The sequence below is a fragment of the Dromiciops gliroides genome, chromosome 1, assembly GCF_019393635.1.
Source record: "Dromiciops gliroides isolate mDroGli1 chromosome 1, mDroGli1.pri, whole genome shotgun sequence".
In the NCBI taxonomy this organism is placed as follows: Eukaryota; Metazoa; Chordata; class Mammalia; order Microbiotheria; family Microbiotheriidae; genus Dromiciops; species Dromiciops gliroides.
In genome coordinates, this window is record NC_057861.1 from 615,109,125 (window position 1) to 615,367,025 (window position 257,901).

Genomic DNA, 257,901 nt, shown 5'->3' on the forward strand with positions numbered 1-257,901 from the left:
TGCATTTTGACTTTGTAAACTCTGAGGTATCATATGAATGGGAATTATCATTTACATTCTACACAAAGTACAGGCTAAGTACATTTAGTGTGGTGAGGAGAAAGAGGATAGGTTTATGGGAATTCCATGTCTGAAAGCATCACTGCCAAACTACCAGTTAGATAAAGAATAATATTTAATATAAGATATAATAACATATATATTCTAAAATTCAAATCTTATTCTTTTCTGATAGAATTTGGATACATGGATGGGGAAATTCTTAGTGAAGAAATAAAACTATAGTATATAATATGTATATATAAAATTAAATATTTATATATCATATGTATTGTGTACAAATTATATACACATGTACATATATGTACATATCTTATGTTATTTACTTATAAATTATATCTATATCCGTGTCTATGTCTGTGTCTGTGCCTCTGCCTCTGCCTGTGCCTATGTCTATGGCTTTTTTTATATGTGTATATATGCAAAAATGGGGGGTATCTCTCTGGTAATTCACCATTTTAGTACAGAGGTAATCCCAGATTCTCAAAGACTATGCCATCAGAATGCAAACCCTAGAAGTATTTACTGATGACAAAGCTTTTATTCGAAGCCTGGTAACAGATATGACATCTAAAGAGAAGCCTAATTATGTGAAAAAGTCACATCACCATGTTTACCTGCCAGGGATGAATTTTGTTAACCACAGTCACTCTCTGATAAAGACCTCCAAGAATTCTTTGATTTTAGAAGGGTTGTAATCTGAAACAGTGATAGAAGTACCCATCCACACAGAAGAAATTACATATCCTTGAAGTATTTAAATATTGTGTATATATAAAAATGAGATAAAATAATTTAAAATATCTTACTGAGATGATAAATGAAAGGGTTATTTCTGATAAAAAAAAAAAAGGAGACAGTGAAATGAAAGAAAGGTAATGCAGTTAAGGGGGAAAAACAACTTCAAAAAAAAACTGGAAAAAGAAGCCATGAAGTTGAAAGTTATAGGTTTGGATAACAGATCTAGGAAAGGAAACCTCAGTATCCATGCAAATTCAGAAAAATATTGGAAAATAAAATTATTCAAAAAATTCCTCAGAAATGTTGAAAGCAATAATGTAAACAGAATCCATAGAATTCCATAAAGAAAGACTTAAAATTCTACTCTCCCAGATATATCATTAAGTAAAAAGATGGATAACTAAAAATAAAAATAACCTCAACAGACAAACTGAGAAAAAAATCTTACTTTTTGGAACTAAGCTGAAGAAATATTAAAAATAGTTAAAGCTTTGAACACGTGGTACCTTAAAAAGGTAGTTGATAAAAGTTGAAATCTTAATGTAAGAAACTCCCCAGGATGTTAAAACAATCATGGTAAAATAATGTCATTTTACCCTTTTAATGGGTAAGGGAGTAGTTGGAGTGGGGGGAAGAGGGGGAAAGGGGGAGAGAGGGAGAGTTAATAAATTAATGAATTAATGAATTTGAAACTGAAAATAAATTTAATTTTTGTTTGTTTTTTTGTATTGAGTGAGGAAAATGAGGGTTAAGTGACTTGCCCAAGGTCACACAGCTAGTAAATGTCAAATGTCTGAGGCCGGATTTGAACTCAGGTCCTCCTGAATCCAGGGCCGGTACTTTATCCACTGTGCCACCTAGCTGCCCCAATAAATTTAATCTTTTTTTTTTGGGGGGGCGAGGCAATTGGGGTTAAGTGACTTGCCTAGGGTCACACAGCTAGTAGCTGTTAAGTGTCTGAGGCTGGATTTGAACTCAGGTCCTCCCGACTCCAGGGCTGATGCTCTATCCACTGTGCCATCGAGCTGCCCCAATAAATTTAATTTTTAAAAAAGAAATATATCTAATGAAGGTATATGGAGATTTTCAATGAAAAGCATGACAAATTTAATATGTCACTGTTACCTCGAGACAATCTGGAGTTGAATTAATCATTGTTGACAAATCTGAATTCAAACCAGAAAAAAACAAGTGAGAAAAAAATTAAATTATATCAAACAAAAGAGTATAATAGGTAAGAGGTTTAAAAAACAAATAAAACTGAAGTTACCTAATTTAATAAAAAATGGGAAGATGAAATTCAATATTGCCAAATTTTTTTAAGTTAAAGGTAAAACCTCAGCAAATATAAATGAACTTAAGAAAATAATTACAAAAAATTATAATATAAATCTGTATACCAAAACACTGGTGAACTTGTAATAAATGGCTAGCATAAAAATAAACTATAAAAAGTTTTGAAATGGGAAATTGATAATCTAAATAGATAAATTACAGAAGGAAAAATCAGACAGGCTAACTATGAAAGAAATAAAATACTATTGTACACAAGAAATTAAGAATATGAGGAAGTTAGCAAAACCTATAAAGACATATAAAGTGATGTACACTGAAGAAAACAGAACCAAAAGAATAAAACACAAAATGATTATACAATCTAAATACAATTCTAAAAAATAGTCCACCTTTTGAATAGGATCTTGGGAATGAAAAATGAATTCTGAAGAACAAATAAACACCCCTTCCTCTTCTCATGAGAGAAGTGGGGACCATAAGGTGTGGAATGTGGTATACACTGTCAGTTACAGTTGCTAGGTCTCTTGATTTTGCTTAAATGTGCTTTTTTGGGAGGGGGATAGGGATTGATCAATTGTGAATGGGAGAGAGTAGATATTTTAAGGATTAAGAACAAAAGACAACAATAAAATTTTTTAAAAAGAGAAAAATATCAGGCAGGTATTAGTACCCTTCTCGGTAAAATGTGATGAGGATCAGACTAATTAGTAAGTGATTTTTTCATGTATTCAAATAATAAGTAATCCCTATATTACATAAATTGATTATAAATAGATTTTTAAAAGTAATGGCTACCAAAATCTTTGGATGAGACAAAAAAGGTTTCGATCCCCAAACTTGGGAAACGTTATAATAAAAACAAAAGTTATAGGGAAATCTCACTAGGAATAGAAACATAAAAATATTAAACAAAATATTAGCAAATAAAATAGAGTGATACAGAAAAAAAGTTTTCATTATGACTAAATGGGTTTTATACCAGGAATGAAAGAATGGTTCAATATTAGCAAAACAACCCAACTAATAAATCTCATTTTTTAAGAAGGCCTTTAATTAAATACAATATCCTTTTATAGTTTAAAATGTAGTGATAAAGTATAGTATTTTTCTTAATGATAAAAAGCATATATTTGAAACAACACACTCTCTCTACATACACACACAAACATCCACATATAATGAAGAAATATTCAAAACAATTCTACTAAACAAGTAAGGAGGTTGATCACTTTTACTGCTTCCATTTGATCAGCAATGGGCATGAAACAATGAAAAAAAGCAAGCACAGGTAATAAAGAAGCTAAGATATCTAGACCTGCAAATGATATGATTGTATAAACCAGTCATAGAGAGTTAACATAACAAAGTGGACAGTGGACTGGACTTGAGGTCAGGAAACCTTGGATTTAAATTCTACTTCTGATACTTACTGTGTGACCATGGGAAAGTCACATGGTTTCTCTGAGCCTTAGTTTCTTAATCTGTAAAATATCTATATTACCTATCATGCATTTTTTTTAGTAAGGCCCAAATGTAGTAATCCATTTAAAGCACTTTTCACGTTTTGAACCACTACATAATTGCCAGCACTTATCCTATCTAAAAATGTTCAGATTCTGAGGTAGCTCTCCAGCTTATATGGCTAACAATAATAATGATCAAAAGTATCAAATATTGGGGAAAGGGAAGTTTGACTATCAAGGTATACACTAGATGCAATACCAATGAAGCATTATTATCACAAAACTTATTTGGAAGAACAGAAAAGGTGAAGTACTAAACAAAATGGGGTGACAGAGGGTCAGACACCACTAAAACAACAAAATAACAACTAAACAAAAAAAAACAGATAAAGGTTGTTACTGGCAGATTTAAAATGAGAATTTTATAACTCTTTGGTTCTGTTTTTTTTTTTTAAATAGAAAAACAGATCAATGAAACAGAATGGCCAAGAACCTCGAAATCACATCATATGGGCATCAGTTGAAAGGAGATTCTGATCTTGGAGAGAAGAGAACTTAGAAAGGACACAATGATTGTCTTCAAATATCTGAAGACATTTCATGCAGAAGAGAGACGGGATTTATTTTGCTTGCCTACAGTAGGCAGAAGTTGCAAAGAGGTAGATAGAAGCTCACTACAAGGGAAAGCTTCCTAAAAATTAGAATTCTTCAAAGGTAAAATGAACTGGGCCAGGAGCTAATGAATTCTTCCACTAGAGGCTTTTAGGCAAGGCATATTATAGAGGGCATTCCTCTTCAGGTATAAGTTGAATTAGATGATTGCTGAGGGGTTTTCAAAGTGTGAGATTCTATGAGTCTGTGAACAGAAAATTCAGAAATAGAATCAAAATCAAGAAATTTGTGTTTGGTAACCAAATTACAAAACATTGGGGAAAGGAAAAAATTAAGAAAATTGGATGGCAAAACCCCCCCACAAAAACACTCTATACCTCATGCCACATGTGATAAGAAATTCCAAATGGTTCAAAACATTTTTTTAAAATTATTAAAATTCAAAGAAAAAATAATATATCAATCTCAATCTTCAGAAGGAGAAAAAATATCCAATAAGAAGAAACCCCCAAAGACAAAAATGTTCTATTGATTTACTTTTAAATGATTTTGCACAACAAATAACTTTATATGTGTCTATATATATGAAAAGGAAAATACCAGAAATTGTTATTATATTAAATATATCTAATAAACCCTCCTAAGTCCAAGATATATAAGGGCACCAACAAAAACATTAACCATAATCATTTGGAAAATTGTTCAAATTTCTGTGAGAAATCCAGCTTTCAGGAACCACCTCAGTCTGATAATATGCAAATACAGGAAGGATCTGTGATTGACTCAGAGTTGAGAACTCCCACAGTAGGTACTCCCTGCAACAAAATACATTGAAACCTATTTTTGATCTAATATATAAGTTGTCAGGCATTGACAAAGGCACATAGATGATAAGTAACTTGCCAAGGGTCACTAAACTAGTAAGTGTCAATAGTAGGATTTGAATCCAGGTCTTTCTAACTCTACACTCATATTATCCTCCATGCCATGATACCTCATTTGTACCTATAAGTTTAGCAAAAATAGTTTTAAGTGACAATATTGTTTGTTGGCTGGGCTAGAAGAGGGAAGGAGGAGGAACACTGTTACATTTTTGGTGGAATTACAAATTAATACAATCCTTTTGGAATGTGTCTGGCAATACACAATATGAGTTACAAAACTCTTAGAAATACTATTTGATGGAGGGGCAGCTAGGTGGCGCAGTGGATAAAGCACCGGCCCTGGATTCGGGAAGACCTGAGTTCAAATCCAGCCTCAGACACTTGACACTCACTAGCTGTGTGACCCTGGGCAAGTCATTTAACCCCCATTTCCCTGCAAAAAAACCAAAACAAACAAAAAAAAGAAATACTATTTGATATATGCCACTAATGGAACTACTATATTCTAGGGATTTTATTTTTAAAAGGAAAAGAAAGCCATTAAGGCAAATACTAGAAACATAAAAGAAATATGAAAAGTCATAGGAAATAATACAAATTGGAGAAGATAGACGAACATTATAAATTGACTGTGGAAAGGGATAGGGACTGAACTTGATATTTCCCTAGTATAGGGAACACCCCCAGAGAGGTAACTCTCTCTACCAATCTAAGTCAGCACCTTTTCTCAACCTTCGATTGTAGACATTAAGATTTAAATCTGAGACTCAGAGACTTGCCAAGAGCCTAGGTGACTTTCCTGGGTCATACAACCAGTATGTGTCAGAAGCAGAACTTGAACTCAGATCTTTCTGGCTTTGGAGCCAGCTTTCTTTCTCTCTTTCTTTCTTTCCCCTCCTTCCCTCCCTCCTTCCTTCCTTCCCTACTTCCTTCCTTCTTTCCCTCCCTCCTTCCTTCCCTCCTTCCCTCCCTCCTTCCTTCCTTCTTTTTGTAAACAGTATTTTATTTTTCTAATTAAATATTTTCAACATTCATTTTTATAAGATTTTGAGTTCCAAATTTTTTCTTTCCCTCCTTTCCCTATCCCTTCCAAGATGATAAACAATCTGATATGTTATACATGTTATACATGTGCAATCATACTAAATATATTTCCACATTAATCATGTTCTGAAAGAAAAAACAGAACTAAAGGGAAAAAACATGAAAAAAAAAAGTGAAAATAGTATGCTTCAATCTTGCATTCAATGAGGTTAAGTGACTTGCCCAGGGTCACACAGCTAGTAAGTGGCAAGTGTCTGAGGCCAGATTTTAATTCAGGTCCTCCTGAGTGCTTTATCCACTGCACCACCTAGCTGCCCCCTCCATAGTTCTTCCTCTGGATGTGGAGAGCATTTTCCATCATGAGTCTTTTGGAATTGTCTTGGATCATTGCGTTGCTCAGAAAACCCAAGTCTATCAGTTAATCACTGAACAATGTTGCTCTTCCTGTGTACAATGTTCTCCAAGTTCTACTCATTTCACTCAGCATCAGTTCAAACATAAGTCTTTCCAGGTTTTTCTGAAGTCTGCCTGCTCATCATTTCTTCTATCACAATAGCATTCTATCACATTCATATACTGCAGTTTGTTCAACCATTCCTTAACTGATGGGCATCCTCTCAATTTCCAATTCTTTGCCACCACAAAAAAAAAGAGCTGCTACAAATAATTTTGTACATGTAGGTCCTTTTTCCTTTTTTATAAGCTCTTTGGGATGCAGACCTAGTAGTAGTTATTGATGGATCAAAAGGTATGCACAGTTTGATTGCCCTTTGGACATAGTTCCAACTTGCCAGAATGGTTGGATCTGTTCACAACTCCACCAACAATGCATTGGTGTCCAAATTTTCCCACATCTTCTCCAACATTTATCATTTCCCTTTTCTGTCATATTAGCCAATTTGATAGGCATGAGGGTGTACTTCAGAGTTGTTTTAACTTGTATTTCTCTAATCAAAAGTGATTTAGAGCATTTTTCATATGAGTATATATGGTTTTAATTTCTTCACCTGAAAATTTTCTGTTCTTATCCTTTGACCACTTATCAATTGGGGAATGACTTGCATTTTTTTATAAATTTGATGCATTTCTCTACATATTTGATAAATGAGGGCTGTATTAGAAACATTTGCTGTAAATACTGTTTCACAGCTTTCTGCTTTCCTTCTCATCTTAGTTGCATTGGTTTTGTTTGTGCAAAACCTTTTTAATATAATTAAAATTATCCACACTGCATTTTATAATGCTCTCTCTCTCTTGTTTGGTCATAAATTCTTCCCATCTCCATATATCTGACAGGTAAACTACTCCTTACTTTTCTAATTTGCTTATGGCATCACTCTTTAATGTATATAAATCATATACCCATTTTGAACTTATCTTGGTATACAATCTGAGATATTACTCTATGCCTAGTTCTGTCTATTTTCCAGTTTTTCTAGCAGTTTTGGTCAAATAGTGAGTTCTTATCCTAGAAGCTAGAGTCTTTGGGTTTATCAAGCAGTAAATTATTATTGTTATTTACCACTGTCTAATGTACCTAATATATTCTGCTGATCCACCATTCTTATTTCTTAGCCAGTACCAAATAATTTTTTTTGTGCATAGCTTGCTTTTCTTTTTTTGTTTGGTTGGTTTTTATTTGTTATTGTTGCTATTGCTGTTGTTGTTGTTGTTTTTGCAGGGCAATGAGGGTTAAGTGACTTGGCCAGGGTCACATAGCTAGTAAGTGTCAAATGTCTGAGGCCAGATTTGAACTCAGGTCCTCCTAAATCCAGGGCCAGTGCTTTATCTACTGTGCTACCTAGAAGCTCCCTTGCTTTTCTTTTCCTTTAAAAAAATTATTTCCCCCTAATTATATGTTAAAACATTTGGTAAGAGTACATTTTCCCATATGACCAAGAGTCCCAGAAATGGTAGCCTCTCAATCGAAAAGCTAGCTTCAGCTGCTGCAGTGGTAGAATGCTGAGAGTTCCCAGAGAGGCACGTATCAGAGACAATTGAGTTCCTTGCCCCAGCCTTGCAGAGAGTCAGTGGTATAACTTGTTAACCAAATGACTTAAAAGTGTGAGCTGCTGAGAGTTGCACCTCTAGTATCCCTCAGTCTGGGAGACTGGGGATCAATTCTTCTATCAAGTAAAGAAATTTCCTGGACAATTTGCCTTTGGGTGAGAGAAGAAGACTGAGCATACAAGTAAGAGGAGCAACAAAAGACTAAAATTCTCCTCTAGAGAGGGGGCAAAGTACTTGAATTTAGTACTTCACCTTTTGTTGTTGAGTTCTTTTAGTCATGTCTGACTCTTCATGATCCCACTTAGGGCTTTCTTGGCAAAGCTACTAGAGTGGATTATTATTTCCTTCTCCAGCTCATTTTACAGATGAGAAAACTGAAGCAAACAGGGTTAAGTGACTTGCCCATGGTCATATAGTGGGTAAGTGTCTGAAGTTGGATTTGGACTCAGGTCTTCCTGACTCTAGGCCTGGCATTCTAGCCATTGTGCCACCTAGCTGCCCCTCTCCACTCTGAGTTATTTAGGATATGTGGTTCTGTTGGAAATGAAGGTAGCCTCTAAGACTACTTCCCTTCCAAAGGGAGTACAAACAACAAGATGATGCTATGATTCTGGAAGACTTTATAATTCTGTGGAAAGTGGGATTCACTGAAGAGGGAGTACTTAGACATGAACTAAATTAGAAAATTTCACCCACAGTAAATCGTGGGTATGGGAATCAAGTCAAAGATATGTGATTTGTAGAGGTCTTCTCCAAGATTGGGCCAGTTCTATGTAAGGCTAGAGTTTAGGGTGCTGAGCTATAGGATATGTGTGTGTGTATATGTGTGTGTATATATATATATATATATATATACACACACACACACACACACATACATACATACACACATACATACATATATATCGATATGTATGTACATATATACTAAAATTATATATGTACACACACACACACACACTTATCTATTCACATGTTGTATCCTTCCCCAGTAATCTACATAAGGACTATATTTTGTTTTGTCCTTGTATCACTAATGGTCAACACAGAGCTCTGCACATAGAAAGTGCTTCTTAATATCCACTGGCAATTATAACCAGAACAAGAACAGACTTGACCAGGCCTCCTAATCTTTTCAGTTTCAATCCAATTGTAGTCAATAAATTCAGTCTTTCTTCCTTCTCCCTTAATATTTTCCATCTCATTTACAGAATCACGAGATCACAGCCACATAGATTTAGAACTAAAAGGAAAATATTCAGAGACATCTGACCCAGTTCCTTCATTTTATGTATAAGGAAACTGAGGCCCAGAAAAGTAATTTGTCCAGCACCACACAGCTAGTAATTGTCTGAAACAAGATTTAACTCCAGGTCTTTCTTACGTTTGATTTTAAAATAATATCCTCAAACCCACCAGGGCACTCATGATGATTATGATCATGATTGTGATCATTATAATAAACAATAATAACAACCAATTAAAAGACTGGGAAGGTTATGATGGATGAGATAATCTGGTTGCAAGGTTATGTTTAATGTGTCATACATGAACTTTGTTGCTTTCTGTAACCAGCCAAAGAAGCAATTGGGCATCCTCTTTCTACAACCTCCTATGAAGGGTTAGGTTTCAAAAACAACGGGAGGGGGCAGCTAGGTGGCGCAGTGGATAGAGCACCGGCCCTGGAGTCAGAAGTACCTGAGTTCAAATCCGGCCTCAGACGCTTAACACTTACTAGCTGTGTGACCCTGGGCAAGTCACTTAACCCCAATTGCCTCACTTAAAATAAAATAAAAGATTAAAAAAAAACAACAACGGGAGATTGAAATTATCAAAGACGAAGCAAAGAAGTTTCATTGTCCCGTGTAACTAGAGGTAGCAGAGTATGATAGAAAGAGCACTAGATTTGAGTCAGAGGAGCTGGGCTGGAATCCTAGCTCTGTCACTTACTACCTGCGTGACTTGGGGAAAAAATAATTTAACTCTGAGCTTTGGTTTCCTTTCTTATAAAATGAAGACAATGAACTAGATGGCCTACAAGGTTACTTCTGACCCTAATAGAGGTATGGCTCAACGTAGTCTCAGGAACAAAGAGTACAACCTCCAAGGTCTATAAAGGATTTCTTAAACCCTCCTTTCCTATACAACAGAAGCTGATTACACACTACTTCCTCCTGCACTCTAGATTCCAGCACAAATTGGCCCATTTGCTGTTCCTTGTACACAACATCCATCTCCCAGCTCTATGTCTTGGTGCACACCTGGAATAGTATCCTCCTTCCTCTACATCTTAGAACCCCCAGCTCTCTTCAGGGTTTGGTTCAAGTACCACCCCTTAAGGGAGGCCTTTCTGATTCTCCAGCTGCTAGTGTTTCCTCCATTAAGTTACCTCCTATTGATGTTATATTAACTCCCCTGTGTACATGTTGTACCTCCCTCCTCCCCTCACCCACCCTAGTAAAATGTAAGCACTTTGAGTACCAGGACTTGTTTCATCCTTCTCTTTGTGCCGCCAACCAATAGCAAGTGCTTGGAACTCAGCCAGCACTCTACAAAATGCTTGTGGAATAAATGAAAGAATGTCGTCAATCCTTAAAATGCAGCCTAGTCTTTTGTTCCCTTTGATAAATTCCTGAGAAACTGTTTCTACCCAGTCAAGTGTAAAATTCAAAGAGAGGAAAGGGCTACTTCATTACTTCACCAGGAACCCAAGATGCAGGGCAGGGGAAACTATATGATATATCATCTGAAAGTGAGAGGATCTTCAAAGCATCTTGGGTCTTTTCAGAAGGTGTGTCTGTAAAAGATGATAGGAACTATCCCTAGTGACAGCCAAAGTGTTGTTCCATTAAAAGTGGGCTGTGTTGTTGCCTCAACTGACTAGAAAACTACCAACAGCTAACATTTATGAAAGACCTGAAGTGTGCAATGCACTTTACATACATTATTTCATCTGATGATCACAACAACCCTGAAAGGCAACAAATGGGGGTATTGTGATCCCCATTTTACAGATAAGGTAACTATGGATCAGAGAGTTTCTCAACTCATTCACAGTCACACAGTTATTATCTGGGGTAAGACTGAAACCCAAGTATTTGCTAGCAGCGGAGGTCAGTGCTCCTTCCGCCATACCATCTGGTCTGAGAACCACAGTAACATAACTGAGGTCATCAGAGTGGTAGGTGGACAACAGAGAACCCCAAAGATCTATACTCCAAAATACATTTTGGGAAACATCAGGAATGATACAGAGGTGCAACACCAAATGAAGTACCAGCAGAGAACCGAGAGCAGCCAGCAACAATAACCTATCTGATGTCAACTACAACAAGAGAGTCCTATATTTGGGACTGCAAATGCCTGAGAATTTAGATAGGTCTTTGGGAGAGCATTGCTTCCATTTTGTTTTCTACGGATTCTGTCTTGTATTCCTTTTTTTAAAATACATATATTGTAAGGCTTTTATTATTTATTTTTATTCTGGTTTTATGAGGGGCTATGGGGGGGTTAAGTAACTTGCCCAGGGTCACACAGCTAGTAAGTGTCAAGTGTCTGAGGCTGGATTTGAACTCAGGTCTTCCTGAATCCAGGGCCGGTGCTCTATCCTCTGTGCCACCTAGCTGCCCCCATTTCCTTATTTTTTTTTAATTCCTTTTCTAAGTCAGTGAGTCCTGTGTTTGCAGATAGGAATCAGTCTCAGGAGTGGTAAAATGCATAGATTTCCCAAACTTTCCAGAGTAAAGACATACATGAGCCAAGAGAAGTTACAAAAATCCCCCAAAGTACACTGGGCCTTTGGAGCCACAAGGGTTTCAGATCCCCCCCAAATCACACAAATGTCTCCCAATATACTATAATTTGTCCCAAGATATCTTTTCCCCCACTTTAAAGAGCATACCTACAAGGTATAACTGTAAAGCAATGAAACTGATTGTTTAACAAACAGACCAGAACTTGTACATCTGGATTAGCACAGTCCCCTTCAGAAGAGTCACCGTGGGAGGTAGCTGACTTTGCTCAATGCATGTTTAGAACTCTTTTGAAACTGCTTCAGATCTTGTGGCCCATTATTTTGATCTCTAAGCTCCCTTCTGCTCTATTAATTTATGAACCTACAATCCCATGTTTTAAAGATGGTGTATCTTCATCCTCTGAGAGTAGATTTGATTTTCAGAAACAGCCAAAAGTCACTTAGAACTGTCTGGTGAATAAGATGGGTGATCAAGTCGAGAAAAGCTAGTTTTGCTCAAAACCAAAGTGATAAGATAACATATGGGGAGCTAGAAGGGACTTTTGAGGATATCTAAACTAGTTTCCTCAGTTAAAGAAAATGGAGCCCACATTTGTTCAAGGTAACACAGAAAATGGGGGGGGGGGGGGCGGGAAGACTTCAAACCCAGGTTTTCTGACTCAAATCTAGCAGAATTGCCACTGTTTCCTACTACCTCCAATGACAGGTTTCATCTAAGCAGTACTAACATACATTTCTCATTAGGGAAACACTGGTATGAGGAAAAGAATATTCCTCAGGAAGAATGAGAGGAAGGGGTGAGAGAATCAATTATTCAGAAGTCTAGGCCAACTTTACCAGGAGTGACTACAGGGCACGCATGTCTAAGAAGTTAAGGCAAGCAGGGGAGTTTTTCATTGAGTTCCACGTCAACAGAATATTTGTAAGATACTGAGAGAACTGAAGGCAACACTTTGTCAGACTTCAAGCTTCCTCCTGGAAATTGAGTTGTTGCTTGTTTGTTTTTTTAATTTTATGCCCCACTCTAGTTGATGCTGATGGCTGTTCTATACACAGTGACCCTGCCTTCTGAAGATTTAGCCATGTCAACAGCATCTCAAACTCCAGCATAATATTATGATACAGGTTTTCTTTATATGGCCTGTAAATTGGCTGTAATATTTGCTGAGTGAATTCATGAAGCCTAGGCAAAGCATCCAGAGCTATAACTAAGAATTTTGGTACCTGAGGCAAGCAGTACAAAAGCCTTCTTTGTTTGGGGCAGGGCTGCAGGACATAGCCTGATTGGGGGTTGGAGGGGAGAGGAAGAGAGACACCCTGAAACATTATCAAGAGACTGCAGCTGGAGACAAGTTGAGAGGGAAAAGAGAGAGAAAGAGAAAGAAAGAGACAGAGAAAGACTAAAAGTACTGACTGTGCTCAAAAAAGGCTCCTCTGTCCCTCCTCCATCCTGGCTCTATGAGCATCTCAGGTTCCAATAAAGGTTGGTAGGTTCACATAATAGCATAGCTAGGGGGAGGGGTGGGGGGCTGTCATCATGGGACATGAGCTGTCTATACTCCGAGCTCACTTTAAATGTTCTTCATGATGGTTTAAATCCAATTGATTGAAATACTGTTATTCTAGTCTCTGGTATAGTCTCTAATGTAGGCACTGGGACTATAGCCACAGCACCTTCCCTCAGGCACAGATTTCCCAGTGTTAAATCGCTAACTCTCATTGTTGTTCAGGATAATAGTTGACCAGAAAGCCTGACATGTGAGGTTTTTGTGGGTTATGCAATGTCATGCTATGGTTATATCTTTTGGTGAAGATAGAGAACCAGTCATCAAAATAGTCCTAAGAATACACGTGTTCCCTTGATGAAGAAGTTACAGTGAAATCAAAAGGGAATCCACCATGGGGTTACTTCCAAAAAAAATAGTCACTGTACAGTTTCCTGGTTTTGACAAAGGAGCCGGCACATCTAGATGACAAAATTGAAGGTGACAATCAAGAAACTGGCTGGGTTCAAGAGCCATGTAGATATAGGGTCTTCTAAAGGACGATGGAGAGGATAGTTGCTCTTCTGAAGAAAAAAAAAAAAGGATTTCCCTTATGTGGGGCTGAAGATGATCATGAATGAAAGTAGACAAAGAATAAAGAAGTAGTAGGATTCAAGGTGCTTCATTATAAAATGAAAACTTCAGGTTCGAGCAGTCTGTGAGGATCTACAAAAGGTGATATGTCTCTTCTGAATGTGTAAAATTTCTGAAGGTTGCATTCATATTCAGGACACCTTTCTCCCAAATATATGAAGGCAGAGAATACAATAATCATTTGGTCAGAAAATGCTACAGAAATAGTAAAGTTATATGTATTTAAAAATCTCCATTAACATTTCCACATCAAAGTCAAAAAAGAAAATAAAACTGATATATTGAAGTTAAGAATAGATTAAAGACATGTAAAAGTTTGGAATAACAATATGCTATAAAAATTACTGATATAAAAATATGCCATCTAACAAATTTGATACTACACAGGCATAAAATTCTACATAGAGTTTGGAAGCAACCATGTGAACATAAGGATGTATCTGGGGAAATGCCAGCATGGTTAATTCAGAAAGAAGCCCACATTTATAACCTGTTTGGTTTAATTTCTGTTTTAAATATAATTACATGCCAGAATTCTAAGGCCCAACTTGCTTCCAGAAAATTTTAAACTGATATTTTTTTTCAGGGGGGAGGGGTTGAACTGGGTACAACACAAGAAAATCTCTTCCCAGACTCCTCATCCCCAAATCCCACACACATCTGTACATAAAGGCATGCTTAAGCAAGTGCACGCTGGCACTCACACACACACACACACACACACACACACACACACACACACACATATCCCTCTCTTGGGACAGGTTTTCAGGAATGGCTACCAGTGAACAATTCTTCCCAAGTCACAAACAGCTATTCATATTGTGGGGAGAAAAAAAAAACACATAGAAATTATTTTAAAACTGATGATATTGGTTAGTTGTTCAAATGTTTCGTGCCTTTAAAAGAACCAAGTTTGAAAAAGTTTGAAAAGAAGCCCAGATTGACTGACAGTTTGGTCTCCTAGATACAGGAATTGCTAAGCAAGTACTCACTGTGCAGTGATGGACCCAATCCAGAGGGCATGAACACATAGTGGAGCAAAATGATGCTTAAGCTGAGAAAATCGGTTCTCTTGGATGGCCTAGGAGTCAGGGCATCACAAGATTTTAAGTGGCTCGAGCACTCACTTTTACTCTGTAACCTTGGAAATGTTGCTTCACCTCCCTGTGTCTCAGTGCCTTCATGAAGGAGATAGATTGCACAATCTAAAAGTCTCTTTCAGCTCTGAAAGTATTCTGTGATTCTTTGTAAGGTTGGACAAGGGGTAAACTGAGAGACTGAACCTAGTGTGATCCCTGAGTGGCTCTAGGAAGGGGGTGGATAGTCAAGATTCCTAGGCCTAACAGTATTCAGGAAGGCAAAGGGACCTAAAAGGAACTGAGATTAGACTGCATTGTTTTGCCTGATATCAGATCTGCACAAAGGGATTAGCCAGAAATGGAATGAGCAAGTTGACAGAGGACATTGAGAAGAAAATGAGGCCTTTGAGTTCTAGTGCAGAATTGGTTTTTGACCCTATTTGGAGGGCTAAAGACAGCCTCTTGGGATGCTCAGGGATATTTGCCTTCCTAGCATATATTTCTTCCCTCTCTTCCTCCCCTCCCTCCCCCTTTACTTTTCCCTACATCTTTCCCCCTCTCCTCCATCATTCTTTCCCCCTCTTTATACTCCATCTTTTTCTCCCCTCTTTCTCTCCCTCATCTCTCTCCTCCATTCTCCCTTCTATCTTGAAACCTAACCTTCTACAAGAGGTTGTAGAAAGAGGATGCACAAAATAGACTGACACTCTCTCTCTCTCCCTCCCCCCCTCAGTCTCTCTCTCTCTCTCTCTCTCTCTCTCTCTCTCTCTCTCTCTCTCTCTCTCTCTCTCTCTCTCTCTCTCTCTCATTCTCCTACTTAGAGATGGTTGAAAGAACCTGGGTTCCAATTCTAAATCTGTCACTGAGTAGCTATGTATTCTTATGTTAAGTGCAAAACAACCTTCTGATGCTTGAGTTTCCTAATTGGTAAAACTGGGTCTATGATGCTTACCGGTGACTTAACACTATTTTATATTTAGGTTTGCAAGTTTAGCATTCAGGAGTCTAGGTATTTGCTCTCAAGAACTCTAGGGGCAATTGGGGTATACTATTATCAGGGGCTCTGCTTATAGTACACTGCCCAAACAGACTTCAGCCATCTGAGAAATTTTAGCATGTTATTAGCATCAAATTCATAGCCTTTGTTTTTAAACAATAAAATAAAACTCTCTATAAAAACAACTAAGTATAGCCACCTGCAGCAGTATCACCAAATTTAAATGATGATACCAGACTTTGAAAAACTAAAACAAAAAAGGACCCAGGGTGATGCCTTTCTCTACTATTATTCATAGTCCTATCCCTCTTTGTGTTTTATAACCTCAAGGAGGAAAAACCACTGGCTCTTCTCTCTCCTTGATTTGATTGAGAATCTAAAGTGCCTGCTAGCTTTATGCATAGCTCAGGTGTGTTGGTAAATCCCCAGAGGTTCCTTAATAGCTGGAGACTCTAGATAGCTGCTTCTCCCCTACTCACTTACCCAAGCTATACTGTCAGGGAAGTGAAGAGACAAATATAGCTTCTCTGACTATACTTTCTATTGAAACTGCTTTCTCCAAGCTTACCAATGGCCTCTAGTTGCTCTTTTCCTTGATCCTCAATGCTGTTGACATCTCCTTGGGGATCATTAGATACAGAACTAAAAGGGACTTCAGGGGTAATTTAGACCAACCCTCTTCTTTTACAGCTGAGGAAACTGAGTTTCAAGAGGTTAGGTACTTCAGGTAAGGTCACAATGGCAATAATAGTAAATAGCATAATGAGGATTTGAATCCAGGTGCTGCTCTTTTCTTGCCTTCTCTCAGTTCTCCTTACCTCTCTAATTACTCCTGTTTCCTTCATTGGTTCCTCCTTCACTTCCAACCTGGCCATTTTCTTTCCATCTGCCTTCTCTGCTGCTGCTGTAACCTCCTGACCACAAAACAACTCCCTCAGCTCTGGAACTCCCAGCTGTTTCCCCTCCGCAAAATTCCACTGATTAGTGAGTACATCACATGACTCAATACAAATGGTCGGCAACAGAAATGTTTCACATTCCTCTCTGGCTGCCTTATTCTTTCCCTCCCCTTTCCCCTGCTCTGAAATTGTAACCAAATCAATATAGTCATTGTTACTAGAAAGGGCATGCCACTATAGCCCACTATGTATTCACTGACCAGTTCTATAAACACCTCCTCCCTAAGGACTACTCCCCTATATCTAACACTTTTTGTTCAGCCATGTCCCAACTCTTCATTACCCTACATGGTTTTTGTTTTTGTTTTGTTTTGTTTTGCCATTTCCTTCTCTGGCTCGTTTTACACCAAACCATTATCAATTCCACATCCAGAATGGTTGGATCAATTCACAAATCTACCAAGAGTGGATTAGCATTTCAGTTTTCCCACATCTCCTCCAACATCCAACTTTTTCCTTTTTTTTATACTAGCTACTCTGATAGGTGTGAGGTGGTACCCCAGAATTGTTTTAATTTGCATTTTTCTGATCAATAGTGATTTAGAGCATTTTTTCATATGACTAGAAATAGCTTTGATTTCTTCATCTGAAAACTGCCTGTTCATATCCTTTGACCATTTATCAGTTGGTGAATGACTTGTATATATTTGACTCTGTACTCTATATATTTGAGGAATGAGGCCTTATCAGTGATACATGTTGCAAAGATTCTTTCCCAGTTTTCTGCTTTCCTTATAATTTTGGTTATATTAGTTTTGTTTCTGCAAAAGCTTTTTACAAATTATCTTTCATACTACTACTACCTTAATCTACTTTATGCACAGTCCTGATCATATCATTCCTCTGCTCAAAATTCCTCAATGGCTCCCTAGCACCATACAAATAAGATTTGAAATCTTGAGCCTGGTATTCAGGGTCCTCCACAATGTAGCACCAATTCCTTTCCAACCTTATCTTATACCACTTCCTTTTCACATAATATTACTCTAGCTAAAATGCAGTACTCTCTATCCCTTATGAATATCCCCAAGCTCCAAACCTTTACTCACACTGTTCTCTATACCTGAGACATTCTGTCCCTATTTCCACCTGCTTCTATCCTATGTCTTTTAAGATCCAGCTCAAAAACTACCTCATGGGGGCAGGTAGGTGGTGCAGGAGATAAAGCACTGGCCCAGGATTCAGAAGGACCTGAGTTCAAATCTGGCCTCAGACACTTGACACTTACTAGCTGTGTAACCCTGGGCAAGTCATTTAACCTTCATTGCCCCTCCTAAAAAAAATTTTTTTTAAACCTACCTTATTTCTGACTTATAATGATTCTTTTCCCCTTGGACTTTGCAAATTTATAGTATATATCATTTTGCATTTCAACTATTTATGTAATAACATCAAAAGTCCATCTTTAATGCTCCACAGTGGCATTAAAGTGACATGAAGGTGAGTACTCACTAAATTCTCCAAGGTGATATCAACACAGCACAAACCCAGTTAGCTGTCCAAGAAAAAGGATAGTTCAGTGAAGAAAATCTCAGGACCAGAAGGTTGGCCACCAACTGATTTATTTTTTTGGTCACAGCAGCTCATGAAATGGACATCATGCAAAATGACCCCCACTCCCATGAAGCTTTCTACTACTTCTTTGGTAACAATAATACAATGGGTTTTTTAAGTAATAAACATTATTATTTATAATTTTTAGTTCTAATTTTTATCCCTTCTTCCCCTCTCCTCTCCCTGAGGTGGTAAGGAATCAGATATAGGTTAGACATGTACAATTATGTAAAACATTACCATATTAGTCATTTTGTACAAGAAAACTTGAATAAAAGAAAAAATGAAAGAAAGTGAAAAATAACATGCTTCAGTCTGTGTTCCATCAATATCAGTTCTTTCTTTGGAGGTGGATAGTACGTTTCATCAACAGTCCTTTTGGATTATCTTGGATCATTGTATTGTTGAGAATAATTAAGTCATTCACAGTTCTTTATCAAACAATATTGCTGTCTCTGTGCATAGTGTTCTTTTGGTTCTACTCACTTCACTACATCAGTTCATACAAGTCTTTCCAGGCCTTTCTGAAATCATCCTGCTTGTCATTTCCATCACCATTATATACCATAGCTTGTTTAGCCATTCCCCAATTGATGGATATTCTTTTGATTTCCAGTTCTTAGTTACCACCAAAAAAAAAAGAGCTGCTATAAATATTTTTGTATAAATAGGTATTTTTCTCTTTTGAGGGATGTTTTTGTGATATAAACCAAGCTGTGATATTGCTGGATCAAAGGGTATGCACAGTTCTATAGCCCTTTGGGTATAGTTCCAAATTGCTCTCCAGAATGGTTGGATCTTTTCACAACTCCACCAACAGTGGATTAGCATCCCAACTTTCCCACATCCCCTCCAACATCCAATATTTTCTACTTTTGTTATATTGGCCACACACTGATACAATGTTTCAAAAGGGGGGGGAGGGGTGTAGGGAGGCAACAGAAAATGCCAAGAATCACAATCATTCATGGGATTGTAAAGATGTATCCTGCTGCACCGAAAGGTGTGCCAAAAATGTTAAGACTATCTACAAATAATTATTTAACCATGTATACTCAGTATGGTATTATCTTTGTCCAACAACCAACCTAGCTAACATATTACTGGGGAACTGAATCACATTTATACTTACATTTTTACAATGTGTTTAGAATTTAGAAGACAAAGAATTTGCACCATAATAAAGAGAAGGTTCACAAATTTTCAGTAAGAATTGGAAGAGTTGGTTTCACTATGTACCCAAAGTCTAGAAGAAACATCCGTTTTCATGAGATGCTTGATCATTTCACTTTGCAGTGCTCGTGATGACTATAAAGCAAAAGCACAGTCTAAACAATATTTGTAGTATATGCACCAACATCTATTTCAGACAAAAAAGAAAAGAAATTCTATGAAAAATTTGGTAAGGGGCAGCTAGGTGGCGCAGTGGATAAGGCACTGATCTTGGATTCAAGAGTACCTGAGTTCAAATCTGGCTTCAGACACTTGACATTTACTAGCTGTGTGACCCTGGGCAAGTCATTTAACCCCCATTGCCCCACCAAAAAAAAATTGGTAAGTTTCTAATTACACATGCCTCAGTAACTGGTGACTTCAATGTGAAGGGCAATGATGCTAAAACTAGTTTACAATGATTAGTTTTTCACTGACAATGTTCAATAATGATTTTATTGTTTGAACCAATGAAAGGCGGAAAGGAAGATGGTAAAGATTATGTTGGGAAATATGGCTCAGGCTCAAGAAATGAAAACACCAAAGACTTATAGAATATTCCAAAAACTCATTTATGTACATTATGAATTTTTTTTTCTTGGAGGGCACCAGAAGGCACAAGATGTGGTGAGCATTTAATAAAATTACAAAAAGTGAAATTGACTTCATCTTAAGAGATAGGAAATGACTACTTACAAATGCAGCAGTCATTGCAGAATTAACTGCCTCTGCAGTGAGATCACCTATTGGTTAGAGCAAAGGTTAAAGAACAAAATGAAAGAAATAATAAACATGAAAAGAGAAATGATAGAAACTCATTTAAACAACAATAATAGCTAACATTTATATAGCATTCACTATGTGCTAAGTACTTAACAATTACTCTCATTTCGTTCTCACAACAACCCTGGGAGGTAGGTCATATTATTATCCCCATTTTTACAGATGAGGAAACTAAAGAAAACAGAGGTTAACTAACTTGACCTGGGTCATTCAGATAATAAGTGTCTGAGGTGTAAGGGGCTAAGATTCTAGCTAAACTATCTAAAATCTAATGAGTGGTTGCCAATAAATTATAAGCTTTAGCAAGAGTATTTAAATGTTTAAGTATTTATTAAAGAGCATTAGGATCAGAGAGAAAGGTAAAAATCTAACTATTTCTAAGAGACCCTATCATCCAACCCACCATGGCGAGGTCAGGAACCAAAAAAGAGAGTGAACCCCTCCACCAGCATCTGCTTCCTACTTCACAGTCACCCTGACACAGATCCCGTCCCAGGAAGGCCCCACCAGAGAAAGAGATCCCCCCAACCCCCCACCCCCAAGAGCCTCTGAATCAGCTGAAGTGCCAGTGTCACCTGGAACTAAGCTCAAAGTATGGTGAGAGGGCTGAGCCCTGCACAGTGGGGAGATTACAGGGGTCTATACTGATGCTAAGGCAGAACTTGGGTTTTTCACCCCTGCTGGGAACCAGGAGGTAGGCTTGAGTAGCAGTGGCCCAGGTGGGGGAGGGGCACAGACTTCTCAGAACTGACAATCACAACACACAAAGCTGGTTGATAAGCAAATGAGTCTGGGGTCATCTATAGACCAGGGAACAGGCCAGGCAAGTGAAGAACCTGATCCTCCTTAAATCATACCACCTGGGACCTTCTGAAACTTGGGACAGTGCAGCCTGGAAATAGGGCCCCACTTTAAGGAGCTAAAAGTCAAGTAAAAGAAAGGCAAGATGAGCAGACAGAGAAAGGTTTCTTTAGTGATAAGGAAGATCAAGGTGTACCCTCAGAGGAAGATGTCAACATCAGGGCCCCTAAAGCTTCCAAGAAAAATATGAATTGGTCTCAGCCATAGAGGTGCTCAAAAAGGACTTTAAAGATAAAATTAGAGACGTAGAGGAAAAACTGGAAGGAGAAATGAGGGGAATGCAGGAAAGATATGAGAAAAAAGTCAACAGCTTGAAAAGCCAAATTGGCCAAATGGAAAAGGAGGTACAAAACCTCTCTGAAGAAAATAATTGCCAAAGAATGAGGACTGAACAAATGGAAGCTAGTGACTTTATGAGAAACCAAGACACAATAAAGCAAATTCAAATGAATAAAAAAATAGAGGGCAATGTGAAATATCTTCTTGGAAAAACTGCTGACCTGGAAAATAGGTCCAGGAGAGATAATTTGAAAATTATTGGTCTACCTGAAAACCATGATCAAGGAAAGAGTTTAGACATAATTTTCCAAGAAATTGTCAGAGAAAATTGCCCTGACATTCTAGAAGAAGAAGCTAAAATAGAAATTGAAAGAATCCACCAATCACCTCCTGAAAGAGATCCCAAAAGGAAACCTCCTAGGAACATTATAGCCAAATTCCAGAGCTCTCAGGTCAAGGAGAAAATATTGCAAGCTGCCAAAAAGAAAGAATTCAAGTACTATGGAGCCCCAGTCAGGATATCACAAGATCTAGCTGTTTCTATATTAAAGGACCAGAGGGCATGGAATATGATATTCCAGAGGGCATAGGAATTAGGATTACAACCAAGAATCACCTACCCAGCAAAACTGATCATAATCTTTCAGAGGAAAAAATGGGACTTCAATGAAAAAGAGGGATTTCAGGTATTCATGATGAAAAGACCTGAACTGAATGGCAAATTTGACTTTCAAATACAAGACCCTAGAGAACCATAAAAAATTGGAGTTGGGGGGACATACCTGGGGTTGTGCAGTGGGTGACTGTCTTGTGTCTGAGGCCAGGTTTTGGCTGGGATGCCCCTGGGTCCAGGGTGGATGTTTTGTCCACTGTGTCACCTAGCTGCTCCATGATGACATCTTTAGGGTAAAATTGAGGGGTGAGGGGAATGCACTGGGGGAGGGGGAAGGGCAGAGGTAGTATGGGGTGAAATCCCACAGGAAAGAAACAGGAAAGGGCTTATGGAGTGGGGGAAGAGATAGGGGAGGAGCAGGGCAGTAAATGAATTTTACACTCATCAGAATAGGCTCAAAGACCTTAATCTCATCAGAGTTGCCTCAAGGAGGGATTAACACACACACACAATTGGGTGGAGTAATCTATTTAATCTGAGCAGGAAATGAGCCTAACACTCATCAGAGTTGGCTCAAAGACCTCAATTTCATCAGAATTGGCTCATGGAGGGAATAACATACACACTCAATTGGGTAGAGTAATCTCTCTGACCCTGCAGGAAAATAGGAGGGGAAGGGAACAAAGAGACAGGGGCAAAAGAAGGGAGGGCAGATTGAGGGAGGGGACAGACAAAAGCAAATCTCTTTTGAAGAGGGATAGGGTGAAAGAAGATACATAATAGAGTAAATATCATAGGGAAGGGAATAGGATAGGGGGAAACAGTTAACAATAGTAATCATGAAAAAGAGAAAAGGGGGGGAAATTGTACAAAAAATATTTATAACAACTCTTTGTGGTGGCTAAGAATTGGGAATCAAGGGAATGTTCATCAATTAAGGAATGACTGAAGAAACTGTGGTATATAATTATAGTGGAATGGTATTGTGCTATAGGAAATGACAAACAGGATGATCCCAGAAAAACTTGGAAAGACTCATATGAACTGATGTATAGTAAAGTGAGCAGAACCAGGACATTGGGCACAGTGACAGCAGTATTGTTCTGTGAGCAATTGTGAATGACTTAACTACTCTCAGCAATACAATGATCCAAGACAATCCCAAGGGACTAATGAGGAAGCTTATTATCCACCCCCATAGAAAGAAATGATAAAAAAGAGCACTTGTAGATTGTACATATATAACCTGGTTGATGTCCTGTGGAGGGGGGCAGGAAAGGCAGGGAGGGAGAAAAATTTGAAACTCTAAATCTTATGAAAATGAATGTTGAAAACTGTCCTTACATGTAACTGGAAAAAATAAAATGTTTGTTGCAAAGAAGAAAAAAATATTCTAACAAAAGCCCCTCATTTTAGAGATGAAAATAATAAGGTTCAGAGATAAAATACTTGCTCAAGGATACACGGATATTAATAAGAATAGTCAGGATTTGAACCCAGGTCCTTGGACTCTAGATCAAATGTTCTTTCCACTGTCACCCTCTGGACTATTAAGCTTCTCTTCTTGGAAGATCAAACACACTTGTAGCACAGTTACTAGGCAATGTGAAAAGACATTGTATATCATTTTGAAATGGGTAAATATATTGTGGGACATGAATGTAATGAGATATTACTGTGCTCTATAAAACAATAAATATGATGACCACTGGGAAGAATGGAAAAACTTTCATGAGATGATGCTGAATTAAGTAAGAAAATCCAAGAAAACAATATGCAGAATGACTGCAACAATGCAAATGGAACAAACCAAAAATAATTTAAATTAAAAGTAAAATTAAAACCAGAAGCATGGCCATGAAGAAGAAATAGAAAAACATCACCCCTCTCCCCTATAAACGCTCCTTTGCATAAGTAGGTAGTCCATAAGTGTGGAACATTACATATAATTTAGATTTTTTTTTAAATGTATTTATGTTTTTTGTTGATTTTTTCTTCTTTTTAAAAAATTCTGTTATATGGATTAGCTCTTGGGGAAAGGGGTAGGGGAAAAAATACTAAGAAAATTTTAATTGATATAAAACCAAAAGAAAACAAATATGTTTACGATGATGTATAAATATATGAATATTTGTTTGTTTGTTTGTTTTAAAAAGATGGAGGAGGAAGAGAAGAAAAAGAAGAAGAAACATGTATATAATTTTTTTTTTTATTGAGGCAATTGGGGTTAAGTGACTTGCCCAGGGTCACACAGCTAGTAAGTGTCAAGCGTCTGAGGCTGGATTTGAACTCAGGTCCTCCTGACTCCAGGGCGGGTGCTCTATCCACTGAGCCACCTAGCTGCCCCCGTATATAACATTTTTTTTTTTTAGTGAGGCAATTGGGGTTAAGTGACTTGCTCAGGGTCACACAGCTAGTAAGTGTTAAGTGTCTGAGGCTGGATTTGAACTCAGGTACTCCTGACTCCAGGGCCAGTGCTCTATCCACTGTGCCATCTAGCTGCCCCACGTATATAACATTTCTAAGGTTTGTAAAGTGCTTTAAGTATACCATCTCATTTTAGCCTAACAACCCTGTGAGGTATATGCTATTATTGTTCCAATTTCACAGATGAGGATATTGAAACTAGAAAAAGGTTAAATGAATGGCCCTGAATAATACAGCTAATACATATTTCTGAAGCAGGATTCAAAACCAGTTCTTTCTGACTGCATGTCTAGCACTCAATCCACTCTACCACCTAGCTGTCTCTTTATCAATGTTCAGTGATCGGGGATCATCAAACAAGTGTTTGTTGTTATACCTTTAAAAGAATTTTATATAATTTTGTTCATGCATGGGAGACACCTTATCAGAAGAGAGCTTCTGCATTTTGTTACTATACCCAATCAAATGTATTTTTTTGTAGCCAACAAACAGTAAGCATAGCAGACTCTTGTCATTTTCAGTCAGCAGTGTGATGATAGAGACTTGGTTTACTGTGCAATACAATCCAAATATTAAATCATCCTTACGCCTTAAATGATCCTGGGAATCAAAGCTCTAATTGCTGATATAGCTTCCTTATCACCTAATACAAAAGTTCAGCACTTAAAGAATTAGGAGGTTTCTTAGATTGATACATGCTTCTGAATGGGCAAGCCTCTATTACAAATGAGCAAAGAGGGGCAGCTAGGTGGCGCAGTGGATAGAGCACTGGCCCTGGATTCAGGAGGACCTGAGTTCAAATCCGGCCTCAGACACTTAACACTTACTAGCTGTGTGACCCTGGGCAAGTCACTTAACCCCAATTGCCTTACCGAAAAAAAAAAAAATGAGCAAAGAAGAGAACTACACTCAGCAATATCAATGCTATATACTTTGATGAAGTTCCTTCCCAAGCTACTGTTAAATAGCAAGTTATCCATGAATGTCTCATTACATTCTAATCCTGAATCTGAACCACTGGACTGGCCTAAGTCAGCCAGAGCCCAAAACATCATACATCAGTCATTGATGTGAGGATTTTCTGAGGCTATAAGTATTGCACTTTTTCTTATTGATGGAAAAGAATATATACCTACAAACCTTTCACTAAAGCAGGTGAAATTTAGAGCAAGATTATATATTCTTTCCCTGTCATAATGGGGAATGGGGAGTCCAGTATTTTGTTAATCCAATCATTATGCTATAGAACCTTTCTTTGGGGGATGAGGAAGTACTCCCAGAAGCATCAGATGTTAAATGTTCACTGGTCATGGGTACGGCTGTTATCTAAACTCCAAGTGAACAGGAGCCCAGAAGCAAAACACCAAGCCCTTTAAACCAGAAGGCAATCAGAAGCTACATATGTAGAGATCTCCTGCTGAAAATCAGTTCAATGAGAGGAAGCAAGACAGGGAATTTTTGTTAAGACAATAAGTATTTAATAAGCACTTACTGTGCTCCAGGAAGCATGCTAAGCTCTGGGGATACTGAGAAAGGCAAAAACAGTCCCTGCTATCAAGGAGCTCACATTTTACTGGGGAGATGGCATATAAATAAGAGGATATAAGAAATATAGAAGAATAGGGGCAGCTAGATGGCACAGTGGATAGAGCACCGGCCCTGGAGTCAGGAGTACCTGAGTTCAAATCTGGCCTCAGACACTTAATACTTACTAGCTGTGTGACCCTGGGCAAGTCACTTAACCCCAATTGCCTCACTAAAAAAAAAAAAAAAGAAATATAGAAGAATAGATGAAAAGTAATATGAGAGGGCAAGGAACCTGATATGGGGATGGGGAGAGGGCACTGTGAAAGATCTTCTTCAGAAGGTGAGATTTGAGCTCAATCTTGAAGGAAGCCAGGGAAGGTAATACATGGAGCTCAGGGGGACCTAAGAGGTGAGGAGGCAGAGCATTCCAGGCATGGGAGATATCCAGTGCAAAGGTACAGAGAATGACAAGAGGACAAGCATTTATTAAGCACTGACTGTGTGCCAGGAACAGTGTTGGATAGTCAAGTTCAAAGCACTGCTAGAAGTTGGTGTACCTGGATTGTAGAGTGTGTGATCATGGGTAGTAAAGTAGAAGAGGGCTAGAAAGGTAGGGAGAGGTCAGTTTTGAAGAGTCTTAGATACCAAATGGAGGACTTTATATTTGACCCAAGATGGAATAGGGAGCCACTTAACCTCAATGAGCATAGGAATAACAAGCTCAAACCTACACTTTAGGAAAAAACCCTTAGTAGTTGAGTGGAGGATGAACTGGAGGGTAGAGATATGAGACAGGAAGCCTGGTTAGAAGGCTTCTGGGTAAGAAGTCAATGGGGCTGTGGCTGTACATGCAGGAGAGATATTATGAAGGTAGAAACCACACCATAGGGGGCAGCTAGGTGGCGCAGTGAATAGAGCACCGGCCCTGGATTCAGGAAGACCTGAGTTCAAATCTGGACTCAGACACTTAACACTTACTAGCTGTGTGACCCTGGGCAAGTCACTTAACCCCAATTGCCTCACCAAAAAAAAAAAAGAAACCACACCATATGGTAACAGATTGGCTGTGTGGGGTGAGTGAAGGTGAAGAGTTGAGAATGACACTGAGGTTACAGAGATGGAAAATTGGGATGACGCTGTCTTACACAGAAGGATGTCCAGAAAAGTGGGGAGGTAAGAATTTGGAGACCCACTCTTTGAGTTGGATGGGGACCCAGATACATACACAAAATTTCCCAGAGTATCTATCCCACTTCATAATTATAAAGAATTGTTCTTTCATGTAGCTTTTTAAGCTTTGCAAAGTGCTTTACATAAATATGAGTCTCGCAACAACCCCCGTGAGGTAAGTACTACAAGTATGTATGACTGCCCCCATGTCACAGATGAGAAAATGGAAGCTAAATGAGATTAAACAACTTGCCTATATGGGCAGCTAGGTGGCACAGTGGATAAAGCACCAGCCCTGGATTCAGGAGGACCTGAGTTCAAATTCGTCCTCATACACTTGACACTTACTAGCTGTGTGACCCTGGGCAAGTCACTTAACCCTCACTGCTCCCCCCCCCCAAAAATGACTTGCCTATGGTCACATAAGGAATAAGGGTTAGAGATAGATTCAAACCTTTAAGTCAAGAATGATTCCAAGTCTAGTAGTCTGTGCACTATGCCACGTTGACCCCCAGTGTGTGTGTGTGCGTGCGTGTGTGTGTGTGTATATATATGTGTGTGTGTATGTGTGTATGTGTATATATATATATACACACATATATGTATGTATATATGTGTGTGTACTTATATACATATATACATATGCATATATATACACACACACATACACACATATATCTAAGGCACTCAAAGAATCCAGTGGCCAAAGGGCTTCATATTTTATCTGCCCTTAAATTGTGTGGACTGTACAGAATTGCCCCGTGGAATTCTGTGACCTACAGGAGCGCCACCGAAATCTGTGGATTTCTGTACATTCTATGGGTTTCTGTGCCTTAAGAGTTCATAGGCTCATGCCTGGTATGTCCAGTCAGTAACCCGATCCTCCCCTCCCCCCAATTTGGGCTAGTGACTAGGAAGCTTGATGAGGAAGTCTGCAATCATAGCTTTTTCCACGGGTTTCTTAGGGACACTGCTCCTGCTTCATAGCTAAAATGCTGGTGCTGGAAATCTTAAGTAAAATGATCTCAAGTAGATGATAGAATCACAGGGCTTGAAGTTATGCTATTAAGACCATCTTCCCACCTGGAAGACCAGAATTCTCCCTTTGTCTGAACTCTCTTTTGCTAACACAGCCACTGCCAGACAGAACAAATCCAGAGGAGGCTTGTGACAGAGGTTAAACAGGGGCAAGCCCAAGAGTCAATGTACTCAATTGTTTCTGTTAGGTGACAGGCCTCCATTCAGTCTCCCTTCTTACTCCCTTGTGTTTTTATTTTGGAGCCCTATACGCTGAACCTATAACAATGCAGCCTTGTTTCTGTAAAATGTTATCATCTCCATTAGTTCTCAAATAATAGACAATTCTCTGCCTTTCTTTATAACCGGAAGGGCTTATTTTTGAGTTGAGGCTTTAAGAATTCAGATCTATCAGAAAATAACAGCTTGTGTAATGAACTTCCTGTTTTCATCATATTTGGACACTTATCCTTTCTGTTGCCTGTTATTATTACCCAGTTAGTATGAACTGCTTGGGGTTTATTTTTAGCTCCCGTGGACTCTATTGTAAGGCCTGTATAACTGCTTTCAAAATGGGAAAGTGTAATTACTGCATCTAACACCTCGTTGGGGATATTCTTAGGTCTTTTCATATGACAATGGCTTAAAAAATGAAAATAGATCATTTAAAATGGATGATGGAAAAATTGTTATTTTTTTTCCAAAATAGCCTGTGGATTTTCTTTCAAACTAAAACACTTAATTCACAGAATAGTTTCAGGTTTGTTTAAATCACTAAACCTATCCACTTCTATTCCCTCTTAAGTATGATAGTTTACATTAAAGTGAAGGGTGGGATGTCAACATTTACCCTTAGAAAGGATTAGTGGAGTGGGCCAAAGGTAACTTGCACCTGATACATGCTAATCATAGGGCAAGGCTATACAATTCTATTTGACAAATTAAGTTAGACCCAAGGTTATTAAGTACCTGCTTTTGGACACAAATACAAAACCAAAACAATCCTATACCTCCAAGAGTTTACATTTTCCTTTGGAGATACATTTACAAAGAAATTAAATGCATGGGAATTTGAGGAGAAAGAGGACATTGATATTATATACTGTTAGGGTAGGTTTTACAAAGAAGGAGGCACCTGAGCTGAGCCTTAAAAGAATGTGAGAGATAAAGTGTTTTACAAAAGGTAAAGCCCTTGTAAAAAGAAGTCTGCTAATATTAGCTGCTGTAGAAGCACTAAAGATAAAGATTCTAAGAGGCAGGAGTACTAGGAGGCAGTTTGGTAACTCAATGAATAGAGAAGACCTGAGTTCAAATTTGGCCTCAAATACCATTAGCTGTGTGACCCTGGGCAGGTCACTTAATCTCTGTCTTAATTCACCAGAGAAGTAAATGGCAATATCTTTGTCAAGAAAACCCCCATGGGGCCAGCTAGGTGATGCAGTGAATAGAGCACTGGCCCTGGAGTCAGGAGTACCTGAGTTCAAATCCAGCCTCAGACACTTAACACTTACTAGCTGTGTGACCCTGGGCAACCAATTGCCTCGACAAAAACAAAAACAAAAACAAAAACAAAAACAAAAACAAAAACAAAAACAAAAACAAAAGAAAACCCCCATGGACAGTATCGTCCATGGGGTCATAAAGCATCAGACATAACTGAAAAACAAAAACAACATTTCAGTGATAGTGAACAACTTGTACAAAGGGAAGAAAGAGTGTGGATCTGAGGGAAGAGCCAGTGGTTCATTCTGGCAAGAATATTTTTCTTAAGTAAAATAATAATGTGAGATAAGGCTGGATAAGTCGATCAGAACTGGACTGTGGCAAGTCTTAACTGACAAACTGAGGATCCCATCTTTTATCCCAGAGGTAACAGGGAACCCTAAAGGCTTTTATTCTTTTTGATCAGAGGAATGACCTGTACAGTATTGTCAATGAATTGTTTTTTCAGTTATATCTGACTTCTTCAGTGAGGAAACTGAGGCAAACAGGGTTAAGTGACTTGCCCAGGGGCACACAGCTAGTAAGTGTTTGAACTCAGGAAGATAAGTTTTCTTGACTCCAGGCCCTTCACTCTATTCACTGTATGGGCTATATAGCTTCCCTGACCTATGCAGTAAGCAGATAATTTTGGCAGCATTGTGGATGATGGGAAAGGGAGTGGAAAGGCTGAAAGAAAGGAGACTAGGAAACTAATTAAGAGTTGATAAGGGACTGAACTAAGGTGGTGGTCCGGTGAGTAGAAAGAAAAGAATGAACGTGAGGTATTTTGTAAAGATAGAAAAGGCTACAGAAATAAGGCTGACTCAAAGTTTACAAAACTAGATAACTGGGGCGGCTAGGTGGCAGTGGATAAAGCACCAGCCCCGGATTCAGGAGTACCTGAGTTCAAATCTGAGCTCAGACACTTGACACTTACTAGCTGTGTGACCCTGGGCAAGTCACTTAACCTCTATTTTCCTTAATCCACTGGAGCAGGACATGGCAAACTACTCCAGTATCTTTGCCAAAAAATAAAAACAAAATCCACACTAGGTCACAAAGAATCGGACATGACTGAACAACAATAAATGTGCTAGACACTGTGCTAAGCCCTTTACAAATATTATCTCATTTGATTTTTACAATGACCCTGTGAGGTAGGTGCTGTAATATATTATCCCTATTTTATAATTAAGGAAACTGAAGCAGATAGAGGCTAAATGCCTTCCCAGGCTCTGAGGCTGGATTTGAAACCAGGTCTTCCTGACTCCAGGCCCAGCGCTCTAGCCATTGAGCCACCTAACTACAAGTAGTAAGTGATCTGAGAATGAAATTCAGGAGAGAAACCGGGGCTAGATATATAGATTTGGACTATGAGGAGGATAAACTGAGATGGCCAGGGATGGCTAGGAGTAGCAGAAAGAGCACAACATTTGTTTCCTAATCTCCTTGACTCAAGGACTAGTGTAATAAATAGGTTAAATTCAACAAATATGCATCGATATCAATAAATATATACCTACCAAGATAAAATAAGGTACAGTCCCTGCCCCAAAGGAGCCTGCAGTGTAATTGGGAAGAGAGGGTAACACATTGACACAAGTATGATTCAAGGCAGAATGTGTAAAGGAGAAATCCAGACAAAGTGGTCTAGGAAATTTCAGGAAGGGTGAAATCCCTTTCAGACAAAATAGAAGGAGAATATACAAATATAGAGGAGGTAGCATCTGAACTGAAAAATGATGTAGGACAGTGGAAGAAACACTATATTTGGGAGCAAAGAGACTGGGTTCAAATGACACATATTACCTTGTAATCTTGGGCAAGACACTTAACCTCTTAAATTAGGAAACTGATCCCTTATGGAGACCCTCTGAGTCCCTTCTGGCTATAGAACTGTGAACCCTGGGCAGCTAGGTGGCACAATGGATAAAGCACTGGCCCTGGATTCAGGAGGACCTGAGTTCAAATCCGACCTCAGACACTTGACACTTACTAGCTGTGTGACCCTAGGCAAGTCACTTAACCCTCATTGCCCTGCAAAGAAGAAGAAGAAGAACTGTGAATTATTTTATTTATCTGTCCTATAGTCCACACAATGTTAAATGTAAAAGAATAAGAGCAAGATACTGAATGGTCCCAAGATTATTTCTCTATGAAATCCATCAAAAACAATGACTATTAATAGTAATAATAATCTCCTTATGATCCAAATTATCATCTATGCCATGGAGACTGGGAGGTGGGGTAGGAGTTCAAAAGGGTAGATAAGAGAGAATAACACTAGGAAGTTCCAGCAACAGTGATTATAGAGCGGGGACTTCACATTCCCTGAAATAACTATCATAGTTGTGATTTCTGGACAAGAACACTAAAATGCTAGTGAACTACACTCTGGTGATACCAGTAACTAGGTTAGCAAACTAGTCAGTGTGATATAAGGTGTTAATAGTCTTAGTGCAATTGTAAGCTCTTAAAACTATTAAAGTTTAATATTTCACTAAGACTGTTGGGACACTCATTTTAAAAGGGCCAAATAAGTTGATGAGGCACCATGGGGTTGCAAGATGTCCCTATTCGAAACCAACATGATGATCAACCTGACACAGAACACAGAGGAGCAAGTCATGCTCCTTTTTGTTTCAGCACCACAATGAGGCAAGATAAACTAGAACAAATCAAAAATAACAATAGGGTACCTGGTGCAAACAATTCGGTGCATATAATGTTGACCACCAAAGTAGAAAAAGCATGAGTACACATGAGATAGAATGAAGACAAGAATATTTTTATTATACATTGGAATGGTATCAAAATGAAATTAGATGTAGAATAGTTACAAGCAAGACCTTTATATAATGGTACCCTGTGGCAGGTGAAAGATGAATGAATGAGAAAAACAAAGGTTCAGTCTTCCAAACATATCAATTTATTAAACAATGCATGCCAATTGCCTAACAAAGCAGGACCAGACCTCCTCAGCTTAGGCCTGGAATACATTTTATACATTAAAAACAATTAATCAAATAAGGCAGATTAATTAAAAGGAAATAATACACCATTAGGCAATCTGATTTCTAATCGGAGGGAGAGAGAGAACAGATACAATTCCCTGAATTCAGAAAAGGAGGTATCTATTCCCCAAGTATCTATAAACAATCAAGGGAACATGGAAACAACTGATCAGTACAGGGCCAGTTTTCAGATAAGACATATGGACTACTTGAGATGTATAATTGTGAGGTCTTTACATCAATCTCTGGATCTGACTGGGTTCCTGGTCAGCATAACCTGAATCCTTGGTTAAGGATCTCTACACAGAAGAGAGAGGTGATCCAGCTTCCCAGCCACACAGGGCTAGGTTTAAACAATGCTATAAGGTTTTCTCCCAATTCCCACAATCAAATAAACTTTTCTAAAAAGACAGAATTTGGACTAGACCCATAATTGAATAGAAAGGGAACTGGGGGCAGCTAGGTGGCACAGTGGATAAAGCACTGGCCCTGGATTCAGGAGGACCTGAGTTCAAATCTGGGCTCGGACACTTGACACTTACTAGCTGTGTGACCCTGGGCAAGTCACTTAATCCCCATTGCCCTGCGCAAAAAGAAAGAAAGAAAGAAAGAAAGAAAGAAAGAAAGAAAGAAAGAAAGAAAGAAAGAAAGAAAGAAAGAAAGAAAGAAAGAAAGGGAACTAAGCTAGCTCCAGAATTGAGTCAGAAGATGAAGTCAGTATGGTTCATTCAATTCCCACAATTAACTATTTGCTGTCCTAATCCCCTCAATTTCTTCAACCCTTAGCTCTAAGTCATAGAACCAGAGGAAGACAAGCCTAAGAAAAGACTTCATCCCCTGGACTTAGGTTAGATGAAAGAGAGAAAACTGAAGCAATATGAAAAGCTGAAAAAGGAAATGTTGAAGAACTTGTAATGGAAAGCAAACTCCAAAAAATACTATCAAATAACGAAATAGATCCAAGCAATGCAAATGCCTCAAAGGATTTTCAAAAGGAGATGAATGCACCAACTGGAAGTTCAAAAACCCTTTTGATGTTTGATGCTATGAATCCAACTTGTAGACCAACTATTCCAAAACAAAGTAATTCAAAACTGCTGGAGTTTACGATAATCATCATCAACGAATGCATCCTACCAAAATATTGTTTTTAAATGTAGGAACATTTAAGTACTCACACAGAACAATATATGCAATAGCTATTGCTACAGTAAGCACCATAGGTGGAAAAGTGGAGCTATTAAGGAAGTAAGTACAAGTATCAAACACCATCATGGTGGAAGTGAGAGAACTACTAAAAATGTGTGCAGAGGCAATGGAAGATTAGATCGCTATCTAGCTGATACATGACGTTGAAAACTTGCATGCCATAGTGCCCAGCATATCAGAAATCTTAGATCCCTAAGTCAGAGATTCAGAGCCAAAGCCCAAAGGTTAAGGAATACAGAGAGTTAACACAGCCCAAAGAACCAAATAAACAATCCAACATCAATAAAAAAGTTTATTATTGGACCTTGAGAAGTAAAGAAATAAGAGGAGAGAACCAGCATAAAGGATATGAAAAATGTCAAATCATTTCTATAATAACAAGAAGTCACACAAAGAAAAAGCAAGTTGGCTCAACAAGAAGCAGAAAACTTATACACCATCAATACAATGAGGAATAGAACAATTATATCAAGAAGGATTGTTGATACTCTAGCTTCTCTGAAAAATTAGAGAACAGTGGGACTGAATAAGATTCATGATTATTGGCTCAAATGCTTTATAAAAGTGCATAAATTACCAGCAAAACATTTCACTAGCTTATTCTCAGACAGAATCCTGATCAAGTATTTCTCAATAGAAGGCATCATATATTTACTACCAAAAGATGAGATCAGTGATTTCCTCCAAATATAGGTCAATAATGCATTTATGTGCTTTGTATGAAGTTTTCACAAATTGTGTCTCACACACACACACACACACACACACAAACTATAAACACTTACAAAAATATAGTATCTGGGGAACAAAAAGGATGTGCCAAAAAAGTGTGAGGAGTGTAAAAAGCAATTTATTATCAATTTGTTAATTACTGAACAAGTCACCCATACACTGCCTATGCTCATTATCACAGAACCTTTGACTCAGTTCCACATTAATGGTTCATGTAGTGGAAATATACAAATTAGAACCAAATAGAAGGAGAATCCTACAGTATTTGATGTCAACATGAAAAACCTTCTCCTATTTAAAACATGATACCAATACAATAAAGTCAAGAACATTTAATATAGAATGTGAAATTTTTCAGGGAAGCAGTTTAAACTGATCACAGTTGTACATAACTTTAAATCCATTATAATCTCTCCCGAATAGAATTCACCATGGCTTCCAAATGTAAAGAGGCAGCCAAATCAAAGCATCATATTGATCACCTGATGTACATAGATGACATCAAGTTACATGACTCCATTGAATACCATATTTAACAGTCCCTAAACCTTGTGGTTGTTTCAAGATAGAAACTATAGGCTTCAAGCTTGAATACAGGGGTCAAATTGAATCAAAGGACAAAGGCATTTATAAAATGCCCTGGATTCCTCCATGGAAAATCTATCAAAGCACATAGCTATAACGGAGAAAGCTGTGGCTAGAGACATTGAGACTTATGAGCACACAAACATCAAAATTGAATGAGAACATATTTAAAACAATTAATAATATGCAATGGCTATCTTATTGTACACTTTCAGAATTATATGATGGACTGTGAGGGAAAAATCCGTCCTCTTCTCAATAATTTTCAGGAACTCAGCAGCGAAGTGACAAAGGCTTTATTTTCTTCTCATGAGAAGGAGGCACCCTAGTGTGCAGCTAGTGGGTGCCCAGAAAGGGGGCTCGCAGGCCCTGTTTTATACCCTAGTCCCTAACTCGAATGGACCTTCCCCTTTTTCATCACTGGTGGGGTTACAATCTACGCGCAAAAACTAGCTAATCGGAAGGCAGTATTCCCACCCCTCTTCCTTGTATGGGCATGACTCAGGAGTGGACCTTATACTTCCTTATATGGACACAACTCTGGAGTGGACCTTATTGAGACCAGGGCTCCTTGAACCATGTGACCTTGCTAACCTGAGGGGAAGGAGGGGATCTGAGACCTTTTTCCTACAAACAAGTCAGGAGGAGTATGACTGACTTGTTATATCCACATTGAGAGGAGACAACTACCCATTTCTCACATGGACCATGACAGATTTGGAAAGTATCCTAACAAAAACCTATATAATATTAATGAAACATGAGGTTCATCACCCTAAGACAGTTATAAACAATTTAATACCTATTTACCAAAAATGAGGAAGAGAACTGATAGACATTCTTTTTCTTTCTTTCTTTCTTTCTTTCTTTCTTTTTTTTTTGCAGGGCAACGAGGGTTAAGTGACTTACCCAGGGTCACACAGCTAGTTAAGTGTCAAGTGTCTGAGGCCAGATTTGAACTCAAGTACTCCTGAATCCAGGGCCAGTCCTTTATCCACTATTCCACCTAGCTGCCCCTGATAGACATTCTTAGAGCATATGATGAACAGGGTAAGAACCTACAGAAATGCTTTTGGAACAAGCAAACATCTGATAAAAGGTACACATCATGAGGTTTGTGAAAAGTAGCCAAAAATGTTTTACTTATAGATGGAGCCTGTAAAGAAGCTAAGATACAAGAATGCAATCAAAAGGCCTTTCATGGGTGACATAAGTCTTGGGGAGTGGCAGCTAGGTGGCACAGTAGATAGAGTACTGGCCAGGAAGTTGGAGGACCTGAGTTCAAATATGACCTCAGACACCTACTAGCTGTGTGAGCCTGGGCAAGTCACTTAACCTCAACTGCCTTAAAGATGTGGGGCCATCTCCAGTTGCCCTGATGTATATCTTGCCACTGGACCCAGTTGGCTCTGGAGGAGTGAGTTTGGTGACTTTGCACAGCCCTACCTTACTTAAATCCAATTCACTGCAAGTCATCACATCACCCTGATGTGATGTCCTCTTGGAGAATAAAGGACAAACAACCACAAGTCTAAGGGAAATGGCCATCACATAGATAGGTTTGTGGGAGCAGATGGATTTATTATAATAGTTCAGAATCAGGTCATTGCCACTAGAAAATTATAGATGCTATCCTTAAGGAGGCCAGAGTTGGTGGTCAATATAAAATTTTTCAGGAAATGGTAGAAAATATGCAATCTATCGCTCCAGGTCATAAAATATTACCACCTACTTAATGTCGAGAAAGATATGACCTAATAGATGAAATTATACATCAAGCCCTAGCTTTTCCTTGTGGACTAATATATGACTAATCCATATACTAAAAACACAGGACTCAAAATATCCTGGAAAACTCAAAACAATAAATTGTACTGGAACTAGACCATTATCACAGATGGAATTGTTGCCCACCATTACCCAGACATAACAATGATCCATAAAAGCTTAAGAACAATATTTTCAATAGATAACCCCACACCTAGTAATCTCTAAGCTACATGAAACAAAAAAAAATTCAAAATATAGAAATCTAGGAGGGAAGATAAAAATCACTGGGAACAACATCATCCTTGTCATTTTCACTAATATTGGAATTGTACCAAGGATGTTTTCAGTAAGTCCGTAGAGGACAAGCTTATATCTTTTTGTTTTTGTTTTTATTTTTGTTTTTGTTTTTGTTTTTGCGGGGCAATGGGGGTTAAGTGACTTGCCCAGGGTCACACAGCTAGTAAGTGTTAAGTGTCTGAGGCCAGATTTGAACTCAGGTCCTCCTGACTCCAGGGCTGGTGCTCTATCCACTGCGCCACCTAGCTGCCCCCAAGCTTATATCTTAATATTTTTTTTTCAAATGTAAAAAGCAGTCGCTTTATCCACCTGCGTAATAGTCTATAGACTATTAAAAATAAAGGAATAATAGCAGGATGGTGACAATTACTTTGTATTCATATTTATCCTGTATATTCTTGCATGAGTCCTGTTATCTCCTCCATTAGAAGGTAAGCTTCTTGATAGTAGAGACTATTTTATTCTTAGTATCTATATCCCCACTGCCTACCCCAGTGCTTGGCACGCATGCAGTAGATACAATAAATGCTTGTTGATTGACTGTTTGATTGATACTGGACCATTTCTAGCTGAACTCCACAGAAAAAGATGAAAATGTAATGAGAGCCGATGTTTTTATATTGTTTCACCACTTACGAAAAACACTTTAATTATATTATTCTGATTTGATCCTCAAATCAACCCTGTGAAGTACCATTATTCCCTTTTTTACATACAGGCTGTGAGTGGTTAAGTGGCTAGACCACATTGGAAGGATTAGGCTGAAGAGAGAAGGGGCTAAGAAGAGTCAGGACAGAGCTGATTAGGTGTGAGAATATAAAAAGAGGTAGCAGGGGAAATGGATTTTTGCCTGAACAGGTGGTGGTTCTGAATGATAAGAATTAAGATGAGCAGGAAACTGGGAGTTAAACTGGAGAGATTTTCTAGTCACAGGGCAGGAGGAGTACAGAGTAAGCAGAAGCTTATAGAATAAAGCAGTCCCAAGGTTCTAATTAGAATGTTGGAGTGAGGAAGCCTTCACAGATTTCATTCCCTGAGGTGATTCTAGATAAAAAGAATTAGGCCATTATTCCAGTAAGGAGAAGAGAATGTCTCACCCTGTCAGTGGAAGAAGAAAGATGTCATACAATTAAACTAGCACCTAAAATCAAAGCAGATTTTCAAATCCACAAAGGAAAGCAATTGGCTACCACAAATTTGATACCAAAAAGGAACAACAAAATAATGAAAATATCCACTCACAAAACATTAGAGTTGGAAGGGACCTTAAAGGTAAACTTTTCTGACCTGTATCCAAAGAGGGAATCCTTTCTACAGCATTGCCTAACAGGTGGTCATCTTGTCACTGCTTGAACTCTTCCTTTTTTAGTCCTCTGCCATTTTGTAAAGTTTTCTGTGATATCTATTGGTACTCCTGACATGAACTAATAAGAAGTATTCTTTCATGCCTGCTGAGAGTAAGTCAGACACTTTGGAATACTGAATTAACCCTTTGGGACCACTGATGCATTGTACTGCAATAATTTCTACTCCAACAAGAAAAACGTGAGATCCATTTCCTCCCAAAATAGGGTTGTCAGTAGGCAGAGTTGTGAAGTAGATACACCCCTCTCCTGCCCTGTCCTTCTAAAGAGCCTCCAACCTAATGAACCCAGTAGTCTTAGGGAAAAAAGTAATCTGATGAATTCACACTAAGGAAGACATTGGAGATTTTAAGATGCCTACCAGAACTATTTTTTTTTTAAAGATGAGAAGAGAAAGCAAGCTTACCAATCAATAATTTTTAACCAATTATTTTATACAAAGCCTGGGTAGGTGTTTTGGGGAAGCAAGATTCCTGGGGTGAGAATGAATTTGGGATTATGTCAGTAGGGAGCAGAGATGGAAGAAAAGGAAAAGGAAGAGCAGAAAACTGCATAGAGAGAATTTGAGCTGAGGAGTGTGAGAGCATTCAGTACAAGCAATGGAGGTCATCAATGCTCACGCTATACCAACTTCACCAACACTTTGGGGAAAATCAAAGGAAGCCTAGCACTGTATCCTGGCCATGGTGTAATGCCTCTAGAGCCCTAGTGAGAAATGGATAGTTAACCAGACCCAATGTAACTGTTAGTATTCTCATCACCACTCCACTGAGACTGGAGAAGAGGGAACAAGTGAAAGGGGAAATGGCTTAGGATCCTAAACTTAACTATTAGTGCTAGGACTCTGAACTGATTGCTTCTTTTTTCCTGTTTTGGTAGAGAAACAGAGAGATTAAAAGGAAATTTGAGTATCACTCTGCTGGAGATGTGGCAGAAGGGGTAGAGCCAAAATTAGAACTCTTGACCCAGGACACCAAATCCAACCTTCTTTCCACAGAAACACGCTGTCTCAAACTCTACAGTTATAATTTCAGATCACAGAAGTACACTGTCCAGGGCTTGTTTACAAGCCCATCTACAGAAATATCAAGAATGCAGTTGCAGGTAATTGAAAATGCATACAGGGGGCGGCTAGGTGGTGCAGTGGATAAAGCACCGGCCCTGGATTCAGGAGTACCTGAGTTCAAATCCGGCCTCAGACACTTTACACTTACTAGCTGTGTGACTCTGGGCAAGTCACTTAACCCCCATTGCCCTGCAAAAAAAAAAGAAAAAAAAAGAAAAAAAAAGTGCATACAGAAGAATTTAACCAGCCTAAATGGATTTCTTCCAATTTGTTAGTTTATCCTATTCCCTAAAGTTCCTGGGGCTGAAATTCATAGCTAGAATGATTTTCATCATGCTCTATACCCCTCACCACAGTATGTTGTTCTCATCTAGAATAGTAAAGAGATTCATGTCTTTCACACAAGAACTCCTACTCTTTGGGATTTGGGAATCACTCACCTGGGCACTCTGGACTGGCTCATTTTCAGCCAGTTAGAGAATTTCCTGATTACTGGGGAGCTTGCTACATGCCTACATCTTCCTATCATTAACTATGTAGCTCCCACTTCCCTTTCCAAGGGGAGGGAGGAAAAAAAGAAATATCATTTGCAACTCAAGTTTTTTCCATTACACATACACAAAAATCAATTTGTTCAACCTAACAATCAGTTCATTCTTAGAGTTTACAAATAACTATCATTTGCTTTTTCATTATATTTGTCCCTCTAGAATTATAAGTAGAATTATAAGCATCCCTCTCATCCTCAAAAATATCTCTTATTACAGTTATACTTTGCTTTATTTTTTTTAGGAATGAGTCTTCTAAAAAAAAAAGGAATGACTCTTCTATGTCAAAAACCAGAAACATAAAAAAATAGGAAAGCAAATGGGGAAGAAAAGTTCTTCCAGAGGAATGGTATTAGGTATCTTCTATGACTGTTACCAAGGTAATACTCAAGTATTGATCAACCAGGGGAAAAAATACCCCTCACCCTCTGCAACTTCTTTTCTACATCAGCTAACACATCAACAATATATGTATATATGTATCGGGGGACAGCTAGGTGGTGCAGGGGATAGAGAACCAGCCCTGGATTCAGGAGAACTTGAGTTCAAATCTGGCCTCAGACACTTGACACTTACTAGCTGTGTGACCCTGGGCAAGTCACTTAACCCTCATTGCCCTGCTCCTGCCCCCCAAAAAATATATATCATAATTAAAATAAATACTGTTTTCTCAAAATCAGAGGAAAAATATATTTACACAAAATATCTATAGGAAGCAATGTGGTGCAGTAGAAAGAGGATTGGATTTGGAATCAAAGGACTTGAATTCAAATCCCAAGTCTACTACTTCCTACCTATATGAGCTTTTTAAATAAACATTTTTATTTAAAGCTTTGAGTTCCAAATTCTATCACTTTCTCCCTCCTTCCCCTCACCCCTCTCAGAGGTGGCAAGGAATGAGATATAGGTTATATAGGTACAATTATGAAAAACACTTCCATATTAGTCACTTTGTATAAGAAGACTTGAATAAAAGAAAAAGGGATTGTCTTGGATCATTGTATTGCTGAGAATAGCTAAGTCATTCACATTTCTTCATAGAACAATATTACTGTTACTATGCACAATGTTCTCCTGGTTCTGATCACTTCACTATATATAAGTTCATCTAGGTCCAGGTTTTTCTGAAATCATCCTGTTTGTCATTTCTTATAGCACAATAATATTCCATTACAATCATATATCACAGCTTATTTAGCCATTCCTCAATTAATAATGGGCATTTCTTTCATTTCTAATTCTTAGCCACCACAAAAAGAGCTATGATAAATATTTGTACAAATAGGTCTTTTTCTCTTTTTGAGGATTTCTTTGGGATATAAACCTAGCAGTGGTATTGCTGGATCAAAGGGTATGCACAGTTATAGAGCCCTTTAGGCATAGTTCCAAAGTGCTTTCCAGAATGGCTGGATCCATTCACAACTCCACCAACAGTGGATTAGTGTCCCAGTTTTCCCACATCCCTTTCAACATCCAAAATTTTCCTTTTTTTGTTATATTTACCACTCTGATAGCTGTGAAATGGTACCTTAGACTTGTTTTAATTTGCATTTATCTGATCAATAGTGATCTAGAGCATTTTTTCATATGACTATAGATAGCTTGGACATCTTTGTCTAAAAACTGCCTGCTCATATCCTTTGACCATTTATCAATTGGGGAATTATTTGTATTTTTATAGATTTGACTCAGTTCTTTATATGTCTGAGAAGTGAGACCTTTATCAGAGATACTTGTTGCAAAGATTCTTTCCTAGTTTTGTTTTCCTTGTAATTTTGGTTGCATTGCTTTTGTTTGTGTAAAAGTTTTTAACTTTATATAATCAAAACTATCTATTTTATATCTCTACATCTTTTTTGGTCCTAAATTCTTCCCCTGCCCATAAATCTGACAGATAAATTATTCCATGCTTTCAATTTGCTTATTATGCTATTATCCTTTATGTGTAAATCATGTACCCATCTTGACCTTAGTTTAGTAAATGGTGTGAGCTACCTATATGATCTTGACCATGTCACTTCTACAGGACTTGGTTTCCTCATTTGCAAAATGAGGTGAATGGAATACAAGGCCTCTAAGATTCTTTTCTGCTATATATCTGTGATGCTATGATCATAAATTTTGAAAATCAATTCCTACTCTCACATCCCCTTCCTCAAAATAACTAGTTACATAGATTAGCATTTCTAAGGGATCATTCATTCAAACTTTTTCTTCAAGAAACTTTCACACCTTTTACTTTTTGTTGCAAAAGGGAAAAGATCCCAGATTTCCCTATTTTCCTCCACCCACCTCCAATGCAAGGAAAAGACAAATGAGTTTAATTATAGACCTTCCCTTAATTCAACTCTATGACTGTTCATTTCTATGTAAAATGAAACTTGCTGCAGACTTCAACTTTGAAGTCTCCTCTACCTCTCCTCCCCCTCCTGCAGGAAAAAGAAAAGAAAAGAAAAAAAGAAGAGGAAAGGAAAGGAAAGGAAAGGAAAGGAAAGGAAAGGAAAGGAAAGGAAAGGAAAGGAAAGGAAAGGAAAGGAAAGGAAAGGAAAGGAAAGGAAAGGAAAGGAAAGGAAAGGAAAGGAAAGGAAAGGAAAGGAAAGGAAAGGAAAGGAAAGGAAAGGAAAGGAAAGGAAAGGAAAGGAAAGGAAAGGAAAGGAAAGGAAAGGAAAGGAAAGGAATCAGCAGACAAGGACATGTTTAAACTTCATAACCACTCAGTCTACTCAGTTTCAAGAGATATAGGATTAGTATAAAACATCAACTTCTTTCTCTCTTGTCAGACTAAAATTGCTAGGATACATCTTCTGAAATTCTGTGTCTTTGTAGCTGGAGTCTTTATCCTCTATGCTCTTATACTATTTCTCTATCCTTTTCCCATTCCCTCTCCCTGTCCTCCTCATGCTCTCCTTCTGGCTTTGCCTCTCTCTCTCTCTCTCCCCTACATTGTGCTAGGTACTAGTGGTGAAAATTTGGAAAAAAAAAAAAAAAGACAGTTTCCCTCCCCCAGAGGTAAGCAGAGTATAACCTTAACTTAAAGTCCAAAGTCAAGAAATTAGCTGGAAAAAAATGAGCAAATAACAACAACAAAAAATAACCTGAACATGAAAAGCTTCTAAAGTGAAAGGGAAGCTCAAGACACAAACTCAAAAGATGACCCAAAAACATCTCCAAGCAAAGTTGCAAGGAAAATGTAGATTGGACACAAGACCAACAAGAAAACCTAGAAGAGCTAAAGAAAGATTTTTTTAAGGCAAAAAAAGTTACATTTTTTTAAAACCCCAATAAGAACTATAGAGGAAAAACTGGAGAAAGAAATGAGAGCTATACAAGAACATTATGAAAAGAGAATTAATAACTTATTTAAAAAGTCACAAACATACTGAAGAAAATAACTTCTTAAAAATTAGAATTGGAAATTTATAAAAAGTAAGAACCATTCCCTTAATCGATAAATGTCTAAGGATATTAATGGGCAGTTTTCAGAAGAAAGCCGTCAACATATGAAAAAATGCTCTAAATCACTAATAATTGGCTAATATGACAAAAAAGCTGGCAGCGATGTGGGAAAATGCACCAAACACTGTTGATAGAACTGCAAAATGGTCCAACATATCAAGAAAACAATTTGGAACTATGCCCAAAAGGGCCTATGAACACAACAACAAAATTCTCTTCATTAAAACCTTCATTTAAGAGGTTTTGCATAAATAAAACTAATGCAGCAAAAAGAAAACAGGAAACTGGAGGAAAAAACTTTGATAGCAAGTTTTCCAGATATAGGCATCATTTTTCAAATATATCAAGAACTCAGCCAAATTTATGAAAATAAAAGCCATTCTCCAATTAAAGAACACAAACAGGCATATTTTAGAAGAGAAAATCAAAGCCATCAATAACCATATAAAAATGCTCTGTCACTAATAATTAGAAAAATGTGAATTAAAATAATTTAAAAAATTTTTCTGAGGTACCACCTAATACCCATTAGAGTGGTTACCATGACAGAAAAAGAAGATAACAAATGCTGGTGAGGATATGAATAAACAGGTACATTATTGCACTTTTGGTGCAACTGTCAACTAGCCCAACCATTCTGGAGAACAATTTGCAATTATGCTCAAAGTGTTATTGATCCACTAATACCACTAATAGATCTATACCCCAAAGAGATCAAAGGAAAAGGAAAAGGACCCATATTTATAAAAATATTTATAGTGGGGCAGCTAGATGGCACAGTGGTTAAAGCACCGGCCCTGGAGTCAGGAGTACCTGAGTTCAAATCTGGCCTCAGACACTTAACACTTACTAGCTGTGTGACCCTGGGCGAGTCACTTAACCCCCATTGCCCCGCAAAACAAAACAAAACAATAAAAATATTTATAGCAGTTCTTTTTGTGGTAGCAAAGAAGTGGAAATTGAGGGGATGTCCATCAATTGGGGCATGGCCAAACAAGTTATGATATATGATTGTGGTAGAATACTATCATATTTTAAATGATGAAGAGGACAGTTTCAGGAAAATCTGGGAAGACATATCAACTTATGCAAAATGAAGTGAGTGGAACTAGGACAGAGTAACAACAATATTGTAAAAAATAATCAACTGTGAAAGACTTAGCTATTCTGATCAATACAATGATCCATGACAATTCCAAAGGATTCCTGATGAAAAATGCTAACCACCTCCAGGCAGTGAATTATTCATTCTGAGTGCTGTGTATTAAAATTCTAAATGTGGGTTCTAATCTGCCCCCCCCCAGTTTGGGGGGGAAACTGGCTAAAATAACTGATAAATGATTTTAGGCTTCTTAAGGGTTTATTAAAAGATATAAGATAGTAAAGAGAGAGAAAGATTGAGAACAGATTTCTTATAGCATGAAAATCCTAGCTTTCCTAAACCTCCCACTTCTGAAGTCCTCTGCCACCAAACTGATGTCTGGAACCAAAAGAGGAAGAACTCCTCCACCAGCATCATCTTCCTCCTTCATGTTCTCCTCCCAGAAATGGGAGGTTCTTCAAGCTGATTGGCTAGCGTCATTCAAATTTATTGGTTCACTGGACCCGAAAGTGGTCTCAATGTAAAGTTCAAAGTTTTTAGCTTCTGAGAACAATACCCTCTTAAGGGCCAGCCAGATGTGCTTACAATCTAGTTAACTGGAAGTAGGCTAATCAGCAATCACTCTCACTTAATTCAATCAGTTTAGATTAATCTCCAGGTAGGCCTTTGAGTATCTGCTAAATCCCCTTATCTACCACATTCCATTATCTTGACACAGCACAGATTGAAACATATTTGTTCTTAATTTTTTGCCTCTTTTTTCACAACATGGCTAATGTGGAAGTATGTTTTACATATCTTCGTGTGTCTGACATGTATCATATTTCTTGCCTTCCCAATTGGTGGAGAAGGGGTAAAGACAAAAAGAGAATTTGAAACTGATAATAAAAATAGCAGGGGGGCAGCTAGATGGCACAGTGGATAGAGCACCGGCCCTGGAGTCAGGAGTACCTGAGTTCAAATCCGGCCTCAGACACTTTACACTTACTAGCCGTGTGACCCTGGGCAAGTCACTTAACCCCAATTGCCTCACTAAAAAAAAGAAAAAAAATAGCAGGAGCAGGAGCAGCCTGAACAATAAATAAATAAGGAGAATTTGTGGCCCACTGTAGTCAACAAAGCTTCCCCTCTCATTCTCCCTCTCCCCCTAGCATCAGGAAAGAGATTACAGACTAGATGGTTCTTCCTTGATCAGCCTCTTTATGAGGGGAAGTGTAAGTGAGTCATCCATGGGCATCTTGATTTAAATCCAGGGAGCAGCTAGGTGGCACAGTGGATAAAGCCCGGCCCTGGATTCAGGAGGACCTGAGTTCAAATCCAGCCTCAGACACTTGACACTTACTAGCTGTGTGACCCTAGGCAAGTCACTTAACCCCCATTGCCCTGCAAAAAAAAAACAAAAACAAAACAAAAAAAAATTATTTAAATTCAGAAGATTCCTGTTCAGGTACAATTTAGAAGGTCAGCAGGAAAGGTCTGTTGTACCGGAGTGAGAGTGAAGCACAGCCCCATGGCTATGCATGCAAATCTAGCCCTAGGCTGGCCACGCCAGAGAAAGAGACCCCCCAGGGCCTCTGAATCAGCTGTGGTAGCAGCTTCTTCTGGAACTAAACTTACAGTCTGGTGAGAGGGCTGAGTTGTTGGCTGGGAGTAGGGGAGATTACAGGGGTCTTTGCTGGTGCTGAGGTGGAACTCCAATGTTTTGTCCATGCTGGGAACCATTTTGAGTGGCGGGCCCAGGTGGGGGAGGAACACAGGCTCCTCGGAGCTAGCAACAACCATTAAACAGAATTTTGTTTTGGGGTTAAAGAGCATGTAGGCCTGGGGCTACTTATAGACCAGAGCACAGGCCAGGCAAGTAGAAAACCTGCCTCTCCTTAAATCATACCACCTTGGACCCCCTGAAGTTTGGGACAGTGCAACTTGGAAGCAGTGCCCCACTTTAAGAAGGAGTTAAAAGCCAAGAAATAGGCTAGAAAAATGAGCAGACAGAAAAAATGCAGACCCTAGGAAGTTTCATTGGTGACAAAGAAGATTGAGGTGCACCCTCAGAAGAGGATAGCAAAGTCAGGGCTCCTACATCCAAAGCTTGCAAGAAAAAGCGAATTGGTCTCAGGCCATATCACTCAAAAAAGGACTTTGAAGATAGAGTAAGAGAGGTAGAGGAAAAATGGAAAGAGAAATGATAGTGAGGCAGGAAAGTCGTGAAAAAAAAAGTCAACAGCTTGAAAAGCCAAATTGGCCAAATGGAAAAAGAGGTACAAAAGCTTTCTGAAGAAAATAATTGCTTAAGAATTAGGATTGAACAAATGGAAGCTAATGACTTTATGAGAAATCAAGACACAATAAAGCAAATCCAAATGAATAAAAAAAAAAAATAGAGTGCAATGTGAAATATCTTCTTGAAAAAACTGCTGACATGGAAAATAGATCCAGGAGAGATAATTTGGACTACCTGAAAACCATGATCAAGGAAAGAGCTTAGCCATCATCTTCCAAGAAATTGTCAGGGAAAATTGTCCTGATATTCTATAAGCAGAAGGTAAAATAGAAATTGAAAGAATTTACTGATCACCTCCTGAAAGAGATCCCAAAAGGAAAACCTCCTGAAATATTATAGCCAAATTCCAGAGCTCTCAGGTCAAGGAGAAAATATTGTGAGCAGCCAGCAACAATTCAAGTACTGTGGAGCCACAATCAGGATAACGCAAGATCTAGCAGCTCCTACATTAAAGGATCAGAGGGCATGGAATATGATATTCTAGAGAGCAAAGGAATTGGAATTTGCTACCCAGAAAAACTAAGTATAATATTTGAAGGGGGAAAAATGGAACTTCAATGAAAAAGAGGACTTTCAGGTATTTGTGATGAAAAGACCTGAACTGAATAGAAAATACAAGACCCTAGAGAAGCATAAAAAGGTAAACAGGAAAAAGAAATCATGAGGAATGTTAAAAAGTTAAACTGTTTACATTCCTACATAGGAAGATAATACTTCTAACTCATAAGAACTTTCTCAGTATTAGAGCAGCGGAAAGGAATAAATTTAGACAAGGGGAACAGGTGGGAATTAATTATGAAGGGATGATATCTGTAAAGCATTTATTTTTTGTTTATCTTTTTGTGTGGGGGGTAATCAGGGTTGGGTGGCATGTCCAGGATCATGCAGCTGGTGAGCGTCTTGTGCCTGAGGCTATATTTGGGTTCAGGTCCTCCTGGGTCCAGGATGGGTGCTTTGTCCACTGTGTCACCTAACTGTCCCATGATGACATCTTTAAAATAAAATTAAGAGGTAAAAGGATTGCACTGACAAAAAGGGAAAGGGAGAGGTGAAATGGGGTAAAATATCTCACATAAAAGAAGCAAGAAAAAGCTTATGGAGAGGAGGGGAATAAGGGAGAGGAGTGGGGCAGTGAATGAGACTTACACTCATCAGAATTGACTCAAAGAGGGAATAACATACATAGTCAAGTGGCTATAGTAATATATCTTGGGGCAGCTAGATGGCGCAGTGGTTAAAGCACAGGCCCTGGATTCAGGAGAACCTGAGTTCAAATCCAGCCTCAGACACTTGATACTTACTAGCTGTGTGACCCTGGGCAAGTCACTTAATCCCCATTGCCTGCAAAAAAATAAATAAATAAATAAAATAATAATATATCTTGGCAGGGCAGCTAGGTGGCACAGTGGATAAGTTGCTAGCCCCGAATTCAGGAGGACCTGAGTTCAGGTCCAGCCTCAGATACTTGACACTTACTAGCTGTGTGGCTCTGAGCAAGTCACTTAACCCTCATTGCCCCACAAAAACAAAAAACAAAAACAACCCCCCACCCCAGCCAAAAAGGGCTATCTTCTCAATTAAGAACAAATAGTATCAAAAAAAAAAAAAAAAAAACAAAGAACAAATAGTAATGGGGGCAGCTAGGTGGCGCAGTATATAGAGCACCAGCCCTGGATTCAGAAGAACCTGAGTTCAAATCTGGCCTCAGACACTTAACACTTACTAGTTGTGTAACCCTGGGCAAGTCACTTAACCCCAATTAAAAAAAAAGAACAAATAGTAATATATCTTGCCCTGCGGGAAAGGGGAAGGAGAAGGGGGTAAGGGGGGAGAGGTGAAGGAAGGGAGGGCATATTGGGGGAGGGGCAGTCTGAAGCAAAACACTTTTGAGGAGGGATAGAGTAAAAGAAGATAGAAAATAGAGTAAATATCATGGGGAGAGAATAGGATGAAGGGAAACACAGCAATAGTAACTGGGGAAAAAAAGTATGAAGTAGAAGCAAGAGCAATGTAAGATGATGATGATGATGATGGTACTTACATTGCTGGGCTACTGTGAAGAAAATTCTTTGTCAGGTATAAGGTACTATATAAATGTTAGCTATTATTGTTGTTGCAATAATCAACCTCATGGGTGTTTTGTAAAGAAACTTTCCTTTAAAGTACTATATAAATGTAGTTTACTAAAAAAAAAAAAAAGATGAGCAGGATGCTATCAGAAAAACCTGGAAAGACTTCCATGAGCTGATGCAAAAAGAAGTGTATTGTATACAAAATAACAGCAATATTATAAAATGATCTGCTGTGGATGACTTACTTATTTTCAGCAATGCAAAGATCCAAGACAACTCTGAAAGACTTATGAAAAATGCAATCCATCTACAGAGAAAGAACTGATGACATCTGAATACAGATGGAAGCATATTTGTTGTTGCGATTAGTTCCTTTTTCTAAAGTCTTTTTTTTTTGTCTGATATGTTTTGCACAACTGCACATGTATAGCATTGAATTGCTTGAATTCTTAAGGGGGGATAAAGAGGGAGGAAGAGAATCTGGAACACGAAGTTTTAAAAATCGATGTTATAATTTGTTTTTACATGTAAGGTGGGAAAAATTCTAAATAAATTAATTAATTTTAAGGAATTGCCACGCCACCCCAACCTTTAGCAACCACCACCTTGATCAGTCAGCAATCATCAACATCAGGCGAAAGACCCTCCACCAGCAAGACTTCAACTCACTGAAAGCTCAGATGATGATTAGCATTTTTTATCAATAAAGCATTTTAAATTAAAGTGTATACAAACTTAGATATAATATTATTGCACACTTAATAGACCACAGTATAAACATAACTTTTATATGCACTGAGAAAACAAATAATTCACGCCTCAATTTATTGTGATACTTGCTTTATTGTGGTAGTCTGGAACCAAACACAATATCTCTATACCTCTAGCTGAAAAATTTTTAGCTTGACCTATTGGTAATTTCAGTCTTTAAAAGGTGGAGGAAGTGACTAGGAGGACAAACTGCTTTTTGAAGTGGTAGTGATACAAATCCAAGGGTAAGCGCAAGCATGCCATTACATAGTTTATCACAAAGGAAAAGAAAATGGGACATATAAGTAAGGACTGTTTCATTCTTTGTACTTGTATCCCTGGCACAGTGCCTGGCACATAATTGGCACTTATTAAATACTTATTGATTAACTTCCTGATTGATATTCTAATATATACTCTAGATTTATGAAACTCCAAATTTCAAACATTTCAGGAAAAGAATAGGTAAGAGCTGACAGACCAATATTTTGCAGAGAAAATCAGCCCAAGAAGAATGAAAAGCTCTCAAAAATAAAATTTCTAAAGGTAAAAGCAGAAGTTATTACAATGAAGATAAAAGAGCAACTTTCTAAATTAAAACCAACTCAATGTAGATACATAAAGAACTTAACAGATTTTTTTAATGTACAGAAAATAGAAGCAAGTACAAGTAACTAAGGATGTGTATAAAAGAGTAGTAAGGTACTATAAGAATGGTGTCAGAAGGGCTATAGCCCAGAATGAAATGACAATGAAAAGGAATGCTTAAAATGTTTAGGGGCAAAAGAAGGCTCAGAAAAGTGACAGGATTTTTACTTTGTGAGAGTGAGAGGCTGATAATGAGCAGTAGTGGAAAGGCTAAAACTTTTATTTGGCTTTTGCATTCTCTTCCAAAGAAAATTATATTTGGAGTGGGAAAGATAGAACCATCAAGAAGTGGAAACATAGTATAAAATAAGTCAACAGTCACACAATAGAGCTGCCTTCACTCAATAAGCATTTTTAAGCAACTACTAATACAAAGACAAAAATGAAAGTGTCTTCCCTGGAGGAATTTACATTCTATCAGAAGAGAGGAGAATATATAAAGAAATACAAAGCAATATTTGGGAAGGTACTAGCAGCAGGAAGGTGGGGAAGGATCAGGAAAAGGATCATTTAGGAGGTGATGCTTAAGCTGAACTTTAGAAGGAACTAGGAATTCTTGAGAGGTAGAAGTAAAGAAGGAGTGAATTCCAGCCATGGACATAAGGAGATACTGTTGTGTGTGATTCAAGTCATCAATAAGCGTTTATTAAGTACTTACTATATATACCAGGCACTGTGCTAAACCTTAAGGGTACCAGTAAAAGCAGAAAGAAAAACAATCCCTGCCCTCAAGGAACTTGCAATCTAATAAGGTAATAAATCAACAAATAAAAGGGAGTTTAAAATGGAATGGGAATTATTGATTAACTTCCTGGTTGATATTCTAATATCTACTCTAGATTTATGAAACTCCAAATTTCAAACATTTCAGGAAAAGAATAGGTAAGAGCTTACAGACCAATGTTTTGCAGAGAAAATCAGCCCAAGAAGAATGAAAAGCTCTCAAAAATAAAATTTCTAAAGGTTCTGGGAGTAATTTACCAGTAAAAGATAGGGCAAAGGGAATGGAGAGATGTTGGGAGTTGAAAAGACCACAGGGCTAAGAACAATGTTAAGAAGGGTAGTTTAGTTTCATCATAGAGTATGTAAAGGAGAGTAATGTATAAGGCTAGAAAAGTAAGTTGGAGCCAGTTGTGAATGGTTTTAAATATCATCTAAACTAGTTTGGTTTTGATCTAGAAGAGTAATAAGGAAATAAGAAGATATTGAACAGGGCAGTGACATGGTGGGACCTGAGTTTTAGAAATGAATGTTACTTTAACAGCTGTGTAGAAGATAGATTTGAAGAGGTGAGATATTTGAGGAAGAGAAATTGATTAAGAGGTTACTACAGGGGCGGCTAGGTGGTGCAGTGGATAGAGCAACAGCCCTGGAGTCAGGAGTACCTGAGTTCAAATCCGGCCTCAGACACTTAACACTTACTAGCTGTGTGACCCTAGGCAAGTCACTTAACCCCAATTGCCTCACTAAACAAAAAAAAAAAAAAAAAAAAGAGGTTACTACAATAGTCTAACCAGGGCTTCTTTAATTTTTCCACTTGCAACCCTTTTTCACCTGAGAAATTTTTACACAACCCCAAGTATATAGGTATATAAAATAGGTATACCTAACCTTTTACTGTTGCCAAATTTTCCATGACCCCCACATTCAGTTATGCGACCCCATATGGGGTCAGGACCTACAGTTTAAGAAACTATGGAGTAGATAACAGGTGATAGAGATCTGAATTAGAGTAGTTGAGGCAGTGGCGAAAAGAGGATGGATGTGAGAGATAATGGTACAGTGTTCTCCTTCCTGATGTTCTTATGTTAAACTTCTACTCTGGTTTTATCGACCAGCCCCTTGTTCTGTACCCCAATTTAAGTAACCTGTTATTCTTATTCTGTGCTTAAGTATCTATTTTAATATCAGTAATTCAATAACTCTGGGATGGAGTTGTCTTATTCTACAGTATTCCCAAATAATGGAGCTCTTTACCCAAATACAGCCTCTACAGAAACTCTCAGACTTCCCTAATAATAGTTTCCTGCCTAACTGGGTGGCCCTTTACCTCCCACCTACCATTAGAGTATTTTGATGATATGATCTGCCTCTCAGGATCCCATTTACTTCCCATTCATAAAGCCCTAAAGGCAGCTAGATGGAACAATGGATAGAGTTTGAGGCATGGAGTCAGGAAGACCTAAATTCTAATCCAATATCAGGTACTTACTAGTTATGTGACTTTGTGCAAGTCATTTAACCCAGTTTCATCAACTGGGAATTGGAGAAAATATTAATACCTACTTTACACATTGTTGGGAGGATCAAATAAGATATTTTTAAAAGTACTGTCTAGGTGGTCAGTACATTAACAGTACTTAGCACAGTACCTGGTATATAGTAGGTACTTAATAAATGTTTGTTCCCTGACTTTCCCTTACACATCAGACTCCCTGATGCTAACAGCTTAGCCTAGACTTTCACTGATTGCCTATAGTCATACTTTCCTGGTATTCTACCCACTTAACTGAGTTTCCTCCTAGAACTCACTCCTGGATTATTCAATTTGCTACACTCATTTGTCTATTCTCCAAATCAAAGTGAATTCCACTAACATTGTTCCATTGCTCCCATGATCCCCAGTACTGACATTCTGGACTATGCCTATTATCTACTATCAGATCCCCTAATACCCCATTCTGTTTGCCTGTCAGGAAAATAACCTGTGTCCCACTGCTAGATTTCCCTGACACTGATTGCTTGCCTAGGCTTCCTTTTGTGGACTACTTTTTGGACTCCCCCACCCCAAACAACCTTCCTATCCCTATAATCTGTCAGGTCTCTGAGCCCCAGGCACCCCAAGTACAAACCTGATGACATTTACAAGATTTACCAGTCTAATAATTTAGTTAGAAAGGAAAATGAAGTTAGTGTCGCATGGTGTTCTTGATGAACCCATAATAGCTCTCCTAACAACTAATTTCTTTTCTCCGTCCTCAAAAATCAACTACTTAATAATCTATTTTAGAATTCTGATAAGAATCAATACCAAATTCAGTAATCTGTAGTTTCCAAAATCCACCTTCAAAAAAATCAGGGCACTGGCCAATTTTCAATCTCCCAATATTCACAATATCCAGTTCCCAAATCCTAGGAAACAGTCGCTTTAAGCCACAAGAGGCAGGATGGCCAGCATACCACAGGTCACCAGTAAAAGGAAGCTGTGCAGAGACTTGGCCCATTGCACAGTAACCTGTCTTCTTTTCTAATATTTACCACCTTTATTGCATATCTCATTGTCCAATTTCTGATTATCGACTAGTAACTTAGTCTCCCACTTTACCTATCTGCATTTCTGGCTAGTTATTCATTCCCTCAAACCCACCACTGTGTCTCTGTATTGATTTCTATATATTCCTACTGCTTTGGCATCCCAGATCTTTCCTTTCATCTTTGGATTCCCTGGCTATGACAAAATACTAGCTATACTCCCTTGGCTTACATATCCAAGTTCCTATTCCCCACCCCACCTCCATCCCCCCACTCCCTACTTCTAGACTTCTTGGTTAAAAAAGGAAAAATAGGGGGCAGCTAGATGGCACAGTGGTAAAGCACCGGCCCTGGATTCAGGAGTACCTGAGTTCGGGTCCGGCCTCAGACACTTGACACTTACTAGCTGTGTGACCCTGGGCAAGTCACTTAACCCTCATTGCCCCACCAAAAAAAAAAAAAGGAAAAATAGATAAATAGACACTGGGAATACAAATACAGGCAAAAAGAAACACATTACTTGTCCTCAGGGAGCTTACATTCTAATGGGCAAGTAACGCGTAAAGAATAGGGGATAAAGTGCCTAAGTAGGAGCAAGTGGAGAAGTGCACAGAATCTGAAGTAGATCTGGGACAAGAGTGAAGGAATGAGCATGGTTGGTTTGGTCACTTCCTCAAAACTGAGGTTCCAAAGAACTCACCATTTGGAAGAGAGAGCCACAGAGGCAGAGCAATACCCCAGAATGTATGGGCTGCTACAATATGGTGGGAAAACCTGGAGAGTCAGGAGCAGAGCTGGGAGAGGACTTTTGCAGTGTATATTCAAAATCTAACCCATCCCAGTCCTCAGGCCACAAACCACCATGGTTGACCGTTAATTATTACCTCCTACTACCCACGAGTAAAGAGTAACATTTTTTGCCATGCAATTCCTACGGAGGTACCAAAGATCCTCCAGCTGCTTTCCAAGCATTCAACCCCAGAAAAAAAGCTCCACACCAACAGAACAGTTGCCCATAGAGAGATTTGAGATAGACAACCAAGGAAAATGTGGGTCTTTGGGCCTGGTAGCATATTTGATGTTAGAGACACATCTATGGCTAAGCAAAACAAACTGCCCCACCCTTTCCTAGCCCAACCACATAATGCCCCAGCAGTCACCCAGAAAAGTTTGCTATGTGGACCAAAAATGTTCCGAAGCTTATCCAAATAGCTCTGCCTGTTTATGAATCAATGCCCTTAGAAATTCATGACTAGCTGGAAGGTGTTTTGCTCCCCCCCACCACCCCATACTAGTTCTCAGGACAGAGTTCAAAATAAGTATCACTATGGGGCTATCTTCTCATAGGCCCCTTCCCTGCTAGGGTGACCCAGATTTGTGCCTGCCCCTCCCAGATGTAGTCCAATGAAAAACTAGAATCTGAAAGAAAGGTTCATCTGTGGTCAAAGCTGCACCTGAAGCATGGAGGATCCATCTCAGAGGAGTACAGTACCCCATCATCACCCAAGCCAAGAACGCCTTCAGAGCATCTAGAAGCTCCACCTATGCCAAATTCTTGGGCAATTGTTTTTCAGTAGCTATAACTTCAAACCTATGTTCTTAGATATCACATTCTTCAGGCAAATACACTGCTTTGTAAATCTGAATTTGTCAATCTGCCAAATGTCTTCTAGACTATAAACTGCACCCACAAAACTTCAACCAGCTCTACTAGAGGTAAGTTGCCAGCAGCAGGTTTGGGAGGCCTATACTCAGAATCAAATATCTACCTTAGGAGCAGGAATTATTCTTACTTCTAAATCTCAAATAAATTCTAGGATTCGACTCATGCTTATTTAGCCATCCGGGGATGCTCAATAAGTAGTGCATCTCTCCCACAATGGCCTTGGGATGGGTTCAAGATTTTATACAAGGTCACACATGAATTTTGGTGACTGTGATTATGCCAGAACATTGACCAATATATCTACCACCACTACTTATACATTGATAGTAAGTGTACGTTTTTTATGGAGGTGACAGGGATGCCTCCAATATCTACTGGACTGGCATGAGGTTGAGTCTGAGGAGAAGATATGGAGGTCAATGGATAATGTATACACTAAAGAACTGAAAGATGCCTTCCAACAATGTCTCTCCAATCAAGCCATAGCCTCAATGCCTGAGAAGATATTCTAGGAAAAAGAGAGCCCTAAGCCCATGACCGTAATGGTACAACTAGGTCAAGAAAAGACATAGCAGGCCCAGCCTAGGAACCATAGTGGCATGTCAAGAAAGAGTAGGGGTGAGGAATACAAGCAGCTACCATTAAAGACTGAAGAGTGGGGGAGATAAGTTGATTATCCGCAAGGAAGCATGGTATAAACATGGGCTTAAATAGTGCCTCTGACACTAGCTACATGACCCTAGACAAACCATTTAACATTTCAAAGCCTCAGTTTCCTCATCTACAAAATAAGGGAAATTATACCTACTTCACAAAGTTGTTGTGAGGCTCAAAAGAGAATGTATACTCATAAGGGAATATAAATAGAACAATTTTATTAATACTTTATTAAATTTAACATATACTACATATATACATATATATAATGTATATCAGATTGCCTGCTGTCTAGGACAGGGGGGAGGGAGGGAGAAAAATTTGAAATTGGAACTCATATAAACAAATGCTAAAAACTATCTCTAAATGTAACTGGAAAATAATAAAATACTTTTTTTTAATTTAACATATACTTTTAAATAATAATATAACAAGTTCAAAGTTTTTATACAATCCTCTTTCTTGTTCTTTGTACATTAAAATGTTTATGTTTGTTGACAATTATTATTAAGAAATAATTATTCATAGTTCAGGCTACCCTGAACTCTCAACACTAGCAGGAGTGTATCAATATCCTGTCATCTAGAAGGATTACATTGTATTAAAAAGAAGTTAAAAACCTATAGTGTAAACAACACCAGACATGAAGTCAGAAGACCTGGGTTTGAATTCTTGTTTTGCAGCTGTGACCGACCTTCGGGAAGTCACTTAATCATTCTGAGTCGGTTTTCTACACCTGTAAAATGGGAGAGTTAGGTTAGATTGTTTATAAGGTCTCTTTTAAGTCTACCTCCCATCTCCCTATGAGGGAACCTTCACACTCCTATATTGGCATAGGGTTTCCATTTCTACTATCCCACCAAACCAAAGCTTTAAAAACCTCAGTGATGAATCATTTACTCCCAAAAAGCCAATTGCCCTATTTCCACCATGGCTTTGTACTCACCTGGGATTCTCTAGTTCCTGACTATTAACATCTGTCCTGTTCCCCTGCTTCATCTCATATGCGTGTTTGGCTGCTCACTTATCTAGTCTTAACCCAGCCTGTGTCTCTGGATCTCCTTCGGTCTGCTCTACATGCTATAATATTCTAGCTCTTACCCCTGTTCTAGGCTTCCTTGCTATATAGAAGGGTGATGCTGAAACTACCCTACCCCATTTTAGCCCTTATATCATAACTAGGTGAGAGTGTGTCTCAATCAATCATGGACCTTAAGATCAAGTGTGAAAAGTCTGTGGAAACCATTTGATGAAATGAAAGGATGACAGACAAGACATCTGAGAGATGTCATTTGACTGAGGGATTTCTTTATACCCCCTAAGTGTGTATAAAAGAACTGAATTAGCTAGAAAAGGATGAAAGCACAGAATTCTAGCTGAATGCCCTAAGAAAGACATTGGAGGAGGGAGGGAAAGGTAGGAAAAAGAGAGCCCTCAGCTTTCACCTCACCCAAAGATGATCTTTCCCATCTTCCAATTAGTGTCCTAAATAGCCTCACCAGACCATCTATCAATAGTGATCCCAATACGCACCAGTATGAGCTAAGGAAATACTATACTAAGGGCCCTATAAGAAGTCTAGCAAAAGGCTACATCATGCCAAAGGGGAACTTCTCTAGCATCAACAAATGAGGAGCTGTGACTTGTCACATGTGCTCTCTAAGCCTAAGCCCACTTTCCTGTGGAATCTATATATACTTGTAGGAAAGCGTGTCACGGACTTTTTAAGAGGATGTTTTATACCAATTGTTTTTAATATACTACCTTAGTGAATACCTCTTCCTATAAGATACTTAATGATGGCTAACCAAATTGATTCTCAACTAATAATCTGGGGTGAGGCGAGAAGCACACCAGTGGGGCTTTCAAGCCATAAGCGTTAGAGAATCATCCCTGACCCGTCAAGGGTACTCTTAAAAACCTGAAGGAGAGATGACAGACAAGTTCTGGGAACCTAAGAATTATCTGTAAGAATAGAAGTTAAGAGAAAGGATGCCTAAGAATATTATATGAGCTACAAATAGGCACTGTGCTCCCTCAACTTTAGCATCCTCCCCTTGCCCTTGTCTTCTGATCCAATGGCTACTGACATAAACATGTTCTGAACTCAGCCTATAATAGTTCCCAAGCTTCAGCCTTTGATCCCTAATCCACTTACCTCCCATTTCCTTACTTGCTGAACAAGTAACATGATTCCTCAATAGTTACCAACAGTAGTGAATCATATTTGTAACTTCCTTCAGTATACTGTGATGTAATTCATATGGAGATTTGAACACTTAAAATAAGTAATTCCCCCCCACTCTCCCCCCCTCTTTGCACCTGTATTAGGATTCAATTAACTATTAATCTTGTTTGTTATAGTTTTCAAGTTTGCACATCACTCTCTTGCAGAGCTGATTAATATTTTGCCACTGGACCCAGATGGCTCTAGAGAAGAGAATGAGGTTAGTCACCTTGCACAGCCTTCCCTCACTTAAATACAATTCACTGCAATTCATGACATCACCTCTCAATGTCATGGTCTTCTTCAAGAATGAAGGACAAACAACATCTATTGATATCATTTGCTCCAAACCACAGCCTTTCCTTGTTCTTTTTCTTGCCCTAAATATTGCTAACAAAGTGTTTTTGTCATACTTTCCATTTTATCCCAAACCTCAGTTCATGATGGGTTGATTAAGTAGTTTTCTGAAGGTTTAATTTCTGAAGAAATTTAAACCCAGGTCTTCTGACTTCAAGAAGTGTTCTTTCCACTATAGATGGCCATCTTCCTAACACAATCATTAAAAGGTTTTGAAACTCTTCGATATTTGTCCTTGGTTACTTAAGCCTCTTTTCATCTTTTGTACATGTCCTTTAATTTCTTGGCTTGTCAGAAAGATTCATATATAGTTATAGCAGTTCCTTCAGCTTATCTCCCTTTTCCCTCTCCTTTTTTCTTCCTAATAAAGATCATTTATGATTATACTTTCAGAATTTTGTTCATAAGAATATCATGTCCCTTGAACCATATTTCCTTAGAATTGATCTTGTTCTTATATATCCCTAAATATCATAAAATTTGCTGCAAGGATTTTTCCCAATTAACTGTTTCCTTTCTCATTATAAACTGCATGATTTTGTCTGTGCAAAAGCTTATTAAGTCTATGTGGTCATTTTTCTCCCAAGGTTCCTGTCATTACTAATTCCCTGAGCAATCTTCCCCAAATCTAAAGTAGTAATTCCTTTTGGTTTTTTTTAATCTTTTAGGTGATGACATTTTTAGTGAATCATTCTGTCAAATGGCCTTTTAGCATAAGGAGACTTTCAGAAAATATATAGCTAACTGAAGTCTCTCACCACCTGTCTTTTTTCTCTGTGCCTTTTCTTTTGCCTGTATTCAGAAAATATCATCCATACTTTTCTTTTTGGCCAGGGTGACCTATAAATAATAATTCTATTGCTTCTATTTTTCTCTCCTTTTATCCTTACTCAAATTCTCTCCACTGTACTGCCAGCCTCAAGTTTGTATATTTCTATACAGGTATATGTCTTATTGACTTAAAAAGTAATTTCTTTCCCTTGTTAGATGTTTTTCATGATCAAGGCATAGCATTCATTGTCATGTTGCAGATATTCAATTATATTCAATACAAAAATGTATTGAGACCCTGCTGTGTGCTACAAATTATGCTGTGCATTGTAGGAGAAACAGAGTTTAGAAAAGATGATGGTCTCTCCTTATGGAATTTGGAATAATAGGGTGATAAGATACAAAGACATATAACTCTAAAACATATTAGATGAAAAGTACACTCACCACTTTTCGTGATTTCCCTGCATTCTCAGAGGTCCCTTCTGATGAAAAAGAGAAAGAATATATTAGTCAACTCTGTTTTGAAAACTACATCCCATATAGTGATACTTCCTGAGTCTAAACTCACAAAATTTACCACCACTCAATGGTGCCTGTTTTGACACAATCCATCAAACCAAAAAACCTCACAGTTTTCTTCTATACAAAGGACATCCCTATACATACTTCCTGGATTCCACAAATGCATCAAATCCCTAGTGTGAATAAAACCAGAAAATCAATTCCCAATTAATATTATGCACCCAATATATTCCCAAGTCTTTAAAAATAGCAAAATAAAAACAATTAAATAATCAACAGCCTTCCTGAATTAGAAATTAGGCTACAGTATCCACAATAGCTAGTTGAAACTCTCCTTTAACAGTGATTTACTAGGGACAGACAAGTTAAAGTACTAAAACTACTTCATGAAAGTGTTTCCAAGTCTTAGCTATCATAAAAAGTGCTGCTATAAATATTTTGTCATAAGTGGGGGTAAAAGACCTATAATTGAGTCTCAAGTTCAAAGGGTATGGAAGTTTTAGTCACTCTTATTCGCATAATTCTTGACTCTAACTCCAGCATTCTATCCACTATGCTACCTCAGCTTCATTTTAATAATTTTAATAAAAATATAATTTAAAGTGTGAACAAAAGACCAGATAAAATTTGTGTAAGGTTTGTGTGTGTATGTGTCCTCTCACCCAACTGCACATTCAAGCAGTGAAAGGGGAACTTTATTACTAAGGACTTTCATCCTCCTGTTAAAAGCCCTATGAAGTGGGTGGGAAGAGGTAGAAAGTGGCTTATCTTCAATATCTTAAAAAAATAAAAGCAACCATAGATGAAAAAGGAGATAAGATCCTGATAATATATATCAACACCAGAAGGCAAGGGTAAGTCTCAAGATGAAAAGGGAATGAAAATAACTTAGGGTATCTAAAACAGGGAATTCTCACACTCAAGAAAGCAAAGACAAGGAAGAAGTCTCTTCTGGTATTTTATAGTTAATTTTAATTAGTTCAAAGCAAGGAAAAAGCAAAGGAGTATAACATAAAGACAAGTGCCAGGAAAAGTAGCAATGGTCAAGCTATCTGATTACTACAGAGAAAAGAATCTGGTTCTCACAAGACAAAGATAAGGATTTTACCAAAGGGAAAAGGAGCCTAGATAAGATGAAAAATAATAATAATAATAATGTTGGACCCTGATGCTTTTCCAGACAATTGTAGTGACTGATCTGAGTTTATTGTAAAATTAATATAAGGAGAAAGAGTTTATTCAGAGTCACAATGTTAAGAAAATTTAATATAAGTTTATGAAAAGGGAAAATTAGAAGTATGGTAATTATTTGAGAATTAGAAACCAATATTAACATCTGAGAAAAGAGTTTGAGTAAACAATGAAAAATAAATTTGCTGTTTATTGCTTCCACATCAAATGAAGCATAGTTGCTAGTCACTGGTCGATTTTAATAAAAGTCTTGCTTTCCTTTCTACAAACTTACTAGTTACCTTTCTGTTGGTCTGCTTATCTCTCTCTTTTTTTTTTTAAACAAGCTTTGGCCAGTTTATTAAAGAATATTTTTGTACAGTTTACTTTTCACTGGTCTGTTCTGGCATGCTTCTAATGATATCAGAATCACCTGAATCAATGATAGCCAGTGTACAAACTCTGTAGTACTTCCCACATGCTGTACCCAATTCAGTGTTGTTGCCACTGTAGTGATGTATGCCAGTTTTGGCCAACATAGCATAATATTCAATCTCTGATTTCCTCAAGGCTGGGCAGTTGTTGGCCAAGATGACCAATTTGGCTTTTTCTTGTCTGATCATTTTCAGGGTCTATTTGTAGCCTAGCACACATTTGCCGCTTTTCATCACCAGCTGGAGCCTTGAGTTGATGGACTCCAGCCACTTTTTCGTCTTCTTTGTGGCCACCATCTTCCTGCCTGTGGTGCGGGAGGACCCTCAACCAGAGACCTGTTGCCAAGATGGCCAGGAAGCGAGAAAGGCTGCTTATCTCTTACTATTTTTTAATCTTACCATGAACACCCATTCTTTGTGACAAACAAATCTCTTAAGTTGTGCCATTCTGTTCATTTTTGCCTAATTAGCTCCCATAATTCCAACCTCCATTTTACTATTTTGCATATTTCTTCATGACAAAAGGCTCACTTTGCATTGAATGGGATCTAGAACAAAAATTATAATACTTAGGATAAACCGGTTTAACAGATCATAGCAATATAGCATGATACTGTCTGAATAGTTCCCTTTGCCAAGTAAGTACCAAAACCTCACAAGCTCATCATAACCCACAACTCAAGGCACAGGGAAGACACCATTACTTTTCCCTCCTGTGAGTAAAAAGACTAGGCTCACTTAAACCCTTTCAAAAGATTTTCTCTACCACAACTCTTCTCTCAGGACTAGTTTTCCAATTGGGTCTCCCAGTCTAAAATATCTCCCCAGATCTCTTTTTCCCTTGCAAATGATGAATAGTAGCTCCTGAAAAGAAGCAAATACTACCCATTTTCCAAATAGCTACCAGAAATATCCATGGAATGATCATTGAAATCTTGAAGAATGAATGTTAATTTCATCAACTTTCACAATAGGGCTTATGAAGAAAAAATAGAATGCATATTTGTTGGTAGATTGTTCCCGGAGTCAATTTACATATTCAGAATTGAAGCTATCAAAAGAATCTGGTTATTCATTCATTTTTTTAAAAAATACTCTAACCCTTACTGCATACCTCAAAACCTAAAAATTCTTCAATTTTAAGAAAGCTACATTCCCCCTGGTTTTATTTTCCCTAAGTTAAATAGTCTCAATCATAGAAGCAGATTTTTAATGCCTTAAATACCTTCAAATTGTGCCTCAAAATGGCACAATCCTTTTTATATATGATGAAGTTAATGTCTCTATACATACAATAAAGAGCATAGATTCTGAAACTGGAAAAGACTTTAGGGACCATCTACTCCAAACTGCCTTGATTTACAGATGAGGAAACAAGGACCAAGGGAAGTAAATCAACTTATTAAAGATCATACAGTAACCTGTATCAAATTGCTTGACTTCTCAATGGGTGGTGGGTGGGAGGAGGAAGAAAATTTGGAACTCAAAATTTTTTAAACAAATGTTAAAAATTGTTTTTATATGTAATTGGGGGGAGATACTAAATAAAAAATTTTACTTTTTTTTTTAAAAAAGATCATGTAGAAAGTGACAAGACCAGGATTTGAACCCAATTCTCTGAATAGCAAAGTTAGTGTCAGTTCCACTATATCATAACATAGCATTGGCCAGAAACTAGATGGATAGTAGAAAGAAGAAAACTTTCTTCCTCCTTTGCTCTTTTTTTTTTAATTTTTTTTTTTTATGTTTTTGGTGAGGCAATTGGGGTTAAGTGACTTGCCCAGAGTCACACAGCTAGTAAGTATCAAGTGTCTGAGGCCGGACCTGAACTCAGGTACTCCTGAATCCAGGGCCAGTGCTTTATCCACTGCGCCATCTAGCTGCCCTGCCTCCTTTGCTCTTAACCACCTAAACTGCTGTGGCCCAGATCTTGATGTGGTCAGGACAGGCCTAAGGCAGCAGGAGAAATTCCAGGGATGGATGACTAATAGGACTTAGGGGATAGTGGTGGGAAGGGCCACATGAAGACAGACAAGATGAAGCCCCTTCAATCTAGAGAGGGAGTAGGATATGAATCTCAGGGAGTCAGAGTACATGTCACAGGCTTGTTCCCCTTTAAAGAAAGCTGCTTTTCCCTCAAACCCAGAATTCAACAAATTCTTAAATGAAATTAAAAACCTCTCAATGTGTCTAAGCCATTCTAACCCACAAGACAGAAAAAACAGATTAATAATGTTCAGATAAGTAAGAAAAAAACAATCTTATGACTTCACATGTAATGCAAAACAAGTATACCTATTTCTAGCATGAGGCAATCATTTTTCATAACACTAACACTCCAGGAATATTCACAGATGAAAATGTAAGGAATATGCAAATTAAGTAAGATATTGTTAAGGCAATTGACATTTGGCCAAAATTTTGGAAAGGACACCTCTCTGGAGTCTCTACTTTACAAATGGCAAAGGCCTTGGGTTTACTTTGGGCTCCAAATATAAGCACTTATATTAAAAGTAGAAAAACTGTGTTCTTTCACAAGAATGTATTATAATATTTAGTTTTCTTTTATCAAGTATCCTTATTAAAACTCATAAAATTTGGCTTTGGTCCTCTAGTATTTTTTATAAATACTACAGTAATTCAAGAACCCAAAATTTCACCTGTGTGAGCACTCCTTCCATGGATTCAGAGTACAGTCCTCTCTATGCTTTGGTAGAGCAACTGCTGTCAATATTAAAATTCATCATCTTATGGCCAACTCTCTGGTGATGAGTCTATTCTGGTCCTAGGATTATAGACATACAATTCACCACCAAGCCTGGACTTGAAGATTTTTTAGATTGATAGTGCATGCTATGTGTTCTTTTGACAAAAATTTCAAAACCTAGTATCACCTTCATGCCACGATGGCTACATCAGAGGATGATTTTAGAAATAAAGGGGCAAAAAACAAAAAACAAAAACAAACAAACAAAAAAAGAAGTAAAGGGGCAGGGGCAGCTAGGTGGCCCAGTGGATAAAGCACTGGCTCTGGAATCAGGAGAACCTGAGTTCAAATCCAGCCCCAGACACTTGACACTTACTAGCTGTGTGACCCTGGGCAAGTCACTTAACCCTCATTGTCCTGGGGGAAAGAAGAAGAAGAAGAAGAAGAAGAAGAAGAAGAAGAAGAAGAAGAAGAAGAAGAAGAAGAAGAAGAAGAAGAAGAAGAAGTAAAGGGGAAAAATCTGTGTCATAGAAGATAGCAGTATCCAAAATAAACAATAGAGAACAGAAAATAATTTCCTATAATAAATAGTACAGTTTTAGTAGTATTTTGTAATCATTTTAAAATAGGAATCAAATTAGGGAAGCAGTAGATCTTAGATATATTTTGGGTATATGTGGACAAAACTACAGGTTCAAAGTAAAAGAAAAATATACCTTTTAGATAAGCCCTTAAACATCATCTTTAGTAAAAGATGAAAAAAAGGCTAAGTAGTAATAAATATCCCAATGACAATGAGATTATATAGCCCTTAGCAAATAATAGGAACCTAATAAAGGCTATCAAATGGATAGTAACTACTCTGATAAATACAACTGACCTTCATAATTACCAGAAGGTTTTTTTTTCTGTTTTATATCTTGTGAATGTGTTACAGAGGATACAACCTTAGAAAACACAAAAAGTATGAGATTTTCTTCCTGGAATTGTTCATTTTAGAGTCAACAAATAAAAAAAGTATTTCTGGAATTATCAGGCCAATTACAGACTGATGCTATTTCAACAATTTTGCACGAAGACACTGGTAATGCCTCCTACAGGTGTCCTATTAGATATGTAGGGTGGTTTTTTTAATTTCTTTTTTTTTTATTGGGAGACAGTGGTACAGTGTTGAGACTTCAAGTCTAGAGAACCTGGGTTTGAATCCTGCCACACAGCTGAGTGGTCTTAGCAGTCAGTGAAATTTTCTGAACCTCTGTTTCTTTATCTATAAAATGGGAATAATATTAATTGCAGTACCTACTTTGTAGAGTTGGTAAGAGGCTCAAATGAGATAATGTGGGCAAAGCACTTAGCAAACTTTAAAGCACAATAAAAATGTCAGTTATTATTATAATTATGATTTCCTTTTCATAACTATAATGTAATCATTTATAAGAAGTATAATACTGATGAATATTCAATATCAATTGAATAAAATTACAGTGTGATTAAGACTTACAGTTGAATCTGAATATAATGTCTCCTTCTAGGAAAGGTGTTCTTTGCAATATATAAGCACTATCTTGGATGCTGAGAGAATATCAGCTCTCACTAGTAAGATATTGGAGGATTCATTCTAAAGAAACAAAAATTGTTAAATTAGATACTTTTTTAAATCATTGAAAGATCAATAGTCTGTTCCTAAATATCTATTGAGTGGCCTATTGCTCCTATTTTTTTCCACTTGCCTTCAATAACTATAACTTTTTAAATAAAAACTGGAATTTCATTCTTGAATGGACAGTATAGCAGATGAATCTCTCAGATGGTGAGTTAATTGGCAATTATGTATTCCATACATCAGGCATTTAAATATTTATCCACAAAACTATAACTGCATAAAACATTCATATAAAATTTCTTACATAAAACACACATTTATAGTTTAGAAAACTGAATCATTTCCTGTGATTCACTGACCTGGTGTTTTATTTGCTTGATACAAAGAGGCTACTATTTTTGAATTGTTTATATACGTTTTAAGACCTAGTCATATTTCATTATGAAACACATAAATGTTCAAAACCTACCCCCTGAATGCAGTTTCCTCATCAGTAAAATGGGGATAATATTACTTTTAAAACATCCCTCACGGGGCGGCTAGGCGGTGCAGTGGATAGAGCACCGGCCCTGGAGTCAGGAGGACCTGAGTTCAAATCCAGACTCAGACACTTGAAACTTACTAGCTGTGTGACCCTGGGCAAGTCACTTAACCCCAATTGCCTCAATTAAAAAAAAAAAAAACATCCCGCACAGGATTGTTGCAAGACTCAAATGAAATAAAATATGTAAAGTGCTCTGCAAATTCTAAAATCCTACATAAATATTACTTGTGGTATATAAAAATATTCAAATATGATAACTTTTTAAACTAAATGACAAGATCTATCTATATTTTTTGTAACTATTCAGGTCATTTCTCTGTGCTTTAGTTTTTTCATCTGTAAAATGAGAACATACTATCTCACAAATGTTGTTGTGAGGAAAGCATTAAATAAACCTGAAAGATTTATCATCATTATTGTTATTGAGCAAAAATAATTAAGTACGATAAATATCACTCATCAATATCGGAGAAAAATCAGAGCAACTCCTTTTGTCACAAGAGTAAGGGTGGTATAATGGGTTGGGTTCATATCTACCTGTAACTTGTTTGATCTTGGGCAAATTATTTTCTTAGGGCCTCAGTTTCCTCATCTATAAAATAAAGAAGTTGGATTAAATAACCTGGGAGGTCCCTTCCAGTGCTAAATAATGATCTCAGCACTTTCCATTCTCCTTGCCTTTCCTCACAAAATGGATTCTACCTTCTCTATGAAACCTCTCATGATCCCCCTCCCTCTAAATAGATATCTAACTCCTTTTTACTTCTTTCATAAACCTTCCCATCATACTCCCACTACAGGAGTATTAGGGTCACTGGCTTGGAGTAAAAGTATACTAGGAAGATCCTCACTAGAGGTGAGGGGAATTTGAAGGACAAGAGGGAACTTTAATCATCCCTGTAATTCATTTACATATCTGGGAAGCTATGTACAAGAATACCTCACTTTACAGAATAAATCAGTTCTTGAAAAAATGTTTTGTGGGAAAAAATGTTTTAAGTGCAATACAAGAACTTGCTTCTTAAGAATTCTGTTTTTCATATAAAAGGAAGAACTTTTTTGCCACTCTTCCTCTAATTTATCTTTTATCTAAACTCAAATTTTCGTTTTAGAGGACTGAGAGGAGGAAATAGAGAAGACTCACACAGGAAGAAAAGGCATGTTGAGGTGACAATCTGCAGTGCTACAAAGAGTGCCCATAATGATGAGGTCACAGATCCATTGAAGTATTGCAATGTCTGCTTAAAGTAAGGATTGATCTCTAAGTCTTTCAAACGTATATTCTCGATTTTTCTTATGTGTTTGCCCTTATTTCTCCTAGACTAGGAATTCTGTGAATTGTAGACCTCATTAAAGTAAAATCACATGTCCCTAACTTCTTCCTACACACCAAAATTTAACTGAAGACCATTTTTTAAAAATTACTGATGGAAAAATTCTATCTCTGACCATTTTGTTTCATGACAATAGATAAAGCTACCAATCAAACTTAATACATATCTTGACATACTTCAGTAGTATATATCATCAACAGAACTATAACTGGGAATTCTGGCACCTAGAAAAAATTCAGTTGGAGGTGGGTCAACAGACATACTAAGACACTCCAAAATTGACACATGCTGCCATTGCCACTGATTCTGGGCACAACCATTGCCAAGAGGAAACAATCTGGAAGGAGGAAGAAAAACCTCAATTGCCCAATAGATGCAAGTTTGTTCATCAGTAAAAGTCAGCCAGCTGCTTTGAAAGTTATCATGAAGCAGACATGGAATTCTAAGAGGTAGCATATGCCTTTGTGTTTAGTCAATTAGATGCTCCTAAAGAGGAACATCTTTTTATTTGGGGGGGGGGGAACAGAAAGGGAAAAGTGAAGTAACTCTTCATGGTACCTAATACAGTACAATACTGGGGTACTTGACACATTTTGGCCAAGAGCTATGGAAGAATCTGCTTGATGATGGGTTTCAAGCTGATACAGAGAGAAAATGTATAACAGAAATAAGACATCCAAGCAAGTGTTGTCCATTTCAAAGCAGTCTCCTTGGAAGGCTATTCACTCATTCTAATGATGCTACCATTGCTCAAAATATTTAAGACTCACAGATCTCAAGATAGAAAGTACCTCAAAAGCCACATAATTAAACCTCTTTACTTTACAGATAAGGAAACTGAGGTGAAGTGGCTTGCCCAAGGTCACACAGATCAAACCTCAGAGTTGGGACCCTAACCTGGATACTCTGACTCTAAAATCAGAACTCTTTCCATTCATAGCACTCCTTCTCATTATTTCTGGACCTGTTCTTTTGAAGTTGTTTTCAGTACTTCTATCACCTTCTTAGAAAAATCCTCAATGGTGACAAGTCTTTGTTTCTTTTTTTAGCATGCAACTGATTTTCTAAAACAATGAAAACTGCTTCAAACAACAACAACATCGTTGAAATTAGCGTATATAACTTCCCAAAGTGTTTACTTTGAAAAGGCCATCAGTTAGCTAGATGTCCCAGAGGGAAGAATTCTTATCGATATATGGAACATACAGAAAGACAGATGTACACCTGATGAAAAGAAACTTCTTAATAGTAATCCTGATATAACCATTTAAAAATCAATCATACTACTTTAAAGTTATTTATGGTATGTAGCACAAGTCTATTAGGGAAAGGACTGTCATCTGTATATGTCAGGGATTGTGACTGCATTTGGGGCTGAATTATTCTGGTGTCTGAGGTGATGAGAAAAACTGTCTTTACCCTGTAATATTACCATTATTTGGAGGAAAATGAAATGTGGACAGATTATATAGGAACATAGGTGGAATGCCCTCAGGTATACTGAGCAATAAGGACTTCTTCTGGTGGATTAAAAATGAACCTTGAATGGATGAACAAGTAACTGTACTCAAAATCTCTGATCCTGTGATCCTAGAATTCTTGGATCAGTTCCAAAAAGGAGCTAGGATCTCTGGGAGAGGATGGAAAAAAGAGCAAGAGAATAAACATTTATATAGTGCCTATTATATGCCAGGCCCTATGCTAAGATTTTGGGGGCAACTAAGTGGCACAGTGTAGAGAGTGCTGGGCTTGGAGTCAGGAAGACTCATCTTCCTGGGTTCAAATCTGGCCTCAGACACCTACCTACTGGCTGTGACCCTAGGGAAGTCACTTAACTGTTTGCCTTCGTTTTCTCATCTGTAAAATGAGCTAGAGAAGGAAATGGCAAACTGCTCGATCTTTGTCAAGAAATCCTCAAATGGAGTCACAAAGAATTGGACATGACTGAACAACAATATGCTAAGAGCTTTACAATTAGTATCTCATTTGATCCTCACAACAATCCTCTAAGGTAGGTACAGCTATTATCCTCATTTTATAGATAAGTAAACTGAGACATACAAGGGTTAAGTGACTTGACCAAGGTCATATAGCTAATAAGTACCTGAGCTCAGATTTAAACCCTCCTCTTTCTGACTCCAGGCTCACCACTCTATCCAGTGTGCCACCTAGCTGAAGATAACATGTTCTTTGAGACCTATGGGAAAGGGTCAGATCATTTATTTTACAAAACCTTCCTAACCTTTTATACCTAATTTACCAGTCAATGGCTAGCACAGGCTCCACCAGGTATAGGGATAGCCTTTTCAGAAACCAATTAATTTTCCCAGAGCCAGCATTCACTTCTTACCATATGCCAGATAGTCAGTAGCTGATAAAAGAGCTACTAGGCTAGTGGAGAAAGGGGATGATCTTTGTAAACTACAGGAGTTATAATGCAGCATCTCAAATAATGTAATGAACAAAGAAAACAAAGACTCTATTACCTCCAGCCTTCTCTTTCTGTTCTCTTTTCTCCCCACTGGCATCCCTAGACATAAAAGTATACCTATAATACAGGCCAATATAACACATTCATGAAAAAGTAGCTGAAGAATTCAGCACCAAATACTGGACATCAGATGGAAGGACTGAAGGGAGAGAAAAGAAACATTCTAGAGAAGGTTGTAACATTGGAAATGAAAATTAACTCTGATGGCTGAGGTTGGTCTATTTGTCTTGGCATAATCTGGAGAAGAACAGGAGATGATATCTCTTTTTCTTAAATCTGCTTCATACAAGTGGGTGTTTCCCTGGAGCCAAACTAGGTAATAGCAACTAACATTTATATAGAGGGATGTTGTTGTTGTTGTTGTTCAGTCATGTCCTACTCTTTATGGGGGACCATAGCATGCCAGGTCCTTTTATCTTCCACTGTCTCTCTCTCTCTTTTTTTTTTTTTGTGAGGCAATTGGGGTTAAGTGACTTGCCCAGGGTCACACAGCTAGTAAGTGTTAAGTGTCTGAGGCCGGATTTGAACTCAGGTCCTTCTGAATCCAGGGCCGGTGCTCTATCCACTGTGCCACCTAGCTGCCCCCTCCACTGTCTCTTGAAGTCTGTCCAGGTTCATGTTCATTGTTTCCATGACACAATCTAACCATCTCATCCTCTGTCTTCCCCTTTTCCTTTTTCTTTCAATCCTTTCCAGCATCAGGATCTTTTTTCAATGAGTCCCATCTTCTCATTATGTGGCCAAAATATTTAAGCTTCAGCTTCAGTATTTGACCTTCCAGTGAACAGCCTGAATGAATTTCTTTAAGTATTGACTGATTTGATCTCCTTGCTGCCCAAGAAACTCTCAAGTGTCTTCTCTTGTACCACAATTCAAAAGAGTCAGTTCTGTGGCACTCAGCTTTCCTTATAGTCCAACTCTCATAGCCATACTTCACCAGTGGAGAAACCATATCTTTAACTATACAGATCTTTGTCAGCAAGGTGATGTTTCTGCTTTTTAGTACACTGTCCAGATTTGCCATAGCTTTCCTTCCAAGGAGGAAGTGTCTTTTATTTTCTTTATGGCTACAGTTGCCATCTGCAGTGATCTTTGAGTCCAAGAATATAAAATCTGATATTGCTTCCATTTTTCTATTTTCAAGGAAGTGATAGGACCAGTTGGCAAGATCTTGGTTTGGGTTTTTTTTTTTATGTTAAGCTTCAAGCCAGCTTTTAGGCTCCCCTCTTTCACCCTCACTAAGAGGCTTCTTAATTCTTCTTCACTTTATGCTATACAGGCTTAGTTCCAGATCACTGCAATAAAGCAAATATCACCAAAAAAGAGAGACAAAAAAATTTTTGATTTCTCAGTGCATATAAAAGTTATATTTGCACTATACTATAGTCTATTAAATGTACAATAATATTATTCTTAAAATGTATATACTTCAATTAAAAAAACATTTTATTGCTAAAAAATGCTATCATTTGAGCCTTCAGCAAGCCATAATCTTTTATGCAGGTGGAGGGTCTTGCCTCAGTGTTGTTGGCTGCTGACCGATCAGGGTGGTGGTCGCTAAAGGTTGGAGTAGCTGTGGCAATTTCTTTTTTTCTTTCTTTCTTTTTTTTAGTGAGGCAATGGGGGTTAAGTGACTTGCCCAGGGTCACACAGCTAGTAAGTGTTAAGTGTCTGAGGCTGGATTTGAACTCAGGTCCTCCTGACTCCAGGGCCAGTGCTTTATCCACTGTGCCACCTAGCTGCCCCCGGCAATTTCTTAAAATAAGACAACAATGAAGTTTTCCCTATTGATTGACTCTTCCTTTCACTTGAACACTTAGAAACTATTGTAGGGTAATATTAATTGGCCTGATTTCAATATTGTTGTGTCTCAGGGAAAAGGGAAACCTGAGGAGAGGAAGCAAGTTGGGGAACGGCTGGCTGGTAGAGCAGTCAGAACACATACACCATTAATTTATTGTTCATTGTCTTATATGGGCGTGGCTCAAGGCATAGCTCAAGGCACCCCAAAACAATTATAATAATAATATCAGGGACAGCTAGGTGGCACAGTGGATAGAGCACCGGCCCTGGAGTCAGGAGTAACTGAGTTCAAATCCGGCCTCAGATACTTAACACTTACTAGCTGTGTGACCCTGGGCAAGTCACTTAACCCCAATTGCCTCATTAAAAAATAATAATAATAATAATATCAAAGATCACCACAACAGATATAATAATAATGAAAAAGTTTGAAATATTGAGAGAATTACCCAAATGTGACACAGAGACACTATATGAGCACATGCTATTGGGAAAATGGTGCCAACAGACCTGCTCAATGCCTGCATTGACATAAACCTCCAATTTGTTAAAAAAAAAAAAAATCTGCAAAGTGCAATAAAGCAAAGCACAATAAAACAAGATATGTCTGTGTAGTGCTTTAAGGTTTGCACAGTACCCTATACATCCAGTGAAGGTCCATGCCAGTGAGGGCCCAGACCTTTGTGTCTACACAAATGATCTGCTTACTGCCAATCTACATGGAGTTTTGTTATGCCTTCTTCTGGAAATGGGGGATAGAGGAGCCTCTTCCCTCCCCACTTCAGAGAATGCACATTTCTTCTGTTTCCTGTCAGTATGGTAATGAGAATTCTTTTAATTTGCTGCTGAACAGAAATTAAATGTGAATATAAAGGGCTTCAAACAAATGAACTCCCCTCATCCTTTGTGGTGAGTGAGGCAGAAACTACTGTGAGCTTATATGTGGGGGGCACGAGAGGGAAGTAGCATGAGTAAAAGTGGTAGTGGCCTCTACTATCTGTATTGTCTCCCCCACCATGTGGCTGAGAATCCATAGCACAATCGTTTCTTTTGTCTGTGTATGTTTCTTGTATGGATTTTAGGGGAATGAGTATCAGAAACAGCATGGACTAGGGTAGAACAAAGATCCCCCTCGGCAATCAGCCAGTAGCAGCAGTAGCCTAGTTTGGAAAGAAGCCAGACCTGAGGAATGATGGGCTTAACCCAGCTAAGCAGTGAATCGACCTCACAGCTAAAGCATTGTGCCCAGAAAGCAAAGGAATGACTTGCCCACCAGCTATGATACAATGGAGTGGATTTGGAAGCACTGACATGGGGGATGGATGCCTTATAACAACTATTTCAAGTTTGAGTCCACTGTCCCTAGCTACTAAATGGTGGAGAATGTACTCCTGACTTGGGCAAGTTTTTATCCTTTACCCCCTGCTATATCTGTTAAGTAAAAGTTAATTGGGCAAAAATAAACAAACAGAGGGGCAGCTAGGTGGCGCAGTGGATAGAGCACCGGCCTTGGAGTCAGGAGTACCTGAGTTCAAATCCAGCCTCAGACACTTAAACACTTACTAGCTGTGTGACCCTGGGCAAGTCACTTAACCCCAATTGCCTCACTAAAAAAAAATAAAATAAACAAATAAACAAACAGAAAAGAAATAATTAGGGGCAGCTAGGTAGCGCAGTGGATAGAGCACCGGCCCTGGATTCAGGAGGACCTGAGTTCAAATCCGGCCTCAGACACTTGACACTTACTAGCTGTGTGACCCTGGGCAAGTCACTTAACCCCCATTGCCCCACCAAAAAAAAAAAAGTTAATTGGCATTCATGAATTCACTGATATTGGAGAGGTGTTAATTGGTCAAGTGATATTAGAGAGGATATGCCAAATAGGGGGTTTATGAATCCACAATTTATGGAATCCACAATCCCTCAGAATTACTTTGAGGGGAAAAGTACATAGCAGCAGCAGATGTAAACTACCAGTCTGAGTAAGGGTTAGGAGAATGAGTTCAGAGTGTATGCTACACACAGCTGCAGCTTCTGCCAGTGCTACATTTCCCCCAACCCAGAGGCTTACAACAGTTCTTGTCTCACTCACTACCAGGGAAGAGAGTGAGTTTATCCATTTAAGCTTTTTCCTGGCAGTAAGATGCCAGGAAACTGTCCCGAGATTATCTGTACATGTTCTAAAGTGAGGAAGAAAAGAGCTCTTCCAATCCTGTATTTCCAGAAGGAGACTCACCAAGCCTCCACTTAGCACATGCTCTAAGGATTGAGAGTTGACTGGTCAATCCACCCAAAACCCATACATTTTGATCCTAACCAAAAGTCTACCTGCTTAGGGCCTTACAACTAGTAAATATCTGAGATAGGAGTCAAACCCCAGACTTCCTGATTCGAAATCCAAGGCTCTACCCATTACACCACCTAGCTGCCTCTGAGGAAAGTGTTTTTTTAGGAAGCACTATACTTCAAGTTCTTCCACACCTGCTTCCCCAACTATAAAAAAAAAAAAACAGGGTAGTGCCATCAGGAAGTATTAAGTACCTCTGATCATATCAGGCCTTGGAAAATCCAGGGTTTGGGCATAGTGCCTGGGGTGCAGGATAAGTGCTACAGAAAAGATGGTGAAGAATTTGCAAAGTAGAGCTTACCATTCCACTTTTCCATTTTCATCAATCCAAGGCCCTAGTCAAAAATGAAAAATTGATCTGTCTATGGGCCTCATCCAATTTACAAAAACCTAGAGGAAGTCCTTCATTCACCCCCATCTGCACTGTGTAATCTAAAATTTGAGAAGTGAAAGAAATGTGGAAAGAACATAAGAACACCAGGACATGTAAACAAAAGAATGAATGAACTACCTTAACAAAAGGATGTAAGTAGTTTTTCACTTTTTAAAATTTTACTATTATTTATTTATTTTATTGTTTTCGCTGATATTTCTCATATTCAGTGGTTTAGTACTCACTCCCTATCTTCCTCCTTTTTATCCTGACCCACTAAAATTTTTTTAAAATAAACTAATGGTACCTTACTGAGAATGGGTTTCAGAATCAGGACTGGTTTATCCCAAGAATGTACTGGAGCTAGAGGCTCTAATAATTTACATTTGTAACAGTATAGTTTCCATCTTTTATTCACTGCAAATGTGCAGTATCTCAAGTATCTCATTGGTTAAATAGGTTTAGGATTAAGCATCTTAATAACTTGGTAGACTAAGCTAGAAAACCATTTATAACATTATTTCTGTATTAAAAGGCAATCCAAAGTGCAATTCATTGATTCAATAAGCATCTAAGTGCCTACTATATGCTAGGTATTGTGTCAGATCCTGGAGATTTTTTTTTAAACCATAGTTCCTGTCCTCAAGATGTTCACATTCAGTTGGGGAAAAAACAATGTATATACAGATAAGTAAAGATGAATATATAGTACGTAAATACAAAGTAATTTGGGGGTCGGGCAGGGAAGGGTAGAAACTAGCAACTAGGGATTCAGGATAGGCCTCATGCAGGAAATGGCACTGGAGCTTAGCTTTGAGATGGAATATTGTGTACTAGGAACTAGCAAGTAGGGTACTTTAGCTGGAACACAGTGCAAAGGAGAGTAATGTGTAATAAGCCTAGAAGGGTAGGCTGAAGACAGATTGTGGAAGACTTTAAATGCCAAATAAAAAAGTTTGTATTTTATACTAGAAGCAACTAAGAGCTACTTGGAGCTTTGTCAACAAGTGAGTGACATGATCGTACCTGTTTCTGGGGAATTTCAATGTGTAGAAGATGGATCAAAAAGGTGTAAACACTGAGGCAGGGAGACCAACTGGATGGCAATAGTCAATATCAATATCAAATAAAGTAACATGCGTGAAGCCCCCTGAAAACTTTAAAACATTATATAAATGCCAGCAATTATTATTTCCTGAATGAGAGATATGAGTTTAATTTCAGGGGGTTGTGTCTGAGTGAAGAAGGGGATGGATATGAGAGATATTGTGGAGATGGAATCAATAAAATGGCAACTCAATTCAAAGCATATTTATTAAGCATATACTAAGTTCAAAGCATTGTAGAAGGTGAAAAGTTTACAAAGATAGATATAACATAAACCATGTTCTCAAAGAGCTTACAATCTAATGGGGGGATGGGGAAAGATGAGACTAAATACAAAAACAACCAGGATAAAAAGGAGAGTTACATTAAGTATAAAAGGAAAGAGACTCAAGCAAAGTACTGTGAAAAATCTGAGGAGGAAGTGATCACTTTTTTTTTTTTTTGGGTGAGGCAGTTGGGGTTAAGTGACTTGCCCAGGGTCACATAGCTAGTAAGTGTCAAGGGTCTGAGGCCGGATTTGAACTCAGGTCCTCCTGAATCCAGGGCCGGTACTCTATCCACTGCACCACCTAGCTGCCCCTGAAAGTGATCACTTTTAAGGGAAGGGGTTGTCTAGAAAGGCTTCATAGAGTACCTGGCATCTTGAAGGAAGAGAGGGATTTCACTGACTTTTTTGGAAAAAAATTGAAACAACGTGTAAATTTGAGACAGTCTCTAGACTCATCTATTCTATCTTTCCTCTTTAAGGGCAAGGACTATCAATAAGATATACTCTGTAAATTCCACTGCACCTGTACTGTGCTAGGCATCACGTGAGCACTCATTTTATGTTAACTGATGATGATGAAAATGATGATAACCATACTTAATCCAGGAAGATATTTCTCAGAGTACAATAATGTGCTACTTATATCATGAAGGGTACATTTTTAAAAATAGTCATACGTATGCAATAGTTTATTATTTCTTATATAATGACTGTAGTTGAGAGATCTAGAGTCTATTTTAAAATAGAAAAATTACCAAAGCAAAAATAAGCATCTTAAATAGAGAACAAAAATCTTGTAAGCATTGCAGTTCTTAGCATAGCACCTTGGAGCCAGGATGAGTCATCGTACTTGATGATCTTAAACAAGTTTACATATAATTAGAGAGACATGGAAGTTATGGGGTTGTTAGTTATTACTGTTGTTGTTTTACCAAAAAAAAAAAAAGTAGCACCAGACACAGCTAATAAACATTTAAGGCTTTGTATGTGTATTATGTAAGAATTACAACAACCCTAAGCAGAAATAAAATTTCTGGTCAAAGTTTAAGATTATGATTCTCACTTCCTTTTCTGAGTCACTTCTTGCAAATTGCATGCCAAAAATAAAACACATTTACAACAAGGAATGGAATCAAGATAATTTTGATTTTGTATTTATATGTAATATAAAAATACTAAATATATACTTATATATGGTTATATTTCCCTTCATATATATGCATATATGTGTATTTTACACATACTATCTATATATGTATGCATATATATTTGAAAAATTATAGAATCATTCACAAATACATTCATAATATATGATATATCTTTACTGTATGTCATTAATAATATTTCTGCTAATTGATTTTAATTTCAATTACTTAGGTATCAAGAATAGCGTTAAGAGAGATTATTTTCAATGCTTATGGAAGAGGGAGAGTTAAGGATGACTCTGAATTTGCAAACCTAGGTGACTGGACAGTGGTTCCCTTAAAGATATAGGGAAGTTTCAAAAAAAAAATATATATATATATAGGGAAGTTTGAAGGAAGGCCAGGTTTAGTGGAAAAGATAAGGATTTCCATTTTAGACATACTGAATCCAAGATGCCTAAAGTTGCTGACAAGCAAATGGGAACATTTTGAGTCAGTTGTTCTTCTCTATAATTCTTTTTAAGCCCTGGGGAAGAAATGAGGTATCAGTGGAGAGACCATTACACCAAGAATCAGGAAACCTGAGTTCCAGTCTCCAGATTTATAGTTCTTCCATTAAATTAACTCTCAGCATATCATTTGGGTTTTTTGGCCTTAAGTTTTCTAATTGGAAAAATGGACAGAAAAGAATAAATTATCTTTCATTTCTCTTCCAGTTCTAAAATTGTATTGTTTTAAGTATGGAATCTTCACCTTCCAACCATTGATTTAGTACCAGTCTCCATTACCTATCTTCTGCTTAATTACTGAGATGTCTTATCTAAATCTTCACTTCTGGTCACACAGATTCTTTGGCCTAAAGCCGCTCATTCCATATTGCCCAGAGACATTCTGTGTAAGCACCTGTCCCTTTATTCACCAGTCAAATAGCTAGGTTTCTCATCCTTGGTTCATAGGACTATGATCTGGAAGGCACCATTGAGATTATCTAGGAAACCAAGGTCAAGGAAGTTAAGGAGTTTGCCTAAAATCACTGAGCTGGTTATCAATAGAGCTAGTGTTCAAACTACAGTCTTATAAGTCAAAATACATTGCACTCTCCACTACTCCATGCTTTCTGTCTTCAAAGATATGACTCCTTACCTGTCTGAAAAATGCCTGCCTGTTTCTCCCTGCCAAAGCTGACTTCTCTAACCTCTGACTGACAAATATATTTCACATAGTATCCTTCTTTTTTTTTTTCCTTTTTTTTTTAAGTGAGGCAATTGGGGTTAAGTGACTTGCCCAGGGTCACACAGCTAGTAAGCGTTAAGTGTCTGAGGCCGGATTTGAACTCAGGTACTCCTGACTCCAGGGCCAGTGCTCTATCCACTGTGCCACCTAGCTGCCCCACATGGTGTCCTTATTGACAACATGGAGATATATGGACTGAAAGGTAGGACAATTAGCTGGATTCAAAACTGCAAAGAGTAAGGAATCTATATTCACCAGGAAGGACTCTTCAGTAGAGTCTCATAGGGCCTAATCCTTTATCTCATCTTCATCAACATTTTTATAAATGACTTTGATGAAGCCATAAATAGCATGTTTATCAAAATTTTAGATGACACAAAGTTGGGAGGAATCGCTAACATATTGAATGACAGCATAAGGATCCAGAAAGAACTCAACAAGCTAAAATGATGGGCTGAATCCAATAAGGCTTGAATCCATATATATAAGTATTGGCTGAGGGAACTAAGGCTGTTTGGCCTAGAGATGGAAAGATGTAATAAGGGGACATTTTAACAGTTTTAAATAGTTGAAGGACTGTTGTGCAGAAGAGATCTCCTTTGCTTTGTCTCAGAAGACAAAAGTAGAAGAAATGAGTGGAAGATGAAGAAGAAAGGAAGATTTCGTTTTCATAAAAGGAAAAGCTTTTCATTAAATTCAATTTAATTTGCATTTATTATATAGGTACTATGTGTAACAGAGCATAGCATAGTGAATAAAAAGCTTATTTTTAGAGTAAGAAAGTTCTTGTTCTGACACATAATAGCTTTTGGGTAAATTATTTAAATCTCAGTACCCCACCCTACCCCCATACGCTATGCAACTCCAAGACCATGAAACTGCAAGGCAAATGTCAACCTGCATTGGTAGGTATCCTTCCTCCCTTTATCAGAGAAATCACAGGTTAAATCCTTACCACTTAGGACAGTACCTGGAACCCAGTAGACACTTATATGTTTATTGACTATTGAATGAAATCCAAATGTGTTAGGTACTAGGGATACAAAGACCAAAACCACTAACAGCCTGTGCCCTTCAGAAACCTACATTCTACTGGAGGTTATAGTATGTACATGATAAAGAAACACAAGATGATCTGAGGATGGAAAGAACACTGGCAACTAAGAATAGGAAGAGTTTCCTGTAGGAGGTTGAAAACTGCTAAGGATTCTAAGAGGAAAAGATGAAGAGGGAATATATTCCAAGCATGGACAACAACTTTGCAAAGGAATAAATGAAGAAAATGGAATCCAAGTTCGGAGAATAGAAAATAAGCCATTTTGTCTGGAAAATATAGTGTATGAAGGGGAATAGTATAAAATAAATCCGAAAAATAGGCCACATCCAGATTGCATGGGAGTTTAATCATAATCTATTCTAGAGCTAATAGGGGGCTACTGAAGATTCCAGAGCAGGCTAGTAACATGATCATTCCCATTTAGGAAGATTATTTTGGCAGCTGAGTTGAGGATGGATTGGAGATTGAAGAGGCCAGGAGTAGGGAGCCCAATTAAGAAACTATTGCAGAAGTACTGTTTAGAGGTGATGGTGACTGGAAGCAGATTGGTTTCCAAGTGAGTGGAGAAAAGACATGAAAGATGTAGAGGCAAAATCAATGAGATTAGGATATAGGAAGTGAAGGAATGCAAAAACTTAAGATATTGCAAACCTGATTGACTTAGACAGTAGTGCCCTCAACGGAAATGGGAAGCTTGTAAGAGTGATGGGTTTAGGTGCAAGGATTAATAAGTTGTGTTTGGAACATGTTGGGTTAGAAATGTCATAGGGATGCCTCCTGCTGGAAGTCTCTGTTGATCTTCCTGGTTGTTGGTGGCCCCATCCCTCCCGAAATTACTTTACCTTTACTTCTCGGTACATGTCATATCTCCCCACTCCCACCCCAGTAGAATGTAAGCTCCATCAGTCAAGGATTATTTCACTTTCCTTAGTAGATAATAAATGTTTAGTGAATTACATGGCATGTAAATTAAAATAAATATTCCTCAAAAGCTGGAATGTAAGGGCTTCCACAATCTGGTTCCAAACTTATCTTTCAGCCTTATTTCACACTATTCCTCTTCATGTATTCTGCATTCTAGTCAAAATGGGCTATTAACCATTTCTGGTCTCATCTTTCCCTCTTCTGATTCCAATTGTTTGTGCAAGTTATTAGGATGCACTTGGAATGAACTCCATCCTTATCACCTGTTGAAATACTTCTTGTCCTAGAGGATGAGCTCCAATGTCACCTCTTCAACACTGCTCTCCCTAATCTTTCCCCCCCTCCCCTGCCCACAGATGAAAATGACCTGTTCCTTCTCAAATGTTCCTAGGTACTTTTTTCTGGATCTCTTCTTGTGCCCTACTAAGTTCTGATACATCTAGATGTCTTGTCCCTACTTCTACCATTACATTATAAGTTCTTTGAGAGCAAGAACTGCTTCATTTTTTTTCATCTTTGTACCCCAGTGCCTTGCACAGCACTTAATAAACATTGATTGAATTGATTTTATTTCTCTAGAACTACAGAATGGTTCTGTTGTTGTCCCTGTGGCTTTACCAAAATTACAGGAATGGTCTGGGTATCTCCCCAGGTCTAAAAATGGCCTCGTTTCACAGAATTATTAAATATGGCTAAATTTTCCTTTCCAAATAGGAACAAGGAGCTTTTCCCCCTGCCCATAAGAATTATATGGGAAGAAGAGAAACAAGGGGAGAGGAAAGGTCATGGCAGAAATAGGACCCTAGAGTTCAGGAAATTAGGCTTCTAGCTCCCTGTCATGTTGCATGAACATCACTTGTTAAGCAAAAAATGTTTTTGGAAAAATTTTGCTTTTAAAAATTTAATACTGATATATCATACAAACACATTACACATTGATATTGGGAATATATACCATATATAATATATAGGGGGCTTCTGGCTTTTCTATTATATGCTTTCCCAATTTTTTTTGAAAAAAAAAGATAAATTTTAAATTAACTTTTAAAAATTTGATGTGAACATAACATACACATTTTATTTTATACTAAAAAAATCATATAATCATATTTTATATGTGCATAATATATAAATATATGCCAGTTTTATGAAAAATAATACCAACATAATAAATAGTTTATATATGAGACATTGATACTAAAGTTGTATACATTTAAAACAAGTCACTGAATATGACTGGGATTGGTCCATGAACTTTTATGTTTTACATTTTTATAACTGTATTTCAATATAATTAGTTTTTCTTTTAATCTCTTTTAAATAGTTTATCTAAATAATTCTGAGAATATATCCACAGGCTTCCATATTGATAAAGAGGATCATGAAACACAAAAAAAGTTAAGAATTTCCATGGGTTTATACAGATTTTCCTAGTCCCATAAGCATATAAATCTGGTCCTAGACTTAGGACCAAATTAAAACTACATATTCCTACATTAAACGTACACATGCGGGGGGAGCTAGGTGGCACAGTGGATAAAACACCGGCCCTGGATTCAGGAGGACCTGAGTTCAAATCTGGCCTCAGACACTTGACACTTACTAGCTGTGTGACCCTGGGCAAGTCACTTAACCCCAACTGCCCTGCAAAAAAAAAAAAAAGTTTTAGTAAGTCATTTTATTTCAATGACCTTGGATTCCTTGTCTATAAAATGAAGGGGATGTCTAGATTGGGGTTCTTAATCTTTGTGACATGGAATCCTTTGGCATTTTGATGAGGTCTATGAACCCTTTCTCAGAATGATGTTTTAAAATGCAAAAAAAAATACATAGGAATACAAAAAGAACAATTGTATTAAAATACGGCTTTAAAAATATTTTTAAAAATTAGTTCACAAACTCATGACACAATTGCTCCAAAAAACATACAAATAATGCCATAGGACAACTCCTGGAGCAGCAAAACCCACAGAACAATGTGCAGAAATCATCTTCCAACCAAGAACGGCTTGGAAGGTCAGAAGGAGGGAACTGCTGTGCTGAGACAGGAGTGGAGCCCAACCCCACAGTCACCCTGACACAGATCCAGTCCCAGGAAGGCCTCACCAGAGAAGCAGACCCCCAGAGCCTCTGAATCAGCTGAAAAGCCAGTGTCATCTGGAACTAAGCTCACAGTCTGGTGAGAGAGATGAGCCCTTGGCAGGGGGTAGATTACACAGGTCTATGTTGGTGCTGAGGCAGAACTTGGGTTTTTCACCCCTGCTGGGAACCAGGAAGTAGGCTTGAGTAGCAGTGACCCAGGTGGGGGAAGGGCACAGGCTCCTCAGAGTTGACAACCACAACACACAAAGCTGGTTGATTAGCAAGTTGGTCTGGGGTCATCTATGGACCAGGGAACAGGCCAGACAAGTGAAGATCCTGATTCTCCTTAAATCATACCACCTGGGACTTCTTAAGCTTGGTAACAGGCTAAAAGTCAAGTAAAAGAAAGGCAAGATGAGCAGACAGAGAAAGGTGAGGACCATAGAAAGTTTTTTAGTGACAAGGAAGATTGAGGTGCACCATCAGGGGAAGATGTCAACATCAGGGCCCCTATAGCTAAAGCTTCCAAGAAATATATGAATTGGTCTCAGGCCACAGAGGTGTTCAAAAAGGACTTTGAAGATAAAGTTAGAGAGGTAGAGGAAAAAATGAAAAGAGAAATGAGGATGATGCAGGAAAGACGAGAAAAAAGTCAACAGCTTGAAAAGCCAAATGGAAAAGCTCTCTGACAAAAATAATTGCCTAAGAATTAGGATTAAACAAATGGAAGCTAGTGACTTTATGAGAAACCAAGACACAAGAAAGCAAATCCAAATGAATAAAAAAATAGAGGGCAATGTGAAATATCTTCTGGGAAAAACTGTTAACCTGGAAAATAGGTCCAGGAGAGAGAATTTAAAATTTATTGGTCTACCTGAAAACCATGATCAAGGAAAGAGTTTAGACATCATCTTCCAAGAAATTGTCAGGGAAAATTGCTCTGATGTTCTAGAAGCAGAAAGTAAAATAGAAATTGAAAGAATCCACCATTCACCTCCTGAAAGAGATCCCAAAAGGAAAACTCCTAGGAATATTATAGTCAAATTCCAGAGCTCTCAGGTCAAGGAGAAAATATTGCAAGCTGCCAAAAAGAAAGAATTCAAGTACTGTGGAGCACCAGTCAGGATAGCACAAGATCTAGCAGCTTCTACATTAAGGGACTGGAGGGCATGGAATATGATATTCCAGAGGACAAAGGAATTAGGATTACAACCAAGAATCACATATCCAGCAAAACTGAGCATAATCTTTCAGAGGAAAAAATGGGAAGACTTTCAGGTATTCATGATGAAAAGACCTGAACTGAATGGCAAATTTGACTTTTAAATACAAGACTCTAGAGAACCATAAAAAATTGGAGGTGGGGGACATACCTTGGTTCATGCAGTGAGTGACTGTCTTATGTCTGAGGCCAGGTTTTGGCTGGGAACCCCCTGGGTCCAGGGTGGATGCTTTGTCCACTGTGTCACCTAGCCACCCCATGATGACATCTTTAGGGTAAAATTGAGGGGTAAGGGGAATGCAATGGGGGAGGTGGAAGGGCAGAGGTAGCATGGGGTGAAATCCCACATGAAAGAAACAGGAAAGGAAAGGGCTTATGCAGTGAGGGAAGAGATGGGGGGAGCAGGGCATTAAATGAATTTTACACTCATCAGAATAGGCTCAAAGACCTTAATCTCATTAGAGTTGCCTCAAGAAGGTATTAACACACACACACACATACACACAATTGAGTGGAGTAATCTATTTAATCTGGGCATCAGAGTTGGCTCAAAGACCTCAATCTCATCAGAATTGGCTCAAGGAGGGAATAACATACACACTCAATTGGGTAGAGTAATCTCTCTAACCCTGCAGGAAAATAGGAGGGGAAGGGGACAAAGAGACAGGGGCAAAAGAAGGGAGGGCAGATTGAGGGAGGGGACAGACAGAAGCAAATCTCTTTTGAAGAGGGATAGGGTGAAAGAAGATAGATAATAGAGTAAATATCATGGGGAAGAGAATGGGATGGAGGGAAACAGTTAACAATAGTAATCATGAGGGGTAGCTAGGTGGCACAGTGGATAGAGCACCAGCCCTGGATTCAGGAGGACCTGAGTTCAAATTTGGCCTCAGACACAACACTTACTAAAGCTGTGTGACCCTGGGCAAGTCACTTAACCCCAATTGCCTCACCAAAACAAACAAAAAAACAAAACAAAACAAAAAAAAACAATAGTAATCATGAAAAAGAGAAAAGGGGGGGAAATTGTACAAAAAATATTTATAGCAACTCTTTGTGGTGGCTAAGAATTGGGAATCAAAGGAATGTCCATCAATTGAGGAATGACTAAAGAAGCTATGGTATATGAGTATAGTAGAATAGTATTGTGCTATAGGAAATGACAAACAGGATGATCCCAGAAAAACCTGGAAAGACTCATATGAACTGATGTATAATGAAGTGAGCAGAACTAGGACACTGGGCACAGTGACAGCAGTATTGTCCTATGAGCAATTGTGAATGACTTAACTACTCTCAGCAATACAATGATCCAAGACAATCCCAAGGGACTAATGAGGAAGCTTACTATCACCCCCATAGAAAGAACTGATAAAAAGAGCACTTGTGGATTATACATATATAACCTGGTTGCTGTCTTGTGGAGTGGGGAGGAAAGGGAGGGAGGGAGAAAAATTTGGAACTCAAAATCTTATGAAAATGAATGTTGAAAACTATCCTTACATGTAACTGGAAAAAAATAAAATAAAAGTTTGTTGCACTGAAAAAAAAACAAAACTAGTTCACAAACCCAAATTATGAACACCTAGACTAGATGATCTCTAAAGTCTCTCCCAATACCTGATTCTGGGATTCCAACAGTAAGTTTATGTGCTTCTGAATTAGATTCTGAAGATATCAATATCATAATAACCCTAACCAGAATATTCTGGAAGTGCAACATTCTAGAATTCTAACAGAACACTAAGGAATACAACATTTAAGAGGTAGGAGAAGAAGGAGAAAGGAAAATGAAAAGGAATAGCCAAAAAATAGAAGCAGGAAAATACATGTTACAAAAGCTTTTTAATGTTTTACTCATCTTGGAATACTTCAAACGATGCCTTTCACAAAGTAAGCACTAAATAAATATTGGTTTAAATTGAAATAGAGATGGAATTATATGGCCTACTGAAGAGCAGCCAGGACTACCTTTCCCTTAAACTTCCTATGATTCAAATGGAAGTCGAGATTTTCTTCTGATATTCAATGGGATCCTCTGATATTCCCAATAATTAACATCAGAATTGTCTTGGGTTCCACCAGAAACAAGGTCCTCTGGGGTATTCATATGCTTAGATTCTGGTACAAGAACACCAGCGCTTTTTATCATAGTCCCAGAATCAGGCAATAGCATAGAATTTATTTATTTTCCTCAGTAAATACTCCTATGTAAAGTTTTGAGTTCTAAATTTTATCCTTCCTTTCCTCCATCCCCTCCCTGAGGCAGTAAGCAATCTGATATAGGTTATACATGTACAATTATGTAAAACATTGCCATATTAGTCATTTGTACAAGAAAATTTGAATAAAAGAAATAAAGTGAAAAATAGCATGCTTCAGTCTGTGTTTGATCAATATCAGTTCTTTCTTTGGAGGTGGAGAGTATGCTTCATCATCAGTCCTTTGGGATTGTCTTGGATCACTATATTGCTGAGAATAGCTAAGTCATTCACAATTCTGCTTCAAACAATATTGCTGTCACTGTACACAACGTTCTCTTGGTTTGCTCACCTCACTATACATCGGTTCATACATGTCTTTCCAAGCCTTTCTGAAATCATCCTGCTTGTCATTTCTCATAGCACAATACCATCATATACCACAGCTTGTTTAGCCATTCCCCGATTGATGAGCATCGCTTTGACTTCTAATTCTTAGCCATTATAAAAAGAGCCAGCATAGAATTTAGAACAAGAAGTCACCTTAGAGCTCATCTGTCCAATTTTTTCACTGGACAAGTGAGAGAACAGAGGCCCAGAGAGGTTAAGTGATTTGCCCAAGGTCACACAGGTGACCTGTAGCAGAACTGATACCTGAACCAAGTCTCCAAGCTCTAAATAGAATGATCTATTATGTCACCCTGTCTCTAGGATATGACAGAACATTACTTTGATGGTGCTGGAATTTGTTGTAACCATCTCTAAATATGTTATAAACTAGCATTCAAGGAATGACCCTACAGTGTAGAGAACAACTATATAATATCAATATAAAGGGCTATGTATGCATACACACATATATACAAATATATGTGTATATAGTATTATATACTATATATTTATATTTTATAGAGAGAGAATACATATACAAAATGATTACATATACTTTCATATATATGTATATATTTGTATATGTATGAAAGTATTCTGATTCCTCCCTCTACTATGGTGCAATTAGTAACATTTGTTGAGATTAATTGTTTCCACATCTATACCATTCAATCACACAGTAGGAATCCCTCATTCTCTGTATGGAATGATAAAGAAAATTATTGAGAAAGTATTACCTATAATTATGAAATCCTGAGCATCAAAATGGAAGATAGAGGACCAAAGGTTGTGTTTTGCTCAGTTACCCAATGAAGACAAAGGATGCAGAAGGGAAAATTTAATCTGAGATGTGAACAGTTGGCTATATCATTGTATTCATTAGCTTTCATGTAAAAATAACTGTAACTACTAAGGAGATTAAACTTGCATCTATCTAGTTGGCAAGGCTGGAACTGAAGGAACTTTATTTGTGAGGGAAATTGAATTGCCATGGGAACAACCCCCAAAGCCCTAGAGATGGCAGTGATGAAGCTAAAGAAGCCCTTCTCCTTGCAAGGGGGGGGGGGGGTTGAACATGATGTGCATGTGTTTCCTGTTAACAGCGGTGTTGTGGAGGAAGTGGGGAGCTAATGCAGTGAGAGGTGGGTGCACTCTTCAAAAGGATAAGATATAAACAAGTATTGATATTGGTCAGACTGGGTGGAGAAGGACCACATGCCTTTTCATAAATGGCAGTACTACTTTGTTAATAAAACCATGATCTGAAAACCCTGGCTTATATTAGACTCAGATCACTATGCTATACAAGAGGAGGTTTTAGAAAGGAATATAGGGGCAGCTAGGTGGTGCAGTGGATAAAGCACCGGCCCTGGATTCAGGAGGACCTGAGTTCAAATCCGATCTCAGACACTTGACACTTACTAGCTGTGTGACCCTGGGCAAGTCACTTAACCCTCATTGCCCTGCAAAATTTTTTTTAAAAAAAGGAATATAAATAGAAACTTACTAAATATATCCCTACTAGAAATTGGTCCTCTGAGAAAAATCCCTTCCAGTCCCTAGAGTCAATAGTAAGATTTTATTTCAGTTGCAAACCTATCCTGAACCTTGCTAAATTTCCTGAGTGGAAATTACCCGAGATGCAAAGATGGGTGACTATGCTATGAATTTGCTGCATTGATACAAGCTCCAGAAAGACCTCTTACTAGGAGATGAGCAAACTAGAAAGGCAAGATAATATACTGCAAAGAGTCCTGGATTTGAACTTAAGCTTTTGTAAAAAGCTTAAGAAGGAAGACTTGAGGCAGGCAGCTCTACCACCTACCAGTTCCAACGGGAAGTCTAAATCTTCCAACCTTTAAAGTTCACAAGGTCATCCTCTGATATACCTTCCTTGTAGATACCCATCCTAAGTATCCTTCCATTGTCTAGGAGAGAGAGGGATGGCAGCAAGTGTGATACTCCCTCTTGACTCTCATATAAGGGATCAGCCTCCTCAAGAAACTCCTGCATTTTAACTACTCTTCTATAGAAATCCCTTTTATGATATGTAATATCCCAGAGGTATATGTAATTCTTTCAACCAATCCCAATACATATCCTTAGTAGCATCATTTAATTTCATCCTGAACACTAATCCAGTACTAAGAGTCCTAGATAGATAATCTCTCCAATAGTTACTAACAAAGTCAAAGGATCCAAAAAGTATCTTAGATGTTGCCCACATAATGTAGCACTTCTGAGGCTACTACCTCATTACCTCATTACCATTACACAGGCACATTGGACTACTCCCCTCAGGTTTCTAGGGGTAACCTTGAGGGGTTGGGTTCTTTTTCCTAGTATTTTTCAAAAGCCTCCATTCATTATTTTCCCTGTTGATTATCAATTAGACAACCAAAGCTCATTATCTTTTAGAAAGAGGTATTTAACAGTAAGTATAACAAATGCCCACAGGGTCTACGGGGAGAGTGAGCACAAACTTAAAGTAAGATGGCGAGATAGAAATGGAAAGAACACATATGGCAAAAGGGTAACTCAAAAATTGTGGCTACTGAAAGTCCTTTTCTTCCTTTGTGGAGTCCTCATGAAGTTGCCTCTGAGGGGAAGCTCCCCCATCTAATGCAGGCCCTCTTCATCTCATGCCTGGATTACTGCAATAGCCTGCTAGTAGAGCTTCCTGCCTCAGGTCTTTCCCAACTCCAATTCATCCTCCATTCAGCTACTGAAGAGAGCTTCCTAAAGCACAGGTCTCATCATGTCACCACCACCACCCCCCCCCAAACACACACACACTCAATAAATTCCAGTGGTTCCCTGTTGCCTCCAGAATAAAATGCAAAATGCTCTATTTGACATTTAAGCACTTTATAACCTGTCTCCCTCCTACCTTTCCAGTCTCCTTACACCTTACTCCCCAATACATACTCCAATGCAATAACACTGGCCTCCTGACTATTCCTTTCTTTTTTTTTTTTTAAGTGAGGCAATTGGGGTTAAGTGACTTGCCCAGGGTCACACAGCTAGTAAGTGTTAAGTGTCTGAGGCCGGATTTGAACTCAGGTACTCCTGAATCCAGGGCCAGTGCTCTATCCACTGCGCCACCTAGCTGCCCCTGACTATTCCACAAACAAAACACTTTCCGTTCTGGGTATTTTCTCTGGCTAACCCCCATTCCTAGAATGTTCTCTCTCTTATATTCTTACTGCTGACCTCCCTGGCTTCCTTGAAAGACCCAACTAAAATCTCACCTTCTACAAGATGCTTTCTCTATTGCCTCTTAATTCCAGTGCCTTCCTTCTGTTAATCATTTCCTATTTATCCTGTATATAGCTTGCTTTGTATATTTTTGTTTGCACGTTGTCACCCCCATTAAGCTCCTTAAGTAAGCACAGGGGCTGTCTTTTGCCTCTTTTTGTATCCAGCACTTAGCACAGTGTCTGGCACATAGTAGTCAATTCATAAATTTATTTACTTATCCTATATACAGTTTACTTTGTTTACATTTGTTCACGTTGTTCCCCCCCCCACGCCCCATTAGATTGTGAGTTCCTTGAGGGCAGGGACTATCTTTTGCTTTTTGTATCCCCAGCATATAACATAAAGTGGGCACTTAATAAATGTTTAATGATTGATTGATTGCTGGGCTCTGAAGGTCAGTGCCTTTTAAGAGTTGGTAGCTGTATTTCTCTCTATCCCCAAAAAAGTCACAATTTGTGAAGCTGCCTTCCTCGGTATGTCTAGTTGTCTAATTCAGAGTTTCTTAAACTTTTTCCACTCATGACCCCATTTTGCCTGAGAAATTTTTACATGACCCAGGGTATATAGGTACATAAAATAGGTATACAAATCAAACACTGACTGCCAAATTTTTTATGACCCTCACATTCAGTTATGACCCCACATGGGGTCATGACCCACAGTTTAAGGAGCTTTGATCTAGTTTATCCTCAGGTTGCTACTACTCTTAGTATACTGCTGTCAGCTCTGATAGGAAGTCCAAGAAGTCACACCTTTCAAAGTTTACAAGATTGTCCTCTGATCAAAAGGGGAAATGGGGGGGGGGAGGGGGGAGAAGTGCCACACTCCCTCTGGGCTCATTCCCCTCTAGCCATAATCCAACCTACACCATCCTCTAATAAAGCAGTTCAAGAGGTCTCCTTCCTCACAATACCCCCCAAAGCCTAATTGCTTCAGATCCTTCCTCTGATTGACCAAGAGGTGTTTAATTCTTTCAACCAATCTCAATACATCCACTTTCATCCAATAGTCTGAAGAACTTCATTTAGTCAGTGAATCAGTAAAAATTTATTACACACCTATATGCTAGTCACTGTGCTGAACGCTGGAGATACAAAGAATGGCAAAAGGTCGTCCCTGCTTTCAAACATCTTACAATATGATAAGGAAGACAATACGAAAACAATTAATGCACAGACAAGCTGAAAACAATCAACAGAGGACAGGAACTAGAATGAAGGGAGGGAGATCAGGGAAAGCTTTCTTATAGGAGGTGGGATTTGAAGCTGGGGCTTAAAAGAAGCTAGGAAATCCCAGAGGTGGAGATGAAGAAAGAAAGCATTCCAGCCATGGAGGAAAACCAAGGAAATGGTAGAATCTCAGTCAGGAGATCAAGTGTACAAGTATACAAGGAAGAGCAAGGAGGCAAACAGTGATGCTGGAAGACAACGTGCCTGGGAAGGATGACGTGTAAGGTGTAAAAAGAGTGGAAAGTGGGGGCAGCTAGGTGTCGGAGTGGATAGAGCACCAGCCCTAGATTCAGGGGGACCTGAGTTCAAATCTGACCTCAGATACTTGATACTTACTAGCTGTGTGACTCTGGGCAAGGCACTTAACCCCAATTGCCTCACACACACACAAAAAAAAGAGTGGAAAGTGGTGGGGAAGGGTAAAGAGGATTATGAAGAGCTTTGAACACAAAGTAGAGGCTTTGCTAATTGATCCTGGAGGTGATAGGGAACCACTGAGTGTATTGAGAAAGAGGACACAATCAGCCTCATGCTGTAAGAAGATTATTTTGACAACTGAGTGGAGAATGAACAGGAGGAGACAGGGACCAAGTAACAGATTATTGCAATAGTCCAGGCATGAGGTGATGAGTACTTGCACCGGGGGTATTGGCAATGTCAAAGGAGAAAAGGGGGCACATACAAGAAATATTATGAAGGTAAAATTGATAGTCCTTGGCAACAGATTGGATATGGAGGGGTGAGAGAGAGGAAGAGTCAAGGATGTTACCTAGGTTTCAAGCCTGGGTGACTGAGTGGTAGCAGTACCAGCAACAGTGAAAAGGAAGTTAGGAAGAGGGAAATGTTTCGGAGAAAGATAAGTTCAGTTTTGGACATGTGGAATTTAAGATATCTATAAAACTTTTCATTCTAGAAATCCAATAGGCAATTGGAGATGCAAGACTGGAGATCATCAGAGAGGTTAAGGATAGATTATTGATTGATTTTCACCTGGTTTATATCTTTGATTAATTGATAATGTAATTCAATCAAAGAAGCTTTTTCATATAATTAAGGTTTCAAGGCATAGAGCATCTTCTTGTTGTTTTTGTTGTTGTTCAGTCATTTCAGTAGAGTCTGACTCTTTATGATACCTGTAGGGGGTTTTCTTGGCAAAGATACTAACATGGTTTGTCATCTTTCTCCAATGGATTCAGGCAGAGTTTAAGTGACTTGCCTAGGGTCATATAGCTAGTGAGTGTCTGAGGTCAGATTTGAACTTAGCACCGAGCCACCTAAGCTTCCTTTAGCATCTTCTTGGTTATGTTAATTGGGATGAAAGAGTGAGGGATACCCTAGTATACTATGACGTAGAGATATAAATTAAATGATAATGAAATAGATTCAAAACTGGTTGTGAGGACAGCTAGTGGTGCAGTAGATAAAGAACCGGCCCTGGATTCAGGAGGACCTGAGTTCAAACCTGGCCTCAGACACTTGACACTAGTTGTGTGACCTTGAGCAAGTCACTTAACCCTCATTGCCCTGCAAAAAACAAAAATAAAAAACTGGTTGCATAGATAGCCTCAAAGACATCATTGTCAATTATTCAATGTCAGCATGATAGGAAGTCTCCAGTAAAGTACTCCAGGGATCAGAGCTTGGCCCTATTAAACATTTTTATAAATGACTTGGATAAACTCAAAACTTTAAATAATTGGCATTTTAATCAAATCTGTAGATAAAACAAGGCTGGGAGGGATAGGTGACACAGTAGATGACAAAGTCAAGATCCTAAAGGAACTTGACAAGCTAGGGCTAGCTGGTAAATAAAGATAAATGTAGTCTTATACTTAGATTCTGTAATGGACTAAGTCTGACCAAGCAGGTCTGTCCCTCAGAACCGTGACTGGAATGAAATATGATGCTAGTGGAACATCTCGGTTAACAAAGGGAGCATTACTTACCCTTTTTTGTTGTTGTTGTTGTTCAGTTGTTACAATCATGTTCTACTCTTTGTGACCCCATTTAGGGTTTTCTTGGCAAAAATACTGGAGTGATATGTCATTTCCTTCTCCAGCTCATTTTACAGAGGAGGAAATTGGAGCAAACAGGGTTAAATGACTTGCCATGGGGCATACAGCTAGTAAGTACCTGAGGCTGGATTTGAACTCAGGTCTTCCTGACTCCAGGCCTACTACTCTATCCACTGTTACCTAGCTACCTTTATGTATCCATAGGAGAATGATATTCAGATCAGAAAAATGACAGGATACAGCATTGATTCAGGTGAGCATAGCTTTCCTGTTTTATACATGGTAGTTTACTAATAAAGTCTGATTGAGGACTTAGATTCTTCATGCTCTGGATCTTTTGTGTTCAGGAAACCAGGAACTGATTTTGATAGCTTGAGGCTTTAACTCTCCTTAGTCAAATAAGTATCTAGTTTTAATATCTTTTAAGCAAAAGAACTAGTCTAGTCTGCATGGCAGTTAATTATGGTAGATGTTCCTCCTACCACTGGTACCAAAAAAAAAAAAATCAACTCCACAATTATAAGATGGGGGAGGTATGATTAGACAGCAGTTATTCTGAAAAGGATTTGAAAAGTTTAGTGGACTACAATCTCAAAATGAGTCAGTAGCCTGATATGACAGCCAAAAAAAACTAGTGCAATCTTGGGCTGTATTAACAGAGGCACAACTTCCAGAAATAAAGAGATGATATTCCCACTATACCATCATCAGACTTCATCTGGAGTCCTGTGTTCTGTACTGGCTTCCAAGATTTAAGGAGGATGTTGATAAACTAAAGATTGTCCAGAGAAAAGCAGTCATTATTGTGAAAGGCCTTGAGGCCATGTCACATGAGGACCGAGCAAAGGAACAGGGCATGTTTAGCCTCAAGGCCAGAAAAGTCAAGGGAACATGACAGCTGCCTTCAATATTTGAAGAGGTATCATGTAAATAAGAAATTAGATATGTTCCATTTGATTCCACAAGGTAGAAAGAATAACAATAGGTAGAAGTTACAAAGTGGCTGATTTAGGCTTTATGTCAGGAAAAACTTCTTAACGATTACAATTGTCTAAAGGTGAAATGAACTGTCTCAAGAGGTATGGGGTTCTCACTCTGTTGAGGTCTGAGCAGCGGATGGACAACCAATTGCTGGATATGTTATAATGGTGATTCATTTTTGTGTAACATTTGAACTAGATGACCATGAAAGTCCCTTCTGACTCAAATTCTGTGATTTTTAGCTAATACTTGTACTAATCTCAGAGGGCTATTATATCAAATAAGATGATGAGTGGAAAGTATTTTGTCAGCCTTAAGGCACTATATAAATATCAGATATACATAGCCAAACTGTGATAGACATTGACCAATGAAAATAAAGGGTAAAGCAAGCCCCTATTAAACAGGGATTTATTATTAGCAATCGCCCTACCACATATTCTGTTGCTTTCCTATTCCCCCAAAATGTGATACACTTGCCAGCAAGGAGCCACCTGGTCTGTCTAAACTATGAGACTTCTGCTATCCCAGGATCAGAAGTATGTGGGATTTCTGATTTTCTAAGCTATTAAAAACTCCAGGTAAGCCTTATGTGAACTGATGTATAGTGAAGTGAGCAGAACCAGGAGAACGTTGTGCACAGTGACAGCAATATTGTTTGATGAAGAACTATGAATGACAACTTTTCTCAGCAATACAGTGATCTAAGACAACTCCAAAGGACTAATGATGAAGCATACTCTCCACTGCCAAAGAAAGAACTGATATTGATTGAACACAGCCTGAGGCATTGTATTTTTCATTTTTTTCTTTCTTTTAGTCATCTTATACAAGATGACTAATATGGCAATGTTCTACATAATTGCACATGTATAACCTCTATCTGATTACTTATCGCTTTAGGGTGGAGGGAGGGGCAAGAGGGAAGGAGGAATAGAATTCAGAACTCAAAACTTTAAATAAAAATGTTTATTATCAAAAAAAAATTTTTTAATTAAAAATTCAGGTATTGAACAATTATTCCTCAAAGCTCCTGCCTAAATTCTAATTTAGTTTCCTACTCCAGATAGCTGATCATTAATGTCTGTTCTCTTAGACTTAAGTTTTTGCCTGCCTATCCTCATACTCAATAATTTTTTACATGCCTGTTCCCCATCTCTCCAATTAAAATACTCTTACTGGCCTTCCCAGGGCCCCCAGGCTGTTCCACCCTATTTCTGTCCAAGTCCTATTGAGTGACACTAGGTATGTCACTTGCTCTCTTTTCATAAAATCATAACATTTTAGAGGTTCTTAACCTGGGGTCTACAGACCAAGGGGATCATGGAAAGATTTCAAGGCATCTGTGGACTTTGATGGGAAAATTTTAATTTTACTTCTTTATTTTCACTTATTTCTGTTTGCTTTCCATCCCCCCCTCCCTCCCCCCCCCAGGGCAATGAGGATTAAGTGACTTGCCCAAGGTCACACAGCTAGTAAGTGTCAAGTGTCTGAGGTCAGATTTGAATTCAGGTCCTCCTGAATCAAGGGCCAGTGCTTTATCCACTGTGCTACCTAGCTGCCCCTAATTTCACTTATTTCTAACTGAAATTTAGCAATTCCTTCAATTATGAATGTAGGCAATAAACTATGATATTTTTAGGCTTCAGACTGTCAAAAGAGGTCCCATGGCACATGTGCATACACACACACACACATACAAACAGGTTTAAAAACCTCTGATCTACTGTTTTAAGAGATATGATTTGATCCATGTTATATTTAAATATATGTAAAAACCAATATTTATCTAGTGCTGACTATGTGAAAGATGCTGTTGAAAGATAACAAGATGAATAAAACATAGACCCTGTTAAACTCTTGTGATATTCTTCTCTCCTGGTTCTCCTACTTCTTCATTCTTCTATGTGCTGCGGAAAATAGCATTCTGCTATGTTTGCTGCTCTAGATGGAATCAAATAACGTGGAATTCACGGTCAGCAACTGAGTAAAAACTGAACCTTCTTTGATAGATAAAGAAGAAAATTCTGCATAAATGATTATGTAGGTAGACCTTACATAGGAGTAAGGAGGGAAAAAAGTACCATCGCATAACACCCTGAAAGCCCATTTACTCCTAAGAAATTACCAATATTATGTTGGAAGAGATCTTCCTAGAACCCCATCAAACAGTTTTCTAACACAAATAAAAGTCAAAAGTGATCAATACAGATTTCTCCATTTTTCTAAGACAACTTAGCTTTATTTTCCCTTTCATAGTATTCTATTACTGCAGTATTGTCCACCACTCATTATGAATCAAAAACAGACTGTAGTGAGATATATATGTATGTGTGTGTGTCTGTGTGTGTGTGTATACACACACACACACACACACACATACACAAACCCCAGATAAACCATTCTGTCAAGAGCACTGTCATCCTTCTAGTCACTCAGGTTTACAATCTCTGTGTCATCCCTTACTTCTCTCTCTTGCTCACTCCATATATCCAATCAGTTTCCAGATGTTTTCATTTCTGCCTCCACAACATCTCCCTCATTTCTCCAATCGCGCAGCTACCACCTTAGTTCAAGCCCTCATCACCTATCACCTGGACTAATGAAAAAGTCCAGGATCCTAATTAATCTTGCCCTACTCCAACCAATCTTCCACAAAGTTGTCAAAAGTAAGTTCCCTAAACCACAGATCTGAACATGTTATTCCTCAATTCAGTAAAATCCAGTGAGTGCCTAAAGCTCTAGGAACAAATATAAAGTCTTCTGTTTGGCATTCAAAGCCTCTTACAACCTGGTCCCAACCCACATTTCCAGCCTCTATACACATATACATATACACCATGATCCAGCCAAACTGGTGTTTTTACTGTTCCTCACACAAGGCATTCCATTTCCCATCTTGGTGCCTTTGTGTAGGCTGTTCCCAAACCCTGACAGGCATTCCTTCCTCTCCTCCACCTCTTAAAAGTGCTAATTTCCTTCAAGGTTCAGCTTAGAAACAACCTTCTTTTACAAGAAGTCTTTCCTGATCCCCCTAGTTACTGGTGCCTTCCCCTTCTCACACACACACACACACACACACACACACACACAAATGACCCTTTATTTTGTATATAATTATACATACACATGATGTCTCCAAGTTAAAAGCATCTTAAGGGTAGTGGCTGTTTCACTGCAGTCTCTATATAATAAGTTCATAGCATGTATTAGGCACTTAATAATTGTCTGTTGATTATTGATTGAGCAATACTATGAAAGCAATGAAGCTCATATTCTCAGGAACTAGTCATACAGCTCTGTCATGTAGATACATCACGAGGAACCTAGCCAAATATGTGATATTATCTCAAACCGGTTCACTCACTTCATGTGCAACTGTTTTTTATCTTTTTATTAAAATATGCTCCTCATTTTTATGCCTATTTTCAAAAGTCATCTAATTAGAATGTCTTTGACAGGAATAAAACTTGTGCCCCTACGCACGGGAAAAAGCTATTACATCCACAGATAGAAATTATCAGTATCTATTGCTTTGTAATATCAAGAACAGAGGATATATTTTTTCCTACAAGAAGATCATCCAAATGCTTAAAGTAGCATCAGTTCCAGCTTGTGGCCTTAATTGCCATAAATGTTTCTTACTCAATAAAACCAGTTTTGTCCTTTTCTCATCACATTTGCGTAGATTCAGCCATAAATTGAACTAACTCATTTGATGCAATTATGATTTAGGGAAGACAAAGACCATCATCAATACTCAGTTTTACCCTCCTACACCAACAGTCCAATCTAACTCCTGCCAAATCCCCAAACCTTGAAACTCCCACCCACAAGCTGCCAAACCCTCTGGTTGCCCTATCATTGGCAGCAATTACAATGCTCTCTTAGTTTAAAAAAAAAAAAAAGGTTTGTGATAATCAAAAAATTCTTTAAGGCCAAAAGAATGCAAGGAATTTTATACTAAATTAAATATTTCAAGGTTTTAGAACACTAAATGTTTAAGAAAATCAAAGAAGTCTGTGATTCCAAATCTCTTAATTCTACTGAAAAAATTTCTCTACATTTTGCCAACTGCAAAATGGTTGCTACCTCTCTCAAAAGAGGTTTATAAAAAGCCAATTTGTCAAGCTTGTCATATGAAAATCGTTATACAATGTGAAATGATACAAAGTGAAGCAAGTAGAACCAAGAAAACAATATACACAACGACTACAATGTAAATGAAAAGAACAAAAACAACAAAATAGGATTGAAGGCTTCACTCCAAAGGAAAGAAGTAGGAAACAATGTGGGGAACATCGCATATACTGTCAGACTTGATGTGTTTTTGTTTTGCTGAATTCGTTTTTTAATTCTTTGTTAAAATAAATGGTTCTCTTTTGGGGGGGTAGGGATAGACTTGGAAATGAAATTATATAGAAATTAAGTATACCAATAAAGACTTTCATAAAAATGAAAGTATTATCCAAACACAAAATCGTGAAAATAAAATATGGTCTATTTTGTCGGCTCCTCATCTATGTCATGTCTTCTAACTGTGGGTGTCTGCAAAAGCTCTGTCCTGGGTTTTCTTCTTTCTCCCCCATGCCATCTCCTCTGGCTACCTTATCAGTTCCAGTGGATTAAATTCTCATTTCTATAAAGATGATTCCCACATCTACATATACGTACCTAATCTCCCTCTTCAGATCCAGCCCCGAATCATCAACTACCTTTTGGACTTCTCGAATTGGATGTCATATAGGCACCTCAATTTCAAAAAGTTCACAACTTTAATGTCACCCTTGACTCCTCACTCTCATTCACTCCACACATCTAATCTGTTACTAAATTTTGTTTCTACAATCACAAATTCTGTTTTATACATCTCTTCTCCACTCAAACAGCTGCCACCCTAATTCAGGTCCTCATTTTCTCATACAATAAAAATCTAATTGGTCTCCCTACTTCAAGTCTTTCCTTACTCTTATCCAACTTCCACTTATTGCTGCCATAGTGTTGTCCCTCCATGTTACCACCCTGTGGCTCCCTATTACCTCCAATATCAAATATAAAATCCTTTGTTTGTCACTTAAAGGTTCCTTCCCACCTTTCCAGTCTTATACTTTACTCCCATCTTCACACTCTTCAATGTAGCTACACTAGACTGCTTGCTGTTGCTAATACACAATACCCTATCTCCCAAATCTCAGCCTCTGCACTAGTTGTCCTTGCCTTGAATGCTCTCTCTTCATCTCTACCTTCTGACTTACCTGGTTTCCTTCAAGACTCAGCTCAAATTCCAACTTTTTTTATCAAGTTTTTCCTGGTCCCCTCCAAATCCCCCAACCCTGCTAATGCCTTCCATTTGAGATTACCTTCTATTTATTATTTTTATGTACATAATTCTTTGTGTGTTGTCTCCCTTATCATAATGTGAATTCCTTGAGGCTACCCTTTGATCGTTCTTGGAGCAGTGTCTGGCACATAGTAAGGGTTTAAGAAATACTTGCTGACTTGTCACCTGGTGACTGACTGAGTGGCTAGTAGTTGTCAGCAGGAAGCTTAGCAAACAGAAAGGAAGGTAAAATTTGTTTCGGAATATTATAGCAATTGGTTTGTATATTTGTTAACTGTGGTCTGTACAGTAGTTCTGTTGCTTATATTAAGAAAAATTAACAGAAGAAAAGTTGTTGAATGGAATAATCAGGCTTACTTATGCTGAAGGCTAATAACCTGGAACTACTAGGAACCTACAGCAGCTAATAAGCAAACTAGCAGTCTACCATGACAATTAGCAGTGACATTTTCAAAGGGTACCACAAATGATTGGTTTCACTTTAGGTATGGATAGCAAAGGATGCATTACAAATTATCTGGAACTGTGCTATATTTTACTTCCTTCCAGAGGCATTCATCAACTATGTATAAGTTAAATGCAAGTTGATCTCTTCACTTAAGGAAAATGTGAACGGGGATAAAAAACATCCCTCTATATTTTTGTTTATTAGAGACAAGGAAGAGTTCCTAAATGATACAGGAGAAATAATCTAAGAAGAAAGCCAGAAAGAAAAAGAGTATAAGAAAACAAAACAAAAGGTACTCAAAGCCACAGTCAACAGAAGAAGCTAGTGAGTATGAGTTTCTTCCATAGAGGATAAAGCCTAACATACTCCATGCTCATGTTCTAAAAAACAACGAGAATCACAGACACTAACACGTGAGAAGAAACTTATTACTAGCTCCAGAAAGAAGAGATATACCATAGACAATGATTTTCTATAGAGGAGTTTAGAGGAAGTTGTGTGTGAAACTAGAAGGTATACTATCTTACCAGTATATAAATGTGACATGCTTCATTCTGTGTTCCATCAATATCAGTTTTTTCTTTGCATTGTATAGTATGCTTCATCATTAGTCCTTTAAGATTGTCTTGAATCATTGTAATCCTGAGAATGGTTATGTCATTCACAGTTCTTCATCAAACATTATTGCTGTCACTGTGCACAATGTTCCGCTGGTTCTGTTCACTTCACTATACATCAGTTCATTTAAGTCTTTCCATGCCTTTATGAAATCGACCTGCTTGTCATTTCTTATAGCCCAATAATATTCCATCACAATTATATACCACAGCTTCTTCAGCCATTCCCCAATTGATGGGCATTCCTTTGATTTCCAATACTTAACCACCACAAAAAGAGGTACTATAAACATTTTTGTACAAATAGGTCTTTTTCTCTTTTCTGGGATGTCTTTGGGATAGAAACCTAGCAGTAGTATGCACAGATTGACAGTCTTTGGACATACTGGAAAGTTTTCTTTAAGAACAGTGGGAAGAATACTGATACAAAGGCAGGAAACCTAGCAGAGAACATCTCTGCTAAACCAGTTGCTATCTGTATTACCTGAGTTTTAATATCCTTACCTGTAAAATGAATGGGTTAGACTAGACAAATTCCAAGGTCCTTTCAAGCTATAAAATCCTATGGTACTATAACTATGAAGTCCTGGTCAAGAACCCGAAAGCCTTAGGGGCACATGAAAGTTGAGAAGGACATATGAAGTTAACAAACAGCTAGTTGATGGTATAAAAATGGGAATTTGCTTTTATGAATCATGGTTTTATATAAATGATGGGGCTTTCAGCTAGGGATGAAGTGTATCTCAGGAGTATTGGAAAGAATGTAATCTAATCAGGAGAGTTTCAAAATGAAAATGAAAGGAGAAGACTAAACTCTAAATCTAAGTAAATTCACATATAAAACAATAGTGAAATAAATGTCAAGTGATTCACAGAAGGACACAGCTAGAAAAATAACCAAGAAAAATATCCGGATGTCTATAAATCATATGCTTAGTATAATAACAAAGTGATCTACAATCTGCTTTCAAATCTGACTATAGGCTCTACTCCTTGACCCTGAGTTCAACATTTTTAGTAATGATTTAGACATAGATGGCATGTTTATCAAATATACAAATGACACAAAGCTAAAGGAGATAGAAAATACATTGGGTTATGCATTTCAACTTTTTAAAAATAAGGTTTTGGAGGCAGCTAGGTGTCACAGTGAATAAAGCACTGGCCCTGGATTCAGGAGGACCTGAGTTCAAATCCAGTCTCAGACACTTGATACTAGCTGTGTGACCCTGGGCAAGTCACTTAATCCTCATTGCCCCCCCAAAAAAATTTTTTTTAATTTGGTTTCAATGAGTCAAATTTAATGAAATGAAATCTAATAGGGACAAATGTAAGGTCATATACTTGGGTTTAAAAATTAAATTACATAGAACAAAATGATAAAGACCTGGCTTGACAAAAGATAATGTAAAAAAGGCCTGGAAGTCTAAGTAAACTATAAACTCAATAAGAGTCAGAAGTGTGCTGTGGCAGCTAAAAAAAGAGGGTAATGCAAAGGAAGGTTGCATCATATAAATGCAATGTATAAAATAAGATGGATATGCTGCCCTGGGGAAGACTACATCTGGAGAATTATAGTTCAATTCTCCAATTCTGGGTGCCACACTTCTAAAAATATACTGATAAACTGAAATAGAGCCAGAAAAAAAGCACCAGTGTGGTAAGGGGACTCAAAATCCTGCCACATGAGAATCATTTGATGAAATTGAGAATGTTTAACCTAGAAAAGAAAAAAAAACTTATGTAGAACATGTGTGTTATACTCAAGTTTGCCATATGAAAGAGAGATAATACTGTGTTTGAAACCAGAGGGCAGAACTAGAAGTAAGTGGTTGAAAATATAGGGAAGCAGGGGGCAGCTAGGTAGCACAGTGGATAGAGCACCAGCCCTGGATTCAGGAGTACCTGAGTTCAAATCCGGCCTCAGACACTTGAAACTTTCTATCTGTGTGACCCTGGGCAAGTCACTTAACCCCCATTGCCCCACAAAAAAAAAAAAGAAAAAGAAAAAGAAAAAGAAATTATAGGGAAGCATATTTTTGCCTTAGTATTAGAATAAACAGCAGTAGGAGCTGTCCAAAAGTATTACGAGCTACCTCACAAAGCAGTGAGTTTCCCATCAGGGGAAGTCTTGAAATGGAAAGTGCATGAATACTTGTATTGGAGATTGAAAAGGATTATGATTACTAAACAGAAGAGGAAATAAATCTTGTGGGAAAACTGCTTTAAAGGCAAAGAATAACCATAAGTTATTGATAGAACCAAAACAGCGCAAAGACCGTTAGAATTGGCTCACAAGTCACCTTGTGTAAATCATCTAAGAATTAGAAAGACTAGGAGTTAATTGCTGTATTAAATATTTACTGGGGGGATGGGGGGGTGGAGCCAAGGTGGTGGAAGAAAGGTTGTGACTCTCCCTGCTCCGGAAAACCTGTCCACATAGCTCCAAAAATAATGTGATAAGACAATTCTTGGAGCAGCATAATCCACATAAGAACAGAGTGAGACTCTTCTCCAGTCAAAAACAACTTCATTAGGTGACTGGGATCACCTGCTGTTCAGGCTGAGAGAGGAGTACAGCATGCGGAGCAGGACCAGGCTCGAGCCGGCAGCACCTCCAAAGCCTCAGAATTTTTAGCTGCTTCTTTTGAAGCTTGGCTCGCAGACCAGGGAATGGGTCCAGCGGTTGGTGGGAATAGTTGCAGTCTCTCTGAAACTGGGGCAGGGCACCCACATTCTAAACCAGCAAGCAAAGTTGAGGGACAACCACCCAGTGGGGAAGAGGCACAGGCATGCCAAACTTCTGACTATAAAGAATCAGATTTCAATCAGACTTCTGTTTCTGGGTCAAAGAGAAAGCAGGTCGTGGTTACTCACAGGCCAGACAGGCTGAGAAAAAGCCCAATCACCCCCTGGGCCAAGCTGTAGTTCAGAACAGTGTGTCCTGCAAGCAACACTACACTTTAAGAAGTAGTTAAAAGCCAAGAAATAGGGAATCAAGATGAGTAAACAGAAAAAAACAGTAGACCATGGAAAGCTTCTTTGGGAACAAACTAGACCAGAATACACCCTCAGGAGAAGATAATAACAAAGTTAAAGCTCCTGCATCCAAAGCTTCCAAAAAAAATATGAATTGGTCTCGGGCCTTGGAAGTACTCAAAAAGGACTTTGAAGAGAAAGTAGGAGAGATAGAAGGAAGATTTATAAAGGTGGAAGAAACAATGGAAAGAGAAATGAGAGTGATGCAGAAAAGTCATGAGAAAAAAGTCAGCAGCTTGAAATGCCAAATGGAAAAGGAGATACAAAAACTCTCAAAAGATAATAATTGCCTAAAAATTAGGATTGAACAAATGGAAGCTAGTGACTTTATGAGAAACCGAGACACAGTAAAGCAAATCCAAATGAATAAAAAAAAAAAAATAGAGGGCAATATGAAATGTCTCCTTGGAAAAACAGCTGACCTGGAAAATAGATCCAGGATAGATAATTTGAAAATCATTAGACAACCTGAAAACCATGACCAAAATAAGAGCTTAGATACCATCCTCCAAGAGATTGTCAGGAAAAATTGCCCTGATATTCTAGAAGCAGAAAGTAAAATAGAAATTGAAAGAATCCACCGATCAACTCCTGAAAGAGAACCCAAAAGAAAACTTCCAGGAATATTATAGCCAAATTCCAGAGATCCCAGGTCAAGGAGAAAATATTGCAAGTAGCTAAAAAGAAGGAATTAAAATTCTGTGGAGCCACAATCAGGTTAACACAAGATCTAGCAGCTTCTACATTAAAGGACCAGAAGGAATGGAATATGATATTCCAGCAGGCAAAGGAACTGGAACTACAACCTAAAATCACTTACCCAGCAAAACTGAGTATAATCTTTCAGGGGGAAAAATGGGACTTCATTGAAAAAGAGGCCTTTCAGGCATTTGTGATGAAAAGACCTGACCTAAATAGAAAATTTGACTTTCAAATACAAGACCCTAGAGAAGCATAAAAAGGTGAACAGGGAGAAAAAATCATGAGGTACATTAAAAGGATAAACTGTTTACATTCTTACATGAGAAGTTAATACTTCTAATTCATAAGAACTTTCTCAGTATTAGGGCAACTGAAAGGAATATACTTAGACAGAGAGCACAGGTGTGAACTGAATATGAAGGGATGATATATATATAAAGCATTTATCCTTGTTTTTTGTAAGGCAGGCAGGGTGGGGTGGCTGGATTTGAGCTCGGGGCCTCCTGGGTCCAGGGCTGGTGCTTCATCCACTGTGTCACCTAGATGACCTATGATGACATCTTCAAAATAAAGTTAAGGGGTAAGAGGAATGCACTGGAAGAAAGGGAAAGAGAGAGGTGGAAGGGTGTAAAGTAACTCACATAAAAGAAACAAGAAAAAGCTTATGGAGTGGAGGGGAAAATGGGGAAGGAGTGGGGGAGTGAGTGAGCCTTACTTTCATCAGAATTGGCTCAAAGAGGGAATAACATAAACACTCAAGTGGGTATAGTAATATATTTTGCCCTGAGGGAAAGTGGGAGGGGAAGGGGAAAAGGGAGAAAGAGTAAGGGAAGGGAAGGCAGACTGGGGTAGAGGACAGTAAAAAGCAAAACACTTTTGAGGAAGGATGGGGTGAAAGAAGATAGATATCAAGGGGATGGAATAGGATGAAGGGTAATACAGTTAGCAATAGTAACTGTAAAAGAAATGATGAGCAGGAAGCTATCAGAAGGATGTATGAAAAATGCAAAACATCAACAGAGTAAGAACTGATGGTATTTGAATACAGATTGAAGTATAATTTTATTTGTTAGTTCCTCTTTCTAAACTTATTCTGTCTACTTTCTTTCACAACTTGAGTAATGTGAAGATGCTTGGCATAATTGCACATGTATGACATACTGAATTGCTTGATTCTATAGGGAGGGTGGAAGAGGGAGGGAGGAAGAAAATTTAGAACACAAAGTTTTTAAAAAATCAATGCGGGAGGGCGCAGCTAGGTGGCGCAGTGGATAGAGCACCAGCCCTGGAGTCAGGAGTACCTGAGTTCAAATCCGGCCTTAGACACTTAACACTTACTAGCTGTGTGACCCTGGGCAAGTCACTTAACCCCAATTGCCTCACTAAAACAAAAAAAAACAAAAAAAATCAATGGGAAGGGGGCAGCTAGGTGGCACAGTGGATAAAGCACCAGCCTTGGATTCAGAAGGACCTGAGTTCAAATCTGGCCTCAGACACTTGACCCTGGGCAATTCACTTAATCCTCATTGCCCTTAAAAAAAAAAAGAAAAAAATCAATGTGAAGAAACAATGAGCAGGTGGATTTCAGAGAAACCTGGAAGGACTTACATGAGTTGATGCTGAGTGAGATGAGTGAGGAGAACATTGTACACAGTATCAACAACATTGTGTGTTGATCAACTGTGATAGACTTGACTTCTCAGCAACACAATGGTCCAAGATAGTTTCAAGGGATTCATGATGGAAAATGCTCTCCAAATCCAGAAAAAAAAAAAAACCTGTGGAATCTAGATGCAGATTGAACCAAATTATTTCTACTTTTTTTTTTGTTTTCCTTTTATGAGGTTTTCCCTTTTGCTCTGATTCTTCTTTCACAGCATGACTAATGCAGAAATATATTTAATGTGATTGCATATATATATATAAAACCCATATCAAATTGCTTGCTGTCTTGGGGAGGAGGAAGGGAGGGAGAAAGATTTGACACTAGAAATCTTATAGAAACAAATGTTGAAAACTATCTCTACAGGTAACTAGAAAATAATAAAATACCATATTAAATCAAAATATTTATATAAATGTTTATTAACTTGTGATGACACAATAGATGACAATCCAGGAAGGACAAGACCAGGAAGAATACACAGATGTGGGTACATCATTAGTAACTACTGAAATCGCTAGCTTCTTCACAACTGTGATTTAGTCAATACCCCAATGTCATCACCATGGGAGGATAAAAAAACAATAGCAGTAGTAGTTTATAGAAAATAAAATGGTACAAATAGATCTAAGATGGAAAGAAGGTGGAGAGATAGAATGAGGAAAAAAACTGAATAATAAAAGTACGGAATTTTTTTTTCAAATATACTTGTAACCCTGAAAAAAACATCTAGAATACAAAGAATTAATAAATTTGAAATGCACTAATCTTAAATATTGCAGAAGATTGTGCTGCAATAAAAATAAGCACCATCGGCAATGAGGTCAAAATGTGAAGGCTATATAGAGTAAAAATTACTTGAATAACACTTGAGTTAAATAACAAATTATAAAAATAATTTTAAAATAGTTTTAAAGACAATTGCTAAGATCAACTCACCTAATTTATTTCTATAATTTTATGAAACATAGACTTGGTTAAGGTAACATATCATCCCTGATTCTTCCATTTCCCTCACCTCTCAAGTTCAGTTACTGTCTTGTTAATTCTAACTCTGCAATCTCTCTCATATCTGTCCCCTCTCCATTATTCTTCTGTATAATCAGTCCTACTTTTCCTCCTGAGCTCCAATTTCTATCACCAAACATTTAAAATGAATCTTCTATAATCATTTCAAACATATTGTGACCAAAACAGAACTCAGTATCTTTCCCCCAAAAATCTATCCTTTTCCCAATCTTCCCTATTCCTGTGAATAGGATCTTCTAGTCACTCAGTTTCCCAAATTCAGTGTCATGCCCAAATACTCACTCTCACCCAAAATATCAAATCAGTTACCAAATATTGTTATAGCTCCTCATCTGCTCTCATCTCTACTCATACAGCCAAGTTCAGGCCCTCATCACCACTTGCCTGAACTCCTGAAAGAGTCCCTTAATTGGTCCCTCTGCCTCAGGTTATCTCTCTACTCTGGACAGCTAGGTGGTGCAGTGGATACAGCACTGGCCCTGAAGTTGGAAGGACCTGAGTTCAAATGTCACTTCAGACACTTACCAGCTGTGTGACCCTGGGCAAGTCACTTAACCCTAATTTTAAACATCTGAGGCCACCTCCAATTAACCTGATATATAGTTTACCACAGGACCCAGATGGCTCTGAAGGAAAGAGTAAGGTTGGTGACCTTGCCCAGCCCTCCCTCACTTAAATCCAATTCAGTGCAAGTCATGACATCACCTCAATGTCCTCTTTGAGAATGAAGGACAAACAACAACATCTCTCTCCTCCAAATCCATTTTCCACACAGCTGCCAAAATGACTTTCTTAAAAGTCAGGTTTCAACTGGAAGGATTTACATGACCTGATGCTGAGTGAAGTGAGCAGAACCAAGAGAACATTATACACAGTATCAACAATATTGTGTGCTGATCAAGTGTGATGGACTTGACTTCTCAGCAATACAATGGTCCAAGATAGTTCCAAAGGACTCGTGATGGAAAATGCTCTCCAAATCCTGAAAAAAAAAGAATTATGGAATTGTAAGGGGCTAAAGTTCTAGCCATGATGTCTAAAATCTAATGAGTGGTCGCCCCAAATTAGACTTTAGCAAGAGTTTAGACTTTTAAGAATTTATTAAAGAGCAAAAAGAGGTAGGTGAGAAGAGAGAGTGAGGTAATAGATCTAACTACTTCTAAGAAATCCCATCATCCAACCTTTCCAAACTGAGGTCAGGAACTCAAAAGACCCCAATGCTTCCTTCCTCCTCCCAGAAGTCTCCTCTCCAACAGGAAACAGGGCTGTCCACACACACATAGCTCCAAGCTAATTGGTTGGCAGCCCTGATTGACAAGTCCCACAGGTGGTTCTACAGAAGTAAATTCCGGACACCAGGCTGACCTTCGAAATTCCAGAAAAGACCAGTTCCAGATGCTAATGTCACATGGCCCATCCTCGCATGCCTTCTCCTCATGGCGGAGCTTCCCTACAGTATCTCTCTAGCAGGGGGTGCCACTCCAATCCTCACAGAAGCTAGATGCAGATTGAACCATACTATCTCTATTTTTTTGTTTTACTTTTTTTGAGGTTTTTTTTCCTTTTTGCTCTGATTCTTCTTGCACAGCAGAAATATGTTTAATGTGATTATACATATATAGCCTATATTAGATTGCTAGCTGTCTTGGGGAGGAGGGAGGGAGGGGAGGGAGGGAGAAAAAATTGAAACTAGAAATCATAAAAACAAATGTTGCAAACTATCTCTACATGTAACTGGAAAATAATAAAAATACTTTTATGGAAAGAAAAAAAAGTCAGCTTTCATTACATCAGTGATCCCCTAATACCTCTAGGATCAAATGTAAACTCCTGGGTTTGGCATTTAAAGCACTTTGCAATCTGGCCACAGCTTATGATGCTAACCTTATTTCACACTGGCTAACCTTATTTCACACTGCTCCCCCATACACACCACTGGCCAAATTGGTCTTTACTTTTCCTCATATGCTCCATATCCCATGTCTGTGCCTTTATATTAACTCTCTTCAATATCTAAAAGACTTCCCTTTTCATCCCTACCCTTAGAATTCCAACTTTCCATCAAAGCTCAGCTCAAGCACTGACCTTCTATATAGTTTTTCTTAATCTCCCCCCAGCTACCTGTGATTTCTAGTGCCTTCCCTTTGTCAACTATTTCCTATTTATCTTGCATGTGGTTTGTTTGTACATGTTTGTTTGCTTGTTGTCTCCCCCCTCCCCCATTAGAAAGTGAGCTCCTTTGAGGGCAGAAACTATCTTTTGCCTCTATTGCATTGCCAATGCTTAGCTCAGTGGCTGGAACATAATAAATGCTTATGACTGATTGCTTTCCCCTACCCAAATCACCTTGTTTATAGGTCATATGTGCCTATGTATGTATTTGTCATCTTTAGCTACAACATAAGTTCCTCAAGTATAGGGAATGTTATATTTCTATTTTTGTATTACCAGTGCCTAGCACAGTGCCTAGAATATAGTAAGTGTTTAATAAATGCTTGTTGGTTAATTGAGTCACACTTACTATGACCCTCTACAGACACATTATTACCAGCAAGCAATATTACAATGACTTTTCATTAGTTATTTCACCTTCATTCCCCATACCCACCAAACCATCCTTAACATCATGGCTAGACTTGTCTTCTTTATGCATGGATCCATGGCATTACTCTGCTCAGAACACTTCAACACTCCTTACTGTCAACTGAATAAAGTTCAAACTCTTTAAGCTGGCATTCAATCCTCTCCACAATTTGATATCATCCTATTTATCTCATACTACTCCCTTCCATGTACCATATACTCCAGCCAAACTGGACCACTCAGTCTCCTTAGCACCTGTCACAGACTTTCTCATGTTTGTACCTCGATATCAACCAATAGGAAGAGATGTACAGTTGAATATTTTTGCCACAGCATGTCTCAAAGACTATATATTAAGTCACAACGAGACTGTTATTTGTGTCATTGTAGCGGACACCACATTAGTGAAATCACAGATTCTTAGATTGCTAACAAAGGGTTGTTCCTGTACTAACTCATGAGAAGTCTGCAAGAGTGGGTCATCCTCTATATTACTGAGAACTATATATTACTGAGCTCCCTAATGAAGCTTAAGTATTCTTGGGGGATTCTAGAAAGGATGGGACAAATCCATCAAACAGAAGCTACAAACCTGCTGATCAAGCAACTTTGTCAATGGGTAGAGAGGTGGCACTGGATTACACCAACTCTTTCAATTCAACAAATATTCATTGAACACTTCTTTGTGTGAAATACAGTGGTGGGTACTAGAAGAGATAATTTGGATAAAATACAGTTCCCTCCATCGTGAAGATTATAGACACCCCACATCCATCTCTGGATCACCACATAATCTAAACCCACTCCACCCAACAAAGCAAAGCCCACTCATCAAGAGTGAGTTTGGCCTCAGATGATAACTACAAAATGGGCATTTTATTTAGAAAAGTCTACATACAAACCAGTAAATGCTCCAATAACTACCTACTAAATATCTCAGAACCATCAGGATAAGTGGAAAGACCCACTGTAGAGAAGCTCACAGCAAAACTTCCTTCCCTCTACCATCAGTAACTAATCATCATACTGACATCCACAGAAATCTCAAGTCCCAAGATCACCAGCTGCTTTAGTTACAAACACTGATCAACTCCAATGCAAAGGGAGACTTCAAAGACATTATCCTTGGCAGTAAGAAGAGAAACTCAGCTTGGCCCTAATCCAAAGCCAATGTTAATGGAGGTGATCAATGGGCATCTCTACTGGTTGACTCAACTTTCATTGAGAATAAAAGTCATAAGAACAACTCACACTACATCTGACCCACTACTACTCTGTTGCCAGTAGCCTTTGGAAGTTCACTAGCTGGAACTCCTTGATCAGAGAATGATGTGGACTTACCACTATCTCCATCAATCTAGTGCCTCACTCAGCCTTCAATCCCAGACTGATACCTACCCAGCACAATATGATCAACATCAAAACTTCCAGAATGTTTTTGGTGTCTCAGAGAGGGAGGCCCCATACCCACCCACCTCATTCACATGACTACAATCAATCTTGTCTCATTTTCCTTGATACAATTAAGCCTTAGCAGTACAGTACAGTAAAGTACAGTAGACAGAGTGCTGAATTCAGTCAGAAGATCTGTTTTTTAATTCCGACTTTTTATTTGCTACCAGTGTGACCTAGAACAAGTCATTCAACATTCCCTGGTCTCCATCTCCTTGTCTATAAAATGAGGCATGTTCCTCACTGATCTTTGGGTTCTATTCCAGCTCTAAACTTCTGATCCTATGATCCTCACAACTGCCTGTTGAGTAAACCAAAACTTTGCTTCTTTGGAGACTATGGTATTCCCTGACTTAGAGTTGTACTTAACAGTGGAAGAATATTAGTGTTAAAAAGATTCTCCATGAGGGGCAGCTAGGTAGAGCAGTGGATAGAGCACCGGCCCTGGAGTCAGGAGGACCTGAGTTCAAATCCGGTCTCAGACACTTAACACGTACTAGTTGTATGACGCTGGGCAAGTCACTTAACCCCAACTGCCTCACCAAAAAAAAAAAAAAAGAAAGATGCTCCATGGATAGCCATACAATGTCCAAAAAATAGAGAATGACCACCAGCACTTTGGGTAGATCCACTATGGAGAATTTATGGGAAAACATGAACAAGAGTCACACAAGACCAGAAGGAAAAATGGTTGCAATCTACAATTTGTATCAAAGTGAGAGGGAGATGAATGGAAAACTACATTGTAGAGCCTGCACGTGGACACTCTCAATATACTATAATACCCATCAACTTATCCACAGCTCCCAAAATTCTCTAGTGCTTCATTAATTTCTATCTTCCATAACATTCAGGATAGAGCTAGTCGTCTACTTAAAACAATGCTTATTTATTCACAAGATCACAACCAGAACATTTAGTTGGTCTGAATCATCATAATTCATCTCTGGCACCACAACCATTTCATAAATCTATAAAGGTGATGACAAAGAGGTAGAGATCCTAGAGGATATCCCAAAAGGGGCTTCATGTGGATCCATAGATGATCTTGGCACTGTGCAACTAGAGGGCCCCCACAAAACTAAAGGACCTCCTATGATCTGTCTATACCATCACTTATTCACCCCACGTTTTTCCACCTTGTCAACCTCTCCTTATGGACTTGTTTAGGAAACAATTTGTTTAAGAAACTACTTTCCAGTGGTTCCCTACAGGTAAACAATCCTTTGTTGTTTAAATGTCATTTCACCTAATGGTCCCATTTTGGGATACCCTAACCTATGATGACTTTAGTGGAAGCAGGGCAATTATAGTTCCAACAAGGTGGTAAAAGGATTTTTCTCTTCCAGTATAGGAGACCTTACTCATCAAATAACTATCCACTGTTTACCATCCCAATGCAGAAAGGAAGACCAAATAAAATAACCATACCCTCCAGCAATATTTCCAGGGTTATACCTCTCTTCTGAGCCAAGTTTAACTCAGACCAGTCTGAAGATTCAGATGCAGGATTGGAATGAAATGAGACATGCATAGCCTTTATGACATTATGTAAAAGGAAGTTTATTTTAAAATAGTATGAGAAAAATACCCAGCAAAGATATAGCATTGGTTCAATTGGATCAGCCTCCATATGGAAGTCTTTGTGATCAGAAGGGTGTACTGATTCATGGCAACAGAGAGTCCATCAAATCTGAGGAACAATAACTATTTAGTTGCTGGGCTTATCAGGTCATCAGCTTTCAGGTCTGATGATGTAATCCTTTTAATTAGAAAAACTTTAGTTATTCCCTATAGCCTCTAGAATAAATGTTTCTCTCTAGCATTTAAAGATTTTTACAATCTAATTCCAACCTATCTTTCTAGACTGATTTCAGACATTCTATACATATCAGCCAAACTGGCCTACTTGCCGGTCCCAATATATGCATGTCATTCCATCTTCCAACTCCATGCCTTTGCACAAATTGAACCCCCCTTCCTACCATGCATAGTCTGCTTTCCTTCTTCATCTCTGCCTCTTGTATCCCTAGCTCACTTCAAGACTCATCACAAGAAGTTTGTGCTTTCCCCTCCAGCCCCGCCCCCCACCAATTTTGTATCTATTTTGCATATTTGTTTTGTTTTCTTTTTTTTGGTGAGGCAATGGGGGTTAAGTGACTTGCCCAGGGTCACACAGCTAGTAAGTGTTAAGTGTCTGAGGCCAGATTTGAACTCAGGTCCACCTGATTCCAGGGCCGGCGCTCTATCCACTGTGCCACCTAGCTGCCCCTATTTTGCATATTTTAAAATTCAATTTATCCATGTACATGTTGTTCCTTCCTGAAAGAGTATAAGCTCCTTAAGAAAAGGGATTATTTTGTCACTGTCTTTAAATTCCTAGCACCTAGCACAATGCCTAGCACACAGTAGACACTAAATGCTTTTAAAACTTGTGAATCGTGTAAGTAAAAAAGATCCACTTTAAAAAAACAGAGCCTTAAATCATTTTGAGCCCACCCATTAAATAATTTTAAAAGCAATGTTCACTATATGTAAAGAAAGACTAGGTACATATCATTAAGCTCTTTCAAATGTATAAGTCTATTTCCTATACAAAAGGAGAGAAGAGATTAAAAAGCCAAGTTGAAGAAAATGGTAGGATGGGAAAGAAAGGAATTATTTTGTGCTATTCTCCTTTATCACCCTCAGCCTGTATTTGTTCCTATGTTTCTAGAGCCAGAGAGAATGAAACTAGGCTTAGATTCTTGCAAGGTTTGTGTGTGTGTGTGTGTGTGTGTGTGTGTGTGTGTGTGTGTGTGTGTGTGTGTGTGTGTGTGCTCGGGTGGGTTATGGGCAAGATTGAAGAGCATAAGGAGAATACCTCATTCCAAGAAAAGTGGGAAGATAGAGTAACTGATGCTCTATAAGCTAAGAAAGGAAAAATGTAAATGATGTTCTATACTCATGTGGCTTATACACCTTCCTCCAATATGAGTCCTACTTAGGCCTGAAAGTTGGGAAACTACCAAAGGAGTAGGGGAGACATAGCAACTAGACTTACCACAGTATGCGAATCTGGTAAACCAACATATTGTCACTAATTACAGCACTGACAGAATCTTATAGGGGAGACCTTTATAAAATATATTCCAGGTATAGGGCCATGGGATTTATGTCCTTGTAGCTACAGAAAAATATCTCCCCCACACTTCCTGAAATTCTTCATTTTGCTTTTTCACATTCCCTGAAATTCCACCAAACTATAATAATTTCATGGCCACATTTGGAAGAACTAGTTGCCTTCAAAGTCTGAAGAGCAACTGTGTTGGAGATGTATTTTGATTTAAAAGCATTCTCTTCTAAAATATAAATACCATCAAAAGTGTTAGGGATAATCAAGTGACTATTCATACCTTAATATTAATTAGTTGCTTTTCTCCTAGGATGTAGCTAAATTCACTTGAACTGAGGGAAGGAGTTTTAATAGAAAGACATTTTATTGCATGAAATATTTTAGTAGAAGACAGAGGTGGGCTGGGTAAGGTACCAAAATGGGGAAATGGGTAGCAAGAGACAGCATGAGGACATTTGTTCCCTGGGGACAGAGAGTAAGATGGAAGGGTACAAAACACATAATTCACCTTTTTCAAAATTTCACCTAAGACCAATCCTTATGCCCAGAATAGTGTCATGTACTACTTCAGGTAATCAGTAAATGTTACTTGAAATGGAGATGAAGTTTTTCATTAGGTTTTTTCAAGGGCCATGTTGAGTTATATTCAACTGGACCAAAAAAACACAATTTGAATATGATGTAGAAGCCCTTTAATTGTCCGTTACTAAGACTTCAGATACCTTAGCTTAGATAATATCTCCTTTGATCAAGGGATATAGACTTTATTCTCAAGAAGTTTTCTAGTTGAAATCTTACCGTTACCATGAACATAGTCAGTTTCTGATTCTTCTTTTCTCTATATCCCCTTAAAAAACTTCTGTCTCCCCTGCTGCCTATTAACTTGGCATTTAAGGCTCTTCATTCTCCACATAATATTCTTTAAATATATGTTTTCCTACCTCCATGCCTTTGCTGTTCTTTCAAACTACAATACCTTTCTTCCCTTCTCCATCTGGTGAAATCTGATATTGAGAGGCAGTGTGGTAAAGTTGAAAAAACATTCATTAAGCATCTTCTAATTTGCTAGGCCCTGTGCTATGTACTTTACAAAAATTATTACAAAAATTAAAAATTACCAAAAAAAATAAGAAAAAAAATTATCCCCATTTTACAATCAAGGAAATAGAGGCAATAGAGGTTCAATGACTTCCCCCATATTACAGTTTGGCAGTTCCAGACCTCCTCTATCCACTGTAACCACAGTTGTAGGTAACTTCTAATCAGAAGACCTAGGATCTAGTTTTGACTTTGCAATTTACTCAACTATGTATACCCTTACCACCTCTGAGGTGGAAGTCCCCTACCACTTCTGAGCTTCAGTTGTCTCATCTGTTAAATGGGTATGATTTTTCTGCCTACCTCAGAGGGGTATCATGAGTACCAAAGGAAATCATGTATATGAAAGTGTTCTGCAAACCATAAAGCATTATAAAAGATTTTATTCGTTATCTTTCAAGGCCCAGCTCAAAAATCACCTCCTTAATGAAGTCTTTGCTAATTCCCCCAAATGACTGTTCTCTCTATCCTCTGAAACCCTACAGCACTTTTTCTGTACCTGTTAGGATGTCTCTGAATCTGCCTTATGTTGTCGTTATTTCTGTATTTGTTTCTCCTTACTGTTACAAGCCTCCTTACAGGCAGGAACCAGTCATCTTTGCTTTCCTTACAGTATCTTGCATGTAGTAGATGCTCAAAAATTTGCTGTATTAAATATTCCCCTGATACAGGCTACCTACTGCAAAAGTAAGGGGACTGGGAGGAAGGGAGAGGAAGAACAAAGGAGCATTACTATAGATAGCCATATCCCCAGAGTTTAGCCCAGAGTAACCACTCAATAAAGGCTTAGCAATTCCCAAACCATAAAACTACCTACATTCAAGCAGGGACTACAATGTAGTCACATATTTCGCTTGCATTTTAATTTATTTTCAAAATCTTTTTGTTTGTTTGGGTTTTTTCGTGGGGCAATGAGAGTTAAGTGACTTGCTCAAGGTCATGCAGCTAGTAAGTGTCAAGTGTCTGAGGCGGGATTTGAACTCAGGTCCTCCTGAATCCAGGGCCAGTGCTTTATCCACTGTGCCACCTAGTTGCCCCTACCCCTATTTTTTTAAATCTTCACCCTTAAACAAAGGTATCTATTTCTGAAATGAAATCATGATGACTAATTCTGAAGGAGAAATCAAAGATCCTTGTCCATATCTAACTTCATTTTAAACTGTAAACCTTTGTGCCAAGAACCATGTGTTCTGTACTGCATACTTGATACTACTACATATCAATGCTGATACTTAGTGACTTCAATACTGGTTGCAGCACACAAGAACAAAATGTACACACACACACATACATTATTAAGTGTATTCACCACCTCAAAATTCATAACCAACTATCTCTCCTAGGGTGAGATTTTTTTCTCAAATTGTAGATTCACTTCACTTGGGATCCCCAAGAGGGACATGCCACTGCACTAAAAGAAGGGTCAACTTTCAAATATAAAAAGGTCTGATTGTGTGGTTCATGAACCTCCCAAACCTATTGTTTCTCCCTCTCGCTGGCTACTTCTTGGGTATATATAAGCAATCATGTGGTTGTGGTTGTGGTGGTTGTTGTTATTGTTGTTGTTAGATGCTTCTATCTCAAAGATAAAAATAGTAATACTCAAGAGCAGCAACCAATTTGGGAAAAGTTTCCAAAAGAAATGTAAAACGTTCAATTCACCTGCTTTTTAAATTAAGAACAGAAAAAATATTTTCTGAATGAATGAATGTAATCCATGTCCTACTCAATTCATAGGACAGCGAGAATCAACTGGGTTAATGTTTGCATTAATATTTTGAAAACCATCATATAGATCTGTGATATAACTTATATTGGAGTAATAGCTAAATAAATGTTTAATTGAATTAATGCAAAGGAGACCAACTCTCAGCAACTTCAAACATCTGAACCACACATCCTCAAACTATGGAAAAGGCTCTGAGCAGCTTAAATGACAATCACATATGCCATGTACTTTACCAGTAGTGAAAGTTCTTGGGTATTTAGAAAATAATGTATGGGGGCAGCCAGATGGCACAGTGGATAAAGCACCTGCCCTGGATTCAGGAGGACCTGAGCTCAAATCTGGCCTCAAACACTTGACACTTACTAGCTTTGTGACCCTGAGCAAGTCACTTAGCCCTCATTGTCCCACCAAAATAAAGCTCATTAACTAAGAAACCAATGTATCTTATTCATCTTAGTATATGCTATAATATCTAGCAGATAATATTTTCCATAAATATTTCTCAAGTGAATGAATGAAATGGATGAGTATACTCTTACTTTCAAGTTCTTTCCTCAATCTCCATTACCTGACCACCATCCTCTCCTCCCACTGACTTACCTAAAATATAGTCAGTTTGGTTTGTGAACCCTGCTTTTTCCCATTCCTAAGACCTGCTGTGACTTCAAGTGCCTATCCCTGAATTCCCAGTTTAGAATAACCACTATCAGGGGCGGCTAGGTGGCACAGTGGATTAAGCACCTGCCCTGTATTCAGGAGTACCTGAGTTCAAATCTGGCCTCAGACACTTGACACTTACTAGCTGTGTGACCCTGGGCAAGTCACTTAATCCCCATTGCCCTGCAAAAAAAAAAAAAATATATATATATATATATATAATATATATATATATATATATCGTATGAAAAAATGCTCTGGATCACTATTGATCAGAGAAATGCAAATTAAAACAATTCTGAGGTTACCTATCAGACTGGCAAATATAACAAAAACAAAAAATATTGGCTGTTGGAGGGAATGTGGGAAAGCTGGGACGCTAATCCACTGTTGGTTGAGTTGTGAAAAGATCCAACCATTCTGGAGAGCAATTTGGAACTATGCCCAAAGGGCTATATAACTGCATACCCTTTGATCCAGCAAAACCACTGCTAATTTTATATCCCAAAGACATCCCCCAAAAGAGAAAAAGACCTATTTGTACAAAAATGTTTATAGTACCTCTTTTTGTGGTGGCTAAGAATTGGAAATCAAAGGAATGCCCATCAATTGGGGAATGGCTAAACAAGCTGTGGTATATGATTGTAATGGAATATTACTGGGCTATAAGAAATAATAAGCAGGACGATTTTGTAAAGGCATGAACTAATGTATAGGGAAGTGAACAGAACCAGCAGAACATTGTGCACAGTGACAGCAATACTGTTTGATGAAGAACTGTGAATGACATGACTATTCCCAGGATTACAATGATTCAAGACGATCTTAAAGGACTAATGATTAAGCATACTATACAATGCAAAGAAAAAACTGATATTGATGGAACACAGAATGAAGCATGCTATTTTTCACTTTCATTTTTTTTCTTTTATTCAAGTTTTCTTATACAAAATGACTATTATGCTAATGTTTTACATAATCATACATGTATAACCTATATCTGACTGCTTACTGTCTCAGGGAGGGGAAGAGGAGGGAGGAAAGGAGGGATAACAATTGGAACTCGAAGCTATAAATAAAAATGTTTATTATTTATTTTTTTTCAAAAGAGGAAAACAACCCATTACATACAAAATTATTTATAGGAGTCCTTTTTGTTGTAGCAAAGAACTGGAAACAAAAGAGGTGCATATCAACTGGGGAATGGTGGAACAAATTATGATATATTAATATAATGGAATATTAGTGCTACATAAGAAATAATAAAAGGGAATTTCAGAGAAGCCTGGGAAGATTTGTATGAGCTATTCAGGAGAATAAATTCTACAACAACAAAGTTGTTGAAAAAAACAATTCTAAAAGACTCAAGAACTCTGATTAATGCAATAACCCAACCATAATTTTGGACGGCTGATTTGAGGGGAAACTTCTAGTGACAGTGTTGTTAAAAAAGAAGCAAAACAGGGTCACTAATGCATCTTGTAAAATGTACAGTAGGGAGGGACAGCTAGGTGGCACAGTGGATTAAGCACTGGCCCTGGATTCAGGAAGACCTGAGTTCAAATCTGGCATCAGACACTTGACATTTACTAGCTGTGTGACCCTGGGCAAGTCACTTAACCCTCACTGCCCCACCCAAAAAAAAATGTAAAGCAGGGAAAAGAAGGAAGTTCAAAGAGAAATATAAAAAAGTAGGCTGGCTTTGAAAGTAATATGTTGAATTATGGGACATTTTTAAAGCAAGCTACGTTTAATGGAGATTTATAGTTTCATATATAATTGTCTTTTTCTCTTTGACTTGTATATGAAAATGTTCTCTGTCTCTTTTTGGAGGGAGGGTGTATTTTTTAATTTTATAATAAAAAATTTTGGAAATAATTTATCAATGACTTGGATAAAGAGGTAAAGGCGTGCTTATAAAATGTTCAAATGACACAGTTATCAAGTTGGATTACATAGTAAAGATTTTTAAAAGTTGACTAAAACATTAAGCTAAATCTTAAAAGATTAAGGGATAAAGTTTTACACTTGGATTCAAAAACCAACATCACAAATATAAAATGAGGGATGTATGAAAAGATAGCAGTTCATCTGAAAAAATCAGGTAGTTTTAGTGAACTGAAAGTTAAACATGAATCTAACCATGTGATGTCAGCCAAAAAGCTGATGTGACCTTCAGTTGCTTTAAGAAAGGCACAGAGACCAGTATTACAAAGTTCAGTTCTGGTCAGATTTTAAGAGGGACATTGGTAACCTGGAGGGTAAAAAGAAGAGGACAACTGGAATGGGGAAGGATCTCAAGAGTATTCCCTGAACCTTGGACTGAAGGAATAAAGAATATTCACCCTGGAAAAGACTTTATGGGGGCTATTACAACAGTCTTTAAGTATCTAAGGGGCCATCAAATGGAAAAGTAAGATTAGCCTCCTCTGCTTGACTAAACCCACCTCCCACCCCCAGTGCAAAGGTAGGAACAATAGTGGAATCTGTGAAGAGGCAAAATTAGGCCCAACAATTGGAGCGATGCAAGAGTGGAAATAGATTGATTACCTCTTAGCAAAGTTCTTCTAAGTACATAAAAACATAGCATTAGAGCTGGAAGGAACCTCAAAGATCACAGAGTCCAGCATTTTACAGATGAGAAAACTAAGGTTAAGAGGGACTCAGTGTCACAAGTGTCACACAATTGGTATATCTAAGGCAGGATTTCAACTCAGATCTTCCTAACTCCAAATCCCTCTATCTACTGTGCCACATTATAGAATGGATGCTTGTTCATGTTTGGATAGGACTAGATGCCCTCCGAAATTTCTTCTAATTCTAAAATTTTGCAATTCTGGGATCACTGAAGAAGCTATTTCCTAAATATAATCTTGTCCAACTTTCTCATCCTACTCCATCTTTGAACCCATCTTACTGTCTAGTACATGATCAAGACAGATGTTTAAATGGATTGATTGGCCTGCTCATCACTCGACTTTGTATTTATTTTTTTTTTTGCTTTTCAATGTGACTACTTAAACCTGACTTTTTAATTTTATTCTTTGCATTGCTGTAAGTTTTACTGAAGACCAGTAGTGTCAAACTCAAATAGAAGACTTATGGTAGAAAATGCTAACCACATCCAAAGAACTGATGGAGTCTGAATATAGATCAAAACATACTATTTTCACTTTATTTTTTCATGGTTTTTTCCTCTTATTTTGTTTCTTCTTTCACAATATGAGAAATATGGATATATGTTTTACATGATTGCATATAAATAATCTATATCAAATTACTTACCATCTAAGGAAGGGGGAAGTGAGAGAGAGAATTTGGAACTCATAATTTTGTATAAAAAAGAATGTTAAAATTGTCTTCACGTGTAATTGAAAAAATAAAATACAGTCTACAGGGAAAAAAATTAAAACACTAGCTAGGATGTGAAAAATATATCTTTAAAATATTTTAAACATAAAAAAACTCAAATAGAAATGAAGAGCCACTAATCTATAAATAAGGATTCCTGTGGCTTGCATATTAACTTAATGCTATGTATGTTTTATTGTATTTTATTTATTTTCTCGAATATTTTCAAGTTACATTTTAATCTAGTTTGGCTGCACTCAGGTATATTTCAGACCACATGGGCTACGTTTGACATCTCTTCTGTAGAGGATTCATAGTGTTCTGAAGTATCAATGCAATTAGTGTGCTATCACCTGTGATTAAAAAGAAATTCAAAAGGGATGAATATAAAATCCTGTATTTAGGTTCAGAAAAACCAATAAACAAGTAGGAGATGAGCATAACCTGGCTAAACTGTAGTTCATTTGAAAAAGAATCAACTCTAAACTCTTTGGAGTCCATGCTGCCAGCAATGACAACTTCAGCGGCAGTACTCCTGCTTCTGGCACTCAATGCCACTGTGCTGGCCAAGCCAATGCACTTCAGCTGTGGCTCTGTGGTTGGAAAAATTGAAGAGGTGAAATTGCCCAAAGGATAATCCTACAGTTAACATCCCCTTCACCATTGATGTCCAGTGTCAGAACAGGGCTCTTTCAGTGTCCAAGAGATGTAAAGAGTGACATCAACTGTCCAACTGCAAAAGGCAAAAAAAAACCTAGCTCTACTTTAACATCTGATGAAAAGTGAATACCCTGACATTAAATTGGTGATACAGTAAGAGCCTGTAGGTGACAAGAAACAGAAGTCTTCTGCTAACAGATCCCAGATTAGACAGTATAATCTAATGAGCTAACTCATATAAATATTACTTATCTCAAAATAAGAGGGAATGAAAGTGAAGGTTGGTTTCTTAGAAAAGGATGAACCCTGAAACAAGCATAGTGCCACAAGTAGAAGGGAATGGTTCCAGAATCCATTTCATTGCAAGATTAAGAGCTGTTTCAGCTACATAACACAAAAATAGAAAAAGTCAAGAAAAAAGTTGTGGGAGTGTCTTGAGCATTTTCTAGAACTTTCATGGGGAGGGCCCAAGAAAAGAACAACCTGAAAAAAGGCTGCTTGGAGATCTCTACAAGTACAACACTGGATTATAAACCATGGTGATGATGGCAGGATATTAAATCTCTAAGTTTTTGAACCTTAAGTGCCTCATCCTAAGTCTAGCATTCCTGCCTAACATTTAGTCTGACCACCCTCTACCACCACCCCACTCTCTGTACCCTGTTCTGATATCTGGCAATGCTCTCCAAAGGGCATCTGAATCCTTCAATCAAAGAACTCTGTGGCCAAGAGCTGGCTCTGGATGGGTGGCTGTTGGTCTTAGTGGTTGTCAAATGTTTCTTCCTCTGTTAATTCTGCCCTCTCTCTGCCTTGGATGGTTTTTTGCTTGCTTGTTTGTTTGTTTGTTTGTTTGCAGGGCAATGTGGGTTAAGTGACTTGCCCAGGGTCACACAGCTAGTAAGTGTCAAGTGTCTGAGGTCAGATTTGAACTCAGGTACTCCTGAATCCAGGGCCAATGCTTTATCCACTGCGCCACCTAGCTGCCCCTCCTTGGATGGTTTTTATTCAAGAAATAGATGCGGTTTGCACTAGTTTGTGGTGAATGCACAGGAACATGTACATATCAACTGAGACTTTTTTAAACCTCATTAATTTACAACTTCTTTTTATGTATCTGGAAGTCCTCCTTGGAATAAACTCCACAAATCTTTATAAAAAGATAAAAAATTAAAGGTTTAGTGGGCTTCAATTTCATTATGAGTCCATATTAACATTAACAAAACAGTGTCTAAAAGAAGGATGTAATAGCTACACTGTTCTCTACTCTGCTTTGATCACATCTGCAGGATTTTTTTTGTCCAATTTAAAAAACTACTTATGAAGCAAAGCTTAATAAGACTGTTATGATTCAAGGTGCTAGGAGAGGTACAAACCTTAGTTAAGATAGTTTCTATCCTCATGCAAGTCACAGTCTAGCAAAAGAATGTAACAAAATTCACAAGTAACTAAAATACAAAATAGACATGATAAGCATATGAAAAGTGCAAAATACTATTCTGAGGAGTGAAGAGATAGGAAGAAAACAATGATTAGAGAGAAAATGAGGAAGCATAGGAGAACAAAATGACAACAGCAAGATCTTAAAGAAGATGGGATAGAGGGCTTCTGTTACAGGAGATAAGGAGAAAATGGGCAATGATGCTGGGAAGTTTTCAGGAATTCATATTAGGAATGAAGGAGCTTCTCATCAGATGCCTAAATTTTTCTCTGTGAAATGAGGGTAGGTGATTTGCAATATAGTATGGTGTATCTGGCAACAGCTGCAGAGGCTTGAGAAAAGGGGAAACTGCCTAGAACAGTTAATATGGTGAATGAAATAAGAAGCAAATAAGAATAGGTTAGAAATTTTATGGAATTATATGACAGGGATTAACAAGGGTTGTATATTAGTAGCTTGGCAATGTCAGGTCAGAGAAACAAGTAGCTAGTGAATAATAAAAATATCAGATTATAGAGTCACAACTGTATATGGAAGCCAATAAAACTATACAAAGGAGATGGATTTAGAGAACAGGGAGGGGTCAAGGGACAGAAGGTGATGATAAAATTAAACAGGAGATTTATTTTGAATGAGAGGACCAGTGAAAGATAAGGGATTGTGCTAAGAGATTGCAATTCTTACATTTAGAATTCTGAATGTGACACAGCTCTCAAGTGTCAGATATAAGGTGTGATTATATGCTAGTAAATACTTGAAATTGAGTAGACAAGGAAATTATTGCAGTTGAAGAAGTTAGAGGAGATATAAACATGGATACTGCAGACTCAGAAGATGATAACAAGCAACAGGATAAACAGAAATACCATAAGCCAAGTCAAGAAGTTTGTCTGGTTACCTGGAAGTCGTTAGATGAAGGCACCAAGATAAAGGATTGTGAAAACAAAACATGGACTTTTGGAAGAGGTATATGTATATTGAGGATGGCAGCAGAGAAAAGGTCTGGCAATAGTAATGTGTAACAACTCTTTCTTCCATTCCTGTGATAAGTAAGTCCAATGGAGAGAGTGGTGAGGAAATGTGGTGTTGTCGGAAGAAAGCCAAGTTTCAATTAAAGGTGGAAGGAATACTGAAAAAAGTTTAAGACCAGACATGAATTTATTAATATAAAATGTGGGTCCTGAAGAGCACAGTGGAATGGAAAAACAGGATGAAAATGGGGGTAGTGTGGACCTGAGAAGGAACAGAATTGACCTGAATGAGGGTTCCAGAGATAGTCAAGTATACAATTTGTACCTAAGACACAAGATGGCAAAGAACAAATAGGGTGACAATAAGAAGGGGAATTTTTTAGTCAGTATAAATTAACAAATAGAGGAACTCTTACATTTAATTGATCCCAAAGTTCAATTTCTGTTTTGCTTCATGTTTTGCTAAGGATATTGACAAGCTAGAGAATGTTTATATAAGAGCAAGTAGATAATGGAACATTGTCAAGTGAGGCCTAAATGAGGAAATTGAAAATGTTCATTATGAAGATGGCTTAGTGGGTATATGACGAGCTATCTTCAAATACCTGAAGTACTATAATATTAAAGAGTTATTCTGTTGTGGTACCAGAAGATAACATTAAGACCAGCAGGTACAAGAACAATAGGATTCAGGTTGTAGCTTAATATGTGGAAGAAATTTCTCACAATTAAAGTTGTCCCAAAAATGGAATAGTCTGTTCTGTGGGGTAGTGAAATGTCAAAGTAGAGGCTCCATGATCACCTGTTAGAGCCATTTTAGAAGCTATTCAAGTATGGTTGGACTATGGTGGATTATTTCTAAGGTCTTTCCAATTCTAAGATTCTAGGATTGATTCTAAATTAGAAGATGATAGATTTGGGCTATATACAAGGGAGACTTTTCTAATAATCAGAATTGCCTAAGAACAGAATACATTACTCCCTCATCACTAGAGGTAATCACATGAAGGCTGAACATCAATCAATTGTCAGAGACAACATGCACAGAAACCCTACTCCAATACCATGTCATGGTCTAAAGGTGACTATATGTCCCTGAAAGTTATGCCAGTGAAACACAAACTCTGGCAAGTTCTGTCATGGTGGAAAGTATGAGTATTGCCTAGGAAACAAACCAAGGACCAGTCTAGCTAATCACAGCCAGTTGGGTGGCAATCTAGTAATCAAACATTTTTTAGCCATTGGAATCCATGAAACAAGGAAAATGGAAAATAGCTCTCAGTCCTAAGGTCCCTTCTTCTTCTGCAGACAGAGACAGAGTGATAATAAAGGGGGCAGAGAAGGCCAAGAATCACAGTATTTAGATTGTCAACAAACTTTAACTTGACTGGCACTCTAAATGGGAGATCCTCATCTAATAAACAAGTGGACATAGTTCTGGAAAAGCTAAATCGGTACTGACATTTTTGCTAAAAAAAAAAAAGAAAGAAAGAAAGAAGGAAGTTGAAGGTGGATGGAAGAATGGCTAACATATTCTTTTGTTGTTGTTGTTGTTTTGGGGTTTTTTCGGGGGTTTTGTTTTTTTGAAGGGCAATGGGGATTAAGTGACTTGCCCAGGGTCACACAGCTAGTAAGTATCAAGTGTCTCAGGTTGGATTTGAACTCAGATCCTCCTGAATCCAGGGCTGGTGCTCTATCCACTGAGCCACTTAGCTGCCCCCGGCTAACATATTCTGATGAGGCTAAGAGAGGAGTTAGCAAAGTGGGTTTTATCACATACCCCCAAATTACAAAAAATATTTCACGCGACATGATCATAATAAAGTGCTATATTAATAATATCTACATAGGGGCAGCTAAGTGGCGCAGTAGATAGAGCACCAGCCCTGGATTCAGGAGGACCTGAGTTCAAATCCGGCCTCAGACACTTAACACTTACTAGCTGTGTGACCCTGGGCAAGTCACTTAACCCCAAGTGCCTCACTAAAAAAAAAAAAAGTATCTACATAAAGCCTGGAATGAAAGTAACTACAACTTATGCACCAATATCATTTCCCAAGACAAAGTAGTAGAAAAATTCCATGCAGAACTTGGAAAGACCCTCCGAACAAATCAACATATCCTCCAATATTTGATTACTTCAATACGATGGTGGGGAAAGGTGAGGATGTGGAGAAATGGATGGTTCACTAGAAAGAATTTAATGAAACAAAAGACATATGTAGAAACATAATGCATTTATGCCACAAACACAACCTTCAAAAGAAGAATTGGAAGGTATTACCTGGTCAGAACCAAAGAATATGACAAAGAATGAAACCAACTACATTTTAATAGACAGGAAATAGCTGATAGATGTGGGAGTTATCCCTGAGTCAGCTGTCTATACACAGTCAGATAATCATTTAGTCAGAGTTAAGATCAAAATTTATTTTTAAAAAGAATATTAATGAGAAAAAGATATGATACATAATTAAGAAGATTTAGCTCTGAATTAAATAAGCTATTAAACATCAAAAATAGGAAATGGACAATAAAAATGACATTGAGGGGCAGCTAGGTGGCGCAGTGGATAGAGCACCGGCCCTGGAGTCAGGAGAACCTGAGTTCAAATCCGGCCTCAGACACTTAATACTTACTAGCTGTGTGACCCTGGGCAAGTCACTTAACCCCAATTGCCTCACTAAAAAAAAAAAAAATGACATTGAAACCAACTATAATAATTTCATCCAGAAATTAAATGGATATAGATATGTAAATTTTTTGCTATAGAGATAACAAAAGAACCTAGGAAACACCTTAGTCAGCAAACACTCAATTTACTTGCTAAATAGAGATGGTTGCCAAAGGTAATTCAAGGTTAGAATATCAATTCATCTATAAAATCTTAAGAATAAATGATAGACAATTATGACCACCATTTATGAAGAAAAGAAAAGCAACAGAGGGTAAAACCAGTCTAAAGAAACCTTGGTAAGATGGCAAACAAAGCTAAATCATCCCAACACCAATTTAAAAAAGAAAAAAGAAAGAAAAAGAAAACTACAAGTGGAAGAAATGGAAAAGATTTGCAAAAAAATGTTATAACAAATTATTTTTCCCATCAAGGATAATGGAAGTGCCACACTTGGACCCTAACATACTGACAGTGGATGTATAAATGGCACTAAAGAGAACAAAAGTGGGGAAAGGGCTTTTCTTTTTTTGTTGTTTGTTTGGGTTTTTTTTTAGTGAGGCAATTGGGTTTAAGTGACTTGCCCAGGGTCACACAGCTAGTAAGTGTTAAGTGTCTGAGGCCGAATTTGAACTCAGGTACTCCTGACTCCAGGGCCGGTGCTCTATCCACTGCACCACCTAGCTGCCCCTGAAAGGGCTTTTCAGTACAAACATTTCACCACGATTGCTGTATAGCAGCAAGATCTAGAATAACACTGCATCTGAATGACAATGAACATCACACAGTAGACAACAGAAAGATGTATGGTAGGTGTGGGCAAACTGCAACATGTAAACAATAAGGAACTCCAAAGAATAGGAGCAAAAGATGTCATCAAAGAATTGCCTAACAGGAAAGAGGTGATGGGCTAGTCACACATCAAAAGCAAAGGATCAAATTGGACAACCAGAGTGTTTGACTACTAATATCAAAAGAAACTGAGGTTGACCTCCAGCATTTTGGTTGGACTCACTATGGTAAACTTTCGGGAAGACATGTATTAGGATGATACACGATGGTTAGGGATGTAATAGGAATCATTAGAGGGGACTCCCAAGTGGATAAGATCATAGATTCACTTGAGTACTGAGTCATAGAGAAGATACCTGTATCAAGTAATGGGTTAGGTCATAATATAACCTTCAAGGCCCCTTCTACCTCTAAGCTAGTTCTATGAGCCTTAATTGGATAAGCTTCATGTGGGTATTTCCAATATAGTCAAGAAAATATCCCAACTAGGATACTCATTGAACTAAAAGTTTAAGCTAAACAGCATGAGAACTTTTGCAACAGCTGCCAGGACCAATATTTTAAAAAACTATGTTAAGGGGCAGCTAGGTGGCGCAGTGGATAGAGCACCAGCCCTGGAGTCAGGAGGACCTGAGTTCAAATGTGACCTCAGACATTTAACACTACTAGCTGTGTGATCCTGGGCAAGTCACTTAACCCCAATTGCCTCACTTAAAAAAAAAATGTGAATGAAAAAATTATCTCATGACATTAGAAAAGAATCTGAATTAACTAACATTCTTTCTCTATTCAGACACTAGCTCGTATGAGCTCTTTAACTCTGATACATGTATTCCTATAAATAGGAACTAAAGAAGAAAAGAGGCACAGGATCCGGAGTCATAAAGACATAAGTTCAAAACCAGCCTCAGATATTTAATTGCATTTTGACCCTGGGCAAGTCATTTAACCTGTCTGAGTTTCCTCATCTGTATAATGAGAATAACAGCATCTATGATGCTAGGTTGTTGTAAGGATAAAATAAGATACTTGTAAATCATAAAGCACTTCTTGTTCAGTCTTGTTCAACTCTTTATGACCCCTTTTGGGGATTTCCTTGGCAAAGATACTGGAGTGGTTTGCCATTTCCTTTTTTTTTTATTTTTTATTGATATCTTTTATTTTATTTTGTTTTTGCAGGGCAATGAGGGTTAAGTGACTTGCCCAGGGTCACACAGCTAGTAAGTGTCAAGTGTCTGAGGCTGGTTTTGAACTCAGGTCCTCCTGAATCCAGGGCCGGTGCTTTAACCACTGTGCCACCTAGCTGCCCCCTTGCCATTTCCTTCTCCAGCTCATTTTACAGATGAAGCAACTGAGGCAAACAGGGTTAAGTGACTTGCCTAGTATCACACAGCTAGTAAGTATCTAAGGCCAGATTTGAACTCACAAAGAGGAGTCTTCTGACTCTAGACCTGGCACTCTATTCACTGTGCCACCTAGCTGCCGTATAATAACTGTTGTTGTTGAGCTTGTATTTCACAAAAGAATGGTATTTCAATATAGGGGTCAATAGAGTCAGTGTATTTATTTATGGTGGAAAGTATGTTAAAATATTACAGCAGTAGTTTAAAGATTTAAATGTTCAAATTTCTCACCATCAGCTTCTATTCATTTTGTGAAATGATGGTAAACTCACACACATTTCTCATGAAAACACAGTAAAAAGTAATTCAATGTGATGTCTTAAATTTCTTAAATATTCATAGTTTTCTACCATACACAGTATGTAAGTTGTTCCCTGCCACACCCTTCCCCTAACCACCATCACCAAATAAAAGTCTATTAACATAAGATCAAAGAATGTAAAGGCATCTTCATTTTTACTGTTACCCATTTCCCATGTAAATACATATTCTGACAATCTAGCAAAATGTGACAGTAATATGATGATGCTCCATCTTGCAGGGAGTATCTGGAGATGCTGGTTTTAGGGGACAACTGTTTACAGGGATTTTTTTGTGACTGCCATAAACCTTGCACCACAATAGCATTATTTTCATTATGATGCATAGTGTCCCAAACTTATCATGTAAGTAATCTTGAAATAACTCCACATTGCAGTGGCTTAGTTTCTAATTCAAGTCCTCAACATATTTCAATCAACAAGAATTTTAAAAGTACTTATTATGTGCAAGGCAATATGCTAAACACTGGATAAATACTTATACTTCACTAACCTCTGCTGGTTTTTAGAATGCCCACTTATTTTGCTCAGCTACATTTTCACCAGTTAGAATTTCTACTATTGTCTTATCATACAACAGAATAAACAGTGTATCTATCTACATTTGTATCTTATCAACATTCTAACTGCATTTATTTTATTGAAATGTTCACATTTTTAACTTCATATCATAAAATGATGTTCAGAAAAATTTATCATGAGGAAATGTCTCAAACTAAAGGCTGGATTTATTCAATCCCTAAAGGTTATTGAATAGAACAGAACAGAGGAGACTGGAAAAGAATAATAAAAGTACAAGTAAATCTGAATCATAACAACTACCACTGAGAGGGTATTATTCCCACTTACAGCTCTTGATGACATTTCACAGTCAACAAGGTCAAATGGTAGGACCTTGTGGGCAAGCAGATAGCTCTTCACCTGCTTGTCTCAACTGTCTCTAGTAACTTCATTGTAGAGACCTATAGTAAACTTCAACATACCAAGTGAAGCAAAATCCAGTAGATTGGTATTGATTGATGTTATTAGCCGACACTGGCTCTGTTACAGACCATTGCACAGATAGAAAAGACTTTAACCTTTGACTTAACTCTGCCACCCATTTCACTATAATTCTAGGAATTAAATGGCTAATAAGGCACAACTTCCTCCACCTATCTCCAGTCCCACCCCCATCCCCAGCATTTCAAGTGGACCATTCGTATCATTAAACCATTTGCTTCGGGGATCTGCCAACAACCAAACTAGGAGAGAGTCAATGTTACAAGAAACAAAAACTGAAAAGAAAACTAAGCTTGTCTTCCTCGGAAAATAATGCAATTGCTTTGATGTTTTTTTATCCTGTTGAAGTATATATCCTTCTCTCATACCTTTCACTGCCCAACTTCTCTAATTCTATACTAGATGCATATACTTGATGCCTAATGATCCACTCATACCTTTACTGTTTTCATTCTGACTTGACCGTTCTCACTGTACTAAAACCATTCTCCCAAAGATCACCAACAATTTCCTAATTACCTATTATCAGTCACAACCCTTGACTGCACTATACTTATTTTCCTATTACCTCTCTGAGTACTCACTTTGTGTCTGATGTCTGTATCTTCTTCCTGCAACCACAAAAGAGAAACATTCCCCAAATTTCTGTCCTTGAACTTCTTTTATTCTGTCTATATTTTTCTCCCTTAATAACTTCATCTATTCACCTGGCTTCAACTATCCTCTGTGTGAGTGACTTTCCAGTCTTTGTTGCCTTGATCTCAATCTCTAATGCAGCAGTTCCCGAGTTTTCATGTATGAAGACACCCTCCATAATAATTTATTAGTTTTACTGCTTTTATCCACTCCTTGAAAATATATACAATGATAAAAAGCTACTACAAATTCTGAAATACTTTTAATGGAAGTTTTATTTATTAACCACATATATATATTTTTAAGTAATACATAAAAAACTATTACTTATTCAGAATTACATAGTACATTTATCTAGATTCTAGCCAAATATAGCCACTCTACAAACTTGACATTCTATCTTCTGTCTCTGTGCATTCATATAAGCCACCTTCCATATTCTATGCCTGTGTCATATAGCTCTTCTCATATGTACAGATATAAATAACCCAATCCTTATCTCCATTCAAGACTCAGATCAAGTGCTGCCTCCTTCAAGAGGCCTTATTTGATCTCAATTATTGGTAGTCTCCCTTTCCAAATTACCTTATTTCCTTATCTCTATGTAGGCTTTATACCTCCAATAAAAAAAATATATTATGAGAGCAGAAAACATTTTATTTTTGTCTTCTTGTCATCAATACCTAGTGCCTTACACATAGTAAGCATTTAAATTCAAGTAGTATTTGTCAAGTCCCTACAACGTCCAAGGCATAGAACTAGGTATACACAAACAAAAATGAAATAGTCTCTGCCCTCAAGGAGCACTTAATAAGCTTTTATTTTTTTGGGTGAGGCAATCGGAGTTAAGTGACTTTATCTAGAGTCACACAGCTAGTAAGTGTTAAGTGTCTGAGGCCACATTTGAACTCAGGTCCTCCTGACTACAGGGTCGGTACTCTATCCACTGTGCCACCTAGCTGCCCCTTAATAAGCTTTTATTGACATGACTTAAATGTGAATTTGTGGATCCCTTGCAATAATTTGGCTAACCCCAAGGGGTCTACAGTCCACAGATTCATAACCACTGCTCTAATCCTGTATTTTCAACTGCCTTCTATCTATCTGCTCCATGTTATCACACTGATAACTTCAAAATTAATATGCAACACTAAATATATAATCTTGTTCCATAATCAGCTTCTCCTTTTGACTTCTTTATTTCTGTTGATAGTACTACCATCCTCCAAGACTCATCTCTGTCCCTGATCACTCACATCCAATCTGGTCAATAAGTCTTGTTGAGTCTACCTTTGAAATCTCTCATATTCCTTTCTATTCCCACAGCCATTACCCTAATTTAGGCTTCCTTCACCTCTCACAGTTTGACTACTACAATAGTTTCTATGCAATGGCTCCCCATGTTCAGTTCCCCTCCCCTCTAATCTATCCAATGGTCAGGTCAATTTTCCTAATCTACAGCTCTAATCATAGGATCAAATCCTATCCCTGCTTTAAGAAGATAGATTCAGGGCAGCTAGGTGGTGCAGTGGATAAAGTATTGACCCTGGATTCAGGAGGACCTGAGTTCAAATCCAACCTCAGATACTTACATTTCCTAGCTGTGTGACCCTGGGCAAGTCACTTAGCCCTCATTTCCCTACCAAAAAAAAAAAAAAGACAGATTCATCAACTAACTAAATGATGCTTTTTAATGGCTTCCCATTACCTATTTAAATAAAGTCCAAATTCTTTAGTTTGGCATTTAAAGCATTCTAGAAAGTCTCTGTGATACAGTGGAAAGAATATTGGCTCCGAAATCAGAAGATCTTGGTTAAACTCCTGCCTCTGATGCTTACTACCTATATGACCCTGGGAAAGTCATTTAACCTCCTTAGTCTCAGTTTTGTCATCTGTAAAATGAGGTAGGACTAGATGGCTTCTGAAGTCCCGTTCATCTCTGATTCTATACCATCCTAAGATTTATCCTTCTTAGCTATTACTTATTAAAAGGAAAAACATTAGTTAATAATGATATTTATATCAATTCTTGATAACTTAACAACTGATACTAATACTTCCATTTATCTAGTTGTTTAATCATATCTATGTTTCTTTAGCATAAGATACAGAACTGCCAATAAACAATTCTAATTTTTCAGAGTTCAATTAAATCTTAATGTTCTTGGCCCCCAAAAACCTCTTTATTAAAATTCAGATGAATAGTTACTTCCCCAAGATCACTGTCCTCAAGATCTTCATTGTACTTGCCACTGTTTATTTTGAAAGGAGTGTGAAATTCAAGAATCTGTACATACAATCTGAAGACAAAATTTATGGTTCTAAATTTTCTTAAGTTCTGAGATAAAAACACAGAAAACTTATAGGTAGTTAATCATTCTTAGCTCACTGTACACATTTCAACATGAGTATATGGAGATAAGAAAAAAAAAGGGGAGTCAGAGTAATAGTATAACAAAAAATTATGTATTAAATCACTGTTGTCCAACTCAAATAGAAACAGCAGCATACTGGCTTAGAAAACCACAAATTAACTGTATTTATATTATATTGTTGTTGTTGTTGTTATTGTTAAACATATTCCAACCACATTTTAATCTGGTTCAGGCTTCACTTGGGAGTTTTGTGGATGACTGGAAAGTTTACATCTCTGTTTTAGACCATATAGTTACGGTAATACTAGAAAAGTCCTCTCTTGAAACCATTTCCCCTTCCCCATTTTTATTCTCAAAGACATATTTACTTATGGACACATGGACACACATAACTACAAAAGGAAGTCCTAAATAATTGTCTTTTGAGTGAAACAGACGTTAAATGGTAAAGGATATCAAAGAAGGATGAGATCACATTGGACTACCTTTGTTTATCCAGACAATTTTCTTCATTAAAGAAACTTCCCTCTCTACAGACTCACCACTCTGTATACAGTATCAACAGAGGTGATGTAGTATAATGGAAAGAGTGATAGATCTGGCATCAGAAGACTCCAGTTCCCGTTCTTTTTCCCTTACTTAATACTGGTGTGACTTAGGGCAAGTGACTTAATTCCTCTAGGCCTCAATTTTATCATCTACAAAATGAGGGAACTGAATCACATGATCTCTAAAATCCCTTCCAGTTCTTGATGAATAGCAAAGTAATTTTCCATTCTCTATATCAAAAAAAAACACTTATAGGGGCATATAGGTGGCACAGTGGATAGAGCACCGGCCCTGGAGTCAGGGATACCTGAGTTCAAATCCAGCCTCAGACATTTAACACTTACTAGCTGTGTGACCCTGGGCAAGTCACTTAACCCCAATTGCCTCACTAAAAAACAAACAACAACAACAACAACAACAAAAACCATTTATAGGGCAGCTGGTGGCACAGTGGATAAAGCACTTGCCCTGGATTCAGGAGGACCTGAGTTCAAATACAACCTCAGACATTTGACACTAGCTGAGGAAGTCACTTAACCCTCATTGCCCCACAAAAACAAACAAACGAAATCACTTACAGCAATTTCAAAATTCATTTTTATTAAAATAAGTACCAACTCAAACAAAACTACCTTCTCCAGCCATTATTTTCTTTTCTCAGGAAAAGAAATACTTTTTTATTATATGCCTGGCCTACAAAACCAAAGTGGAAGGTACCACAATCTAACTGATTCCATAAAAGAATATAGTGTTTTTAAGAGTAGTATAAATTGGTTCTCAAGATTGATGACTACAATTGCTTCCTTTGCTTTCTCTATGCTAAGACAGAAATGTACATTGAAGTAGCTATATTTTCAATATTTCACTAATTTGGATGTTCTTTTTCTGTCAAATTACCTACAATGAACATTTTAATTAATAAAATGTTTTATTATGCACAAGAATTTAAAAAAATAAATAAAGTAATCAACTAATTTTACATATTATATAAGTCCAAATATCTTATGGATTTTCAAGATGTCATATATAAAATATTCATAATAGTTTATGTCCCACTTTTTATTTTGCTATATTTTTTAATATTTTACCAGAGAGGCAGCATTGTCATTGTGGATAGAGAATTGGCCCTGAAGCCAAAAAGACCTTGGATCACATCCCACCTCTTAACACCTACTGGCTGTATGACCCTGGACATGTGACTTAACTTCTCAGTGTTCTGGGCCAGGAGAGTCAAACTTGTTGGAATCTAATTAAAATGTAATTGGGAACTATTTTAAAAAATAAATAAAAATACATTACGGTATAGGTAAAAATATTAACATGCAATTCCATGATGATGTTTCTATTTGAGTCTACCACCACTGCTCTAAGCAACTCTCACCTGAGAATTCTTTATACCAATGAAATCAGAGGTCCAGTTTCTATCCCTATACTCTGTTTTAATCAAAGTATATAATTCAATATATGTTAAGATAGATTATAAACATTTATTTATAATATATCCCTATAATATAAAACTGGACATATATATGTATGTATATATGTATATGTGTGTGTGTGTGTGTGTATGTTACTGGTAAATCCAACTTTAAAAAACACAAAACATCAGATATTTGCTGGAAAGCCAACAAAGAATTTATTTTATTTCAAGTAGTTTCATGCACAGATTTAATCTCTGGGGGCAGCTAGGTGGCGCAGTGGATAAAGCACTGGCCTTAGATTCAGGAGGACCTGAGTTCAAATCCAGCCTCAGACACTTGACACTTAACTAAGCTGTGTGACCCTGGGCAAGTCACTTAACCATCATTGCCCTGGAAAAAAAAAAGGAAAAAAAAGATTTAATCTCACAGGATTATGATAAATCTTAAATAAAGCCCTATAATAATGTGAGTAATTAATTATTATTTCACTCCTCTGCTCAAAATCCTTCACTGGTTTCCTACTGAACTAAGTTCAAACAATTAATAAAATAATAATTAATAAAATTTTATTTCCGTGGTATAACATTATAATGTGTATTCCATTGCCCTCCTCCCTTTTCAAAAGACCAAAATGCATTTCTAAAAAAATGCAAAATTGCAATCAGAGTTAATTCAAGGCCTCCCTTTTTTTTGAAGAAAAGTCTTTTCCCCCCAAGACTTGTATATTGTTTTAGTATTTCTTCTTTACATTGCTTCCAGTTTTATATTTTTAAATTTATTCTGGTCTTCAGAAAGGGGAAAGAAGTAGTGGAATACAATTCAGTTAAAACAGACTACTCCCGGTTCCCCATATACATCCCAAGCTCTCCAAACTCTTACATATCTTTGATCATATTATTTCCTGATAAACCAGAATGCTTTTATTAAAATTCCACCTTAGTAAAATTTTATCTATCCTGTGAGGCCAATCAAATGCAAACTCCATGAAAGAATTGGTCCCTTCACAAATTATCTTTCCCCTCTTTGGTCTTCACATGGAATCTGATATGAATCTCTCTATGTCTAGTAGCAGTTTGTGTCATAGCCCTTTTTTCAAATGTGTTTCATTTCCCTAACCAGTTGTGGGTATGAGGGATGGCAGAGATTGTTTTATTTATTCTTTTCATCTTCCCCAGCATTTGTCACAGTACTCTGCACAGAGAAGATACTTAACAAATGCTGACAATGCCTAAAGATCATACAATTGGGCACCATATGAACTTTGGGTTGTAGGGGAATAAAAGATAGAGACCCAAACAAAATAACAATTTGTAAGAAGTCTTGGTTTCATTACTATCTGTACTTGCAAATTTAATGCAACTGAGATCCCATTCCTCAGCTTACTACTGGAATCTCTCATATTGAGCTAGGTTTCCTTTTAAGAAGCACAATGAGGTAAGGAGATGTTAATTGAATGGGCTGGGTCAGACTAGTAGCACTAAGTGAAGAGTCAAGTAGCAGAAAAAGTAACCTGATGAACCTAAAATACAGAAAGCATAAAACAATTACTATCATCCTATATAGAAAGCAGTGACACAACCAACCAGTGAGAAAATTTACTTTGAGTTACTTCCGCAAGAAGAAAGGTCAATACTAGCTGTGTGACCCTGGCCAAGTCACAACCCCAATTGCCTCACCAAAAAAAAAATAAATAAATAAAAAAGAAGAAAGGTCAAGAAATAGACAGCTAATGAACACACAATTTTGAAAACATAAGTGAAGGAGCTTATAAGAATGTTAGAATATGTATTAGTAGCTAACAAAGGATGGCCTTATTTCAGGTGATGCAATAAAATCAAAATGTGACAATAAGTTTGATAACAACCTGGATATACAAGGATTTTTTTATTCATATTTGAAAGAAAACTGGGTTTGGAGTCAAAGTGAAAATTAGGTTGGAATCCAGCTTGGAACTTACTAGCTCTGTAATCATAGGCAAGTCACCCTCTCAGTTTCCTCAGCAGTAAAGTATGGACAACAATAACTTTAAGGAGTTATTGTAAAAGATGAAGTGAGATAGGATGTAAAGACCCTTTCACACTTCAAAGTGATTTAAATTTTTTCTTATACAATTCTACTTTTTCTCTATACTAATATGTATGGTTAACTTCTGAAAACTTTTTGCATTTAATATATCAGTTGAAGGCCCTTTCCCCCCAAGATTTACATATTATTTTAGGATTTCTTATTAACTCTGATCGCATTTTGCATTTTTTTAGAAATGCATTTTGGTCTTTTGAAAAGGGAGGAGGGCAACGGAATACACATTATAATGTTACACCACGGAAATAAAAGTATTTTTAAACCTCATAGGGTGCACAGTTAGGTAAGAAGAAATACGTGGAAACTGTCAGATGCTTCTCCACACATCCACCCACCAGATACCATCAGAGCCTGCGTGGGGGAGTCTCCGCGATCTTGCCTGACAGCCTCCCTGACTTTCTTTGAGGTCTGGAGCTAGTTAGTGATCACACTGGCCCGTCATGGTATTTTCAGTTAACAAAGCAGTTACTCAATAAGGGGGGAAGGGAAAGGGGGAAAGGTACAAAGGAGGAGCAGCTGCTGCCGCCGCCGCAGCAGCCGCCGCTGCACCCGTGATGTCAGGGCAGGATGAGCCCCGGGGCCGCCACCGCCACCTCCTCTGCTCCTCCGTGACGTCCGGCCAGGGGGTATCCCCAGACGATCAGGAAGTGGCGGCGGCAGCCCGGGCTACTGCAGCTGCGGCTCCGCCCCCACGCGCGGCCGCTGGGCACCTCGGGCCATCCCCGAGCCCCGCCCGCACCTCCACCCCCTCCCCCGCCCGGGGGAGGGGTGCCTACCCCGAGACACCCACTCACTCCCCCGACCTCCGAGCCTACGTGTGTGCGCGCGCGCGCACGCGACCGTATGGGGGCAGGGTGAGGGGCAGGGTCCCCATCCGCCCGGGTCACTAGACCAGGCCGATAAAAATGGCGAGTGTCGCCCGGCGCGCGCGCCTCTCCTCCCCACCCCACCCCCAGGAGGCTTCCAAGGTCCTCAGGGCCGGGGTCAGGGCGCCCCCTCCCTGCAGGCTCTCACCAGAAGTGCCTGGGCCTGGGGCGGAGGGGGGAGGGGAAGGGGGAGGGGGGAAGGGTAGGGAGCGCGCGCCGGGGCCCACGGGTCTAAAAATAACTGCCCACTGCTATATTTGGTTCGGCCGGATCACAGCTCGGCCCGCGCCTGAATGGAGCAAGGGAGGAGGGAACTGGGGGGAGGGGGGGGGTGACGGAGGGGAACCTACTCCGCTATCTCCGGCGCGCGGCAGCGGCAGGGCCCGGGCCAACAGCTAAATTTAGAAACCTCGCCTGCGTCAATCACGCGCCTCCCGTGCGTCAGCGCCTAGCTGCTCTCTGTCCGGCTCCCTTTGAATAGATACAATGTAGCAGCGCCCTCCACCAGTCCCTGGATTGGTAGCAGCAAGAAAGAGGGCGGTGTTCCACAGTACTGGGCTACCTTCCGAGCTTTCTCCCACACTTGGCTCCCTGCTGCCCTCCCAGTTTGAGAAAAGAGAGAAGGTGGCGAGAAGGGTGGAACATACATACACATACGAACACACACATATGTGTCTATAGGTGTAAGTTTATATATACATACACACATACATGGATGTGTGTGTATGTATGTATGTATTTCTAGACTTCTATGTCCTCCCGAACCTTCTGTGAAGGAGTCCTGAAAAGGAATATGCTACCAGTTCCTCCATGTCTCACTCAGGCTAAGATTGTGACATCTTAAAAGAGATGTAATGTCAGTTCTTATTCAAGCAGAGAGCCACGAGGAGGGATACTGGTTGTGCGGACTTACCTAGACAACCACGCTCCACAGCATTTGGTCCAAAGGGTTGTTTGAACACTCAGCAGCCGGCGTCCAGTCTCGAGATACTTTGTGTATTTTTCTCAGCGAGAAATTCACACTCAAAACACAATTTCCAAGGGGTGGGGATGGAGGGAAGAAACTCACATTCACAGGGTCAGTAGCTATTTGCGCGTAATTCCATAACGCAGTGGGACGATATATCCATACCAAATTTCCAAACGAGTAACTGATTACTATAAATTTCATTATTATCACAATGTTTTCATTTGGGGACAAGCAGAAGAAACCTGTTTCCAATATGCAAAAAGTAAAAAGTGCTAAGTAGCTATGTGTTCAGTTTTTTACGTGGTCTGGGTGTGTATATGTGTATTTGAAACAAGAGACCGGTTCAGCTAAATCATACATGTTCTGTGCCTGTGTTTTCAATGATTTAATGAAATAAAACCTCACCCTGAGAATAATCCTCATATACTGTGCAAAATATACACCAGAGTCTGGAGGGAAGATTGCTAAATAACCCTCTTTACATAAGGCTGAATAAAAATAAGCAACTTTAGGAAGTTATTACATGAGATGGACGAAGTTTCACTGCAAAAGGGTCATTTGGCTATAGTGACCAACCCCTGAATCCACTGCTAGGTAGATCACTCAGTGACACTTGATGGCAAATACTTCACTTTATGAACACTGTCCTCCTTTTCACCCAGGCTTCCTGGACACTGGGCAGTCTTGGAGCCGCGCCAGCACGACTTCTCTACCCCTATTCCGCCCCAGCCCAAGCAACCTGCGCTGACAGTCCGAGTCTGCCTAGAAGCACAGATGAACGGTCTTCAGACAAGAGTCCAAGAAGCGAATGTGTTCAGCAGAGGATGGCAGCCACCGAAAAGGGTCTCTCAGAGTGACAGGCAGCTGTGCTCGGCTTCCATTGTAAAACAGAGCGAGTGATTGAACACGCGCGTGAGCGCGCGCTCACACACACACACACACACACACACACACACTCCCTTACTCACACACGCGGAACCGGCCGGGGTGAGGGGAGGGGAGGAGGGTGACGTGAGCGTCCCATGGCGTCACCATTGACGTCTCGCATTCCAGGAGCTCTATGGAGAGGCCGCTAGGGCTCCTGTGGCATAAATGACGTTCGGAGACAGCAAGAGAGCGCGCAGCCGGGAGAGCAGAGTCTCCTGCCTCCCCCCAGCTTGCAGCACCTCTCCCTCTCCTCACACAAACGCGCACACGCTGACACATACACACACTCATCCCCAGATATACACACACCCAAAAGCACACACTGCATACACACTCCACACTCTCCAACACGTTCACACACCTCTCCGACAGAGCTTTGCGGTGCACAGCCGCGCCGGCGAACCCCGCCTCCGGCTCACATTGTCACCCTGACAGGAGCAGCGGCAGCGGCAGCGGGAATAACAGCGGCTACGGCAGCGGCAGCAGCGGCGCGGCTGCATATTTCCCTGGGTTTATTCCTTATTCCCTGGCTCAGGAGCGGCAGGAGCCAGGGCGCCCGCTGAGCTCCTTCTCCGTGCTTTCCCATGAGTTGGGATCGCAGCATCTCCTGCGAGCCCGTAGCCTCCGGGAGTTCCTCAGTTTGTACAAGTCAGCCCTTCCGGGACCTCGGCTACTACTCCCCCATGAAGATTTCGGGGCAGTCCTCTATAAACTCGCTATAAAGACGGAACCGCCACAGCAGTCAAGTACGTATGAGATTCGCAGAGCTTTTTAGGGGAGTTGCTAAAAGTTGCTCGGAGGGCTCTCTGGTAGCTACTGATTTTGACAACTTTTTGTGGTTTTCTCCTCTTCGCTCCCCACAAGTGAGTCGTTTTGTAAGGAGTCCCGAGGACTCTAATCTGAAACTTTTCTCCCTTAGGAGTCCCGCTGGGTTATTAGGAGTTCGTGTGATTTCCTCCCTCTCTTGGAGAGGCTTTTTCTTTAACAAAGAGGAGGACCAGGATTTGTGCAATAGCTGCTCCAGCGATATTATTCAGGGTATTTCAGGCTCTGGTTGTTGTCATGGAAATGATGCTCTCGGCGGCGGCGGCGGCCGGGAGTTGCAGCTCCGGTGATGAATGGCAGTAATTTTCCTTCTTTAAGTAGGCTTGAAAATAGGTGATTTTGTTGGTACAAGTTAGTAGTACCTAATGGAAACTACTGGGCAGGTTGATTGGATTTGGGCTGAGAGAGGAAAATAGCCAGGGGGCAGCGACTGTAGGAGCTACAGAAGCAGCTCTGAGGAGCACAGTGGTAATTGTTGGAATGTGGCATATTGTAATGAAATGAGACGGGGGCTTCTCTAGGCACGTCTGCCCTGCATCTGCTCTTCTCACATTTACTCTTTTCCTTTTGGAGGTAATAAATTGTAATTACCAACTTTAGTGACCCAGCACGTGTGTGTGGTTTTCCTCTTCTCTCAGTCTTGGTTTGATGTAGAAATTACTTTTTTTTTAAATGTTTAATTGAAATAGCTCGTGGCTCTGGAGGAGTAGAACAAAAGTCATTTTTTAAAAGACCGAAATGAAAGTTCTCGGTAGAGAGAAGTTATAGGAACGTTTCAAGTACCTCCTAAAAGATGTCTTACAGACGTGTTGAGAAAGGTATTGTTTGGTATGCAGATTTAAGTGTATGTTTTTTTCTTCCAGTTTTCCAGTAATATTTCTAAAGAATGCCATTTATTAAGTGCTCCGAGTTTTTTTCAAAAGAGGTTGTAAATGCCTTGATCATTTGAAATCTTTTTTACACGACCTGAAATATATCAGGAAATAAACACATTACATTGGAGCCAATGCATGCTAATTTATCTCTGCTAATGTGAAACTTTTCATAGAAAGCAAACAGCTGGAAGAAATAAAATATGCCTGACTCGGAAACTGAACTTAAATTTAATTGTTAGCAGTAGTGTGCTAAAGTTATTGTGGTTTAATGAGATATTCAGAATAAATAAACCCTAACCTCCAACTTTGCTTCATTTTCACCCCACCCTCACCCTTGTTCCCACTCAGCCCCAGAAGTGTTCCCAGCAATTCTCTTCCCAACTGTCCACCAATGGACGAGGCTTGGAAACTCCACTGAGGACCCAAGCCACAAAGATGCGTTTCATGGTTTCTTCCAAAAGTTGCAAAGGGGAGGGAAACGCGGGGGTGTCACTGGAGTCTGAATATGGCGAAGAAAGCCACTTTGACAGGAGTAGTTATCCCTTCCTAATTTACAGCCCCCAAGGCTCTGTGCTCCTGGCTCTGGCGGCTGCAATCAGGAGGAGTGTTACGTGTTTAAAGGCGCAGAGAGTGTTTCTAGGTAACCAGCGGCTTTGGGGGCGGAGAGGAGCCCTAGGGCGCTCAGCTTAGAGAGAAAAGCAACCTAGTTCACAAGGGGGATAACCCCGGGAACAAGGAAGGAACAAAACCTTGGAGCAAAGAGATGAACCGCTCATCTCCCCAACTGAGACCCTGGTGAAACTCAATGGTAACGGAATGGAACAGCAACACTGAAAAAGTGTCTCCCTGGTTAGAAACCACTCGGAGACTCGTCCATCAGGCTTCACCAGTTAGGGAGCAGGGGGACGGGAGATTTCGAGAGATCATATTACAGATAAGCAAAAATAATAATAATAAGGAAAATGTGAGGCGTCCAATGCAAAATGAGATAGGTACCACTTACACGTGGAACAGAACTGAAGGTTTCCGGTCTACCAGATGCTAAGGGACCAGAGGGTATGGGAGGGGAGGGAGATGGCTGGGGAAATCCCCACTTTCCCAGTCGCTTGAATGTTGCGGTCGGAGTTTCGCAGGATTATGAAGTTTAAACTCGCTGCCAAAATATTTCTTCCCAGACACAATCCAGTGCCCACACTTCTAAATAGGAAATGAAAGTTTTCTGAGCCTCCCTTCAGATTATGTAACTGTTGAAATTTTTGCTCCAAGTTCAAAAGCGAAATCCTGAGTTCGTCCAGTGGAAGGGGGCGCTGCAAGCCGAAGGTTGTGGCTTGCCAAGCCAAGAACCTTGGCTGTCGCTGGAAAGTTTCGCTGCTGCTTATTGTGTACGTACCTCTGAGGAGCCCCGAGTTAAAGCTAAGTGGGCCGGGGAAAGTGTCCACTAAAGATATATGCAGGATTGTCAACCTGAGCAACTCTAGAGGAAAGAGGGGTTGAGGGTTTGGCGTGGGAGTATACAAGTAGACTTCAAGAACAGAATCACAGGATGTCTCGTTGTCAGCAAGTGTCTGATTAACACTGTCTTTTATTTTTGTTTGCCTTACCCCTGGAAAGCTAAACTCTGGGAATAGAACTGAAGATCTGTTCGCATTTAAACTAAAAGGCAAAGATTTTGTTAATTCCCTGGAGTAGTCTTGCATTCGTTACGAACAATGTGCACCTCTTCACCTTGTAAATTTGTATTCCTTGGCAGAAGAGAGAAAAGGCTTTCATTCTGCTTATTTACGTTCATTGGTCCCCCAGTTCTGTCAGAACCCCGAATATATTTTCATTCCTTTTGTCTGTATCCTCGAAGTGTTGAATTTTTGAATGATATCGAGATTTTTTTTCTGGTTGATGAAAGATTTGGGATTTTCAAAGGCAGTGCCCTCATGGCATAGACATAGGCAGTATGGATACAGTATGTTTAGTTGCTGTTATTTTTTCCCGTGTGTTGCCTTTCTCTCCGGAAAGGTACTAGCTTGCTGAAAAATGAGGAACTTTCTCTCTTATTACTACTATGATAATTATTGATAGTTACATGGCATCTTCATTATTCCCTGTACCTATCTCCCCTCCCCTCTTTTCCCTTGCCAAATAACCAACCAACCAGACAAAATCCTAGCCCAACACCACTGCAGCGTCGAAGTCAGAAGATGTCACTCTTAATGTCGATCCCTTAGCGTCTGACTGCTTTCATTGTCCGGCTGAAGACCCAGCTGGTCTCACTGTGAACTTTACTCTCTCCCCTGCGGTGCCTTACGCTGACAGAACCCAGTTCGGAAGAGCGCCGCCAGCCCAGCGCCAGCTCTCAGACTGGAACCACTGAGGACCACAGCAGCTTCACAGCCGCCACCCCGCTGGGCCCAACGCCCCTTCCTCAGCCTCTATCTGTAGCCTCCTCGGGAGAGACCACCAGCCCCATCATTCAGCGCACAAGATTCCCTCCAGGTAACCTCGCCGCCCAAGGCCCTAAACCCTTCCTCCCCTGGTGGATGGGGAAAGGAGATGCAGAATGGGCTGGTTGGTCACTCTTCTTGGTTTCCAGGTCTGATATCTATGAGAAGGCTTACCTTAATCAGGATCTCTTGGCCTGATCATGTCGCTGGCAGATAGCACATAAACTTCCTTTTTCATGGTGAAGCTTTGAATGTCCTAGTAATGGGACTTGTGCTTTAGGGCTAAGTTATGCATTTCCCTGAATCATTTTTTTCCAAGAAAATCACAGACAAACCCACAAATTATTATCTTTTTAAGGTTTCAATATATTCGTTTTAGTCACAGAATGGGGGGGGCATCTTCTTTTTTGCTTTTAAGGGGCATGGCATCATCATTTAATATAATTATAAAAATTTTATTTCTATAAACCACAGGATTCCCATTTACCTCTAGTGAAAGCCACTTTGTATTACAGTGGAGGAGTTTTATAGAAGATGGGGTAGTAGGGATTTTTTTTTTAAAAGAGGGCTCCATTCTTCCCTTTCACTAGTATTATTGTCTCTCCTTTAAAACAATTAAACAGTGATTATTAGTCTTTCATTTTATTTTAACAATCCTAGCAGCAAAGTCTTTTGATCCTAATTGATGCCAAGCAATGCTCTCTTCTCTACACTTTGGAAGTAAAGATGTCTTCTCCTTGGATAATGAATCAGTGGGATTTGGAAATATGGGTAAGATAAGGATGTCAAAAGAAAAGCAAATTATTTTTTTTAAGTCATTCATTCTTTTTATGTGAATCTAACCCTATCACCTGGCCTTCCTTTCTCAAGGAAAACAAGTTACTACAAGCTGCTGCATTCATATAACCATAAAGCAAAGAGATGGACTATTTAGACTTACAGTTAGCTAAGCCTATAAAATACCGTGACTCAAAGCTACATGAAAGAGATGTCTCAAATTGCCATATATCTAGAGGGTTAAGGACACTAAGAATACTTTGTGCCAATAACTGCTTCAGCAGTCTTGGTTGAAACTGATAGGCAAACAGATCCTAATTCTGTGATTGCTTAGCTTCTCTTAGCTTCCCCTTCCCTCCCCACAGATCCACTCTCCCCCCCCCCCATAATACTTCATTTACAAGGGGGGGGGAGTTTGAGAAGTGCTGATTGTTTCAGTCACAAATACGGTTTTTGGTCATGGATAAATATATGTATACTTACATATCATGTGTATGTATATATCCTTGGGATGGGCATTTTGTTGCAGTTGCTGAATTTTCTCTTTGCAGTTGAAGCAAAATGCCCAGAGTCAATTTTCTGGGCCTACATTCCAACTCCTTGCCTAGAGGACTGACCTTGGTGGTGATTTGGGGGAAGTGCTTCATACTCAGTAGAGCTATTGGAAAGGGGAGTATTAGGAAGAAAAGTGACTCAAAAGCAGATTGACCTCCTCTATCCTAACTCATAAATATGTCACTGTTCCCCAGGAGTACTAAGTCTGATGTCCGGCAGCTTCTTTATGAACTCAGTTTCTTATGGGCAAATGGTCTGTGGCTGGGTGAATGAAGTGGTCTTTTCTTTCCCAAAATAAACAAACAAGGTACTAATTTGCTAGTCTGTTAGTTGCCCACTCAAGATCTTGGTTGTCAAAGAGGCCATTGCAGTTAATACTCAGTAGTTTTCTAGCAAATGCTCTGGGTTTTAACCAGTGACACCAGGCTGCCTGGGTTTAGAGGAAGACCCAGACATTAATTTTGCTCAAGCCTGGGGTTTGGCTTCAGAGGGCACTGCCTGCCTAAGATGCCCTTTGACACAGCACTGCCAGTCAGGAATTTCTGGGGAGTGAGAAAGGTCGGGTTTTGGTGTCTTCGAAAGGCGACAAGCTTTGGCTTTGACAGCTTCTGAAATAGAAGATGAGGGAAGGAGACCTCATCACAAATTGAAGGGGGATGGGACAGCAATCGACCTCATTAACTAATTAGTTTAGCGAGAATTCTTATCTGTTTCTGAAGGCTTTTTTGTTTTCTTCTTTGTAGATATGCCCTGCGTGCAAGCTCAGTATAGTCCTTCGCCTCCTGGTTCTAGTTATGCTGCACAGACATATGCTTATGGCTCGGAGTACAACTCGGAGATCATGAACCCAGACTACCCCAAACTGAACATGGACTTAAGCAGTACTGAAATCACAGCCACAGCTACCACCTCCCTGCCCAGCTTCAGCACCTTCATGGAGGGTTATCCCGGGAGTTACGAATGCAAGCCCTCTTGCCTCTACCAAATGCAGCCGTCGGGTCCCCGACCCCCAGTCAAGATAGAAGATTCTCGGGGGCACAATTATCACCACCATTCGTCCATTCCGCCGCCTTCCTCCTCCTCCGAAGAGGAAGTGATGCCCAGTACCTCTATGTACTTCAAGCAGTCTCCCCCTTCCACCCCAACCACGCCCAGCTTCCCCACGCAGCAGACGTCCATGTGGGACGAGACACACCAGCTGCAGGCCACCCAGACTTGCCTAGCAACAAGTCACCTGATGGATGCCCCAATGAAAACCCGCTTCCCTCTGTTCTTCAAGCACTCGCCACCTCACCCTCCTACCCCCACCCCAGTGGGAGGCCACCACCTCTGCTATGATCTCCTCCCGCTAGGAGCTGCGGACCGGGCGGCTGCTAGTGGCCAGCCAGCCCCCATGGAAGGCCATCCTTATGGGCTGCAAGTAACTAAAAGGGCTGCCTTGGCTTTCCCCCAGCTAAGTCTGACACCTACTGCTGCTGCTGCCTCAGCCGGGTCCGGACTGCTAGGAGAGAGTACCAACCTCCCCTCACCTCCCAGTAGGAGCTCCTCCTCCGGTGAGGGCACTTGTGCGGTGTGTGGGGACAACGCAGCTTGCCAACACTACGGTGTGCGCACCTGTGAGGGCTGCAAGGGCTTCTTCAAGGTGAGCGTCTCTGTTCCCTTTTCTTCTTCTCTCCCCTAGTCTCCTTACTGTTAGGCTCCTTCCATCCTACAGTCCAGAAATTTAACCACTGGCATCTAAGCCCACGAATCTATGGTAGTCATGACCTTCATCGTCCTGCTACTTAAGGTAATTCCCCAGGTGTAAATAAGGAATTACAAGGGGAAGCAGCCTGGATGCATTTGTAAAGATGTCTAATTTACAATCTAGGAGTTAGTTTAGACTTCTGGAGAAACTGACTCATTCAACCTCTGTCTTGCATTGAGCTTATTCATTCACAGACTTTGTAGAACACTTAATTATTCCGCCTTCTCTCCAACAAAACACTCAGGCACCCCTGTGCATACCTGATTTCCTCCCTCCTTTATTTCTTCACTGGAGAATTCACGCATTCACTCTAAGGTTTGCTATTGTTGTTTTTGGAAGGTGGGGGAGGAATGAGGAGAGCTAAAAGATAAGGTTAGGCAAATGAAAACTAGGATTTAGAGTGGTGGACAGAAAGTGATTTGAGTAAGTATGGTGTAGAACTAAATATGACTTATTGTTGTCAGCAGATGACAGAGATTACATGGATAAACGAAATCTAAAATTAATACAGAAATTTCATTTCAGCCATTTGCTTTAAAACCCTTTTGTTATCAAGGATTTGCCAGAGCTACTTTTCAAGCTATTGCATGCCTTTGACTTGGATTTTCCTATCTTATGCCTTTTTCCTGTTTACAACTGGTAAAGAACAAATAAAAGGCCAGATGGTGAACAGGAGTAGAAAAATAATGAAAACTAAGAAAGGGATGGATAATCCACAAATATAGTCAACCCTGAATAATTGAAAGTTGACTGAGATACCTAAATGACAAAACATTCCAAGGTAGAACTCTCCATTGTGTCCTACCAATAGCTTTCCTTTTGTTCCAGCTATTTTACTTGGGGGGGGGGAGGGCAGTACATAAAAGGGGGGGGGGGATAAACAAGCCAACCAAAAATAATCTGTTTATTAAAGAAATGGAAACATATTTTACCCAGTGGTCTTCCACCATTAAATTGAATTCTTTTAAAATGTGACATGAAGTGCAGTTAATGATTGAAATTCAATTATTGAACCATAACGATTCCTCCTGCTTCTTAAATTCTGCAGTCATACACAAATGCAGGAAATGTTTTTGGTTATTGGGAAAAAATGTATAAGGTATTTGAAACAAAATGTCACTGGAATTCAGTTGGCACATGTCATTCAAGCAAGTATAGTTTTGGTAAAGGCTACATTTTCATTGTAAAAACACCAGTTAGTAGCTAGATTCTCTGTTAGCTTTGAATAGATTTACCAGTCCTAGAACCAGCTAATTCTGTAAAAAAGAAACTTGGGAATATATGTATTCTTTGTGTTTGTGTGCGTGTGTGTACATGTATGTATGGGTGTCAGAGTTGTTAATATTGAATTTAAACTTTTGCAATTGAGAATATTCAGTTATGTAGGTGAAAGTGACATGCATGTTTAACATTTACCTTGTTAGAGCTTAGTTTTATTTGAGTAGTCTTATTAAGTCAAGTTTGAAGTCTCAGAAACAAAAAACCAGGTTACATGGTAAAAAATTTACACTCATTTGAAAGACTCTGGTAGAACCTGCCATCAAAAAAATTATATAGAGAATCTTCGACAACAAGAAGGTTATTTACCCCAGATTATATGGATTTGTTTTCTACACTGCTCATGCATTAAATAATTTTTCGCTCTCCACTTTTTGTGTTGGGTAATCCTGGGTTTATAGTCATTTGCAAATTTTTATTCTAAATATAGGCATATACTATCTAGCTTCTTGGTTGGAGAAGGAGGACATTATAGATGAAACAATATTACAGGAGGCAATTGGTTCCATAAAAATAATGTTATAATAAATATTATCAATAAGTCATTAGCTGAGCAATGGTACATCTATGGGTATTGTAGTAGCTTGATTACAGTGTATTAAGGATGTTATTGTGATGTGATGATAGGTGGAGCAACTTTAGAAAGAGTGCCCATAGAATAAATAATCAGTTTACACAGCTTTCTTGTAAGGACAATATTACTTTTAATGTTGTGGCATGAAAGGATTTCATTTTTAAAGTTATCTTTGCTAAAATATTCAGAAAGTACAGGGAGACAAAAGACTGGGCCTTGAAATCAGGAAGTCCTCCCTCTGACATGTACTAGCTGTATGAACATGGACAAGTCACAGTTTCTCAGTGTCCATGGGGAACTTTCTAAGATGAATAGTGGAATTGCCTTAGTAGAGAGAATTTGCACACCAGGAAATTGTCCATACTGATGAAATGACAGATCCAGAATACACACAAAAAAAAAAAAAAGAAAGAAAGAAAGAAAAGCTATGATTCTGGATGAAAATAACAATTATTTGTCTAAGCCTGCTAAATATGACGTAACCAACAAATTGGTTATTTGAGATGACATTGATGCAATTTTTCTATAAATACATGATTGTAAGAAAAGCTTTTGTTTCAAATATCAATAGACAAAAAAACTGAATTGTAATATTCCCTTCCTGCTCTGAGTCTGAGGGGGTTTTTTTAAATAGTAGTTAAATATATTTGCTTTAAAATCACTTTATCTCCATTAATGTTTCTTCTTCAAATACTTTTTAAAAGTCTTGTATGTCATTGCTGCGGGTATTTACACCAATGAAATTCATCATAAACCCATCCCTGCCTTAGCAGACAATCTTCCTGAGGTTGCTATGGCCTTTCCTGACTTCTGGTGGCCAGTCTTCCAAACTTAGCTAAATTAGTATAAAGATAACAGATATAAATCCATTTTTAGGCACTACTTAAAGTCTATCTAGCTTGCTAAGACCTGCCATTGATAGTAATCCAATGGCACAGCCATCACCTCCATACCAAAGTAAAACATTGAAACAAAGACTTTTAGTAAAAGATTTTTAACTAATATGAATTCATATCTTAAAATCTGAAATCTTATTGTAGTTTTCTAACATCAATAAGCTGAATAAAATTTTTATGGCAACATGTTTAAGTTTCATATATATAATATATATACATATATGTATTATATATTGTTTAATTAATTTGTCCCCCTTTCTATTACTCTACCTCAAATGGCTAACATGCCGTTACTATGATGTGCTCACAATAAGCATAGCAAATAAAGTTCATTCCAAAGAATTTTAATAAGGAATTCTAATAAGGTCAACAATAATAGGGGGAGTAAAACAAGAAGAAAATTGTTCCTAAGGGGATTTTACAAGGAGATAATCTAATCCATAAAGGTATGATGCATTGACCTGGTAATTTCAGATATTATTTTATCATTCAAAGTTGACTGTCTCCTGGGACTTGCTTCACAATAATCCCAGATGATTTTCATTGTCAGCAGCTAACACTAATAAAATTGTTTTTCCTGCAGGCTAGCATGTTAGGAAATTAAATTTATCTAATTATATGAATTGCACTGTCACTTTTCACATTGTAATTAAAATACATCTTGTCGGGTCCTAGCTCTTTCAAGAAACTATTAGTTAACTATCTCTATATTTTATTTCATCAGAGAACAGTGCAGAAAAATGCAAAATACGTTTGCCTGGCAAATAAAAATTGTCCAGTAGACAAAAGACGTCGAAACCGATGTCAATACTGTAGATTTCAGAAGTGTCTCAATGTCGGCATGGTTAAAGAAGGTAAGAAAGTTGTGCTGTTTTTAATTAATAAAAACTATTTACTCCATAAGTATAAAAAAATTGTTTTAATGTTGTAGTGTAATTTCTGGATTCATTTGTGCTCCCAAATGTTTTGTTACTAATATGTATTTACATTTTTAAATGTTTTGTTATTCTAGTCTTCTAAAATCAATTGATATATGTATAAATAAATATGGCAATCTTTTTAAAGTTGATTTTTATCAATATTTCATTACAACTATAGATAGAAAATGCCTTTTATAATGCTTATTTTAGCTCTCAGCTGTGGAGTGAACATTATTTAGAATTCACTGCTGCTTCTAGAAGATAGATCACATGAATGATTTTTAAAATCACTTAAAATATGTTTTGATTCTCATGATTTATGAATGTCTTTGAAGGTTCAAATTTTTTTTTTTAAATCAGTTGTTCGTACTGACAGTCTGAAAGGAAGGAGAGGTCGGCTGCCTTCCAAACCAAAGAGCCCTTTACAGCAGGAACCTTCCCAGCCCTCTCCACCTCCTCCTCCAATCAGTGTGATGAATGCCCTTGTGCGAGCTTTGACAGATTCAACTCCCAGAGACCTGGATTATTCCAGAGTAAGTTTTTATAAAACTTTGACATCAAATAAAGGAGCATGGTATTTCTTTATTTCAGTAATTCCACTGTAACGATTGGAATAACGCCACCTGCTGCATACTTACTGTAGAAGAGTTCTGCCCATGAAGGGAAGGTCTTTGAGGGCAAGACCAGGAGTCAGGAAGTGACGCGGGCTAGTGGGAGGAGGAAGGAAGAGACTGGCGCTCAGTCTTGGGCTCTTTCCTCTGGACTCTGGCGGAGAAGGGAGCTAGAAATGTGCTCTCCCTTTAATAGATAGAAATCTAGGCCTTTCTCTCTCTCTTTACCAAATTCTTATTCTCCTTAATAAATGCTTAAAAGTCTAACTCTTGCTAAAGCTTATAATTGATTGGCGACCACACATTAGATATTTTAGACAGACTAGCTAGAATTTTAGCCCTTAACACCACACATTCAATTTGTAGTCTACTGACAAAATAAGTGTCCTTATAAGTAAGCCTTTCAGTACCAGACACATATTGCTAGATGATACTTGATTGTTATGCCAGTGGAAATCTGCACAGATTAATTTTTAAATTGTAGATTTCACAGAATCACAGAGTTGGAAATAACTTTAGAAGTTATCTAGCCCAACCCCTGTATAATGAAGAATCTCCCACCCCTACAACATGCCCAAAGAACCTAAATGCCTTCTCTAACATTGCCAGACTCTACCTAAATATCTCAGTGATAGAAAACTCACAGCCTACCAGGGTAACCCATTCCTTTTCTGCATATACCAACTGTTAGGAATTTTTCTTTAGAGAAAATTCTAATCTTCCTCCCTTTTAATATCCACCAACTGTTCATCATTTTGTCATCTGAAAAGACATAGTATAAGTCTAATCTGTCTTCTACATCTCAATCTTTCAAATATTTGAGGACAGCAATTATGCCTCTCTAGTTTAAGAAGATTTCTACTCCAGGCTAAATATATCTAGTTCCTTTAACTAATCCTTTTATGATAGTATTTCAAGTCCCTTACTGGTGTGATGACCTTTTTTCCAGATGTAAATGCCTATAAATGTTCTTCCTAAAATTTAGTGGCCAGAAACAAACTGCTCTAGATACAGATTGACTAGAACAAAACAGAACAAAATGGAACTATCACCCCCTTAGTTTTACACAATATAATTCTATTAATTCAGACTACAATCTCTTTTTGGTTATCACATCACACTATTCATTCATATTGAACTCCAAATAAATGAAAAGCCTTGCATCTTTTTTTTTTTTACATAAAATGCCATCTAATCATATTACTCCTATCCAGGATATGTATGACTGATGTTTTGCACCTGTTCAGCACTTTCTATTTATCCCTATTAACTTTCATCTTATTATGTCTTACCTATTGTTCCAATCTATCAAAAATCTTTCTAGATGCTAGTTCTATCATCTAACTTATAAGCTGTCTCATCCAGTTTTATACCCTTGGCAAATTTGATTAGCATATTATTTATGTCTTTATCCAAGTCACTGAAACAACACAGACCAGAAGAGGGTTATGGACTAAGTCCTGCAACATATCACTAGAGATTTCTTTGTAATTTGAACATCAGATCATTAACTTATACTCTTTGGGTCTAGTCATTCAGACTAGTCCCATATTCACCTATCTAACCATCTTATCTACAAGGATATCATGACAGACTTTGTCCAGTACTTTGCTGACTTTCTAGTACACTGTCTACAACATTTCATTGATCAAATGTCTTACCTAAAAAAGGAAACCATATTAGTCCAACTTGACTTATTCTTAAATGAACCCATGCTGACCTATATGATCAATACTTCTCTTTCTTAGTGCTCAGCAAACATACATTTAACAACCCACTCTAGAACTTTGCCAAGAATCAACATCAAGTTTACTGGCCTATCGTTTACCGAATCCATTATCTTCCTCTTTGGGTAAATCTGTTGGTTTGCCTTTCTCTAGGATTCCTCAAAGACCACTCACAGTTCTGCAGTCATATTTATAACTTCTCTCAGTACCCTAGGATGTAATTCACCCAGGTGAGGTAACCTGAAGACATTTAAGTTCTTTCTTGTCATCTTCTCACTTATCTTAGTTTTCAGTCTCCCTTTAGCTATTTTTTGGCTCTTTCTAATTCTAAGAACATTCTCCTGGCTAAGAAACTGTTGCAACAAATACATGTTCTCATCAATGTAAATGCTCCTTTTAATGATGCAAGATGATAATATATTCTTATCCTGTGTGACTCTGGTTCATGCTCTCCCATAAATCTGCCTTATAAGGGAGCTACTCAATGTACAAGATTTCCTCTTCTAGGTATCTTAACGGTCCATTGAAGAACTCAGACTATTTGTTGTCTTTCCCTTACTCTTGCCAACTTACTCTTGACCAACCTACTTCCTTTTTCATTCAGATGTTTCTAGGGTGGTACTCTGAGTAGGGAAAACAGAAGCAATATAAGTTTAATAATTGTGCTTTCTCTCTGTCTTCTGTTATCATCATCTTACTCCAAACAATGGGGTTATGTATTTCTTACTCTTCTGACCTCCAATACAGCTAAATTAAAAGTTTTTTTCTTAGCACCAGCTTTTTCACCAGCTTCAGGTCATTCTGAGTCTTCAGTAACCTTCCTAGCAGTATTCTTATAGGTCTATGGTATTGATCCTCAATTAAGTTCCATATTTTGTGTCTTTAAAATCTGAGTTCATCAGTGAGATTCTGTATAGCCATCTATAGTCTATAAGTATCTCCCCTTTTTCTTTCCCATCAGGATCATTTGCAATTGCAGCATCAGAGTTTCCTTCTTAAGAGTCTCTTCATATCTCTTGAGCCAACTTCCCTTTTAAAAAGGCTCAGTCCATGGGATCCTGCCTCTGAATTCTTTGACATATTTCCTCCTATAAAGTCCAAGGTACAAGTCATACTATGGCTAGTATCTATTAGAAATGCTAAGATGGGGGCAGCTGGGTAGCGCAGTGGATAAAGCACTGGCCCTGGATTCAGGAGGACCTGAGATCAAATCCAGCTTCAGATACTTGACACTTACTAGCTGTGTGACCCTGGGCAAGTCACTTAACCCTTATTGCCCTGAAAAAAAAAATGCTAAGATGACTTAGCCATTTCTATTTTACCAATTGGAACCTATAGATCATATCCAGGATAGCAGTTCTCCTCATCATTTACTCTAAATTATTAAAAGAATATGATCATCAAGGCCTCAGTAATTTATCAGTTACTTTGCTTTTAGCAGGACAAGACCTCAAGCAGACGTCCATCTAGTCAAAACTCTCAAATATTTGTCTATTTTGCCTCCAAATAAGTTTCATGATCTATGACAGAAAGTCATCATACAGTTCTTCCATCTGGTTAAGCAGTCTGTGGTTCATACACACCATAATATCACTTGTATAATACCCATCTTTTATCCTTACCCAAATGCTATCCAATGTGCTTCTCACTTGTAGGCTTATAACCATCCCTACAAACATATATGTTCATAATATAAAGTAATACCCTGCTGCCATTTATAACTAATCTATTCCTTCTGAACCAAAAATACAGCTTCATTGCCATATAGGAACCATAAGTTGTTTCCTACCAAGTCTAAGTGATTTACCTGAAGCTTTACTTGCCTTTTTATGTTAAAATCTAAAATTCACTTTTTTGTTCATTTTCTATGCATTATTATATGGCACATGACACCCATTCAAATTATGGCTTTTCTGTCTTTTAATGATTTTTAGAATGTCAATTATTATCATTGGATTTTCTTGGATTATTGGATTGCATTAAAATTTATGGTAATAGCAAGTTATATTTTAGGTGATTGTTCTTATCTTATTTTAATCATAAGTCAAGTCAACAAGCATTTTTAAGTGCCTACTGTGTGCCAGCTGCTATACTAAGTACGAGAGGTATAGAGAAAGATGAACAGGTTAACTAAATTGTTTAATTAAAGTCATAATTAAAGCCTAGAATTTAATAACCTTAAATAAAGCCTTTAATTTCTGCCATTGAATAAGTTAAAAAGAGAAATAGAAAATATGTTGGTTAAGACATTTTCGAGGGGTTTTTTTTATTTTTAAATTTTTTTATTTTTTAGTAAGGCAATTGGGGTTAACTGACTTGCCCAGGGTCACACAGCTAGTAATTGTTAAGTGTCTGAGGCTGGATTTGAACTCAGGTACTCCTGACTCCAGGGCCAGTGCTCTATCCACTGCACCACCTAGTTGCCCCCATTTTCAAGTTTTAATCTCCATATATCAAAATGTAAGCCTTTCAGATTGGTAAGTGAGCATGTTCCCCAAAGTCTGTAGGAAGCTAAGTCAGAGAAGTTTTTCTCAAAGTCACAAAAACCAACAAAAGAATTCAAGAACTCTTGGTTCCATGACTTATCCCCTGACCATTGGATTAAACCCCTTTGTTTGAAAAGTACACTCAGGTTATTTTATATTTATTTAGTCAAAACATGTCACTTTAGGTTCTCCTTAGAAATTTTTCATTTGTTTTTTTGTTTCACTATTACTTTTAATTTATTAACACATATTCATACTATGGTTCAGAAAGCACATAATTACTAGTTTTTTAAAATGTGCTTTATATATCCATTTCTTGACCATTTTATGTATTCATCATGAGACATGATGATTTCTGGCAATCAGAGTAGATTAGTAGTAACTGATAATACATGTAAGAAACATTATACAGAATGAGGCAGCCACAAGCAAAAATTATGATTGTGTATTAGAAAGATATTAGAATTAAGCTAACAATACATGTAACCTATGTTTTGTCTGCTAAATAAACACTCCAAGGTGTGTGTGTGTGTGTGTGTGTGTGTGTGTGTGTGTGTGTGTGTGTGTGTGTAGTAAGTACTCATAAGAATCTATTTCTTAGGCAGCTAGGTGGTACAATGGATAAAGCACGAGACCTGTATTTAGGAGCACCTGAGTTCAAATCTGATCTCAGACACTTGATACTTACTAGCTGTGTGACCCTGGGCAAGTCACTTAACCCTCATTGCCCCACCGGAAAAAAAAAGACTCTATTTCTTAGAGTTCACATAATAATGTGAACTTTTCTTTCTGGAGAATGGTACTTCAACTAGAGAAATATAATAATTTTGGAAACCATGACAGAAAAAACAAACTTTTTTGAAGTAAAAATGGAAATTGTGGAATGTTTTGAAACATATGCATTTATTATTTTAGAACCCGTTATGTATTTAAATACACTAGATTTGACAAGGAATGCAAAATATATATCTAGGGGCAGCTACATGGTACAGTGGATAGAGCACTGGCTCTGGAGTCAGGAGGACCTGAGTTCAAATCCGGCATCAGACACTTAACACTTACTAGCTGTGTGACCCTGGGCAAGTCACTTAACCCCAATTGCCTCACCCCCCCACAAAAATATATCTAATTTAATTTGCTAAAAATTATAATATTTGTTATATTTTGAAATGTGTTTGCTTTCATAGACCTAGACTAGGCTGAGAGACAAGAGACTTAATTTTCTTGCCTTAGATCCAAAAGAGTCAAGTTTTTTAATTTAAAAAAAAATTCTTAAGCTAAATTCAAGGGAAACATGCATTTTTCTTTTTCCTCTAAGTATTGATGATGTTATTTATGGACTTTGTCTAGAATTTCAGAATGCATATATGACTCATTACAATATTTTGAGAGTCTGTTCTCATATCTCAACCTCCCATGTTCTCTGACCTTTTCTGGTCTTTCAAATTCTATGCAGGCAAGTGTCATGTTTCCTTATGTGCATTGTATATGGAATCTGAATCTAATAGGAGCCAGAGTCCAAGAGAAGACATTAGAAGGGGGAAAATAATCAAGATCATAGAGGCAGAAAACTATTTAGAGGCTATTAGATGAGCACCACAGCTATTGAAGGAAAGACAGTGAAGAATGGGCACTTTATTTTAATTTGAAAATACGTTTCATTCCAAGGGGAAAGTTCGAATAGTTTTTATTCTTCCCTGGCCTTTGAAAATGTTATGGTTTTTAAAACATTATTTTTTATATTGCTAGTGTTATTTTAAAGTATTGGACGTTTAGCATGAGCTTACATAAAAATGTCACAACTTTAAATGAATTGACCTGCCATGAATGGTTGCAGATCTCATAAAAGAAAACTACATTGAGATTGATAAATATATGTGTGTATGTATAAAGGTGTGTAATACATATACAAGTACAAATATCTGTGCATATGAATATTATATAAATATATGTGTATATCTATACATACATGCATGCATACACACGTTGGACAGAAAACTGGACTTGGAATCCAAAGACTTCGGTTCTAGTCCTGCTTGTGACTTTTATTGGCTGTGTAACCATAGACTAGTCACTTATCCTCTCTGAAGTTCAGAACAATACCTATAGTACCAACTCTAGAGGATTTTTTGAGGCTCTGAGATAATATAGTAAAGTGCTTCCAAAAATTAAAGTACTATAAAAATGAGTTATTGTTAGTGACATTCAAGATCATTTTCAGTATCCTTATACATCTATACCCAGTGGAGAGCAATAGTCCTTCAACCTCTATATGTGTCCCCATTAAGTTTCTGAGCAGCCTAGTATTCAAGTCAATTCAATGAATATGCATTAAGCACACAGCATAAGTCCAAGGCATGGTACTACATGATGAAGATAAAAAAAGTCCAAAATAGATCCTGCCCTCAAAGAACTTAATTTCTACTGAGGAAGTAAAATATTTTCACAGATAGATACAAGGTAATTTCAGTAGGAAGACAGCAGTAACAACAGGGTTTAGGGGCTTCTCAGAGGAGATGATAAAAGCGTGAGTGTAATCTTAATTATTACATTTCCATCACTTTTTATTTCTCAACCATGGGAAACTTTTCTAGGCCCTTGGCTACTGCTATTTTAAAATTAAATAGCCCTATACACAAGGAAGTTTTAGTGCCCCAGTTTAGTAGGACTGGGGGGGATCTTGGGAACAATTACATCAATTCCAGCTAATCACCGTTATTTTGTTCTTCCCTGGAAAAAGGAAGGGACACAATCTTATGATTGAGGTGGGCATCTCATGTTCTTTCTCCCAAAGCTGAATTATCCCCCATTATCTGAATAACAATTTAACCTCCAGACAATAGAGTTGAATCAATGAAGAATTGGATGGATGAGTAGTACTGTATTCTAAAACTCCAGGTAGTAGGAAGTATAATGTCACCTTCCTCTCCCACATGGTTGTGGAAGGGAAAACATGGGCCAAAGGGTAAAAAGAACTCTTTATTTAAAATGAAGACCACTTAATTATAAAGTAAAGACTACTTAATTACTATCAACTCTGAAAACAAACATACTGATAAAACTAGGTATTTTTCAAAAGTTAAGCAAATATAAATATTCTTTAGCTATAACATCATGTATAATCATTTTAATAATAAATGTAATTGTCAGGCATAGGACACATGCCTGAAATCTCTGCTACCAGGGAGGTTGAAACTGGTAGATCTCCTGAACTGAGTAATTCTGAGCTGGAGTAGGCTAAGTGGATTGGATAACTGGACTAATATGTATCTGGGGTTTGAACTCAGATCTTCCTGACTCTAGACCCAGGACCGTATCCACTGTGCCACCTAGCCACCTCATAAGAATATTTAAATAAGTATGGTATATACTTGTCTGTAAGTACAAAAAGTCTTCACTGTTGGTTGCCCCATTATGCATTGTTTTGTTAAATTTCTTGTCTTTTCATGTGGCTGGGAGACTCTTCCTGCCATTGGGTTCACCCCTAACTCACCTAGATTCTTATTCTCCCTCCTCCCACCTCCAGTGGGGAGCAAAAAGCTTGAGGGCACAAACAGAGCCCCTGAAGAGAGGGAGGGAAAGCTGATGAAGGTTTTTCCACTCTTCATATTCAACAGATATCAATTGAGTTCAACAGGAAGAATCTTTCTCATGATGAATTATCAGATATTTCCATTTCTATCTGTGGTTTTCATTCCAGTACTGTTCCGGTGATCAGGCTGCGGCAGGCACTGATGCAGAACACGTACAACAATTCTATAACCTTCTGACAGCTTCTATAGATGTATCCAGGAGCTGGGCTGAAAAAATTCCAGGATTTACAGATCTCCCTAAAGAAGATCAGACTTTACTAATAGAATCTGCCTTTTTGGAGCTGTTTGTACTCAGACTTTCCATCAGGTAATGACTTCTATTACTTGTCTATCATCCTTCTACCATAAATTCACATACTTGAATGTCCTGAGAGCTTTCACATTTTTAGAAAGATTTAAAGCTGGCTCTATTGGTAATTGAGCCAGGGACACAGTTATTTTCTCAAGTAACTCTGAATGAATGAAACTCATACATGAAAGAAAAGTTTCTCACCTATTTCCTAAGCAATATTTTAATATAAATAACATAATATATTATACATTATAATATGTGATTAAAATGTTATATATTACAATATATTGTATGATATTGTACAATAATATAAGCAATAGATTCACTGCATTAAGAAACTGAATAATTCTTTCAAGATTCTAGAGTACCATGTAACAAGTTACAGTTTTCAATACAACTCATAGTACACATGCTACTTAGTGGCCTGACAGGGGTTAATACAATTATTCAAAGTCAACTCAACAAATCTTTATAAAGCAATTTCTATGTGCAAGGCATTTTACTCCCAGAAAATATTTGAATATTCTGACTCAGTATTTATACTCAATATAATTAAGTTAGAGATATTAATGTATCATGCCCAGTAAAAGTAATCTGCAGATACTAATGAAGAAAAGGAAACATTTTCAATTGTTCAGAGCCTTAAATTGTCCTTCCAGTACAATTCTAAATGTAATATATCTTTTAAAATTTCTTCCTTTTTGTCTTTCATTCATTGTCTTGAAAGTGTTTTCAGAAGGCTGTTCACCAATATCTTACCATAGAAAGTAACAAATCTTGCTTCCCATTCATTTTATACCTTAAAGAGGTTTTGTTTGTTTTTTTAATGGTATTTTATACCATCTGAAAGGTTTCTTGGTCACTCTTTTTTAAAAAAGGTTTTTATTTTTTTGTTTTTTGGATGTTGTTTTTTTTAACATGAGAACTGGGTTAGGTTAAATAACATTAAGCAAAACAAGGCACAACCACCATTCTCATTAATATGTCACATGGTGGCTTATAAAGTTCTTTTCACATAAAAGCTCTGGGAGCTAAGTAGTGTAAATATCACCATCATTGCTCTTGTTTGGAAATAATGCTGGATCTGGAATCAGAGTCACTGAGTTCAAATCCTATCATCACTACCTATATAACCTTATGTATTAACTTGGGCAAGTCACTACCTCAGTTTCTTCTTCTATAAAACAAGAAGATTAGATTAAATTACCTCTAACATCCTTGGCAACTTTCAGTCTATGATCCTATTCCCATTTTACAAACAAGACAACTGAAAGATAATGATTTGCCAGTGTTTATATAGATAATACATATCTGAACCCATTTTTCCTAATTTTGATTGCTTTTTTCACTATATGAGACACTCACTGATAGAAAAGCAGTAAGGTAAACCAGAAAGATATTTTTAAAAATGAAGGGAGAGGGGCAGCTAGGTAGCACAATGGATAGAGCACCGGCCCTGGAGTCAGGAGTACCTGAGTTCAAATCTGGCCTCAGACACTTAACACTTACTAGCTGTGTGATCCTGGGCAAGTCACTTAACCCCAGTTGCCTCACTAAAAAAAAAAAAAAATATGAAGGGAGGAAAAAGCATGCACACAAAAATTAAACTGAGGATACTAATAGGTGAAGTGAAAGGCATCCTTAGAAAGGTAGTCCTTGGAATCAGGGCAACAAGTTTCAGTCTTGCCTGTGACACATACTAGCTTTGTGACTATAGATAGTTCCACTGACTTCTCAGTGATCCAAGCAGCTCTCAAACACCGTACAGAAGAATTCTTGGTCTGCATTTTGGAAGCAACTTTCACAATGGGAGTTCCCTATAATTTTCAAATAAGATAATATTTGTAAAGCTCTTAGCACAAGGTCTGACACAGTAGGTGTTATATATTTATTCCCTTTACCTTCCATACATTTTTTCAATTGCAGATCTGAACCATAAAAAATAATACTGTTTAAATATTATAAATATGGGTAAAAGAAAGGTATTGGATATAAGGATAAGAGAAGACATTATTATATGAGGACAATTTTTTAATCAGAAAAAAAAAGAGAGAACAGGATAAAAATGGAAATACACATAGTAATAGAAAAGAGCCAAAACAGATCGAGGCAGCACCACTCTGAAAAGCATAGAAGGAGAAGAAAAGGAATTTTATAAGCAATTTTTTGGTGTAAGATTATATTCTGGCACTTATATTGACTTTATTTTTTATAGTCAATTTATATGCATTTACATATTTTTAGTATCCATAATATAATGTCTTTATTTTGGGCCTTTTTTTGAGAAGCAGGAAGAAGCAAGTATAATTACAACTTTTGAATCATTTCATAAATTTCATGGCACTACACACTATTTTTCAATAAGTCATAAGGGGGACCTCAGAGGTGGTCTAAGTTGAGCCCTCTAATTTTACAGATGAGGAAACTGAGGCTCAGAAAGTTTAAATAACTTTCCCAAAGTTCTCACAAATAATATTTTAGTGAATACTTACAAAATGTTTAGTGAGTGAAATTTTTCTTTTTCTTTATCTCTTTGGGCCAACCCTAATCCATTTGTATTTAGGCAATAGCAATTGCCAGAGGCAATGTGGTATACTGTGGTGATCCTGGGATATGGAATTAGAAGACATGGGTTTGCATCAGAATGCTGACACTAGCTGCGTGATTATGGGCAAGCTTACAATGGTTCTTGACCCCTCTTCTGTAAAACAAAAGGTGGTGAAGGTGGGGGGAGGGATAATAATAATATTTTAACTACCTACCCCCACAAGATTGTTGTGGGAAAAGCACTTTGTAAATGTGATCAAGTATACCAGTTAACTGGGGACTTTAAATTTCTACCAAGGATGTTGAAGATTTATTCTGAGTAAAAATTAGCATAATGTTAAACATGAGTGCTTGAATGTGCTGGACATATTAGATTCTAAATGATGCTTTATGAATATCTGAGTTAATATATTTTATGATAATGTGCATATTTGTAAAATACTCCTGAATTACTTTTAATTTCAGATCTAACACAGCTGAAGATAAGTTTGTATTCTGCAATGGACTTGTGCTTCATAGACTTCAGTGCCTTCGTGGATTTGGGGAATGGCTCGACTCAATTAAAGACTTTTCCTTAAACTTACAGAGCCTTAACCTCGACATCCCCGCCTTAGCATGCTTATCAGCTCTCAGTATGATTACAGGTACATATTTTCTTATTAAGTTTAAGTTCTTTGATTCTGCTTTTTTTTGGTGTTTTCCATGTCACAGAGAGTTCATCTGGTGGAAATGTGAATTTACTTAGTACTCGGATGTAGATTGTTAAAAATTTGAGTTAATCTTTGGATTTTCAAACAAATAGCATTTCTGCCTTTTAATTTTACTGTCCACAAACTTCACTCTCTAGTAAACTGTCTACCCTCCCTACCACACACACGTTTTAGGATGGGGGAAGGTTTGAATAGATGTGATTTCTTTTAAATATGTCATATCTTTCAATTCTACAAATCCTTATTAAACACCACTTATACTTGGGGGAAATGAGAAGTTTAGATAAGACAGGATCCCTGCATTAATGAAAAATATAGTCAAATAGAGAAATACAATATATAGAAATATATGTAATACAAAATAATGGGACTTGGAATTGAACATGTTGACACTGAGATGCTGGGTGGACATTCAGGAGTATATGTGCTATACTAGGCAATTCCAGATACTGGTTCAGAACTCAAGGTCTATAGCTGTAGATGGAGACTTCATTTCTGTTGACAGAATACTTGAAGTAAAAGAAGAGAATGGAAGTGACAGAGAGAGAAGATAAGAGGGCTAAAAGCAGAACTTAGAGAAATGCATACCTTAAATGATCATAAAAAGCAGAAAAGATAAGTATTCAGAGTGGCAAGAGGATCAGAAGAGTGTGGTACCTCAAAAACAAGGGAAGGAGAGAATATCCAAAGGGTGTACATAGTCAGAAGTGTCAGATGCTACAATGAGGTGAAGGAGGATGAAGAATGAATAAAAGCCATTGGTAAAATTTGAGATATCTATTTCAATAAAGTGGTGAGAGTGGAAATTATAAAATTAAAGGGAAAAGTGGAGTGGATAAGGAGGATTAGAGGCATTGAAGTGTAGACAACCTTTTTTAAAAGTTTAGCAATGAAAGGGAAAAGAAAAATGGCATAGTAAGTGAATAGGAATAGAAAAACCAACAGAAGATCTTTTTTTAAAAAGGATTTTGGAGACCTGAGCATATTTGCTGACAGATTTAGAAAGATTAAAGATATATGTGTGAGAGAGGAGATGATTGCTAGAGCAAGTCAGTCAATCAATAGTCAATAAAAATTTATTAGGTGCCTAGTATGTGCTTGGTACTTTGATAAGCTCTTGGGATACAAAAAGAGGCAAAAGACAGTCCTTGCCCTCAAGGAGCTCACAAACTAATGGGAAAGACAAGAAGCAAACAAACGTACAAATAAATTATGTACGAGATAAATAAGAAATAATTAAAAGAGGGAATGCACTAGAATTAAGAAATATGGGGAAAGTTTCCTATAGTAAATGGGATTTTAGTTGGGACTTAAAGGAAGCCAGGGAAGGGAGTAGGCAGTGATGAACAGGGAGCCCATTCCAAGCATGAGGGGCAGCCAGAGAAAATGCCAGGAGCCAAGAGATGGAGTGTCTTGTTTGTAAAATAAGAGTCCAATGTCACTGGATTATGGGGTGGGAAATAAAGTGTAAGAAGAGTGAGAAGGTAGGAGAGGGTTAGGTTATGAAGGGCTTTGAATGCCAAATAGTGAGCTCTTTAAGCAGAAGCTGGAGAATATCTAGTCAAGGATGTTGTAGATAGATTCCTGTTCAGGTGTGCATTAAACTACATGACCTCAGAGGCTTCTTTCAACTCTGATAGTCTCTGTGGACAATGGGAAAGCAATAGAAGGCTGCCAAGCACCAGTGAGGCACTAGCTGAGTTTATGCTCCATACATGTAGAATAGATGAAATGTGTTTAATTTCATGACTTCCTGCAGTAATACTCAGCAATGTGGGAGCAGAAACAGAAGAATTCAGTAGTGGGGGTTATTCAGCAGTAAGAATAAGCAATTTGGGAATGGCAGAAAATCTAAAGGAGAAAACAGGGAATTTAAGGTTGGTGATTCATTCATGTGTCAAACAATGAAATAGAGGGAATAGAGGCAAGTGAAAAATCAGAGTGGAGATAAGGACTGGGGGGGTGTAGTAAAGGGACAGGCCAAAAGCTGGAGATGTTATTAAGGGAAAAGAGCAGGTTTAGGGTTAAGTGAGGGAGAGAGATGAGAAGATAGGAGGTCATAGGATGCAGAACTGGAAGTCAGAGTATGGAATTTAAACATTAAGGATCTTAGAGATGAAGCCAGTTCCCAGAGATTGGGGGAATCTAAGATGTTTGTGATGTATTGCTGAAGAGGAATAGAGGAGGTTGTTGGGGTTGAGAAATTATGTGACCATACTGTTAGAAGGGTCATCAATATGATTATTAAAGTCCCTGAACATTATGTCTGCCAGGTACTAAAGTCAGTAAGGAAGTTGTGAAAAATGACCTGAAGGTCAGTAGACAATGACAGCAATTATAGGGAGAGAGTGATTAGTTCTCATGGATTCCAAAGAGGGAAATATTATTTACAAAAGAAGATAAAGGACTGGTTTGGAAATGGCAGTGGAGAGAAAGAAATAATTCAATCCAGTCCTACCCGGGCCCCTTTTCCTACCCTAGAAATCAGAGGAGAAGAGAAAGAATGGCCTCCAAAGTCAAGGCTTGAAAGGAAAGAAAGCCAGGTTTTAATTAAGGAAAAGAAATAGGAAACATTTTGGAGGAAATTTTCAAGGATATAGAAGAATTTGATCATAGAGATGGGTGATGTGTTGACATGGAACTTGGGAAAAACAAGGCTGATCCTTTTTCATATTAATGAGGGAATTCACCATAATCGTAGTTTTCAAACTTTTTAGGTCCCCAAACCAGTTTCACAGAACAAAATCTCCCACAGATTGTGTATACTATCCATTCTTATTTGGCACTGCCAAAATCTTAATCTAAATTAATGGGAACTCTGGTGTTGGTTTTCATAATACATAGACAAGGTGATGTATACTTTTATATATTCTTTTGTTTGTTTGTTTTTTGTTTTGGTGAGGCAATTAGGGTTAAGTGACTTGCCCAGGGCCACACAGCTAGTAAGTGTTAAGTGTCTGAGGCCGGATTTGAACTCAGGTCCTCCTGAATCCAGGGCCAGTGCTTTTATCCACTGCGCCACCTAGCTGCCCCATGATGTATACTTTTAAAATTAAATATGATTAGTAAGGTATTAATACCTCATTCAGGAAACAACAACAGAAATATAATATTGTGAACATTAAGCCTGTAAGAGACCAGTCTATAGACCATCCAAACGGGCATTTATGGACTTCAAATAGGGAAAACCACTGGACTAGAGAAATTAGCCACATGGCTTTCTGTTCACTTCTTAAGTAGAGTTTTACTGGCATTTCAACCATATTGGTTGAGCTGGAATTTCAGTAGTATTTTCCTAGTCTTGTAGAATATAAGGCTCCAAGAACACTTAACAAAAGAGTACAGAACTAGGAATAGAAAATGGTCTTCAAAATAGTAAAATAAACCATTAAGACAAGTGATTCTCAAAGATTATTTGTGCTTTTAAAAATGTTAAAGACAGAAATTAATTGTTACCCAAATTATTAATTTCTGAATTGGCTATTTTAATTGACTTTTTTTTTTTTGCAGGGCAATAAGGCTTAAGTGATTTGCCCAAGGTCACACAGCTAGTAAATGTCAAGTGTCTGAGGCTGGATTTGAACTCAGGTCCTTCTGAATCCAGGGCCAGTGCTTTATCCACTGCACCACCTACCTGCCCCTAAGAATTAATGATTCTAAGATATTTGCTGCCCTTGTATGGCCATTCCCACTGTTTTACCCTAGTTCTGCTCATCAGCAGATGAGCAAAATGCAAGGATGTTGACCCAGTTTTCCTTTAAGATAAGGAAAAATAGTTATTTAAGTAATAGTTTCAACAAAGAGAAAAAATGGAACTACAAGAAAGTACTGAGATTCTTAAAACACTCGATTTTTAATATTAATATTATTATCAATGTGAATGTGGAAAATGGATTTGAGTGAAATCTATTTAATTTTAAAATGTAGGGGCAGCTAGGTGGTGAAGTGGATAAAACACTGGCCCTGGATTCAGGAGGACCTGAGTTCAAATCTGACCTCAGACGCTTGACACTTATTAGCTGTGTGAACCTGCGCAAGTCACTTAACCCTCATTGCCCCACAAAAAAATGTATTTACTAATAAATATACATATTCAGAAATTTTAACCTATTCCTAAGTAATAGGAGCATATCACTCCTGTTTGGATATAAGGAGGCATTTTTTTTCTTATACTTTTTCCCAGGTCCAAAGCAGAGATCAAAATTTATCTAATCACACCTGGACTATATGGAATCATAGAATTTTGGAGCTGGAAGGAACTTTAGAGATAATCTATTACAACCAGGCCAAGAGGCCTAAGGTGTCACACAGCTCACTGCTGACAAAATGGGACTAGAATCAAGGTGTCCTAACTTTTACTTCATTATTTGTTCCATGCCAAACAGAACCTTTAAGGTCAAAGTCATGGAGGTCTCATTAAGGATTTTAAGATTTTTAGACTAATTATGTGAACTCAAAATAATTTTTAAAAGTAGAAGCTCTTACAATGCAAAAAAAAATAGAAGTTCCTTGTAAAATAAGAGTTTAATATTCCACCAAAACTTTTAAAAGACTTTGGAAAATTCTTACTGATTTTGTTAACTGTTGTAGTATGATTGATTAGTCTTTTATGTATCAGTCCAAATATTTACTCTGATTGACCTATACAATATAGGCATATACAATTATATAAAGAAATATGATAGACAACTCCTTAATCCTTTAAGTTTCAACCTAATTTTTAATATCTACTTTTAAAAATTATTTGAGAATGACCATAGTATTTTACATGAATCTAGAAGACAAAAAGTCTTCAAGTTGAAACCTACAAAGTAAAGGCTATAGGAAATTCAAATAACAATTGATTATGGACTTGAATATACTTATATTTCAAACTTTCCTGTTTAATTGGTTTGTAGGAGAGTTATATAAAATATATATGAATATTTGAATGTGGTTATAAATTCACATCACATATACTCTCTTTACCCATCATCCAAAACAAAACCAATATCTGCTAGTTGAGTCAAAATACTACGCATGAAATAAAACCAAATATTAAGACTTAAATATATACATATATGCATTAAAATTAAAGACCCACATTATCTGGTATATAATTAATAGTTACAAGTGGTGAGGAGGTAGATTTTGCCTCAACATAAAGGAAGTAGTTTTTAACAGTTAATTACCCTAAGTTGGCATGGACCACCTTATGAGTTAGTGAGCCCCCTGTCACTGGGAGTGCTAGAGAGGAATCATGCAACCATCTATTAGGAATATCAAGGTGGAGTCCTGCACTGGATGTGAGTCTGAAGTATATGGCCTCAAAAGTGCCTTCCAGTGCTAAGAGTATATGATCCAATGGTTTTAATTCATTTTAATTCATGATTTAAACATTCTTATGAGATATATGTTTTTAATAGCTAGATTGTTCAATATTAAAATAGTGATTAATTAGATTGTAGGCTCTTTGAAAGCAGGGTCTTTTCAGTCTAGTGGAGAGGGATATAATACACACAAGCAGATAATTGTGATACAGCAAACCAGAGATCAAAACAGTACTCCGGGAAAATTTTGGTGGGGAAGGATCACTTGTGAGAGAGATCAAGGAAAGCTTAATGGTGGAAGTGGCACATGGAGGCTTAAAGGAAGAAAAAAACTGAATAAGGAGAAAAAAAGAAACAAGTTTCAGGCTTAGAGCAGAAGTGAGAACTAGGTGACTGTTGAAGTAGTCATCTTAGATCCGAGTTCATAAAGGGTATAGTCTGAAATAAATCTGGAAATATAGACTAGAGCCAGATTGTGCCATTTTTCATTCTTGTATTGCTGACATTTAGCACAATTCCTTCCAACTACTAGACATTTAATAACTATGTGATGAATTGAATTGAAAATCCATACTTTGTAAGCAGAGTGCAAAAAAATTAGGAGCATGTTTTATTACAGAATAGTCATTTTAGACTAGCTTATATACTCACAATAGAATTTCAAAATTATTTTCAAATTTTTATTCCAATACAATTCAACAAATACATTTTAGCCCCAGCAATGGGCAAGAGACAATTCTAGGTGCTGCATGGGATACAAAGATGCATAAGATACATTCCTTATCCTGAAGGAACTTATACTTTAGTAAAGAGGATAAATATGTGAATAATAATCAAGGAATAATACAGGTCTAATAAGAAAGTTATTAATAATAAGAATCATAACATAACATAGTAGTACAGTTCTGTTCTCAGGGGGGAAAATCCTGTCAAATAAGCATAAGCATTATACCTATTTTGTAGAAGGGAAACCAGGTCTCAAGTTAAATGACATCCATAAAAAGTCAGAGAAATAGAACTTTCAGAGTTGTGCAATGTCACAAAAACCAAGAAACGAGAGGATAAAGAATGAAATGATGGCAGTGTTGCAGAAAGGTCAAGAATGATGAGGACTAAGAAAAATCCTTTGGATTTGGAGATGAGAAGACCAGTCAGGTAGTTGGAGAAGAATTTGGATTGCAAGGGGTTGGGTAGTTGAGTGCATAGGAAGAATGCAGGAAGAAAATATAGTCTACTCTTTCAAGTTTGGCTATGAAGAATAAGACACAGGAGAAAAAGGTCAAATACGAGGTAATTTTGTTTTTGTTTTTAATATAACTGAGATCTCATAATGTAAGCATTGAAAAGGAAGGAGCATAGAAATAGAAACTGAAGATGTAAGAGAAAAGGAATGATTGATGGAGTAAAAGCCCCGGAGGAGGTAGGTGGGATTGTGATCAAAGGCTCATGGAGGAGTTAGCATTTATAAGGAAGGACAGAGCATTTATAAGGAAGGAAAATGAGTATGATTCTATAGAAAAATTTGAAAGTGGACAGGAGAGAGACTGAGCAAGCTCATATCAGATGGCCTCTGTCTTCTTAGTAATGTAGCAGGTGAGATTATTTGTTCAGGGGTAGGGTTAGGGGATTGAGAAGAATGAGAAAGGTTTATTTGGAACAGCTTTACAGGGAATGAAAAAAAGGGTCAATAAAAGGATTTCTAAACAGACCGACCTACACCCCTCCCCCAAACCCCAGGATAAACAGCATGAATCTTTCTCCCCAACCTTATTGGTGCTACATTTTATCTCTGAAACCATTTAACAGAGCATCAAGGAAAGGGCCCTTTAACTAAAATGCCAGTGCTTTAGGTTTTTAAGAAGTCTCTGAGAAGGCTATAAAATATAGTAAATCTTCAGCATTTTCTATTTCTTGCTGGAAGCTAGACACAGTTCTAGATTTATTATATTTTAACTCTTTTAAAAAGATAAGCAATAGACTCAGCATATAATCAAAATAACAAAGGATGGTTGAGGTGTCTTTGGTTCCTAATAAGAGTGTCTCATGAATTCCTTGTGGAATTTCAGGCCTAACACTGATAGAGATGGCAGTGAGTATTGATCTCCACTTGAATTCACTGAATAAATAATGGTTGCCATAGTTATTGAGCTTTCACAACTGGTAGGGAAGCAGGGAAAACTCCCAAACACCTTCTGTGAGTTTGGCTATAAGAAGGTTCAATTACAGAATTTCATTATCAATTTGTACCCTAAAATAGGCCTCAAATATTGCTTAGTTTCTTTATGTTAATAATTAACATGAATTGTATTAAAGAGAAGGGGAGCATTGTGTAATAAGGAAATTGTCACTGAATGTTGGTTATTTTATTATATGAAAAAATTGATCCCTAGGTTATTGTTAACCTTTTTGAACTAATTTTACATATCCTCTTATTTATGGAATTGGAATTTTATGTTAATGATATGTCAGTTTACTTTGTTCAGTATGAAAATCACTGGACTTTAATTCAGGAAATCTAAGTTCAAAACCCCTGAGAAAGATTAAATAACTTGCCCAGAATCACATAAATAATTTAAACACATCAATCTGATTCCAAAGCCAGCACTCTATTGCTTCAACTAGATTACCTCTAAAGTTTCTTCCACCTCTTAATCCCATAATCATTTTAAAAGAACATAGCTGGGGCAGCTAGATGGTGCAGTGGATAGAGCACCGGCCCTGGTTCAAATCCGACCTCAGACACTTAACACTTACTAGCTGTGTGACCCTGGGCAAGTCACTTAACCCCAATTGCCCTGCAAAAAAAAAAAAAAAAAAGAACATAGAACCTTTTAGCCTAAAGTATATGAAGATCATTTTTTGGATATTTCTGAATCAAAGACTCAGTGACTAAAGGACTAGAACCAAATGAAATAGACTGGCTGCCCTTGGGTATGTTACCAGTACTTGCTACCTGTTGGTTTTGCAGGGTCAGTAAAATCAAGGAAAGAAAAATTTGTTCCAGAATTGTTTGTAAATTGAGAGCCTAACTACTCCTGGAGATGAAAGCTTTGTGGGTTAAAATCTAATAAAATTCCTCTAGCAATTCTTAGAGAAAATATGCTTAGAATTTATACATATCGTTTAACCAAGTCTAGCCTTTTGGGAGATTGAGTCCCAAGGACCCTCATTTTAATCAAATCTTTGCCTAAATTAATCTCTCTGAAATTTCCCATACATACCTAATTTCACCAAATGTATCCACTCTACACGGTAAAAGCCAAGAGAACATTTTGAGAAAAAAAATGTCTGGATAATTTATTTAATTTTCTGGCTGACTTTTGCTCTGGAGAAATTCCTTTTGCATCCAGAAAGAAGAATAAATGTGATGCTTGAATAAAATATAGAACTCAAAGTTTTTACCATTTGCAGGAATTCTTAGAATGTGCATTAAGAATTCTTATTGCAGATGTTGTAGTATTAAAGATATGAAAACTTTGACTTCAAAAATCGGGGCAAAAACCGATTCAAAATTATAGCCTGCTTTCAATCAATCGGTAAGCATTTATTAAGTGTTTACTATGGGACAGATATTAAACTAAATGTTGAAAATACAAAAACAGAATGAAACTGCCTCTGCCCTAAAGGAACTTGAATTCTCTTAGAGAGACAACGGGTAAATAGATAAAAAAAACATAAATACAAGACAATTTGGGGGTGGGGGAGGACTGGGGACTAGCTAATGGATTTTTTTTTAATTCTGTAAAAGTTATTGACGAATCATTCTAACAGGGGCTGCCAAAATGTGTACTCTTCTTTTCCAAATACCATAAGGAGGCTGCCCCTGTAGATTCTATCCATCACTATCAAAGGAAGATTGGGCGATTGTGGGGGAGGGTGTGCTAAGGACAGTATTAGGCACATAGGAGGTGCTTAATAAATGTTTATTGATTGGCAGAATGGTTGATCTTATCAACCTAGGCTACCTCAGAAATATCTAATTCTATTCAAGAGTTTAGGCAACGACAGGTGTTCTGGCCCTCCAGGTTTCACCATCCCTGTAAAGCTGGGCGGTTTTTAGGTGTTTCCTAAGCCATTTAAAAGATTAGGAAAGTTTACTGTAGAATAGACCAGAGCCCCTAAAGGTACCTCAAAACCTCTAGTGGTGACCCCCTCCTCCCCCCATCTGCCTGCCAACTAAATAAAAATTCTTCCTCCTGTCTCCTTAATCTGTACTCAGGATGGCTTCAAACTTCTAGGGTCTAATTTTAGCCTGACTAAAACCTCTAAACCATATCTTAGTGAACACACAAAACCTGCAGTTCCCATGCTTTCCTCTAACAGGTAGGGTAGTGGGAGCTTTAGATGGTAAATGGAAAGCAAAACTTTCAAATGCCTAGGTAAAGCAGACAGGACCTTGAATATGCCTCACCATTTAGGTTCTTCAAAGTCGTCTGAAGAAAATGATATATAGTTAGCTAAGTTCTATTAATTACAGAACAATAGAATCTGGAATAAGAAATATAGATGGTGCCAAGGTTTGACCCTTGATAGTCTGAGTGCAATGTTCAGGCATTATTTTATGCTTATTACTACAGGCATCTCCCAACTGAAATGTTGGCTATGTTCTAAAAGTTTATTTCTAGGTTGGTTTCAGAGAATATAGGAACAATATTCATAATGATGATGATGATTGTAATAATAGCTAGCAATTATATAGTACCTACCATGTGCCAGGTACTGTACTAAGTGCTCTATAAATATCTTATTTGATCCTTACAACAATCCTAAGAGATAAGTGTTGTTATTATTATTCCCATTTCACAATTGTGGAAGCTGAAGCAAGCAGAGGTTAAATGATTTATCAAAGGTTACACAGCTATTAAATGTCAGAGACCAGATTTGAGCCCAGGTCTTCCTATGTCTAAGCATAGTGCTCTATCCACTGTGCCTCCTAGCTGTCTATAAATGTGTTCTAAATGGTGGTTTCTGGATGATCTCATAAAAAAGTCTGTTTGACCCATAGTGTGCTTAAAATATAGAACAGGCAACATACCATATAACAATTTTCATATCAATGTCATTTTACAATAACAAATGTACCATGAGGTCACAAAACCTCCACCAAAGTATTATTTGGTCATTTATAGTTAGTTCCTGTGGAACTGACCCAATCACATTATTTTACCTAACATCTTACTTTTTAAAAAATAAAGGGGGCAGCTAGGTGGCGCAGTGGATAGAGCACCAGCCCTGGATTCAGGAGAACCTGAGTTCAAATCCAGCCTCAGACACTTTACACTTACTAGCTGTGTGACCCTAGGCAAGTCACTTAACCCCAATTGCCTCACCAAAAAATAATAATAATAATAATAATAAATAAAGAAGGGTATGCCTATATAGTACTCCTAATATTATAGAATTTTGAGGAAATGTGTCCAAAGTCCCAACGTGGGACCCAGGAGCAGGGAAAGCCCTACTATATATAGCCCTGGAAATGGGAACATGGATGCTACCAACTGTAAACTATTGGGCTCCAGAAGAACAAAGTTTGAAGAGCTGAGAATAAAAGACTAATGAAAGGCTTAAGATATGGCTTTGGGACTCTAGTGGAGCAGCACAGCATAGAGGAAAGGGCCAAGGACTTGGAGTCAGAAGATCTTGTTCTGCTACCTACTAGTTATGTGACCCTGGGTAAGGTAATAGAGATGCATTAAAAGGCTTTAGGCAGAAGAACAGCATGATCAGATTTTTAGTAAAACTGACTCATCTTTTAATTCTCTCTGCAGAAAGACATGGGTTAAAAGAACCAAAGAAAGTGGAAGAGCTATGCAACAAGATTACAAGTAGTCTGAAAGATCATTTGGCTTTTGGCTGCCAGACTAAAGGACAACCCCTTGAGCCTGCAGAACCTAAGGTACTGGGTGCCCTTGCTGACTTACGTTCTCTCTGCACACTGGGACTCCAACGCATCTTTTACCTGAAACTGGAAGATTTGGTTCCACCTCCTTCTATCATCGACAGGCTGTTTCTGGACACTCTGCCCTTCTGAATTTGGAAATTAACCAATGGATCACTACTGCTTTTCTGAGCAAGGAAATAGATTATTAATCACAGCTAGTATTTCTGCCCTTGCTTAAGAGAAAAGCAGTTCCAGTGTTAAACAAGGACTTACTGGCACGGTTCCTCAAGACCTTAAGCCAGAAGACATAACATCTTATTGTGTTGGGGTTGTGTTTTATAGTCCTTTTTTTGTGCGATTTGTTGGGGTTTTCTAAGAAATTGCTAATAAAGCACTTTTGGACAATGCTATCCCAGCAGGAAAAAAAAAGTTAATATGACTGTTTTCAATCTCTTTATAGGGAATAAAGTTGTAGATGCTTTGTATTTAAAACAAGAACAACAAACAGTTGTTTGCCAGGGTAGTATGTGTCTTGTGATTGATACCTTTAGAATATACTTCCTGTATCAAGGGCACATATATGGTGCAAACTAAACAGAAGTTCTTTTTTTTTTTAATTATGTGAAATTGAGGATTTCGTATGACTTAAATAGAGCAAAAATAATAATGGCTGTTAGCTTCCATGTTCAAGTGCCATTTTTAAAGTGCTGTCTTACTAAGTCTTGTTTATTAACTCTAATTTATTTTAATATGGACATTTAAAAAGAAGTCAAGGGTGTTTTTTTTTAATTACATGCACTAATTTACACAACAGAGGCTTCACCTAATTAACCTAAAATATTAGACTGTGACATTCAGGCCAAGACTTTCACTCTGTCTTCATAATAGAATTCAACCACTGTACCACAGGTCTAGTTATTTGTAAAACAGTCTATTCAACAACTTATAGAAATTTGAAAATATGAGACCAATCATGTGTAATTGATTCGGAGCCATCATACTGACACAGAATTTCCCAGACTTGCATTAGTGTAATGTCTAAAGGACATATGTACTTGAAAAATAGAGGGACATTTTGTGATTCATTTGAGCACTTGTTCCCTAGATAAGGAAGTAAATGTAAGTAGTCATTGGATCATACAGGGTGAGCATCAGGGATAGTAATTTTTTTTAAATATAATTTAATCTAGGTTTCAAATTAGTAAAAAAGAAAAAAAAAAGCAGGAAAAAAAAAACAGTCCTGAGACAATTTTCAAGAACAAGCAAGCCTTGTAAAAATCGTATGAATGTAAGTGCTTAGGAAGGCGTAGTGAGCGGACTGCAATTAAACATTCCGTGTTCGTATTCCCTTTTTGTATGTTTATACTGTTGATGCCATATTAATATGAGATACTTTGTTGCATAGTGTTCTTCTTTGTATAAACGTTTGTATGCATGGTATATTGTTATAGCTTTGCCTGTATTTATTGCAGTGACTGCCAGCTCGTGGGAGCTGTGTTACAGAGTGATCAAGTGGGGTGTTCACAGTGGCTTGGATACACCAATTAGAAAACTATAAATATATATATATATACATAGGACAAGTTATATATACATATATTTATAATGTGTCTTTTTATTAATCAACCATTTGTATAATACATGTCACTTATACATGCAGTTCTTTTATGGTTTATTTGCAGTGACTTTTAAGACAGTCCTTACTGTTTAGCACTTTGATATTACAATCTTGCTCATGTTTTGCTAAATTCAAATAATATTTGAAGATTTTAAGCCTAAAACTCTTTATATTATATGCACTATATCAAGTCAAAATTTCTTTCATCATTTTGCTAAGGAACAAACTTTGAATGTCAACCTGATGTCACCATAGCTTTTGTTAGCTTTAAACAATTTTGGCTTTATTCTTTTAAAGGAAAAAAAAAAACTATGTTGTTTATATGGAGATTAAATTATACAATCAAACAAATGCCAAATGAATTGCCTATTTGCTGCAAAGGATAACCCGGATGTCAAGTCATCATATGATTTGTCATAATCATCTGATATTTTAATCATTTATTATGTTTGTATTTACTTTTATGAAAGGTTATTATCAAGACTTATAGCATGGTCATTAGGAAAACGTACTTTTAATCATTACAGTTAATATTCTCAACTTATCTGAAGATAACATTTAAGAAACTATTGCTATCTTCAGATTACCTGAAGATAAACCTCTAGGACAGTATTGGTTTTTGCATTGACTTTTGAGCTTATATGCAAACATAATAAACATTATTAAATATCAGGAAAGCTAATGTTTCTTAGTGTCAGACTAAGTTTAAAATGGATTCAAATGAATTGGAAATTTTGCATACACACATCATTATTAGTATCCAGAGTGAATTGTTAGCATCATACCATTTCATACCAATTGGGCTCACTGAAAGTTAGGCTACTGAATAAGATCTATTATTTAGAAAGGGCAAGCAAGCTTTCCAGTTTAGGGTTCAGATCCTGATGCTGAGCTGAATGTGGCCAGTGTGCTTCAGTCTTCCACAATTATTTTTAACTTCAATATCCTCCCAACTCATCTCATCCACCTTTATTGACATTGACAGACTTGTTTGTGCAGAATGAATGCTCAATGAGAGATCACTAGAGAAAAAAAAAAGAGACAGCAGATGATTCTTCCCCTTTTTTAGGAGCTCTCTCGATGTGAACATGCCTTCAGTAGGCTGAAATCAGGAATATGCCAGCTGTTAAAGGAGAGTGCCTTGCTTTTCTTTCAGACGACAGAGTGTTTCAGAAGTTTCTCTGCTCTTCTAACAGGAGTGATTTGTGTGTATGTGTGTATGTTTGTGTGTGTGTGTGTGCATGCATGTGTGTTTCAACCAGTAGGTTGGAAGAAATGCTCTTGTACATTAATAATGTAAATTAAAATTATTAAATCAAATTACATTTTATCAGAGGCCCCATGTGTTTGCATAACTACTCTCAATTTTGTCATGTAGGGGTTTTTTTTAATAATTTGTAGAAATTTTTTTGCACTTAAATCTGAATTTTTTAAAAATAGAAGCATGCTTTGAAATGCTAAAAGTTTATATACTCTGAATTAATATATTAAACTTTACTAATTAAGACTGGAAGAAAAACCTATTTTAGTGAAAAATCATAACATTTTTAAGGACATGTTTTTCTTTTCAAGTATTTACAGTAACTTGAAACAGGTTACTAAAGTGTTGCCTAGTAAAGGTCTTTAGGAGATAAGAATTATTTGTCTTTAATTATCAATTATTTTAAATTTATATTACTAATCTACTTGAAAAGTCTGTCTTCTTATGTAGCATATACATTCTCTCTACAATCTTGCTTATCCTATTGCTTGCTTAGCAAATTCTTTCTTCACAAAGACTCTAAAGGTCAGCTGAACTTCTGTTCAGAATTTAATCAACAGATTTGAAATGATTTAATGAGGGTTTTCATTATTTATTTTGCTCCTTAAGAAGTAGTGGTAATATCAGATAGAGCTGGCCTCAAAACCAGGAAGACCTGGGTTCAAGTCTCACTTCTGACACATACTAACTGTCTGACCTGGGGCACATCACTTAATGTCTTCATTCCTCTAAGTAATTCTCTTATGACCATAAGTTTCAGTGAAGATATCAACCTGCATTGGTAGAAAGAATTTCTTCATCAGAGAGTTCCCTACAACAAGGAAATGACAGGTGCGGTCCCTATCACTATTTAATTCATTATGCATATTGCTCAAAAGAAAAACTATTAACAACTTGCATACTTTAGGGCCTTATCTAGCTCATATATTAAGGCGTATCTAAACAATGCCTGTTGCCTGACAGATAAAGCAAGGTACAGCACCTGATAATTGTTTTCCACCCTATTGTCTCACTACCTCAGTTTCCTCACCTTTTAAAAATAAAAAGAACATGAAGGAAAAATCAATGAAGTTTGAGGCCAACAAATGAAAAATGTTGTATATTACTAATTGGACAAATTGTACTCTTAGGGCTGAAAGAAAGAAACCTTAAGTGGTTGTCTGGGCCATGAGTGCTGCTGCCAGATTGACCCACACTTAAATCACTGGAAACAGATGAGAAGCTATTCTCTTTTCAAGGCTCTCTGGAGCACATTCTATAGCTGCCCTCAGTCTCCCATATCAGTATTTCACAGGCTTCACTGTGAAGGAATGCTATCTTTTCATCCATATTTTTTGTATATTGTCTATTAGTACATTGGTATGAACATTTTAGGATTCTGTTAGCCTTCACTGACCTTCGCTTCTGCCCTTGGGGCTCCTCTGGATGCTGTGTGCACGCAGATGCGCGCACGCGCACAGGCGCACACACACACACACACACACACACACACAATTTGTGGGGAGATTTTCTAAAGAGATCCTCCTCCTAAGGCTTCTGATCTTGCTATATTAACATCTCCTGGGGCTCTGTCCTTAGACTCTTGTGCTTCACCTGAATACTTAGTGACATAATCTCATTTTGTAGCTTCAGTTACCATTTCTACAGCTTTTAGCCAGCTCTGCCTTTCCAGAATAGCCTTCTCCTTGTATTCTGGTTCTACTTATCATTGTTTGCTGGAAGTATAGACCAAAAATTATTAATGGGGAGTACCAATTTTAAGGAGAATCTGTCCAGAATTAAATGTATTCTAACATGTAGGGAATCTGAGTTAGGAAATAAGGGAGGACATTTAAGAGAACCCCTAGCTATAGTCTCAAAGATTTCATGATACCAGGAAGAAACAAATCTACATCCCAGGATATAGAAAGAATTTGTAGATAAAATTGCTGAGTTGCTGGTGATGATCTTTGTAAAATCACAGAGAATGGGAGAGCTGAAGACTGGCAAATGTCATGATTTTCAAAAAGAGAATGAAAAAAGATTCTACAAACTATAAGCCAGTGAGCTTGATTTTGGTTTTGATTCCTGGCCAAAATCTATCATGCATTATTAAAGAAAGAGCATTTTAAAAGGGAAACTATGATGATGTTGATAATGATAGCTGACATTTGTATGGCACTTAACATTAATTTATTAGAACCTCCTAATAACCTTGTGAATGATGAGTCAATATAGGTTCAAGATGAATTTCTCGGATATCCTAAATTTCTTTTTGGCAGATCTTATGGTAAATCAAGGAAACACTATGGACTTTATATACCAACTTCATAATGTAACCCAATTAAAAAAAAAAGAATAAATGAAAAATGTAGGGGTAGCTAGGTGGCACAGTGGATAGAGCACCGGCCCTGGAGTCAGGAGGACCTGAGTTCAAATCCAGCATTACTAACACTTACTAGCTGTGTGACCCTGGGCAAGTCATTTTATCCCAATTGCCTCACCAAAAAAAAAGAAAGAAAGAAAGAATGTAACCCAATTTCAGTAAAGCATTTTACAAATTCTCTTAGCATGTTATTAAAGACAAAATAAGGAAATGTGAACAGGATGATAACAGTGGGGTAAATTCGGAATAGGTCTAATAACTGGACCCAAAGATTGGTGGTTTGATGTCAACCTAAAGTGAGACCTATAGTGGAAGGGTTCTATAAATGGCCCTGTTCTGTTTAATGTTTCTATTAGTGATTTAGATGAAGTCACATATAACATGGGGCAGGTAGGTGGTGTAGTAGATAGAGTGCTGGGCTTGGAGTCAGAAAGACAAGGTCAGATCTGGCCTCAGACACTTACTAGCTGTGTGACCCTGGGCAAGTCACTTAACCTTTTTTGCCTCAGCTTTCTCATCTGTAAAATGAGCTGGAGAAGAAAATGGCAAATTACCCCAGTGTCTTTGCCAAAAAAAAAACCAAATGGAGTCATGAAGAATCAAACATGACTGAAATAAATGAACATTTACTGAGCACTACACTAAGTCCCAGGGCTACAAATACAAAAGTAAAGACAGTACCTGCTCTCAAGAAGCTTACAATCTCAAAGGAAACAACATAAATAGGGTATTGGTAACCAGAGAGGGACATTGTGTTTTAGAATAATTATAGGAATAGTGAGTAGAGGCATAAGGGAGTTGATTGATACATTCTCTTCAGGGGTATTATCAGAGTTGATTTGATTATGCATTCAGAACTGGAACTTATCAGAGGGTAGCAGATGATGAGAATTCTGAAGAGTGAAGTAAACTGTGACTGAAGTCTGGACCTAGATATAGCGGGCTGCTAAAGCAACCACCAATCAGTATGGTGAGATGCCAAGGTTGTAGTTTCAGGCATAGAGCTCATTGCCCTGGGGAAAAAAACAACAAAAACAAAAAACCAAAGAACTGTGTCATTCTGTGCAGCCTTGGTCAATTAACATAAACTTTTTGAAATTGTTTCTTTATTTTTATATAGAAATAAAAATCCATACATGTTCATCTTACAGGGGTTGTTGTAAGGAAATTGCTTTGTTTTTATTTATTTACTTTTGGGGGAGTGAGGCAATTAGGGTTAAGTGACTCGCCCAGGGTCACACAAGCTAGTAATTATCAAGTGTCTGAGGTCAGATTTGAACTCAGGTTCTCCTCACTCCAGGGCCGGTGCTCTATCCACTGCACCACCTAGCTGCCCCAGGAAATTGCTTTGTAAAGTGTAACACACTTGATAAACCTGAGCTATTATCATTCCAGCTCTATCATTAAATTTCACTTGTCAAATTCTCATTAGATCCAATAACAGCAAAGCATTTCCTAAAAGAGATGGTACATCCATATATGTCCCACCAGTTCAGGTGATTTCAGACAGAGGGTTCCAATTTACTATGAGATCTTGGAAATATTAATGGAAAATACTGAGATTATAACTTCTACAAGCAACATTCCATAATTCCTACATGGAAAAACAGGTACAATATATAAATTAGGCTATTAGAGAGTTCCTATGATGCTGTGCTTCCCACTTTCAGGAGGATCAGACATTCTCCCTGCTGATGACAGTTTGAAAAAAAGAATGACATATTAGAAGCCTCCTCATTTAAGCCTGACTATAGGATCATCCCTAGGTTGGGCTCCGTATATATCTTGCTTCAGATGCAAGACAGTTGCTGGTCTTTGTTACACAGAAAAGGCATCTAACAATAAAGCCCAGATAGTCTTAGGACAGCCAGGGAACAGAGGAAAGAAGCATACAGAATTAAAACCCCTCTCTTAAAACCTAGAGATTATTCTTTAAGACCACTGTCATTTTCCCATATGATTATCTTTCTGGGAGCTAATCAACCAATTCTCAGGATCATTCTCTATCACAAGCTGCCTAAACACAATCTCTTATGAACCAAGATTATGCAGAAGTTGGAGAAACCATCTAATTTTCAATAGATCCTGATTAAAACTGGTTCCTCCTGATAAAATTTCAAGACATAAAGAAGTATCATCCTACTCAGTGTGAGCGATGATGCAGAGTAAGGGTACACATGAGATCTTCAAATGCTGGAAGATCAAGGTGAAATGACAGTATTTAGTCGCTTGGAAAGACTATAGCTGTGGGAATTGCAATGAGGAAAAGTCCAAGGATATGCATGCCCTTTAGTTAATAACTCCATAAAAATCTATGACCAATCCTGCCATATGGAACTGAAATGGAAAGTAATAGCAGAAAGATGAATGACAAGGGGAAGCAAAAAAAGGAAGAGGGAGAGGAAGAGAGCAAGAAGAGTGAGAGAGAGACAGTGACAACGAGAAAAAAACAAATACTAACTATGTGTCAGGCACCATGCCTGGCACTGGGAATACAAATATAAGCAAAAAGAAAGACAGGCCTCACCCTTAAAAATCTTACATCTTAACTGGGAAAAGATAATACATAGTAAGCAGAAAAATGTGGTGACAGGACAAAGTAGAAAAGTTACAAAGAATTTGTCTTTTTTTCCCTAGTATATTAGGTGGTAAGAGAGAAATATATATATTTCTGATAATAAAAATGCATTTTAATTTTTAAAAAGCACTCCAGGGATTATGGAATATATTAAGCTCTGATTGGCATTCATCAAATGGAAGTTTCAGGGAGAAACTCACCAATCAGAGGAGAAGGCCTATAAAATAATACTATTCAAAAAGTGTATTCCCACAGAGTAGAAGGCAGGACAAAGATGTGTGAGGACAACTAAAACCATGCCCACCATATAATGAGGCAGCAAGAAGAAATGTCAGCATATGGAAGGAAGAGGCTACAACTAGAGATATATTACTCCTCACACATGATATAGTTTGTGTCGCTTATATTCCCTGCTTCTCTTCCATGTAATTAATCACCGGTTCAGAGATAAACACCAATAGAAGCCGTAGCTTCTCCACTGGTGATGTACTGACTTAAACTCCTTCCTCTGGTATATCAGGAGGAGTTATTGTAATGTGTATGCTAACATTTGGCAGGGGTGAATTTCACACAGAGCCACATCCTCCAGGGAAAACTCCTTACTGGCAATCATCTGGGAATTCCCTATTTATCCATTTGTGTGAATTTTGCAGTTGTCCCTGGGTTTCCATGCACCTAGGTCTGGGCCCAGGGCAGATTGTTCAGACTGCGTGTTCGCCTGGGGAGACTGTGTTCCTATTAGAGGCCCTGCCAATCTGCATGTATCTGTGGACAAAAGAAAATTTAATTATTTAAGCTGAAACTGATCACATCATAGTGGATATAAGCCAGTGATGAAACCTAGCTGTGGAATGTGTTGTTGAATGTGTATCTGAGATGATGTCTCCAAGATTCCCTTCCACTCTTGGGAAACTACACCTAGGGAAATAAGTAGTCCCTTATAAGAAATTTTGAATACTGCTGGACAATATTCTGGAGTTTAAAGCTTACTACAGAGAACTGACTTGGGATTTTTAAGGAATGTTAAGGTGACAGGATAACAAGAGAAAATCAGTTATCAAGGCCACTGTAATAAAGCCTTATAGTTATTCTAGTTATCAGATTTATTCCAGGAATTAGCTTACTCTGAGGTCTTAGTTAAGTTAATAATATTCTTATTGCTAGGCCTGGAATGGCTGCAGTTCTGACATCTATTCATTTTTTCATGGAACTGATAGGTAAGTCAGCTGAAATTGATGGTGACTGTCTCTTTCCTCTAAGGTGTGTATTCATGAGCCAGTCACTTTTAACCTTGATGAGCCTCAGTTTCCTCATTTGCAAAATATAGATAATAATAATTTCACTACCTACTTCACTACTTCACAGGGGTGCTATGAACAAAGTCTTTTATAAATCTTAAGACACTATATAAATGTGAGCTAAATAATGTCATCATCACTAAAGCACTGCTCAAAGACAGGAGTCTCTAGCTCAAAGGATTCTCTATGGCACTGCCAGGACCCCATATTATTAGGAAGCTCTTTCCCATGTGGAAATACAACTCCATTTCTTTTTTTTTTTTTTTTTGCAGGGCAATGGGGGTTAAGTGACTTGCCCAGGGTCACACAGCTAGTAAGTGTTAAGTGTCTGAGGCCGGATTTGAACTCAGGTACTCCTGAATCCAGGGCCGATGCTTTATCCACTGTGCCACCTAGCTGCCCCAACTCCATTTCTTCAATGGCCCCTGGGCACCTCCTAGCAGCTTTTGGCCTGTTTAGTTTTGAAAAAGTATATTGCTTGACTCTTAATCATCCTTTTTATCTCATCTTAATTTTTTTTATTGTTGTGTCTTCTTTAAAATTGTATTTTACTTTAGTTCTGTAGTGGTCCTTCTAAGCAGATCTCCCGCAAATGGATCTCTCAATCCAGTCACCTTAAGTAATTTTGGGGAAGCCAGCAGCTCCACACCTAAAACTTACCTTCCTCTACCCTGATCTTTCCCTCTGAGGAAATTCAGCAGTTTGGGACTGAAATTTCCTTTCAAAAGAATAATCCACCCCCAATACCAACTTCAAAGGTAGCTCCCCAGAACTTTTTAGTAAAAAGCATTTTCTTATATTCCAAACTTTTCATGCCTATGCAAGGGCATATACAATTTAAAAACCATGGCTTCCAACCTACTAAGCATTTAGTTAATCTTCAAACATCAGCCATGCTTCTGAAACAGCTCATGTAATCCAACCATAAACTGACAAATATGTGAAAATCTACAACCTGGTAGAGTTCTATCATCCCTTAATGCAATCCTTCCTGTAGTTTAATTTTAGAAAATAACCAGATGGTTTTGAACATTTCTATAAGGCTTTCTAGAGAGAAACAAAGTAGTACCTGAGCTATTAGAATTCCACTTATACGGGCCTGTTCCTAGACTTTATTTTTTGTGGGGTGGGGAGCAGTACATGTCTGTGATTTCAATGATGAAGAGAACCTTCAGTGAAGAAACTCCCTCCACAGACACTGCTAACCAACTTATAGTCTTGGAAAATTATGTCAGGCAGTAAGAGGTTAAGTGACTTGCCAAGGGTTACACAGTGAATGTGTCAGAGGAGAGAGGGGACCTCGACCCAGGTTTTCCTGACTATGAGTTTTGTTCTCTAGTCACTATATCACATTGCATCTAGAATTCATGTAGATAAACTGGTCAGCTTTGAGTCAAGGAGGGCTTTTGAAAAAAAAATTTTAATGCTTAATAACTTTTCAAGAGTATTCTGTCATCACAATTTATAATGAGAACTTGGCTAGGGGTTGAGATTATTCCCCAAGAGTGCCTTTAGGGTAAAGTTGACTATATCTTTGTTAGGTCATCCCACTTTTCAAATGACAATTTCTCCCAACTTATTTTTTTTTTTTTGGTTTTTTTTGGTTTTTTTTTGGTGAGGCAATTGGGGTTAAGTGACTTGCCTAGGGTCACACAGCTAGTAAGTGTTAAGTGTCTGAGACCGGATTTGAACTCAGGTCCTCCTGAATCCAAGGCCGGTGCTCTATCGACTGCGCTACCTAGCTGCCCCCCCAACTTATTTTGATAATAAGTCCTACACCTTCTTCACCATGATAGCTTCTGATCTTCCATGAAGATAAGAATTCAAGGAGAATATAGAAAGAGGATCTCATGAACTCTTTTGTATGTCCCCCAAAAGACAAACAGGAGAATATCATTGTAGATTTAAGACACTTTAAAAACAGATTTAAAACAAAATGAACTCATACATCCCAGGCTAAACACTAATTGTCTGCCCCCTCCCCCAGAACCTCATCTAATTATATTTTCAGCAACCAAACTTCCCTATTCTTCATGCTAGTTCCCCAATTAGGGAAGCCTTGGTTGGGCATCTTGTCCTTTCTAGAGAACCCTATCCAACAACATTCCTTATCAACCACCCACACTCACCATTCTGTCTCTAAAAATCATGTCTCTCCAAATTTCTCAATTAATGACAACCCCTGAGGTTGACTTTTAACTCTTTCAGATCTATTTTCCCATGTCATAGAGCAAAGTTAGTAGTAGTGTTAACTCTACCAAGAGATTGATCTTCAGTCCCTCTACTAGAAGAACTTGACTTGGTTTTTTTGTTTTTTGTTTTACATTTTAGTCTATTTAAGATAGATTTGAACAATCATAGTCTCCCAAACACCATCTACCAGGGTGTTAGCAATTCGATAAGTAGAATCATTGAACTCCAAGTTCACAAAGCCAAATGGATATTTCTCTTCTCTTCTTACGGGTGAACACATTTGCCAGTTACCAAAATAAATTAAAAACTGAAAAATCCTGTCCTAAAATGTGGCAAGATGGAAATACAAATGCAAAGACTCTAATTCACAGTAATATTTTTCTTGGGATTTAATATTCTCCATTTATAAGAGACTTCAATTTAAGAAAATTAATTTCTCCTATGTCTAGGTCATTTTCTTAGCCAGTCTTATAACAATGCAATTAGGGGAAAGGCAGAGTCGCACTAATATATATTAAAATCTTATAGTCAGTTTACAAACTACCTATTCCATATACAACAAGAAGATTCTTCAACCAATTGTGGGGCAAGCAAAATGGCATAAAAGAAAGGGCACTAGTCTTGGAGCCAAAATAATCTAGTACTGAATTCAGACTCTACTGTTATACTAGCTTTGTGACTGTGAATAAGTCATTTAACTTCTCTGAGCCTCAGTTTATTCATCTGTAAATTGGGTGTAATACTTTACCTCCTTTAGAGGATTATTATGAGGAAAGCATTTTGTAAACTTTAAAGAGCTATGTAAATGATGTTGTTGTTATTCACCTTCCTAATAAGAGTGGCACAGTAGGGGGCAGCTAGGTGGCTCAGTGAATAGAGCACCATCCCTAGAATCAGGAGTACCTGAGTTCAAATCTGGCCTCAGATGCTTGACATTTACTAGCTGTGTGACCCTGGGCAAGTCACTTAACCCCAATTGCCTCACCAAAAAAAAAAAAAAAAAAAGAGCAGCACATTGGACTTGGAGTCAGAAAGACTTTAGTTCAAATTTGCCCTCAGACACTTACTAGCTGTGTGACCCTGAGCAAGTCATTTAACCATGACTACCTTGGTTTCTTCATCTGTTAAATGAGCTGGAGAAGGAAATGGCAAGCACTCCAGTATCTTTGCCAAGAAAACCCCAAATGGGGCCATGAAGAGTTGTACACGACTGAAATGATTGAACAACAACAATAAGATTTACCTTGTATGCCTTAATATATACCTCTCCTACTAATAGGAAAATTGCTCACTCAGACATCTGGAACAAATTTGACAGCTTTGTGAACTGTGTATTTTTTTTTTTTAGTATCAACTGTCATAATTTTAGGAGTGCTGAAAGCCAGGACTGGCAATGATCCTCCAAGAAATCTGTACTAGAAGTATTCTTTCTCTAGAGACCATTTCTCCAGGGAAAACTGCCTGAATCAAAAACAAAAATTTCTGGTCAAATTCATTCCTCATCACATTCTAATAGTTAAATAGCAACCCAAAACGAGAGGGCTACAGGGAATCTTTCCCAGAGCAGTCAGGAAGTGGAAACATTGTTCACTAGTCAGAACTTCATTGTTAATCTCCATTCTTAAGATGGCTGCTTTTAAACTGAGTTAAAGCTCATGATTACCCCCCTTTAAACTTACTTTTGCATGAACTCCTACTCTCCCTAAGTCTGACATAATATGTAGCTGGAATGATGATATGGTGAGTATGTGAAGGTTAAGATGGTAAGAGGGTCCAGTGTAGCGTAGTAGTGTAGACAAGTTGAAACTTGCCTTATCTAGCCCATACCAGAGCAAGCAAAAGACTGGCCATCCAGTTTCTCAGCTCAGTGAAGATTACTTTTGTCTTCCAAAATTGGGGGGGGAAATTTGGCAAAGTATTGAAGTAATGTTTCAAATGAAACTCAACTAAGGTACCCAAAGACTTATTTAAAGTATTTTTGCAGACAACTTATTTTCTCAGAAACATTGAACTACAATCATTGCGAATGGGATCTCATTTACCATGAGGCATCATTTACTGATGATGCAAATAATAGAGCACCAGACTTGGAGTCAAGAATACCTGAATTCAAATCCAGCCTTGAACACTTACTCAGACCTTCTTCCTAGGATGCTGGTCTGCTTTACTAGGGATATTATCAATAGAATGCTGTCATAAGTGCAGAAACATGAAGATTTCCTGTAGGTGCATGGATTCCATTCGCTTAGTCATAAACTTTACCAGGCCAATTATATACTAGAGATGTCCTTGTTAATGTAAGAAGTCCAAGATGGCCCTAATCATGAACTCTTTCCCCCCACTGTTCAGAACTGAGAGATAGTGAAGGGTCAGGAAACGGAGTTCAGGGACCAGCTGTTCCCTGCAGAGTAGTGATTGGTGAATGGAGTGGAAGTGGAACAGGAATGCTGGGGGAAGGGAGTTATAGATGAAATGTCTCACAATACTATTTGCCAATGGAGTGCTTACCCAAATTCCACAAAGGCTGGTCAAGACAGAGGTTCCAGGTAGACAATCACAAATAGTCAACTTTTTGAAGATATTTAATATTTAATTAGAGGAAGCCCTACTTGCATTTTAATTCTTGCTTAGGATTGTCATAAAAAGAGAATCTGATAATACCTTTTTTTAAGATGAGGGTCAGTCAATAAGCATTTATTAAGTATCTACTATGTGCCGGGCATTTGTGCTAAGCACTAGAGATACAAGGAGATGCAAAAAACAGTCTTTGCCTTTGAAGAAGTTGACAATATAATGGGGGAAGACAACAAGCAAATATCTGCACAAACAAGCTAGATACTGGATAAATAAGACACAATTAACAGAGGGAAGGAATTAGAATTAAGAGATTTGGATGTGGCAGGGCTCTGTAAATTTCTATTTAAAAACGTCATATTTCACGAAGAAGCAAATTATGTTATAAACAAATGAAGCTTTGCTCCAAAGAATCAGCAGCTGAGCCTTAAACACAGGAAAGAGAAATGTCACAGCAGTTTGTCACAAATATCAGCCATGAGTACCAACAGGAATGACAAAGGACTGAAAAATGTAGGACAAGGGGATTTATTTTATTTTTTAATTAGCAAAAATTTATTTTCTTTCCCTCCCACCTCACCACCATTGAAAAACAAAACAAAATCCTTGTAAACAAATCAAACAAAATTAATTTCCATTCTGGCCATGTTTATTTATATATATATATATATACACACATATATACATACATATATATACACACACACACACACACACACACACATATATATATATATATTTGCACCCTGAGTCCATCAACTTTTTGTCAGAAGGTTGGTCACTTCATCATTGCTCAGAATTCTTAAGGCTTTCAAAGTTTTAAAATGTTAAATACATTGTTCTCCTAGTTCTTCTCACTTCACTCTGCATGTATGCATATGAGTCTTTCCAGGTTTCTTTAAAATCATCCTTTTCATCATTTCTTACAGCACAATGTTGTTGCTATTGTTCAGTTGTTTTAGTCATGTCTAACTCTTCATGACCCCATTTTGGATTTTCTTGGCAAAGATATGCAGTGGTGGGGGCAGCTAGGTAGCACAGTGGATAGAGCACCCGCCCTGGATTCAGGAGTACCTGAGTTCAAATCCGGCCTCAGACACTTAACACTTACTAGCTGTGTGACTCTGGGCAAGTCACTTAACCCCAATTTCCTCACTAAAAAAAAAGATATGCAGTGGTTTGCCATTTCCTTCTCCAGATCATTTTATAGATAAGGAGACTGTGGAAAACATGGTGAAGTGACTTGTCCAGGGTCACATAGCTAGTAAATGTCTGAGCTCAAATTTGAATTCAAGTCTTCCTGACTCCAGACCCAGCACTCTATCCTCTTTGCCACCTAGCTGCCTCTACAATATAACAGTATCCTATTACATTCATATACCATAATTTGTTCAGCCATTTCCCAAATGATGGTGACTCTTTTAGTTTCCAGTTCTTTGCCTCTACAAAAAGAGCATTTTTGTACATATGGGTCCTTTTCCTCTTTCTTTGATGTCTTTAGGGCATGTGTAGATCTAATAGGAGTATCCATGGGTCAAAAATTATGCACAGGGCAGCAACTTTTGAGGCATAGTACCAGATTGCTTTTTTTAAATGGCTGGATCAATTCACAGCTCCAACAACAGTCAATTAAGGTGCCTGTTTCCCCTGACCCTTCCAAATTTGTCATTTTCTTTTTTGGTCAACTTTGCCAATCTGAAAGGTATGAGGCAGAACCTCAGAGTTGCTTTGGTTTACATTTCTCTAATAGTGGTTTGGAGCATTGTTTCATACTACTATTGAGAGCTTGGATTTCTCGGCAAGGGGGATTTTGCAGTAACCTGCTGAGTGAGCTATATTTGTATTTTTCCCATGCCATGTAATAAGTATAAAAGCATAAAATGCTACTGTTTCCCTCCTAGATAAGGGTGAAAGGATGGAGGAATGTCTTTTTGCTATCCAGTTCATCTAGGGAAATGAACTGTTCTTCCAAAAGCAAAAGCAAGATTTCAAGGAGAAAAGAAAAGAGAAAACAAAACTGAAGAGGTAAAGGGGGAATCCCAAGCTTTACTAGGAGGTGAATATAGAGAAAGAATGGGAAGAAGTGACACTGAATATTCAAAAGTAACTAATAGGTATGAAGTTCTTCCCTTTGAAGGTAGAGTCATACACTCTCAGAAGAAAGCAGCTTCTATTCCTGCAGAGAATAGTGAGGTGGATCCAATGTTACTGTTAGTAGACTGATCATATGGTAATAGAGGAATAGGAAATGAATGGTGGCTGGTGATTCCCTGTTGAGAATTACTAAGGGGTTATATTTGTCAGTCTGATATAAGCCATAGAGAGGTACCATGGTACAATGGGAAAAACATGGCATTTGGAATCAGATGACATGAGTTGGAATTCCAACTCTGCAACCTTGGGCAAATCAGTTATCCTCTCTAGGCCTCAGTTTTCTCATTTGTAAAATGAGGGGAGGGGGTTAGATTAGATGACTTCTAAGGTTCCTTCCAGCTCCAATTCTATGATCCCATAATAAAGACATCATCTGTCCTCCAAGGACATCTACTGGGGACATAATAAAACCTCCCAAGAACTGTCATACTTATCAACCACTACCCACTCCTAGTGTTGCATGTGAAGAAAAGATGAATGATAGCACCAAAAAGGAACATGTGATTTTGCTTTTCTGTGATTCTTGGAATAGCAGTAGCAAAAAGAAAAGAAGAGAAAAGAAAAGAAAAAGGTAAGTTTAGAGCTAGAAAGGACCTCAGAGGTCAAACAGGCCAACCTATTCCTTTTTTGGATGAGGAAACTGAGGCTCAGTTAAGAGGGTAAGGAATTTATCCAAGGTTACACAGATAGTAAATAGGGATTTGAAATTAGGTCTTATGACTCCAAATCCAGAACTCTTTCCATTGATTGCCTCTTGATTTCTTTTTTTCTTTTTTCTTTTTTTTGTGGGGCAATGAAGCTTAAGTGACTTGCTCAGGGTCACACAGCTAGTAAGTGTCAAGTGTCTGAGGCCAGATTTGAACTCAGGTCCTCCTGAATCCAGGGCTGGTGCTTTATCCACTGCGACACCTAGCTGCCCCCTCTTGATTTCTTTTAAAAATCCATGAAAGACTCTGTCAAGGTGGGAAAATATAGAATGAATCAGTGATTGTGTCACAAAACAGAGAATTGAAGAATTCAAAGAGACCGAATAGGTCTTCTAGACCAACCAATATCTGAACAAGAATTTTCTCTATGTAGAAAAAGGATACTCTACTCCACAATAACACCTACTCTACATGGGCACCAAAGATTACCTCAAATACTTACTAACTGTGTGACCCTGGGCAAGTCACTTAAACTTGTTTGCCTCAGTTTCTGCATTTGTAAAATGATCTAGAGAAGGAAATGGCAAACCACTCCATTATCCTTGCCAAGAAAACCCCAAATGGGGTCACAAAAAGTTGGACACACTCTATTGAAACAACTTAACACAAAAAGGGAAGGCACAGCACATGTACCTCCTATATGGCAAGGCTGGAATAGCTACTCTGTGAAAACCATGGACGACATTCCAAGCCTGGAAATACCAGCCCAAGTTCCTATAGAAAGGTACATGCAAGACCTCTCTGTCTCCTTTTGGTCTTTCTCTATCCGCAAGTGGATATGTGGTATTTCTGGCCTCTGCTTGATTATTATAAAGTCCAGATTTGGTCTAGTTGAAGGTATGAAACAGGAAGAACTACAACAATAATTTATAACATGATTCATTTGGCTGATGTACCCAATTCCTATGGGTTATTTATCTTCCCACACTTTGCATAACTTGAAAGGACTACTCATTCACACATAAGCTAAATGTGCATTTACTAAAGCAGAAGCAAAATGAATAATGTCAGTTTTTAAACTCCCATGTAGTGAGTGGGACTGAAATCTCAACTTTCCTACCCACTCTTCTTATGCCTGGTGCTTCAAAGGCAATATTGGGGAGCTGGGGGAGGGGGAGAAGCCCATCCCTCAAGCACTTTTATCTCAAAAGTAAAATGGCACACAGTACTCTGTCTCAGCTCAATACATGCTTCCCTGGTTGGATAACCGGGCTAAAGCTTTCTTCTATAGCAACAACAATAATAATATCTAGTATTTATAAAGCACCTACTACGTACCAGGCACATTTTGCAAATATTATCTCATTTAATCCTGACAACAATCCTGCAAGATAGGTTCTATTTTATCCCCACTTTAGAGTTGAGGAAACTGAGATAAACAGTAGCTAAGTGACTTGTACAGGGTCACATGGTAAGGCACCAGACTTGGGCTCAGGGGTTTTTTTGGTTTGTTTTTGTTTTTGTTTTGTTTTTGGTGAGGCAATTGGGGTTAAGTGACTTGCCCAGGGTCACACAGCTAGTAAGTGTTAAGTGTCTGAGGTCGGATTTGAACTCAGGTCTTCCTGAATCCAGGGCAGGTGCTCTATCCACTGCGCCACCTAGCTGCCCTGGCTCAGGTTTTTTTGACCCCAGTCCCAGTACTCTATCCATTGCACCACCTATGTGCCTCTAGGTAGAGGACTATGGTAGTAGAATCCTTAATAAATGGTTAGTCATATTGTTTGCTGAACAACTTTTTTTTCCGTTCTTTTTTTTTTTTAAACAAGGGATGGTCTCCAGAGTAAGGGAAGGATAGAGATATATTTAGAAAGAGAAATTATGTAAAAGCAAAGTTATCAACAAAAATAAGATTTTTTCCTATAAAATAAAATGTCCCACTGTAACACATTATGCCATCATATGCACCTCATCTTATGTTAGAAGTCCCTGACAATTCAGCTCCCAGGCCCCTCTATTTCCCATACTTGTCTGGTGCCTAAAGGATCCAGGAAATTGCAGAGGGGAAAACCCAGGCTGTTTCAAACATGGGTTCCATCTATAATATCACTGACAAGTGGTAATCCACCCGCTACTTGCAAACCTTCTGTGATGAGGACTCACTATCTCCCCAGGCAGCCCATTCTACTCTAATTGTTAGGAACTTTTTCCATGTGTCAAGTCTAAATCTGCCTCTCTGCAACTATCATCCACCACTTCCAGTTCTGCCCTCTGAGGATCAACAAAACAAGTGTAATCTCACTTCTATATGACAGCCCTTCATGTGCTTGAAGCCTCCTTTTTCTCTCCTCCAGGTTAAATAAATATCCCTAATTTCTTCAAGGGATGCTAATAGAGGAAGATCTCCCATCTCTTTACCAATATGATCTTTCTCCTCTGGATATAATTGAGTACATGTAGCTTCCTGAAATGTGACCCCCAAAACTCAACATAATAACACATATATATGACATCAACATAAATTTATACACAATAGAGCTATTAGCTTCTTTTTTTGTTGTTTTTGGTTTTTTTTGGTGAGGCAATTGGGGTTAAGTGACTTGCCCAGGGTCACACAGCTAGTAAGTGTCAAGTGTCTGAAGCCGGATTTGAACTCAGGTACTCCTGACTCCAGGGCCGGTGCTCTATCCACTGCACCACCTAGCTGCCCCCGAGCTGTTAGCTTCTACTTCTGAACCTCGACCACCCCTCCTCCAGCTCTGAACTAAGCACACTTTGACTCACCCAGAGCCAAGCTGGCTCTATCTTCTGGATGCAATGTAAACTACCTCCTTAGCAGCCTATGAAAATGGAACAACAAAATAAAATAGAAAAGCAAGGGAACTTTTTTCTCTTCCACCGCTTTCGAGTTTGCACTCAGTTCCCTCAGCTGCCGACCTGCAGAACGACGCTGGCGAGTTCGTGGACCTGTACGTGCCGCGGAAACGGTCCGCGAGCAACAGGATCATTGGGGCCAAGGACCACGCGTCCATCCAGATGAACTTGGCCGAAGTTGACAAGGTCACAGGCAGATTCAATGGCCAATTTAAAACTTATGCAATTTGTGGAGCAATTCGTAGAATGGGAGAATCTGATGACTCTATTCTCCGGCTGGCAAAAAAAATGATGGTATTGTTTCAAAGAATTTCTAATTGAAGAAACCTTGTGGAATATGTCTTAATAAATCAGAAAAATGAAGAACAAAAAAGCAAAAAAAAAAAGCAAGGGAACTAAGCATGCAATTAAGGAAACTTCTCAAGGAACTTCAGGGGCTACCCCTAACAAAAAATATAACCGTCTTTGTCTGGTATTTAAGATCTTCAAATCTGCTTCCACTCTAGCTTTCCAGACTTATTTCATATTACTTGTCCTCATATCACTATGTTCCAGCCAAACCGGCCTACCCAGTTGCCATCGCTGAGTTGTGTGCCTTTACAAGGACTGTCAACCCCACCCCACCCCACCCTCACCCCCATGCTTTAGGATTCTATAAGGATCCCAGTAGAATGTTTGTGTTTTGACTGCTCCATTGACCTGCCATTCCTATCTCTTTCCCTCTCCTTGGGCTTCCCTATTTCCTGAGACACAAGAATATTGAAATTAAGCCATTTAATAACCTTACAGTGGCCTCTAAGTGAAAGGAAGAGTTAATCGATGTGGCAAACTTCATTGATTTATTTAAAGAAATTGCCATGGCCACCCCAGCCTTCAGCAACCACCAACACTGATCAGTCAGCAGCCATCAACATTTAGGCAAGACCCTCCACCTGCAAATAGATTATGATACATATATAGCATGCTTGTTCTTTTGGAATATTCGGGTGTAATATTCAGGGTAAAATTTGCCCTTCCTGCTTTCTTCCTCTACACTAAATCTTTCATTCTTTCAAAATTGTATGTAGTCAATTTAATTAATTTATTAAGCACCTACTAGGTGCTAATCACTGTGCAGTCAATGAGGATGCAAAGACAAAAAAGAAATAATTCCTGCCTCCAAGGAGCTCAAGTTCCACTATGATACAATATATACATAGACAAGTAAATACAAAGTAATTTCAAATGGAAAAAGACCACTAACAACTTGAAGGGGTAGTGGTATGCAGAAAGATCTTCTTTAGGAGGTAACACTTGAACTTTGATTTAGATAGTGTGTAATTTAAGATTCTAAATGTGGATTCTAATCTGTTCCCCCAGTTTTGGGGGGAAACTGACTAAAATCACTGATAAAACAAGTTTAGGTTTTTAAGGGTTTATTGGAAAATAGAAAGAAAAAGATTGAGAAACAGAATTCCCACAGCCTGGCATTCCTATCTTTCCTCGAATTTCCTGTGAAGTCCTCTGCCACCACCACCACCAAGTCAGGAACCCAAAAGCCCAAGAGCTCTCCCAGGAGGCTCCCTCTCCTCCTTCCTGTCTCCTCCCAGAAAATAGGAGGCTCCTCAAGTTGATTGGCTGGTAGCCTTGATAGACAGCACCCATGAGCAAACATCATTTCCTGACGCCAAGGAAAAGCCACAATGTCTCTGAGGCATTTTCCTCATGGTGGAGCTTTCTCACAGCAAGTCTCCAGTAGGTGGCATCATTCCAATCATTACAATAGATAGATAGATAGATAGATACATACATACATACATACATATATACATACATGTATATAAAAATTTATTTCAAGGTAATTTTCAATGCACATTTTTTTTTGGACAGGGTAATGAGGGTTAAGTGACTTACCCAGGGTCACACAGCTAGTTGAATTCAGTTCCTCCTGAATCCAGGGCTAATGCTTTATCCACTGCACCACCTAGCTGCCCCCTGTTTCAAGGTAATTTTTTTTTTGTGGGGCAATGAGGGTTAAGTGACTTGCCCAAGGTCACACAGCTAGTGAGTGTCAAGTGTCTGAGGCCAGATTTGAACTCAGGTTCTCCTGAATCCAGGGCTGGTGCTTTATCTACTTCACCATCTAGCTGCCCCTCAAGGTAATTTTAAGGAAAAAGCTCTGGTAGCTAGGGGAATGAGCAGAGGTCTTAAGTAGAGTGTGGTGCTTGAGCACAGTTTTTAAGGAAACTTGTCTTTATGTAACAATTATGTGATGGGTTTATACCATTCTTTAAAGCCCCCTTTTAATGGCTTGTTTTATCTTAATATATCTCCAGTAAAATTTCCCCTCAGGAATGGTATAGCTTTCTATACCTAATCTTAAAGCTGCCTTCCCTCAGTGTGTCTAGCTTGTCTTCCTTATGTCCTGATGCAAACATTACAATAAGCTACTACTGTTCTGCAAAGATTACTAGTATGCCTATATCTCTCTCTATCCCCTCTCAAATTATTTCCTCTAAGGGGCTTGGTTGAAACTTCTCTCTCTAGGCCAACCCACCACTGTAAGGCCCTATTCAAAATGAGCTTCCCTTCTGGGCATGTCTAATGCCTCCACCAATGCCAGTAACCATTTTATGTAACATCATTTCATTTGTCCAACGTCATGTGCTCACATGGTGTCCCTGTGTCACATTGTGGTAATTGTCCCAATATTTTAAGCTTTTTCATTATTATTATATCTATTATGGTGATCTGTGATCAGTGATCTTTGATGTTACTATTGTAATTGCTTTAGGATGCCATGGACTCTGCCCATACAAGACAGAGAACTTAATCAATAAATGCTGTATGAAGAAGAGAAAAGGATTTCTGGCAATTAGGAGTTGTGAATTTACTCCTTTGCTACATATGCATAAAGCTTTAGCCCACTTTCCCCAAGACTATCTATGTACTTATAAGTGTGCGTGTCTCTAGTTGGTGGTGGGAGGAAAGACAGGGAAATGGTTTATACCAACTGTTCTTACTATACCACCTTAGTAAATAATTGTTTCTGAAAATCAATTGGGGGGCAGCTAGGTGGTGCAGTGGATAAAGCACTGGCCCTGGATTCAGGAGGACCTGAGTTCAAATCCGACCTCAGGCACTTAACACTTACTAGCTGTGTGACCCTGGGCAAGTCACTTAACCCCAATTGCCCCACCAAAAAAAAAAAAAAGAAAAGAAAATCAATTGGACAGCTAGGTGGCACAGTGAATAGAGTGCCAAGCCTAAAGTCAGGAAGACTCATCTTCCTGAGTTCAAATATGACTTTAGACACTTACTAGCTGTGTGACCTTGGGTAAGTCACTTAAGCCTGTTTGCCTGAGTTCTGCATCTGTAAAATGAGATGGAGAAAGAAATGGCAAACCACTCTAATATCTTTACCAAGAAAAATCCATATGGGATCACAAAGAGTCAAGCATGACTGAAAACAAGACACTGGGACCCACCCCTTCCCTCTGCGAATTTTCTCTTTCATGACTTCTGTAGCAAATGTATTCACTTTCATATCAATTCAACTTTAAGTTCCTCCTAGCTCTCTTTTCAAGGAAGTTCTTACCTTAAAAGATTTCACATTTTGTGTAGAAGATTAGTCCACTGCTGTCCATCCCAACAGACTTCCATGGAAAACTATGAATACTACTACACACATTTGTAGTGCTTTAAGGTTAGGAAAGCACTTACTTCATAACTCTATGACTTTATGAAGTATTCTATGAGAAGCAATGAGAACATTTAGAATTCTTCACCTAGATCAAAATGGCAAGTTTCATATTGTTCCAAACTTCAATAGAAAAAAAAAGTCATTTTTTCTTCTCTTTTAGAAAGCAGCTGTCAGTTTAACTTATCCCAAAATGCTGTCAGTGATGAGCATGACTGAAAATGCATTTTATCTGTAATTAGAGAAATTGCATTAAACACTATTATTTGCAGACACACATCGAATTAACCCTAATCAAGACTAGCAAATAGTGGAGCATGTCTATTTTTCTCCTCAAAATTTTTAGAAAATTGTGACAGTTGACACATAAGGGACAATGCTGACGAGATTTCTTTACATCAACGTCGAATGGTAATTGTAATTGCTTTTTAAAATGTTTTATGCAGTTTCATTAGTAAAGCAAAAGTTGCCACAAACCATGCTGATACTTTTTGCAACATGGGCCTCGTTGGCTGTGCATTCAAAAATAAGCTTAGTGAAAGGATTGCCTAAGGACTTAAACATGGCATCTATTTTCAGATATAATTAATTCATGTTGATTAATGTGATTATAGTGAAAATCAATGGATTATATATCATGCCCTTTATTTATTCATTTTTTAATCAGTGACAATGTCCATATTAGAATTTTGTAGGTGTTTTTCAGGAACAATCCCTTCCTGTCCCTTAAATCTGAATTACTTTTTCACTAAGCAGAGCTTATTGTCATACACCAACTATTCACTGAACACAGGGTGCTATGACATTGTACTAATTACTGAGGTGTTTCTTCAACTTAGTTCAAGAATCTATTATGAAGAGCCTACTATGTACATGGTCCTATGTCAAGCACTGGCGATACAAAGACAAAAACAAAACAATTCCTGTCTTCAAGAAGCTTCCATTCTACTGAGCAGATATCATACCTCCTCAGATAAATATATTATAAAATACACAAACTAAATGCAAAATAATTGCAGGGAGCACTAACAATTAAGGGAATCTGGAAAATCATCATGTAGAAGGTGGCACCTGAGCTAAGACTTGAAAGAAGCTAAACTGAATGCTTCTAAATTATAATGAATAAGCCTGGACCCAAAGACGAGATATGAGAAGACATCTACCCTCATTCTTCTACAGGGATGGAGGACAATGGGTGTGAAACATTGTTTATAATGTTAATTTTTTTCAATAATTGTTTAATTTTGCTGAACTTTTTTTACAGCATGGTGATAAAAAAAACTCTTGATTGGCTGCTGCTGCAATTGATTGGACATAAAAAGGCACAGCCTGATGAAATCTCTCTTCCCTGTGGCTCTCAAATGAAGAGGAAGAACCTCTGTAAGCTTCTGGGGGTAGATGGAGGGGGGAAGGGGAGAGAAGGTAGCAACAATGGGAGTAGCCTCATTGCTTCACTCCATTAACATATGGTCCTGAATGCAAGGCCCCACTATTTTCTTTTGCCTCTGTATTTCTGATTTTAGATGAATAAGAAGATGGAATGAACCATGTTACAACCATGTGAGCTTTGAATGACAGTAGGGGAACATAGTGGGCTGACAAGCAATAAATACTAGAAAACTCCCCTTTTTCTCAGGATTATTCCTAGAATTCTGAGGGAGAGAAGTAAAATCCAAACTCCAACCCACCAGTGCTATTGGGAAATTTGGAGAGTGAGCCCAGAGCCTATGTGCCAAATGCAATATATCAATAATTTTTAAAAATAGGAGAAAATGACAGGTGAAGAAAGATGAGACAGTATATCTGGCTTGGTTTTGCTTGTGAAATTTAGGCAATCTCTAACATCAGAGGTTAAATTATAAACAAATCAATTGATTGCCACCTGTAAGAGATCCAAAAATGAAAACCTTTGGGAATGTTATGGCCAAATAACAGAGATCTCAGGTCAAGGAGGAAATACTCCAAACAGCAAAAAAGAAACTTTTCAAATACCATATTAAAAGAACAGAAAGCTTGGAATATGATATTCTAGAAGTGAAAGATCTGGAATTGCAAATAAAAAAATTACTAACCAGTAAAAAAAAAAAAGAAATTTGGGCAGAACTTTAGGATTCTAGTTTGAAAGGATGATAGAGTCAAGGGAAGGTGATATCCCTATATAGAAATACATACATACACATATATATGTACATATGTGTATATATATGTGTATACATATACATATAAAGAGAGGGAAAGATGGAGGAGAGAAAAACAGAGACAGAGACTTAGTTATGTTTATAGTCAGTTTGGAAGGAACTAGTGGATTAAGAGAGATTAAAGATTAGAGAAAGATATGATGAATTAGAGGTAGCTAGTGTTACAATAGATAGAGCACTGGACTTGCAGTCAGAATGACCTGAGTTCAAATCAGAGGCCTCAGATACTAGCTATGTGCCCTGGAGTTAATCATTTGATCTCTGTCTGTCTCAGTTTCTTCATCTGTAACATGGGGATAATAATAGCACCTGTCTCCTAGTGTTACTGTGAGAATAAATGAAATATTTTAAGCATTTTACAAATCTTAAAGAGCTTTATAAATAAAAGCTATTATCATCATCATTATTATTATTAATAGGATAAGCTGGTGGAGATGGAAAGATGGAATAAAAGCAAGAGCATAAGTAGAGGGGCTGGCCTGGGCAAAAGGAAAGGTCACTTATACCTCAAATACTGGAGTAAAGGAATAGAAACTGAGCATGATGAAAAGTTTTCAGGTATAAAATTGGAGGAAAAACTAGGAAGATAACTAGAGATGGCCTTTTTTCAGAAAAGTAGGGGCAGCTAGGTGGCGCAGTGGACAGAGCACCAGCCCTGGATTCAGGAGTACCTGAGTTCAAATCCAACCTCAGACACTTAACACTTACTAGCTGTGTGACCCTGGGCAAGTCACTTAACCCCAATTGCCTCACCAAAAAAAAAAAAAAAAAAAAAAAGAATGGTCTTGTGCTACAGAAAAGGAGGAGATATGGTAGTCTGCTAAAAAGGAAAACGGTGACATAGGAATAGTTTGAGAATAGACAAGAAGATTTTGATAAGTGACTTGGGGTAGTGAGAATAGAGAGTAAGTGAAGGAAGGATAAAAGCTATGACAATAATAGTTAGAGGCCAGTTGAGATTAGTGATACAAATTTATAATGGAACAAGTTAGCAGAATTGTATGTCTTCCTTCAGTAAAAATCAGCAATATAGAAATGAGTATGTGATATACTGAAATCATGAGTATTTTCATATGTAAACTGTAATGAAGTCAGACCTCACACAAATCTATAAAATTCTGCTATAAAATGTGGAAATCAGATCCTTCTTAAAATACATTTTATTCTTTAGTTTTTTGAGTCCCCACATAATGGCAAGAAACCTAGAAGAAAGCTACCAACACATTTGGTTGACCTTTTGTGGAGGATTTACTAGGCAAGTCACATAGAGTAAGAAGGCATGAACAGGTTGTGATTAGCACCATTGGAGCAAATATTCACACTGAGGAGATGAGGTATAAGCATTTGGTTTAAAAAAAGGGAAAAAATACACATATGTGTGTATACATACACACATATATTATATGTAATGTATAAGATTAATCTCTACTTTTCTTTATTAAGAAGCAGTAGGGGGGGGGGCAGCTAGGTGGCGCAGTGGATAGAGCACCGGCCCTGGATTCAGGAGTATCTGAGTTCAAATCTGGCCTCAGACCCTTAATACTTTTTTTTTTTAATTGTACATATAAGGTATTTTATTTTTTCCATTACATGTAAAGATAGTTCTCAACTTTTGTTTATACAAGCTTTACAATTTCAGATTTTTCTCCCTCCCCCCTCCCCTAGACAGCAGGTAATCTGATATAGGTTATATCTATATATCTATATACATATAGATATAGATATACACACACATATATATATATGTATACACATAATAACATTAATCCTATTTCTGCATTAGTCCTGTTATAAGAGAAAAAATCAGAGCAATGATGAAAAACCTCAAAATAGAAAAAAAAAAAAACAACAGCACCAAAAACAAAAGAAATAGTATGGTTCATTCAGCATCTATACTCCACAGTTCTTTCTTTCTTTTTTTTTCTTGGATTTGGAGATCCTCTTCTATCATGAGTTCCCTGGAACTCTTCTGTACCATTGCATTGGTGAGAAGAATATAGTCCCTCACAGTAGATCAACACTCAATGTTGATTATACTGTGTACAATGTTCTTCTGGTTCTGCTCATCTCACTCATCATCAGCTCTCGTAAGACCCTCCAGGTTTCTCTGAACTCCTCCTGCTCATCATTTCTTACAGCACAATAGTATTCCATTGTATTCATATGCCACAACTTGTCCAGCCATTCCCCAATTGATGGGCATCCCCTCAAATTCCAATTCCTTGCTAACAGGTAAAGAGCAGCTATAAATATTTTTGTACATGTGGGTCCCTTTCCCCTTTCCATGATTTCTTTGGGAAAAAGACCCAAAAGTGGTATTGCTGGGTCAAAGGGTATGCACAGCTTTATCGCCCTTTGGGCATAATTCCAAATTGCTCTCCAGAATGGTTGGATCAGTTCACAGCTCCACCAACAATGAATTAGTTTTCCAATTTTCCCACAGCTTCTCCAACATTTATTATTTTCCTTTTTTGTCATTTTAGCCAATCTGATAGGTGTCAGGTGGTACCTCAGAGTTGTTTTAATTTGCATCTCTCTAATCATTAGAGATTTAGAGCATTTTTTCATATGAGAATAGATAGCTTTGGTTTCTTCATCAGAAAACTGCCTGTTCATATCCTTTGACCATTTCTCAATTGGGGAATGACTTGGATTCTTATAAATTTGATTTAGTTCCCTATATATTTTAGAGATGAGGCCTTTATCAGAAGTACTGGCCTCAAAAATTGTTTCCCAGCTTTCTGCCTCCCTTCTAATTTTGGATGCGTTGCTTCTGCTTGTACAAAAATTTTTTAATTTAATATAATCAAAATCATCCATTTTGCATTTTATAATATACTCTATCTCTTGTTTGGTCATAAACTGTTTTTCTTTCCAAAGATCTGATAGTTACACTATTCCTTTCTCTCCTAATTTACCTATGGTATCACCTCTTATGTCTAAATCGTGTATCCATTTTGACCTTATTTTAGTATAAGGTGTCAGATATTGGTCTATGCCTAATTTCTGCCATACTATCTTCCTGTTTTCCCAGCAGTTTTTGTCAAATACTGAGTTCCTATCCCAGAAGCTGGAGTCTTTGGGTTTATCAAAGACCCTTAACACTTACTAGCTGTGTGACCCTCAGCAAGTCACTTAACCCCAATTGCCTCACTAAAAAAAAAAAAAAAAAGAAGAAGAAGCAGTAAGGGGGCGGCTAGGTGGCGCAGTGGATAAAGCACCGGCCCTGGAGTCAGGAGGACCTGAGTTCAAATCCAGCCTCAGACACTTGATACTTACTAGTTGTGTGACCTAGGCAAGTCACTTAACCCCCATTGCCCCACAAAAAAAAAAGAAGCAGTAAGGGGGCAGCTAGGTGGCGCAGTGGATAGAGCACCGGCCCTGGAGTCAGGAGGACCCGAATTCAAATCCAGCCTCAGACACTTAACACTTACTAGCTGGGTGACCCTGGGCAAGTCACTTAACCCCAATTGCCTCACCAAAATAAATAAATAAATAAATAAAAGAAAGAGTAAGGTGGATTTTTTTTTCCTGCAAGAAATTCTTTTCATTCTTAAAAGATAGGATTCTTCCCTGTCAAAACATTTTCTTTAAAACTGAAATAGCTCCCAAAGGTACCAACGTCATGTTGACTTTCTATTATTTTTTTAGTAACCAAGAAACCTGGAATCATCTTTATCAACCACCCAGCAAGGGACAGCTAGGTGGCACAGTGGATAAAGCACTGGCCCTGGATTCAGGAGGACCTGAGTTCAAGTCTGGCCTCAGACACTTGACACTTACATAGCTGTGTGATGCTGGGCAAGTCACTTAACCCTCACTGACCTGTAAAAAAACCAAACCAAAACAAAAAAATCAATCACCCAGCAAGTATTTATGGTTGTATAAAATGCAGTTTCTATGAACCCTCAAAAAGGCTGACCTCAATAGGGAGAAAGACTAACAAAAATGAAACAATTAGAGAGCTATAGTGATTTGGTTCCTCTAGCATGCTATCCCAAGGTACCAAGTAAAGGGGGTGGGGAGAATAAGAGTGGGAGGGAAGGGAATAAGCATTTATTAAATACCTACTATTTTACAGGAACTATGCTAAGTGTTTTTACAAATATTACCTCATTTAATCCTCACAACCCTGTGAAGTAGTTGCTATTATTAACTTCATTTTATAGTTGAGGAAACTAAGGCAGTCACAAGTTAAATGACTTGCCCAGGGTCACACAGCTAGTATCTAAGGCTAGACTTGAACTCAGATCTTTCTGACTCGAGGCCTAGTGCTCTATCCACTGTGCTACCTAGCTGCCTCAAGCATTTTTTAAGCATCTACTATGTGCCAGGAACTGTATTAAGTATTTTACAGATATCATCTCACTTGATTCTCACAACTATCCTGTGTTTATATAAGTATTGGTTGCAGCATTGGTCTCATTTTTCTATACTTTAGCTGCATGCATCAACTGAACCTCATCACAGACGACTGGCCTGTCAAGGATTCTACACTTAGGGGCAGCTAGGTGGCGCAGTGGATAAGGCACCAGCCCTGGATTCAGGAGGATCTGAGTTCAAATCCTGCCTCAGACACTTGACACTTACTAGCTGTGTAACCCTGGGCAAGTCACTTAACCTTCATTGCCCCACAAGAGAAAAAAAGAAAAAAAAAAAGAACAAACAAAAGAATTCTACACTTAAAGAGGTTCCCACTTCTTTCCCTCACTGATGGTCTATGCTAATAGCTCATAGCACACATAGACTAGAATCTCCCTAATTGCAATGAGATACTGCTGTATGAGGAATGAAGATAAGACAGTCTTGAGTCAGTGACCACAGCCCTGCACCCTGAGAAGGACACATGGAATCCACATAACAAAGGGGAGAAAAGGGACAGGTCTCCAACAGTTGTTATGGACAGAGGCTTCCTTTAAGTTGCTATCAAAATGATATTCCTAAAGCACAGGTTCAACCATGTCATACCTGACCCCAACTCAATAAATTCAAGAAGCTCCCTATTAGCTCCAGGATCATATATTAAATCCTGTTTGTCATTTAAAGCCCCAGCTCCCCCTCACCAGTCATCTTACACCCTATATACACTTCCAGTACCTTGGATCCAGTGACACCTGCACCTTTGCTATTTCTCAAACAAGACACTATCTCCAGACTCTGGGTATTTTCACTGGCTGTACCTCATGCTTAGAATGCTCTCCCTCCTCATTTCTGTCTTCTGGTTTCCCTGGATTCCTTTAAGTCCCAGCTAAAGTCCCACCTTCTACAGTAAGCCTTTCCCTACCTCTTTTAATTATAGTGTCTTCCCTCTGTTGATTATCTCTAATTTGTCCTATAAATAATTCATCTGTACACAATTGTTTACATGTTGTTTCTCCCATTATCCTGTAACTTCCTTGAGATCAGGGACAGTCTTTGGCATTTCTTTGTATCTTCATCACTTAGCACAGTGTTCTGTAAATAATAGGTGTTTAATAAATGCTTATTGATGGACTGATAAAATACTACTTCCACCAAGAAGCTTTTCAGTGAAACAGAGACAGGAACAGACAGATTTCCCAGCTAACAAAACATTTACATTACACTCCTCAGGCCTTCCCCAACAACAGGGTCAAACTAGTTCTTTAGAATAGACTAAATATATTTTCAATGGATGAAGTTTTAAAAACTTCAGAATTTCTAGCATCTAATGAATAAAACTAGAGCCTATACAACAACATTTGCAAGGGAAAAAAGAGGTAGAGAAATTCTATGAAGAATTTGACAAGTCTATCAAATTTGTCGATCAAGATGACATGTGTTCTTCTACTTTTTTACTTCAAAGAAAAGTTGGTGGCAGGGGAAGATAATAAAAGTAATAATAACAATAATAGCTAACACTTATATAGTGCTTATTATGTGCCAAGCACTATGCTAAGTGCTTTACAATTATCATCTCATTTGATCCTCACAACAACCTAAGAGGTAGATGCTATTATTATCCCCATTTCACACATAGGGAAAGTGAGGTAAACAGGGGTTAAGTGACTTGCCCAGGATAACACAGCTAGTAAGTGTCTGAGATCACATTTGAACTCAGTTCTTCCTGACTCCCAATTTAATATCCTATCTACTACACTATTTTGGAAGTAAATTAAGCCAAAGAGGCCTTATGAAGAACAAACCTTTATTCACTATTAAGTGTTACAAATATTATGTCATTTGATCTTTACAAAAACCCTTGGAGGTAAGTGCTATGATTATCTTCATTTTACAGGTGAGAAAAATGAGGCAAACAGCTGTTAAATGACTTGCCCAAGGTCACACAGCTAGTGTCTGAGATCAGATTTTAACTTGGCCTTTCTGACTTAAGGTATACTGCTCTATTCACCGTACAACCTAGCTACCTAGGTGATTTTCTAGTACACCTACTTTCTTCAAGAAGAGTAGGAAGGAAATAGCCATTGTAAGAACTGAAAAATATCACTGTTTGTAAAGACAGAGAATATGTTGGAAAGGGAAAAAAGAGTGAGAAAAGGAAAGAATTGAATTGCTGTTTCTGGGAATGATGGTAATGATAGGAGAAACAGAGAAAGAGCTAGAGAGATTTAATCTAGAAAAAGCAAGAGAATATCAGAGAGAGGGGGAGAAAGAAAGAAGCAGGGAGGGAAGGAAAGAGAAATGAAGAGACAGATACAGAGAGAGACAGAGAGGCTAGTCTGGGTAGTAGAAGCATATTATTGGAGAAGAATGGCATAAGATCATTGCAAGCAAAGCAAACAGTAAAGTGTTGATTTTTTTTTTAAAAAGTAACTTATCTAATGCAATCTAATGGAAATCTAATGTAATGGAAATAAACAGGAACTTGGCAATTATAACCATTAATATTAATAGACTATATTTATCTCCAAAATAAGAGAAAATGGAAGAATGGATTGGAAAACAGAACTCAATAATTTCCTGAATACATAAACCTAAAACACAAGGATACATATAGAGTGAAAATGAGGCCCCGGTATAAAATTTACTATGTTTTAGACAAATCTAAAAAAGCATGATCACAGACTTAAAGTTGGAAGAGACTTTAAACACATCTAGTCCAAACCATTAATTTTACAGATGAGGAAACCAAGGAACAGGGAGATTAAGTGATTTACTAATGATATGCTTACACAGGTAGTATGTGACAGAGGTTGGGATCTGAATCTATCTCTGATTCCAAAGTCCAAGGCCTTTTCCACTGTTCTACAAGGCCTCTCAAGATTGTAGTTTGGGCAATCAGGATTTCAGTTGTAATCATTTAGGGTAAGGATAAAAATAGATATTCTCAGTAGAGGCAAATAGGAAAACTATATTATGTATAAAAGCATGACAGTTCATTCATTCAAGCAATTCATTTAATCTATAAGTATTTATAAAATATACACTAGGGGGTTCGGCGGTAGGCCGGGGTGAAGTGGAGGCAGTATCTGCTGGAGTTGGGTCAAAGCGCCCTGGGTCTGAACCAGTGGGTGGAATCGAGTGGTGGTGGCCCAGTGGGGGAGGGGCAAAAGCACGCCAAGCTTCCGACCATAGAGAATCAGAATTCAATCAGACTTCTGTTTCCGGGTCAAAGAGAAAGCGGCTGTGATTACTCACAAGCCAGGCAGGCTGAGAAGAAGCCCAATCACCCCCTGGGCCACGCTGTGGCACAAACAGTGTGTCCTGGAAGCAGCGCTACACTTTAAGAAGGAGTTAAAAGCCAAGAAATAGTAAGCCAGGATGAGTAGGCAGAGAAAGCAGAAGACCATCTAAAACTTCTTTGGGGGAAAGGTAGACCACAGTACATCCTCAGAAGAAAATAATAACAGGGTCAAAGCTCCAACATCCAAAATTTCCAAGAAAAATATGAACTGGTCTCAGGCCACGGAAGCTCTCAAAAGGGACTTTGAAGAGAAAGTAGGAGAGATAGAATGAAGATGTAAAGAAAGAGAGGAAGGAATGGAAAGAGAAATGAGAGCAATGCAAGAGAATCATGAGAAAAAAAATCAACAGTTTGAAAAGTCAAATGGAAAAGGAGATTAAAAAACTGTCTGAAGGGGGCAGCTAGGTGGTGCAGTGGATACAGCACCAGCCCTGGATTCAGGAGGACCTGAGTTCAAATCCAGCCTCAGGCACTTAATACTTACTACCTGTGTGACCCTGGGCAAGTCACTTAACCCTAATTGCCTCACTAAAAACAAACAAACAAACAAAAAACTGTCTGATGAAAATAATTGCCTAAGAATTAGGATTGAACAAATGGAAGCTAGTGACCTTAAGAGAAACCAAGACACAGCAAAGCAAATCCAATTGAATGAAAAAATAGAGGGCAATGTGAAATATCTCCTTGGAAAAACAGCGGACCTACAAAATAAATCTAGGAGAGATCATTTGAAAATCATTGGACTAACTGAAAACCATGACCATGTTAAGGGCTAAAATTCTAGCTAAACTGTCTAAAATATCGAATGAGTGGTCGCCAATAAATTATAAGCTTTAGCAAGAGTTAGACTTTTAAGCATTTATTAAGGAGAATAAGAGTTTGGTAAAGAGAGAAGAAAAGGCCTAGATTCCTATCTATTAAAGGGAGAGCACATTTCTAGCTCCCCTCTCCACCAGCGTCCTCAGGAAAGAGAGTGAGACCGAGCACCAGTCTCTTCCTTCCTCCTCCCACTAGCCCACGTCACTTCCTGACGCCAAAGAAAAGACTCCTGGTCTTGCCCTCAAAGACCTTCGCTTCATGGGCGGAACTCTTCTACAGTAAGTCTCCAGCAGGTGGCGTTATTCCAATCGCTAAAACCAAAACAAGAGTTTAGACACCATCCTCCAAGAGATCATGAGAGAAAATTGCCCTGATATTCTAGAAGTAGAAGCTAAAGTAGAAATTGAAAGAATCCACCAATCACCTCCTGAAAGGGATCCCAAAAGGAAAACCTCCAGGAATATTATAGCCAAATTCCAGAACTCCCAGGTGAAGGATAAAATATTGCAAACAGCTAGAAAAAAGGAATTTAAAAACTGTGGAGCTCCAATAAGGATAAAGCAAGATCTAGCAGCTTCTACATTAAAGGACAGCAGGGCATGGAATATGATATTCCAGAGGGCAAAGGAACTTGGACTACAGCCAAAAATCACGTACCCAACAAAACTAAGCATCATCTTTCAGAGGTAAACATGGAATTTCAATGAGAAAGAAGACTTTCAGGCATTTGTTATGAAAAGACCTGAACTGAATAGAAAATTTGACTTTCAAATACAAGACCCTGGAGAAGCATAAAAAGATAAACAGGAAAAAGACTTCATGAGGGATATTAAAAGATCAAACTGTTTATATTCCCACATGGGAAGATAATACTTTGAACTCATAAGAACTATCTCAGTAAGGAATTAACAGAGGACACAGGTCTGAACTGAATATGAAGGGATGATATCTGTAAAGCATTTATGTTTTGTTCTTTGTGGGGTGTCTTATGTCTGGGGCCAGATTTGGGCTTGGGGCCTCCTGGGTCCAGGGCTGGTACATTGTCCACTGTGCCATCTAACTAACCCATAATTACATCTTTAAAATAGAATTGAGGTATAGGAGAAATAGACTGGGGGAGGGGGAAGGGGGGAGATGGTCTGGGGAGAGGTTGTTCACATGAAGGAAACAAGAAAAAAGCTTATGGAGGGCATCAGAATTGACTCAAAGAAGGACTAACATACATACTCAAGTGGGTATAGTAATATATTTTTGCCCTGAGGGAGGTGAGGGAGATGTGGGGTGGGGGGGAGAGGGGAAGGAGGGAAGGGCAGATTGAGGGACAGAGCAGTAAAAAGCAAAATACTTTCAAGGAAGGTAAAGATGTTCTGCATAACTGCACAAGTATGACATATTGAATTGCTTGATTTTATAGGGAGGGTTGAGAAGAGAGGGAGGAAGAAAATTTGGAACACAGAATTAGCTCAAAGACCTTAAACTCATCAGAGTTGGCTCATGGAGGGAATAACATTCACACATTTGGGAGGAGTAATCTATTTAACCCTACAGGAAAGTATGAGGGGAAGAGGATAAGGAAGGAAGGGTGAAAAAAAAGGGAGTGCAGAGTAGGGGAGGGGACAGTCAGAAGTAAAACATTTTTGAGGAGGAATAGTTTAAAAGAAGATAGAAAAGGGGCAGCTAGGTGGCGCAGTGGATAGAGCACCGGCCCTAGAGTCAGGAGTACCTGAGTTCAAATCCGACCTCAGACACTTAACACTTACTAGCTGTGTGACCCTGGGCAAGTCACTTAACCCCAATTGCCTCACTAAAAAAAAAAAAAAAGAAGATAGAAAATAGAGTAAATATCATGGGAAGGGAATAGGATGCAGGGAAATAGTTATGATGATTGAATATAATGGCAAAACGGATGGTACCTACTTTGCTGGGCTAATATGAAGAAAATTCTTTGTCAAGTTTAAGGTACTTTATTTAGGTTATGATGAACAGGATACTATCAGAAAAACCTGGAAAGACCTACATGAACTGAAGCAGAGTGAAATGTACTGTATACAAAATAACAGCAGTAGTGTAAGATGATCTGCTGGGAAGCATGTGGTTATTTTCAGCAAGGCAATGATCCAATATAACCTTGAAGGACTTATGAAAATGGCAACCCATCTATAGAGAAAGAAGTGATAGTATCTGAAAATAGATGGAAACATATTTTTTTCTCTTTTCTTTTTTCTTTTTTGGTGAGGCAGATGGGGTTGAGTGGCTTCCCCGGGGTCACACAGCTGGTGGGTGTCTGAGGCCAGATTTGAACTCGGGTGCTCCTGGATCCAGGGCCGGTGCTCTGTCCACTGCGCCACCCTGGAAACACATTTTTTTTTAAATTTTTTTCCTCTTTGACAATTCCTCAATCTGAAGTTTTGGGGGTTTTGACTGGTTTCTCTCAAAGCCTAGCTAATGTGGGAATGTTTTCCATGACTACTCATGTATAACTTATTTTAAAATGCTTGAGTTCTAGTGGGTGGGGGGTGGGAATGGAGGAGGAAGAGAAGTTGGAATACAAATTTTTTTTAAATTGATGTTAAAATTTGTTTTTACATATATTTTAGAAAATAAAATTCTATTCAATTAAAATAAAATAAAATATACACTATATTAGAGGAATTGTGATAGGCACTGGGGATTCAAAGACAAAATAATCCCTCAAAAAGTTTATGTTCTTACTAGGGGCCAGGAAACAAGACATACACAATCAAATAACCAAAATATAGACAAAGGAGATACAAAGTAATCTGAGGGAAAGGTACTAGGAACTGGGTTGATGAGTAGGATTAGAGAATGTGGTAAAAAATTATTTGTGGTAAAGATTAATATCAAAAGTTTTAGCTGAATCATTTGGGAGGGGCCACACCTGGCCCACCCTGAGATTACGCATGCTACTGAGCAGCTTTTGAAGGACCTCCCCTTTTGGGGGAGGAAAAACTGAACTTTACCAGAAGGGAGGGAACTTCTAGTAGGAGGGGCATGTTCAAAAGTTCTCGCTCTTTCAGCCTGGCAAGCAGTCTGGTGGCATTCGGGGACCTTGTGGAGGCACGTGTTTTCCTCTGTTTTGGCAACTGCTGAGTAACAGTAGACTGACCGGGGTTTGGTGAGTTTTAATTAAGGAAAATCCTAAATTCCTTTGAACTAGCTTAATTGAGAATGCTCTGGGAATGCATAGGCTAAGCTTAGAGTTAAGACTATCTATCTATCTTTCTACTTCCTTATTTCCTTAATTGGTTTCACCTTTGTGGTTTAATTAATTCCCAAGTTAATAAAACCTTATCCTTTATGAACAAAAGCTCAGAGGCTCCTTTTCTTATTGGCCTGGGAGGGATATATAAAAAGGAAAGTTCAAGGGGGAGATTAAACCTAAAAGAGTCCCTCATGTTTCCGGGACCCCAATATTCCTAGGAGTTTTCCTTTTGGGATCTCTTTCTGGAGGTGATTTGTGGATTCTTTCAATTTCTATTTTAGCTTCTGCTTCTAGAATTTGAGGACAATTTTCCCTGAGAACATCTTGGAAGATGATGTCTAAGCTCTTTCCTCGATCATGGTTTTCAGGTAGACCAATAATTTTCAAATTATCTCTCCTGGACCTATTTTCCAGGTCAGCAGTTTTTCCCAGAAGATATTTCACATTGCCCTCTATTTTTTTATTCATTTGGATTTGCTTTATTGTGTCTTGGTTTCTCATAAAATCACTAGCTTCCATTTGTTCAATCCTAATTCTTAGGCAATTATTTTCATCAGAGAGCTTTTGTACCTCCTTTTCCATTTGGCCAATTTGACTTTTCAAGCTGTTGAGTTTTTTCTCATGTCTTTCCTGCATCTCCCTCATTTCTCTTTCCATTTTTTCCTATACCTCTCTAACTTTATCTTCAAAGTCCTTTTTGAGCACCTCTATGGCCTGAGACTAATTCATATTTTTCTTGGAAGCTTTAGATATAGGAGCCCTGATGTTGACATCTTCCTCTGACAGTGCCCCTTGGTCCTCCTTGTTACTGAAGAAACTTTCTATGGTCCTCACCTTTCTCTGTCTGCTCATCTTGCCTTTCTTTTACTTGACTTTTAGCTCCTTAAAGTGGGGCACTGTTTCTAGGCTGCAGAACCCTAAGCTTAAGAAGTCCCAGGTATGATTTAAGGAGGATCAGGTTCTTCACTCCCCTGGTCTGTTCCCTGGTCCATAAATGACCCCAGATCAAGTTGCTAATCAACCAGCTTTGTGTGTTGTGGTTGTCAGCTCTGAAAAGCCTGTGCCCTTCCCCCACCTGGACCACTGCTACTAGAGCTTACCTCCTGGTTCTCAGCAGGGGTGAAAAACCCAAGTTCTGCCTTAGCAACAGCATAGACCCCTGTAGTCTCCCTCCTGACCAGGGCTCAGCCCACTCACCAGACTGTGAGCTTAGTTCCAGATGACACTGGCACTTCAGCTGATTCAGAGGCTCTGGGAGTCTCCTTCTCTGATGAGGCCTTCCTGAGACTGGATCTGTTTCAGGGTGACCGTGGGGTTGGGCTCCACTCCTGTCTCAGCACAGCAGCTCCCTCCTTCTGACCTTCCAAGCTGTCCTTGGTTAGAAGATGATTCTAGCACATTCTTCTGTGGGTTTTGCTGCTCTAGGCATTGTCCCCAGGACCCCAATATTAAGGCGAGTTACCCTAATAACACTCCATATATCAAATTTTGGCCCTCACAAGGTTGAAATCACTTGACCTCACTTAGTCCTGATGACTTTATTAAGTGAGGATAAATCTCAGTATAGCTCCAGGGTATGTCTAAACAAAGAGGGTAGAACACTGATGAAAATATAGCAAAGGAAATCAAGGCATGGCCATGCAGGTAGAAAGAAAACCAGGGGGCAGCTAGGTGGCTCAGTGGATAAAGCACCAGTCCTGGAATCAGGAGGACCTGAGTTCAAATCCAGCCTCAGACACTTGACACTTACTAGCTGTGTGACCCTGGGCAAGTCACTTAACCCTCATTACCCACCCAAAAAAAAAAAAAAGAGAGAGAGAGAAAACCAGAAAAGATCTGTGTTATGAAAACCCAGGGAGGAAAGTTTATTTAGGAAGAGGTGGGAGCCAACAGTGTCAAACACTGTAGAAAGGCAAAGAAGAATGAAGAGTCAAAAAAGGGCATGGATCTGGCAATTAAGAGTTCACTAGAGGGGCGGCTAGGTGGTGCAGTGGATAAAGCACCAGCCCTGGATTCAGGAGTACCTGAGTTCAAATCCAGCCTCAGACACTTGACACTTACTAGCTGTGTGACCCTGGGCAAGTCACTTAACCCCCATTGCCCAGCCAAAAAATAAAAAAATAAAATAAAAAAGAGTTCACTGGAGCCCTGCTCTGAGATAGCAGATTAGAGGCAACCTAGCTGAACTCTCTCATTATTCCTCTCCAAAGAACTTTAAAATAATACCTGAAATCAAATTTTGGAGTGGAAAAGCCAACAAAAGCTGAGGGCAAGATGTTGTTCCAGCCTAAGAAAACTTAAGAGAAGGAGGAAGAGTGAAGAAGTAGAAGAATAATTATTTCATATAAAAGAGGCATTCAAGGAAGAGCTTTTACAATAGGGGTAAATGGAGAGCTGGTGAACAATGCTTGAACCTCACTCTCATTGGAATTGATTCAAAGAGGGAATAATAAAGATTCATACACAGTTATGTATAGAAATTTAACTTACCCAATAGGAAAATAGGAGAAGAAAGGGATCGGAAAAAAGGTGTGGGGGGGAGGGGGGCATGGAACGATGATTTTTTTAAAAGGTAGTATCATTGCCTTGAAGGGAGATTTTGAATTTGTCTAGTCCAACCCTATTGCTTTGCATTTGGAGCATGTAGATGGTAAATGGCTGAAGGTACCAGGATTTGGCCTAGCTACACAAGCTATGGCATTTGAGTAGAAGCAACAGCAACAGCAACAGCAACAGCAACAGCAACAGCAGCAGCAGCTTTGGGAATTCTCTGCCCAGGTAGAGTAAGGGGGTCAGACAACTGGACAGAAAGAAATTAGAGGACACCCTTTGCTGGCATTGGATATAGCTAATACTAAGGGTCAATTCTATTTCCCATACACAGTTCTAGGTCTAGGGGGCAGCTAGGTGGCATAATGGATAAGGCACTAGCCTTGGATTCAGGAGGACCTGAGTTCAAACCCAGCCTCAGACACTTACTAGCTGTGTGACCCTGGGCAAGTCACTTAAACCCCATTGCCCTAAAAAAAAAAAATCACAGTTCTAGGTCACAGTTACACAATGGAGAGGAGTTCTGAGGATTGGTCACGTTACCAAAGCAAAGAGGAGTACTAGAACTTTTGACTGCAGGGAACCAGGGTTCCTTAATGGGTAAAGACCAGAGCACAGACCAAGAGAGCAGTAACTATACCTCACCCAAGATCATACCACCTTGGAAGCACCCAAAACTTGTAAACCCCCAGAACTAGCTCTGAAAAAGCAGCACAAAAAAGCCTGAAGCTGTACCCTTGGTAAGCAGAGTCCAACTTTAACATAAAGTTCAAAGTCCAAAAATATGTTGGAAAATGAACAAACAACAAATAGAAAACCAAGACATAAACTCATAAGAATATAAAAAAGTGAAAAATTACCCAAAAAATAGGTACCCAAAGAAAAATGCTAATTGAATCCAAACTCAACAAGAATGTCTGGAGAGTTAAAGAAAGAGATGAGTGATTGAGGAAAAATTAGAAAAAGAAATGAGAGTTATGCAAGAAAATTATTAAAGGCAAGTTAACAATAGTCCTGGATGGCGAAGGAAAGGCAGTGAGCTCTCAAACTAATGCACAATCACTCAAAAAAAACCCCAAATAATGCCATAGGACAATTCCTGGAGCAGCAAAACTCACAGAAGAATGTGCTGAAATCATCTTCTAACCAAGAATGGCTTGGAAGGTCAGAAGGAGGGAGCTGCTGTGCTGAGACAGGAGTGGAGTCCAACCCCACAGTCACCCTGACACAGATCCAGTCCCAAGAAGGCCTCACCAGAGAAAGAGACCCTCAGCTGAAGTGCCAGTGTCATCTGGAACTAAGCTCACAGTCTGGTGAGAGAGCTGAGCCCTTGGCAAGAGGGAGATTATAGGGGTCTATGCTGTTGCTAAGGCAGAACTTGGATTTTTCACCCCTGCTGAGAACCAGGAGGTAGGCTCTAGTAGCAGTGGTCCAGGTGGAGGAGGGACACAGGCTTGTCAGAGCTAACAACCACAACATACAAAGCTGGTTGATGGGGGCAGCTAGATGGCGCAGTGGTTAAAGCGCTGGCCCTGGATTCAGGAGTACCCGAGTTCAAATCCAGCCTCAGACACTTAACACTTACTAGCTGTGTGACCCTGGGCAAGTCACTCAACCCCCATTGTCCCGCAAAAAAACAAAACAAACAAACAAAAAAAAACAAAACAAAGCTGGTTGATTAGCAATTTGGTCTGGGGTCATTGATGGACCAGGGAACAGGCCAGGGGAGTGAAAAACCTGATACTCCTTAAAGCATACCACCTGGGGCTTCTAAATCTTGGGATAGTACAGCCTGGAAACAATGCCCCACTTTAAGGAGCTAAAAGTAAAGTAAAAGAAAGGCAAGATGAGCAGACAGAGAAAGGTGAGGACCATAGAAAGTTTCTTCAGTGACAAGTAAGATTAAGGTGCACCGTCAGAGGAAGATGTCAGCATCAGGGTCCCTATAGTTAAAGCTTCCAAGAAAAATATGAATTAGTCTCAGGCCATAGAGGCACTCAAAAAGGACTTTGGAGATAAAGTTAGAGAGGTAGAGGAAAAAATGGAAAGAGAAATGAGGGAGATGCAGGAAAGACATGAGAAAAAATTCAACAGCTTGAAAAGTCAAATTGGTCAAATGGAAAATGAGGTGCAAAAGCTCTCTGAAGAAAATAATTGCCTAAGAATTAGGATTGAACAAATGGAATCCATTGACTTTATGAGAAACCAAGACACAATAAAGAAAATCCAAATGAATAAAAAAATAGAGGGCAAAAAATAGGTACAGGAGAGATAATTTGAAAATGATTGGTCTACCTGAAAACCATGATCAAGGAAAGAGCTTAGACATCATCTTCCAAGATATTCTCAGGGAAAATTGCCCTGAAATTCTAGAAGCAGAAGCTAAAATAGAAATTGAAAGAATCCACCAACCACCTCCAGAAAGTGATCCCTAGGAATATTATAGCCAAATTCCAGAGCTCTCAGGTCAAGGAGAAAATATTGCAAGCTGCCAAAAAGAAAGAATTCAAGTACTGTGGAGCCTCAGTCAGGATAGCACGAATCTAGCAGCTTCCACATTAAAGGACCTAAGGACATGGAATACAATATTCCAGAGGGCAAAGGAATTGGGATTACAACCAAGAATCACCTACCCAGCAACACTGATCATAATCTTTCAGAGGAAAAAATGGGACTTCAATGAAAAAGAGGACTTTCAGGTATTCGTGATGAAAATACCTGAACTGAATGGCAAATTTGACTTTCAAATACAATACCATAGAGAACTATAAAAAATTGGAGTTGGGGGACATACCTGGGGTCATACAGTGGGTGACTATCTTGTGTCTGAGGATGGGTTTTGGCTGAGATCCCCCTGGGTCCAGAGGTGGATGTTTTGTCCACTGTGTCACCTAGCTTCCACATGATGACATCCTTAGGGTTAAATTGAAGAGTGAGGGGAATGCACTGGGGGAGGGGGAAGGGTAGAGGTGAAATCCTACATGAAAGAAACAGGAAAGGGCTTATGGAGTTGGGGAAGAGATGGGAAAGGAGCAAGGCAGTAAATGAATTTCGCACTCATCAGAAAAGGTTCAAAGACCTTAAACCCAAGAGAGTTGCCTCAAGGAGGGATTAACACTCAAACACCTAAATGGATGGAGTAATCTATTTAATCTGGGCAGTCAATGAGCCTAACACTCATCAGAATTGGCTCAAAGACCTCAATCTCATCAGAATTGGCTCAAAGAGGGAATAACATACACACTCAATTCGGTGGAATAATCTCTCTAACCCTGCAGGAAAATAGGAAGGGAAGGGGATAAAGAGAGAGGGGCAAAAGAAGGCAGGGCATAGTGGGGGAGGGGACAGACAGAAGCAAATCCTTTTAAAGGGTGATAGGATGAAAGAAGATGGATAATAGAATAAATATCATGGGGAAGGGAATAGGATAGAAGGGAAACAGTTAACCATAGTAATCACGAAAAAGAGAAAAGGGGGGAAATTGTACAAAAAATATTTATAGCAACTCTTGGTGGAGGCTAAGAATTGAGAATCAAGGGAATGTCCATCAATTGAGGAATGATGGAAGAAGCTCTGCTACATGATTGTGGTGGAATGGTCATGTGCTATAGGAAATGACAAACAGGATAATCCCAGAAAAATCTGAAAAGACTAATGAGCATTGATGTATAGTGAAGTGAGCAGAGCTGGGAGGACATTGTGCATAGTGACAGCAGTATTGTTCAATGAGAAAATGTGAATGACTTAACTACTCTCAGCAATGCAATGATCCAAGACAATCCCAAGGAACTAATGAGGAAGCTTACTATTCACCCCCATAGAAAGAACTGATAAAAAGAACACATTTGAATTGTACATATATAACCTGGTTGTGATCTTGTGGAGGGGGGAGGAAAGGGAGGGAGGGAGGGAGAAAAATTTGGAACTCTAAATCTTATGAAAATGAATGTTGAAAACTACCCTTACATGTAACTGGAAAAAATAAAATAAATGTTTGTTGCTAAAAAAAAGAAAAGAATTAAAGATCTTGGAATATAATATTCTAGCACACTAAGGAGCTAGGATAACAACAGAGAATAACCTATACAGCAAAATTGGATATAATGAAATTGGGTTTAATGAAATAGAGGACTTTCAAGAATTCTTGATGAAGAGACAAGACCTAAAGAAAAAATTTTACATTCAAACAGAAGACTCAGGAGAAGCATAAAAATGTAAATAAGAAATAGTAATCATAAGAGTCTTAATAAAGTTAAACTATTTACATTCCTATATGAGAAGATGGTAATATAACTCCTAAGAACTTTGTCATTATTATGGAAGTTCAAAGGAGTATACATAGATAGAGGGCATGGATGTATATGATTATGTTGGAATGACCTCCAAAAAAATTGAAAAATTTAGAAAAAGAGATGCACTGGGAGAAAGAGGAAGGAGGAGGTAGAATGAGAAAACTTGTAATTTTATTTGAATAATTTCTCTTTTAAAATGCTTTTTCTCCCAATTACATGCAAAAACAATATTTAACTTTTTTTTATTTTGAGTTCCAAATTTTCTTTTCCCCTGCCTGCCCTTCCCCTTCATTGAGAATGTAAATGATTTGATATAGGTTTTACATATGCAGCCATGCCAAACATACTTCCACATTAGTCATGTTGTAGAAAAAAAGACCAAAAACAAAAACAACAACAAATATAAAGCAAGCAAAGAAAAAGCATGCTTCAATATGCATTCAGACTCCATCAGTTCTTTCTCTGAAGATGGAAGGCATTTTTCATTATAAGTTCTTCAGAATTGTCTTGGATCATTGTATTGCTGTGTGATAAAATAATGGAATTTAGCAGATGCCCAGGGGCCCTACCTGATTGATTTAGTATTGTTTGAATTGGGTGAGAATGAGAAACTGACTAAGTACCTACTTGGAGATGATTAGATTGTAGCCACACCTGTCCCATCCTGAGTGACATGTTGGTGTACTACTGATGTCAGCAAGGGACCACTCTCAGCTAACCAGCTTGAAGGACCTCCCCTTTGGGGGAGGGAAAAAAGTAGTAGGAAAAATGCTGGCTCTGGGAAGCTCTCTTTCCCTTTGATGAGCTTCAAGAGCATACTGGAGAGGAGCTGCACAGCTGACTTTCATTGAAACTACAGACCCCAGGTGGTGAGTTTGTGGAAGCGAAGCCAGCCTTTCAAGTTAGCTGAGCTGGAAGCAAGTTTGGGGTTTGAGTCAGTCTTTGCTAGAGCCAGGGAGCTTATCCATTTTTCTCTTCCCCTATTCCCTTGTCCCTGGCTTTATTAACTTCACCTTTGTTGTAAATTTTACTCCCATTAATAAAACCTGGTTTGTTTGTGGAAAAGAGGCTGTTAATCTCCTTTCTTATTAGCCTGGGAGAAATAACTTTAAAAGGCAGTTTGGAAGGGAGGAAACTTTAGACCTAGAGGTCTCTTATTATTTTCTGAACCCCAATATTATGGCGAGCCACCCAATTAACTCTCCCCATAATAAATTTGGCCCCTACAGTTGAAAATAGCTAAATCAATAGCTAAATAGCTAAATCATAGTTGATCATTGTATAATATTGCTGTTACTATGTACAATGTTCTCTTGGTTCTGCTCATTTCATTTTGCATCAGTTTATGCAAGTCTTTCCAGGTTTTTCTGAGAGCATCCTACTTGCCATTTCTTATAGCACAATTGTATTCCATCACAATCATATACAACTTGTTTAGCCATTTCCCCAATTGATGGACATCCCCAAAGAGCATTATTAACGTACTAATACAAAAATTTTTAAATAAAATTTCAGCAGATTATAGCAATATATTTTTTTTTAATTATTTGCTACAACTAAGCTAGATTTTCATCATGGATGCAAGGGTGATTCAATGTAAAAAATGAGCAAACTCAATCATTTTATTAATAAAAACAAGAAAATCTACATGATTGTAATAAATGCTAGAAAAGCTTTTAACAAAATACAGCATTCATTTATGTTTAAAATGCTGTGACAGTATTCAACCTGAGGGATTTTTTTCTTAATATGGTGAAAAGCACTTATCAAAAAAAAAAAATTTTAGTAGTAATTGTAACGAGGAAAAAAACACTTGGATGCTTTCCCATTAAAATTGAGGGTAAAGCAAGAATGTCCCCTTTCTGCACTATTACTTAACATAGTACTAAAAATGCTCATTGTAGTGATACTACACTATAAAAAATGCACTAGCAAAGAAAGAGAAAATTATCCCTATATGCATGTGATATGATAGTTTATTCCTTTAAGTACCAAAAAAGATAGATAATGAGCTGTTTACTTCAGTGTGATAAGTCCTAACCTCATCTTGGGAAGACACAAGAATCCTGGTACTTGTATATTAATTAATAAATAGAACTAGAACAAAGACTCAGTCAGATTTGTTGATGTTAACCTGTATTGCCAAACTACAAATATTCCTTCTATTATTCACTTGTCATTAAGAGATCTTTCAATAAATTAGGCTTATTTTTTTCCCATTCCTCATACAATTCTACTATCCCGTATGATCCTAGCCCACGTCAAAGATTCAGGAAGGAGAGGAAGAAAACTAATGGATGAAAACAATAAATTTCTTGTTTAGGTATATAGTCCGCCCAATTTAATCTCATTGAGTTTCTTATTAGATCAGAGAAGACAATTTTTAAAGTTCACCTGAGCAGTTTTATATGATACAAACCACTGATGATATTTCTAGAATGATACAATTTCCCAGACCTATCAGCAAGACACAAACCTTATGTAACAAATAAGAAATTAGCCTCGGCATACATCACTTTGTCCCAAATTTAAGGAATGTCAGTGTATTTTTTGATGCCAATAAGGAATCTAAATAGTGACTATCTTACACTGTTTGTTAAGATTATACATGATAGCTGAATTTATTTGAGGATCTCCTAACAAAGACCACTACTGTCACTTTTATTCAAGAATTTGGTTCCCATTGATTCATTCAAGATATACAACTGTTGTCTGCTCGCTGTTGCCCACTGTGTGTCCATAGTTATCAATGCCTTTATAGCTAATGATTTCTATTTTTGGAGTTGCAAACAATGACCTGAAGCTTACCCCTGGGGCTACAGCTGCCTTCGCTGTAGTGAAGGGTATAAACTGTTGAAGAATTCCAGAGAAAAACATCTATGTCAATCAGATACAAAGCCTAAGAAGCTCCCAAATTAATTGGGTATATTTAGCACATATTGAGCTATCTGATTCTCCAGCTGGCAAGATGAAGGCATGGCTATCATCAGCCTGAGGAGAGAAACCCATTGATGGAATGCATGTTGGGTCGGGTAAGGATCACTCAGGAGGAGGGAGATGGATTATCTCCTCCCTCCATAGGGATGCTCCACTCTCACTTCCACTGGCTAAAGAGAGCTTGATGTACTCCCTTGTGTTTCCCAAAGAGTAGGAAACCACTCCTTAGCCCCGTGCTAGGCCATTTTCCTTTGAAATTCTGAGAAATATTAAGGGAATTGTCCAAATCAGTAGCCATGTTTAGCCAAGTATAGCTACAGGTCAGTGGTTCTGCTGCAAAGCACAGCATAGGACAGGACCCACAGCAGAATTCAGAAAAAGGGATTAGGAGATATCTCTAGCCTGTTTGCTTGTATTGCATGCACTCCCAGATGCGATGAGGAGAATCATATCCAGTTTTCTAAAGGGCAATAATCATTAAAACACATTATATTCATAATGCACTGAAAATTAGCAATTTAGAAGTGAAGGATCACTTAGTGCCTTAGATCTCTACAGATCTGTGCTCACCATACATGTAGTTTTTTCTTAGTGTCTAACCAATATATGTTGAAAGCATCATTTCTGGTCATGATCAGATGCAGCCACACTAGCTATATCCAAAAGAAAGATACAACCTCAAGACTTGATTAATTAGTTTAAAAAGTAAAACAATAAAACTTACTGGATGATTTTTCCTGCAAATAAATGTCTTTCCTTTCATTCCCCATGAGAGAGAACACCCAACCTGGTCTTTTCAACTGAAAGAGCTCAATATTGCCTCAAATGGGAAAAGATTCAGAGAAATGATGATATTTAGAACTAGAAGGACCTTAGAAACCAACCCACTCATTATACAGATAAAGAAAGGAATGGGTTGGATATAAAGATAATCCTGAAATCACTTTCAATCACATTCAGTGAAGAAGTGGCACAAGAAAAATATGTCAGGTTATAGCCATATACCCAAACAACATTGTATAATAAACTTCAGCATACCCTAGGAATTTGAATTTTTTTCTTTCTTCCAACCTTAATTTTAGGTACTTAATATAAAAATATACTCACATATATACTAAAAACATATATAATATACTAAATATAGTTATTTTCTTCTAACCTTAATCACAATTACTATGATGCCATGTTTTCTATGTTGCTGAAAGAATGCATGTGTTAAATTTTTATACCCTCTAAATTTCAGTCCCCTAGGACAAAGTCAGGGGGATGACTAGGCAAGGAGATCTGAACAATATTATGAGCCCTCTCCCAAAAGATGTTATGTCAATGGTCTGCCCATAAGCATCACTATTTGATAGGCAGTTTAGGGTTTTCCAGACAGTCCAGTTCATGCATGAGACATCTGTCCCCATCATGCGTAAGAGATCTGTCCCCACCATATAGTGTACTAGACACAAGAGTCAGATCAGATTCCTTTAGGATAGAGTCTGCTTTTCATTATCCAAACTTGATCTCTGTTAGTTTAATGGAAATAAATTTTAGGTTCAAGCTGATCTACTAACTGCTATCCTTTAAATGGGAAAGAAGTGTTCCAAGCAATAAATCCAAAGGCTTGACTCCCTACTGTAACGATTGGGATGACGTCACCTGCTGAAGACTTACTGCAGGAAAGCTCCGCCATGAGGAGAAGGCACCTGAGGGCAAGACATGTGGCTTTTCTTTGGTGTCAGGAAGTGACGTTTGCTTGTGGGAGGAAGAGGGGGCAAGGCTGGCACACTCACTCTCTTTCATGAGGACTCTGGTGGAGAGGGGAGCTAAAGATGCACTCTCCCTTTGATAGATGAATCTAGGCCTTTCTCTCTCTCTTCACCAAATTCTTATTCTCCTTAATAAATGCTTAAAAGTCTAACTCTTGCTAAAGCTTATAGTTTATTGGTGACCATTCATTATATATTTTAGACAGACTAGCTAGAATTTTAGCCCCTTACAGATGGAAACCACGAAGAGATAAGCTGAAACCTCCATCTTCTGATCTTCCAGTTGGGTAAGAAATTTCCCCTACCCTGTCCCTTTAAATCTGAAGTACTGCTAAGTACTGGCTGTTTTTTATTTAAATTTTCAAATAGGTTTTTTCAACTCCCTAAGTACCCTATTTCTGATTTTAGTATGTTTAACCAGACAAATGGGGGATAAGATCATGTTAATGCTTTGTTTTTGTGGATTTTCTTTTTTTATTTTTATTTTTGTTAGAAGAGTGAGCAAGGTGCTCACACAAGGGAATATAAATATTCCCCCCTATCCCAACCATGCCTTTTCAGAGAAACCTCTGAATCCTGCAGCTTTTCCAAATTCTAACACCAATTGTTGCTCTAATTTTGCATGCCTGGTGGCAAGAACCCAGCCTTTAAAAGCCTTTAATCCCCTAGAATCTAGGGGATTAAAATCTAGGGGGAAAGGAGAAACAAAGCCTGAGTTCAAAACCAAGTCTGCAGAGAAGCTAGGTGGCACAGTGGATAGAGCACCGGCCCTGGAGTCAGGAGGACCTGAGTTCAAATCCAGCCTCAGACACTTAACACTTACTAGCTGTGTGACCCTGGGCAAGTCACTTAACCCCAATTGCCTCACTAAAATTAAAAAAAAAAAAAGCTTGATTAAAATTGCCCTAGTAGGGGCAGCTAGATGGTGCAGTGGTTAAAGCACTGGCCCTGGATTCAGGAGTACCTGAGTTCAAATCCGGCCTCAGACACTTGACACTTACTAGCTGTGTGACCATGGGCAAGTCACTTAACCCCCATTGCCTAAAAAAAAAAAAATTGCCCTAGTCCCTTCCTTCCTCTCAGGACCCCACCTCCTCCTCCTCTGTTGACACCTCCTACTACTCCCTTGGCCAAGCCCCTTAATCCTCCTGCCAGGGAAGTCCAGAGATCTAAGCATGAGAAGCTTTTTCTACCTGCATTTGCAACTTCTACTCAGTTATTGGAGCAGTCAGGCTCAGCCCTTCCCCATCCTGGTTGTGATTCTGACTTGACCTGTTGTGGTTCTCTGAAACCAACCTTGGAAAACCCTTTAAATCCCAGATATGCTTGTTTTGTTCATAATATTGTTAACCTGCTTTTGCCTTTAATTAGTAACCTTATAAAGCATTTATATTATGAAAGGACCAACAGAGAAAATAGAGGGGTTAAAGAAGACAAACTTAAGATGAATAAAAATGACAATCATATTTCAAGAAGATATATTTTGCAGAAATGTAGAAGTAAGCAACAAGGTATTGATATGAGTATTTGGGATTTTAGATATTGGAATCAAAAGTGTTCTAAATTCATTCAGAGAAATAATGTCAGTTCAGAGGTTACATAGGATTTCTATGCTATTACATTTACATTTTGAAATTAACAGTATGGGTTTATTTTCATAGAGATTTTCATGCTTTTAAGATTGTGTTTTATACTTAGCTTAAAAAGGGGGAGAATATTTGTAAAAGCTTTTTATAGTCATGTGATCAAGTTTATATTTTGTAATACTCTTATTAATGTTAAGTTCATATTCATTTAATAATGTTTAATATTATCAGTCACTTACATTCATTTGATTTCCCTAGTTTGAATTTCATTGTCTTTTATTCTTCCATGTGTATTTTCTTCTATTCATTCATCTATCTAATTTTGAAACAATGCAAGGTGGTTTTGATTCCATAATACAATGTTAATTCTGGGAGTATTGTGCTCCCATATTCTGAGTTTGTTTTTGTTATTTTTTTCTCTCAACTGATTATTTGATCAAACTCTATAAAGCATTTCCCTGGCAAATTGGTTGTCATGGCAAGGGTAAATTGATTCTAGAAGTATTATTTTTGATAAGCATATTCAAAAAAAAAGAGTGTAACATTTGTAAAAGTTTTCTTTTTTCAAAAAAAAGTTCTTTAAGATTGTGTCGTGCTTTAACTTGTATTTAAATATATTCCAATTTTTCACAAAAGTAAGTGTATACTTAGTAAAAAAAGGTATTATTTGAAATCATTGCATAATTGTATATTGTATTCTGAGTCAAGGTACATTCCCATTTTTTGCAATCATTACTATCCTCAATTTTTAAATCCATATGAGACTTGGATTATGGGAACTTATCATTTAAGACATTAATTGCCTTCATTCTGAGTTATCAGATGCCAGTTGGCCAAGATGCCATCCAATCACAAGAGCAGACATTGAACTGTCACATGAGGGGAGACATGCATGAAGTCAAGGTATGGCTGAGGGAATGGCTTTTGACAAATGTTGAGGTTGGTTTCTCTTGGTTTAATTTTTTTCCCACAATATTGTACAGATGGCTGGAAGTTTTCATCCCACCCATCTCATCCTACACCTGACTTCTATGCCCCCTCCTATATGCCTGATGCCATGGACATCTCAATCCCATGCATCTGATTAAGTCTGACTCAGTTTCCTCCAATATGTTTGGTGGCATGGATGTATATCCCATCTACCTATTTTAAGCCTGGCATACTGAATGGGCAGTATATATTGCTCAAGTGTGGAAATGCTCATATCCCATCATTTCTCTGTTCTTTTATGGTAATCCCCATTGGATTTGGCCTTGACATCTGTTACCAATTATATTAGATTTTTAAATTTCTCATAATGGCATGAGGATAATTAGGCAGATGATGCAAAAAGTGATGAAACAAAGATAAAAATTATTTTTTAAAAATCAGTATCATAGCAATTGTCTTCTCAATTTACCCTCCACCATGGGGGACTATAGTAATATTACATTTTAGGGAATGTTTCAATTTTTGTTTTATTATACGTTTCATGTGTAACAACTAAGATTCTGAATTCCCTTACACATGTTTTTAAGAACTTTCATTGTTTGATTTGATTATTGACAAAGCTATTTTAAAGTTGTGTTAAGCTCAATTTTGTAGGAAATTTTCCTGTCTGATTACCAGCATCCACACATCAACCCCTGAAAAGACTTCCATTCCACAACTTCACCCAGAGGAAATCCCAAGAATTATCTGAGAAAAGACTTTCAAAGACTTTGAATGAACAGTTTTGTTTTGTTGATTTTTATTCCCTTCTGTTGTTATGTACACCATTTGTTATATGTATTCTCTGCAGAGGCCCTCCCTCTGCAGGCCAGTGTCAAAGCACTGGTTCTTGAGGGACTGACCCTCTGGACAAAACTTTCCTTTCTCCCTTTTCTATATTGTTATTTACATATTGTTTGTTAGCATAGGGTATTATATTCTGTTGTTTTTGACTGTTTCATCAAGGAAACACCCCGTGTTTCTTGAAGAAACAAAGTGGGGATTACTGTAATGATTGGAATGATGCCACCTGTTGGAGACTTACTGCAGGAAAGCTCCACCATGAGGAGAAGACACCTGAGGGCAAGACATGTGGCTTTTCTTTGGCATCAGGAAATGACTTTGCTTGTGGGAGGAAGAAGGGGCGAGGCTGGTGCACTCGCTCTCTTTCGTGAGCACTCTGGAGGAGAGGGGAGCTAAAGATGCACTCTCCCTTTGATAGATAGATGAATCTAGGCCTTTCTCTCTCTCTTCACCAAATTCTTATTCTCCTTAATAAATGCTTAAAAGTCTAACTCTTGCTAAAGCTCATAATTTATTGGTGACCACTCAGATATTTTAGACAGACTAGCTAGAATTTTAGCCCCTTACACTTTCTACCTAATATCAGTTCTACAAAGATCATCACACAAAGTAGCAAATAAGCACATTTATCTGAGCTGAAAACAAATAGAAATCAAAGAAGTTATGCAGATTAGAATATACCATAGAGTAATAAATAAGTTCTCCCACTGGGAGTGAGATATCTTTTTAATCATAAAAGAATATCCCAACTTCCTTGAAGTTTCTATCATGGTAAGATGGGGATAGGGATGTAATTGCGGTGTCATCTCCTCTAAATGTTGCCTTCTCTGTCTTTTTCTGTTTTCAGGGGCTTCTCCTTAAAGACAATCTGGAATCCAGTGTCTCCTCTCTGAAAACTGATAGCCAAAAGAACTAGGATCCCTCCTCTCTTAAGTTCTGACCAATTCCACACCTCAACAGGAGCATATTGTAAAAGGAGCAATCTTGTACTCCACCAGTAAGGAGAGTCTTGTGCAAATGAACTTGAGCTCCAGGCTACATAAGCATTAAAAAAAAAAAACCCTGACCTCAAAGAACTTACATTCTAATGGAGGAAGACAAAGGATAAGGCAGAGCTAAAAATGAGTGAGGTGGAAAAGAGTAGCTGGTGCAGATACTTCCTCAAATGGAGGTTCAAGGGGAAACTCACCAACTAGAAGAGGCCATAGGGATGGAGGCATTGCCAATATGAGAAACTCTGCTAGAGCAGAGGTAGAGAAGAATAATCAAAGATAGTTCCATTTTCAAGGGTAGCTAGGTGGCGCAGTGGATAAGGCACTGGCCCTGGATTCAGGAGGACCTGAGTTCAAATCTGGCCTCAGACACTTGACACTTACTAGCTGTGTGACCCTGGGCAAGTCACTTAACCCCCATTGCCCCGCTCCCCCCCCCCAAAAAAAAGACTGTACTGGAAGAAAAGGGAAGGGGAGGTAGAATGAGGTAAATTACATCACATGAAGAGGTACAAAAGACCTATTATAGTACAGGGAAAGAAGGGAGAGGATGAACTTTATTTGAAGCTTACTGACATCAGATGTAGCTCAAAGAGGGAAAAAAACATAAACACTCATTTGGGTAAAGAAATTTATCTTATCCTATAAGGAATTAGAAGGGGAAGGGAAAAGAAAAGGGGAGCAATGATAGAAGGGAGGGCATATTGAGGGAGACTGTGGTTAGAAATAAAACACTGTTGAGGAACACAGTGAAACAAGAGAGAAAAATATAAACAAGGGGGGAAATAGGATGGAGGGAAATTCACAGTAATCATAACTGTGAATGTGAATGTAATGAACTCTCCCATAAAACAGAAGTGAATGGCAGAGTGGATTAAAAACCAGAATCCTATAATACGTTGTTTACAAGAAACACATTTGAAGCAGAGAGATACAAACAGAGTAAAGGTAAAAGAATGGAGCAAAATATATTATGCTTCAAGGGGCAGCTAGGTGGTGCAGTGGATAGAGCACCGGCCCTGGAGTCAGGAATACCTGAGTTCAAATCCGGCCTCAGACACTTAACACTTACTAGCTGTGTGACCCTGGGCAAGTCACTTAACCCCAATTGCCTCACTAAAAAAATTAATAAATAAAAATTAAAAATATATATATTTTGCTTCAGCTGAAGTAAAAAAAAAAGTAGGGATGGGGTCAGCTAGGTGGTGCAGTGAATAAAGCACAGGCTCTGGATTCAGGAAGACCTGGGTTCAAATCCAGTCTCAGACACTTGACACTCACTAGCTGTGTGACCCTGGGCAAGTCACTTAACCTTCATTGTCCTAAAAAAAAAAAAGTAGGGGTAGCAATCTTTATCTCAGACAAAGCAAAAATAGATCTAATTAAAAGAGATAAGAAAACTATACCTTGCTAAAAGATACCATAGACAATGAAATAATGTCAATATTAAACATATATGCACCAAGGACCTCAACCTCTACCTCTCAGAACTAGATAAATCTAACCGAAAAATAAATAAGAAAGAAGTTAAAGAGGTGAATATAATTTTAGAAAAGTTATATATGACAGATCTCTGGAGAAAACTGAATAGGGATAGAAAGCAATATACCTTCTTCTCAGTAGTACATGTCATCCACCCAAAAAACTGATCATGTATTAGGACATAAAAACCTCACAGTCAAATGCAGAAAGGCAGAAAAAGTAAATGCATCCTTTTCAGATCTTGATGCAATAAAAATTATATGTCACAAAGGGCTATGGAAATATAGACCAAAAATTAATTGGGAATTAAATAATGTCATCCTAAAGAATGAGTGGGTCTGGAGCAGCTAAGTGGTGCATTGGATAAAGCACTGGCCCTGGATTCAGGAGGACCTGAGTTCAAATCCAGCCTCAGACACTTGGCACTTACTAGCTGTGTGACCCTGGGCAAGTCATTTAACCCTCATTGACTCTCAAAAAAAAAAAAGAATGTTGAAAACTGAAAAAAATACTATTGCTTATTAAAAAATTAAAAAACAAATGCACCTATCTGGAATCAGAAAAAAAAAAGAATTAACAATTAAGATTCTTACACTTTGGGAACCACCATCCTCTCTTGTCTATGGATACCCTCTTCTTCATTCCTAGTTATTGACCTTTTTCTCATCCAGACCCAGTCTCTTGGACTTGTATTTGTTTTGCATTTTTTATTAATTCTATACACTTTTTTATGCACATATTTTCTCCCTAGATTGAATTTAAATTTCTTGAGAGTAGATTGTTTTATTCTTTGCATTTGTATCCTCAGCTTCTAGCACAATACCTGTCACATAGACTATATTTAATAAATATTTGTTTGTTGGTTGATATCATTTTACAAAGGTACCAGGTACTAGGACCACAGAATCATTGAGCTGGAAGGGAACTTGAGGGATTCTTCGTTTCAGGATTCTCCTTTTTAGATAGATAAATATTTAAACATTCCTGGACCCATGTATTTTTTTATAAAGACCTCTAAAGGCTGATATTTCACAACTTCCCTCAGTATCTTATAGGTTTTTATAACTCTAATAGTGGTTTTAAAAAGTGATTTCTTATGCTTAATTGAAAGAGTTCCCAATTTGATTTAAACCCAATTCATAGAGCAAGGGTTGGCAATCTCTAGGATGCACAACCGATATGGCAAGTAGGATGATTTGTAATGATTCATAATCCAGATTTCACCTTGCCACTTGTGAAAGTTGGAGTAGTCAGATGCCCATCTTCTTGCTCAGCTCCTAAAAGTTAGAATGCAGTACCTCTCCCTCTACCCCAGCATGCCAGAAGAATAGGGGTCATCAAGTGGGTTCTGCACTTTTAATGGCTACCAAACCATGTCCTGGACAATCAGCCTTTCAATAAATTCTTATTCAGTATCAGGGAGCCATCTCCAGTCATCCTGATCTATATCTTGCCACTGGACCTAGATGGCTCCAGAGGAAAGAGTGAGGCTGGTTGACTCTGCACAGCCCTGCCTCACTTCAATCTAATTGACTTACAAGTCATGATATCACCTTCCTGATGTCACTGGCCCTCTTCGATAACAAAGGGCAAACAACAAGAATCCAGTAGCAATTATAACAGCATCACTGTACTCTTTCACTAGATAAATCATGTCTGGGATCCTGTGTTCAGATCTGAATGTCTATGACAGCCTCTCTAAGTCTGAAGGTGTGAGCAACGTCCTTTCAATTCTTATGATACTAACAAGGGTTTATTTTTTTTTAAATACCATCATTTTATCAAAGATTCATGAAATTTCCTGCCTTTTGCCTGTAAGAAGTTTTAAGGCAAGACTTTTTCCCTCTTTCTCTTTATCTTAAAAATACCAGAAAATAACCTTTATTTTAAACTTTATTATCCCTTTATTTCCACAATAGAATCCATTATTCTGCAAAAAAAATTAATTATTGGCTAGCTAACCTAGTCTGAAAAATTATATAATTGGACTTATATGAAAAATTATGATTATATGAAAAATTATAAGTTTAGAAAAATTATAATTGGGCCATAAGTCCCATCTGGGTCACCATTCAAATGTAAGAATATTTTGATTTACAGGGCTAATTTGGGGGGACTAATCTGACTGGAGGACTAATGTGGAGACTTTTGACTGACTGGCTATCTGAACTGCTATTAATTTAATATGGGCCGTTTATAAAGTTCCACCACACTGCTCCACTCCCAAAATTTATAAGCAAAAGATTAAGAAGCCTCTTCCATTTTAACAGCAGAGGGTTTATTTATGAGATACATTTAAAATTAAGAATACAGGGAAATAAAATGTACAACCTGACTGCATTCTGGCACATCTCTTTCTACATGCTGCGCCTGGAACATTTTTAGCCTGGTCCTGCATACCAATGGACCTTCTTCTAGCGTTCTCCTAGTGCTCCAGTGTCCCCCTGCCCTCCTCTACCCTCTCCTGTTCTGTCTGTCTGCTCCATCCGTCCACCCCCCTCTGCCTTTGCTGCCCCTTTACGTAGCCTCAGTCTCCTTAGCGTCCTTGTAGCCCCTTTCTGTCCGTTCCTTTCCAACCTCTTAACTTTCTGGTCTCTCCCTTCCTCCTTCCCCTGTCTCTTGGTGCTCCAGACTTTCTGTTCTATAAATCTTCACTTTCTCCAACCTGTACCCTGTTCTGACTGCTTCTGTACTCTCTGCCACCACCCCCCACACCCCCGTTTCTCTAACCTCCTGTACCATCACCTCCTTTATTTACACAGCCTGTCTGTCTCCTTAGCATCCTTGTAGCAGCCTCCCTGTCTTGTCTTTTCCAACCTCTTAACCTTCTGACCTTCCCTTTTTCCTAGTCCTTCAGCATTCTCCCTTTATATATGTTCCTTCTCACCCCTCAAATCTCAGGCTCCCTGCGCCCCCACACACACCAAGCTAATCCACCAGCCACACTAGGGCTCCAGTTGTGGGGGACGCTCGAGTGTCCGGGGGCCCATGCCCCGTGCTGTGTGCCCAGGGACCTCTGCATGGGCTACACCAGGATAGATCCACTCAGGGCAGAGGGAGCTGGGGCTTTTCCCCCCAGCTGTCTGACCTGGTGTCTCAGCCCACGGGGCTTTTTGGCTCAGCTAAAGCAGAGGGGGAGGGGCACCAATCACTCCCACACAGAGAAGAAAAACCTGAGCACCTAAGGCTTTCTAATCTCAGCCCAAAGTTAGGGTCCCCAAATCAAAATAAATTTCCACAATTCTAATGATCAGCCGAGTTTCCACTAATTTGTATATGTGCATTCAGCATGGAGATTGGGCTAGACTACTTCTATGGTTTCTTCATATAAATATCTTCCTTTCAAATACATAAACACAGATGTACATATATCCTCTGTGCATAATCTTGGACCTGTACTTTCTTTTTTCTTTTCTTTTTTTTTTCGTGGGGCAATGAGGGTTAAGTGACTCGCCCAGGTCACACAGCTAGTAAGTGTCAAGTATCTGAAGCCAGATTTGAACTCAGGTCCTCCTGAATCCAGGGCCAGTGCTTTATCCACTGTACCACCTAGCTGCCTGGACCTGTACTCTCAAAACATAAACTGAGACCCAGAAAAATGAAGACACTTGTTTCAACACAGATTTAAAGTCACAGACTTAAGTTCTGAATTCAGTTCACCTGACTATACAAATCCAATATTTTCAATCATTCAGTATTTCAACAGATCTAAAATTTCACAATGTGGTCACTTCTCCAATGGTATAGCCATTAATCTATCCCTGTTCTCTTATCCTATTAGCTTTATTCAAGTGCTTCCATAAATCTGCCATAAAATATTACTGATGTTCTAAAGATCTTCTTTGTGTCTTTTAACACTGAATACAAAAGAAGTGGATAACTCTAGTTGTCCATAATTAGCCTTTGTTTGGGGCAAACTGCCTCAATTTACCCAAATAACTTGAGGAGACCACCAAGTCAAGCAGAGACAGATTTATTACATTCCCGCAGGAATGGGCAAACTCAATGCCTGAGTCGCAATAGCTAATACATGCTTTGACCTTTTATGGGGGCGAGCTCACAATCTAACACCCAATCCTGTCTCACCCAGGGTGTGTGTTTAGCTCGTGATCAATGTATGGAGACATGCATACATGTTCCAGGAACAAGGGGAAAAAGGGGAGGGGGAACAAGGTCAAACCAAAGGAAGAGGGAACGGGGGAGTGACAGTCAGATGTTTCAGATCTTACAGTTCCCACTGACTCCCCTCTCCCGGCCCCTATCTCTAAAGATATTCGACTTGAATAACAGGAAGAGTCATTCAGGTGTTTCAGCATTGTTTTGTAGTCGTGTTAATTTTAGAAGGATGACAGAGTTAAAATTTATCTTTGGCTATGTTGGGAAATCAAAGAAATAGAATAAAGAATAAAAGAATAATACATTGTTGGGACCCTAGGGTCAAGGGGATTCTGCTCTGAGAAAAAGAGACATGTCACTTAACATCTGGTCACAACTTAATTGCCGCATCCTGTGCTGAGCCCCATCCTTTCTTCTTGAGTCCCGAGTATTGAATTGGGGGGCAAACTCCCTGACCCACTCAACAGGGACTGGGGTTCTAACACATGATGGATTCCAGATAAAACTAATATGTAGCTGACAAGTGGGGAGACTGAGCAGAAGTAAAAATACTGTTAATTGGCAATAGAACTTAAAGGAGACAATGAGAATTTAACAAGCAATAAACTTTTAAACTAACTATACTGGGGTGGGGCTGGGTATCTTCCAGACCCCATCCTCAGAGTTTAATCTGACTCAAATCCATAATCATCTCATACACCTTCATTCTTGTTATGTGTTCAGCCTATCTTTTCCTAACATCTATTTCCTGTATAATATCTTTTAGGCCACTTCTTGCATGAAAATCATCGTTGGTCTTCATGTGTTCATTATCCTTTAGGTCACCTGAAATTTTGGTTCTTTGGAGATAATGTTGTTTCATGATTTGTAGTCAGTATCACTGAGAAAAATTATTAGTGTTAAAAAGACGAGTTTTGTGTGAAGGAGCACCTGAAGATCTTCCAAATCTAATGCCCTTTTCAAATTACACTTAGATGTGGCTAAATGACACTCCCTAACCCTGTCAACTGTTAATCCAAATTACTCTAATTGGTGAAATGTCAGTACTGAGCAGGAGAGATTTTACAGTAGCAAATAAGCATTCCCTTGCCTTATACCACTCACATTACTCCCCTATATAAGTCCAGCCCTAGAAAGGAAGAAAGGAAAAGAAAATTTACAGGCTTCAGCCCTATCCATCTTGCAAGATTAGGAACAGTGATAAATTATTTTTCTATCATTCCAGGGTTGTCATCTTCCTCCACTCCATACATCATTGGAGGAATAAGTTACTACAACAGCAATACCCGCAGCAACAGCAACTAACATTTACATAACACTATAGGGTTTGCAAAGTGTTTCACATATATTATTTCATTTGATCCTGCTTCTCTTGTCTACCAGCTTTCCTTATAAAGCCTAGTCTTCTTCATCAATAGATTGGGGAAAGTGCTATTATAGAGGGGAGTATGCTAGCCTTACCTAATCTAAGCAAAGCCCAAGAACTCAGCAGCCTCTCTATTCTGACTTGTACCTGATCTTCAGTACATACCTGACCATGTAGGAAAAACTGGATATCTATATCCCTTTTGGTAACAGAATCATAAATTTGGAAAAAGAATGATTCAGAGAAAATTTCTATTTATTTCTCTCACTTCTCTGCCCATCTCCACCCCCAAATAGTCTTTTAAGTGCCTGGTTTGAGTAATAAAGTAATTCCAATGACAACTATTTATAGAAAACTATCTAATATTTATGCTTAATTAGAATAATGATATTATCAAATAATTATCTGATTTTGTTAAAAATTTTGTTTCCCAAAATTTTTGTAATGTGTTAGAATTCAAGCAATTTTTATTATGAATAAGTTTGTGCCCATAATGTATAAGAAAAATATGGGCCACTTAAGGGATTTGAGGGATTAAGGCTGTTTTGTGAGCTAAAAGGGGTTTTCATAAACTGAGGTTGGAGAGAGACTGACAAGAGCTGTGAGATGAATGACAGTTTCTATTAGTTAGTCAATAAGCATTTATTAAGAACCTACTATGTGTGAAAGAGAATATCCTCAAGCAAGATAAGTCAAAATTACTTTGGAAAGAATATCCTACATTAGCTTAAGAGGGATTTATAAGGAAAAATAACTAGATGTGCACAACACTAAGAACCTGCTGAATAGACCAGTTTCAGAGAGACTATCTCAGAAGTATTAATAATAATAATAATTTTTGTAAATTTTCTAGGAAATACATTACTTTACTAGCCTTACTTTATATTAACTTTTAAAAACATTTTATATGTTCTTAAAAAGTTTATCTTTCATTTATAAAGTGATGGATCCGAAGTTCTGACATGTCTTATCTTTTAATTTAAGGTATGTGTTCCAAAGGTCACTAGGTTATTCAATCATCCCTACCAGAAACCTTTTAGCACCAGGTGGCAGCAAAACCTGAGGGATAAGGTAAAATTCCTGGATGGGATCTTTACTACTTAAGAATTATCTCAAATCCCAATTATAATAAATAGTATCATTCATGTTCTCTGTGTGTGTGTGTGTGTGTGTGTGTGTGTGTGTGTGTGTGCACGCTCACACATGTGCACACCTGAGGAAGCAATACTCCAGTGTCATGCATAGGCTGGCCAGTAATCAAGAAACATTGGAGTCATCAGCTCTTGCCTCCTAGAGGCAGACACAAGAGGATCTAAAAAGTTGTAAGGTGAAACCATCCAGAGGAGATGATGTCAAAGTCAGGAATGGAGCTATGATGGGGATTTGTAGTCCATAACCTGAGTAGTATTAGGGTAGTTAGTTAGAAAGTTCTAAAATTGGTGAGATAAATTGGGGCCTGTAATCTATAAAAATATGCATAAGGAGATTTTGGAAGTTAAAAACTATCACTCTCACTTAATTCAATCAGTTTAGATTAATCTCCAGGTGGGCCTTTGAGTATCTGCTAAATCCCCTTATCTACCACATTCCATTATCTTGACACAGGGGTCAGAAACACCTGGCTGACACTTATTTTTCTCATATGTTAAATGAGAACAATACATTTTGTATCTAGCTTGGGTGTGCATAATTACTCTCAGGCCCTTACTTGATTCCCACTATGACCCTGATGACTTTAGTTCTTAGAGGATGCTTGCTTGGATCATCCCCTTCCTTCCCCTCTCCATTAGAATACAAATGTACTCCCATTGTTTGTTTTTCAAAGTTTTAACCCAGTTCAAGTCTTTTTCTGAGGAATGTTTCTAAACCCCCTATTTCATTAAAACTATTTTTTTCCCTTGTAGAATTACATTCAGTTTTGCTGGATAAGTTACTCTTTGTTGTAAACCTATGTCTTTTGCATTTTAGAATATTATATTCCATGTTCTCTGCCCCTTTAGAGTGGCAGTACTTAAATATTGAGTGATTCTGACTGTGATTCACTGGTACTTTATTTCTAGCCATGTACAGTACAGGAAGTTCTACTATAACACTTGTTTTGAAAATGGAAATTTTTTCCAACCAGACTGATTTTTTTTTTTTTTAGTGAGGCAGTTGGGGTTAAGTGACTTGCCCAGGGTCACACAGCTAGTAAGTGTTAAGTGTCTGAGGTCAGATTTGAACTCAGGTACTCCTGACTCCAGGGCCAGTGCTCTATCTACTGTGCCACCTAGCTGCCCCCAAACCAGACTGATATATTAGGGAATTGTTTAAGCATAACTTGAATATTAAGTTTGCTTAAGCATATCATCAAGGAAAACTATACCATCTTGGTGGGGGTATGCATTAGGGAGGTTGGCAGAACAGACTACAGAATGATGGGATGAGGAGCCAGCAGCATGCAGTGGATTCTATGAGAAGAGATGTCTGGTTCCAACTCCAGGAAAGTAATGCAGTGGTTATCTTCCTCAAACTAGGATGCACTGTGAGGGTGGAAAGAAAGAGTATAAGACTCAAGCAATGAGTTGAGAAATAATTATCTTGAAAGGGATCCAGTGTTCTACCCTTCTTTCCTAGTCTTTTCTTTCCCCACTCCCCACCCCCACTCCAAGGTCCAGTTCTCCTTGAAAGTAAGATTCCATTGAATCTCTTCATCTGGGTCAGGTGAAACCCAAACTTACAAAGAATCTTGGGTAGAAACAGATCCATTTATCTAGATAACTGAAGATTTCTCTGTTGGGGGGCGGAGCATGGGATGCAATGGTGGGGGGAGGGTCATCCCAGAGGAACCCACCACTGAAAAAAATATTCTTTGAATTGATAGCCCAAAGCTGGAAATAATCTCTCTGTGCAAGGGCCCTGTTGTCCACCTACTGTTTCAAGGGTATAAAAACCCTGTGTACTACCACCATGGGGTCTTTGGTCTAAAAGATATTCCCATTGACCATCTTTTTATTAATAACCTGCTGGCCTATTAGTAAAATGATTAAATTACCCAGAAACTATGTTTCTCATGTTTTTAATCATCACAGAGAAGTGAAGAGCTGGAGAGGCAGGAAGAGAAGACAGACTCACAAAGCACCCTGCAACCTGGGAACAGACTTAACAATGACCCAGCCCCTTTAATCCACACCACCCAGAGATATGTGCTCAGGAAAATCCAGCTGTAGATGGTCACATAGGATTAATTCTATGGAAATGAGTTCAGCACTGTGGGATTGGTGATGGTCTCCTGGAGCAACTCATGGAAAAAGCCATACCAAAGGTTTCTGGTTCCCATCATTGTTGCCAGTAATGGTTCCTTGTGTTGAAGATGTGGTGGCTTTCCCTAGGACATGAGTTTAAGTGTTGTACCCCCAACTTAATTTTCTTCATAACCTCTGTGATTTGTAATATGTGATTTTGAACAACACAGTGATCAATAGGAATAATTAAGTCATACTATAGCAGAATTGCCTATTTTTTTTCTTTGACATGGAATCTCTGGATTTTGGCTATGATAATCCTAGGACTTTTATTTGGGTGTCCAGTGGATTTTTTTCTATTTTCACTTTACCTTCCAGTCCTAAGAGATCTGGATTGCTTTCTTTTGTGATTTCTTTTCTTTTCTGTTTTTTTGGGGGGTGAGGCAATTGGGGTTAAGTGACTTGCCCAGAGTCACAAAGCTAGTAAGTGTTGTGTCTGAGGCCGGATTTGAACTCAGGTCCTCCTGACTCCAGGGCCGGTGCTCTATTCACTGTACCACCTAGCTGTTCCCTTTTGTGATTTCTTAAAATATGATACACTGGGGTTTGGGGGTTCATGGCTTTCAGATTTCAAGTTTTCACTAATTATTAACATTTCTCTTTGATCTTTTTTTAATGTAAGATTACTCAATTTTTTTTATTATTTTGTTCAGATTTTTGTCTTTCATTTAATATTATTTACTCTCTCATGGAGTCATTAACTTCTGTTTAGCACATTTAATTTTCAAGAAGTCTATCATTTGGGTAATTTTTTTGCACCAGGTGCTAAACTATTAATTCTCTTTCCAAGTCTCTATTCCATAGCTCTTGTTTCATATGTTATTTTTAACTTTAAAACCTCTCTTGCTTCTAAAATTCAAATTGATCTTGTGGACAAACTTTGCTTTATAGTGTTTTGGAGATGTTCTGCTCTTTCAGTTTTAGTGTTGGGCATTTCTGGCAACATAATAACTCCTTATCTTTTTGTTTTGTTTTGTTAATTCATTGTTTCAGAAATCTGTTCTGGCCTAGCTGGGCTGAGTCCATGATGCCAGCCCATCCACATTCTACAGTTTCTGTCCTGGTTATTTGCCTGCAAGTCAAATTTGTAATATGATTAGAAAGAGAACCCACTAGAATTTTTCCTTTGATTTTTCAATTACTACTCAATTGGGCATTCTTCTTAAATTATTGTTGGAGTAATTGTGGAAGAAATTGGGCTGTTCAGTTTTTTACTACTCCCCCAACTTGGTCCAGTCTCCATTAGTTGATCTCTTAATTTTCAAATATAATAGTCTTTTCTCAATCCTCACTCTTCTTAACCAATCTGCAGCAATTATAAATGACTATAATCTACTCCTGGTTACTCTCATCTCTCTAGGGTTTTGTGACAAAGCTCTCTTTTGGTTCTTTCTAGCCTTCTTACACATTAGTCCCCTACGTGCATATATTCTTAGATTCTAGTGAAACTAATCTTGCTCTTCCACATACATGACACTCCATCTTCCATTTTCATGTCTTTGCATTGGCTGGTTTCCATATCAGAAATGTTTTCTTTCCCCTTTTCTGTCTCTTAGACTCAAGACACAGTTCAGCTGCAACCTTCTATAGGAGAACTTCCTTGGTCTTCCGCTTATGCTAGTGCCTTCTCCATAAAGTTACCTTGAATCTTTTTTGCATATACCTATGTAAGGATAGGGTCAAAACCAGTCCACTCCATTTTATCTGATATTTTAATGAGAAGAGATCATGTTTCAGTCAATTCTAACACTATAGATTAAGTATGAAAAGGTCTTCAAGAAACAAAGGGGGGACTGTAACGATTAGAATGATGCCACCTACTGGAGACTTACTGTAGAAAAGCTCCGCCATGAGGAGAAGGTCTCTGAGGGCAAGTCATGTGGTCAAGGTCCTTGGCGTCAGGAAGTGACCTTTGCTCATGGGTACTGTCTATCAAGGCTACCAGCCAATCAACTTAAGGAGCCTCCCATTTCTGGGAGAAGGACACAAAGTAGGAAGCACATGCTGGCGGAGGGGTTCTTGCTCTTTTGGTTCCTGACCTTGTCATGGTGGGTCAGATGATGGGGTCTCTTAGAAATAGTTAGATTTTTACTTTTCTCTCTGATTCTAATGCTCTTTAATAAATACTTAAACATGGGGCAGCTAGATGGTGCAGTGGATAGAGCAACCGGCCCTGGAGTCAGGAGGACCTGAGTTCAAATCTGTTCTCAGACACTTAACACTTACTAGCTGTGTGACCCTGGGCAAGTCATTTAACCCCAATTGCCTCACTAAATAAATAAATAAATACTTAAACACTTAAATACTCTTGCTAAAGCTTATAATTTATTGGCAACCACTCATTAGGTTTTAGATAGTATAGCTAGAATTTTAGCCCCCTTACACTTCAAACTAGAATTAATAAATAAGAATCATGAGAAAACTTTAATACACTCTAGGGACTGTCTATAAATCGTCAAGCAAGTTGTGAATGGGTGGAATTCCAGAAATTGAGTGAGTGTGAAGTTATAGTTGAACTTCCCGAGAAGTAAGCCCTTGGGGATGGGGGTAGGATATAAGGATAGGCCTTAGTTTTGGCTTTAGCTGAGTCTCCTTCTCACCACTCCCTTTGATCAGAGGACATTCCAGCTTTGAAGGATGATAAGAATGATAGCTTTATCATCTGTTTCGTATGGAATAACTTTTATCTTACCCTGCAGAAACAGCACAAGATGAAGACACAAAGGTACATGTGAACAAATAAAAGAAATATAAAACATGCAAATGTCTCATTACACTCATTATTCTCTAACAGGAAAGTAAAGACTTTTGCAACTGATGAATAGATATTTCACATCTACTTTGGTTCTACACCATCAGAGTAAACTGGCAAGGACAGAACATACCCAAAGCTCTATAAAAAATACCTGAAAATAAAGAACACCATACCTAAAGAGAAATTCTTAAGCATTTCAAAAATGAGAGAAAAGCACCTGTAGCAATAAGGAACTGTGAGTGCCTTCTTTACCATGTGTGTTTTCTCAGTTGGAGCTCACTTTCCCCCTGGACTTTATGTCCTTGGGAAGTAGGTATTATTATTATTCCCATTTGACAGTTGAGAAAACTGAGGCACAAGTTACTTGCCCAAGGTTACACAGCTAGTAAGTTTCTATTGCCTAATTTGAACTCCTGACTCCAGGTCCAGCACAAGGCTGTAATAGCAATCATGTAAATAGTGAAAAAAATTTATAGAAAGTGCATTTCAAACCTTAAATTGCTATATAAATAGCTTCTATTGTTGTCACCTTAAAGATAAAGACAACATAAAAACAATATATTAAAATGTAGTAGATGTATCCAAAGTCCTACTCAGAACAAATGTATGGCCTTAAATGCCTATAATAACAAGAGAAAAACAAGGTAAGCTCAATGAGTTGAATATGCATTTAAAAGCAAGGATTTTGATGTCATGGACCCTTCTGGCAATTTGCTGAGGCCTACTGATCCTTTCTCAGAATAATGTTTTTAAGTTCATAAAACAGTATAGAATATAACATAATAGAGAGTAACAGAATTATAAAAGAAGCCAATTATATTGAAATGCTATAACCAAAATGTTTTTAAAACAAGTTTACAAATCCCAAATCAAGAATCTTTGATTAAAAGAAATTAGATTTAGTTTGTTGCATAAGGATAGATTTCAAGCTTAGAGATTTATTAATAATAAAAATTCTACTATTATTCTACTCTCAAACTCTCATCGAGGGTTTTCTTGGAACATCAAAATTTTGTCTTGCTTCTATGGTATCCAAGCTGATACATCTGCCAATAACCAAAGAAACCAATAAGTATTTTGCACATAAACATATAAAGTCCAAAATGTAAATCAGATGTTAGTTCAGTATCAAGTTTTTTTGAAAATTTGATAATCAATTAGCAAACTTGATTTTAAGTGACAACCCAGATTACTAAAACTAGAAATGAGAAAGGGAAAAAGCATCAGAGATTACTATACACAGAATTATGTTAATAAAGCTAAGAGTAAAAAAAAATGTCCAAAATAAGAAACCAGGAAATAGATTACATATCTCTGAATAAATGAGAAATGAGACAGACCACTAATGAGCCAACTTGTACAAAGGCATCAGGACTGGTTAGATTCAAAAGTGAAATCAAATCAATAAGCATTTATCTTCTAAATCTTTAATAATAGTAGTAATAATGGTAGGTGACATTTATGTGGTACTTTGAAGTTTACAAAGCACTTTGTATACAATATTTTATTTGATCCTCATAACAAGCCCGTGAAGCAAGAGTAAGTAATTCCTATTTTATGTTGATTGCTTTCACATATGGAGAAAAAGATATTCTACCCAATTCTTTATACAAGTGTTGGGGGTGGCCATTTGGCTAATAAATTTATGAATGCTTTAAGTCATACCACAGTACATTTGAAGACAAATTTGTACTGAAATAAGCATAACTTTAAGTGCTATTCTTTCCCTTGGAAATAAGAAATGAAATTGTCTTTAAAAAAATGACTAGAACCCCTGGCCCTTTTCTGTGAGGCCTCTCAATTATATACCCTCAAGAATAATATAAACAGAGGTATCAAACATAGGCTACAACACTCCTAAAGTACAGCCTGAACTAGATTAAGATTAAGAAACACTTAACAAAATAAATAAAAATACAATAGAACATAGATATGATGTCTTTTTCTAAGTCAATACACAGCCCTCAGGAATCCTTATGAATGGTTCAATGGTTACCATTTCTTTTTGTATTTGACACCATTACTGTATAACATTGCTACTAATGGCCTTGACCCTACAAGTTACATGCAGAGGGCTTTGAAGAACTCAATTTTATATGTTTACTCACACAACTCATACATGCATGTAACTTGTAGGGTCCCATGGCACAACTTCTCAAGCCACCAAACAAAGTAACTATAAATTGGGCTCTTCTCCCCACTCCCATTCAGGAACCCTAAATAAAGGAGAAATGTTCAAAATTTCTTCACTTGCTAGTCTACTATCTTCCTCAAGAAACTGCAATGTGGTCTTGTATGCCTATGAAGTCAGAGTAGATAAGAGGCCTAGCCGGACTATGGTTGTTGTTCATGATAAAGGCAAAATATCTTGAAAAGCCAATCATAAACCTGGCTACACTGGGCCTGATCATTTATTGCCTCTAAGACCCCTGAAGCATAGCTCTTCACTCAAAGGTACCGATTATATGTCAGAAATAAGGTTATTTTCTATAAATAAAAAAATGCAGAGGGGTCAAGCCCCAAAGTAAACTGCTGCCCACCTACAAACCTCACAAAGATGTTAGTGCTTATGTTATGTTTATGTGCTTGTTGGTAGTTGGTGCAGGACATTTGACAGACCCAGACAAACTACATCCCTCAAAATGGAAAGTCCTTTGGTCCCTAAAGCTGTTATATTCCCTTTGCTTGCAGTTTATCCAAGACTCAGTTAAATTCAAACCTTAAATATAATACATCCTTGAATAAATACTCTTTGGGAAATGAGTTGTACACTGGGTTATACTTTCATTCTCAATGGCGGGGCTTCAAGTTTACCACATCATCAGCTGATTTAAAGGGAAATAACATGAGAGAAGGCTCATCTCAATGAGTTTCAGGTAATAGAATATCCACCTGTAACAAAAGGCAAATATTAGTTTTTAATCTCCAAATTCGATGAAGAAAAGGCAAAAAATTAAATACACAGGTAAATACCATTCATAAATAACCCATTATTAAATAAAATTCTGGCAAAACAGATCCTGCAATATATATTAAATATTCATTATCAATAACTAGGATTTATACTAGGAATGCAAGGATAATGTAATATATGGGGAAAAACCTATTTAATAAATTGAGTCATCGAATTTCAATGAAGTGTTAAGTACTTAACTATGTTCCAGGCACTGTACATTTCCTTATATTGGGTCAAAATCTTCCTCCCTGTCTTTGATTTCCATGAGATGGTCTTAGTATTGTCTCTGAAGTTGCATGTGTATTTTCTAAAAATGTAATTAGATATTTGCTAACAGTTTTGGCAGTGAGGATATTATTATTAATTTATCAATATTATATCAATAAAAGATTGACCACGTGTCTCCCTACCTTCTCATGGTCTCAGGTCCCCTTGTAGAGAAAGCAGGGAGAGAGTCAGTTAGCTCGAGCAGGAGAAAAAGCCCCAAAAGATCCATACCATCTCTCAGAGACAGCACCAATGTCTCAAGGATAACTAAAACAGTTCAGAAGACCTAGAACACCCAGAAGACATCTAAAACCCCAAAAGACTCTACTTGAGTCCTCCAAGGGTTTTTATTCTCCTTTGATAGAGATGGGTCGTTATACATTGATCAAAGCTAATTGGTTAGCATCATTTAATTTCATTGGTTGACATGACTTTAAGGTGGTCTGCATTAAAATGAACTCTGCAGATGACTTCAGGGAAAAGAAGGCAAAAGAACTTTACTGAAGTTGTTCAAGGCAATTCATTATTTATGTGTGGTTTAATCCCATTAGTCCTTCACTGAGCTAGACAAAAGAACCCATCTCCATTTCTTTTGTTCCTTTGGGTTTGTCCCAGATCAAGGAGAACTGTACTTTCTGGAGGGGGCAGACTGGGGAAAGTATTGAGAAACAGATCTTTGAGTCCCCCCAAGAAATCCATTGTTAATTGTTATTTTTTTCACACATGCCCCAAGTCTAGTTCCTCTTCCATCTAACATTCCTACAGATATTGGAAGACAACTGTCTTATCCTTTTTAGACATTCTTTTCTCAAAGCTAAATATCTAGTTCTTTTTCCTGATCCTCATATAAGCCCCCAAATTAATACCCATTTAACAACCATTGAAGCTCAATGATTGTGTACTTGAAACTTTAATGAAAAGAAACCCAAAAAGGATTGTAAAGACAAAAGAAATAAGTGAAAACAATGCAAATGATATATCAAACTCATTGAACAAGTTCACTTCAAGAGGAAAGGCAAGGTCAAAGGATATCAGACAAAGAAATCAAAGCTATCTATAATCATATGAAAAAATGCTCTAGATCACTATTGACTAGATGTGAGGGAGAAAACAATCCTCTTCTAAATAATTCTCAAGAACTCAGCAGCAAAGTGACAAAGGCTCTTTATTTCATTCTCATGAAAAGGAGGCACCCTAGTGTGCAGCTAGTGGGTGTCAAAAAGGGGGCTCACAGGCCCTGTTTTAAACTGTCAAGCTAATGTAATGTGATAGATGAGATTTGGAGCCCACCTGAGTGGATTACTGGCTGATTTGACTGGATTAGTAGTTGACTAGATTCTAAGTACATCTGGCTGGTACTTGAGAGTACTTAAGAAAGCATGGTTCTCAGAATCTAAAAAAAAACTTTGAACTTCTGGCCCAATCAACCAACCAGCTTTAAGAACCTCCCCATTCTGGGAAGGGAAAGGAAGGAAGAAAGGGGAGCCTGTGAGAAGAGCACTGTCTTTTGGTTCCTGACTTAGTGGTGACAGCAGAGAACGACTGAGAGGAGCTGAGGAAAGACAGGATTACGAGGTTGTAGGAATTCTGTTCTCAATCTTTCTCTTTCTATATTTCAATAAACCCTTAAAAATCTAAACTCATTTTATCAGTGATTTTAGTCAGTTTCCCCCAAAACTGGGGGAACAGATTAGAACCCACATTTAGAATTTTAAATTACACAGTACCGTAGCCCCTAATGCGAATGGACCCTCCCCTTTTTCATCATTGGTCCGATTACTCAAGGGTTACAATCTACTAGCTAATCGGAATGCAGTATTCCCACCCCTCTTCCTTGTATGGGCATAACTCAGGAGTGGACCTTATACTTCCTTATATGGACACAACTTGGGAGCAGACCTTATGGAGACCAGGGCTCCTTGAGCCATGTGATTTTGTTAGCCTGAGGGGAAGGAGGGGATCCGAGACCTTTGTCCTACAAACAGGTCAGGAGGAGCATGATTGACTGTTATATCCTCACTGAGAGGAGACAACTACCCATGGTCTCACAGGAGACAACGTGTATATATAAGATACAAACAAAGCAAATAGAAAATAACTTTAGAGTGGAAAGAATTAGCAACTGAAGGGACCAACTGAAGCCTCCTGCAGAATATAGTATTTGAGGTGAGTCTAATAGACATGAACGGGAGGCAGGGTATTCCAGGTATACGGGAAAGCCAGGCTCTGAGATGGGAGATCGAGTACTATATGAGAGGAAAAGCAAGTAGGCCAGTATGGCTAGAGTTCATTAAAGTGAAAAAAAAGAATAAAAACACTGGAAAAATAGGAACATTGTGAATATCTTTAAACTACAAAGTTCAGCCCATACTTGGAAATTTTTACTTTCTACAATACATTTGGCAGCATCTGCTTTAAGGCCTCTGCTGAAGAAGATTCCTCTACCTGAGACAGTCCATCCCACTCTTTGATAGCTAGATCTAATTGTTAGGATGCCTTTTCTTTACATAAACCTGTCTCTTTGAAAAATATTCATAAAAACATGAAGATGTTTATGATGATAACAGATTTAGAACTGGGAGGGACTTCAGAGGCCATCTTATCCAATCCTTTCATTTTAGAGATGAGAAAATGGAGGCCTAGAGAAGATAAATGACTTATTCAAGGTCATACAGCTATGTGACAGAGTTAGGATTTGAATACAGGTCTTCTGATTCCAAATTCATTGTATTGTGCTGACTCCCGAGTTGACATCAAGCCATTAATGAAAACTCTTTGTCTAGAGTCATTCAACCAGTTTTGAATGCACCCAACTGTAATATCGCTTAGTCTATACTCCATCTTATCCTTCAAGACATAGTTCTACATGCATAAAAAAATACCTTTCCATGATAAAAACAACTTCCATTTATGTATGCTTTCTTTAAGTTTTGCAAAGTACATTCTATCCATCATATAAATCTGAACTTCACAATACCTCTATGAGGTAGGTAACTGTACATATTATTTCTTTTTTTTTCTTTTTTCTTTTTTTTTTTTTTAGTGAGGCAATTGGGGTTAAGTGACTTGCCCAAGGTCACACAGCTAGTGAGTGTTGTGTCGGAGGCCAGATTTGAACTCAGGTACTCCTGACTCCAGGGCCAGTGCTCTATCCATTGCGCCATCTAGCTGCCCCTCATATTAATTATTTCTTAATTAATATGCAGTATTTATTAATGGTTCATTTAAAACTACTAACTTCCTATAAAATAGTGGAATAGGAAGGGGGGAAATTCCCTCAAAGAACCATAATCACTGCTTGCTTGTTCTGTTACTCTCTATCCCCAGCAAAAAGGAAAAGGAAACGAGGGGTGGAGAAAGCAAACAGGAAAAAAAAAGCAATTTTAACCACCAGTGGTTAACCACCAGTCCCTGATCCTATTCAACAGGAAGAGTCCAGAGCAGAGCATTCTCATGCTCACCTTAGCTGTTATGTACATGGCACCTGTTGGGTCAAAGTGTTGAGGAAGTGCCAAGCTCATTATGTGCTATTTCCTGAATCCTAGTCATTCAACTTTGGCTTGATGAAGTTAACCCTTTCCCTCTACATGGATACAAAATACTTAAGTGCATAATTGTGATACTGGAGTGGAGTTTTTAATCTATCTAATTTTATCTCTTGTGATAGAATTATTAATAAGAATAGATGGCATTTATATAGCACTTTAAGGTTTGTAAAGTACTATATATGTTATTTCATTTGATCCTCATAACAATCCTAAGACTAGGTGCTATTATTATCCCCATTTCCTAGTTGAGGAAACTAAGACAAACAGAAGTTGAGACTTACTGAAGGTCATATAGCTATTAAAGTATTTGCAGTGGAATTTTAACTCAGTTCTTCCTGAAGAGCAGCACTCTATCCACCATACCACCTAGCTGCCCCTATTTTATTAAATAAAATAATAAAACACATTACCACGAATAAACAATGTATGATAAAAAAAACTATAGCTCAACTATAATGCTACAGTCTCATCCTATCCCACCAATACCCTAGTAGTTCTCATATTTAAGCCACATCAAATCCAGGTATCCAAGGAAATGCATGGTTTGAGTTTGCTGGCCACTCCCACTGAAAGCAAGTAATGAAGTACAAACAATACCGCGTGATTCCCACTGGATATTCAACTCACATTTCCTGTAGGACCAGTTTTTAATCTGAAGACTCAGGAACCAAGAATTTGGGATCTTGGTTCCTCCAGTACAGGGATATTGACTAGGGACCCAGAGGATTGTGTAGAAGACAGAGATTCTCATGGTCAGTGGTCTTCTCAGGCTCAGCTAAGGCTGGCTCAGCTCAGTCTTGTCACTGGCAGGGGCTTCGGACCTCTTTTTGCTACAGCCGACTCAGTGCTTCTGGAGCTTAGTGAGCAGACCCCAGAAAGATGAGGCTTGTTGCTGCCATCCTACCCTTGCATCTCTCCCCCACAGTACCCCTCCCTGCTAGCTTCATCAGACCACTTCCTCTTTTTCTCTAACCAAAGTCCTCCAGCAGAGAAAGGGGGAAAAGGAGAAGCCGACGTCATGACAGGGCGGCTATAATTTTTTTATAATCTAGGGAAGAGGTTACCCCAACCAGTGCTGTGGTTGGAACTATACTCTCATGCTGTCTCACTGACCTTACTACTACCCACTCCAATACATTACCCTTTCTCTCTATATATAGGAAAATTCACCATCCCCCATTAACCTCCTGTCTGGACTGGTTAGAGGCATCAAGTTACTGAGGCCTTACCCCAGCCACATGTAGGCCTAGGTATACTTGGCCTAGGGACACAGAGTATTTGCTACAAATGGTGCTACAAATGATCTCGACCCTACCATCTCCCCCATTAGAACCTGAGGAAGTCTTTCCATCTCCCCATCTCCAAACCCAGTGGTTAAAGACCCAGCCTGGGCCAACATAATGTCAGGTTGCTCCAGTCCTTTGAAACAATGGGGATCTGGTGGTGAGTTCTAGGCTCCACCTCTACCCCAGAAATGGAATGTAACTAGCATGACTTATGCTTGTCTGGCATTATTGGTGTGTGGGGAGTTCTTCTGGGTCTTCTTCCTTAGAACGGGACTTGGATAAAGGGGACATCCTCTACCAATGCTGCAGCCAGACTACATCTGGAACATCACTGGCAGGACCATCAAAATAAGCAAAATTCTCTTTTCCCCCAGCCCATAATGAGAAGCACACTCCCACACACCATCCCAGCCTAAAGTTGCCTTGAAAGTTGCCCATACCAACTGCTAAAGACAGAGGGGATTTCCCTTGTACTCCTCCCACAACCCCTCAGCAGTTCTTTACCACCCCACTCCCCACCATAGAGAGTGGAGGGGATTTCCTCTGCCCTTGTCTAAAGCCCCAGGGGCTTATCTGCTCCTTGCCACTGTGGAGAGCATAGTTTATTTCACCTAACAGTCCCAAAGCCTTGGAAGTTCCCCACTTCTGGCAGTCCAAAAAAAAGAGAAAGAGAGTACTTACACACACACACACACACACACACACACACACACACACACACACACACACACACATGCATGCACACGCATGCACACACTCCCAAAGCCCTAGAAATCACATATCACTCCCCAAAGACTAACCTCCATCAGCAGCATAGCAGCCCCAGTTCAGACTAAAGTCAGACCTGCCTCATCCACCAATCCTCTTCTCAAATACACATAAGATTTAAGGTGTATGTGCTGGTCATTTAAGTTATGTTTATGTTCACATACTATGTCTCAATGTAGTTCCCAAGGAGTCCTAAATATCTCCAGAGTCTCTTCTATCTATCCTTCTCTAAGGGAAATTTTTATTCCTGCCAGGAAGGGAGCAAGAAATTGGGACCAGAAGGCAGGCTGCTAGGCTCTTCTCAGAGAGGGAGTACTGGGCTAGAATTATATTTCAGTCCCTCTAAATATTACTAATCTGGAGGAAATAATTTTTAGGTTCAAGTTGTGCTCCTTGTCATTATCCCTTTGCTTGAAAGGATTATCAATGCTAAACCAGACTACATCTGGAACATCACTGGCAGGACCATCAAAATAAACAAGATTTTCTCTCACCCCGCTCCCCATAATGAGAGGCTCACTCCTCCCCACCATCCCTGCCTACAGTTGTCTAAAGGTATATTCAAAGGCTTGACTCTCTACCAAATGCCAGTTATACAAAAACCATTATGTATTATGAATAGCAAACAAGATTGTTTAGCCAAGGAGAGGACAGCAAGCAGAAATCAGAGAAGTTATACAGACAGAATATTATACCATACAATATATGGAATAAATGAGTTCTCCTATTGATAACAAGATATCCTAGCTCAACCAGAAAAGGGAGTCCCTTTTCTCACCCAAAAGGAAATTCCCTTAAGTCTCTAATGTAGTAAACTGGAAACAGGGACATGATCAAGGTACCTGCTTCTCTATATGTTGCTTCTTCCTAAACTCTCTCACCCTATAGGAATCTCTCCCTGAAGAAAACCTGGATCTGCTTATGCCCTCAAAGTTTGAAGCCAAAAGACCTAGGATCTCTCCTCTCCCATACTCTGGCCAACTCCAACCTTCACACAGGATCAGAGCACCGAGTAATCATTCTCCAGCAATGAGGAAAGTCTAATGCAAACAGACAAGGCCAGGATTACCAAAAAAAAAAAAAAAAATCTGTAACATAAAAGATCCAGGGAATAATATTTCCTCAGAAACACATGTTGAAACTCTGATGGGCATCCTTTGAGAAAGCACAACCTGCAGTCATTATGCACATGTGGAAACTCTACCACATGGCAACTACTTCCAAGACACACAGCCATCGATACTGAAAAGGTAGAAAAGAAAAGTCCTCACCACCAAAATCTTGGCACAGTTAAATCATTTATGAGAAATTCATATGGTTTAATCAATGTAAATGACACCAAAGATGAAATGCCACTGTACCCTATGGAGCATTGGTCTTCTCCATCTGCTTTACAGCTGAAGTTATCCTATATGTGTTATATTTCCCCATATGTGAGATCCTTGAGGGCAGAGTCTTGTCCTGCTTTTCTATTAGTATTCCTTGTAGATAGCTTTAGCTCCAAGATTAGGCTTGGGATACAGTACCTTCTGCAGTGCCACCCACTGGTAATATGAGATGTGTCAAGAATAGGGAATACTCGGGGGCAGCTAGATGGCGCAGTGGTTAAAGCGCTGGCCCTGGATTCAGGGGTACCTGAGTTCAAATCCAGTCTCAGACACTTGACACTTACTAGCTGTGTGACCCTGGGCAAGTCACTTAACCCCAATTGCCTCACCAAAAAAACCCAAAAAAAGAATAGGGAATACTCTCAAAAAAGACAGAGGTATTGTGTGGGAAAAGCTGACCAACCTGAGCTTGGCTACTCCAGGTACTTTTCCATACCCTCTCAAAGTGATGCACAATTCTTTCATAGGACTGTTTCCTAGATTTCCACCACTATTTGCTCAGACACTAATCCCCAAAATAAATATATGTGCAGAGCATATTTTCACTATTCCTTTGCTAAATGTTTTAACCCTGATTAAATGTTTTACTTTTATTTCTAATCTTATTTTATTTATATTTTTTACTTTTATATCACCTCTACTTTGAAACATACCCTTTTTCTTTCTTCTGTGAAAGTCATAATAAAGATTTTAAAAGAAGAAAATATCCAATGTAACAAAAGATGTTTTCCTTTTAAAAAATGCATGTTCCTTGTCAATATACAAACTGAATTCAGATGATTTTAGAGGTTCCCAGCCAAACTAGAATGTCCCCCAAAATAAATAAATAAATGGATGGATGGATTGATTAATTAATAAGTAGATAAGCTAGAATGTCAACTGACATAAATTTATAACCCAACATATGATGCTTTGAACTCAGTAGTTTGTATGAATATAAAGTTGAATGGAACACAGGACACACTTAGTATTTCCAGTAGTGTTTATACAACCTCAAGATGACTATTAGCAATATATAGGGGAAAAGTCATTCTAAAATTTATGGCTGGCTGCCTTGTCAGTACAGAGTGTTATCACTAAGCCACTAGACCTGCCAAAAGAAATGATAGTTATTTGGGATGTCATTTCTATTATGCCCATATTTTAAGAAACAGAGTTTCATCCAGCACAAATTTTATCTGGCCAGAATGCAGTATACTTAAGTTGTCAACATGAAGATAGATACATATTTTCTTAAACACAAATACAAAACCATTTAAAATCCATTAAACAGATTTTAGTTACAGTGTAAGGTGAGTACCAACCTATTTTTCCTGACATTTCCCTACCCAGACTATAGTGCAAAATAGTATATTTCAATGATTATATTTTCCAAGAATTTTTCTTAATGGGGGCTAGAGTTGGAGCTTTTAGGCATTTTGATTTTTTTCTTATTTTAAAGAGGCATTTTAGGAACCCCATTTGCTCTTTGTTGTGTGTAACTAACTCAAGTAGATTCCATAATCTGATGAATCCTTAGAAGGTTTAGAAAGAATTGTTTGTATGTACATATATATAAAAAGCCTATATAATAGACAACACATACTTTATATTATCAAAATAATATATAATTTATATTATATATTTTATGTTTATTATTAAATATATTTCTATTATTTCTAAAGCTTTCTACTTACCTTTGGATTTATACATATAGCTATGAAAGTCAATTTTATTTATTATCTTTCTTTTTTTTTTCTTTTTTTTTTTGTGGGGCAATGGGGGTTAAGTGACTTGCCCAGGGTCACACAGCGAGTAAGTGTCAAGTGTCTGAGGCCGGATTTGAACTCAGGTACTCCTGAATCCAGGGCCAGTGCTTTATCCACTGCGCCACCTAGCCGCCCCACTAGGAAGAAATCTTGAGCAGTGGGAGACCCAGGTGAGGGAGGGGAACAGGCTCATCAGAGCTAAGAACCACAGCACACAGAGGTTCTGCTAGCTGGTTAATTAGCAAGTTACCTTGAGGTTAACTCTAGACCAAAGAACAGGCCAGGTGAGAGAAAAACCTGCCCTTCCTCAAACTGAAATACCTGGGACCCTCTGAAGCTTGGGACAGTGTAGCTTAGAAGTAGGGCCCCACTGTAAGAGGGAGTTAAAAGTCAAGTAAAAGATGGCAAGATGAGCAAGCAAAGAAAGTTGAGAACTATTGAAAGTTTCTTTAGTAACAAGGAAGATTGAAGTGCACCCTCAGAAGAGGATAGCAACCTCAGGGCCCCTACATCCAAAGCTTCTGAGAAAAATGTGAATTGGTCTCAGGCCATGGAAACCCTCAAAATGGACTTTGAAGAGAAAATAACATAGAAAGAAGGAAGATTTAGAGAGGTGGAGGACAGAATGGAAAAAGAAATGAGAGTGATCCAGCAGAGTCATGAGAAAAAAGTCAACAGCCTGAAAAGCAAAATGGAAAAGGAGATAGAAAAACTCTCAAAAGATAATAATTGCCTAAAAATTAGGATTGAACAAATGGAAGCTAGTGACTTTATGAGAAACTAAGACATAGTAAAGCAAATCCAAATGAACAACAACAACAAAAAAAAAATAGAGGGCAATATGAAATATCTCCTTGGAAAAACAGCTGACCTGGAAAATAGATCCAGGAGAGATAATTTGAAAAGCATTGGACTACTTGAAAACTATGACCAAAATAAGAATTTAGACATCATCTTCCAAGTAATTGTCAGGGGAAATTGCCCTGATATTCTAGATGCAGAAGGCAAAATAGAAATTGAAAGAATCCCAATCACCTCCTGAAAGAGATCCCAAAAGGAAAACTTCCAGGAATATTATAGCCAAATTCCAGAGATCCCAGGTCAAGGAGAAAATATTGCAAACAGCTAGAAAAAAGGAATTCAAATACTATGGATAACACAAGATCTAGCAGCATCTACATTAAAGGACCAGAGGGCATGGAATATGATATTCCAGAGGGCAAAGGAACTGGGACTACAGCCAAGAATCACCTACCCAGCAAAACTGAGTATAATCTTTCAGAGGAAAAAATGGGACTTCAATGAAAAAGAGGACTTTAAGGAAATTGTGATGAAAAGACCTGAACTGAATAGAAAATATGACTTTCAAATACAAGACCCTAGAGAAGCATAAAAATGTAAACAGGAAAAAGAAATCATGAAGGATATTAAAAGATTGAACTGTTTACATTCCTACATGGGAAGATAATACTTCTAACTCATAAGAACTTTCTCAGTGTTAGGGCAGTTGAAAGGAATACACTTAGACAGAGGACAAAGATCTGAACTAAATATGAAGGTATGGTATCTGTAAAGCATTTTTTACCCTTGTTCTTTGAGGGGCAGGCAGGGTGGGTGGCTTATGTCTGGGGCCTGAGTTGGGCTCAGAGCCTCCTGGGTCCAGGGATGGTGCTTTGTCCACTGTGCCACCTAGCTAACCCATGATCACATCTTTAAAATAAAGTTAAGGAGTAAGAAGAATGCACTAGAAGAAAGGGCAAGGGAGAAGTAAAGTAGGGAAAAGTAGCTCACATAAAAGAAACAAGAAAGAGCTTATGGAGGAGAGAGGAAGAGTGGGTAAGTAATGGGGGACTGAGTGAACCTTACTATTGACAGAATTGGCTCAAAAAGGGAATAGCATACATGCTCAAGTGGGTATAGTAATATATTTTGCCCTGAGGGAAGGTGGGAGGGAAAGGAAATAAGGAGGGGGGAAGAGGGGAAGGAAGGAAAGGCAGATTGGGGGAGGGAGCAGTAAAAAGCAAAACACTTTCAAGGAAGGTTAAGATGTTCTGCATAACTGCACATGTCTGACTTATATTGAATTGCTTGATTTCATAGGGAGGGTTGAAGAGGGAGGGAGGAAGGAAGAAAATTTAGAATATAGAATTAACTCAAAGACCTTAATCTCATCAGAGTTGGTTCAGAGGGAATAATATATACACCCAATTTGGAGGAGCAATCTATCTAACCCTGCAGGAAAGTAGGAGGGGAAGAGGATAAGGAGGGAAGGCTGAAAGAAGGAAGGGCAGAGTGGGGAAGGGGGCAATCAGAAGCAAAACACTTTTGAGGAGGAAGAAGGTAAAAGAAGATAGAAAATAGAGTAAATATCATGGGAAGGGAATAGGATGGAGGGAAATAGTTATGATGATTGATTATAATGGCAAAACATATGGTATCTACTTTGCTGGATTATTGTAAAGTAAATTCTTTGTCAAGTTAAAGGTAATATATAAAAGTTCGCTGAATAGGATACTATCAGAAAAACCTGGAAAGAACTACGTGAACTGAAGCAGAGTGAAATGTATATACAAAATAACAGCAATAGTGTAAGATGATCTGCTGGGAAGCATGTGGTTATTTTCAGCAATGCAGTGATCCAGTATAACTCTGAAGGACTTATGAAAATTGCAGTCCATCTACAGAGAAAGAATTGATGGTGGGGACAGCTTGGTGGCGCAGTGGATAAAGCACCGGCCCTGGATTCAGGAGTACCTGAGTTCAAATCTGGCCTCAGACACTTGACACTTACTAGCTGTGTGACCCTGGGCAAGTCACTTAACCCCCATTGCCCTGCAAAAAAAGAATTGATGGTATCTGAAAACAGATTGAAGCATGATTTTTTTTTTGACAATTCTTTAATCTAAAGTTTTGTTTTTCTCTGTTTTCTCTACAACCTGGCTAATATGGAGATGTTTTCCATAACTATTCATGTATAATTTAATTTGAATTGCTTAAGTTCTTGGGGTTTAGGGGTGGGAAGGGGGAGAGAAAGAGAAGTTGGAACACAAAATTTTTAAAAATTCATGTCAAAGGGCAGCTAGTTGGTGCAGTGGATAGAGCACTGGCCCTGGAGTCAGAAGTACCTGAGTTCAAATCCAGCCTCAGACACCTGACACTTACTAGTTGTGTGACCCTGGGCAAGTCACTTAACCCCAATTTCCTCACCAAAAAAAAAAAATCATGTCAAAATTTGTTTTTACATGTAATTTGGAAAATAAAATTCTAAACAATAAGAAAAAAGTAATGAGCAGACACATTCAAACCCACAAAGAATTTATTATTAAATATATGTGTATAAAGAGATATGGAAACATCTCCATATGATACTTACTTGTTTGGGGATAGTTTTTAGTATGGAAAGGATGAACAAAAAAAGAATACTGGCCATGTTGTGTTAGAAGGATACCAAGGGGGTGGGGATAAAAGGGCAAAGGCCTCACTCATTGACCTAAAGAAATATTTAGATACTGCAAGTATGCTATTAACATTAACATTTACATTTACATTTATACTACCCAATAGTATATGGCACTATTAAAAAAGAATGATTAAAACCTAAACTGACTCTAAAATACTTATATAGTACATGTGCCCAGAGGAAATTAAGAAAGAGCCTTCTGAATATTTCTATTTCCTTAATAAGGCATGAAATACCCTTGACAAGAATTCACCTTTTCTAAGATGTTTGTTGTCCAACTGACATCACACTGATGGTGATCATTATTAGTTCATACACCCACACTATACCCTTGGGCTTGACCTTCAAAAACAAACTACACAGGGAATCCAAAGATGGGAAACCTAGAGGCAGAAGAGTGGGGCTACATGTATGCTGGACTTGGTTTCCTGCAGGAAGATAGTAAATTCATAATAATCCAAGGAGCAATAAGGCACTAGGGATGGCAATAGATTGAAGTAGTGTCAGAGCTACATTAGTGCAGCAATGGTGATAGAGAAGCTCCTGCACTACAACTGGTTGAAAAACAAAGGAAGATTCAGAGCCAAGTATCACCAAGGTACAGAGCCATGGCATTGTCTAGCAGTCTCCCACATTCTTATTGGTTCTATCCTATAGCATTCTCCAATGTTGGGCCCAAAAAAGCCCAATGACAAGATCCTCTCCACCTCCCAGTCCCAAAACCTTTGCCAGCATAGGCCAAGTACTTAATCTCCTGACAAGGTTCCCATGTCTCTTCCTGTTCCTGCCTATTGTGGTATGTATGTACCTTGAGGCCTCACAGAACACAGCTTCACTTCCTCCCACAAGAATGGATTGTGAGGAAGGTCCTCAAACAGTCTAATCTAGTGCCTCCCTCAACATACCTTTTTCCAACCACTCATCCTCTGCCTTGACAGTCTACATACTCTCATGCCCTTATACTCTACTATTCTCATGATTCTACACTCTTGCCTGCTGGCCTACAAATACTATTTTTCATTCCCAACTGCCCTCTACTACCATCACCTCTCAACTCTCACCCCAAAAATGTCTCACCCCTTCTACTTGGTCCCCTGGAAACCCTGGTACATAATTATCAAACTTCTTTCATTTTAAACCTCTTTTTTATTCCTAACATCTTTTGGCTCTGAAACTTGGGTCCCTCTTTGTGACACTGCTTGCCACCTTTTTTTTTCAATTCTAGTTGTAATTTCATACCCTCTAACTGGCTGGTTAAAGTGGGAAGCGTCAAAATATTCCTTTCCCTCCACTGTCACTTCCAGACTCTCCCTCTACCACCATTCCTCACTAATCTCTCTTCATTTGATATTTATAACATCCACAATTATCATCCAATCCAGATCCTAAAGGCTGTTATCTGTCAGCTCCCAGGATATTCTTCTTTCCTTAATGCATTGAGTGCCAGTCTTACACTCTCTTCACCCCAACTCCTGTCCTCATATTAGGGCATATTGAGGCTTCCTCAAATACCCTAATTTCCCAGTTCCTGAATTTACTCAATTTCCATGGCCTACTCCTCACTTCTACTTCAGCTATACACAAAAATAGCAAAGTCACCATTGATCTTACTATCACCCACAATTATTCTAATCCCACATTCAGGATCTCTAAAATTTTTTTATCTGATCATTTTATTATTCCATCTTTCCCTATGCCTTTTGACCCCTAACTGTTCTTCATCCTAACTGCAACCTCCATTTCCTCTACCCTTAAGTTCTTTTACCTCTCTTCTAGCTACAATCCACCACCACCCTTTCCCTTTCTTGACCCCTTGGTGAACTAATTCAATTCTGTGAGATCTATACTCAAACCCCTTAGCCCCCTTGTCCTTTTGCCAGTCATCTCAAAGCTCCTTCTTTTCCCCTTCTCATATCACATCACACAGATATATTGCCTAACTGTGTCCTCACCAGTCTTAATCTTTTCTTATTGTTAAGGCCAACAGCTCTATATACAGCCTTGATTCCATCCTCTCTCAACTTCCCCAGAAAATTGTCCCCATTGTCACCCCTATCCTCTTATATTTAGATTCTATTCTATTACCTCCTTCCCTGCTGCCTAAAAACATGACTGTGTCACTTCTTTCTTTTTAAAAATACCATTATATTTCCCCCAGTGACATGTAAAAAAACTTTAACATTCATTTAAAAAATTTTTTTGAGTTCCAAATTTTCTTTCTCCCTCCCTCACCTCCTCCCTTCCTGGAACTGTAAGCAATGAAAAA

The 257,901-nt window shown here is 38.2% G+C and overlaps 1 protein-coding gene, 1 long non-coding RNA gene and 2 pseudogenes across 2 annotated transcripts; 2 read left to right on the plus strand and 2 right to left on the minus strand.

Annotated features, from left to right (window-relative positions):
• Positions 1 to 56,964: 56,964 nt before the first annotated feature.
• Positions 56,965 to 138,710, minus strand: LOC122736480. Its single transcript, XR_006354201.1, has 3 exons — positions 138,599 to 138,710; positions 60,237 to 60,274; positions 56,965 to 57,170 (listed from the first exon to the last, which is right to left on the minus strand). It is a non-coding gene; the product is annotated as an uncharacterized LOC122736480 (long non-coding RNA).
• On the minus strand, positions 61,867 to 62,215 carry LOC122736479 (annotated as a pseudogene).
• Positions 138,711 to 140,310: 1,600 nt separating the features above from the next.
• On the plus strand, positions 140,311 to 175,439 carry NR4A3 (nuclear receptor subfamily 4 group A member 3). Its single transcript, XM_043977646.1, is given in 10 exon segments — positions 140,311 to 140,352; positions 140,355 to 140,466; positions 140,469 to 140,891; positions 144,153 to 144,332; positions 146,356 to 147,254; positions 150,832 to 150,961; positions 151,388 to 151,560; positions 159,552 to 159,751; positions 162,749 to 162,927; positions 174,071 to 175,439. Coding segments are annotated over 10 exon segments (2,601 nt in total). The 3' UTR covers positions 174,334 to 175,439.
• A 16,166-nt stretch (positions 175,440 to 191,605) lies between these two features.
• LOC122752714 lies at positions 191,606 to 194,095 on the plus strand (annotated as a pseudogene).
• The last annotated feature ends 63,806 nt before the right edge of the window (positions 194,096 to 257,901 follow it).